Below are 259,628 nucleotides of genomic sequence, written 5' to 3'. Positions count from 1 at the left end.
GCGGCCGGCCGTCACAAGACGCGAGATTTCATCTGGAGAGAGAGGGAGAAAGAGGTCAGAGCATAGGGTAGGGCAGTGTGAGCAGAACCAGCGGTGTCGTTTGACTTAGCAAACGAGGATCGGATGTCATCGACCTTCTTTTCAAAATGGTTGACGAAGTCATCTGCAGAGAGGGAGGAGGGAGGGGGAGGATTCAGGAGGGGAGGAGAAGGTGGCAAAAGAGCTTCCTAGGTTAGAGGCAGATGCTTGGAATTTAGAATGGTAGAAAGTGGCTTTAGCAGAGACAGAGAGGAAAATGTAGAGAGGAGGGAGTGAAAAGGATGCCAGGTCCGCAGGGAGGCGAGTTTTCCTCCATTTCCGCTCGGCTGCCCGGAGCCCTGTTCTGTGAGCTTCGCAATGAGTCGTCGAGCCACGGAGCGGGAGGGGAGGACCGAGCCGGCCTGGAGGATAGGGGACATAGGGAGTCAAAGGATGCAGTAAGGGAGGAGAGGAGGGTTGAGGAGGCAGAATTGGAATAGGTTGGAGAAAGTTTGAGCAGAGGGAAGAGAAGATAGGATGGAAGAGGAGAGAGTAGCGGGGGAGAGAGGCGAAGGTTGGGACGGCGCGATACCATCCGGAAAGTAGGGGCAGTGTGGGGAAGTGTTGGATGAGAGCGGAGGGAAAAGGATACAAGGTAGTGGTCGGAGACTTGGAGGAGTTGCAATGAGGTTAGTGGAAGAACAGCATCTAGTAAAGATGAGGTCAAGCGTATTGCCTGCCTTGTGAGTAGGGGGAGGGTGAGAGGTGAGGTCAAGGAGAGGAGTGGAAAGAAGGAGGCAGAGAGGAATGAGTCAAAGGTAGACGTGGGGAGGTTAAAGTCGCCCAGAACTGTGAGAGGTGAGCCGTCCTCAGGAAAGGAGCTTATCAAGGCATCAAGCTCATTGATGAACTCTCGAGGGAACCTGGAGGGCGATAAATGATAAGGATGTTAAGCTTGAAAGGGCTGGTAACTGTGACAGCATGGAATTCAAAGGAGGCAATAGACAGATGGGTAAGGGAGAAAGAGAGAAAGACCACTTGGGAGAGATGAGGATCCCGGTGCCACCACCCCGCTGACCAGAAGCTCTCGGGGTGTGCGAGAGCACGTGGGCGGACGAGGAGAGAGCAGTAGGAGTAGCAGTGTTATCTGTGGTGATCCATGTTTCCGTCAGTGCCAAGAAGTCAAGGGACTGGAGGGAGGCATAGGCTGAGATGAACTCTGCCTTGTTGGCCGCAGATTGGCAGTTCCAGAGGCTACCAGAGACCTGGAACTCCACGTGGGTCGTACGCGCTGGGACCACCAGGTTAGGGTGGTCGCGGCCACGCGGTGTGGAGCGTTTGTATGGTCTGTGCAGAGAGGAGAGAACAGGGATAGACAGACACATAGTTGACAGGCTACAGAAAAGGCTACGCTAATGCAAGGAAATTGGAATGACAAGCGGACTACGTCTCGAATGTTCAGAAAGTTAAGCTTACGTAGCAAGAATCTTATTGACTAAAATGATTAAAATGATACAGTACTGCTAAAGTAGGCTAGCTGGCAGTAGCTGCGTTGTTGACACTACACTAATCAAGTCGTTCCGTTGAGTGTAATAATTCTACAGTGCTGCTATTCGGGGCTAGCTGGCTAGTGATGTCATTCTAATGGAATCCAGACAGAACACAACCCTGTCTCTTTCTCTGTGATGTCATTCTAATGGAATCCAGAAATAAATAAACCTGTCCTCAAACATTCACATCAAAAGGTGCAAAGTTATGGACAAAGATAAAAACATAGATTGTTCTTGATCAAATAACATGGAAAACAACCCCTTTTTGTGCAGTATTAATTTACCATCCTTGCAAACCACAATTTAAATGTACATTACTGTATTGTACATACAGTAGGCTGATAATCTAGGTTTGTACCTGTAGACTTTCTATCACCATGAAGAAAAACAATGACCACTACAGTAATGTGATGTGATAATGTGGCTCAGTTAGTAGAGCATGCATGGTACTTGTAATGCTAGGGTTGTGGGTTCGATTCCCACAGGGGACCAGTATGAAAATATATACACCCACTACTGTAAATTGTTTAAGAGTGTCTACTAAAAAAGAAGAGGAATGAATAGACCATTTCAGTTTACACATAGAAATAAGTTGAATTTGCAAAGTATTTGAAGAAACTGGAAAACATATATCAGGCAAGTACTTTTATATTCCACAACTATTTTTACCTTGTTTTGTAAAGATAATTATCAGACCGAAGTTACAAATGCTGGTAAACACTCAAATACATTTAGTTTTTAAAAATTCACAAAGGTAGTGCTCTGGGTCTTTACTAGTCCTGTATTAGTGGACAGATATAGATGTCTTCAATCCCGGCAAAAACTGCTGCACAGCCACCCCCAAACCACTTCCAGTGGCTACGGACAGTAGAGGTGAGCACAAAGGAGACTACTTTTATCTTTTTTATTTTGATAGCTTGACATCTTTACAACAGTGTAGAAAAAGACAGGTGTGTGTCATTTCCTGTCAAAACGACCTCTAAAATGTGTTATCCTTCTCTCCTTGTTCTCTCTGTCAGTACGTGGCGAACTTCCGCTTGACACCAATGCATGACTAAATGGAAATGTCGGTTTAGGAAAAGTCAGAGTTCACCCCCCTAAATGCATATCACTTACATTTCTTTTTTTTGTGACCTCATCTGTATTCCATTGTCGATTGTGAGGTACACCATGAGAAAGAAATGACATTTTAAGAAAATATAAAATGCTGTTTTTAATATATCACATTCAAAAGAGAGAAGAGATCTACTGTAATTGTACTATACTTAATACAATCATATTGAAATTGATCTACAGTTTTTGTAGATATCTGCACTTTGATTGAATAAAATACAATAATTTTAAAGAGCTGTGAGTCATCATTTTTTTCTTCAAAGGGGCAGTCTGGAATTGGTACATACATTTTGGACTTTAATCTTAATATATAGTCACTGATTCTTGAAGAATAAACATATACATTCCTCATGAGCTTAGTTTGACTGCCTTACCCCCATCAGAACCCCAAATACAAGCTTGTTTTACTAAAAAAAATGTAAACAATATAATTGTAAACAAACACGGTATAGCTTGAAACTATCATTTTGATCTCATGGATGGTCGGTCCTCGCATCCATAGCTTCATCTATGAATTTGAGAGTGGTTACATTTCTACAGCCGCCTCCCTCAGCTGTTTACCAAAGAAGAGTTGGGGTTGTTGTTGTTTCAACCTCAGATTGCCTCTTTAAATGACATTGTATGAATGTATCCAGAATGATTAAGCACAATTGACTGTTAGCTGAACCCATGATTTTATAATGGAGCGTTAATTTATACATGACACAGATGCCTCACCCTCCACTGCCCCTCCATGGTTCAGTGGAATATGGGGGAAGATGTTTATTTTAAAGCCTGGTGTAACTGAGCCTTCATAGAAGAGAATACAAATCAACTGTTGGCCGTCATAGCTAATGAGCCCTGTCCTGATAGCGACAATAGCTCTATAATAATAGACTATTCAGCTGTCAACAGGTCAGTGGGCTGTCTCCGGCCTACATCAAAGTAAAAAACAACTAGCCTAAGCCTGCATAGTGCACACTTTAAAGGTCCCTATAACATCTTTGGTAGAGAAAATGTTTGGATCCATGGTGGTAGTGTCCATGGCATCTCTTTAGTCTTCATATCCTTATATGGAAGGTGCTGTGGAAGAAAAGTCAACATGTTAGAATTTGTTCTAAATGAGTTATGCTGCATTCAAGAACACTCAGAACTGGGAAACCTCCGACTTCACCGTGTTCAAGACAACTCAGAATTGGGAAACCTCCTACTTTAGTGCGTTGATGACAACTCAGAACTGGGAAAACTCCTACTTCAGAGCGTTCAAGACAACTCAGAATTGGGAAACCTCCTACTTCAGTGCGTTCAAGACAACTCAGAACTGCGAAAAATTGTTTTGAAAAGTCATCCAACTCAGAATTACAAGTCGGAAACTCTGACATCATCCTAGAGCTCTGACTTCTCCGACCTAAAGATCACTGATGTCATGATTTTCCCAGTCCGAGATTATTTTTTTCCTGAGTTCCCAGTTGTTTGGCTAAATTAAAGTTAAGAACTGCCCAGGAAAAAAAACGCTTGGCCATTGGTTAGGTGACAACCACTGCAGACCTGAGGAAGTCTGGAGCACGGACGATCATGTGCTGGAAGTCCTCCAGCGAGAGACGTCCATCATTGTCCAGGTCGGCCTCGTCGATCACCTTCTCACATACCATCCTGACCTCGTCCTCCGTTAGCTCATTCCGCGTCAGCTTGTTCAGCGTCTTCTCCAGGTCAGACATACACAGGAAGTCATCATTGTTGAAGTCTGAGAGGATTGGAGGAGGAACAGAAACATTAGTAGGATGTCATTATTCAAATGATCAGTTAAAGATTAAAGTTCACATTCCCCTCTTTTAGTTTACAGCTTACTTTGGTCCCTGGTAGTAGCAGTGTACTAAAGGGAAAGAGGGATACCTAGTCAGTTGTACAACTGAAATGTGTCTTCTGCATTTAACCCAACCCCTCTGAATCAGAGAGGTACAGGGGGCTGCCTTAAATCAACATCCATGTCTTCAGCGCCTGTGGAACAGTGGGTTAACTGCCTTGTTCAGGGGAACAGTGGGTTAACTGCCTTGTTCAGGGGCAGAATAACAGATTTTTACCTTGTCAGCTCAGGGATTCGATTCAGCAACCTTTGGTTACTGACCCAACGCTCTGAACACTAGGCTAGGGTGCTTTTCGGGAAGCATAGACTTCCCTTTTTGTCCTGTAACTAAACAATTCCAAACAGAGCCTTCCTTTGCGTTTTATTGACCCATGACCGCAGTCATGTCACTGCATAGCCGCCTGCGGTGAAACGTCATCTGTCATCGCCAGTTAATTAGGGTGACTCTAGCAACACAGACCGTGCAAGGCCTTTTTTGTATAGGCCTGCCCTGTCCATACAGCCTGTTTGGGCCCCTCTATAATGCCCTTATCAATCATTCACAGAGATGGGGCTAATAAGTCTGGCTGCACTGCATCTGACTGGCTGACTTACTGCAAATCTTTCATCGAATCAGATGGCATATTTATCACAAAACTATTTGATGTTGCCAACTATTTGAATGATTACTTCATTGGCGAACTTCACAGGAAATGTCAACAACGAACAGTGAGCCATCGTATTCATGCATAAAAAAAAACAAATAATTAAGGAAAAGCATTGCAAGTTAGAATTTTGTATACTTAGTGTGGGAGAGGTGGAAAAATTATTGTTATCAATCAATAATGACAAACCTCCTGGCATTGAGAACTTAGATGGAAAGCTACTGAGGATGGTAGCTGACTCTATAGCCACTCCTACTGAGGATGGTAGCTGACTCTATAGCCACTCCTATCTGTCATATCTTTAATCTGAGTCTAGAGGAAAGTCTTTGTCCTCAGGCCTGGAGGGAAGCCAAAGTCATTCCGCTACCCAAGAATGGTAAAGCAACCTTTACTGGTTCTAACATCAGACCTATCAGCTTGCTGCCAGCTCTTAGCAAACTGTTGGAAAAAATTGTGTTTCAACAAATACAATGCTATTTCTCTGTAAACAAATTAACAACAGACTTTAAGCATGCTTATAGAGAAGGGCACTCAACATGTACTGCGCTGACACAAATGACTGATGATTGGTTGAAATAAATTGATAATAAAAGGATTGTGGGAGCTGTACTGTTAGATTTCAGTTCAGCCTTTGATATTATTGACCATAACCAGTTGTTGAAAAAACGTATGTGTTTTGGCTTTTCAGCCTCTGCCATATCGTGGATACAGAGCTATCTATCTAATAGAACTCAAAGGTGTTTCTTTAAATGGATGCTTCCCTAATGTCAAACATGTAAAGTGTGGTGTACCGCAGGGCAGCTCTCTAGGCCCTCTACTCTTTTCTATGTTTACCAATGACCTGCCACTGGCATTAAACAAAGCATGTGTGTCCATGTATGCTTATGATTCAACCATATACACATCAGCAACCACAGCTAATGAAGTCACTGAAACCCTTAACAAAGAGTTGCAGTCTGTTTTTGGAATGGGTGGCCAGTAATAAACTGGTCCTGAACATCTCTAAAACTAAAAGCATTGTATTTGGTACAAATCATTCCTTAAGTTCTAGATCTCAGCAGAATCTGGTAATGAATGGTGTGGCTGTTGAACAAGTTGAGGAGACTAAATGACTTGGTGTTACCTTAGATTGTAAACTGTCATGGTCAAAACATATAGATTCAATGGTTATAAAGATGGGGAGAGGGCTGTCCGTAATACAGAGATGCTCTGCTTTTCTGACACCACACTCCAGAAATTCTGCAGTCTCTAGTTTTGTCTGATCTTGATTATTGTCCAGTCGTGTGGTCCAGTGCTGCAAGGAAAGACCTAGTTAAGCTGCATCTGGCCCAGAACAGAGTGGGGCATCTTGCTCTTAATTGTAATCAGAGGGCTGATATAAATACTATGCTGCCAGTCTCTCTTGGCTAAGAGTTGAGACTGACTGCATCACTTCTTCTGTCTATTTAGAAACATTCGTATGTTGAAAATCCCAAATTGTGTTACATAGTCAACTTAGACACAGCTCTGACCAGTGGTGTGCCGTGGGCCTGGGCCTTCAGTGAGGTCCTACACAGTCCCACCCGAACAAATCCACCTCTTATTACCATCATTATGATGCCATGGCTCAACACTGGCTCTGACACACAGGCTCATCCCACCAGACACGCCAACAGGGATCTTTTCACAGTCCCTAAATCCAGAACAAATTCAAGATAGCGTACAGTATTTCATAGAGACATTTTGTATCAAACTCCGTTCCATCTCATATTGCTCAAATAAACAGAAAACGTGTTTTTTTTTAAAACATGAAGAAACGCCTCACGGCACAACGCCTCTCCCCTTTTGGACCCAGATATTCTGTGTGTATTAATATGTAGCTATGTATGTACTTCTGTCCTTGAGCTGTTCTTGTCTATTTAATGTTCTGTATTATATCATGTTTCCTGTTCTGTGTTGGACCCCCAGGAAGAGTAGCTGCTGCTTTTGCAACAGCAAATGGGGATCCTAATAAAATACCAAAACTCCGAATACCAAACATCAAGTTGCTGATTATGTTAAAATGATATTATTTCTTGCTGGGCAGATTGTTTCACATAACCAAAACTGTTTTGAGATCAAACCAGAAGTATTTCTGACCTGCTGATGGTAGATGTTATTAAAGGCATACACATCTCACACACTAACCGTAGATTTTAAATGCATAGTAGGCTTTCAGATCTCGTGGAGCCATCTCACTCAGCACGGAGAACATATCCAGGAAGTCATCCAGGGTCATGTTTCCCTCTCCGTCCTCCGAGAAAACCTCAGCGATCCTCTGGCGGAACGGGTTGTCCTGAGGAGAGACACATTGACTGCGTTAGCACGCTGAGCTAAAGCTTTGACATTCGCTAACACAATCACAGGGAATAAGCCAGAAGGGACAGGATAGGAAATACAAGAGTACTGCGTCGATATCAGTTGTTTCTGCTGTTGTCGTTGTGAGGAAATGTGTGTATATGTAAAGAAGCTCATAGTGGACCCAGTCGTACTCAGTGCCCTGTTGGTCGCCCTGGCCTTCTTGTGGTTTATTAGAGTCAGATAACATATAGCCAACCGTTCAGAGACTACTGTCAATTAGTTGTGTATTAATAATGGATGGACACATTCCAAATTGTACCCTATTCCCTAGATAGCGTTTAGGGTCAAAACAGGTGCAGTAGAAAGGGAACAAGTTGTCATTTGGGACTTATCCACTAATATGTGTGTGCAAACACGGGACAGAGGGTATACCTTCAGTTCTGGCATGCTGCCAATGAGCTCGTATGGTAGCCTCACATCTGGCTGGTCTGTGTAGTCGAGAGGAACGAGCTGTGGTGCCAAGTCTCGATACCGGTCGAATAGTCTAGGAGGGGGGAAAGAAAGTTGAACCTGAAGTATATCAGATGTGCAGACTTTCTATATCAAATCAAATAATAAGAGATTTCAAAGAATAGCAGGTCAATTTGTGAAGTGAACAAATATACATGTACTGTAAAAGCCTAGTAAACAACTTTGTTGAAACTGCAGTAGATACAGTATATTCAACCTAAACAATGTGTAAAGCAAAAGCGTTGGTCTCAGGCTTTTGTTTTGACATGTGAGCTCAGATAACAATACAGTATGTATGTCCCAGTATCTTTGGTCTACTGTTACATGTGTGTGTGTGTACAGAATAACTTTCATCCTAGTGAAAGGTTTCACGATGCAGAACTGAACAAAATCCAAGCAGCTACATTTGAAAGTGGTTAAGAACTTATCAGTGGTTAAGTGTCATATTCTGCCTCGGCTTAGTTAGTTATACTGAATACTTAACTAGTTCAAAACATCATGTAGGAGCTTCCTCTCACCTTAGAATTTCCTTCCTTGTGAAGAATGTGCAGTCCTGCAAATGCAACATTTTTTTAATAGTATTTTGTTTAATCTTTATTGTAGTAGGCAAGCCAGTTAAGAAGACATTGTTATTAACAATGATGGCCTACCCCGGCCGAACCCTACCCCGGCCGAACCCCTACCCCGGCCGAACCCTAACCCGGCCAAACCCTACCCTGGAATCGAACCAGGGTCTGTAGTGATGCCTCTAGCACTGAGATGTAGTGCCTTAGACCGCTGCGCCACTCTGGAGTCCCAAAACACTATTAAAAAAAATAATGATTCACAGCTGCAACAATTCAAGAGGTTCCTTTTTCATTTTAAGAAAGTGACTTGTGGCTCAGATTAAACATTGTGCTGTGGTTGTCTCACTAGCTTTGGTTTGTTAGACCTGAATAAGACCACACAGCTGTGGTCCATAACATCACATTAAGCACTTGACCGTTTCTCTGTGTCTGTTGCTGTGTCTGTTTTCTTAGCAAACAGACCTGCAAAGGAAGTGTGCCAAGACCTGTGTTTTGTATCAATGCACTCCATTCACTAATTACAGTACCCCCATCCACTAATTACAGTACCCCCATCCACTAATTACAGTACCCCATCCACTAATTACAGTACCCCCATCCACTAATTACAGTACCCCCATCCACTAATTACAGTACCCCATCCACTAATTACAGTACCCCCATCCACTAATTACAGTACCCCCATCCACTAATTACAGTACCCCATTCACTAATTACTGTACCCCCATCCACTAATTACAGTACCCCCATCCACTAATTACAGTACCCCCATCCACTAATTACCCCCCATTCACTAATTACTGTACCCCCATCCACACTAATTACAGTACCCCCATCCACTAATTACAGTACCCCCATCCACTAATTACAGTACCCCCATTCACTAATTACAGTACCCCGATTCACTAATTACAGTACCTCCATCCACTAATTACAGTACCCCCTAATCACGAATTACAATACCCAATCCACTAATTACAGTACCCCAATCACAAATAACAATACCCCCATTCACTAATTACAGTACCCCCTTCCACTAATTACAGTATCCCAATCACAAATTACAATACCCACATTCACTAATTACAATACCCCCATTCACTAATTACAGTACCCACATGAAAGCAACACCAAGCTAGACGGGTGAAGCAATTTGTCTCAATCAACAAGCTATCTGAATTACAGTACCCCATGAAAGCATCACCAAACTGACGTGGTTTAAATAAATACACACACACACACAGCTATCTTGAAAGTTACACACCACACACAAATAAATACACACACACACACACACACACACACACACACACACACAACACACACACACACACACACACACACACACACACACACACACACACACACACACACACACACACACACACACTCAAACACAAACACAAACACAAACACACACACACCGACCTGATACGCATCAAGCTGCTGCGCCGTGAAGATTGTCTGCTTATTCCCCATTTCTCAGCCCACCACCCTGGTGCCTCTGTGCCATGGCACGTATCAGTATGAAGGCAGGCCTGTGGTGTGGTGGACTGTGGATATGTCAGATATGAAATGGCTGCATGGGGGACAAAGGGAGGCCAGGTTGCCAGGTTAGATCGGGTGTCTCCTGCCACCGAGCCCTTTAGTTCTCTTTATAATGGCAGCATTTCATCATTCCCCCCCCCCTCACCACCACCACCACTGCCACCACCGCCACCACCACCACCACCACCATCTGAATGGCAGCCGCTTTGACAGCAGAGAATAAGGGCTGTCTTCCAGCATGCCTTCAGCGTTGTATCAGCCTTTAGTGCTGCTCTGTGGCTGACTGATGCCTCACACTGCTCTCAGGTTACACTGCATGTGTCCCAAAATGGAACCCTATTTCCTATATATTGGACTACACTTGACCGGAGCCCCTGGTTAAAAGTAGGGGCTGTGGTCAAAAGTAGTACACCATACAGGGAAATAGGGTGCCATTGTATTTTACAACTGGGGCTTGGGAGTGGGCATGCAATACTTTTTTGAGGGATTATGAGGAATGTATGTTTTATTAATGTATAACATCATGAGAATTTTATATCTACATGTTTACTGGCTATATTGACATAGTTTTTTTTCCCCCCAATGTTAATTGAAACATGATTATTGACACAACAAATGTGTTGATAAATGATATCCATCTCAGCACACCGTGGGTGAACTCTTGGATGAGGCCAGTGTTCTGGTATTTAGGGTCACTGCACATGCCCTCTCTTCTTGGCAGTGGCACATTGATGAGAATACCACCTGTTAGGACCTGCATTCAACTCTCGGCACAATAGGTTGCATCCAACTTAACTATTGAGGAGTAGAATCAAAAATTAATTTGAATTGGCATTAAAGAACACTGACTGCATCGTTTAAAAGGTTTCAGTAGGCCCTATATTGTCACAGAAATAATGAGAGCCCAGTATACACTCATCGGACTGTTTATTGGGTATACCCATTTAGTACCGGATTCATGAACCTTGTTTCCCTGGCTACATATGTTAATGTGGGATATTTATTGGGGACAATATATTGTTTTTATTGGTATTTATTTGTATAGTGCAGGGTGAGCTGCACACAGTGGTCTTCCTACTAAGGCACAGTATAGCTCAGGTTCATGGGCGCATGATTGCTGACAATAGCTGTTGGATTGACAGAGGCATTCAGGGGAGATAGAGGAGCATAAATTAGATTACTTACATTATGACTTTCAACGCCCCTGGGACAATGTACATTTGCAGCAACACTACAACAAGTCAGTAACACAATGATAGGGAGCATGGCTCGGGTCCCTAATAAGTCATTGTCTCAACGCGGCCTTGAAATATGAGGACAAAGTCCAGGCAACAAGATCATTTGGATGGATTCCGTCATTCCTGTAGACTAGAGCATCCTCTGTTTGCAAAATGTGTCAAAGTTATCTATACAAATTATGCCAACAGACCTACAGTAGTCTTTTAGCCAGATGTGTAAAGCCAGTAGCCTGTTGCCCAGCAATGATATAGGGCTTGAAATAATCTGACGATTTTGGAGTCTTTCAGAGTTAGAATCAGTTCTTTCAAATCCAGTTTCAGCAGTTTGGAGTTAGCCCTCCTAATGTCGTTTGACCCCACATGTACTATGGCAGCACGGTAGAAAGCAGCCCTCCTCCTCCAGCCCACCCAGCCCTACAGGGGTTCAGGGGGGTGACATGGTGCCCGTTGTGGGCTCCTCCAGTAGGGTGAATGCCCTAGGTCTAGTGGTCTTTCTCTATAGGCTTTGATCTGGTCTGGTCCTGAGAGAGTTGAAGACCTCTGAAAGACTTCTTTGACTGCCTGAACGAAGCCATCATGTGCCAGGTTACTTACCATCATCTGGTAAGTAAACAAAACATTAATAGTGGGCTGGATCTTGCTATGTATATATATTTTTTAAATAATAACAATAATAACTATATAAATTATTTTAGAACGCAATTGCTAACGAAGGCATTTGATAACATTCTGCCTGTGTATATTCTGGGTGGCCCTAAAACTGCGTTCATGCTCTCTTAGAGGCTTCCCTGTGGGATTGTTTCTTTCTTTCCAATGTTCAGTGGTGCACATAAATGCAACACAACTCTGCTTTGTCTCCGTCCATCAGGTACGCCCCAGTGAGGATCCTGTCCTTGATAGCAGGGAAGATCTTGTAGAGGTGGGTGGATGTCAGCTGCACACTCTGTGTGTGATAACAGGCCAGCTGGTTCACAGCCTGGTTACACCGCCTCTACTTTACCTCACCATGACACACGGGAACCCTCTACTTGTTAATAGGCCTGCTGCAAGCACTACTCACAGCCTTGGGAACCTCATCTAGGTGAGGCTACTCATAAGAAATACTGTACACACTGGATATTTGGTTTGACTTCAGGAAGTGGTTTTAAGGGAAACGTTATTGTTTGTTGTTATACCGAATAACATAAATGAAGGAACTCAGGGTCCTGATGAAGGTCTTATGATTGAAACTGTAATTCATCCAGGGGCCTCCCGGGTGACGCAGTGGTTAAGGGCGTTGTACTACCAGAGACTCTGGGTTCGCGCCCAGGCTCTGTCGTAACCAGCCGCGACCGGGAGGTCCGTGGGGCGACGCACAATTGGCCTAGCGTCGTCCGGGTTAGGGAGGGTTTGGCCGGTAGGGAAATCCTTGTCTCATCGCGCACCAGCAACTCCTGTGGCGGGCCGGGTGCAGTGCGCGCTAACCAAGGCGGCTGGCTTCCGGGTTGGATGGCGCTGTGTTAAGAAGCAGTGCGGCTTGGTTGGGTTGTGTATCGGAGGACGCATGACTTTCAACCTTCGTCTCTCCCAAGCCTGTACGGGAGTTGTAGCAATGAGACAAGATAGTAGCTGCTAAAACAATTGGATACCACGAAATTGGGGAGAAAAAAATAAACTGTCATTCCTCCATCCCATTCATTGATCCATCCAGCCACACATTCCTCCATCCACCTACTTATCCATCCATTCACCCACCCATTCATTCATCCATTCATCTATCCTATTCAAATGTACTTATTTTCTTCCGAATCATTCCCTCAGCTCTGCCACACTGCCCAACACCTTCCCTTCTCTGGAAGAGACAAATGGCGTGGACAAGAGGGTTTGCCTTCCCGTGAGCTCCACCATCAACATGGACAGGACAGCGCTCTACGAGGCCGTGGCAGCCATCTTCATCGCCCAGGTTAACCACATGGACCTCAACATCGGGTAGATAGTCACCATTGGGTAGATAGTCACCATCAGGTAGACAGTCACCATCAGGTAGACAGTCACCATCAGGTAGATAGTCACCATCAGGTAGATAGTCACCATCAGGTAGACAGTCACCATCATGGACACTCTTTGAAAAAAAGGTGCTATCTGTTCCCATAGGGACAACCCTTTGAATAACCCTTTTAGGATTCAGGTAAAAAGTATTTTGGGTCTCAAAAGGATTCTACCTAGAACCAAAAAGAGTTCTACGTGGAACCAAAAATAGTTCTACCTGGAACCAAAAATAGTTCTACCTGGAACCAAAAAGAGTTCTACCTGGAACCAAAAAGGGTTCTCCTATGGGACAGTCGAAGAACCCTTTTGGAACCCTGTTTCCTGTCACCAGCACCATATTCTACTTTATATTTACTTGTCCTGTTTTCAGTCACAAGTATTATATTAGTGTTTTTTTAATCGATGTCATTGGTTATAAAATGACAGTTTGTTGAATGTTGTTCAGATTGTGTGTTTTCAAGTTATTTTTAAGAGTAATATCAAATATGTTTTACATTATATGCTTTTTTGTTGCATTTTTAAGTGAACTCATTATAGAAATCATTATAATGAACTAATTATCACTGAGACTCTTTGTATAAAATAACAAATTAACACTATCACTTCTTATCGTTACCTACAAAACCATTTTAATGCAACAGTGACAGTGAAAAACATGATGCAAATCACAAAATATATAATACAATTGATTATATGAGAAAAACAAGGATGTATGACAAAAAATATATATTAGATAAGAATAATGTCTGATTGTTTAGTTTACACAGTAAAAAACTTTCGCAATATAAGTAACCCTACAACTGACTATGTTTCGTGTGGGTTGTCAAACTTAACTAAATCACAATACTCCAAATATAAAAACATGGAAATATTTTTTGAAGGCAAAGAATCCTTTGTCATTGCAATGTCCTCTTTCTTTCTCAGAAGAAAGAAAACTTCCATGAATGAGTCTCAAGTATATTAGTGATTGTACAGCCTCATGTTGTTAAAGTAGCTCCCAAGACATTACCAGAGACAACCCAATAAAAACTGTTATGGACATCTCATTATCGTTCATTTAATTTAGTCTCGTGTTATTAAAAGTCCCATTCGCTTCAAGGTCCTTCTTCTGCTGAATGACTCTCCTTCACAAGACACACAGATATTTATACAGTTGTCCTAGCAGTGAGTCTGATGAGGCCTAGACTCCTCCCCGTCTGACTGGCTAGACTCCTCCCCGTCTGACAGGCTAGACTCCTCCTTGTCTGACTGGCTAGACTCCTCCTTGTCTGACAGGCTAGACTCCTCCCCATCTGACAGGCTAGACTCCTCCCCGTCTGACAGGCTAGACTCCTCCCAGTCTGACAGGCTAGACCCCTCCCCGTCTGACTGGCTAGACTCCTCCCCGTCTGACAAGCTAGACTCCTCCCCGTCTGACAGGCTAGACTCCTCCCCGTCTGACTGGCTAGACTCCTCCCCGTCTGACAGGCTAGACCCTCCTTGTCTGACTGGCTAGACTCCTCCTTGTCTGACAGGCTAGACTCCTCCCCATCTGACAGGCTAGACTGGACAGGCTAGACTCCTCCCAGTCTGACTGGCTAGACTCTCCCTGTCTGACAAGCTAGAATCCTCCTTGTCTGACTGGCTAGACTCCTCCCCGTCTGACAGGCTAGACTCCTCCCTGTCTGACTGGCTAGACTCCTCCCCGTCTGACTGGCTAGACTCCTCCCCGTCTGACAAGCTAGAATCCTCCTTGTCTGACTGGCTAGACTCCTCCCCGTCTGACAGGCTAGACTTCTCCCCGTCTGACAAGCTCGACTCCTCCCTGTCTGACTGGCTAGACTCCTAACTGTCTGATTTGCTAGACTCCTTCCCCTCTACATGATTACACACACAGCAGAAGGCCTCAACAGAGGTAAGGTACCCTCGCTCCAGCGTCTCTTGACCTGGAAGTCTTTGTGACACTCAGCGCTGTACCCCACCGCCTCCACTTTCTTCCTCTTATGGATACGGTGCAGCAGGATCCTATAGGCCCCCGTCACAGGGCTCCTCAAGTCATGGCAGGCGTTGTTCACCAGGTGGCTCTCTGTTATCCCCAGGTCTGCCAGAGCTGCCTTGACATCCAGCTCATCTGTACCCAGGACCCTGGAGGGCTCCACCAGGTGGGCTGGGGTCGGGCAGGAGGAGGGGTACGCCTGGGGGTAATCAATGCCCTTCAGCCAGGTGTAGGTCATGATATGAGCCACGGAGAGACGGTCGGCGGGCACGGGCCTCAGGATGTCCTGGATGACCTGGTGGCAGGGGTCGGGCACGTAGGCTGGGATGGTGAAGGAGCCCTGAAGGATGCAGACCTTCAGCCGGCTGAGGTTGGCAGCGTTGAAGGGTAACATGGCTGTAGTCATGAAGTAGAGTAGTACACCCAGGGCCCAGACGTCAGCGGACTGGCCCACGTAGCCTTTGTCCTTGAAGAGCTCTGGGGCGACGTAGGGCGTGGAGCCGCAGAAGCTGGTGAGGACGTCATCGGGGCGTGAGGAGGTGCTGAAGCCGAAGTCACCTACCTTGACGCAGTATGTGGTGGTGTAGAAAACGTTCTCTGCCTTCAGGTCCCGGTGGACTATGTTGTTATCATGCTGGAAGACGCCAAAAAGAAAACACTTTAAACATAAAGCAAGATTTGTACACAGAGACTGAGTGAGGCACGTTAGGGCCCTAAGGATACATGGATGTATCACACAACACTTATTTAAAATGGGGTCCTCCGTGTGCCATTGTTGTTTAGACAGACTTACAGCGCTATGCCACTGTAGTAGCTAGAGTCAATGCAAGACTATATTGTTGCTAACTCACCATGTGTTTGACTGCAGCCAGAATTTGGGAAAAGATGAGTTTGCTTTCCAGGTTTGAGAGTCTACCCCTGGTGGTAATGCGTGAGAACAGATCTCCTCCACTGGCGTACTCCATCACTAGGTACAGCCGCTTAAACGTCTCCACCACCTCGTACAGACGCACTATGTTGGGGTGGGACAGCCTCTCCATGCACCCGATCTCTGAGGCAAACAGCACGTGGGACCTCTTGTCCAGTTTGACTTTATCCAGGATCTTAACTGCCACTCTCTCTAGGTGTTGGAATCCAAGATGGAGGAAGAGAGAGAAAGGGACAGGACAGGGAGAGAGTTAGAGACATGCTATCACGTTTAGAATTCACTAAGTTATCCTCTCTCTTTATCTCTCTTCAGCTTGTCTGGCTATGGCTATTGTCCTCAATACTTTGCTCAATACATAAGCTTGTGACTGAGTCTGAGACACGTGCAAGTGGCTGAAGACAATCCCACAGGGATTAGTGAAAGTTTAATGAGATTATAGCCATCGGCTTTTTCTCACATGTTGGATTAGCCTAGTTTGTTCTCCTCCAGATTTAGTGTGGCAACACAGGCAAGGCAACACTAGCAATACTGGCAAGGCAATACTGGCAAGGCAACACTGGCAAGGCAACACTGGCAAGGCAACACTGGCAAGGTGGCTGGCAAGTTGCAGGTCTACCAGCTAGAGAGTCTGGTAGAGTCCACATGAAAAAAGTGCTCTTGAGATCGAGACTGTGAAGATAAAACGGGCTAGTGATGTAATCTAGCCATATTAACACGTCTTGTCCCCTCGGGGAAGTACATACTCTGGGGGGGTCCATGAATTCAAACCTTATCCCAGTCATGTTGATGTGAAATATATCATCACTTGACATTATATATAGATGGGTAATTTTCCAAGGAAACTACAAGTACTTGTGTGATTTGTATAATTGTTTAATTGATCTTTTAGTGAGCGCTGTATAGGTGGCAGGGATGTAAAGTAGTTAAGTACAAATACTTTCAAGTACTACATAAGTACGTTTTTGGCGTAGCTGTACTTTACTATTTATATTTTTGACAACTTTTACTTCATTACATTCCTAAAAGAAAATACTGTACTTTTTACTCCATACATTTCCCTGACACCAAAAGTACATGTTACATGTTGAATGCTTAGCAGGAAAGGAACATGGTCTAATTCACACACTTTTATCATGAGAACATCCCCGGTCATCCCTTCTGCCTCTGATCTGGCAGAATCACTAAACACACATGCTTCATTTGTAAATTATGTGTTGGAACATGCCCCTGGCTATCCGTAAAATAAAATACAAAAAAACAAGGAAATTAGGCTGTCTGGTTTGCTTCACTTTGACCCAACTATGACAATTTGGTACTTTTTCTACCACCGATAGGTGGCTCCATGTTCCAGGCCTGTGTCTCACCTTTAGTTAGGTCATGAAAGCCCAGTTTCACCTGGGAGAAGTTTCCACAGCCGATCTCCCCTCTCAGCTCGTAGAAGGCCACCCTCCTTCCGAACGTCAGGTCATTCATCACCCTCTCCGTGTGGGCCAGGTCATAGACAGCTTTATCGAAAACACTCTGCCTCTCCGGCTTCACCTCTTCAACGTCCTCCACCGCATCCCCACGAAACCTCAGCTGGTTCTCCTTGTTCTCCTTGACGTTCTCCTCCTTCCCTCCCACTTTCGGGTCTCCACATCGCTGAGCTATCGTCTGCTGAGCTTTGTTCCCTGCACCAGAGAAACACAGGAAGAGGAAGAGAACATAAAACGACACTACATAGACCTCACAGTATTTCAAAACAACTCAAACACCTCCAAACCTCTGACACTAATGGCTTGTCGTGGTTCATCACATTTCCAACGTTATCGATGGTAAAGTGTCCATTGGGTAGCTTGTGTGTTTAGTGAGTCCGCCAGATTGGATGCAGTAGGGATGACCAGTGATGTTCTCATGGGGGTGTTCTCATGGGGGTGTTCTCATGGGGATGTTCTCATGGGGATGTTCTCATGGGGGTGTTCTCATGGGGATGTTCTCATGGGGGTGTTCTCATGGGGGTGTTCTCATGGGGGTGTTCTCATGGGGGTGTTCTCATGGGGGTGTTCTCATGGGGATGTTCTCATGGGGGTGTTCTCATGGGGGTGTTCTCATGGGGGTGTTCTCATGGGGATGTTCTCATGGGGGTGTTCTCATGGGGGTGTTCTCATGGGGGTGTTCTCATGGGGGTGTTCTCATGGGGATGTTCTCATGGGGGTGTTCTCATGGGGGTGTTCTCATGGGGATGTTCTCATGGGGATGTTCTCATGGGGGTGTTCTCATGGGGGTGTTCTCATGGGGATGTTCTCATGGGGATGTTCTCATGATAAGTGTGTGAATTACACCATTTTCCTGTCCTGCTAAGCATTCAAAATGTAACAAGTACTTTTGGGTGTCACAGAAACTGTATGGAGTAAAATGTATATTATTTTATTTAGGAATGTAGTGAAGTAAAAGTTAGTTGTCGAAAATATAAATAGTAAAGTACAGATACCCCAAAATATGAGTTAGCCACTTGGAGAGTGATAGTCTATTAGCAACCTGTGATAATCAGAAAAATTGAACCTTTATTGAACTAGGCAAGTCAGTTAAGAACAAATTCTTATTTACAATGACGGCCTAAGCATATAAATATGACATTACATCACCCTCTACAACCTCTGCAATTATTATTTGACCCTGCTGGTCATCTATGAACGTGTGAACATCTTGAAGAACAATCTGGCCTTTAAATTGGCAATGTACTCTTCTAATCTCCACCCGGCACAGCCAGAAGAGGACTGCCCCAAGAGGACTGGTTACACCCAGAAGAGGACTCAGAGCCTGGTTCTTCTCTAGGTTTCTAATCTCCACCCGGCACAGCCAGAAGAGGACAGGTCACCCCTCAGAGCCTGGTTCTTCTCTAGGTTTCTAATCTACACCCGACACAGCCAGAAGAGGACTGGCCACCCCTCAGAGCCTGGTTCTTCTCTAGGTTTCTAATCTACACCCGACACAGCCAGAAGAGGACTGGCCACCCCTCAGAGCCTGGTTCTTCTCTAGGTTTCTAATCTCCACCCGGCACAGCCAGAAGAGGACTGCCCACCCTCAGAGCCTGGTTCTTCTCTAGGTTTCTAATCTCCACCCGGCACAGCCAGAAGAGGACTGCCCCACCCCTCAGAGCCTGGTTCTTCTCTAGGTTTCTAATCTCCACCCGCCAGAAGAGGACAGGTCAGCCAGAAGAGGACTGCCCCACCCCTCAGAGCCTGGTTCTTCTCTAGGTTTCTAATCTCCACCCGGCACAGCCAGAAGAGGACAGGTCACCCCTCAGAGCCTGGTTCTTCTCTAGGTTTCTAATCTCCACCCGACACAGCCAGAAGAGGACTGGCCAACCCTCAGAGCCTGGTTCTTCTCTAGGTTTCTAATCTCCACCCGGCACAGCCAGAAGAGGACAGGTCACCCCTCAGAGCCTGGTTCCTCTCTAGGTTTCTAATCCCAGCTGGCACAGCCAGAAGAGGACTGGCCACCCCTCAGAGATTTGTTCCTCTCTAGGTTTCTAATCTCTACCCGGCACTGCCAGAAGAGGACTGACCTCCCCTCAGAGCCTGGTTCCTCTCTAGGTTTCTTCCTAGGTTCCTGCCTTTCTAGGGAGTTTATCCTAGCCACCGCGCTTCTACATCTGCATTGCTTTGCTGTTTAGGATTTTAGGCTGGGTTTCTGTACAGCACTTTGTGACATCTGCTGACGTAAAAAGGGCTTTAAAAATACATTTGTTTGATTGCAATAAGAATGAATCAACAAAAGCCACTATTACTCACAAAGGACCTTCTCTTTAGCCTCTGTCTTGTTGCTCCTCGCGGCTTTGACGCTTTTCCTCTGCTTCTGAAACATGATGGTCAGGGTGGGCTGACAGTGTTCCTGGTAGTCCTTGGATAGTTCTCCAAGCTCTCAAAGAATGTAGTAATTGTCCTAGTAGTTGGGCTCAGTCAGTGCTGGTGTTTGAGGACTCGAGAAATCCACTTAACAAACAGGTAGAATGCAACAGGAACATGGATTCATCAAAAATGTGTATATTGCTGTTACGTTCATAAACTGTCACAAAAATGAAGAAAACAAGTATCTCTGATGTTTGGGATAGATCTACTGTCCTTTGTGGAATGTTGTGACAAATCACAACCTCTCCTACAGAGCACCTAGTTTCTCTCTTTCTCTCTCTCTACCTGTTCCTTTCTCTTTCTCTCCGTGTGTCTGTCCTGTTAGAACTGTCAGTGAGATGTTGCCACTCTGCAATGTCAATACCCATAATCCCCTCTGTGTCTGGCTCCTCCTACACAGACAGAACATTCTACACAGGCTATTCAAACCCCTAGACTGGACCCATCTTATTACTGTCTGTCTGACCCAACCATGACCCGGTCACAGACCAAACAGACAGACATGTGACATTATATAAGAGTTCAATTGAAAGCATCACAGTGGTCGGGAGAGTTTGGGTTCTGAGAAATGTCAATTACAAAGGATCTCACACTCCTGGTAAGGGAAATAAACATTTATCAAATGAAGGACCAAAAGGTGGGAGTCTGCGTGGTGACAAACTGTTATACCACATACATATGACAAATCACTAATTGACTTATATCAGATATCAAAGGGGTATACAGGAAATGGACCAAAAAAAACAGTCTTCCATTCCAACTTCTTATAAGGCTAGGGGTCACTGAGGGAGATGACAGACGAATCATGACCCAGATATACAGGGCTTTCGGAAGGTATTCAGACACATTGACTTTTTCCACATTTTGTTACATTACAGCGGCAGGGTAGCCTAGTGGTTAGAGTGTAGAGGCGGCAGGGTAGCCTAGTGGTTAGAGTGTAGAGGCGGCAGGGTAGCCTAGTGGTTAGAGTGTAGAGGCGGCAGGGTAGCCTAGTGGTTAGAGTGTAGAGGCGGCAGGGTAGCCTAGTGGTTAGAGTGTAGAGGCGGCAGGGTAGCCTAGTGGTTAGAGTGTAGAGGAGGCAGGGTAGCCTAGTGGTTAGAGTGTAGGGGCGGCAGGGTAGCCTAGTGGTTAGAGTGTAGAGGCGGCAGGGTAGCCTGGGTTAGAGTGTAGAGGCGGCAGGGTAGCCTAGTGGTTAGAGTGTAGAGGCGGCAGGGTAGCCTAGTGGTTAGAGTGTAGAGGCGGCAGGGTAGCCTAGTGGTTAGAGCGGTGGACTAAAAGTTCAAACCCCCGAGCTGACATGGTACAAATCTGTCGTTCTGCCCCTGAACAGGCAGTTAACCCACTGTTCCTAGGCTGTCATTGAAAATAAGAATTTGTTCTTAACTGACTTGCCTGGTTAAATAAAGGTAAACAATAGCCTTATTCTAAAATGGATATAAAATACATCCTCTGTAATCTACACACAATACCCCATAATGACAAAGTAAAAACAGGTTTTTGGACATTTTTGCAAATGTATAAAAATTAAAAAACAGAAATACCTATTCACACCGTTTGCTATGAGACTCGAAATTGAGCTCAGGTGCATCCTGTTTCCATTGATCATCCTTGATATATTTCTACAACTTGATTGGAGTCCACCTGTGGTAAATTCAATTGATTGGACATGATTTGGGAAGACACACACCTGTCTATATAAGGTCCCACAGTTGACAGTGCATGTCAGACCAAAAACCAAGCCATTATGTCGATGGAATTGTCCGTAGAGCTCTGAGACAGGATTGTGTCGAGGCACAGATTCTCTGTTCTGATGAAAACAAGATTGAACTTTTTGCCCTGAATGCCAAATGTCATGACTGGAGGAAACCTGGCATCATCCCTACGGTGAAGCCTGGTGGTGGCAGAATCATGCTGTAGGGATGTTTTTCAGCGGCAGGGACTGGGAGACTAGTCAGGATCGAGGGAAAGATGAACGGAGCAAAATACAGAGAGATCCTTAATGAAAACCTGGTCCAGAGCGCTCAGGACCTCAGACTGGGGTAAAGGTTCACCTTCCAACAGGACAACGACCCTAAGCACACAACCAAGACAACGCAGGAGTGGCTTTGGGACAAGTCTCTGAATGTCCTTGAGTGGCCAAGCCAGAGCCTGGACTTGAACCCAATCGAGCACCTTTTGAAGAGACCTGAAAATGGATGTGCAGCAATGCTCCCCATCCAACCTGACAGAACTTTAGAGGATTTGCAGATGAGAATGGGAGAAACTCCCCAAATACAGGTGCGCCAAACTTGTAGCATCATACCCAAGAAGACTTATGGCCATAATCGCTGCCAAAGGTGCTTCAACAAAGTCCTGAGTAAAGGGTCATACATATGTAAATGTGATATTTCCCGATTTAAAAAAATATATATTAATTTGTTATTTATTTTCAAAAAACCTGTTTCTGCTTTGTCATTATGGTGTATTGTGTGTAAATTGATGAGGGGGAGAAAAAAAAAACGATTGAATCAATTTTAGAATAAGGCTGTAACCTAACAAAATGTGGAAAAAGTCAAGGGGTCTGAATACTTTCCAAAGGGTATTGTATACAGTATGTCATAACTGAGGCAATGTGACAGGCAGGGCACAGACCTGTTCAGACTTGTTAGTCTACTCTCCACTGGTATACATGTGCGACCTCTACTACATCAGCCATACAGGCTGTATGAATAAGATATGTACAGATGTAGGATCTTACTTTGAACCCATTCGCTACAGTTGGGCTAGCTTCCTTTCATGGGCAACAATGACCCAGCTAGTTAACATTAGCCTTCTACATCTAGATACACATCCTCTCAGAGGATATGAATTATGTATGTATGTATGTATATGTATATCTCACAAAGTATGAATTTAAGGTTGGATCAGAATCGCCATTATAAGCATTGGGCAGTACGGAGAATTAGGTCAAACCCACAAGTTCAAATCCCTAGCTCAAAAAATTGTTAATTTAGCAAAGGGACAATTTTAGCTAGCTAGCTAGCCACCGGAGGACAACAACACAACATTGTTTTTTTTGTCATGTGACTTTTTTCTCTTTATGTGATGTGATTGGTGTGATGCCAAATCCAAGCTGGCTTCCCTTGACACTTTCTTTTGGTGCAGCAGGACCAATCACAGTTGAACTCGCTCAGTTTCGATCAACACTGATTGGCTATTATTTTCTACATTTTTTTGTCAAGGGAGGCTGGGATGCTTTCTCCAGTGTGAGACATTCAGTCTCTTGTGAATTGAAGGAACATTATGAAACTCAGAGAGATACAGAAAGATACATTATTTTATGTTAACAAAAAAATCTTAGTACATTTTTTGGAGGAAGCCTGTGTCCAGTGGGAGAGCTGTCCAGTGAGGACTGCCCTCATCAGATATGGGCTGCCCACACTGGGCCACACTGGGCCACACTGGGCCACACTGGGCCACACTGGGCCACACTGGCCCACACTGGGCCACACTGGTCCACACTGGGCCACACTGGGCCACACTGGCCCACACTGGCCCACACTGGGCCACACTGGTCCACACTGGCCCACACTGGGCCACACTGGTCCACACTGGGCCACACTGGTCCACACTGGTAGTCACTCAGGGCCACACTGGTCACAGTAGTCACTAAATAGTCATCACTCACTCATCACTCCACACTAAATAGTCACTCAGTAGTCACTCAGTAGTCACTCAGTAGTCACTCAGTAGTCACTCAGTCATCACTCAGTAGTCACTCACTCATCACTCAGTCATCACTCAGTCATCACTCAGTCATCACTCAGTAGTCACTCAGTAGTCACTCAGTAATCACTAAATAGTCACTCAGTAGTCACTCAGTCATCACTCACTCATCACTCAGTCATCACTCAGTAATCACTAAATAGTCACTCGGTAGTCACTCAGTCATCACTAAATAGTCACTCGGTAGTCACTCAGTCATCACTCAGTAGTCACTCAGTAGACACTCAGTAGTCACTCATTCATCACTCAGTCATCACTCAGTAGTCACTCAGTAGTCACTCTGTAGTCACTCTGTAGTCACTCAGTCATCACTCAGTAGTCACTCAGTAGTCACTAAATAGTCACTCGGTAGTCACTCAGTCATCACTCAGAAATCACTAAATAGTCACTCGGTAGTCACTCAGTCATCACTCGGTAGTCACTCAATAGTCACTCAGTCATCACTCGGTAGTCACTCAATAGTCACTCAGTCATCACTCAGTCGTCATTAAGTTGTCACTCAGTAGTCTCTCAGTAGTCACTCAGTAGCCACTCAGGTATCACTCAGTAGTCACTCAGTAGTCACTCTGTAGTCACTCAGTCTTCACTCAGTCGTCATTAAGTTGTCACTCAGTAGTCTCTCAGTAGTCACTCAGTAGCCACTCAGGTATCACTCAGTAGTCCCTCAATAGTCACTCATTCATCACTCAGTAGTCACTCAGTCATCACTCAGTCATCACTCAGTAGTCACTCAGTCATCACTAAATAGTCACTCGGTAGTCACTCAGTCATCACTCGGTAGTCATCACTCAGTAGTCACTCTGTAGTCACTCTGTAGTCACTCAGAGGACCACCATGTGGGTAGTGGACAAGTGCACACTTCAGGAAAAAGTGTAGAGTATTAAAAAGCATAGCCAGCAGGGGGGATCCCACCCTCCAAGAGCCCAAACATTTAGACAAAACATAGACCTCTAGTCTTCACTCAGCGGCCACTCAGTAGTCACATACAGTAGATGAGCTTCATGGATTCCTACTGTGCACTGCAGAGGCTCAGTGATAATCCTGAATATCTCAACATAGTTAATCCCAAGGCCAGTGGTATACTGAGCCATCCAACACGTGCAGTAGAGTTATAGAGAAGCAGGCACGCATACAGGCCAGGCCAAATTCATCATCAGTGTAATCTCATTCTCAGACACAACACTCACTTGATGAATGACTAAGAGGCTTAATTAAATTGTATTTAACAAGATGTGGGATTATTTTGAGGTAAGGAGATCTTAACTGTGAATTTCTACAATAATAACTTCTTATTTTTTAAACTAACATGGAGTTTTTAACCAGTGAAAATCATTTATTTTGCCAAAATAAAGAAGGGTATAAAGTGATCATTTAAATACCCTGCCCATCTGGGGACATGGAGGACTGGCCTGGGACAGAGTCAAACCCCTGGGAGGACCCTGCCCATCTGGGTACATGGAGGACCCTTGGTTTGAAATGAAACACTATATAGAATGCAACACTATATAGAATGAAACACTATATAGAATTAAACACTATATAGAATTAAACACTATATAGAATGCAACACTATATAGAATTAAACACTATATAGAATTAAACACGATATAGAATGAAACACGATATAGAATGAAACACTATATAGAATGAAACACTATATAGAATTAAACACTATATAGAATGAAACACTATATAGAATGAAACACTGTATAGAATGAAACACTATATAGAATGAAACACTGTATAGAATGAACCACTGTATAGAATGAAACACTATATAGAATGAAACACTATATAGAATGAAACACTATATAGAATGAAACACTATATAGAATGAAACACTGTATAGAATGAAACACTATATAGAATGAAACACTATATAGAATGAAACACTATATAGAATGAAACACTATATAGAATGAAACGCTGTTAAAATGAAACACTATATAGAATGAAACACGATATAGAATGAAAAACTATATAGAATGAAAAACTATATAGAATGAAACGCTGTTAAAATGAAACACTATATAGAATGAAAAACTATATAGAATGAAACACACTATATAGAATGAAACACTATATAGAATGAAACACTATATAGAATGAAACACTATATAGAATGAAACGCTGTTATAGAATGAAACACTATATAGAATGAAACACGATATAGAATGAAACACTATATAGAATTAAACACTATATAGAATGAAAACTGTTCAAATGAAACACTATATAGAATTAAACACTATATAGAATGAAACACTATATAGAATGAAACACGATATAGAATGAAACACTATATAGAATTAAACACTATATAGAATGAAACACTTTATAGAATGAAACACTATATAGAATGAAAACTGTTCAAATGAAACACTATATAGAATTAAACACTATATAGAATTAAACACTATATAGAATTAAACACGATATGGAATGAAACACTATATAGAATGAAACGCCGTTAAAATGAAACACTATATAGAATTAAACACGATATAGAATGAAACACGATATAGAATGAAATACTATATAGAATGAAACACTATATAGAATTAAACACGATATAGAATGAAACACGATATAGAATGAAATACTATATAGAATGAAACACTATATAGAATGAAACACTATATAGAATGAAACACTGTTAAAATGAAACACTATATAGAATTAAACACTATATAGAATGAAACACTATATAGAATGAAACACAATATAGAATGAAACGCTGTTAAAATGAAACACTATGTAGAATTAAACACGATATAGAATGAAACACTATATAGAATTAAACACAATATAGAATGAAACACTATATAGAATTAAACACTATATAGAATGAAACACTATATAGAATGAAACACTGATATAGAATGAAACACTATATAGAATGAAACACTATATAGAATGAAACACTATATAGAATGAAACACTGTATAGAATGAAACACTATATAGAATTAAACACGATATAGAATTAAACACTATATAGAATGAAACACTATATAGAATGAAACACTGTATAGAATGAAACACTATATAGAATGAAACACTATATAGAATGAAACACTATATAGAATGAAACGCTGTTAAAATGAAACACTATATAGAATTAAACACTATATAGAATGAAACACTATATAGAATGAAACACAATATAGAATGAAACGCTGTTAAAATGAAACACTATGTAGAATTAAACACGATATAGAATGAAACACTATATAGAATTAAACACGATATAGAATGTGTTCCAGCAGGACATCACACGAGGTTGGAAGATCCCAGCAGACCGAACACTCCTCCATGCTGGAATACCTCAGGAGTAAAAAGGTATGTGAGCAGTTCCTAAAACGACCACAAGAGAGCGCTCCAAATTCATCACTGTCAGTAAAGAATAAAGCCCTACTAATTTGGGAATTTTATGAATAAATAACAAATACATTTGCTATTACATTCGGAAACATACATATTCGTTCCAGATCTATATATAAATATCAAACTAGTCTCAGAATAACGACGTCGCTTGTCTTTGTTTCTTTTTTTAAAAGTGAGGGTGTGCGAAACCTTCCACTCCAACCAGTGCCGAGACTTCTGGCCAGTTTCCATCCTGCGGGGTGAACCATAACTGTGAGCCGACCGGAGTGAGGGTGGACAGGGTGTTGCTGTTCCAGGGTCCCCTGGGGGTGGAGGTCATAGAGGAATGCCATTGTGAAAACAGACTGACACAATGTGTCTGGGTTCGCGTGCTTAATTACGTACTTCTTTGAGACGCCATACGAGACGGTCATTGATGTGGGAAGCTGTTCCTGTTTGAAATGTTCGCCAGGTGTGTATCCTTCCCAAAACATTTGTGAAGAGTGTACAAAAACATTCAATTTGTTTAAACATGCACTGATGTCAAAGGGAGATTTGAGTAAAAAGGTTCAATTAGTAAAACATTTGTGCGCACAAAAGTGTCACAATTTTCACGCATTTACCTGTAGCCTGAAGCTGAACATTTTATTATCATTTATATTTTATGTGTTATACATTTGTTATAAATTGCTATTTTATTTATATTATTTATGTCATATAACTTATTGCAGTCTCAACAATCGTTCATTGAGTTAATGTCAATCAATCATTATTCACATGTTTTATTTTACCTTTATTTAACCAGGCAAGTCAGTTAAGAACAAATTCTTATTTTCAATGACGGCCTGGGAACAGTGGGTTAACTGCCTGTACAGGGGCAGAACGACAGATTTGTACCTTGTCAGCTCGGGGGTTTGAACTTGCAGCCTTCCGGTTACAGAGGCTATAGGGCCCAATAGAAAATATTGTCTTGTCATGTGAATGACCTCAAAGTGCACGAAACAGGCCAACTGAGTATCATGATACATTATCATGTTCAGAATGTCACATAAACAGCCATAATGTCACTGGTCATAAGCAACCTGTCACGACTTCCACCGAAGTCGGTCCCTCTCCTTGTTCGGGCGATGGTCAACGTCACTAGACTAGACAAGCTATACACAGACCTCCTTACACAACCATACTGGATGTCATAAGGTGAATGCACCAATTTGTAAGTCGCTCTGAATAAGAGCGTCTGCTAAATTACTTAAATGTAAATGTAATAATGTCACTGGTCATAAGCAGCCACAATGTCACTGGTTATAATCAGCCATAATAATGTAATAATTAATAACATCCTAATTGAATACATAATTCCCCAGCACCACCATACGTAAAATGTATGCATGCATGACAGCAAGTCGCTTTGGATAAAAGCGTCTGCCAAAAGTGAAGATGTGATATATTGTTATATTATAATGTATCTTTCTCAGATGGGTTCTCCTGCGTGCCCACTGAGTTTGACTCTGCCCTTGGTGGAGACCCCTAACAAGGTAGACCTGGTCCAGACAGTGGAGACTTGTGAGCTGAAGGAGAGGTCCTTCAGAGTTCCTTACATGGAGTTCTACTATAAAATAGTCTACGGTGACGATGGAGTCAAAGAGGAGAAACTCATGGTGAGCTCACGTTGCAGACGATGTCCTGTGTTTCTACCTCTCTGAATCTTGGATCATTTTAATAACGATCTCCAAAAATAGCAAAGAGAAAACACAGTAAAACCGCCACTATTTTCTCTTATCCGTTGCCTCCCTGAGAACATTTTTTTTTCTCTCTACTTTGCCTTAATTTGAATAATAAACTTTAAAGACCTGGGCTAAAGGACTATAATTAGCTCTAGGGCTGAATTGAATCAGTAGCTCAAAAGATCAGCATTATATGTAAAGACAATGTTTCCATGTTTGGGGAGGTTTGGGGAGGATCCATTCTTGGTAAACGCTGTCTATGTCAGCTCAATTGGAAATCACCTTTAAATTTCAAGCGCTCTACAATTGCAGATCTTCGGGCGCTACGGTTCAATCCAGCCCCTAGCCTGATCTAATTCATATGAGTGATAAGAAAGTAGAGGAAGTTAGAGATTCCATCTGGAAGTCAAAGCTTATAGATCCATTTCCCCTGCACATCCAATCCACTCCCCACTGTTTGGCACCACACAGACAGAGAGATACAGCAGGCGTGAAACGCTGTAGGTTGACAAGGTTAGGTGTTGTGTTATCTTTATACACATAAACCAGCACAGGATGAACTGAATGTTGGAATGGCTTTATCACACGGTCTTCTTGGCAGGGAGATATTGTATATACTGGCCATGACTCCAGTGAGTTTGGTTGAATATAGAAATTATTGTAATCACTGTCTTTATGATGTCCGACTGGAGGGATTTAAACAGACTATGTCTTGGTTTAGGAGAAAATGAAATAAAAACATTACTCATGGTTACACATATCGGAAAGCTTACAAAGGGATGAAAGAGAACAAGAGTGTTAAACCTACAACTTGTTGAAGTAAAATGTAATATTCCTTTCTATAGATTTTACGCTGGAAAGCCCTAAAAATGGTCAAAGACTCCAACCACCAACCACAGCAAGCAGGACCAGAATGCCAAGTCTAGGTCCAAGAGGCTTCTGAACAGCTTCTACCCCCCCGCCCCCCAAGCCAGAGGACTCCTGAACAGCTAATCAAATAGAAACCTAGACTATTTGCATTGTCCCCACCCCCCTCTGGTCCACCGAAGTCGGTCCCTCTCCTTGTTCGGGCGATTTACGCTGCTGCTACTGTCTGTTTATTATCTATGCATAGTCACTTTACCTCCACCTACATGTACATATTACCTCAACTAACCTGTTTATTATCTATGTATAGTCACTTTACCTCCACCTACATGTACAAATTACCTCAACTAACCTGTTTATTATCTATGTATAGTCACTTTACCTCCACCTACATGTACAAATGTACCTCTTGACTCTGTACCCCTGTATATAACCTCCACATTGACTCTGTACCGATACCCCTGTATATTATCCACATTGACTCTATACCGGTTCCCCTGTATATAGCCTCCACATTGACTCTGTACCGGTACCCCCTGTATATAGCCTTCACATTGACTCTGTACCGGTACCCCTGTATATAGCCTCCACATTGACTCTGTACAGGTACCCCTGTATATAGCCTCCACATTGACTCTGTACCGGTACCACCTGTATATAGCCTCCATATTGACTCTGTACCGGTACCCCCCGTATATAACGGTCATGGAGTCAAAGAGCTCCACATTGACTCTGTACCGGTACCCCCTGTATATAGCCTCCACATTGACTCTGTACCGGTACCCCCTGTATAAGCCTCCACATTGACTCTGTACCGGTTGCCTGTAATAGCCTCCACATAAACTCTTAAAGACCCCTGTATATAGCCTCCACATTGACTCTGTAGCGGTGACCCCTGTATATAGCCTTCACATTGACTCTGACAATGTTTCCTGTATATAGCCTCCACATTGACTCTGTACTTGGTACCCCTGTATATAGCCTCCACATTGACTCTGTACCGGTACCCCTGTATATAGCCTTCACATTGACTCTGTACCGGTACCCCCTGTATATAGCCTCCACATTGTCTCTGTACCGTTACCCCCTGTATATAGCCTCCACATTGACCCTGTACCAGTACACCCTGTATATAGCCTCCACATTGACTCTGTACCGGTACCCCCTGTATATAGCCTCCATATTGACTCTGTACCGGTACCCCTTGTATATAGCCTCCACATTGACTCTGTACAGGATGAACCCTGTTATAGCCTCCACATTGAATCTGTACCGGTACCCCTGTATATAGCCTCCACATTGACTCTGTACCAGTACACCCTGTATATAGCCTCCACATTGACTCTATATGTACACCCTGTATATAGCCTCAACATTGACTCTCTCTTGGTCCCCCTGTATATAGCCTCCAAACATTGACTCTATACCGGTTACCCCTGTATATAGCCTCCACATTGACTCTCTACCGGTACCCCCTGTATATAGCCTCCACATTGACTCTGTAGTACCCCTGCATATAGCCTCCACATTGACTCTGTACTGGTACCCCCTGTATATAACCTCCACATTGACTCTCAACCACCCCTGTATATAGCCTCCAGATTGAATCTGTACCAGTACACCCTGTATATAGCCTCCACATTGACTCAGTACCGGTACCTTCTGTATATAGCCTCCACATTGACTCTGTAGCGGTACCCCCTGTATATAGCCTCCACATTGACTCTCTACCGGTACCCCCTGTATATAGCCTCCACATTGACTCTCTACCGGTACCCCCTGCATATAGCCTCCACTTTGACTCTGTACTGGTACCCCCTGTATATAACCTCCACATTGACTCTGTACTGGTACCACCTTGTATATAACCTCGCTACTGTTATTTTACTGCTGCTCTTTAACTATTTATTATTGACATTTTTTATCTATTTTTTACCAAACACTTATTTTTCTTAACTGCATTGTTAGTTATTGGTTTGTAAGTAAGCATTTCACTGTCACGTGTTTTATTCTGCGCATGTGACAAATACAATTTGAGGGCTCCCGAGTGGCGCAGCAGTCTAAAGGCACTACATCTCAATGCAAGAGGTGGCACTACAGTCCCTGGTTTGAATCCAGGCTGTATCACATCTGGCCGTGATTGGGAGTCCCATAGGGCGGTGCAGAATTGGCCCAGCGTCGTCCGGGTTTGAACGGGGTAGGCCGCCATTGTAAATAAGAATTTGTTCTTAGTTCTTAACTGACTTGCCTAGTTAAATAAAGGTTCAAATAACTATATATTTTTTTGTTAAATGTGAACGTAGAAAGAGAAGAAAGACAGCCACATGTCGTTAGAGTATTTAACTCATCTAACTCCTGTGTCTGTCTGAGTGTTTATGCATATAAAGCTGTCTGCCACCCACTCTCACAAAGGTGTGAGGAGAGCAAACACAAATGGACCCTGCTGGTGTCCAATCACGTTTAGTAGATCTCCCTGCTGGTGTCCAATCACGTTTAGTAGATCTCCCTGCTGGTGGGCCGGCCTGTGGTGAGCTGATTGGTGATGGACTTTTCAATTCTATTCAAGGGGCTTTATTGGCATGGGAAACATATGTTAACATTTCCAAAGCAAGTGAAGTAGATAATAGATGGCCTTTTCTCTGTGTTGCTAATGTCTCAACAGGAAATAGTTGTGGGCAGATGTTTGGGAGGCTGCACCGCAGGATACCGCTGTCTTCTCAGGTCCACTAGAACACAGCTGCTCCCTCCCACCCTTCCTCCTTTACAGTACCCCAGCTCTCCTCCTCCTCTTCCTCCCTGCAGCACCCCAGCTCTCCTCTCCTCCTCTTCCTCCCTGCAGCACCCCAGCTCTCCTCTCCTCCTCTTCCTCCCTGCAGCACCCTAGCCCTCTCCTCCTCCTCCTCTTCCTCCCTTCAGTACCCCAGTTCTCCTCTCCTCCTCTTCCTCCCTGCAGTTCCCCACCTCTCCTCCTCCTCTTCCTCCCTGCAGTTCCCCAGCTCGCCTCCTCCTGCCTCGCATCTCCTCTCTCATAACAACTGCCTTCTAGCTGTTAGCTCTAACACTTTGCTACACCCATAAAGTTAGGCTGTTGTTGTTTAAATACCACTTGTTTGGTTTGGCTTCTTCTTCACACTCCCTCCAAGTGTCCGCAGTTTGTGATTGTTGCATATATTATAGTGATAGGCTTATATTGCGTAGAAACCTATATTTTTTTCTGGTGAACAGGTTTGATGTGAAAGTGTATGTTTGAGAAATGTGTTTACTCTTGGATATCGTGCAGCAAAACACAGACCTAGATGTCTCTGGGATATATTTGGTTATGGATTAAATGCATGGTTTTTCACAACAGCACTTCACCTTCTTATAACCTTGTTTCACTCAATATTGCAGGAGCCCCTCTGAATCAGCAGTATGCCATCTGTGGGCTGAGAGACCCACTAAATCTTGTGTCCCTCTGGGCTACGACAGCCACATATTCCTCAACCAGCATGGCAAGATCAGCACAGTCTTCTCCAGCTCCTCCTGTCCTGCCAGTCCTGAATCAGTCCTCTACTAGAGAATACACACACCACCATCCCCAGTCCTCTACTAGAGAATACACACACCACCACCCCCAGTCCTCTATATTATGTCCTCTACTAGAGAATACACACACCACCATCCCCAGTCCTCTACTAGAGAATACACACACCACCACTCCTCTATATTATGTCCTCTACTAGAGAATACACACACCACCATCCCCAGTCCTCTACTAGAGAATACACACACCACCATCCCCAGCCCTCTACTAGAGAATACACACACCACCATCCCCAGTCCTCTACTAGAGAATACACACACCATCATCCCCAGTCCTCTACTAATAATAATAATAATAATAATATATGCCTTTTAGAATAAAGCACTCACAGTCATGTGTGCACCATCCCCAGTCCACCATGCTCTACCAACTGTGCTAGAAGAATACACACACCACCATCTCCAATCCTCTATACTATGCCCTCTACTAGAGAATACACACACCACCATCCCCAGTCCTCTACTAGAGAATACACACACCACCATCCCCAGTCCTCTACTAGAGAATACACACACCACCATCCCCAGTCCTCTATATCATGTCCTCTACTAGAGAATACACACACCACCATCCCCAGTCCTCTACTAGAGAATACACACACCACCATCTCCAATCCTCTATATTATGCCCTCTACTAGAGAATACACACACCACCATCCCCAGTCCTCTATATCATGTCCTCTACTAGAGAATACACACACCACCATCCCCAGTCCTCTACTAGAGAATACACACACCACCATCCCCAGTCCTCTACTAGAGAATACACACACCACCACCCCCAGTCCTCTACTGGAGAATACACACACCACCATCCCCAGCCCTCTACTAGAGAATACACACACCACCATCCCCAGTCCTCTACTAGAGAATACACACACCACCATCCCCTATGACTGTCTTGCAGAAGTCTGTAACATCCGGTTCAGAAACAACCCCTGTAGAAATGTATTTATATGGCTGCAGTACCACTTTGATGAGCCAAATGGGGTTTTACCATCTGGACTTATACATATACCAGTCCTGTCTGATATACATGTGGTATCTTTGTGGTTAAGATCTTCGACTTGTTTTAGGACCTTCAGCTCTACCTGTTTCTAAGCTTCAGTCTAGGCCTACGTTGAGTCAATTGTTATTACTATACTTCCACAGCGACCAGATGTCTCTGAATGCAACACAATTCTCTGATGCTATTCTTGTGTTATATGTCAAAAATGATTTTGTAGATAAAATGTATTCCAAAACCACGAATCAACTGGATATCAGGCATCAGAGTGTGGAACTGCTTTACTTTATCTTGGCCAGGTCGCAGTTGTAAATGAGAACTCAACTGGCCTACCTGGTTAAATAAAGGTGTTCTCAACTGGCCTACCTGGTTAAATAAAGGTGTTCTCAACTGGCCTACCTGGTTAAATAAAGGTGATTTTTTAAATTATTATTTTAAAACCCGGAAAATCAATGAAGAATCAATGACACAAACTACTTATCTCTTCAACAAATGCTTGACTGTACTAACTTACAATTCACATAGCTCATTGTCATGCCTATGGAATCCATATTGTGCAGCATGCCAAAATGCTCATTTAGAACTTTTAAAATGACAATAGTTAGGGATTAAACATAATATAACACAATTGTAATCGAGCCATTTAAATAGTGATCTGAAGGAAACATTCGGACAATCTCTGTTTGAAAGGGAACACGTGTGTAAATAGTTGCGTAAAACAACGGGTTCAGTTTGTAACACGGGCTCTCTTTTTTTCCTCAAGAAATGTTATGGCTTTAGGGATTACGTGTCATATGTAGTAAATAAGCGATAGAACATATTTTTTGAAGGGCTTCTCTTTAGAGAGTGCAAGGTACGAGTGTCTTGAAAGGTATTTTGTTGTTTGCTGCCACCCAAGTGGTTACACATTCTTCATCTTAAAAGGACTGTGAATTTCTCACAATTTACTAAAAAGCCAATCGTAATGAAATGAAAGACACCTAAAATGCACAAAAGTCGTTGATGCGTAAATATTCACATTGTAGCTTCTTATATCCTAACTCTCATTCGTGATCAATTATAAATACGTTACGTAGGTAATACATTGATAATACTATATATTAATTGTGCTGTTTGTATGAAGGTGTGTTGCGTAAATAGAGCATATGTATAAAAAAGAGAGGGTTTGAAAAGTTGATAAAGGCTGAACATGTGAGACTACATGATTGCAACACAACTCATTCGATTGCCACACAAGATTGGCAATCGAAAAAAAAAGTGAATTCAATATATTTTACAAGAATGCTCCAGGCCGGATATAAAAACGCGTAATTGCATGTTAGAATGAAAACAGTCCACTGTCATGTATCCCTTAAATCCACGAGAGTACACCGAAGCCTCATTTTATCCACACCAATTAAATGACACATTTGTATATTTCGAGATGGGTTCAATGATTGTAACTGGAGTATAGGGACCATAACAGTTGGGGCTGTATTTGACCAGGTGTGATGAAGCCTAGATATGATTCAAATGGGAACATCCCCAACTAGGAAGACTTCCCTTTCTGTTCATAGAAGTAGGTGTCGTTGCCAAATTACCCATTTGTCGAAATTAATGGATCCATTATAAGGCGGTTAACCTCCTACGGTGAGCAAACATCCTTGGCTGTGCTGTCCTCAGAGAGGTTTGACCATTTTCTCGATATTTTCTATACGATTGAAAGCTTTAATTTGTCCCTAAATATCATGAAAATATTTTGTAGTGATATTATATATCTAATATATTAGTCACGAGTTATTATCCAAAGGAAAAGTTGTTCAATTGCAATTTTCTCGTTAGATGTTGAGAATACCGTTTCAATTAAATCTACTATCTGTTCACACCTTGTTAACCATACCATTAGCCTTGCTTTACATTCGCTGATTGTTGATTTACATTTGCGACTAAATAGCATATTTTATGGCTGTTGTCCGAGGGTTTAGGGACACCGTAGCCAATGCTGTAGCGTTTGATATAAAACCTGAAGCTTCCAAAGCTCTCCAGTCACTCCAACTTCGGACTTCTACTGCATGCTAGAGAACAAGACATAGATGCTCCAAGGACCCACAACAAGAACCATGTACCATTACTTTATCTCTGAGATGTTACCTGTTGCTATGATCATTGCCATTGCCACGTTAGTGAGCATGGCTACTGCAAGATCATCACTAAATTATTTGGAAAGCCACTTTTCCATGGAGAACGAGTCTGAAGAAGTGCGTTCTGCAGCTATCAAGAGGCTGCTGGAGGTGTTTGGGATGGAGGATGCTCCTCTCCTCCGGGGCGACAAGCAGCCGCCTCAGTACATGGTCGACCTGTACAACACTGTCGCAGATGTGGACGGAGTTACCAAGGACCCCTACATTCTGGAGGGGAATACAGTACGCAGCTTCTTCGACAAACGTAATATTTAGATATTTTAACCTCGACCCTGTCGATAGATCAGTTATATTAGGTTAGATCTATACCTGTATCGCTATTGCACCCGCCAGTCCTATGATTCACCTTATGCAATGTTTACAAATAATGAGTATTTTACGCATGATATTACGCACGTATTAGGCTCACATTTGAAGTCTTATCGGGGCACTTTTGCGTACTTATTTTGACAATAAGTATTATCCTTCCCGCACACAGTGCACAGTGAACAAATTGAGTTCCTGTTCAACTTGTCCATGGTGGCCAGTAGTGAGAAGGTTCTAACCGCGGAACTCCATCTCTTCAAGCTGCGCCCTCAGGTTTCTGCAACATTCAATAGATACCACTTCTGTCAGGTATAAAACTCAATATATATATATATATATATATATATATATAGGCAGACATGCAGAGGCTCAACTGTCCTTTAACTCCTCAAAAGCAAGCTACTCAAAGCTAATGATGAATCCATTCATTCCCTATAGGTCAGTGTCTACCAGCTTCTGGATAGCAGCAAAATGAACATTACTCAGGGGAAGAAGCTGCTGTCTTCCAGACTGATCCCTGTCCCCTCCACAGGCTGGGAAGTGTTCACCATTACACAAGCTGTAAGTATGTCATCCATCCATTCATCCATAAATTCATCCATCCACCATCCATCCACCCATCCATCCATCCATCCATCCATCCATCCATCCATCCATCCATCCATCCATCCATCCATCCATCCATCCATCCATCCATCCATCCATCCATCCATCCATCCACCCACCCACCCATCCATCCATCCATCCATCCATCCATCCATCCATCCACCCACCCACCCACCCACCCACCCATCCATCCACCCATCCATCCATCCATCCATCCATCCATCCATCCATCCATCCATCCATCCATCCATCCATCCATCCACCATCCACCCATCCATCCACCCACCCATCCATCCATCCATCCATCCATCCATCCATCCATCCATCCATCCATCCATCCACCCCTAACCCAAAATAACTCTCTCCCTATAAAGGTGCGTTCCTGGATGGCTGTTGAGGGCAATAACCTGGGTCTTCTGGTCACAGTGCAGACCCTGGGAGGAAGCCAGATGGATGAGAAGGTGGTGCGTTTTTCTTCAGGCCGTAACCACCATAAAAGCAAGCAGCCCATGCTAGTGCTGTTCACTGACGATGGCCGCCGTGCAGCCGCTCTGGATAATACAGTCAAAGGTAGCCTAACACACAATCAAGTTATTATTCATGTGTTATTACTGTATTACTGGTGTATTAACACAACATGTTGGTCTCTGTCATAATATATCATTGTTTATTTGTACTTTTATCAGTATTGCTACTCTATTTTCTTCTGTTGAACCTAATAGTAAATCATCTTAATTGAGCGTGTATTCAGTTAAAACGGAACCACATTTCCCGAACCGACTCGACATTTTCCCTATCCAGATCCCAATGAGACCCCAGCTGTCCCTGGCCTGTCCAACCTCCCCAACACCCCAGGCTTCCACCGTAGCGCCCGCTCCCTGGACTATGACGAGGACGTAGAGAAGATGACGTGCCAGCGCCTGCCACTCTACGTGGACTTCGAGGAGATCGGCTGGTCCGGGTGGATCGTGTCGCCTCGGGGTTACAATGCCTACCACTGTAAGGGCTCCTGCCCCTTCCCCCTGGGCCAGAACATGAGACCCACTAACCACGCCACCGTCCAGTCTATCATCAACGCTCTGAAGCTGACTAAAGGCATTGAAACGCCGTGCTGCGCGCCAGACAAGCTCTTCTCCATCAACCTGCTGTATTTTGATGATGACGAGAATGTGGTGCTGAAGCAGTATGATGACATGGTGGCAGGAAGCTGCGGCTGCCATTGAGCTGGATGGACGGACGGACGGACGGACGGACGGGGGGGGGGTGACTGTGCTAAACCAAGATGGCTGACACGGAGCAGCAGTGTATCTCATTCAGGAGGGCACAACGTTGCAAACCTCACAGATAGAAATGTCTTGTATAGAGCTCACACCCTTCTACATGACAGAGAATGATGTTTGTTAGATGTGATATATTTCTGATTGTTCTGTAACCTTGCGCCCAACTGAATGCGACTGTGCTCTGTGTGGATGGATGACTGCCACAGTGCTGTACAACGCTGACCAAGGTGTATTGTGTCAAAGCAAATGAGGACAAATATTAAAATTTCAGTCTAGGTGTTGGTATAAAACCACCTCTTACACTCAGCGATGAAGATGAAGATGAAGCAGTATGCAGGCAGAGTCCTACGTGTAACATATGTAAATAGGTAGAAATTATAATATATGACAGGGCATGACTTGGATTTCCTGTGACAGATGTAAATGTGTATATTAAATGATTGGTGATTGTGAACTATTATAACATTTTAATAAATTGTGCGAAAAAATAAATAAATAGTTTGACAGAATTAGTATACTGAGAAACATTAACTACTAACCACTAATATCAAGAAGGGGGGCCTTCTATATTTAGAAAACCTTCCTAGCTATATCCATGGCTTGCCTGATGAAGACAGCATACTGTTGAGGACCTATCTATCCTACATGCCGGTGTAGTCGTACAGACGATGACCTGGCACCTTGCTGGAGAACAGAAAGCAACACACGTCACAGCTGTCTTCATTACAGGTCAGATGAAGCCTTGAATGGAGAAAAAACAGTGATCTAAACTGGGGCAGGTCTGCTCTGTTCTGAGTGTGAATGGGACATTCCTTTATACCAAAGTCACTGTCAGACTGATTCAGTGATTAGTAATTAAAGATGCCCATCAATATACAGGAATATATAATGCTATATGCTATAATTATACAATCTATGATATACACTATATATACAAATGTATGTGGACACCCCTTCAAATTAGTGAATTTGGCTATTTCAGTCACACCCATTGCTGACAGGTGTATAAAATCGAGCACACCGCCATGCAATCTCCATAGACAAACACTGGCAATAGAATGGCCTTACTGAAGAGCTCAGTTACTTTCAACATGGCACCGTCATAGGCTGCCACCTTTCCAATAAGTCAGTTCATCACATGTCTGCCCTGCTAAAGCTGCCCCAGTCAACTGTAAGTGCTGTTATTGTGAAGTGGAAACGTCTAGAAGCAACAACGGCTCAGCCGCGAAATGGTAACCCACACAAGCTCACAGAACGGGAACGCCAAGTGCTGAAGCGCGTAAAAATCGTCTGTCCTCGGTTGCAACACTGACTACCGAGTTCCAAGGTCAGCACAATAACTCTTCGTCAGGAGCTTCATGAAATGTGTTTCAATGGCTGAGCAGCCGCACTCAAGCCTAAGATCACCATGGGCAATGCCAAGCGTCGGCTGGAGTTGTGTGAAGCAGGAAGAATTCACTTTTCACAGACTGACTGTCCTGCTTTTCAAACTGTATGTAAACCAATTAAATAGGTAGGTAAAAGACAATTAAATAGGCAGGTAAAAGACAATTAAATAGGCAGGTAAAAGACAATTAAATAGGCAGGTAAAAGACAATTAAATAGGCAGGTAAAAGACAATTAAATTGGCAGGTAAAAGACAATTAAATAGGCAGGTAAAATACAATTAAATAGGCAGGTAAAAGACAATTAAATAGGCAGGTAAAAGACAATTAAATAGGCAGGTAAAAGACAATTAAATAGGCAGGTAAAAGACAATTAAACAGGCAGGTAAAAGACAATTAAATAGGCAGGTAAAAGACAATTAAATAGGCAGGTAAAAGACAATTAAACAGGCAGGTAAAAGACAATTAAATAGGCAGGTAAAAGACAATTAAATAGGCAGGTAAAAGACAATTAAATAGGCAGGTAAAAGACAATTAAATAGGCAGGTAAAAGACAATTAAATAGGCAGGTAAAAGACAATTAAATAGGCAGGTAAAAGACAATTAAACAGGCAGGTAAAAGACAATTAAATAGGCAGGTAAAAGACAATTAAACAGGCAGGTAAAAGACAATTAAATAGGCAGGTAAAAGACAATTAAATAGGCAGGTAAAAGACAATTAAACAGGCAGGTGAAAGACAATTAAACAGGCAGGTAAAAGACAATTAAACAGGAGGTAAAAGACAATTAAATAGGCAGGTAAAAGACAATTAAATAGGCAGGTAAAAGACAATTAAATAGGCAGGTAAAAGACAATTAAATAGGCAGGTAAAAGACAATTAAATAGGCAGGTAAAAGACAATTAAACAGGCAGGTCAAATTAAATTAAATAGGCAGGTAAAAGACAATTAAATAGGCAGGTAAAATACAATTAAATAGGCAGGTAAAAGACAATTAAATAGGCAGGTAAAAGACAATTAAACAGGCAGGTAAAATTAAATTAAATAGGCAGGTAAAAGACAATTAAATAGGCAGGTAAAAGACAATTAAATAGGCAGGTAAAAGACAATTAAACAGGCAGGTAAAATTAAATTAAATAGGCAGGTAAAAGACAATTAAATAGGCAGGTAAAATACAATTAAACAGGCAGGTCAAATTAAATTAAATAGGCAGGTGACAACAAATATACTTTTTAATATTCACTGTCAAGTTTATCATCATTCACGGAAGTAGGGAATGAGGGATGAGTTGCTCTTGTTTTCATCCACAGATCGATATAGGGCATTAACCTAGAGTACATTGTGTTTTGTCATTTGGGTGAACCGTCCCATTAACTTACATTGTGTTATTGATTGGGTACTATTGCTTCTCTACAGTCACATCATCATGTGATAATGTATGTCAACAATATACATGGATCACCTGGTACTACTTACTTGCCTACTTAATTTAGGAAATATTATAACCATGTCATAAATGACCATACCATAACCATCAATGACATCAACAAGTAGGCCTAACTCATGTGAGAGCAATGTTAGCACCCCGCATCAGTCCAAAATGCATTATTTCTTAATCCGACTTCTCAGGGCCACATTTTAGCAGATGCTTTTATTCAGAGCGACTTACAGGAGCAAATATGGTCAAGTGCATTGCTCAAGGGCACATTGGCAGATTTTCCACATAGTCGACTCAGGGATTCAAACCAGCAACCTTACAGTTACTGGCCCAATGCTCTTAACCGCCAGGTTACCTGCTGCCCAGTAGTAAAGAGTTGAATTCACCTGAAGTTATTTCAGTCTTTGAGGCACGATTGGAAACAATCAATCATCGAGTCAGCCAGCCAGGTCCTAAACTATGACATGACTCACAGTTAGATGCTATCAGAAACACCATGATGGGCTCTTTCTGTTACACATCATGGAGGAAGACCAAGAACCCATGAAGATGGAAAAAGATCAAATGCGCATCCTAAATGGTACCCTATTCCCTTTATAGTGCACTACTTTTCACCGGGACCCATAGAGTTCTGGTCAAAAGTAGTGCACTATATAGGGAATAGGTTGCCATTTTGGACGAATACCTGACTTTACACATCACCGCTGGTTACAGAATAAGAGATCACAACACAGGATGGGAATAGACATGCATCAGAACTGTGAGAAAACAATCTAGTATCTTTGAGTTAATGCCGCACCATACAAGTGATAAATCTCACTTGACTTGGTTAACTATGACATCGTAAATCACTCTCACTAGGCTTCAGTATTCACCAGTATTGCAACATACATGTGATCAATCAGTCTTGCGATGAAAATCAAATCAAATCGAATCAAATAATTTTTGTCACATTGCGCCAAATACAACAGATGTAGACCTTACAGTGAAATGCTTTAATTACAAGACTTTAACCAACAATGCAGTTTTATGAAAAATACCTCAAATAAATAAGAAATAAAAGTAACAAATAATTAAAGAGCAGCAGTAAAATAACAATAGCAAGGCTAAATACAGGGGGTACCGGTACAGAGTCAATGTGCGGGGGCACCGATTAGTCAAGGTAAATGAGGTAATATGTATTAAAGTTATTAAGGTGACTATGCATAGATAATAACAGAGAGTTGCAGCAGCGTAATGGGCCGTGCAAAAAGTCTGAGTAGCCATTTGATTAGATGTTCAGGAGTCTTATGGCTTGGGGGTAGAAGCTGTTCAGAAGCCTCTTGGACCTAGACTTGGTCATCTGGTACTGCTTGCCGTGCGGTAGCAGAGAGAACAGTCTATGACTAGGATGGCTGGAGTCGTTGACAATTTTTAGGGCCTTCCTCTGACACCGCTTGGTACAGAGGTCCTGGATGGCAGGAAGCTTGGCCCCAGTGATGAACTGGGCCATTTGCACAACCCTCTGTAGTGTCTTGCTGTCGGAGGCCAAGCAGTTGCCATACCAGGCAGTGATGCAGCTGTAGAATCTTTTGAGGATCTGAGGACCCATGCCAAATCTTTTCAGTCTCCTGAGGGGGAATAGGTTTTGTCGTGCCCTCTTCACAATTGTCTTGGTGTGCTTGGACAATGTTAGTTTGTAGGAGATGTGGATGCCAAGGAACTTGAAGCTCTCAACCTGCTCCACTGCAGCCCCGTCGATGAGAATGGGGGCATGCTCTGTCCACTTTTTCCTACAGTCCACAATCATCTCCTTTGTCTTGATCACGTTGAGGGAGGGGTTGTTGTCCTTGCACCACATGGTCAGGTCTCTGACCTCCTCCCTACAGGTTGTCTCATCGTTGTCGGTGATCAGGCCTACCACTGTTGTGGCATCGGCAAACTTAATGATGGTGTCGGAGTCGTGCCGGGCTGTGCAGTCATGAGTGAACAGGGAGTACAGGAGGAGGCTGAGCACGCACCCCTGAGGGGCCCCTGTGTTGAGGATCAGCATGGCGGATGTGTTGTTACCTACCCTTACCACCTGTGGGAGGCCTGTCAGGAAGTCCAGGATCCAGTTGCAGAGCTTGATCACACAGTCTTCCAGAACAGCTGGTGTTCTTATGCATGTTTTAGTGTTATTTGCGTCGAAGTGAGCATAGAAATAGTTTAGCTCTTCTGGTAGGCTTGTGTCAAGAGGATAGAATTATGGTCAGATTTGCCAAATGGAGGGCGAGGGAGAGCTATGTGTGTGGAGTAAAGGTGGTCCAGTGTTTTTTTTCCCTCTGGTTGCACATTTAACATGCTGATAGAAATTTGGTAAAACGGATTTACGTTTCCCTGCATTAAAGTCCCCGGCTACTAGGAGCGCCTCCACAGGGTGAGCATTTTCTTGTTTGCTTATGGCGGAATACAGCTCATTCAGTGCTGTCTTATTTCCATCTTCTGACTATGGTGGAATGTAAACAGCTACGAAAAATACAGATGAAAACTCTCTAGGAAGATAGTGTGGTCTACAGCTTATCATGAGATACTCTACCTCCGGTGAGCAATAGCTTGAGACTTCCTTAGATATCGTGCACCAGCTGTTATTTACAAAAATACATAGTCCGCCGCCCCTTGTCTTACCAGACGCCGCTGTTCTATCCTGCCGGTACAGCGTATAACCAGCTGTATGTTGATAGTGTCGTCGTTCAGCCACGACTCAATGAAGCATAAAATATTACAGTGTTTAATGTCACGTTGGTAGTTTCACCTTACATGTAAATCATAGATTTTTTTCTCCAATGATTGTACGTTTGCTAGCAGAATGGAAGGAAGTGGGGTTTATTCGATCGCTTACAAATTCTCAGAAGGCAGCCCGCCCTCTTTGCCCCTTTTTCTCCACCTCCTCTTCACGCAAATCACGGGGATCTGGGCCTGTTCCTAAGCAAGCAGTATATCCTTCGCGTCGGGCTCATCGGAGTCGTGAAAGGAAAACATTATATTCTGCTAGCCCGTGGTGAGTAATCTCAGTCCTGATGTGTAGAAGTTATTTTTGGTTTTAAGAGATGGTAGCGGCAACATTATGTACAAAATAAGTTACAAATAATGCAAATAAACTAACAAAAACAAAAAACACAATCATTCGGGGACACGTAAAATGTCTGCCTTCCTCTCCAGCGCCATTTTATCCCGTTTATCCCGTTGTCAAGAACAGCTGGTGCTCTCATTCATGTTTCAGTGTTACTTGCCTCGAAGCGAGCATAGAAGTAATTTAGCTCGTCTGGTAGGCTCGTGTCACTGGGCAGCTCTCAGCTGTGCTTTCCTTTGTAGTCTGTAATAGTTTGCAAGCCCTGCCACATCCTACAATGTGAAAAAAAATGAAAAACATTGCACGGCTGGTTAAGAGCCAATAAAACAGCAGCCATCCTCTCCGGCAGCCATCCTCTTCTATTTTGTACTGTGAAAAACATTTTGTGGCACTTATGAAAAATACTGAAAGGTAGATGGGAATATAGCCTTTCTACTTGGATATTCTGGCTAAAATAACAAATTAGCCATATCACCTGGAAACTTCAACAAAAACATCTGTGGTAATGCTATACTGATCGGGGTTATTTCTGTATCTGGTCTATTTCTTCTTTTCATTCAGTCCACATATCTTCCTTATCGTATCAATTGTGTATTTGATATCACTAAGTCATGTGATAAATGCAACACCTTAGCCGGTATTAGAGTGTTGGACTAGTAACCACATGGTTGCAAGATCAAATCCACCAAGCTGACAAGTTAAGGTAAACAGATCTGTCGTTCTACCCGTGAACAAGGCCGTTAACCCACTGATCCTAGGCTGTCATTATAAATAAGAATTTGTTCTTAACTGACTTGCCTAGTTAAATAATGGTAAAAAAAATAGATGAATTTAGTGCTTTTATTACAATGGAGGCAAGTCAGTTTCTTCACCCCTACTCTTGTCCACGGTAGTCTGTGAATTGACAACCTTCTGGGTACTAAGACTCTGGTTTGTCCTAGGAATGAGGGTAAATGATTGGCATGTTCTCTGCTATCCATTTGATGTTTTAATTATTATTTGATTATTATAGTTAAATAATGGTACAAATAAAAATAAAAAGACTATTTCAAAGGGTTGGTGAAGGAACAAAGTGTCCAATGTGTTTTTATTGTATTGTCCTTGAACCGCGTGACAATAAAGATGTCAAAGGTTATGCAACACAAAGGCTCTTGGGTTTGACAGTAAAAGTGAAAGTGTAAAGGTCGGTCTGTAGTGACGTCTATCGACCCAGAACCATAAAAGGGACAGAGAGAAATATGTAACAGCTGTAATAAACACATCTCGATGGGAATATTAGGGACATTACTGTGCATTGTCAGAAAAGCCACTACATATACTCTATGTACGTATATTGGTTGTTTTGAGTGCCGATAGATTCTGTTAACCTCTTTCTACTTCATTTATAAAGGAAATGTTCTCTTAGTGGTGCCATAACTCATCAACCATTAACATTTATAAAGGAACGGTTCTCTTAGTGGTGCCATAACTCATCAAGAATTAACATTTATAAAGGAATGGTTCTCTTAGCGGTGCCATAACTCATCAACCATTAACATTTATAAAGGAAATGTTCTCTCAGTGGTGTCATAACTCATCACCCATTACAGTCTAAGCCGGGGGGTGGGGGGGGGGGGCGGACAGGGCCGGCAGACAGGGGGGCGGACAGGGGGGCGGACAGGGGGCGGATAGGGGGACGGACAGGGGGCGGACAGGGGGACGGACAGGGGGGCGGACAGGGGGCGGACAGGGGGCAGACAGGGGGAACGGACAGGGGGCGGACAGGGGGCGGACAGGGGGGGCAGACAGGGGGACAGGAAACAAATATATATTTTGCCATGTATTTAACCCTTTATAGTTTTGTCACCAAACTCTCTCAATATACACTTCCATTCATCTTCCTCACTGGTGCTGGAGACCTACAGCCTAGTGAGGCCCCTAGTCTAGTGAGGCCCCTAGTCTAGTGAGGCACCTAGTCTAGTGAGGCCCCCAGTCTAGTGAGGCCCCTAGTCTAGTGAGGCCCCTAGTCTAGTGAGGCCCCTAGGCTGTTTATTTGACCTTTATTTAACTAGGCAAGTCAGTTAAGAAAAAAATATTAATTTCAATGATGGCCTAGGAACAGTGGGTTAACTGCCTTGTTCAGGGGCAGAACGACAGATTTGTACCTTGTCAGCTCGGGGAAATGAACTTGCAACCTTTCAGTTACTAGTCTAACACTCTAACCACTAGGCTACCCTGCCACCCCATTCTAGTGAGGCCCCTAGTCTAGTGAGGCACCTTTCCACAGATGCATCACAAGAATTTCACCACACCTGCAAAAAAACATCTGCTAAACACATGTAGGTAACCAATGAAATTGTCTTTTATTTGATTTATTAGTCCCCCAAACTGTTTGGACGCCTATAGGCAGAAGTTGGGTCGTAGAGCAAAACAGAGAACACCATCCTGTTCATGAGAGTCTCATTTTCCATAGAAGGGGTTATAATAGTTTTGTAGGCCAAACTGTTCGGACGCTACTGACAAACACCTCTCTAGCTCTGTCACCTTTCGACCGCAGATGCAGAAGTGCGACATTGGCAGATGAGGTGGATTGAGACAAATCCAATAACTTTATCTTAAACTGGGGGATTTTGTATTATGCTAATTAGACATAGACTCTAGGGGGTTAACATTTATAAAGGAACTGTTCTCTTAGTTGTGTCATACCTCATAAACCATAAACAAAACCCGAGTGAAACGCAGTACACAACTTTATTAGTATTTGTTAGTGAAAACCGATATAACAAGCGAGAAAAATATACATTTGACAAAAAATCTACAAAACATACAAAGAATACACAAATGCAAAGAGATTTCATTCAAAAATTGTAGGCACTTTTACTCGGTGGCGCAATGGTTGGTGGCGCTATGTTCAATGCAAATCAAATACAATTGTATTTGTCACATGCGCCCGAATACAACAGGTGTAGTAGACCTTACAGTGAAATGCTGAATACAACAGGTGTAGGTAGACCTTACAGTGAAATGCTGAATACAACAGGTGTAGTAGACCTTACAGTGAAATGCCGAATACAACAGGTGTAGTAGACCTTACAGTGAAATGCCGAATACAACAGGTGTAGTAGACCTTACAGTGAAATGCAATACCAGATTTTATGCAGTGGTGTAAAAAAAATACTTAAGTAGAAATACTTTTTTGAGAATCTTTACTTAACTTTTCATATTTTTGACAGGTTTTACTTTAACTTCACTACATTCCTGATAGAAAAAAAAGTACTTTTTACTCCTTACATTTTCCCTGACACCCAAAAGTACATTTTAAATGCTTATTAGCAGGACAGGAAAATGGTCTAATTCACGCTGTTATCAAGAGAACATCCCTGGTCATCCCTACTGCCTCTGATCTGATGGACTCACTAAACACACATGCGTTGCTTGTAAATGATGTCTGAGTGTTGGAGTGTGCCCCTGGCTACCCATATATAAAATAAATAATTAAACTGTGCCATCCGGGTTGCTTAATATAAGGATTTTTTTTATTCTTTTACTTTTACTTTTGATACTTAAATATATTTTAGTAATGACATTTACTTTGGATACTTAAGTATATTTAAAACCAAATACTTTTAGATTTTTACTCAAGTAGTATTTTACTGGGTGACTTTCACTTTCACTTGAGTCATTTTCTATTATGGTATCTTTACTTTTACTCAACTATGGCAATTGGGTACTTTTAACATCACTGGTTTTAGGCTACAAACAAAAAACTGTACAAACACACGCTCACACACGCTCACACACACACACACACACACACACACACACACACACACACACACACACACACACACACACACACACACACACACACACACACACACACACACACACACACACACACACACGCTCACACACACACACACACACACACACACACGCACGCACGCACGCACGCACGCACGCACGCACGCACGCACGCACGCACGCACGCACACACACACACACACACACACACACACACACACACACACACACACACACACACACACACAGGTTCCGACAGGATTGCTATACAGCAAAATGCAGCCATACAGAATGGCTGGGCTGACTTCAACAGGTACGGGTGTCTGTTAAAGGAAGAGCAGAACTGCACAGTAGCAGAAAGTATGCAGCATTTCCAGTTAGATCTCTGTTAAAGCAGCAGATGTCTTCTGCAGTTGAAAAGCAAAAATATCCCTCCAATGACCAGACATCATCGAAAATCGTACTGATTTTACAACAGGACTCGTCACGGCAGGATGGCAGAGTAAATGGTTATAGACGACACGGCCTCGAAGGCAGAGCTTCTAGCCTCCTCGCTTCTTTAGGCCCTTCATGTGCTGGAAGACAAATATATTGGTTTCAGGAAGAAGAATGAAATCAATGAATAAATAAATAAATCCAGTTGTTATGTTAGAAATGCTCACCTTTTTACTCTTCTTGGTTTCGACCTTCAGCATCAGTTCATTCACCCACTTCTCTCTGGGGTCAGCACAGAACAACCTGCCTCTCTTCATGGTGAACCTGACGTGGACAGGAACAAAAATAAAAGCTCATCCTTCAAAACACGAACGCCGATGACGCTTATAGCCTTACAGTTTTGGAGTTGACCCTCATGAAGTGAGTGAACCTCCGCCGTGCATCACAGAGCTGAATGTCTCGTCCACTGAAGGTACTTTTTAACATGTTCTGTATTACTAAAGTCATATAGCAGCCTTTCCACGGTTACACTCCTCTATTCTCAGTCAGGACTTACACTATAGCGTGGATGTTGCAGCCCCCGTCCGTCTCCTGCCTCCTGTAACTCGTCACCATCCTCAAAGCGGTCTTCTTCACCCTCCGCACGTACTTCAGACAGCAGTCTTCATAGGAACCTGGGGGGGGCATGGAGAGGATCGCAGCTCAACATCTGTACTTTATGATGAATGAAATAAGAGAAGGCCCCCGACTCTGCACAGAAATTAATCAGTGTATTCTATTGGTTCAAAATGCCCCCCCCCCCCCCAAGCTCTCAAACTTCATTCTAAGAGTGAATACCTTCTTTTTTGTCATTGACCGTTTCAGGTTGGAAGTGTGCAGGTTTGATTCAGCATCAATGAAGAAGTGCGTGTAGATATGGCTTGACAGTCTTTGACCCATACGCTACTATAAGTAAAGCAAAGCTAACAACACCACCGACTGAAACGCTATCCGAAAATCAGTGATCAAATACAAACAGAACAACGCTCAGGGTGAGGCTGGCTTATCTCTCTGAGGACAAGGGGCCAGCTGGTAGTATCAAAGTCCTTGTATCTGTATTTTTCCTGCATCTTTCCTGTATAACAGTGCATAATATGAATGTCAAATCCATGAACAACAACTCATACAGCCAGAAGAGGACTGGCCACCCCACATAGCCTGGTTCCTCTCTAGGTTTCTTCCTAGGTTTTGGCCTTTCTAGGGAGTTTTTCCTAGCCACCGTGCTTCTACACCTGCATTGCTTGCTGTTTGGGGTTTTAGGCTCGGTTTCTGTACAGCACTTTGAGATATCAGCTGATGTACGAAGGGCTATATAAATACATTTGATTTGATTTGATTTGATCAATTAATTCAAAAATATTATACAAAAGCCCGTTTTACATCAGCACTTGCCACATGGAGGCTTAATTAACCGACACCCAGCCCATGTTAAAATCCTATTTATACTAAACGTACCTTGGGCCAGCGTGACGCATAGACAGGCTAGGATTAGAATGAACACTACGTTGAACCGCATGGCTGGATGTGTGGTCGTGGCTCTGTGAAGAGATCCCGGAGGTGCAGAGTGGAATCAAACCCTGCAGCAACACAGGAATAGCCATACACCTTTATCAATGTCTCTCTGCTTCCGGCAACTTCTCACATCCTACTGCCCCAAGCTATCCACTTTCAAGTCGTTTTGCAGTTTTACCTAGGTCATATGATAGCATTTGTATTCCATTGCTAATGGACATCAGCAAAATCACCTTAAAATAAAGTGAACTAAATATGCACACTTTTCAGTCCAGATGTATAATTATATAGAAAATAGTAATATGTCCAAATGTAGACCGCCTATATCAACTCACAATATCTTGTTAAACTTTTTTGCAAGCTAAAAAGTGAATAATGCATATTTCACTAATGATAACGCACAAAATCTATAACATTCAAAACTATGCAAAACCATATGCTTTTCATATGACAGTGACACAAAAGTAGTGATCCTTGCATTCTAGAAGGCTATCCTGTACAAAGACAGCTATCAGTACTACTCACAGAACTAGAAGGCTATCCTGTACAAAGACTGCTATCAGTACTACTCACAGAACTCTGAAGGAGATAGGATGTCTTCAGTTTGCTGCTGTTCCCTTTGATTCTGCTGTGTGTGCAAGGGAGCGTGCTCTTATGTAGTTAGCGTCACACAGACAGAGCTTAGATTGTATTACCTGTGACGTGTCACACCCCTGTGTATCGGAGGTACTCTGACTTTGACTTTTTTTTTTATTGAAGTTTGATTGTTATCGGGTAAGCAGAAAATTGATTGACACATTGAGCGTTGTTAAGAAAACTTGCCAAAATACATATGGGTTCTTGATAAATCTGGGTAATCCCCATCGGAAGGACGGTTATACATTCGGTTTCACACAGTTTACTTTTCTTTAAATAGGGAAATATCTTAGACATTGACATTGAAAGGCCCAATCGAATAGTACAGTTAATTCAGTTTCTCATGGTTGTGAAATCATTTTAATTTACCAATTGAGAGTTTGGAACTACATGGTTCTATCTGCATTATTGTCTACATGTAATCATTGGCATAGACTTGTTCTGTTCAATGTTCTCTGCCTATGTAGTACACTAAATAACACCAGTTCATGTTGTTAACATTGCTGTCACCGTTCAAACACGAAGAAGGTTTCGGAACTTTAAAACCATTCATCTCAGAATGATCTTTTGGTCCCAAGCTCTCGCAATGGCTTATAACGATTAGGGCTCACCTGTGATAAGTATCTGTTCTTATCTCTTACATAATGTGTTCTTGATTTATGGCCAAATGTGGAAGCATTATTTACTAAACGGATGAAATATTAGACTCAAACTTGGCCACTTCTTTTATTTATTTTATTATTGACGGGTCTACAAAATCTACCCAAAAGCCTCTGTTGAAACTTGCCATAAAACGAACCTGGCCCTTCGCTACTTAATTAGTTTTAGGCTAATTGTCATAGAAAAAGATGTGTGACACAGGGGAATGCTGTAGAATATGCATGTAACTCGGGGAGCAGGTCAGCCATCATATTGTCTAGTGTAACCGCAGATCGTTTTTGTCAGTAACCTGGGAGACTCTTCTCTACTACTCTCTTCTATTAAATGGTAGCAACAGTGTCAAAGGTCATTGTTTTTTCGCTTCTCCTTTAATTGTTTTTATTGTCAGCGGAAGTCCACACTTTTTTTTACTCCCAACAGATAAAGTCATTGCTTCCTTTATCAAGCCAGGAACGCCCATTAAAATTCCTATCCCGGGAATTGCCAAGATAGTGAGCCTGACCAAACGTCTCCATTGTAAAACAATGTTTTTTTTCTGGGAAGACTGCTAGAGCCAGGCACTGGATGATTAGAACGGTCCGTAGACAGTGCTGAGACCATACAATCTGCAACTCATACAACATGATCTCAAATCATTAATACAGAGAAAAAAAATCCCACCTTTCCTTTCCTTGTAAAAGAGACAAAGATCTATTTTACAAGGGAGTCCTGCATATACACAATTGACAAAAACAACATAATACAAATATACAAAATTACTATCCATAAGAACATATAGGTTGCTATAACATGCTACACAGATTTGTGTGCATTTCCACTGAGGATTTACCCCAGTGTTTTAACCAAAATACTTTTCTGAGCCGGCACCCGAGTCTCTCTGGGGTAGGGCTCTGGAGGACCTGCTCTGACTTGAAGCCAAGGCAAAGCCCTGGGTATTTTTCAGCTGTCATTTTCATAACAATGGCTTTACTGTGAACTTTAACACCTTCTCACAAAGCAACAGTTTTTAGTTTATAGTGTCACACTCCTGATGGAAACACAATACATTTGCTCTATGCAGAAATCGACTCTGCCCTTTCCTGGTTGCTAAAAATCCTAATAGTTCACCTAATTTTCAGTTTATGTGACAAAACATAACAAGCAAGTATAGTGTAGAAAAAAACATTCAGAGGAGGCTGGTGGGAGGACCAATAGGAGGACGGGCTCATTGTAATAGCTGGAATGGAATAAATGGAACGGTTTCTAACATATCAAACAAATGAAAATCACCTTTGACTCCAATTACTCCATTCCAGCCTATATAAGGAGCCCGTCCTCTTGTTGCTCCTCCCACCAGCCTCCCCTGTAATCATTGTACATCTAAATGTCTGTGAAAAATATTTGTCCATAACCAAAAATGTAGTATTTCAGCTGTTTGAAGCTGGTATACAAAACCGAAAATAAAAGACCCCAAAAACAAAACTTAAGAATGGGAAGCATAGAAATAGAACAGACATACAACTGCTTAGACTTGCTTTCAATAAAAATAAAATGAAACTTTTATTTAACTAGGCAAGTCAGTTTTAAGAACAAATTCTTATTTTCAATGACAGCCTAGGAACAGTGGGTTAACCCAAAAGCCACGTTGAGAAATAAGGTGATCAAAGAAATCAGACAGGCCAAGGCAAACTTTTTTTATTAACATAATTGGTGAAGCAAAGGGAAATTCTAAATTGATCTGGGAGAATCTAAAAAAGTTAACAGGGAAAGACCATAGTAAAACTACAAAAAGACTAGAAATCATGGTGAATAACAATCTAACACAGGATGCAGTCGAAATAGCAATAGCCTTCATTTACTACTTTATTGACTCTGTTAGGGTACACAGAACCCCTCCACTGGTTTCTTGGGATCAGTGCTAGTAAATGACGCTCAACCTGTCTTCATCATAAGGGAGGTTTCTGAGTCAAAAGTGAACAAGGTGATTAGCTCACTAAAGAACTCTAAAGCCAAAGATGTGTTTGAGCTGGACTCTTTCTTAAAAACTACAAAGAGTCACTCATTGGCCCCATTACTAAGGTCACCAACACATCTATTGGTCTCAGGGTGTTTCCAAGGGTATGGAAGTCGGCCAAAATAACGGCCATCTTTAAATCGGATGACCCTGCTGACGTGAGTACCTCCATTCCATTAGTATACTACCTGTGGTGTCGAAGGTTGTTGAAAAGTGTGTAGCAGAACAACTGATTGCCCACCTCAACAACAGCCCCTTCACATTACACTCCATGCAGTTTGGCTTCAGAGCGAAACACTCCACAGAAATGGCCAACTGCTTTCTTCTGGAAAATGTGAAGTCCAAGATGGAGGGTTAATACTGGGGCCCCTCCTGTTCAGCCTGTACATTAATGATCTGCCTTCTGTCTGTACTGGGTCTGAAGTTCAAATGTATGCAGATGATACAGTGATATATGTGCATGCAAAGATCAAACAACAAGCTGCACCAGAACTTACTACTGTAATGGTCCAGGTTACAAAGTGGCTCAGTGACTCGTGTTTGCATCTCAATGTGAATAAAACTGTCTGCATGTTCTTCACAAAGAGGGCAACTGATGTCACTGAGCCAGATGTCTATGTGTCTATGTGTCAGGGGAGAAGCTCCAGGTGGTATCTGATGCTACTGAGCCAGATGTCTATGTTTCTATGTGTCAGGGGAGAAGCTCCAGGTGGTATCTGATTTTAAGTACCTTGGCATCATACTTGATTCCAACCTCTCTTTTAAAAAGCAGGTGAAAAAGGTAATTCAAATAACCAAATTCAACCTCGCTAATTTCCAATTTACATGAAATTGTTTGACTACAGAGGTAGTAAAACTGTACTTCAAATCTATGATACTCCACCACTTAACATACTGCTTGACTAGTTGGGACCAAGCTTGCTGTACAACATTAAAACCTATTCAGTCTGTCTACAAACAGGCTCTCAAAGTGCTTGATAGGAAGCCCAATAACCATCATCACTGTTACATCCTAAGAAACATGAGCTCCCGAGTTGGGGAAATCTTGTGCAATACACCGACGCATGTCTTGTATTCAAGATCCTAAATGGCCTGGCTCCTCCCCCTCCACTCAGTATTTTTGTTAAACAGAAAACCCAAACATATGGCAGCAGATCCACAAGGTCTGCCATGAGAGGTGACGGTATAGTTCCCTTAAGGAAAAGCACCTTTAGTATATCCGCTTTCTCTGTGAGAGCTTCCCATGTCTGGAATACACTGCCATCAGACACACATAACTGCACCACCTATCACACTTTCACAAAATGCTTGAAGACATGGCTAAAGGTCAATCAGATTTGTGAACATGGTCCCTAGCTGTGTGTTGCTGCTTTCCATGTTGTCTGTAGTCTGTAGCTTGTGAGGTGTGGAAACGTTTGTTGCTTTTATGGATTTTGTCTTGTTGCTTTTTGTGCTATGTTGCTCTGTCTGCATGCTGTGTCTTGCTTGTCCTATGTTGCGCTGCGTGTGCTCAATGACTGTCTGTATTGTAATTGTTTTTAATAACCTGCCCAGGGACTGCTGTTGAAAATTAGCCGGCTGGCTAAAACCCGGCACATTTACTGAAACGATGATTATTGTACATTGTCCCTGTAAAAATAAAATAAACTCACTCACTCACTCACTCACTCACTCACTCACTCACTCACTCACTCACTCACTCACTCACTCACAGCCTTGTTCAGGGGCAGAACAACATATTTTTATCTTGTCAGCTCACAGATTCAATCTTGCAACCTTTTGGTTACTAGTCCAACACTCTAACCACTAGGCTAGCTGCCGCCCTAATAACAATGACAGATCTATAACTCACATTTCTATGTGAATTTGTTTGTATATAAAATGCTGGCGACACCCTGGTGTGGGGGTAAGTCGGGATGGAAAAGCAGGAATACACAGATATGCCAGAATGTAGAAATATTTAATTACAATTTCTCTCTATAAACTCAACCTAATCTACTTTTAGAGTCATATAGGGATTTAGTGACAGGAATTACATAGAGAGGTCTTGTGCTCACAAATCATGTTCCCTCTGAACATGTTCTGACAGTTGTGACATTCTCATACGTTAAGCAGAGCTATAGGTAGTGCACTTCATAGCGTTTAGGTTGCCATTTGAGACACAGTCAATGAGTCTAACTCTGACATTAAAGAGCCTCTGTCAGCATGGTCTTAAATCATATCCTCTTCAATGTTTGGCCTCTCATCTCCTCTTTCCAGTTGAAATACGATTCTATTGGGATTATAAACCTTTAAAAAAACACACGGATTTTTAGAAATTCTAACGTTAGACTATAAAACAAAAAGTCTTTATTGTAAAGCGCTATATAACGCTCAAGGATTCATTTAGTTCGTTTAAAAAAAAAATCTGAACATAAAACAACATTTATAAAGCAAACATTATCCCTCAGAAAGGATCTAGTGCAGCAAATACTTTGACAGTTTAAGCAAACTGTATGTTGTAGAACAGTGATTACATATTGTTTTCAGAATATTGCACAAAAAAAATGATCTTAAGGGGGGGGGGGTCAAGCCACTGGTGGAGTTGAATACAAATACAACAAAAAAAGACATATTTTTTCCTCAAACAATAGTTCTATACAATTTCTATACAAACATTTGTAAAATACAGAAAATTATTCATTTGAAAATCTCCAATTAAAACAACCATTCTTTAAGATCTTTCAGCACACTTTCCATTAGACAAAAATCTGGCGGATTTGAGGTTTTGCGAAGTTGGCAAAACATGTCATTTTTCTTATTCATTCAAGTGGTATACAAAGTAGTAATTTTGTTTTCGCTCAGTTGCTTATGACTCTAAAACCTAATTAAAATAAACATATTTGAAACCAAATTAATATCCTGTCAGGGAGATGGAGTTGACAGTTTATGGATGTGACCAGGGTGATTTCAATATTGATTGTTTAAATCTATCAAAAGTTGTCACGACTTCTACCGAAGTCGAAGCCTCTCCTTGTTCGGGCGGTGCTCGGCGGTCGACGTCACCGGTCTTCTAGCCATTATTGATCCATTTTTCATTGGTTTCGTCTCGTCTTCCTACACACCTGGTTTCAATCCCATCAATTACCTGTTGTGTGTTTAACCCTTTGTTTCCCCTCATGTCTTTGTCAGAGATTGGAATTCAGTGTTGTGTTGGTTTTTGTATTGGTGTGCGACGGGTCCTCGTACCCACTATTTATTGTTACATTTAGTGTTTGGAGTATGTTTTGTTTATTGTTACATTTAGTGTTTGGCGTATGTTTCGTTCATTGTTATGAAATACTCCATTACACTCAGTTTGATTCTCCTGCACCTGACTTCCCTGCCACCTATACACACGACTCTGACAAAAGTAGAGAACTTTTCAGACCATGAGTTGTCTTGTTGCACTACATGTAACAAGGACATTAATATTAATTTAAGATTTCAGACAAAACTGACGGAGTTCACCAAATTTACAGCCAATTTTTTTTATGGGAACCACAGTTTTGAGATAAATATTCTTTGAGTCAGCGAGGCCTATTGCAAGAAACTAAATAAGATCCCTTTTCAGTTAATATTAATTATTGCCAGGTTTTAGAATTATAAAACCTTTTGGGGAGAGTTTGAAATTGTGATCCTTTGCTCCAGACATTTCTGGGCATAAAGCCGACATGGAAATGAATAATGTTGAAAATATTTCACAAATTCCAAAAGAGGGGCAACACCCTTGTCTCGCTAAACTTAATTTTTAAGATAAAATATTTCAACCAAAAAATGTTTTGTTGTTCAACTATAAAAAATTAAGTTTCCCTGCCAGACAAGGATCGTTTCGACTTTCATGAATCCCTGACCTATATTGATGGGAAAGTGTCAGCCCTGAGTGGACATGTCATCGGATAGCATTGTTCAGTGATGCTCAAGTCACTTTCGCAACCAACACTATCACAATCGTGTTCCAAATAAGGCACCCTATTCTATATGGGCCCTGGCCAAAGTAGTGAGCTGCAAAGGGAATAGGGCGCATCCCATAACAGCCTAATGAGGCATGTCAACAGCCTGCCCTTTCTGTTTCCTTTGCCCTCAGGGTTATTTTTCTTGTCAGTGTTTTTTGGTGTTATGGTCCTGCAAGTGAGGATACTATTACTACACTGTGGTCTCACTTTTTTGAACAAAACCTTCACAACCCTTTTCTGTTTCCACCCAGCATGGCAGGAGAGGAGATAGCTTGAGAGTGAGTTGTTCAAATGTCAAGGAGATGTTATAAACATTTTCTTGCAAAAAACGATAGTTCACATAAAATAAGATATATCTGATTTGATGTGATTTACTCACATTGTTTCGGTCATTTTCTAAAAGTTTGACGCGACCCTCGCTGTCTTTTCCTTGTGAAATACAACAGTTTTCTTGTTTCATAATCACCTGCTGTAGTTAAAACAGTCATCTGGGAACAAATCCTAAACAGGGACGCAAAGTTGGCTAGAGTTGTCCCACTTCCTGGTAATGGTTTCATAGCTACTGATCCTGACAGATTAATGGCACTGAACTCTGAACAATAGCTGAGAAATACCTTGTCATAAAGTCTTAGAAAAAGACAAGGGCACACTGCCAAGAGATCCTGGGTATGGGTTTGCATCCCAAATTGCACCCTATACCCTATGTAGTGCACTACTACCTATGGGCTCTGGTCAAAAGTAGTGCACTATATAGGGAATAGGGTGCTATTTGGGACACATACCAGGGATTCAGGTTGCATGAAAGAGACTATGTCTCTCTCCAACTTTCATAGTTTGTCATGTTGCATGCGTTTCGGGAAAAGCAATATCCAAAGCCATTAATCAGTGTTGCTGAATGAAAACTTTACTTTGGCACAGAGAGAAGCCTCGGTATAGGTTCACATACTGACCTGTATATTAAGGAACTGTCTAACACTCTTCCTGACATCAGTGAAGCATCAAGTATGGCCTTGAATTCACAAGAATGTCTTTCTTGATGGACACTCCAAAGACATTGTGCAAAACAGAGTGAAATATGGACAAGTCACTAATATGAAGCTATTATTAATTAGAGCTTTAACCAGCCATTTATAAATAAGATGTACCAAACATGGGAAAAACAAACATTTTGACGGTTATTGATGTGCTATTTGGATTCTCCCACTGAAAATGTCAAGGCAGGCATGACCGATAACAGGAATACTTTCCCATCCCTACGGTATGTTATTTTTAAAGGTTGAGTCGTGCATCACACAATGTCAACAAACATTGTAAACCGCAAAAAAAAACAGGAAGGTAAGCCTACTGTTTCCTGTTAGAGTATTTTCACAATTTGACTAGAGTTAATGCTATATAACAGTATATAACAACCAGTGTGTTTACTGTGTGAGTAAGATACATAAACATGTTTAGCAGATGTTATTGCGGGTGTAGCGAAATGCTTGTTGCAAAGTTTCCTAAGAACTAGAAGCAAGGCAACCCTCTCTGTCGGCACCATCTCAATGTTTCTATAGTATATATGAGTTGGGGGGGGGGGGGCATGCATATGGCTCTTAGATGTGCGTCTCTTGTCAGGTTTAGACTTACCATTGTTTATGGAGCAGCACACTTGAAAAGCTTCCATCTTCCTCCTCTTCTGTCTGTGATTAATGTGGAGTAGGCCTAGAGCAGTTAAGCATGGGAGTGGGTGGGGGTGAGGGTGAGGGGACATGTATGGGCTTGGTAGTGCCTCAGGAAAATGTTGAACTCAGATTCTGTCTTGACGTGTGAAAGACAAGAGCTCTCACGTGGTTATCTATAGCAGGGTTTCCCTAACTCTGTCCTGGGGCTCCCCCTGAATGCATGTTTTGGTTTTTGCCCACTAGCACTACACAGCTGATTCAAATAAACCAATGCAACATCAAGCTTTAATTACTTGAATCGCAAGATTCAGTTGCAAGATCAAATCCCCCGAGCTGACGAGGTAAAAATCTGTCGTTCTGCCCCTGAACAAGGCAGTTAACCCACTGTTCCTAGGCTGTCATTGAAAATAAGAATATGTTCTTAACTGACTTGCCTAGTTAAATAAAGGTAAAATAAATGTAAAAATCTATATGACTAGAAATACAAGAGCTCTTATGGGGTTATCTATATGACTAGAAATAAAAGAGCTCTTATGTGGTTGTCTATATGACTAGAAATACAAGAGCTCTTATGGGGTTATCTATATGACTAGAAATAAATCTATATGACTAGCTCTCTTATGTGGTCTGTCTTATATATGACTAGAAAGCTCTTATGTGGTTGTCTATATGACTAGACATACAAGAGCTCTTATGTGGTTGTCTATATGACTAGACATACAAGAGCTCTTATGTGGTTGTCTATATGATCTTATGTGGTTGTCTATATGACTAGAAATAAAAGAGCTCTTATGTGGTTGTCTATATGACTAGACATACAAGAGCTATGTGGTTGTCAATGACTAGACATACAAGAGCTCTTATGTGGTTGTCTATATGACTATAAAAGAGCTGACTAGAAATACAAGAGCTCTTATGGGGTTATCTATATGACTAGAAATAAAAGAGCTCTTATGTGGTTGTCTATATGACTAGAAATACAAGAGCTCTTATGGGGTTATCTATAGCCAGATTAGGATGAGGTATTTTCTTCAAATACATTTTCAAATGTGTCACAGCATGTTGAATTCCCTTGTACGCTACCCCATCTAGTGGTGGATCTGCAAGCAAGTTACACCTCTTAACCCAGTGCGCAGATCGAATCAATCTTTCACCTACCTATTGGGTCTTTGAAACTTAGACCATTGTGATCATGTTGCACCATGAGCACTGGAGTACCCCCCCCCAGGGGCAGTGGCCCAGGGGCAGTGGGGGTGGGGGTGGGGGAGGGGAGAAGGCTCCGGGGACCCACAAAGCCTTAACCAACAATGCAGAAAAACATATCTACTCAATAAACTAAAGTAACACAATAAAATAACAATTACGAGGCTACAGTATATACAGGAGGTACAGGTACCGAATCAATGTTCTGGGGAACAGCTTAGTCGAGGTAATTGAGGTAATATGTACATGTAGGTAGGGGTAAAAGGGCAAAGCAGATGGCACCATTTTCTTGTTTTTAAAATGTATGGAGAGCCAGGGTCCACACTCCAACATTCACACATTATTTACAAAAGATGCATTTGTGTTTAGTGAGTCCGCCAGAGGCAGTAGGGATGACCATCTGTTCTCTTGATAAGTGCATGAATTTGACCATTTTCATGCCCTGCTAAGCATTCAAAATGTAACGAGTACAATCGATTGTCAGTGAAAAAGTATGGAGTAAAAAGTACAATATTTTCTACAGGAATTTAGTCAAATAAAAGTAAAAGTTGTCAAAAATATAAATAGTAAAGTAAAGTACAGATACCCCCCACAAGCTCAAATGGGATGGCATCACTGTAGTGCTATTCACTCAACTGAACGACTTGATTAGTCTAGTGTTAGCTAGCTACATAGCTGTCTTTGTTTCAAGATAATTGTGTAGTTTAGTGTGTGTAGCCTTGGAGTGATTATCTTAATTCACTGAGGTTCGCTAGCCAGCTATTTGTCGTCCTTAACGTAGGAGACTCTGCTAGCTAGCCAACAGCTAACTGCTAACAGCTAGCCAACGTCTACTGTTTTGAATTCAACAACCCGGTCAGGTAGTTTCACATTTTCATTTCATTACAGTACAACGGTTTGATTTGTTTGATCGTAGCTAGCTACATAGCCGTCTTTGTTTCAAAGATAATTGTGTAGTCTAGAGCGATTTCCTAGGTTAGCTAGCCAGCTATTGTCGTTCTTTTAACGCAACGTAACGTAAACAACACTGCTAGCTAGCCAGCTAGCCCCCGAATAGTACCACTGTAGAAACTATTACACTCAACGGAACGACTTGATTAGTGTAGTGTCAACAACGCAGCTACTGCCAGCTAGCCTACTTTAGCAGTACTGTATCATTTTAATCATTTTAGTCAATAAGATTCTTGCTACGTAAGCTTAACTTTCTGAACATTCGAGACGTGTAGTCCACTTGTCATTCAATCTCCTTGCATTAGCGTAGCCTTTTCTGTAGCCTGTCAACTATGTGTCTGTCTATCCCTGTTCTCTCCTCTCTGCACAGACCATACAAACGCTCCACACCATGGCATAATCTGGTGGTCCCAGCAGCGTACGACCCACGTGGAGTTCCAGGTCTCCGGTAGCCTCTGGAACTGCCGATCTGCGGCCAACAAGGCAGAGTTCATCTCAGCCTATGCCTCCCTCCAGTCCCTTGACTTCTTGGCACTGACGGAAACATGGATCACCACAGATAACACTGCTACTCCTACTGCTCTCTCCTCGTCCGCCCACGTGTTCTCGCACACCCCGAGAGCTTCTGGTCAGCGGGGTGGTGGCACCGGGATCCTCATCTCCCAAGTGGTCTTTCTCTCTTTCTCCCTTACCCATCTGTCTATCGCCTCCTTTGAATTCCATGCTGTCACAGTTACCAGCCCTTTCAAGCTTAACATCCTTATCATTTATCGCCCTCCAGGTTCCCTCGGAGAGTTCATCAATGAGCTTGATGCCTTGATAAGCTCCTTTCCTGAGGACGGCTCACCTCTCACAGTTCTGGGCACACTTTAACCTCCCCACGTCTACCTTTGACTCATTCCTCTCTGCCTCCTTCTTTCCACTCCTCTCCTCTTTGACCTCACACTCTCACCTTCCCCCTACTCACAAGGCAGGCAATACGCTTGACCTCATCTTTACTAGATGCTGTTCTTCCACTAACCTCACTGCAACTCCCCTCCAAGTCTCCGACCACTACCTTGTATCCTTTTCCCTCTCGCTCTCATCCAACACTTCCCACACTGCCCCTACTCGGATGGTATCGCGCCGTCCCAACCTTCGCTCTCTCTCCCCCGCTACTCTCTCCTCTTCCATCCTATCATCTCTTCCCTCTGCTCAAACTTTCTCCAACCTATCTCCTGATTCTGCCTCCTCAACCCTCCTCTCCTCCCTTACTGCATCCTTTGACTCTCTATGTCCCCTATCCTCCAGGCCGGCTCGGTCCTCCCCTCCCGCTCCGTGGCTCGACGACTCATTGCGAGCTCACAGAACAGGGCTCCGGGCAGCCGAGCGGAAATGGAGGAAAAACTCGCCTCCCTGCGGACCTGGCATCCTTTCACTCCCTCCTCTCTACATTTTCCTCCTCTGTCTCTGCTGCTAAAGCCACTTTCTACCATTCTAAATTCCAAGCATCTGCCTCTAACCCTAGGAAGCTCTTTGCCACCTTCTCCTCCCTCCTGAATCCTCCCCCCTCCTCCCTCTCTGCAGATGACTTCGTCAACCATTTTGAAAAGAAGGTCGACGACATCCGATCCTCGTTTGCTAAGTCAAACGACACCGCTGGTTCTGCTCACACTGCCCTACCCTATGCTCTGACCTCTTTCTCCCCTCTCTCTCCAGATGAAATCTCGCGTCTTGTGACGGCCGGCCGCCCAACAACCTGCCCGCTTGACCCTATCCCCTCCTCTCTTCTCCAGACCATTTCCGGAGACCTTCTCCCTTACCTCACCTCGCTCATCAACTCATCCCTGACCGCTGGCTACGTCCCTCCCGTCTTCAAGAGAGCGAGAGTTGCACCCCTTCTGAAAAAAACCTACACTCGATCCCTCCGATGTCAACAACTACAGACCAGTATCCCTTCTCTCTTTTCTCTCCAAAACTCTTGAGCGTGCCGTCCTTGGCCAGCTCTACCGCTATCTCTCTCAGAACGACCTTCTTGATCCAAATCAGTCAGGTTTCAAGACTAGTCATTCAACTGAGACTGCTCTTCTCTGTATCACGGAGGCGCTCCGCACTGCTAAAGCTAACTCTCTCTCCTCTGCTCTCATCCTTCTAGACCTATCGGCTGCCTTCGATACTGTGAACCATCAGATCCTCCTCTCCACCCTCTCCGAGTTGGGAATCTCCGGCGCGGCCCACGCTTGGTTGCGTCCCTACCTGACAGGTCGCTCCTACCAGGTGGCGTGGCGAGAATCTGTCTCCTCACCACGCGCTCTCACCACTGGTGTCCCCCAGGGCTCTGTTCTAGGCCCTCTCTTATTCTCGCTATACACCAAGTCACTTGGCTCTGTCATAACCTCACATGGTCTCTCCTATCATTGCTATGCAGACGACACACAATTAATCTTCTCCTTTCCCCTTCTGATGACCAGGTGGCGAATCGCATCTCTGCATGTCTGGCAGACATATCAGTGTGGATGACGGATCACCACCTCAAGCTGAACCTCAGCAAGACGGAGCTCCTCTTCCTCCTGGGGAAGGACTGCCCATTCCATGATCTCGCCATCACGGTTGACAACTCCATTGTGTCCTCCTCCCAGAGCGCTAAGAACCTTGGCGTGATCCTGGACAACACCCTGACGTTCTCAACTAACATCAAGGCGGTGTCCCGTTCCTGTAGGTTCATGCTCTACAACATCCGCAGAGTACGACCCTGCCTCACACAGGAAGCGGCGCAGGTCCTAATCCAGGCACTTGTCATCTCCCGTCTTGATTACTGCAACTCGCTGTTGGCTGGGCTCCCTGCCTGTGCCATTAAACCCCTACAACTCATCCAGAACGCCGCAGCCCGTCTGGTGTTCAACCTTCCCAAGTTCTCTTACGTCACCCCGCTCCTCCGCTCTCTCCACTGGCTTCCAGTTGAAGCTCGCATCCGCTACAAGACCATGGTGCTTGCCTACGGAGCTGTGAGGGGAACGCACCTCAGTACCTCCAGGCTCTGATCAGGCCCTACACCCAAACAAGGGCACTGCGTTCATCCACCTCTGGCCTGCACCACTGAGGAAGTACAGTTCCCGCTCAGCCCAGTCAAAACTGTTCGCTGCTCTGGCCCCCAATGGTGGAACAAACTCCCTCACGACGCCAGGACAGCGGAGTCAATCACCACCTTCCGGAGACACCTGAAACCCCACCTCTTCATGGAATACCTAGGATAGGGTAAGTAAGGGTAAGTAATCCTTCTCACCCCCCTTCTGAAAAAAAAGATTTAGATGCAAGTGGCTGTTCCACTGGATGTCATAAGGTGTATGCACCAATTTGTAAATCGCTCTGGATAAGAGCGTCTGCTAAATGACTTAAATGTAAATGTAAAATATCGCTGCAGAATGCTGTGGTAGCAATGTTGGTTAAGTGTGCCTTAAATTCTAAATAATCACAATCAGTGTCACAACCAAAGCACCCCCACACCATCACACCTCCTCCTCCATGCTTCACGTTGGGAACCACACATGCGGAGAGTATCCAGTAGGATACTCACAAAGACACGGCGGTTGGAACCAAAATTCTCAAATTTGGACTCATCAGACCAAAGGACAGAATTCTACCGGTCTAATGTCAATTACTTATTTTTTTAATTTTTACCTTTTTTTACCAGGCAAGTCAGTTAAGAACAAATTCTTATTTTCAATGACGGCCTAGGAACAGTGGGTTAACTGCCTGTTCAGGGGCAGAACGACAGATTTGTACCTTGTCAGCTCGGGGGTTTGAACTTGCAACCTTCCGGTTACTAGTCCAACGCTCTAACCACTAGGCTACCCTGCCGCCCCAATGTGTCTCTTGGCCCAAGCAACTCTTCTTCTTATTGGTGTCCTTTAGTAGTGGTTAATTTGCAGCAATTCAACAATGAAGGCCTGATTCATGCAGTCTCCTATGAACAGTTGATGTTGAGATGTGTCTGTTACTTGAGCTGTGTGAAGCATTTATTTGGCCAGATAACTCTAATGAACGTATCCTCTGCAGCAAGGCAACTCTGGGTCTTCCTTTCCTGTGGCAGTCCTCATGAGAGCCAGTTTCATCATAGCGCTTGATGGTTTTTGCGATTGCACTGAAAGAAACTTTCAAAGTTCTTAAGATTTTATGGATTGACTGACTATGTCTTATTTCACCCTATTTGGTAAAATACCAAGTCCATAATAACGCAAGAACAGCTCAAATAAGCAAAGAGAAATGACAGTCCATCATTACTTTAAGACATGAAGATCAGTCAATCTGGAAAATTTCAAGAACTTTGAATGTTTCTTCAAGTGAAGTCGCAAAAACCATCAAGCGCTATGATGAAACTGGCTCTCATGAGGAAAGGAAAACCCAAAGATGCCCCTGCTGCAGAGGACAAAATCATTGGAATAACTGCACTTCAAATTGCATCCCAAATAATGTACAATGTGTCTGTTCAAGTGACAGACACATCTCAACATAAACTGTTCAGAGGAGACTGCGTGAATCAGGCCTTCATGGTCGAATCGCTGCAAACGACAAGTTAAAGCTTGGTCGCAAATGGGTCTTCCAAGTGGACAATGACCCCAAGCATATTTCCAAAGTTGTGTCAAAATGGCTTAAAGACAACAAAGTCAATGTATTGGAGTGGTCGTCATAAAGCCCTGACCTCAAACCTTTAGAAAATGTGTGGGCAGAACTGAAAAGGTATGTGTGAGCAAAGAGGCCTACATACCTGATTCAGTTACACCAGCTCTGTCAGGATGAATGGGCCACAATTCACCCAATTTATCGTGGGAAGCTTGTGGAAGGCTACCCGAAACGTTTGACCAACGTTAAAGGCAATACTACCTAATACTAATTGAGTGTATGTAAACTTCTGACCCACTGGGAATGTGATGAAATAAATAAAAGCTGAAATAAATCACGCTCTACTATTATTCTGACATTTCAGTGGTGATCCTAATTTACCTAAAACTGGGAACTTTTACTTGGATTAAATGTCAGGAATTGTGAAAAACTGATTTGAAATGTATTTGACTAAGGTGTATGTAAACTTCAGACTTCAACTGTGTGTGTGTATATATATGTGTGTGTGTGTGTATGTTACTGCCTGACTACAACAATCTTGGTTTACGAACAATCAACCACTCTACTAATTGAGTTCAGCCCGAGTAGACTGCCAGAAAATTAGCTTTAAAAATTCAAAATTCTCTCAGCCTCATTGCAAAATGTGTACAATAGCATAAGTTTAGTTATGAAACTGCAAATGTTTCTCTCTGCCCCATGGCAATATGTGTAGAATAGCTGGAAATTAGCTTAAAAACAGCAACATTTTCTCTCATCCTACAATTCTACACATTTTGCCATTAGGCTTTTTATCCCCCCCAAAAAAAGGTCCTTTGTCAGACCTTGAGGGGGCTCCGCGAAATCATGAGATTTCTGAATTGAAACCCAAAGTTTGTTTCACTCAGTTTCTCTCCTAGAGTTGATGGCCTTAACCTAGGGGTATATCTCCTATTACCTTGGCCACAAATTGATTAAGCTACTTTGGATGGTGCTCTCTCTCTCTCTGAAAATAACACTTTTGAATTGCTGCTAATGATAGACAAATCATACGTTAATATTTGAAGTATTGGTTATGTTCTACGTTTCCATTACAAATTCTACTGGTGATCGATATTGAGTGATTTTAGTCTATTTCTGAGAGATTTGTTTCTGTCTGCCTACACGTATTTTGCGTGGTGGATTGTGGGTGTTGAGCAAAGAAGGAAAATGGCGGACTTGGCAAATGAAGGTGAGCAGTGGCCGTGTGAGGAAACGAAACCGTTGGATTATCTACATTACGTTTTAATTATAGTTAAATTACTGTGTGCTAAAAATAGTGCTTCGTAGCCTTTCAAGAGAACAGTTGAACGAAAAAAAATAAAAAAATCAGCCTCGGTTGCATATATATACAAAAGAAAACGTTAGCTTTCAGAGCAAGCGTCTCTTTTTAGGCGGGGATGGGACGCTGGCTAACGTTAGCTAGGTAATCAGAAATTATGGTACCATTAACTACGTGTTAGTAAGGTGTTTGTGTATTTATATATAATCAATTAGTAATGTACGTTAATGCATGTTTGCTTCCTACCTAGCTATGTGGGTTGCTTATTTGTGGTTGTCACATGACGTTACTGTAACTAGCTAACAATTTAATCAGCTAGCCAACGTTAGCCGGCGAAATGACTCGCTACTCCTTGGCGGGGGCTAACTTTAGCAAGAGTGTTATTTGTCAAGGACAGTTAACTAACCAATAAAACCCCGAATTCTTGAAAGGTTAGCCAACTATCTGTCAACACCCCACTTTCCAGCAATTATAATGAATGTTGCACATTCGGAACCGGAGAGGACTAGGTAGCTAGTACAATAACTAACAAGTCTGAGCCTTATTCTTACGCCAAATCCAGTTATCTAGTTAGAAACGCATAGTGGCTTGTAAATTCACCGAGTTGTCTGTAACTGTATTTATATTAGTAGCCTATATGATGTAACTAGCTTACTACGTTGTTTTGCTGTATCTGATTGGGAGGTAGGCTAGTGGCTATGTCGTGGTAGGAACGTTAAGGCTGCTGCACAGACGCTATGAAGACTAGTTAAAGATGCACTATGCAGAAATCGCTCCGCCATTTCCCGGTTGCAAAAATTCTAATAGTTTAATTTAAGTTTGTGACAAAACAAGCAAGTGTAGAGAATCATTGTACTATCTAGACTGCTCATAAGTATTTTACATAGCCAAAAAATATAGTATTTTCCAAATGTTTGAAGCTGGTGTAAACCGAAAAGTAAAATATACTTAACTGGAAGCATAGAAACAATGCACATTGAAGCTTTCAATTAAAATGATGGATCTATAGCATGTGAATTTGTCTGTCGCCCAAAAAAGTTACATATTGTAGCTTTAACTGAAGTGTTTTGTTCACTTTTCCGTGATGGCAGCCTCCCGAAATCAACATCCGACATTCCAATAAAAAATAAATGATACAGTGCCTTTGGAAAGTATTCAGACCCCTTGACTTTTTCCACATTGTTAGGTTACAGCCTTATTCTAAAATGTATTACATTTTATTTTTTTACTCAAGATGTTTAGACATTTTTGCAAATGTATAAAATAAAATGCCTCTACAAGTTTGGCACACCTGTATTTGGTGCGTTTCTCCCATTCTTCTCTGCAGATCCTCTTAAGTTATGTCAGGTTGAATGGGGAGCGTTGCTTCACAGCTATTTTCAGGTCTCTCCAGAGATGTTCGATCAGGTTCAAGTCTGGCCTCTGGCTGGGCCACTCAAGGACATTCAAAGACCTGTCCCGAAGCCACTCCTGCGTTGTTTTGGCTGTGGGCATATGGGTTGTTGTCCTGTTGGAAGGTGAACCTTCGTTCCAGTCTGAGATCCTGGGCACTCTGGAGCAGGTTTTCATCAGTATTTTGCTCTGTTCATCTCTGCCTTGATCCAGACTAGTCTCCCAGTCCCTGCTGCTGAAACACACACACATCATTATGCTGCCACCACCATGCTTCACTGTAAGGATGGTGCCATGCTTCCTCCAGAATGTGACAATTGGCATTCAGGCCAGAGAGTTCAATCTTGGATTCATCAGACCAGAGAATCTTGTTTCTCATGGTCTGAGAGTCTTTAGGGGCCTTTTGGTAAACTCCAAGCGGGCTGTCATGTGCTTTTTTACTGAAGAGTGGTGTCGGTCTGACCACTCTACCATAAAGGCCTGATTGGTGGAGTGCTGCAGAGATGGTTGTCCTTCTGGAAGGTACTCCCATCTCCACAGATGGACTGTAGAACTCTGTCTGTGTGACCGTCGGGTTTCAGGTCACCTCCATGACCAAGGCCCTTCTCCCCCGATTGCTCAATTTGGCCAGGCAGCCAGCTCTAGGAAGAGTCTTGGTGGTTCCAAACTTCTTCCATTTAAGATTGATGGAGGCCACTGTGTTCTTAAAGACCTTCAATGCTGCAGAAATGTTTTGTTACCCTTCCCCAGATCTGTGCCTTGATACAATCTTGTCTCGGAGCTCTACGGACAATTCCTTCGACCTCGTGGCTTGGTTTTTGCTCTGACATGCACTGTAAACTGTGGGACCTTTTTATATAGACAGGTATGTGCCTTTCCAAATCATGTCCAATCAATTGAATTTACCATAGGTGGTCTCCAAACAAGTTGTAGTGACATCTTAAGGATGAACTTGAGCTCAATATCGAGTCTCATAGCAACAACAAAAAATAGCATGGGGTCTGAATACTTACGTAAATAAGATATTTCTGTTTTTTCTTGTTAATACTTTTGAAAAAATTTCTAAAAACCTGTTTTCACTTTGTCATTATGGGGTTATTGTGTGTTGATTTGCTGATTTGTTACAGCCCTAATCCATTGAAGAATAGGGCTGTAACGTAACAAAACGTGTAAAAAGAGGTCTGTATATATATGCCTTTTACAAGTTCCCATCTAACCAACAATGTGTGAGTTATTTCAAGTTTCCGTGTGGCCTTTGAATCGTGTTAGTTTTGGTTTGAACCTCTCTACACCCCAAATATTTCCCCCTCTGTTCTATTGATTTCACTGTGATATTCATGGAAGTGATAAACAGAAAAAAAAAGTGTTGCGGTACACTTAGTGCAGAACTCTTCAAGATGTATCTGTCTAGCTGTCTTCTACAACTTGTCCTCTAACCAGGGATGTAAAGCCTACCTGTTATTCCTTTTTCCTGTGTCTTTTGTTGTTGTTGTGCTGTGTTACTTTTAACAGGATGTCCAACCTCATCTCCCCCTCTTGCACAATTGATTTCAACGTGATACCGATATGCGTGATTGACGAAAGTGTTGCATTTTCTTTGTTTGGTGACCCCCTTATCAAAATGCAACATTCCAAAATGTAGCTGCAGGTTGGCCTCTAACCAGTGAGGTAGCTGCAGGTTGGCCTCTAACCAGTGAGGTAGCTGCAGGTTGGCCTCTAACCAGTGAGGTAGCTGCAGGTTGGCCTCTAACCAGTGAGGTAGCTGCAGGTTGGCCTCTAACCAGTGAGGTAGCTGCAGGTTGGCCTCTAACCAGTGAGGTAGCTGCAGGTTGGCCTCTAACCAGTGAGGTAGCTGCAGGTTGGCCTCTAACCAGTGAGGTAGCTGCAGGTTGGCCTGTGAGGTAGCTGCAGGTTGGCCTCTAACCAGTGAGGTAGCTGCAGGTTGGCCTCTAACCAGTGAGGTAGCTGCAGGTTGGCCTCTAACCAGTGAGGTAGCTGCAGGTTGGCCTCTAACCAGTGAGGTAGCTGCAGGTTGGCCTCTAACCAGTGAGGTAGCTGCAGGTTGGCCTCTAACCAGTGAGGTAGCTGCAGGTTGGCCTCTAACCAGTGAGGTAGCTGCAGGTTGGCCACTAACCAGTGAGGTAGCTGCAGGTTGGCCTCTAACCAGTGAGGTAGCTGCAGGTTGGCCTCTAACCAGTGAGGTAGCTGCAGGTTGGCCTCTAACCAGTGAGGTAGCTGCAGGTTGGCCTCGAACCAGTGAGGGAGCTGCAGGTTGGCCTCTAACCAGTGAGGGAGCAAAACATCTCCAGTTTTTGAGTTGTGGTAGTTTCAGCAGCACATATCTCCTTAATTGATGAGTGATTTATTTCCACATGTCAAAACAACAGGGTTTTTGGTGCTGGTGCAGTTTTGAGGTGCTTGTTTAAAGAAAGTAGAATGATTACTATTGTTGCACATGTAGTGTCTTCGAAGTGTTCATACCCCTTGACTTATTCCACATTTTGTTACAGCTTGAATTCAAAATGGATCCCCAGCCCATCACTAATGACAAAGTGAATAAATAAAAAAAACATGTTTTGAAATATGGAAATCTAATTTACATAAGTATTCACTTCACACCCCCAAGTCAATATTTTATAGTAGCACTTTTGGCGGCAATTACAGCTTTGAGTCTTCTTGGGTAATGTCTATCAGCTTCACATCTGGGGATTTTCTCCCATTCTTCCCTGCAGATTTTCTCAAGCTCTGTTAAGTCAGATGGGGGGAGCAGCAGTGAACAGAAATTTGACAGATTTTCAATGGTATTCAAGTCTGGGCTTTGTTTGGGCCACTCAAGGACTTTCACATTCTTGTTCTGAAGCCATTCCGGCATTACTTTGGCTGTATGCTTGGGGTCTTTGTCCTGTTGGAACGTAAATCTTCGCCCCAGTCTAAAGTCGATTGCACTCTGAAGCAGGTTCTCAAGGATTTTCCTGTATTTGGCTCCATTCATTGTTCCTTCTATCCTTACCAGTCTCCCAGTCCCTGTAGCTGAAAAGCATCCCTATAGCATGATGCTGTTGCCACCACCATGCTTCACTGTAGGGATTAGAGGTCGACCGATTTATGATTTTTCAACGCCGATACCGATTTATTGGAGGACCAAAAAAAGCCGATGCCGATTTAATCGGGCGATTAATTTTTTTATTTTATTTATTTGTAATAATAACAATTATAACAATACTGAATGAACACTTATTTGAACTTAATATAATACATCAATAAAATCAATTTATCCTCAAATAAATAATGAAACATGTTACATTTGGTTTAAATAATGCCAAAACAAAGTGTTGGAGAAGAAAGTAAAAGTGCAATATGTGCTATGTAAGAAAGGTAATGTTTCAGTTCCTTGCTCAGAACATGAGAACATATGAAAGCTGGTGGTTCCTTTTAACATGAGGCTTCAATATTCCCAGGTAAGAAGTTTTAGGTTGTAGTTATAGGAATTATAGGACTATTTCCCTCTACCGTTTGTATTTCATTAACCTTTGACTATTGGATGTTCTTATAGGCACTTTAGTATCTCCAGTGTAACTGTATAGCTTCCGTCCCTCTCCTCCCTGGGCTCGAACCAGGAACACAACAACAGCCACCCTCGAAGCAGCGTTACCCATCGCTCCACAAAAGCCACGGCCCTTGCAGAACAAGGGGAATAACTACTCCAAGGCTTAGAGCGAGTGATGTTTGAAACGCTATTAGCGTGCGCTAACTAGCTAGCCATTTCACTTCGGTCACACCAGCCTCATCTCGGGAGTTGATAGGCTTGAAGTCATAAACAGCGCAATGCTTGGCGCACATCAAGAGCTGCTGGCAAAACGCACAAAAGTGCTGTTTGAATGAATGTTTACGCGCCTGCTTCTGCCTACCACCCCTCAGTCAGATACTTAGATACTTGTATGCTTGTATACTCAGTCAGATTATATATTTAACGCAGGACACGCTAGATAATATCTAGTAAGTTCATCTACCATGTGTAGTTAACTAGTGATTATGATTTATTGTTTTCTATAAGATTAATGCTAGCTAGCAACTTACCTTGGCTTACTGCATTCGCGTAACAGACAGGCTCCTTGTGGAGTGCAACGAGAGAGGCAGGTCGTTATTCCGTTGGACTAGTTAACTGTACGGTTGCAAGATTGGATCCCCCGAGCTAACAAGGTGAAAATCTGTCGTTCTGCCCCTGAACAAGACTGTTAACCCACCGTTCCAAGGCCGTCATTGAAAATAAGAATGTGTTCCTAACTGACTTACCTAGTTAAATAAAGGTATAAAAAAAAAAAAATCGGCAAAACCAGTGTACAAAAATACAGATTTACGATTGTTATGAAAACGTGAAACCGGCCCTAATTAATCGGCCATTCCGATTTAATCGGTCGACCTCTAGTAGGAATGGTGTTAGATGAGTGATGAGCTGTGCCTGTGTTTTCTCCAGACACAGGGCTTTGCATTCAGGCCAAAGAGTAAAATTTCTCATCAGACCAAATAATATTTTGCCTTATGCTCAGTCTTTCACGTGCCTTTTTGCAAACTCCAGACGTGCTGTCATGTGCCATTTTCTCAGGAGTGTCTTCCATTGGGCCACTCTACGATAAAGCCCACATTGAAGTCCTGTAAAGACTGTTGTCCTTCTGGCAGGTTCTCCCATCTCATCTGAAGAACTCTGTAGATCTGTCAGTGGTTATTAGGTTCTTGGTCACCTCCCTGACAAGGTCCTTCTTGCCCGGTTGATCAGTTTGGTCGGCCGGCCAGCTCTAGGCAGAGGCTGGTTAGTTTCATTTTTTTTTTTCAATTTCCCAATGATGGAGACCACTGTGCTCTTGACAACTTTCAACATTCTAGAAATGGTTTTATACCCTTCCCCAGATATATGCCTCATCACAACTCTTATCTCTGAGATCTACAGACAGTTCCTTGGACTTCATTGGTATAGTTTCTGCTCTGACATGCACTGTCAACTGTGGGACCTTTTTATATAGACAGGTGTGTTTCTTTCTAAATCATGTCCAAACAATTGAATTGGACACAGGTGGACCCCAATCAAGTTTTAGTGACGTCTCAAGGATGATCAAAGGAAATTGGACGTACCTGAGCTCAATTTAGTGGCATAGCAAAGGGGTGTGAATACTTATGTAAATGACATATTTCTGTATTTTATTTGAAAATACATTAGCAAAAATTTCTAAATGTGTTTTCACTTTGTCATTATGGGTGGTAATCAATTTTGAATTCTTGTTGTAATGCCACTATGTGGAATAAGTCAAGGGGTGTGAATACTTTCTGAATGCACTGTATATGTAGATAGTACATTTTTATGTTTTCAATATCACAAACTGTTTCTGCATATTGGTATTGATTTGGACACTTTTTAAAACTGTGTTTTGACATTGGGGCTATTTATCAAAATGTCTGGTCAACAAGAAGCACCAGCGGTATTATTTAAGGTTTAAGAATAAACATTTAATCAGGTAAAAACTGCTTAATGAGTCCAAAAACGCGATGTCAGATTTTATTTTTTTATGATACCCCAGAAATCACCAAATCTGGTTTTCCCTGCCTGGTCATGTTGTGTGTGTCACTGTCGTACACCATGACTGTTTGTCACTTATGACAACCGTTGTTTCAGTCAAGCTAAAACATATTGTGGGAGTTGAGCTGGATCACATGTTTATTTACAAAGCGGGACAGTCCTCTCTCTCCGACCCTGGCCTGTAGACGAGCTAGTTGTCCCGCCTGCTTCAGTTAGGTCATGAGTTTTGATGGTCCAAATCCAATGCTTTTGTCCATAAATGTAGACTACTTGAGCCACTCCTAGGACAGATAAGACTACAAATAGCTAGCTAAAGGATATACAGTGCCTTCGGAAAGTATTCAGACCCCTTGACTTTTTCGTTACAGCCTTATTCTAAAATGGATAGAATACACGCTGTACCCCATAATGACAGTGAAAACAGGTTTTTAGAAAGTTTTGCAAACGTATTAAACTGTAGTATTCAGACCCTTTGCTTTGAGACTCAAAATTGAGCTCAGGTGCATCCTGTTTCCATTGATTTTCCTTGATGGTTCTACAACTTGATTGGAGTCCACCTGTGGTAAATTCAATTGATTGGACATGAGCTGGAAAGGCACACACCTGTCTATATAAGGTCCCAAAGTTGACGGTGCATGTCAGAGCAAAAACTAAGCCATGAGGTTGAAGGAATTGTCCGTAGAGTTCCGAGACAGGATTGTGTCGAGGCACAGATCTGGGGAAGGGTACCAAAACATTTCTGCTGTGTTGAAGGTCCCCAAGAACACAGCACAGTGGCCTCCATCATTCTTAAATGGATCAAGTTTGGAACTACCAGACTCTTCCTAGAGCTTGCCGCCCAGCCAAACTGAGCAATCGGGGGAGAAGGGCCTTAGTCAGGGAGGTGACCAAGAACCTGATGGTCACCCTGACAGAGCTCCAGAGTTCCTCTGTGGAGATGGGAGAAACTTCTAGAAGGACAATCATCTCTACAGCACTCCACCAATCAGGACTTTATGTTAGAGTGGCTAGACGGAAGCCACTCTTTAGTAAAAAAGCACATGACAGCCCGCTTGGAGTTTGCAAAAAGGCCCCTAAAGACTCTGACCATGAGGAACAAGATTCTCTGGTCTGATGAAAACAAATTGTCTTTGGCCTGAATGCCAAGCGTCAATTCTGAAGGAAACCAGGCAACATCCCTACGTGATGCATGGTGGTGGCAGCCTCATGCTGTGGGGATGTTTTTTAGCAGCAGGGACTTGGTGCAGAGATAAAAGTACAGAGATATCCTCGATGAAAACCTGCTCCGGAGTGCTCAGGACCTCAGAATGGGGTTAAGGTTCACCTTCCAACAGGACAACGACCCTAAGCACACAGCCAAGACAACACAGGAGTGGGCATGTCTCTGCATGTCCTTGAGTGGCCCAGCCAGAGGCCAGACTTGAACCCGATTGAACATATCTGGAGAGACCTGAAAATAACTGTGCAGCAACGCTCCCCATCCAACCTGACAGAGCTTGAGAGGATCTGCAGAGAAGAATGGGAGAAACTCCCCAAATACAGGTGTTCCAAGCATGTAGCGTCATACCCAAGAAGACTTGAGGCTGTAATCGCTGAATCCTTGCATGCATTTTTAAAAAAAATGTAATACTTTTTTAAATATATACATTTTATATATACATGTTAAAAAAAATGTCCAAATGTCTCATTATGGACTATTGTGTGCAGATTGATGAGGGGAAAACATTTAAATGTTTAGAATAATGCTGTAACAAAATGTGGAAAAAGTCCAAGGGTATGAATACGTTCCGAAGGCACTGTAAATAGCTTTTGGTTAATGCACCTTTTTTTGTCAAATCTTGATTTGCTTTAGATGCAGGTTTTTAATATTTCATTCATGTCTCATCTATTCTAGGCTGTGGTTGTCTCTGGTGACTGAACTAATCAGTGTTTGTGTGCCACTTGTTTAAAATGGACTAAAGGATTACAATGCAAGTTGTTTATTCTTAGATTTTGCATCATGAATGTTTGGCATCTATTCAGAAGTGTCTGAACTGTGCTGTCTGAACTGTGCTATGCTTTGTGGGTAGAACTAGTTTAGCGGAAAGTTGGAAGAAGGAGAAAATAAAGTATGAATCCGTGTGTCGGGTTCTTTTGGGGGGGCAGAAATACTCACCCGGTTTATGGTTTAGCCTCGGCTTCTCTAAATACAGTATTCCTGAGTTAATATATGCCATTTAGCAAACGCTTTTATCCAGAGTTTCCATAAGTGTCACTGAGCATCTTTTGTAGAATTAGAAACATATTCCTGTGTTTTAAACAGAGAGAATCAAGTGTGCCAGACATGGGTTGCTCCGATCTAGGCCTTCTAGCTGTTTGCAAAAAAACAACAAAAAAGAACAACATTATGGGAGTACAACTCAAGACTGCTGCAGGGTGTTCGTTCACGACGCTTATTTTTTAAACATTTTTATGATCACAATGACAAGTGTTTGTTGAAACAACCAACTGATTGACAGGCTGTGGTGTCTTTACAGGCTGTGGTGTCTTTACAGGCTGTGGTGTCTTTACAGGCTGTGGTGTCTTTGACAGGCTGTGGTGTCTTTAAAAAAATATATATATATATTAGGCCTACACTTCACACAAGTCACTGAAGCATACTCTTCTTCTGTATGATAAAGGATGCTTTCCTTCTTTTGAAACAGAGAAACCTGCCACAGTGCCACCAATGTTTGTGTTCCAAAAAGATAAAGCACCGAAGGTAAGTCACATCGTGTCGTTTCTACCGCCTGACATTCATTGACATGAGTGAACCTTCTTTATGGAAATTCACTGTAAAGCTTCCATCATTTGATTGGGTAGTTTGTTGTTGTTGTTTTTTAGACTGAGAAACACAGTAGATTCAGTACTGCTTTCTATTACAGCGGGCAGCTGATGGATCCAGTGGAGAAGATGGAGAAGGTAAGACTACATCCGCATATCAGATTTGGCCTTTTTTACATTTTTTAAATTGATTTAAAAAAAAATACCTTTTCTAATATTTTCCATCTAATCTTAAAATTGATGTCTGTTTTTATAAATCTTGTAATTTTTTTTACCAGGAGGGGTATTGTATTTCCTAAACTGGAGCCCAGCTGGGGCTTTTTAAACTGGCATGTTCTTTGTCAATCCTGAATGCTGATTGGCTGAAATCTGTGTTATATCGGAACGTATACCACACGTATGACACAATTATTTTTACTGTTCTAATTACATTGGTAACTAGTTTATAATAGCAGTAAGGCACCTCGGGGAGGTTTGTGGTGTATGACCAATATACCATGGCTAAGGACTGCATCCAGGCACTCCTTGTTGTTTTGTGCCTAAGAAGAGCACTTAGCTGTGGTATATTGGCCATATACCACACCTTCTCGGGCCTTATTGCTTCATTAAAGTGCAACTGTTTGCAATAAACAACTTCGCTGATAGAAAAGTTTCTCTATTTGGCTTCGATATTAGTCAAACATTTATTCTAATGTCAAAATTGAGTACCAAGTGTAAACGTGAACATTTTGGTCATAACGTTAGTCTCGTCCTAAACTGAGTTTTGTAAGTGAGTTCGTCATGGCTTTACTCGAGGGTTGGGTTTGGATTTCGACAATGCTCACTTGTCCGCTAACACGGGATACACAGCTGCAGTGATTTGTGCTCTATCCAATCCTATCGCAGAACACAGACCGTGAGACAGACTGACCAGCAGAGCAGTCTTTGTTTACATGAGACAACTTCACACTTTTTTTTTTCTTCAGAAATACTTCACCAAACACTTAACTAGATTGCGTGACTAAAACCTCAGCAAAAACATGCAGATTTCTTGAGTTCATTTTGACTTTTGAGGAGTGATACTGACTTTGTTCATATGGCGTCTCACGGTTGACAAACATCAGTAACTGCCACATCCAACCACACCCAAAAGACTGAAATCTCTTCTTTCTTTTTTTTTCTTCTTAATGAGCGACAGAGAAACAAATGCGGAATCGGTGCGTTCAATCGCTCTTTAATCATGTGAATTGACGGCTAAGTCTCTTTAATTATTTTTTTTACAACTTCAGATTCAGACAGAGAAGATGGCTATTGTCCTCCGGTGAAAAGAGAGAGGACTTCATCTTCAACACAGTTCCCGTCTTCACATTCTGGTAGGAGAAAACAACAACATCAGAGAAGCTGACTGTGTTTCAGTTGATTAATGAAGAGTAGTACAGGAATCTTGCCTTGTGTAAGGTTTCTTCTTGCTCTCTGCAGTGGCTAGTAAGAACAATGTCTTCATGCCATCAAGTTTCTGGCAGTCTCCCACTGGGAATTCCGAGGACTCGGAGCCAGGTGAGGCATAGTGTTTACTTCCTCCATTATAAAGGCTTCCTCTCATTTAAGTCCCCAGTATGTGACATGCGTTTTGTATGCTTGTGAACTTTAGTCCAGGCCAAAGCACCTTTTTTAATGCACAAATAAGTTATAGTACAACTCAATGGCAAGGAAAGTTAACAAAAACGTCTGACCTGGATTTTTTATTTATTTTTACTTTGGTTTATGTGCAGTCTCTCACAAATACCTTAATTCAAGACTGGTTCACATAGACAAGAAGCATACATTATAGAAAAAACCCACACGTACCATGGGTTAAACTTGACAGGGAAGAATATCAGGACAGAGAAATATAAACATTGTTTTGAATTGTTTTAATGTATTGTGTTAATGTATTGTTTTAATGTAGACATTGAATGAGTCTTACTCACACTACTCCAAATGAGATGCTGAAGTAAACTTTCACAGATGGTTATTTTCCTCATAAAAAAAATGTCTATGCCACAAAACATCAAGATTTGAAAGAAATAACAAAACCACAAAAATACAGAATCTCAGCTCAAAAGCTCCCAAACATATGTAGAATTAGTTTGGAGATCAAGAAAATAAGACTCAATTTAGTCCATTCTGGGGGGGGGGAAGGGTAAACTAAACACCAATGTGTGTCATCTCCAAGACCTTAGTGACACACTAGCTTTGAGGTGAGTAGGGAACTTCATTTATGTAGCTTTGAAAATTACCTTCATTCAAGCAGATACACATTTGACTATCTATAAATGTGTAGTGCTTCGTTTTAAAGGGATACTAAGAGGATTTTTTTATCAATGAAACCATTTATCTACTTCCCCAGATGAACCCGTGGATACCATTTGGTCCCTACGTGCAGTTTGAATGAAGTTGCTAACTAGCGTTAGCGCAATGACAAAGTGTATGATAACTGCTGGTAGATACCATTCTCTGCGCTAACGCTAGTTATGATTGGCTTGCGAAACTACCTCTAACTTCCATCCATAATGGATGCAGAGACAAACGGTATCTCCATGGGTTCATCTGTGTTCCATTTTATGATGGTATTAATGTACCCTCCCCACACGCTGAAAGTTGCCATTTTTGTTTATGGTCTTGTTAACCAATTGTACCTCCTGTTTTTTTAAATGTTTTTTTTTTGTTCTTACCAGAAGAGAAGCCAGTTGGGTTTCGTTTAAAACCACCAACTCTTATACATGGGAAGGCACCTAGTTCAGGTGGGTATTGGTGCCTGGGTATTGGTGCCTGGGTATTGGTGTGTGTTGATTACAGAAAGCAATTCTAGTCAGGTTAAATGGTCAGGAAAACTCTTAAAACGTAGATGAGATGGTGTTACAGCGTGTTAATATGATTGACCGTGCATGGTAGTTTGATATAGTCCCGCGGTCGTGCATATTGTAATATAGTACATGGTAGGTGTGATATAGTTGTGAATGGACTAGTTCTGTAAGGCATTCAGATCCAATCCATTAGCAGGTTATGTTCCAGGCGTCCCCAGTCAGAAACCCAAGGAGCAACTGCGCAGTGTCCTCCGGCCAGCCATGCTCCAGGCCCCGCCAGCCAAGACCAACTCTGAGTCCACTAACGGGGTGAAGAAGTCAACAGACGGGACGTCAGAAGGGTCGACCATCTTCCATAACAACACTGAGCAGTCAGACGGCCTCGCCAGGTCACCGGTGAGGACAAGGCGTCTCGGTCCCGTTTTTAAAACGCAGAAGCTTGTGTGAAGTGACAACGGTGCAGCAACAAAATAATTTAAAGTGGAACGATAATTTGAATGCGTCTCTATGGCAGCGACTTATTTTGCCTGTAGTTGCATGACGTTGTGACCACCAAGACCTTGGATAGGATTTAGTTTATATTATTACTGTCAAAATCATTCAGATGTTTTATTTATTTTGGTTTTCAAAAAAATGCCTCTTAATTTTTTTTGTTAGCAACAACAAATTTAAAGTTGAATTCTATATATGTTTCATCTAGAAATGTGACAAAGAGGAGGATGGGATGAGGGACGACTGTCCTGCAGAGTCCTCTTTCGTGTTTGGACAAAATATCAAAGACAGAGCAAAGGTTCATATTTTTTGTAGGATGCTGATAGCCTATTTAGTGAAGTAAATAAGTGTGTTTTCAATATTTTATTCATTTTTTAAAAATCACTTTCTCAAATGAAGTGGATTATGATCTCAGTTTCTTTGGTAACCTCTCTCTATTCCTCTGTCTGTGTCTCTCTCTCTCCGTCTCTAGTTGGAAGAGAGCTCTAAAGACGGAAAGTTGTTACCCCTGGCCACTCAGGGGGGAACAAACTATTTCTTAGAGTACATTGCCACCCCCAGGTAATGCAGTGTCCTCAAGAGTAGAAATACTCATATTACTGGCTTTTCAGACCACTTTATACTCTTTTTCACTATTGTGAAGGTTGAACTTATAATGCTCGTAATATTATGGTTTCAGCTACCTTAGTGTTTTTAGAAGCGGTAATTGTAAGTTGCACTGGATAACTCTGCTAAATGACTGACGTACTGATAATAACTTCACCCACGAAGTATCGTTACCCATCGCTCCACAAAAGCCGTGGCCCTTGCAGAGCAAGGGGAACTACTACTTCAAGGTCTCAGAGCAAGTGACGTCACCGATTGAAACGCTATTTAGCGCGAACACCGCTAACTAAGCTAGCCATTTCACATCTGTTACACTCACCCCCCTTTTGACCTTCCTCCTTTTCCTTCCAGTTCAAAGAACGCCGCAAACAATACGGACAAGGGGGCCAAATTTGTCTTCGGGCAGAACATGTCAGAGAGGGTTCTGGTGAGTAGAGACTGTTTTAGCGGGTGGTGTTGTCCTTCGGGCCATAACAAACAGTAGAGCTGGTGGGGGAGATCGAAACCCAAATCGATACAGCTCCATGAGAAATGGATCAACCTGGAACTGTTATGAAAAGCTTGTAGCAAATCCAATCATGCAGGACAATGTGTTTTTGAATTGGGACTAGAAAATCACACGTATATTATGAGTGACCTTATCAGGGGTGGACTTTATTATTGCACTGTTGAGACACTGGTTGACTGGCCGCCTCCTGTGAGGTTGACTGGCCGCCTCCTGTGGGGTTGACTGGCCGCCTCCTGTGGGGTTGACTGGCCGCCTCCTGTGGGGTTGACTGGCCGCCTCCTGTGAGGTTGACTGGCCGCCTCCTGTGGGGTTGACTGGCCGCCTCCTGTGGGGTTGACTGGCCGCCTCCTGTGGGGTTGACTGGCCGCCTCCTGTGAGGTTGACTGGCCGCCTCCTGTGAGGTTGACTGGCCGCCTCCTGTGAGGTTGACTGGCCGCCTCCTGTGAGGTTGACTGGCCGCCTCCTGTGAGGTTGACTGGCTACGTACTGTGTGTTTTCAGAGTCCTCCTAGAGGAGGTGAGGCATCAGAAGAGGACTGTAAAGACCTACCGGCTCCCCCTGTGTCTGAACCGTCCTCAAAGGAGAACACACCAGAGAAGGGTAAGAGAGAGACACACACACACACACACACACGTCTCGCAGTATAAATCTTGAGAGACTGGCTTTCTCTATCTTCACTACAGACTAGGGCTGGCCCCAGTGTGTTAATTAGTTAGGTGTGCGTCATTGTGTGTGTGTGTGTTCCCAGGTAACAACGTGACAGAGTCACTGGAGGAGTCTGCAGCAGCGTATACCAAAGCCACAGCCAAGAAGTGTATCTTAGAGAAAGTAGACGTCAAAACTGGAGAGGAATCAGAAAGTAACGTTTTACAGGTCGGTGGCTAGTCTCTATTGCTGACTATGTTGGAATACATCAAGGTGCATAGTCTTAGTTTTACTCTGTTTATTTAGAACCTATTGGACCACTAGGGAAAACTCAAACCAAGTTTATTCACTCAATGGGACAAACGGCTAAACAGACAGACATATTTACATAAGCACTTGGTCCTAGGTTTACATAAACCTTCATCCTATGCATATTTACATAAGCACTTAGCATAGGATGAAGGTTTTATGTAAACCTAGGACCGTCTCTCCTCCTTACACATCTGGACAGCCAATAGATCTCTGCTGCTAGACAGGACTTTAATGATGCCCGTTCTCTCTTTCTTCATCTGACCTGACCTCGGGGCCCAAATTCCTCACTCCTCTCTAACTCACGGCTGGCCTGTTGACTTGTACCAGACTCTTCTCCTTTCCACAGGATACCTGATGTCTAACAATAACATGTTCTGACGGAATGTAAAACGTGCTACATTCCCCTTGCTCCCTTAGTGACCTGAAATACGGATATTTCATATTTTCAAGTTTAGTAGTCAGAACCCATCAATAGTCACTAGGATCAGTTTTCAGATCATAATGTATTAGATTAGATGGACAGGGAGGCGCTGATCAAGGATAATGTATTAGATTACATGGACAGGGAGGCGCTGATCAAGGATAATGTATTAGATTACATGGACAGGGAGGAGCTGATCTAGAATAATGCATTAGATTACATGGACAGGGAGGAGCTCATTTAGGATAATGTATTAGAGGAGCTGGTCTAGGATAATGTATTAGATGGACAGGGAGGAGCTGGTATAGGATAATGTATTAGATGGACAGGGAGGAGCTGATCTAGAGCGGTACTCACACTCTGAGACACTTGATACATACACCCTGCCGATCAGTAATGTGTGGAGACAAAATCAGCAAGCCCTTTTTTGAGGAGAAATATCTTAGTTTTCTTTATACAGCATTTCTGCTAAATATACATTTGACATACATGGTACTTTTGTTATAATACATTACCAAACAAACTCTTTAATCCCACCCCACCTATCACCATAGACCTCAGCTCTTTAATCCCACCCCTCAGCCTCTCAGCCCATCCCACCTATCACCATAGACCTCAGCTCTTTAATCACACCCCCTCAGCCACTCTCAGCCCATTCCATCTATCACCATAGACCACCCCTCAGCCTCTCAGCCCATCCCACCTATCACCATAGACCTCAGCTCTTTAATCCCACCCCCTCAGCCCATCCCACCTATCACCATAGACCTCAGCTCTTTAATCCCACCCCTCAGCCTCTCAGCCCATCCCACCTAACACCATAGACCTCAGCTCTTTAATCCCACCCCCTCAGCCACTCTCAGCCCATTCCATCTATCACCATAGACCACCCTCGTCTAGTTTCCATGTGCCATATATTTTTTTGTTCTGTGAAGTTTTACAAACATTTTGAACCTTTCTAATCATATAGTATCCACAGATTGTGAACTAAAGATGAACCTTTTGTACGAGTATGTATTGACTATGGCTTTCCAAATCGCCCAAAACGGCTAAATCACCCAAAATCTAAATAACTTAATATCTTTGTTGTACAGGGTTTAAACACTGTTTCCCATGCTTGTTCAATGAACCATAAACAATGAACATGCATCTGTGGAACAGTCATTAAGACACTAACAGCTTACAGACAGTAGGCATTTAAGGTCAGTTATGAACACTTAGGACACTAAAGAGGCCTTTCTACTGACTCTGAAAAACATCAAAAGAAAGATGCACAGGGTCCCTGCTCATCTGCCTGAACGTGCCTTAGGCATGCTGCAAGAAAGCATGAGAACTACAGATGTAGCCTGGGCAATAAATTGCAATGTCCGTATGTGAGACTGTGAAAACAAGGCTACAGGGGGAGACAGGATGGACAGCTGATCCTCCTCACAGTGGCAGACCACGTGTAACAACACCTGCACAGAATCAGTACATCCGAACATCACACCTGCGGGACAGGTACAGGATGGCAACAACAACTGCCCGAGTTACACCAGGAATGCACAATCCCTCCATCAGTGCTCAGACTGTCCGCAATAGGCTAAGAGAGGCTGGGCTGGTAGGCCTGTTGTAAGGCAGGTCCTCACCACACATCACTGGCAACAACGTTGCCTTTGGGCACAAACCCACCGTCGCAGGACCAGACAGGACTGGCAAAAAGTGCTCTTCACTGACGAGTCGCGGTTTTGTCTCACAAGGGGTGATGGTCGGATTTGCGTTTATCGTCAAAGGAATGAGCGTTACACCGAGGCCTGTACTCTGGAGCAGGATCGACTTGGCGGTGGAGGGGCCGTCATGGTCTGGGGCGGTGTGTCACAGTATCATCGGACTGAGCTTGTTATCATTGCAGGCAATCTCAACGCTGTGCATTACAGGGAAGACATCCTCTTCCCTCATGTGGTACCCTCCCTGCAGGCTCATCCTGACATGACCCTCCAGCATGACAATGCCACCAGCCATACTGCTCGTTCTGTGTGTGATTTCCTGCAAGACAGGAATGTCAGTGTTCTGCCATGGCCAGCGAAGAGCACAGATCTCAATCACATTGACCTGGATTGGAGGGTGAGGGCTAGGGCTATTCCCCCTTCAGAAATGTCCTGGAACTTGCAGGTGTCTTGGTGGAAGAGTGGGGTAACATATCACAATCTGGTGCAGTCCAATAGGAGGAGATGCAGTACTTAATGCAGCTGGTGGCCACTCCAGATACTGACTGTTACTTTTGATTTTGATCCTCCCCTTTGTTCAGGGACACATTATTCCATTTCTGTTAGTCCCATGTCTGTGGAACTTGTTCAGTTTGTGTCTCAGTTGTTGAATCTTGTTCAAATATTTGTATGAACATATGTTTGCTGAAAATACATGCAGTTGACAGTGAGAGGAGATTTCTTTTTATATAATATATATATATATATATTATATAAAAAGAAATGTCCTCCCACTGTCAACTGCATATATATATATATATATATATATATAACAAGTTCCCTACCTTTTCCACTTGCCGCCTCCATGTTTGTGGTAATGCTGCAATCAGTTGCTTGTTAGTTTCTATTGAACAGATATTCCCATATATTTCCGATAGCTGCATATGTGACACAGCTCCACTGTTTCTATTGTTAGGGTCTGAGAGCAAATTCTGAGAGCAAATAACTCCCAGACATTAGAGAAGCTTAACCAAGTTTAATTTGTTTATTTCTGCCCAAAGGTTCTTTTACAGCTGTAATTCAGACTGCCAAACATTTCTCAAATCAAATTTTATTTGTCACATACACATGGTTAGCAGATGTTAATGCGAGTGTAGCGAAATGCTTGTGCTTCTAGTTCCGACAATGCAGTGATAACCAACAAGTAATCTAACTAACAATTCCAAAACTACTGTCTTATACACAGTGTAAGGGGATAAAGAATATGTACATAAGTATATATGAATGAGTGATGGTACAGAGCAGCATACAGTAGATGGTATCGAGTACAGTATATACATATGAGATGAGTATGTAGACAAAGTGGCATAGTTAAAGTGGCTAGTGATACATGTATTACATAAGGATGCAGTCGATGATGTAGAGTACAGTATATACGTATGCATATGAGATGAATAATGTAGGGTAAGTAACATTATATAAGGTAGCATTGTTTAAAGTGGCTAGTGATATATGTACATCATTTCCCATCAATTCCCATTATTAAAATGGCTGGAGTTGGGTCAGTGTCAATGACAGTGTGTTGGCAGCAGCCACTCAATGTTAGTGGTGGCTGTTTAACTTCACAATCATAGGTGTGTATATATATCCCACTTAAGACACTCCTCCTCTACAATCCTTACATCTTATGGTTCCACAGGAACCTTAGAACTCCCTTCAGGGGATCTGACCTGACCTCCTCCCCTCCTTCGCCTAATCCACAGATGTCCATCTGCCTCCCCTATAGCAATCCTTTGATCTCCTCCCGTCCACGCAGCACATTCCACAGCCACTCTGTCTTTCTACAGATCTCACTCCTTTATATACTATGCATCTCATCTATCATGTCTTTTAATATCTCAATGTTAAACATTTTGAATCCAACACTATTCATAATGTCATTAGTAAATATAATAAAACATGTTTAAAAAAATAAATAAATAAAAAACATTTAATAAATCAGTATTTGAGTTTAACCATAACATTTGATGTAATATTTGTTCTATCATTTTTCTGGAGGATAACTGAAATTGTACCCAGCTTTGTACGGCTTGTTTAAGAAAGGGTGATACTTTAAACAACATTTCATTTTCAATTAGTCGGCAATGAGAAGTTGTCATCTGTATGAAGGTAAAAAGGCCATTGTTGAACAAAGGATGATTCTTCCTTAATAATCTACTGGAGAACCATTTTGGGTTTAAGTATAATTTATGTATGATTGAAGCTTTTAGTGAGCGGTTTAAAGCTTTAATATTTAACCATTTTAGCCCCTAAACTCATATTTTTTATATATATATATATATATATATTTTTTTAACTAGGCAAGTCAGTTAAGAACAAATTCTTATTTACAATGACAGCCTACCCCAGCAAAACTCGGACGACACTGGGCCAATTGTGCGCCACACTATGGGACTCCCAATCACATCCAGATGTGATACAGGCTGGATAAAAAAGCACATTTTAATTTTGTCTAGCATTCCAAATAAAATAAAATCGTTTTTTTTCTCATATGATTTTAAAAAACGAGTCGTCTGGGGTATTTGTTGTTGATTTGCTGTTTTTTGTTGTCCCTCTCTCAGGTCCAGTGCAAGTTGTTTGTGTTTGACATGACGGCCCAGTCGTGGATAGAGCGAGGTCGAGGGCTGCTCAGGCTTAATGACATGGCATCTACAGATGACGGATCATTACAGTCACGCCTAGGTAGGTACACGAACGCACAAACCTGTACACATTCATGAATGGTTGTTTGTCTCAGTAACTTACAGGATAACTCACAATGCCTTCCTAACCGACCACAGTCATTGGGATTGAACATTCCAAAAAGGATTGAAGGAATACAATGTCTTCCTAACCGACCAGTCATTGAACATTCCAAAAAGGAATGAAGGAATACAATGTCTTCCTAACCGACCAGTCATTGAACATTCCAAAAAGGAATGAAGGAATACAATGTCTTCCTAACCGACCAGTCATTGAACATTCCAAAAAGGATTGAAGGAATACAATGTCTTCCTAACCGACCAGTCATTGAACATTCCAAAAAGGAATGAAGGAATACAATGTCTTCCTAACCGACCAGTCATTGAACATTCCAAAAAGGATTGAAGGAATACAATGTCTTCCTAACCGACCAGTCATTGAACATTCCAAAAAGGAATGAAGGAATACAATGTCTTCCTAACCGACCAGTCATTGAACATTCCAAAAAGGATTGAAGGAATACAATGTCTTCCTAACCAACCACAGTCATTGAACATTCCAAAAAGGATTGAAGGAATACAATGTCTTCCTAACCGACCAGTCATTGAACATTCCAAAAAGGAATGAAGGAATACAATGTCTTCCTAACCAACCACAGTCATTGAACATTCCAAAAAGGATTGAAGGAATACAATGTCTTCCTAACCGACCAGTCATTGAACATTCCAAAAAGGAATGAAGGAATACAATGTCTTCCTAACCGACCAGTCATTGAACATTCCAAAAAGGATTGAAGGAATACAATGTCTTCCTAACCGACCAGTCATTGAACATTCCAAAAAGGAATGAAGGAATACAATGTCTTCCTAACCAACCACAGTCATTGAACATTCCAAAAAGGATTGAAGGAATACAATGTCTTCCTAACCAACCACAGTCATTGAACATTCCAAAAAGGATTGAAGGAATACAATGTCTTCCTAACCGACCAGTCATTGAACATTCCAAAAAGGAATGAAGGAATACAATGTCTTCCTAACCGACCAGTCATTGAACATTCCAAAAAGGAATGAAGGAATACAATGCCTTCCAAAAGTAATCATAAAACCATGACTTATTACACATTTTGTTGTTACAGCCTGAATTCAAAATGGATTAAATGTATATTTTTTTCTCACCCAACTACACCCCATAATGACAAAGTGAAAACATTGTTTTTAGAAATGCTTGGTAATTTATTGAAAATGGAAAACAGAAATATCTAATTTACATACAGTACCGTGTCAAGGTTTGGACACACCTACTCATTCCAGGGTTTTTATTAATTTATTAATTGTAAAATAATATTGAAGACAAATAACATGCATGGAATCATGTAGTAACCAAAAAAGTGTTAAACAAATCTAAATATATTTTATATTTGAGATTCTTCAAAGTAGCCACCTTTTGCCTTGATGACAGCTTTGTACACTCAAATCAAATCTAATTTTATTTGTCACATACACATGGTTAGCAGATGTTAATGCGAGTGTAGTGAAATGCTTGTGCTTCTAGTTCCGACAATGCAGTAATAACCAACAAGTAATCAAACTAACAATTCCAAAACTACTGTCTTATACACAGTGTAAGGGGATAAAGAATATGTACATAAAGATATATGAATGAGTGATGGTACAGAGCAGCATAGGCAAGATACAGTAGATGGTATCGAGTACAGTATATACATATGAGATGAGTATGTAAACAAATTGGCTAGTGATACATGTATTACATAAGGATGATATAGAGTACAGTATATACGTATACATATGAGATGAATAATGTAGGGTATGTAAACATTATATTAGGTAGCATTGTTTAAAGTGGCTAGTGATACATTTGACATAATTTCCCATCAATTCCCATTATTAAAGTGGCTGGAGTTGAGTCAGTGTGTTGGCAGCGGCCAATCAATGTTAGTGGTTGCTGTTTAACAGTCTGATGGCTTTGAGATAGAAGCTGTTTTTCAGTCTTTCGGTCCCAGCTTTGATGCACCTGTACTGACCTCGCCTTCTGGATGATAGCGGGGGGAACAGGCAGTGGCTCGGGTGGTTGTTGTCCTTGATGATCTTTATGGCCTTCCTGTAACATTGGGTGGTGTAGGTGTCCTGGAGGGCAGGTAGTTTGCCCCCAGTGATGCGTTGTGCAGACCTCACTACCCTCTGGAGAGCCTTACGGTTGTGGGCGGAGCAGTTGCCGTACCAGGCGGTGATACAGCCCGCCAAGATGCTCTCGATTGTGCATCTGTAGAAGTTTGTGAGTGCTTTTGGTGACGAGCCAAATTTCTTCAGCCTCCTGAGGTTGAAGAGGCGCTGCTGCGCCTTCTTCACGATGCTGTCTGTGTGAGTGGACCAATTCAGTTTGTCTGTGATGTGTATGCCGAGGAACTTAACTTACTACCCTCTCCACTACTGTTCCATCGATGTGGATAGGGGGGTGTTCCCTCTGCACTCTTGACATTCTCTCAACCAGCTTCAAGAGGTAGTCACCTGGAATGATGTTCAATTAATAACAGGTGTGCCTTAATTTGTGGAATTTCTTTCCTTAATGCATTTGAGCCAATCAGTTGTGTTGTGACAAGGTAGGGGTGGTATGCAGAAAATGGCCTGTAACCTAACGAAATGTGGAAAAGGTCAAGGGGTCTGAATACTTTCCGAATGCACTGTATATGTGTTCCTCAGTGATCCGTCTAATTATCCTGTGTATATATCAATCAATCAAATGTATTTATGAAGCCCTTTTTAAATCAGCAGATGTGACAAAGTGCTGTACAGAAACTCAGCCTAAAACCCCAAACGGCAAGCAATGCAGATGTAGAAGTGCGGTGGCTAGGGAAAACTCCCTAGAAAGGCAGGGACCTAGAAAGAAACCTAGAGAGGAACCAGGCTCTGAGGTGTGGGGCAGTCCTCTTCTGGCTGTGCCGGGTGGAGATTAGAAACCTAGAGAAGAACCAGGCTCTGAGGGGTGACCTGTCCTCTTCTGGCTGTGCCGGGTGGAGATTAGAAGAGTACATTGCCAATTTAAAGGCCAGATTGTTCTTCAAGATGTTCAAACGTTCATAGATGACCAGCAGGGTCAAATAATAATCAGTGGTTGTAGAGGGTGCAGCAGGTCAGTACCTCAGGAGTAAATGACAGTTGGCTTTTCATATCCAAGCATTCAGAGGTCGAGACCGCTGGTGCGGTAGAGAGTTGAAAACAGTAGGTCCGGGACAGGTAGCACGTCCAGTGAACGGGTCAGGGTTCCATAGCCGCAGGCAGAACAGTTGGAACTGGAGCAGCAGCACGACCAGGTGGACTGGGTACAGCAAGGAGTCAATCAGGCCAGGTAGTCCTGAGGCATGATCCTAGAGCTTAAGTCCTCTGGGAGAGTGGGAAAGAATTAGAGGGTTCACACAGGAAACCAGATAATGCAGGAGAATTACATCAGATATAACAGACTGACCCTAGCCCCCCGGCACATAAACTATTGCAGCATAGATACTGAGACGGTGGGTTGGGGGACACTGTGGCCCTGTCCTGACATTTCCCCCAGACAACCAGGCAGGATATAACCCCACCCACTTTGCCAAAAACAGCCCCCACACCACTAGAGGGATATCAACAGTTACTACCCTGAGACCAGGCTGCGTATAGCCCACAAAGATGTCTTCCACACTGTGTTCCCCAGTGATCTGGCTGTAACTACCCTGTGTATCTGTGTTCCCCAGTGATCTGGCTGTAACTACCCTGTGTATCTGTATTCCCCAGTGATCTGGCTGTAACTACCCTGTGGTATCTGTGTTCCCCAATGATCTGGCTGTAACTACCCTGTGTATCTGTGTTCCCCAGTGATCTGGCTGTAACTACCCTGTGTATCTGTGTTCCCCAGTGATCTGGCTGTAACTACCCTGTGTATCTGTATTCCCCAGTGATCTGGCTGTAACTACCCTGTGGTATCTGTTCCCCAGTGATCTGGCTGTAACTACCCTGTGTCTGTATTCCCCAGTGATCTGGCTGTAACTACCCTGTGTATCTGTGTTCCCCAGTGATCTGGCTGTAACTACCCTGTGTATCTGTGTTCCCCAGTGATCTGGCTGTAACTACCCTGTGTCTGTATTCCCCAGTGATCTGGCTGTAACTACCCTGTGTGTCTGTATTCCCCAGTGATCTGGCTGTAACTACCCTGTGTATCTGTATTCCCCAGTGATCTGGCTGTAACTACCCTGTGGTATCTGTGTTCCCCAGTGATCTGGCTGTAACTACCCTGTGGTATCTGTGTTCCCCAGTGATCTGGCTGTAACTACCCTGTGGTATCTGTGTTCCCCAGTGATCTGGCTGTAACTACCCTGTGTCTGTATTCCCCAGTGATCTGGCTGTAACTACCCTGTGTATCTGTGTTCCCCAGTGATCTGGCTGTAACTACCCTGTATCTGTGTTCCCCAGTGATCTGGCTGTAACTACCCTGTGGTATCTGTGTTCCCCAGTGAGCTGGCTGTAACTACCCTGTGTATCTGTGTTCCCCAGTGATCTGGCTGTAACTACCCTGTGGTATCTGTGTTCCCCAGTGATCTGGCTGTAACTACCCTGTGTTCCCCAGTGATCTGGCTGTAACTACCCTGTGTTCCCCAGTGATCTGGCTGTAACTACCCTGTGTATCTGTGTTCCCCAGTGATCTGGCTGTAACTACCCTGTGGTATCTGTGTTCCCCAGTGAGCTGGCTGTAACTACCCTGTGTTCCCCAGTGATCTGGCTGTAACTACCCTGTGTATCTGTGTTCCCCAGTGATCTGGCTGTAACTACCCTGTGTATCTGTGTTCCCCAGTGATGCGGACCCAGGGCAGTTTAAGGTTGATCCTGAACACCAAGCTGTGGCCCCAGATGCAGGTGGACAAGGCCAGCGAGAAGAGTGTCCGCGTCACCGCCATGGACACAGAGGACCAGGGAGTCAAAGTGTTTCTAATATCGGTACGGCACCATCCCCTAGCCTGCATCACACATACAGCACCGTCCCCTAGCCTGCATCACACATACAGCACCATCCCCTAGCCTGCATCACACATACAGCACCATCCCCTAGCCTGCATCACACATACAGCACCATCCCCTAGCCTGCATCACACATACAGCACCATCCCCTAGCCTGCATCACACATACAGCACCATCCCCTAGCCTGCATCACACATACAGCACCATCCCCTAGCCTGCATCACACATACAGCACCATCCCCTAGTCTGCATCACACATACAGCACCATCCCCTAGTCTGAATCACGCATACAGCACCATCCCCTAGTCTGCATCACGCATACAGCACCATCCCCTGTAGTGGGCATGGCCAATGGTGCAGTTTTTGGGGCCCTATTGGTTGCTGAGACGATATTGCTGTTTTTACAGCAAATTTCTTGCAATTCTACATGTTTTGCCATGGCTGCTGCAGTGTCTGAGTGACTCAAACATAACAGAGTCAATGGGAGCCCCCCCCATGCCATGACATTCTCCCTGACTATCTAGTTTTTATTCCAGTGCTTGTTAGATCTCAAAGATGACCTTGCTAACATTATCTTTCCTACATACTTTTGTATCTTGTTTTAGTAATTTAAGTTCGCACTGAGAAGTTTTTACAGTCCGGGAAAATGTAAATAAAACAATTAGAAAATTAGAACTGTGTCACTGCTAAATGCATATAGGGGAAACAATGGTGTCTGTTGAATGTTGTTTATCTCTCGTCTTTGTGGTCCCTTATGGATCTGGCCATAAATCTCCACCCAGCACAGCTGGAAGAGGACTGACTACCCCTCAGAGACAGGTTCCTCTGTAGGTTTCTTCCTAGGTTCCTGCCTTTTTCTAGGAAGTTCCAAGCCACTGTTCTTCTGAGTTGCTCACTCTTTGGTGTTTTTTGGCTGGGTGATTTTTATTTTTTTATTTGTTGGTTTCCAGGCCAGTTCTAAGGACACAGGTCAGCTCGCTGCAGCGCTGCACCATCGTATCCTGGCCTTGAAGAGCCGTGCGGACCAAGAGCCCCATGAGGCCTCGGCTACAGACTGCGTCCCTGAGGCTGACCTGCCCCACTCTGAGGGGGACAGCGATGAGGAAGACCAGGTCAACAACACAGCAGCAGGTCTGTACCTAGCTACCTTTCTAGTGGTATTAGTGGGTGGGTGTGTCATTCAATCACTTTTTGTGAGACTTCAAGGTTCTTCAACTGCCTTTGTGGTACTTTGTTTGTGTACTTTTAGTCAGTATGTCTACCCATATCTCTGCAGTTACTATTACTAGTGTGTCCAGTCATCAGTCCCGCCGACGACAGGGTAGCCTAGTGGTTAGAACGTTGGACTTGTAACCGAAAGGTTGCAAGATCAAATCCCTGAGCTGACAAGATAAAAATCTGTTGTTCTGCACCATTCCCAATCTGTTGTTCTGCCGCTGAACAAGGCAGTAAACCCACTAGGCAGTCATTGAAAATAAGAATTTGTTCTTAACTGACTTGCCTGGTTAAAGAAAGAAAGAAAGAAAGAATAAAAACCTACATGTGTTCCGCGTACCATGCACTCAATCTGAGATCAAAACATGCAGGTACAAAAAACTGGCACATTCTGGTGTTTGACTCAACCATCTGAAGTTGGAGCTGAGCCAATCAGAGGACTGGTTTCTTCCCTCCAGCTGGATGGCAGCTCTCTTGTTTGTTGACATCAATGATGTGTGAGGGGGAAAAAGGTGAACGAACTGATTGCCAAATACATTTTCCAAAATTGTATCTTAAGTCAGGCGCACAACCACTTTCTTAATTGTCTACTTAGCTAAGGCGTCATTACGACGAAGGTAATTAGCTACAGCGTTTAGTCAACTAAAATAACACTTTCTTACCCGCGTTGATCTCCGCAACGGTAGTAGGCGGGAGCGCATTGATGAGCAAGGAAGTGTGTGTGTGTGTGTGTGTGTGTGTGTGTGTGTGGTGCTGAGGTAGTTCAGTGCGAGTGGATGGAAACAGACAGGGCAGAGAGAGCTTTTCCGCTAATACCGTCGTTAACGTAATGCTATGTTGGACTGTTAACGATTAGTAGGCCTATGTTAATTAAACAGTTATTGATCTGTAGGCTGCTAAGTAGTGATAATAGTCAGTTCACCAATGACAACAAGGCATATTGAATATTAGGTAGCCTAGTAGTCAGACCTAACTTGGAGGATTATGTCAGGGATGGAGATCAGCAACAAGCTCCTATAGGTCTAGTTCACTTGTTTCATATTACCAAATAGCCTACAGTAAACTAGACTACTACATTGCATCCAGTAATTGAATTATTCTGAATTTTCTCCCCAAACAAAATGAAAAAAAGTCAGTTTACATTTTCACTAGACTAGCCACATAGACACCTATTCGTTAGAAAAATCATTACTCCTAAATTGAACCTAGAAACATTTGAAATTGTCATTGAGACCATCTCCATTTCATTTAGGATAAAACTTCTGTGTTAGCTACATTGTTTGATATCATTTAAGATCTAGGTTTCAGGAAATGGCATTTACTGGTTAAAAATAAATAAATCTAAATGCTCGGACTTCCTGAGGGGGAAGTTAACTTTGGGAAAGACGTGCCACTAGCGGGACACCTCGACAACGTCAGGTGAAATTGCAGAGCGCGAAATTCAAACTACAGTATTATAAATATTTAACTTTCATAAAATCACAAGTTTAACACATCAAAATAAAGCTTCACTTCTTGTCAATCGAGCCGCTGTGTCAGATTTAAAAAAGGCTTTACGGTGAAAGCAAAAAATGCAATTATCTGAGAACAGCGACCCGTATAAAAAAACCATTGAAAACTAAAGTCCGAAATAGCGATATAATAAAAGCCTTACCTTTGATCTTCTTCTGTTGGCACTCCAAAAGGTTCCAGTTACATCACAAATGGTCATTTTGTTCGATAATGTCTTTCTTTATATCCATAAAAACTCAGTTTAGCTGGCACGCTTCAGTCAATAATTCACCCAGTTTCCCTCCATCAAAATGCATACAAAATAAATCCCAAACGTTACTAGTAAACTTCTCCAAACAAGTCAAACAACATTTATAATCAAACCTTGGTCACCCTAATACGTAAATATATAATAAAATTTAAGACAGAATTGTTATTGTCTTTACCGGAGAAAAATACCAAAATGCGCTCTCTTTCACACACTTGGAAACACTACAGCCAAAATGGGAGCCACCTAGAAAAACTAGAATTTCTGGGTAATTTTTTCCAAAAACCAGCCTGAAACTCTTTCTAAAGATTGACATCTAGTGGAAGCCCTAGGAACTGCAATCTGGGAGGACTTTGCCTTATAATAAAAGTGATATCCATTGAAAATAGTGGTAAGCTGAAGTTTTTTGTGGGGGGGGGGGGTGATTTGTCCTCGGGGTTTCGCCTGCCATATCAGTTCTGTTATACTCAGACATTATTTTAACAGTTTTAGAAACTTTAGAGTGTTTTCTATCCAAATCCAGTATATGCATATCCTAGCTTCTGAGACTGAGTAACATGCAGTTTACTTTGGGCCTTTCATCCGGACGTCAAAATACTGTCCCCTATCCTGTTCTGGACCTGCCCAACTCAAGGCCTACATCAGCACCACCTTGTCAGAGAATACTAGGGAGAGCCCTGGGGTGTATTCAATCGTCCATCTGTTGCAAAAAAAAAACTTAAACGTAGCAAACGGAATGAAACTGGAAGGGACTTACCTGAATTTGTCCAATAGATCCCCCGTTCATCATTTTTCATTATGACGCTTACTGGTAGTCCCTAGTCACGTGATGTTTATCTGTACATGGCGACGAGATACTGGAGCCTTGAGACACTGAGTGTTTTGCAGTACAGCACACGCCAGGTGATGTAGTTACAGTATGGAATTCACAACTAAATGTTTGCCAGCTAGATGTCTTTGTACCTATTAACCGTCAAATGTGCTAAATGCGATGCAGTTGCGTTGCTAATTTAGTAGCTAGTAAGCTACATTCAAAATCAAGCTTTTACTTGGTAATGGCAGAGAATCCCCTCTTGGATCAAGAGCTGTGTAATATTTGTTTTGTGCATGCAGCAAACTGTGAGTAGCATTTTTGAGTTACTTGTATGACTTTATTTGCTGGGATGTCTGTTCTGCAAATACTTTAGGTTCAGAGACTGTATAAAATGTTTGCAATGCGCTCGTTAGCATTTATTTAGCATTCTCGATGGGATTTTACATGTACTTGTTAGCATTGCTAACCTTCGGATTACAGCGGATCAGTGGGGTTTGAAAAATAGAGCTCCTTGTGTTCAGTGCCGGTATAGAGTTATGACAACCAGGATACCGCCCAAGCCTACAATTCTAGTTTGTCTAGTCACTGTTCGGCTGCTCTGCAATTTTGCTGTTTTAAAGCTAATTTCCTGCAATTCTACACATTTTGCCAGGTCTTATGCCTTGTTCTTATGCTAGCAAAATGACTCAAACATTACAAAATCAATGGGGACTCTTACATTTTTGAAATTTCCGATTATCTCCGACGGTCTAGTTTTTATTTTTGTGATTTGTTAGAGCTCAAATATCTTATTTAAATAAAAAAAAGACGTATAAAATAATATTGCTCCATTCTATTTTCTACATTCTTAATCTTGTTTTAGTCCTTTTTAAGTTACACTGAAAACAATTTACCATCCAGAAAATGATTCCTGTGTGCCAATGCTAAATGCATATAGGGCAAACCCTTGATTGTATTATATTAACAGTGTTCTGTCCTGCAGGTAACTCCGAGGGAGGGGAGACCCAGGCTGCTGGGAGCACATAGCGTTGGTCGCCCTAAAGGACTGCCTGTCAGGATACTGCTACTGTTTAAGGGGCATTTTACTGCAGGCATCCCCACGGACACCCCACCCTGACCAACATGGGTCCTTCAGACCAGTACTTTTGGATATTTAGAATTCTAGCTCCAGGATTAAAAATATAAAAAAAACCTGTGCTGGAGTCTCTCTCACTCTAACTCGTGCAGTTCATTTTTTCCCCTTTTGCATTCAAAGAAAGTAAACATCTGGAGTTATTATTATTATTATTATTTTTATTTTTTTCTCGGCTGCAATAAGAAACCACAGCTTTTTGGGGGAGGTTTGTGACTTGGCTTCTCATCATATTGATGAGTGTGAGGGTGTTTTCCCCTCTGACATTTTAAGGTATGACACATGTTTTATGAATGCAGTTTCTACTATGGGACCTTTCTACTCACCCACACGTCTTGGACCCACCCAACCAGCCCCGGCTCCAGAGGAACTCATGGCTGTCACCGTGTACTGCTCTGTCTTATGGTCAGTCATTTGACTGGTCCTTCATCGGCTCACCATCCCCATCCATCCAGCTCTCACATGTCGAATAGTTTCTGGATATGTCATTCATTTGTGGTCATCAATTTTCGTGAGCTATCTAACACATAATATGCACTGTGTTTCTAGTGTTCACGGCTAGTCCGCATCACTCAGTCTTCAAATGATAGCAGTTTCTTATATTTCCTATTTAGTAAATAAATGACTAAAACCAATGCAACTCTTGTGGGTTAATGCTCCAAGGATAACCAACGGAGCAGGCAACAAGGGGCATGTCCCAATAATATCTGGTTTCTCCTGAAAGTGTGTACTCATTCAGTCTGAGCAGGTTCGACCAGAGCCCAGTGAGATACTTCTCACACATCTAAAATCATTGGATTGGTGGCGTCCATCATTTTAACCACATTTCCATTTCCATTCAAATCAGTGAGGGAAAGTGAACAAGTGCACACTTTTTTGGAGCAAAGAGAGTTGTGACAAAACCAAGGATTCACCTGGAAAATGTCTCTAAAATGGATGACTGCATCATCTAGTCATTGACCCTGTTATGCATCTCAAGAAAGTAACTCAACAAAATCTTATCTACATTTTGTATGTCATGGTTTTCATTTCTGACATTTGAGAGTGTATTGTGTTGATACAGTATTATTTGTTGTTTGATAATATAAACATTTGTATCCATTTTCAATTCATTTGGAGAAAAAAAAAATCAGCTGGAATGAAGATTTATTTTGTCTGTGGGAAAAGAAAAAAAACGGGAGTTCATTCAAACAACCGTACTTCCGTTGAATGTCATGTACATTTGAATATAGGCCGTGGTTGTGGAGTAGACTTTTCTGGGATGTAAAGATCCCGAAGCGTCTGTGTATGTGCGGATGACTTTCTACTATTCTAGTATGTTCTGTTATTTAAAATATAATTAAATGATCTTGCAGACATTGATTAATCTCTTAATCTAACTTTATTAAACGAGCACCATTCGTCTGAATAGGTCTGTTCTCTACGACGAGCAGAGAATATACTCATGTGCAGAACATGATCCGCACAGAAGCAGATCCTAAGAAAGGAGGATCCGCAACCACGCCGTTGAATATATTAATTATCCTTTAGTTAGCGATCCGCAGCCACGCCGTTGAATATATTATTCTTTAGTAATCGTTCTCAACTCCTCTCTCTCTTTACAAAATAAAACATTTTGGACTGACCTGTATTTTTCATTATGAAATCTTCATCAAACACATCAATAATTTCTCCCATATCGCAAAGAGCTGAAATAGGGACTACAGATTAATGTACCTACAAAAGCAATGACACTCATTCATTCACAAAGGACAGTGGGAAGGAAGCTTGAGAAGTTTCTAATTTGACAAGTTTCTGTTAAATGTTTACTTCAAACTGAAACCTTTTTAGTGACATAATGGGTTCACAGTATGTTATGTGATAGGCAGTGTTGCCAGGTCGAGCTAAAATTTCTAGCACAATGACCACTCAAAACCCACCCACAAGACCTGAATACAAGCCCACATTTTTGTTCCAGCGGCAAGAGAGGAGTTTGTCATTGTGGAGACAACTACTGGATAAATGTACAATGTACAAAATATTTATGGTCAAATTGTTTCTCTGCATGTATCACTTTATTACTGGTTCATCACACCAATTGATTTAATCTGAATTTTAAACTGGGTGGTTAGAACCCTGAATGCTGATTGGCTGACAGCCGTGGTGTTACCACGGGTATGACAAAACATTTTTTACTGCTCTAATTATGTTGATAACCAGTTTATAATAGCAATAAAGCACCTCGGGGTTTTGTATCCTGGCACTCCGTGAGGTATATTAGCCATATACCCCCGCCTTAATGCTTAACTATAGAAGTGATTGATAGTGAATGGTTAAGCCATATATAATTTTCAAGAAAATATTGTGAAATAGTGTTGTCACATTGCTCTAAAATAATCGTATTCCTTTAAACTGTAGGCTGTCAATGTAATTAAGAATTAGTTCGTATCTGACTTGCCTAGTTAAATAAATAAATAAATTATCATTAAAAAAAATGGAGTATAAAAATCTAAAAACCCCAACAGTTTTTTTGTTTGGGGCTTCTTTTATTTCATAATAAATGTCAATGTGTAGAGATAAGTACTCACCAAAACAGTAGTGCTGGTTTGCTAGCAGCTCTCCATCTAAAGCAGGCCTGTGCAATTCTTTCCATGGAGGGCCACATCATCATATTTTTTTCCCTATCGCGGTCCAGAATCATATTACAGGATTATACATCATGTGTATGACTGTGTTGACAGATAAATCTACAGTAAATCTCGTCCAGATATGCTACTTATTTTAGTTTTTTAACATGCACAGAAATAAACCACATCCATGTTCTCCTTTTGGTAGGTATTTTCATTATTAAACATGCAATGAACTACACGGAGGGAAAAGTCTATTCTGCATTCAGCACCACGGACAGAACTCTTGTTAACGGGGATGCACAAAAACAAAGAGCTCAACATTACATTTAAACTACTCAATCAGTGTGCGGAGTGACGTCCTACGTTCACGGTCTACTTTCCTTTTCTTTGAAATCTTTGAAAAACTAATTTTCCCGTCATTTCTAGCTAGCTACTATTTGTAACTGTGACGTGTGTCAGCCTGTCAGTCACACTCTGTGTTCGTGCAGTTGTTATTTATACGTGCCTTCAAAATAAATTACTTAAATCATTATACAAAGGCGAGTATATATTGAGCTTTTAATTTGAATAACAAAAGTTTTTCTAAACTTTTCTATCGCAAATTCTTTACGTGATCTGAGCATGATGCCACGTATGGCCCCGGGCTGGCCCTTGCCCAGGCCTGATCTAGAGGATGAGGTGATCCTAGCACAAGTTGATGCTGCTACTGCCATTCCCCATATGTTGCTCTACAGAGAGTAGAGGAACAGAGTTATAATGAGCGATGAGTTAGATACACAGGGGGAATGAGACTTTACAGACAGATGATTGAAGGAAGCGTCTGTGTGTTCTGTTACCCCAAAGAGCCCCACTAGCAGGTTGAAGTGCTGGGTTAGACCAACCAGGAGCCCCACTAGCAGGTTGAAGTGCTGGGTTAGGCCAACCAGGAGCCCCACTAGCAGGGGCGACCTTAGGGGACACTAGGAAACAAGGGTTCCAGCCATGGAGAGGCCAAAGGAGGTACATGCTAGTGATCCCCATACAAGTTGCTACTGCTGCCACTTCCTTCTGTCATTTGTCTGTAAAGTTTAACTCCTTGGCGCTGTGCATTTTGTTCTGTGGATAATTGATTTCTTTTCATCTGTGTAAGTCTGATTGTTCTCCTGTGATGCTCTTTATCCATTTCAATTTACCCTGTTCTCTTTCCCGGTATTTGCAATATTTTCACCCATATTCTGTCCATTTCAGACAGTAGAACCGTGTCTAGCCAGTAAACTCACTCACTCACTCAACAACAGCTGCCTGACAGTCAGCAGCAGGTCACAGTGAAATTAATAGATAATGACAATTTAGAAGATGAGCAATATAATTTTCACCCAAGACATCTTTTTGAAAGTAGCCCAATTTGACTGGAAATTGACAACCCCCGTGATAAGACTACTATACACACACACACACACACACGTTGGCCTGTGTTCGACAGCATCAAAACCGTGCTGTATCGGGTACATTTATGACGCGACTAACTGATCTACAAATACTATTGAGGAGTTTTTTTATGATGCAAGGTGAATGGTAGATTAGTCAATCTCCCCTTTAAAGCGCGCTGCAATGTCGAACGCGCCCATTGTGTCCGGTGGGGACGTTTACACCTGGGGTGTATTCATTACGTCTTGCAACGAAAACGAACGAACGAAACGGGGCGGGACCTGTCTGTATTTGTCTAATAGACACTCTTGTTTTCTTTGCAAAACGTTTTCCGTTTGGAGTAAATGCTAAGGCACTGCAAACTCAGTGTTAGAGGCGTCACTACAGACCCTGGTTCGATTCAAGGCTGTATCACAACCGGCCGTGAATGGGAGCCCCATAGGGCGGCGCACAATTGGCCTAGCGTCGTCCGGGTTAGGCCGTCATTGTAAGTAAGAATTTGTTCTTAACTGACTTGCCTAGTTCAAAATAATACAATTTTAAACGTCAGAAATAGCGTATGTACGTCCCAATGATTCCATATAGCAATGAACGAAGTAACACACCGGATATCCTGCGCGCACAGTTCCGTCTGAGTATACCAAACGGATGTTTGCGTTCATATATTTATATCCCTTATAATATCGTTTTGTTGTATCTGTGCAGACATATGCTGAAATATTGTTAATGTGAGAGGCCTCACGTCTACAGAGGGAGACTACCCGAAAGGTCTGCTTGTTAACGTTAGTTTACCAAAGAGAGTCGACTGAAACTGACTTGATAGCACGGTGATAATGGTGGGTTGGTGTGCCGTACCGGGTTGTAACACACAGGAAGATGAAGATATTCTTTATCATTGCTTGCCGGCGAATGATGTGCAAAGATGCAGACGATGGTTAGCTGCCATACAAAAGGATGTAAATTTACCAATGGAAAGGCATAAATATTTCTTAGTGTGTGAACACCACTTCAGACCAGAGGAATATGAAAAGGATTTGATGGCAGAGACGATGGGCGCCAAACATAAGAAAAAGCTCAAATCCACCGCGATTCCCACCATATTTCCATGGAATGATTACATTTGGAAGAGAATTCAGCCACACAGAAAACATTTGAATGCGGCCGGAAGTGAAATGTTTCTGGTAGGTTTGCGAAATCCCCTGAGAAACCCTTCCACCAAAACGGGACGTTAGTGCTCCCATTGCGAAAAATTCGGCTTGGTAAACATACAGTTTTTGTTTCTTTTTCCCCCAAAGACTCAATTTCCCAGTATTTTGATCCAATGAAAATGTATCATCTGTGTCATAGTTTTCATAATCAAACATGCCAGGGCTGTTTATCAACTACAACAATGTAGTACTTGCAACTATACGAGTGCAGTGTTGTGATGCAGGTCTGATACATATTCTTAAACTTTTAGCATCATAGAATTAGGAATTAGAATACCAGAATGGACAAACTACATTACATTGTCAAAAGTATGTGGACACCTGTTTGTTTAACATCTCATTCCAAAATCATGGCGCTTAATATAGAGTTGATTTTCCCCACTACAACAGCCTCCACTGTTCTGGGAAGACTTTCCACTAGATGTTGGAACATTGCTGCGGGGACTTGCTTCCATTCAGCAACAAGAGCATTAGTGAGGTCGACCATTGATGTTAGGGGATTAGTCCTGGCTCGCAGCCGGCGTTCCAATTCATCCCAAAGGTGTTCAATGGAGTTGAGGTCAGGGCTCTGTGAAGGCCAGTCAAGTTCTTCCACACCGATCTCGACAAACCATTTCTGTATGGACCTCTCTTCATGTACTAGGGCATTGTCATGCTGAAACAGGACAGGGCCTTTCCCAAACTGTTGCCACAAAGTTGGAAACACAGAATCGTCTATAATGTAATTGTATGCTGTAGCCTTAAGATTTAGCCTGCCAGCTTCAGTGGAATGATTCCATACATCTTTTCAAATTAATTGCCAAATGTGCCAACAATGCAGTCAATCCACAACTATACCAGAGAGGAAGTGGCGAAACGAGAGGTTTCACTCGCCTCAATCTGCCCAGAATACATGTAAACCCAATGCCTATGGACTTAATTTTGTACCTAAGCCTGTTGCTTTTGGGACAAGAACTCCCATTGTTAGGGTGGAGACATGAGCATTAGGTTACCAATGTCATTATATACAGATTTCAGGCTACAAACACTGGCTGAAATCAGTTGTTAGGGTTTAGACAAGTTTTTAAATGCAACAAGTTCTGATATTGTATCATATTATAAACTGGATGGTTCGAGTCCTGAATGTTGATTAGGCTGACAGCTGTGGTATATGAGACCATGGGTGTGACAACATTTATATTTACTGATCTAATTATGTGTGTAACCAGTTTATAGCAATAAGGCACCTCAGAGGGTTGTGGTATATAACCAATATACCACGGTTAAGGGCTGTGTCCAGGCACTCCCTCATGGCCTTATTGCTTATTTTCCCACCTTTCCAAGAAAACCAACATTGATACTGTTTACATACTGTATATTTTAGAGGAAATGTATAAAGAAAATTGGTATAAAACCTGTATAAACTGTATTTATACTTATATGACAATATTTTAAGGTGACAAAGGTTCTGTAATATCACATGCCAAACTTTTATTTTCCTGCATAAATAGAAAGCATGAAATGCATCACCTAGGCCTTTACGGTCAGTGCTATCCAGCATCCTTGGGACATCCCTATCCTAAACTCTAACCTTATCCCTTACCCTAACCCTTACTTAACCTTAACCCCATTTTAATATGTCAACTTCAATGGGGTAGGGACGTCCCAAGTATTCCACATAGCACGGCCTTTACTGCGTTCATTCCTATTAGACTGGTTTGGATTTCTCCCCAAAATGGCTTCTATTATCATACCATTCTGGAACTTTGAAGGTTTATGACACAGCCCCTCTAGTCATTTAATATACGATCTCTATGGGTTGCACACATGGAGAATGTTATGACAACTCTCCCTTCTTTTTCTCTTGTCCCATTGTAGAGTGCAGTTGGCAGACTTGGTGCCAAACCAAAATGTGAGCCTGGTACAACAACAACAGGAGCAGCATCCCAGATGTCAACATCAGTGGTCCAACAACCTGCTGTAGTTCCTGTTGCTTTTTCAACACAGACTGTGAAGGTCAGACTGCAGCTTCTTGCTCATATGCATTTGCAATAAGTCCCCCAATAATATGCTTAAAATGCACAGTGTTGCCTCCAGGTCTGATATCCTTAAAGCATGGTAGTGTAGCATATGGGGAACTGGGAAACTCACTCCTAATCCTGTAGTGTCACCCCTTGCGCCATTGAAGAAGGCCTTTTTTGGTGGCGCATGGATTGTAACGCATCACAAAGGCGGTCACGTGTTTGAGGAAGAGGTCCTGACTTCCCCCTGAATTAGGGGGAAGCGGTACTCGCTAAGCAAGCAGCGTGGTATTTTTACAGTAGCATGCATGGAGAATGTCCACTGTGTTATGACATCTCTCCCTTCTTTTTCTCTTGTCCCCATTGTAGAGTGCAGTTGGCAGACTTGGTGCCAAACCAAAATGTGAGCCTGGTACAACAACAACAGGAGCAGCATCCCAGATGTCAACATCAGTGGTCCAACAACCTGCTGTAGTTCCTGTTGCTTTTTCAACACAGACTGTGAAGGTCAGACTGCAACCTCTTGTGTATATGCATTTGCAACGAGTTGCCTAAAAATATGCTTAGAATGCACAGTGAAAAACTGAAATAAGGGCAATAGGAAACATCAAAAATAACTCACAATCTACAATCTACAGCGATCCTTAAAGTGGCACTTCTTTTTTATTTAATACTTAGGATGTTTAATAAGTGACAACAAATATATTAAGGTAACTTTATTCCATTACTCAACAATATGAAAGCAGATCTAATTAAATGTAATAATCTTACAGGTAAAATTCAACCTCTTCATAATGGCATGGCTGATAGTTTTAGTATTTATTTGAGGTATTGGCATGGCTGACAGTTTTAGTATTTATTTGAGGTATTGGCATGGCTGACAGTTTTAGTATTTATTTGAGGTATTGGCATGGCTGACAAAGCTGTAGTATTTATTTGAGGTATTGGCATGGCTGACAAAGCTGAAGTATTTATTTGAGGTATTGGCATGGCTGACAAAGCTGAAGTATTTATTTGAGGTATTGGCATGGCTGACAAAGCTGTAGTATTTATTTGAGGTATTGGCATGGCTGACAAAGCTGTAGTATTTATTTGAGGTATTGGCATGGCTGACAAAGCTGAAGTATTTATTTGAGGTATTGGCATGGCTGACAAAGCTGTAGTATTTATTTGAGGTATTGGCATGGCTGACAAAGCTGTAGTATTTATTTGAGGTATTGGCATGGCTGACAGTTTTAGTATTTATTTGAGGTATTGGCATGGCTGACAAAGCTGTAGTATTTATTTGAGGTATTGGCATGGCTGACAAAGCTGTAGTATTTATTTGAGGTATTGGCATGGCTGACAAAGCTGTAGTATTTATTTGAGGTATTGGCATGGCTGACAGTTTTAGTATTTATTTGAGGTATTGGCATGGCTGACAAAGCTGTAGTATTTATTTGAGGTATTGGCATGGCTGACAAAGCTGTAGTATTTATTTGAGGTATTGGCATGGCTGACAGTTTTAGTATTTATTTGAGGTATTGGCATGGCTGACAAAGCTGTAGTATTTATTTGAGGTATTGGCATGGCTGACAGTTTTAGTATTTATTTGAGGTATTGGCATGGCTGACAAAGCTGTAGTATTTATTTGAGGTATTGGCATGGCTGACAAAGCTGTAGTATTTATTTGAGGTATTGGCATGGCTGACAAAGCTGTAGTATTTATTTGAGGTATTGGCATGGCTGACAAAGCTGTAGTATTTATTTGAGATATTGGCATGGCTGACAAAGCTGTAGTATTTATTTGAGATATTGGCATGGCTGACAAAGCTGTAGTATTTATTTGAGATATTGGCATGGCTGACAAAGCTGTAGTATTTATTTGAGATATTGGTATGGCTGACAAAGCTGTAGTATTTATTTGAGATATTGGCATGGCTGACAAAGCTGTAGTATTTATTTGAGATATTGGTATGGCTGACAAAGCTGTAGTATTTATTTGAGATATTGGCATGGCTGACAAAGCTGTAGTATTTTTAATTGAGGTATTGGCATGGCTGACAAAGCTGTAGTATTTATTTGAGGTATTGGCATGGCTGACAAAGCTGTAGTATTTATATTGCCAACTGCCCCATCAAAGTCATTCTTTAAAAAGTATACTTGGTCATATTTATATGGGCCAATCAAATGCATAGAATAAAACATTTTTTAAAAAGGAAAGTTTTACAACTTCCTAAGTTTGAAGATGGGTTTAACCTCCCAGACTTGTATCAGCTCTCCCACCCAGGGGCTTTTACTTGCTACATACAGTATAGTTAAATGCACTAACGTGGAACAATGGGTACATATTGAAGATGGGTTTAACCTCCCAGACTTGTATCAGCTCTCCCACCCAGGGGCTTTTACTTGCTACATACAGTATAGTTAAATGCACTAACGTGGAACAATGGGTACATATTGAAGATGGGTTTAACCTCCCAGACTTGTATCAGCTCTCCCACCCAGGGCTTTTACTTGCTACATACAGTATAGTTAAATGCACTAATGTGGAACAATGGGGACATATTGAAGATGGGTTTAACCTCCCAGACTTTTCACGTATCAGCTCTCCCACCCAGGGCTTTTACTTGCTACATTTCATATACAGTATAGTTAAATGCACTAATGTGGAACAATGGGTACATATTGAAGATGGGTTTAACCTCCCAGACTTGTATCAGCTCTCCCACCCAGGGCTTTACTTGCTACATACAGTATAGTTAAATGCACTAATGTGGAACAATGGGGACATATAGAAGATGGGTTTAACCTCCCAGACTTGTATCAGCTCTCCCACCCAGGGCTTTTACTTGCTACATACAGTATAGTTAAATGCACTAATGTGGAACAATGGGTACATATTGAAGATGGGTTTAACCTCCCAGACTTGTATCAGCTCTCCCACCCAGGGGCTTTTACTTAGCTACATACAGTATAGTTAAATGCACTAATGTGGAACAATGGGTACATATTGAAGATGGGTTTAACCTCCCAGACAATATAGCTCTCCCAACCCAGGGCTTTTACTTGCTACATACAGTATAGTTAAATGCACTAACGTGGAACAATGGAACATATTGAAGATGGGTTTAACCTCCCAGACTTGTATCAGCTATCCCAACACAGGGGCTTTTACTTGCTACATACAGTATAGTTAAATGCACTAATGTGGAACAATGGGGACATATTGAAGATGCTCATTCTCATCCCCAGAATCTTTTAGACGTATCTGTTTTCAAAGGATAAAGCTAAGAACATGAACAATATCATAGTTAAGAACACTATAACAATATAGAACACTATAACAATATAGAACACTAGAATAATATAGAACACTATAACAATATAGAACACTATAACAATATAGAACACTAGAACAATATAGAACACTAGAACAATATAGAACACTAGAACAATATAGAACACTAGAACAATATAGAACACTATAACACTATAGAACACTAGAACAATATAGAACACTATAGAACAATATAGAACACTAGAACAATATAGAACACTAGAACAATATAGAACACTAGAACAATATAGAACACTAGAACAATATGGAAGAAAATGAACCAATATCACTTCCTAACAACGCAACCTTATGTAAAAGTCCTTGGATAGCTTTTCCGATTTCAAAGATAAATTGGTCCACATAGAAAACTAAAGGCATAGAAAGAGGAAATGCCTTGGTAACAGGAAATACATTTATTTCCATGACAAAACTAATAAGTAATTTTGGACTGACTAATGTAGATAGTTTAAACTTAAAAGTTACATATTATATATATATATATATATACAACATTTTGACTTGAAATGAGACATCAGAGCAACCTTGAGGGAATCTTATTTGAGTCAGAAAATGATGTTCAGATGATAGGTCATATATACAAAACCTTGCAGAGAGCATATCTAACAGACAATCTCTTAGGGGGAAAAAAAAACTATTGGAACCAAGACTTAAAAATAACTGATGTTGGCACAAGATGGAGGGAAAGTTGGAGCAGAACGAATGAAATTACAGTTAAGGAAAATGTAAGCTTAATGCAGTATAAACTAATGTATATAATTGATTATAAACTGGGTGATTTGAGCCCTGAATGCTGATTGGACCAATCAGACCATATACCATGGGTATGACAAAATATGTATTTTTACTGCTCCAATTACTTCGGTAACCAGTTTATAGTAGCAGTAAGGCACCTGTAGGGCTTGTGGTATATGGCCAATATACCACACCCCCTCATGCCTTAGAGCTTAATTATACAAGTGACAAAGTTCACAAATTCTACAGCACAATGGCAGAGTCACGTCTTAAGTGTAAAACTAATAATGACTCAATAATCAATGCTTTCTGGGAATGATATGAAGTCCGGAAGTTGTGGGCGGAGCTAGAAAGTTGTCCGTCAGAAGTATTTCAATGTAAACGTACTTTTAATCCGTCTGTCTGCATATTTCAAGACATGTCATATGGGGGTGTAGTGAGATACCCGGTGGGTTGGATGAGTCTCTTTTCATCACTCATCTTGAAAAAAACAAACTTGCAAATCAATCAATCCGCCATCATTAACACAATGAAAAATGTAATTATTTATGATCTAAATGTTGAAAGTGCGTGGGTTATGGAGATAAACAAAATGGTGCAGTTTCAGGCCATGTGGCAAACAATAATGCAGGAACTAGGGATGGGGGCTGTGGCCAGGCACTTTGGATGGGGGGTATGGCCAGGCACTAGGGATGGGGGGTGTGGCCAGGCACTAGGGATGGGGGCTGTGGCCAGGCACTAGGGATGGGGGCTGTGGCCAGGCACTAGGGATGGGGGCTGTGGCCAGGCACTAGGGATGGGGGGTGTGGCCAGGCACTAGGGATGGGGGGTGTGGCCAGGCACTAGGGATGGGGGGTGTGGCCAGGCACTAGGGATGGGGGGTGTGGCCAGGCACTAGGGATGGGGGGTGTGGCCAGGCACTAGGGATGGGGGGTGTGGCCAGGCACTAGGGATGGGGGTGTGGCCAGGCACTAGGGATGGGGTGTGTGGCCAGGCACTAGGGATGGGGTGTGTGGCCAGGCACTAGGGATGGGGTGTGTGGCCAGGCACTAGGGATGGGGTGTGTGGCCAGGCACTAGGGATGGGGTGTGTGGCCAGGCACTAGGGATGGGGTGTGTGGCCAGGCACTAGGGATGGGGGTGTGGCCAGGCACTAGGGATGGGGGTGTGGCCAGGCACTAGGGATGGGGTGTGTGGCCAGGCACTAGGGATGGGGTGTGTGGCCAGGCACTAGGGATGGGGTGTGTGGCCAGGCACTAGGGATGGGGTGTGGCCAGGCACTAGGGATGGGGGTGTGGCCAGGCACTAGGGATGGGGGGTGTGGCCAGGCACTAGGGATGGGGGGTGTGGCCAGGCACTAGGGATGGGGTGTGTGGCCAGGCACTAGGGATGGGGTGTGTGGCCAGGCACTAGGGATGGGCAGAGAAGATGTAGTTGTTGTTCATGTGTGTATGTTTTGTCTTTGGTGTAAAAATAAAAAACAAATGAAAAATATAAACAAATCAAAAGAAGAATGCACAGCATTGTGTTGCAGGTCTGATATCCGTAAAGCAATGGGAGTGTAGCAGATGAGGAACTGTGAAAGTCCCTCCTCAACCTTGAAGTGTTTCCCCCTGTGCAATAGAAGGCCTTTTCCAAAAGCACGATGGGTTGGAAGGCTTCACCAGGGAGGTCATGTATGTTTGCAAAGCAGAGGACCGGAGTTTGAATCTTGGTATCAAGGGGGAGCTGGACTCGCTACTAGAAAGCAGTGCGACGTCCTTTATAATGTTGCCGTTGGACTCGGATCTGCAGTTGTGCTTAACTCAACCACTTGGTCGCTGTGGAGTGAGTGTGGGGGGGGGGACTCACTCCACAGTCTTGAAGTGTCACCCTTTTACGCCACTGTAGAAGGCCTTTTTTCGGGGGCGCAATGAGTTTTGTGTGTTATGACAACTCTCCCTTCCTTTTTCTCTTGTCCCCATTGTAGAGTGCAGTTGGCAGACTTGGTGCCAAACCAAAATGTGAGCCTGGTACAACAACAACAGGAGCAGCATCCCAGATGTCAACATCAGTGGTCCAACAACCTGCTGTAGTTCCTGTTGCTTTTTCAACACAGACTGTGAAGGTCAGACAGCAACCTCTTGTGGTATCCAGGGGCAAGTTTCCCCTAGGTACAGATCCAGGATCAGCTTCAAGCTTGGGCGGTATACCATATAAACCGTATACCGGGTATATGGAAATATCCACGGGATGGTTTTTCAATACCATCTGAAAATGTTTTTCAATTACATGTGAATATTTGTAGTTACTTTTACAGTAAATACCTGCAGTGAACTTGTGCAACAAGATATAGCATATAGATAAAGCATATTGCGTTCTGCATTTTACCAGTCACATTATTTTACATTATGAAGCTTTACCGTGAGTTCCCCCAGAACAGTTGAGCCAGTCACATTATTTTACATTATGAAGCCTTACCGTGAGTTCCCCCAGAACAGTTGAGCCAGTCACGTGTGTTTTACATTATGAAGCTTTACCGTGAGTTCCCCCAGAACAGTTGAGCCAGTCACATTATTTTACATTATGAAGCCTTACCGTGAGTTCCCCCAGAACAGTTGAGCCAGTCACGTGTGTTTTACATTATGAAGCTTTACTGTGAGTTCCCCCAGAACAGTTGAGCCAGTCACGTGTGTTTTACATTATGAAGCCTTACCGTGAGTTCCCCCAGAACAGTTGAGCCAGTCACGTTATTTTACAATATGAAGCTTTACCGTGAGTTCCCCCAGAACAGTTGAGCCAGTCACGTGTGTTGTGTAAATAGCACAACAGGAGAAAGCTGTGTATTGACGGGGTCGCGTTTTATATTGAGAGTGTTTTTTTTGTTTCAATAGAGTTTATTTTAACTTTATTTTACTAGGCAAGTCAGTTAAGAACAAATTCTTCTTTTCAATGACGGCCTACTGGGGAACAGTGGGTTAACTGCCTGTTCAGGGGCAGAACGACAGATTTGTACCTTGTCAGCTCTGGGATTTGAACTTGCAACCTTTCGGTTACTAGTCCAACACACACTAGGCTACCCTGCCGCCCCTAGTGATCAGGGATGTGCAACTATAGTTTTCCTTCACAGAAAATACATTAGTGCAACGTATTCGGTGGAAAATAGCTTAATTTATCAGATGACAACAGAAGTGCAATGCTATTTGACTTGCAGCCACACAGGTAAATTAATCTCTGGACCTCACACATACTGTAAGGTTCCTCATCTCTGTACCCCACACATACTGTAAGGTTCCTCATCTCTGTACCCCACACATACTGTAAGGTCCCTCATCTCTGTACCCCACACATACTGTAAGGTCCCTCATCTCTGTACCCCACACATACTGTAAGGTCCCTCATCTCTGTACCCCACACATACTGTAAGGTCCCTCATCTCTGTACCCCACACATACTGTAAGGTCCCTCATCTCTGTACCCCACACATACTGTAAGGTCCCTCATCTCTGTACCCCACACATACTGTAAGGTCCCTCATCTCTGTACCCCACACATACTGTAAGGTCCCTCATCTCTGTACCCCACACATACTGTAAGGTCCCTCATCTCTGTACCCCACACATACTGTAAGGTCCCTCATCTCTGTACCCCACACATACAATTATCTGTAAGGTTCATCAGTCGAGAAGTGAATTTCAAACACAGATTCAACCACAAAGACCAGGGAGGTTTTCCAATGCCTCGCAAAGAAGGGCACCTATTGGTAGATGGGTAAAAAATACAAATAAATTGACATTGAATATCCCTTTGAGCATGGTGAAGTTATTAATTACACTTTGGATTGTGGGATTTCACCATGAGGCCAATGGTGACTTTAAAACAGTTACTGAGTTTAATGGCTGTGATCGGAGAAACCTGAGGATGCATCAACAACATTGTAGTTACTCCACAATACGAACCTAATTGACAGAGTGAAGAGAAGGAAGCCTGTACAGAATAAAACATTCTAAAACATGCATCCTGTTTGCCATAAGGCACTAAAGTAAAACTGCCAAAAATATTGCAATGAAATTAACTTTACGTCCTGAAAACAAATGTTATGTTTGGGGTAAATCCAATACAACACATTACTGAGTACCCCTCTTCATATTTTCAAGCATAGTGGTGGCTGCATCATGTTATGGGAATGCTTGTCATAAGGACAAGGGAGTTTTTTAGGATAAAAGGTAAACGGAATAGAGCTAAGCACAGGCAAAATCCTAGAGGAAACATGGTTCAGTCTGCTTTCCAACAGACACTGGGAGACAAATTCACCTTTCAGCAGGACAATAACGTAAAACACAAGGCCAGTTGCTTACCAAGACAACATTGAATGTTCCTGTGTGGCCTAGTTATAGTTTTTACTTAAATCGGCTTGAAAATCTATGGCAAGACTTGAAAATGGCTTTCTAGCAATTATCAGCAACCAATTTGAAAGAGTTTGAAGAATTAAAAATAACATAATGTACAAATATTGTACAATCCAGGTGTCCAAAGCTCATAGAGCCTGGTGTCCAACTCACTCCACAGAGGGCTGAGTGTGTGGGTTTTCACTCCTCCCTTGTACTTACTTGATTAATTATGGTCACCGATTAGATAGGAACCATATAGGTCTTAATTGGACACATTAAATGGAGAAACCAGAAGACACTCAGCCTTCCATGGAAGGAGTTTGCCATCCCTGTCTTAGAGACGTACCCAGAAAGACTCACAGCTGTAATTGTTGCCAAAGGTGATTCTAACATGTATTGACTCAGAGGTGTGTACAAGTGTAAATTAGATTTCTTTATCTTATTTTCACAAAATTTGCAAACATTTCTAAAAACATGTTTTCAATTAGTCTTTGAGGGATTGTGTGTAGATGGGTGAGAGAAAATCAATTGAATCCATTTTGAAATCAGGCTGTAACACAACAAACTGTAGAATAAGTCATTGGGTATGAATACTTTCGAGAAGGCACTGTACATAGTTGTAGCATTATTCCACAGTGTATTCCTCCCCAGTTGTTTCAGCAGTCAGACCCTTCCATCATGACTATACTTTATGTCAGGTCTTGGTGGAAAATTCCTGTTACTGTGTGGCTTAACCCACCAACTAAAATGGTGGTTTTAGGGTTGTGGCGATATCGAGATACTTGATTTTTTTTTCTTTTTTTTTTCCGAAAGAAAACACGAAGCATGCCAAACTCTTTGGTCCTTTTAAACCTGCTTTATATCAAAATGTGTGCTGTAGCTTGGAAAATAAACATCTGACAACATAATAATATTTCCAACATTAGGACTGATTTCCTCAGGAAAATTAAAACCTCTTCATCTTTTGTTTCCTTGCCACGATACCTCGGAGTATCGCGATACTGATATCGTCACAACCCAAGTAGCTGTGGTTAGACCCATTGATAGTGACTGAGAAGTGCTCCATTTTTAGTTTGCACCTTTCAGTTTGCACTTTTGGGACTATTCCATTGGTTCTTTCCATTGCACTGGTTAATAACTGCACATATGTTCTACATGTATACAGATGCCACCTTTGCCACTGGAGGATGGAGATAACGGTTGGTCTGGAGAGAGTGTAGCAGAGACTACTGTTGTGTTGCCGGGCAGTGACGATGAAGATGCCGCTGCGCTGACGGACGAGGAGTTCTGGCAGTTCTCCAGGGAGCAGGATGAGGATGAGGATGATGAAAAGGAGAACAAGACTGCGTACAGGAAGTCAGTCCAGCGGAAACGGGTGAGATTTTTTGATGGAATGAATATCTGGAATGCAACCAAATCGGTAGACAGTTGTAACTGGTCATTACTATACAGAGGGATGGGGGGAGTATCTGAGAGGGAGGGAGGGGGTATCAGGGAGGGAGGGAGGGAGGGAGGGAAGGAGGTATCAGGGAGGGAGGGAGGGGGTATCAGGGAGGGAGGGAGGGAGGGGGTATCAGGGAGGGAGGGAGGGAGAGGGTATCAGGGAGGGAAGGAGGGAGAGGGTATCAGGGAGGGAGGGAGGGAGAGGGTATCAGGGAGGGAGGGAGGGAGAGGGTATCAGGGAGGGAGGGAAGGAGGTATCAGGGAAGGAGGGAATCAGGGAGGGAAGGAGGGAGGGGGTATCAGGGAGGGAAGGAGGGAGGGGGTATCAGGGAGGGAAGGAGGGAGAGGGTATCAGGGAGGGAGGGAAGGAGAGGGTATCAGGGAGGGAAGGAGGGAGAGGGTATCAGGGAGGGAGGGAGGGAGAGGGTATCAGGGAGGGAGGGAAGGAGGTATCAGGGAGGGAAGGAGGGAGAGGGTATCAGGGAGGGAAGGAGAGAGAGGGTATCAGGGAGGGAAGGAGGGAGAGGGTATCAGGGAGGGAGGGAAGGAGGTATCAGGGAGGGAGGGAAGGAGGTATCAGGGAGGGAAGGAGGGAGAGGGTATCAGGGAGGGAAGGAGGGAGGGGGTATCAGGGAGGGGGGGGGTATCAGGGAAGGAGGAGGTATCAGGGAGGGAGGGAAGAAGGTATCAGGGAGGGAGGGAAGGAGGTATCAGGGAGGGAAGGAGGGAGAGGGTATCAGGGAGGGAAGGAGGGAGAGGGTATCAGGGAGGGAAGGAGGGAGAGGGTATCAGGGAGGGAAGGAGGGAGGGAGGGAGGGAGGGAGGGAGAGGGTATCAGGGAGGGAGGGAGGAGGGAGGGAGGGAGAGGCTATCAGGGAGGGAAGGAGGGAGAGGCTATCAGGGAGGTAAGGAGGGAGAGGCTATCAGGGAGGGAAGGTGGGAGAGGCTATCAGGGAGGGTGGGAGAGGCTATCAGGGAGGGTGGGAGAGGCTATCAGGGAAAGAGGGTATATCATGGGTGTTTGGTTGAGGACTAACTATTTTATGATGTTCAGAATGATTGAAATTGACTCCAGATCTGTCCACACAGCTCTCTGCGAAGAAGTTCTTCAAAGTGCAAAGGAAAAATAAAGGTTTGTGAAACAATTGAACTAATGATATTCGTTAGTAGTGTTGTCACGATAGCAACATTTTACTCATGATACGATAACAGGCCAAGTATCACAGGGGGAAAATTCAGAGTGTCAAAGACTCGCCCTGTCCCTCGGACGCTTGTTCCCGTTTCCTAAACGTTACACGCACGTGCTAAATTAAAAACCTGTCACTGATATTCACACTTATATTGAATACAACACGTTTTAAATGTAACTTCACACTGTACAATACAATACTGCATGGAAGGGCTAATTTGTTCATATTTGCAAAGGCCTACCTGTGATTTAGCTGGAGGAATGGGAGGAAGGAATATACACTACATAATGTTCTGTATGTCATTGTGTCAGTCAGGAGACAACACTACATAATGATCTGTGTGTCAGTCAGGAGACAACACTACATAATGATCTGTGTGTCAGTCAGGAGACAACACTACATAATGATCTGTATGTCAGTCAGGAGACAACACTACATAATGATCTGTATGTCAGTCAGGGGACAACACTACATAATGATCTGTATGTCAGTCAGGGGACAACACTACATAATGATCTGTGTGTCAGTCAGGAGACAACACTACATAATGATCTGTATGTCATTGTGTCAGTCAGGAGACAGCACTACATAATGATCTGTATGTCAGTCAGGAGACAACACTACATAATGATCTGTATGTCAGTCAGGAGACAACACTACATAATGATCTGTATATCATTGGGTCAGTCAGGAGACAACACTACATAATGATCTGTATGTCATTGTGTCAGTCAGGAGACAGCACTACATAATGATCTGTATGTCAGTCAGGAGACAACACTACATAATGATCTGTATGTCAGTCAGGAGACAACACTACATAATGATCTGTATGTCATTGTGTCAGTCAGGAGACAGCACTACATAATGATCTGTATGTCAGTCAGGAGACAACACTACATAATGATCTGTATGTCAGTCAGGAGACAACACTACATAATGATCTGTATATCATTGGGTCAGTCAGGAGACAACACTACATAATGATCTGTGTGTCATTGTGTCAGTCAGGGGACAACACTACATAATGATCTGTATGTCATTGTGTCAGTCAGGAGACAACACTACATAATGATCTGTATGTCAGTCAGGAGACAACACTACATAATGATCTGTATGTCAGTCAGGAGACAACACTACATAATGGTCTGTATATCAGTCAGGAGACAACACTACATAATGATCTGTATGTTATTGTGTCAGTCAGGAGACAACACTACATAATGATCTGTATGTCATTGTGTCAGTCAGGAGACAACACTACATAATGATCTGTATGTTATTGTGTCGGTCAGGAGACAACACTACATAATGGTCTGTATGTCATTGGGTCAGCCAGGAGACAACACTACATAATGTGCTGTATGTCATTGGGTCAGTCAGGAGACAACACTACATAATGGTCTGTATGTCATTGGGTCAGTCAGGAGACAACACTACATAATGATCTGTATGTCATTGGGTCAGTCAGGAGACAACACTGCATAATGATCTGTATGTTATTGTGTCGGTCAGGAGACAACACTACATAATGATCTGTATGTTATTGTGTCGGTCAGGAGACAACACTACATAATGATCTGTATGTCAGTCAGGAGACAACACTACATAATGGTCTGTATGTCATTGGGTCAGTCAGGAGACAACACTACATAATGATCTGTATGTTATTGTGTCAGTCAGGAGACAACACTACATAATGATCTGTATGTCAGTCAGGAGACAACACTACATAATGATCTGTATGTCAGTCAGGAGACAACACTACATAATGGTCTGTATATCAGTCAGGGGACAACACTACATAATGTTCTGTATGTCATTGCGTCAGTCAGGAGACAACACTACATAATGATCTGTGTGTCAGTCAGGGGACAACACTACATAATGATCTGTATGTTATTGTGTCAGTCAGGAGACAACACTACATAATGATCTGTATGTCAGTCAGGAGACAACACTACATAATGATCTGTATGTCAGTCAGGAGACAACACTACATAATGATCTGTGTGTCAGTCAGGGGACAACACTACATAATGATCTGTATGTCAGTCAGGGGACAACACTACATAATGATCTGTATGTCAGTCAGGAGACAACACTACATAATGATCTGTATGTCAGTCAGGAGACAACACTACATAATGATCTGTATGTCAGTCAGGGGACAACACTACATAATGATCTGTGTGTCATTGTGTCAGTCCGGAGACAACACTACATAATGATCTGTATATCATTGGGTCAGTCAGGAGACAACACTACATAATGATCTGTATGTCATTGTGTCAGTCAGGGGACAACACTACATAATGATCTGTATGTTATTGTGTCAGTCAGGAGACAACACTACATAATGATCTGTATGTCATTGTGTCAGTCAGGGGACAACACTGCATGAAACCTACTCTTCAGTTGGTCAACTAAATTGACGTGAGGACAATATTAACATGACATGTAAGTCAGTTTTTACTAGAGGTCGACCGATTAATCGGAATGGCCGATTTCAAGTTTTAATAACAATTGGAAATCAGTATTTTTGGGCGCCGATAAAAATATTTATTTTTTATACCTTTTATTTAACTAGGCAAGTCAGTTAAGAACACATTCTTATTTTCAATGAAGGCCTAGGAACGGTGGGTTAACGGCCTCGTTCAGGGGCAGAACGACAGATTTTCACCTTGTCAGCTCGGGGGACCCAATCTTACAACCTTACAGTTAACTAGTCCAACGCAATAACGACCTGCCTCTCTCTCGTTGCACTCCACAAGGAGCCTGCCTGTTACGCGAATGCAGTAAGCCAAGGTAAGTTGCTAGCTAGCATTAAACTTATCTTATAAAAAACAATCAATCATAATCACTAGTTAACTACACATGGTTGATGATATTACTAGATATTATCTAGCGTGTCCTGCGTTGCATATAATCTGACAGCATACAAGTATCTAAGTATCTGACTGAGGGGTGGTAGGCAGAAGCAGGCGCGTAAACATTCATTCAAACAGCCCTTTTGTGTGTTTTGCCAGCAGCTCTTCGTTGTGCGTCAAGCATTGCGCTGTTGACTTCAAGCCTATCAACTCCTGGTGTAGAGATGAGGCTGGTGTAACCGAAGTGAAATGGCTAGCTAGTTAGCGCTTCAAACGTCACTCGCTCTGAGCCTTGTAGTAGTTATTCCCCTTGCTATGCATGGGTAACGCTGCTTCGATGGTGGCTGGTTCGAGCCCAGGGAGGAGTGAGTTACACTGGCAGCTATGCTGTTACACTGGCAATACTAAAATGCGTATAAGAACATCTAATAGTCAAAGGTTAATGAAATACAAATGGTATAGAGGGAAATAGTCCTATAATTCCTATAATAACTACAACCTAAAACTTCTTACCTGGGAATATTGAAGACTCATGTTAAAAGGAACCACCAGCTTTCATATGTTCTGAGCAAGGAACTGAAACGTTAGCTTTCTTACATGGCACATATTGCACTTTAACTTTCTTCTCCAACACTTTGTTTTGGCATTATTTAAAACAAATTGAACATGTTTCATTATTTACTTCAGGCTAAATTGATTTTAATTAATCGGTATCTGCATTTTTGGTCCTCCAATAATCGCATCGGTATCTGCGTTGAAAAATCATAAATCGGTCGACCTCTAGTTTTTACCATGTCCTCTTTGGTCTCTATGAGAGTTCCACATTTTGTATCTGAAAGTGGTGACATGCCTAATGGTGCGAACCAGAGAAATATCATTGCTATTCCGACTTTGTTTTATTTTCCTAATTGGTATAATTCAATCTTTGAGTCTCCTGTTGTTCTGAAATCTCAAAGTAATCTGACTTGTATTGAAACTCTGTATGATTTTAAATGCCGAAAAAGTTTGACATTTTTACATTTTAATATTTGTAGTTTATTACCTACAATGGATCATGTCAAAATCTGGGCCTCTCAGGCAGACCCTGATATTTTTTTAAAATAGTATCTGAGACCTGGTTAACTGATAAAACCCTGCACTCTGAGGTTTCTATGAATGGTTACAATGTGTTTAGGGCTGGTAGGAAAGGCAACGGTGGTGGTGTTTCTATGGATGGTTACAATGTGTTCAGGGCTGGTAGGAAAGGCAACGGTGGTGGTGTTTCTATGGATGGTTACAATGTGTTCAGGGCTGGTAGGAAAGGTAACGGTGGTGGTGTTTCTATGGATAGTTACAATGTGTTCAGGGCTGGTAGGAAAGGCAACGGTGGTGGTGTTTCTATGGATAGTTACAATGTGTTCAGGGCTGGTAGGAAAGGCAACGGTGGTGGTGTTTCTATGGATGGTTACAATGTGTTTAGGGCTGATAGGAAAGGCAACGGTGGTGGTGTTTCTATGGATGGTTACAATGTGTTTAGGGCTGGTAGGAAAGGTAACGGTGGTGGTGTTTCTATGGATGGTTACAATGTGTTTAGGGCTGGTAGGAAAGGCAACGGTGGTGGTGTTTCTATGGATGGTTACAATGTGTTTAGGGCTGGTAGGAAAGGTAACGGTGGTGGTGTTTCTATGGATGGTTACAATGTGTTCAGGGCTGATAGGAAAGGTAACGGTGGTGGTGTTTCTATGGATGGTTACAATGTGTTCAGGGCTGATAGGAAAGGTAACGGTGGTGGTGTTTCTATGGATGGTTACAATGTGTTCAGGGCTGATAGGAAAGGTAACTGGTGGTGTTTCTATGGATGGTTACAATGTGTTCAGGGCTGGTAGGAAAGGCAACGGTGGTGGTGTTTCTATGGATGGTTACAATGTGTTCAGGGCTGGTAGGAAAGGTAACGGTGGTGGTGTTTCTATGGATGGTTACAATGTGTTCAGGGCTGGTAGGAAAGGCAACGGTGGTGGTGTTTCTATGGATAGTTACAATGTGTTCAGGGCTGGTAGGAAAGGTAACGGTGGTGGTGTTTCTATGGATGGTTACAATGTGTTCAGGGCTGGTAGGAAAGGCAACGGTGGTGGTGTTTCTATGGATGGTTACAATGTGTTCAGGGCTGGTAGGAAAGGTAACGGTGGTGGTGTTTCTATGAATGGTTACAATGTGTTCAGGGCTGGTAGGAAAGGCAAAGATGTGGTTGTGTTGATATTTACACAAGGAATCTTCTTTCTGTGTCTCTGTTAAAAGGCTACCAACAGTCCTAAACTATATTAATTGTTGGCTTTAAGTCTTCAGTTGGGTTTAAACTAAAAAATAACAGTTATAGGAATCTTATTGTCCACCATCTGTACCTAACTCACTGATTTAATTGCCATTTTTACTACCCCAGAGGTGTTGATCGCCAGAGATTTTAATCTTGCATGGAGAAGGCAGGATGCTGACTGTTTAAATGATATTTGTACTAATCTAAATTTGACCCAGCTGATTACAAAGCCCACGCGTCCAAACTTAAAGGCCCCTAAAAAATGTACTTTGATTGACGTCATATTTACAAATACTCCAGAGAAATATGCTTGGAGTGGGGTATTTGCTTTGGATATTAGTGACCGCTGTCCCATTGTATGTGTCAGGTGTATACAGATGCCTCGATCCAAACCTCATTTTATCAAAAAGGAATTTTTAAGATTTCAATTGACAGGCCTTTTTTTTTTAGACCTTTATTTTGGTGACTTTGATTGTATTGCACCTATACCTGACCCTGAGTTGGCTCTGAACCACTTCTCAAAGGTTTTCAATTGTGTTGTAGATAAACATGTTCCCTTTAAAAAAACAGAATAAAAAATCAGTCTTGCCCTTGTTTCAGTCCAGAGCTATCTGAAGTCATACACAACAGAGATGCTGCCTGGGCCAAAGCTAGATTCACTGACTCGGGCCCAGACTGGCAGTCTTTTAGGCAATTGAGAAATCTGCGTGTCAAAGTGGTAAAATAAATCAGATTATTATGTTGATTATCACTATCTGAATGTACAGGGAACTCGGCTACATTTTGGCTGTTAAAATCACTGAAGGGTCTTGTGTCTCCTCTTCACTCCCCCAATAAATTGATTTAGATTATGGTCCTATTACTGACAAAATTGATATCATTAATGCATTTAATCACCATTTTATCTCGGCATGCTTTATATTTGAATGTATTTCAAAGCCAGCTTTTGAAAAGAGTCGTTTGGATGTAGATGGTGAAAATCTATTGAATGATACTGAAAATGCCGGTCAGGAGTTTTATTTTCAGGAAATGCACTGATAAAGAAGTCCTGCAGGCTTTGTTAACAGGAAGTATTCCAAAATAAAAGCCACACATGTGCTGACACTCCATGAGGGTAGGAAAACACACACCTCCCTCCCTCCCCCTGTCAGGAGCACCAGAAAGAGATTGTTTTATATAGTTAGCCCAATATGAATCCTACCTTTTGAAGTTACCATATACCATGCAACACACACACACACACACACACACACACACACATATATATATACACACACACACACACACACGTCTTTACAATACAGTGCATTCGTTAAGTATTCAGACCCATTGACTTTTTCTACATTTTGTTACATTACAGCCTTATTCTAAAATGTGTTTAAAATGGGGTTTTCTTACTCGTCAATAACTATATTCATAATGGAAAAACACATTTTTAGATTACAAAATGTCACATTTACACAAGTATTCAGACCCTTTATTCAATTACTTTGAGGAAGCACCTTTGGCAGCAATTACAGCCTCGAATCTTGTTGGGTATTTTTTACTTTTTTTTTGTGTTATTTTATTTAACAAGGCAAGTCAATAAAAAATGAATTCTTATTTACAATGACTGCCTACCGGGAAACAGTGGGTTAACTGCCTTGTTCAGGGGCAGAACGACAGATTTTTACCTTGTCAGCTCAGGGATTAGATCCAGCAACCTTTCGGTTACTGACCCAACGCTCTAACCACTTGGTTATCTGCCGCCCCTATGACGCTACAAGCTTTGCACCCCTGTATTTGAGGAGCTTCTCCCATTCTTCTCTGCACATCTTCTCAAGCTCTGTCAGGTTGGATGGGGAGTGTCGCTGCACAGCTATTTGCAGGTCTCTCCAGAGATCGGGTTCAAGTCCAGGCTCTGGCTGGGCCACTCAAGAACATTCAGAGACTTGTCCGAAAGCCACTCCTGCGTGGTCTTGGCTGTGTGCTTAGGGTCATTGTCCTGTTGGAAGGTGAACCTTTACCCCAGTCTGAGGTCCTGAGCGCTCTGGAGCAGGTTTTCATTAAGGATCTCTCTGTATTTTGCTCCGTTCATCTTTCCCTCAATCCTGACTAGTCTCCCAGTCCCTGCCGCTGAAAAACATCACCACAGCATGATGCTGCCACCACCATGCTTCACCATAGGGATGGTGCCACGTTTCCTCCAGACGTGACGCTTGGCATTCAGGTCAAAGAGTTCAATCTTTTTTTCATCAGACCAGAGAATCTTGTTTCTCATGGTCTGAGAGTCTATAGGTACCTTTTGGTAAACTCCAAGCGGGCTGTCATGTGCATTTTACTGAGGGGTGGCTTCCGTCTGAGCACTCTACCATAAAGGCCTGATTGGTGGAGTGCTGCAGAGATGGTTGCCCTTCTGGAAGGTTCTCCCATCTCCACAGAGGAACTCTAGAGCTCTGTCAGAGTGACCATCAGGTTCTTGGTCATCTCCCTGACTGAGGCCATTCTCCCCCGATTGCTCTGTTTGGCCGGGCGGCCAGCTCTCTTGCTTTGTCATTATGGGGTATAGTGTGTAGATTGCTGAAAAAAAAGTAAATATAGAATAAGTAATGTAACAAAATGTGGAAAAAGTCAAGGGGTCTGAATACTTTCCGAAGGCATTGTACTTTACACCTTTTGAATAATATAATTGTTTATGTGTTCACAGTGAACCCTGGGTAAAATATCAGCGTGACATATGAAACGATGTATCTCATTTTCCACAGCTATGCAAACACGTCCTCGTGGAACCCGCGTCGATGTTTCTCCTGAGTAAGTCCACATTCACTTCACTGATGATTCCACATACAGGAAATACATCAAAATATCAACATGTCTGAAGGAGATCGGAACATAACCGGGAACCTTTTGAGACATCCATCTTTTCTTAAAAACTATTCTGAACAAAAATATAAAACATTTAAAATGTTGGTCCCACGTTTCATGTGTTGAAATAAAAGATCCCAGAAATGTTCCATACGCACAAAAATAGCATATTTCTCTCTAATTTTGTGCCCAAATTTGTTTACATCCCTGTTAGTGAGCATTTCTCCTTTTGCCAAGATAATCCATCCACCTGACAGGTGTGGCATATGAAGAAGCTGATTAAACAGCATGATCATTACACAGGTGTACCTTGTGCTGGGGACAATAAAAGGCCACGTTAAAGTGTGCAGTTTTGTCACACAACACAATGCCACAGTTGTCTCAAGTTGAGGGAGCGTACAATTGGCATGCTGACTGCAGGAATGTCCACCAGCGCTGTTGCCAGAGAATGTAATGTTCATTTCTCTACCATAAGCCACCTCCGTCGTTTTAGAGAATTTGGCAGGACGTCCAACAAGTGCATAAATGAAAAGGTGAAAACAAAACACAAATATTTCGGCCTCAGGCCATCATCAGTGTAAATCATTGGAACACACACCTGGCTTTTACTTTAATGATAATTGCATATGTCACATGATCAACATCTTTATTTTGCATTCAAGCGTCAGTTTTGGATTTATTCCTTTTTTTCGACAGTGTGCGGGGGTCTCCATCTCTTCCAACCATACTCACCAGCAGTCACCCATTGAGCATGTTTGGGATGCTCTGGATCGATGTGTATGACAGCATGTTCCAGTTCCCGCTAATATAATAATGTACGGCCCCATGTCGCTATGATCTGTACACAATTCCTGGAAGCTGAAAATGTCCCAGTTATTCCATGGCCTGCATACTCACCAGACATGTCACCCATTGAGCATGTTTGGAACGCTCTGGATCTACGTGTACAACAGCGTGCTCCCGTTCTCACCAATATTCAGCAACTTCGCACAGCCATTGAAGAAGAGTGGGACAACATTCCACAGGCCACAGCCTGATCAACTCTGCCCCTACTTTTTACATTTTTGTTTATAGCTGTCTGTGACCAACAGATGCATATCTGTATTCCCAGTCATGTAAAATCCATAGATTAGGGCCTAATTTATTTACTTAAATTGACTGATTTCCTGATATGAACTTTAACTCAGTAAAATCTTTGAAATTGTTGCATGTTGCGTTTTTGTTTTTAGTTAGTCTTAAGTGGCTTTTACATTAACAGCACTTTGTGATGAGCACCATTTTGTTAATTGTCACTTCACCTCCATCCACAGGAGTGGTGACCTGTGTGTGAACAGAGACTGTCTCCTGCAGCTCTTCCGGTTGTGTAGGAGGTGTGGATTTGAGTGCAAGTTCAGCTTGCAGGGTCAACAGAGGAGCTTCTCTGTCATTCAGATGTGCCCAATATGCAGTCACACCAGGAAGTGGATGAGCCAGCCTTTTGTTGCTGAGGAAACCTCTGGAGAAAGAGAGACAGAGCTACTGGATGGAGAGGTGGGTATTTAGTTATTTACCTCAGTGACATCATCACAGAACCTTTTTAGAGAATGATGCAGACATGCTGATAGTAAAATGTGTTTTTGTTTCTTTTCGTGAGGAACCATGTAAGGACAGAGACCAGGATGACAGTTGTTCGTTGACGATGGAAATCACTGAGGAGATGTGTGACTATGATGAAGAAGTCTGTCCTCGGAGGAAAAGGGGAAAGCAGAGATCAGATGAGACCGAGTGGGAGCCGTCTGACGAGGAAGACATTGTAATGGAGTCTGATTCTTCTGAGGATTTGGAAACGGCAGGTTCCTCTGGTCTAACAGAAAAGGCCAACGTTGATAATTCTCAGAGCGGAATAGAGAAAGAAGAGAGACTTGTGGAGTGGTGCACCGACTGTGGAGCCGAGCCTGTACTCGCCTGCACCACACAGCGCCATAAGAAGCTGTACGCCTGTGGTGTGTGTGTGAGTGAGGTCCAACAAGCTGTTGGATTTGACCGATTCTACATGCAGTTCGAGGACCCGGCCAGCTTCAAGGAACATGTACGACGTGAACACAACACAAAACCTCATAGGTTGCTCTGTACAGACTGTGGCATCTTTCCTCACAAGAAGGACCATTGGTGTGAGCACAAGATTAAGAAGCTCCGCTGTCTAGACTGTGGTAAACGCTGTCTGAGTGAACATCAGAAAGGCTGTGTTTACCCATGTAAGTTCTGTCTCAAGCCATTCAGGACCAAAGAGGACAAGTTTACCCACGAGGAGAACCATCGGCATCCTTATCAGTGCTCAGAATGCTCAGAAAGATTCAAGAACATTAGACTACGGGACAGACACCTTCAGAGCCACAGAGGTCCAACGACAGCCTTCCACAGTGGCCAGAAGCCCCACAAGTGCCATCAGTGTGAGAAGTTTTTCAATTACAGCGTCGGTCTAAAGAACCACATCCAACTCTATCATGGCCCCGGCTCTCAGGAGCAGGAGAGTCGGGAGACAAACTGTGGGACGGCGCAGGAGAAAGAGGAGGAGAGAGAGCGCAAGCGTCACTTTAAGGAGGATAATTTGTGTGCGTACAAGATCAAGAAGTTCTGCTGTCTAGACTGTGGTAAACGCTGTCTGAGTGAACAGGGTCTGAAGTGTCACAGACATCTCCATCAGAAAGGCTGTGTTTACCCATGTAAGTTCTGCCTCGTGCCATTCAGGACCAAAGAGGACAAGTTTACCCACGAGGAGAACCATCGGCACCCTTATCAGTGCTCAGAATGCTCAGAAAGATTCAAGAACATTAGACTACGGGACAGACACCTTCAGAGCCACAGTGGCCAGAAGCCCCACAAGTGCCAGCTGTGCCGACGCTGGCATGCCCAGCCGAGCCGCCTCAAGTCCCACATGCGCCTCCACACAGGGGAGAGGCCCTTCCAAGTGCCATCAGTGTGAGAGGATTCAAGAACATTAATCTACGGGACAGACACCTTCAGAGCCACAGAGGTCCAAAGAGATATATTTGTGACGTCTGCCAGTTTAAACACCTACAGAAACATACAGTCGTCCACAGTAGGCAGAGACCCCAAACGTGCCAGCTGTGCCAACGCTCGTTCACTGAAAAGAAACACCTCAGGTCCCACATGCGCTCCAAATGCCAGCAGTGTGAGAAGTGTTTCAATCGCATAGTCCATCTGAAGATCCACAGCCAACTACATCATGACACCGTCTCTCAGAAGCAGGGAGAGTCAGGAACCAAACTCTAGTACTGAGCAGGAGAGAGAGTAGGAGGGGGAGAGTCAGGAACCAAACTCTAGTACTGAGCAGGAGAGAGAGTAGGAGGGGGAGAGTCAGGAACCAAACTCTAGTACTGAGCAGGAGAGAGAGTAGGAGGGGGAGAGTCAGGAACCAAACTCTAGTACTGAGCAGGAGAGAGAGTAGGAGGGGGAGAGTCAGGAACCAAACTCTAGTACTGAGCAGGAGAGAGAGTAGGAGGGGGAGAGTCAGGAACCAAACTCTAGTACTGAGCAGGAGAGAGAGTAGGAGGGGGAGAGTCAGGAACCAAACTCTAGTACTGAGCAGGAGAGAGAGTAGGAGGGGGAGAGTCAGGAGAGATTGGAACTGTATAGCATCATTATAATGATGTAAAAAGTCTGTCGTTCTGGCCCTGAACAAGGCAGTTAACCCACTGTTCCAAGGCCGCCATTGAAAATAAGAATTTGTTCTTAACTGACTTGCCTAGTTAAATAAAGGTAAAATAAAAATATATATAATGGGGAAATAAACGATGATGATCAACTCAAAGTTTGCTGGAGTTTGTTAAACACTGCTCAAAAAAAATAAAGGGAACACTAAAATAACACATCCTAGATCTGAATGAATGAAATATTCTTATTAAATACTTTTTTCTTTACATAGTTGAATGTACTGACAACAAAATCACACAAAAATGATCAATGGAAATCAAATGTATCAATCCATGGAGGTCTAGATTTGGAGTCACGCTCAAAATTAAAGTGGAAAACCACACTACAGGCTGATCCAACTTTAATGTAATGTCCTTAAAACAAGTCAAAATGAGGTTCAGTAGTGTGTGTGGCCTCCACGTGCCTGTATGACCTCCCTGCAACGACTGGGCATGCTACTGATGAGGTGGTGGATGGTCTCCTGAAGGATCTCCTCCCAGACCTGGACGAAAGCATCCGCCAACTCCTGGACAGTCTGTGGTGCAACGTGGCGTTGGCGGATGGAGTGAGACATGATGTCCCAGTCAGGCTACCTCTGACCGGTTTGGCAGTCAGGCTACCTCTGGCGAGCACATGGAGGGCTGTGCGGCCCCCCAAAGAAATGCCGCCCCACACCATGACTGACCCACCACCAAACCGGTCATGCTGGAGGATGTTGCAAGCAGCAGAACGTTCTCCATGGCGTCTCCAGACTGTCACATCTGTCACTTGTGCTCAGTGTGAACCTGCTTTCATCTGTGAAGAGCACAGGGCGCCAGTGGCGAATTTGCCAGTCTTGGTGTTCTCTGGCAAATGCCAAACGTTCTGCACGGTGTTGGGCTGTAAGCTCAACCCCCACCTGTGGATGTCGGGCCCTCATACCACCCTCATGGAGTCTGTTTCTGACCGTTTGAGCAGACACATGCACATTTGGCCTGCTGGAGGTCATTTTGCAGGGCTCTGGCAGTGCTCCTCCTTGCACAAAGGCGGAGGTAGCGGTCATGCTGCTGGGTTGTTGCCCTCCTACGGCCTCCTCCACGTCTCCTGATGTACTGGCCTGTCTCCTGGTAGCGCCTCCATGCTCTGGACACTACGCTGACAGACACAGCAAACCTTGCCACAGCTCGCATTGATGTGCCATCCTGGATGAGCTGCACTACCTGAGCCACTTGTGTGGGTTGTAGACTCCATCTCATGCTACCACTAGAGTGAAAGCACCGCCAGCATTCAAAAGTGACCAAAACATCAGCCAGGAAGCATAGGAACTGAGAAGTGGTCTGTGGTCCCCACCTGCAGAACCACTCCTTTATTCGGGGTGTCTTGCTAATTGCCTATAATTTCCACCTGTTGTCTATTCCATTTGCACAACAGCATGTGAAATGTATTGTCCATCAGTGTTGCTTCCTAAGTGGACAGTTTTTGATTTCACAGAAGTGTGATTGACTTACATTGAGTTACATTGTGTTGTTTGTGTTCCCTTTATTTTTTTGAGCAGTGTATATTCCATCTTCTCTGCTACAGTGCTGTGAAATCAGCGAGATTTACCGGGGATCCAAATCTCACGAAAAAAAAAACCCAAAAACCGTAAAAATAAAAATACCTCCCTTTATTGGACTCAATAATCACAAATCGTAGTTTATTATTTCAAGATGTTCTGTTTCTCCGACCCTCCCCTTTTCATGCTATTTTAGGAGGTATTGAGGCTTATTGTTGAGTAGTGGTTATTTGTAAGTAGGTACTCTTGTCAAGGTGTGTGAAATGAAATAAATATGCAATCCATGTAAAAACTAATCGTTATGAACATTGTGTTACTAAGGGGACATCGAAACAACAACGCTAACTATTAATGAGTTAAATGTATATTTGAAAGTTCAATATTATACATAAAATAATATCTGGAATACTGGTTTAATTCCCATTCCACTATATGGCTCTGTTCCACATGCTGCTCCCATTCAGGGGTCTGAGGATTCAGAAACAAAATAGTTGATGCTCTTGACACACATCCGTGCATTGGTAGATGTGCTGTACATTGTTATAAATAGTTCTGTTATAAGTCTATAGCAGGGTTAGTACTGTTGATAGCTGTGTAGTGCTGTCATAGAGGCCAACATTTGTCAGCGGGGGAAGTAGATTTTTCCTGGGGGGAAAAAAAAGCTCTACTTGGTGGTTGTAAGTCGCTCTGGATAAGAGCGTCTGCTAAATGACTTAAATGTAAATGTATGACACTGCATCCTATTAGTAGTCTGAGGATTCCAAATCACCCCCATTTTTTGTGGGAAACAACTTTGTATAGTTCCTACAGTACAGTTGTATAGTGTTTTCATGGAGACCTTCAATGATAATCACAAGTTTTGACAGCGGTGGCCGTAGCTTTCTGCCTTAAATGGGGGGAGGTGTATTTGTCTGTAATGAAGCCCTTTTGTAGGGAATAACTCATTCTGATTGGCTGGGCCTGGCTACCCAGTGAGTGTGCCTATGTGAAATCCATAGATTAGAGGCTATTGAATGTATTTAAATTGACTGATTTCCATTATATGAACGTTAACTCATCAAAATCGTTGAAATTGTTACATGTTGCGTTTTATATTTTTCTTCAGTATATACATGTGAAGCATCGTGTTGGCGTTTCCACTCACTACCAAATATGGTGAAGCCCACGGTTCGGCAGTGGAAGATGGAGCGAGATGGATTTTTCTCATCGATGTAACATTTGATCTCAATATAGTTTTCTATTTCCAAAACTGGAATCTGTTACGAACAGAGTGGACTAAATTTTGTAGACTTTGCCTTTTGTTCTTTAGAAGGAATGCAAGGTCAAATTTAATTCTTACACCAGCACTTCAGAGTATGCGTTCCCTAACAGAAATATGCAAATACACGCTGGAACGTGCCTATAGGATCTTGCTAGCTCGTGTTTGGCTCTGCCCACATCCTTGCTTGTTTTGCCCACTGTGATTCATTTGCTCCCATTTGGAAATGACGGGCTGTGGTCTATCTTGGGTTACATATAAAAAAATCTTTGGTATGACACATGGTCCTATTAGAAGAGTGTCTGAGGATTCCAAATCAACTTCTATAGAATGAACAGTACAGTAGCAAATAGCTGTATAGTGATAACTTCAGTTTAAAATGGTACAGAAGCAAACAAGTAGATTAGTAGAAACAACCAAATGTATTTTATAAAGCTCTTTACAGTGCTCTACAGATACTCAGCCAAAAAAATTAGAGAGCGAGAGCAATTGAGATGCAGAAATACAGCAGCTAGAAAAAACTCAGACAGGAACCTAAGAAGAAGATTAGACAGGAACCTAAGAAGAAAGATTAGAGAAGAACCAGGCTCGGAGGGGGTGGCAAAGTCCTCTTCTGGCTGTGCCTTGGGGAAACGTTGAGTACATGTGGCCATTAAGTCAAGATGGTTATTCAAGATGTGCATAGATTACCAGCAAGGTCAAGAAATAACCCCAGTGGATAAAGAGGATGGAACAGTTCAACACTTCAGGAATCAGTGTCAGTTGGCTTTTCAGAGAGGACTGTGCCACCACAGCAGTGATATTTGTTGACCTGTTGCCACTAAAAAAGGTGACCAGTGGAGCACAAAAAACATTCCATACAACCTATATTTATCTCTTTATTTTCCCTTTCATACTTAAACTATTTGTCATACTTCAACTATGTTACAACACTACATAAATAAAATAACATTTGAAATGTCTATTTTAAAACTTTGAGTAATGTTTACTGCTAATTTCTAATTGCTTATTTCCTTTGTTTATTGTCTATTCCACTTGCTTTGGCAATGTAAACAAATATTTCCCATGCCAATAAAGACCTTAGAGAGAGATTGAGAGCGAATTTGGCGAGTTGAATAGGGTATACGCAAATAAGAGCGTTTCTGCATCTCACCTGTAGAACGGGATATCTACATTTACTGGTTGTAGGCTAGGTCGAAATATATATAGAGGCATAAGGTTATCAGTGTGGTGAAGGTAAAAATCTAATTTTATGAGAAATAGAAATGGGCGGGGGTTATGACTTTGTGGCTGTGGTAACAACCAAGTGGATCCAGTTAACAATGGGCGATCAACAGCTTTTATTTTTGTGTCGACAACTAAAGTTTAGTCATGGTGTGGTGCTCAGTACCTGGATGTGCGAACTACAAACAAGCACAGGCTGCTGGGGTAACGTTTCATCGGTTACCTGTCAGAGATATTACTCGTAGTCGACAGTGGCTGGCGGCAATAAAGAACGCAGCCTATGATGTGAATACTGCACTGGATAAATATCCAAATGTCCGTGTTTGTAGCCAGCACTTTCAGCCAGAGGACTTCGAAACGGACCTGAGGTCTCAACTGATGGGTTTGCCAGGTCGTCGCACGTTGAAAAGTGAAGTTATTCCATCAATTTTCCCCTTCATTTCAAAGAGGAAGGCATCCGATCAGCCAACATCAGAGCAGCAGAAAACAAGTCGAGCTGAGGTAACTACAGTAGCTATCGAACAGTTATTTATCTAGCTAAAACCAAAATCTAACTCGTTTTCATAATACGCATAACCAACGTAATTAGTTAGCTGCTACCTAACGACGTGATTTGTAACTTTGTAAACTACGTTAAGTTACAGAGTCGTTACAGACTGCTCCAGCCTTGCAGGTTTGTCACTACACTAGTTACCACAGCCACAACGTCTGCATGGTATATATATCGTAAACAAAAAACGAGTTTATTGGTCTTCATTTAAGGTTAGGTATAAAGTTAGCAGTTTGGTTGAAGTTTTAAGAAGATATATTTTAGAAATAGGCGGGGTTTATTCATTTTGTGGTTGTGATAACTAGTTGACGACCGAAAATTAGGGGATATGACCCGGAAGTGGAAATGGCGTTTACGTGGGCTAGTCCAAAAACACGCTCGCCAAGCAGTTACGAACAACGCGTTGAGAAGTCAAACCTGTAATCTCATACTTTCTCGAGACTATATTGTTGTCATCATGCCCGTGTGGTGTTCTGTACCATACTGTGCTAATTACAAACAAGCGCAAAAAAAAGGAGTAATCTTTCACAGTTTACCTACCGGAGATATACCCCGATGCCGTAAATGGCTCGCGGCTATCAAGAATAATATTTACAATGTCAACACACCAGTGGCCAAGTATCAAAACATCCGCGTATGTAGTCAACATTTTCGTCCAGAAGATTATTTGAGGGATTATCAATCTGAATTGATGGGGAAGCCAAATCGACGGCAGCTAAAAAGGGACGCGATACCATCGGTGTTTTCCTTCACAACAAAACGGAAGACATCCGATCAACCAACACCAGCACAGAAGAAAAGATCTCGATTAGAGGTAACCTAGCCTTACCTAGACTAGGTTAACTGGTTACAACAAACACTGTAGTCCTGTATTTAATGAATCGGCCAAATCAGCTGAAATCACCTCAATTTGCTGAAATTAGTATATTTTCACCCTCTCTGCTGATCAGAAATTGTAAACTTGTTGAATCTCCCGGTAGTCAGACGTTACTTCAGACGGTATTCTCTGCAATGTTTCAGCCATGAAACCCTGAAGATCCAATAACCGTTTAGCTGCTTTCAGAATAATTTCAAGTTTCTTCGATTTTTTGTTGTTATTTAGAATTGCACAATTAATAACCTGCGCAATAAACAGCTAAATCAACCTTCTTTACGATTAGTGTTTCAGGATCTCTCAACTGACTGACATCCACATCCTGTTGGGCATCCACTGACATAGCTTCATCATCTCTACTCGTTGCGTTGAACATTTTTACTGCCTCTGTATAGGACACCTTCTCAATTTCTACTGCCTCTGTGTAGCCGATGTAAAATGGCTAGCAAGTTAGCGGTGGTGCGCGCTAGTGGCGTTTCAATCGGTGACGTCACTTGCTCTGAGACCTTGAAGTAGTGGTTCCCCTTGCTCTGCAAGGGCTGCAGTTTTTGTGGAGTGATGCTTCGAGGGTGACTGTTGACGTGTGCAGAGCGTCCCTGGTTCACGCCCAGGTCGGGGCGAGGGGACGGACATAAATTCTATACTGTTACATCTGCAGGACCCCTTCTCAATTTTTACTGCCTCTACATAGGACACCTTCTCGACAGCCCTGATCCTTCCTACTTTGACCTCCTTCACCCTAACAGACCACCCAGGGAACTATGGAACGTGATTCCCATCACAATTGGAACACCATCCACCCTCAGTCTTCAACAATGCATACTTTGTTGTCCTGCATACCACTGCTGGCTTGCTTCTGAAGCTAAGCAGGGTTGGTTGTGGTTAGTCCCTGGATGAGAGACCAGATGCTGCTGGAAGTGGTGTTGGAGGGCCAGTAGGAGGCACACTCTTCTCTGGTCTAAAAAAATCTCCCAATACCCCACGGCAGTGATCGGGGACACTGCCCTGTGTAGGGTGCCGTCTTTCGGATGGGACGTTAAGAGTAGGGGTGTTAACCCCGGTGTCCTGGCTAAAATTCCCAATCTGGCCCTCAAACCATTACAGTCACCTAATAATCCCCAGTTTACAATTGGCTCATTCATCCCCCTCCTCTACCCTGTAACTAATTCCCCAGGTCGTTGCTGTAAATGAGAACGTGTTCTCATGCAACTTACCTGGTAAAATAACGGATAAATAAAAAAATATACCCACTTGGGTGATTGAAAGATGAACTGAGGTCCAGACTCCAGTCCAGTTGGTGGTGGTAATGCAGTTTAAAGTTGGTTTCCAACCGCCATATATGAAGTCCGATGAAGAAGCCTGAAGGAGGAGAGATTACTAGAAACTAACTTGGTTTACCGTGGATTAATTGTTGGAATAGAGGACCTTGTGCATTTCAGGTAAAATAACAACCCAATGTTTATATCTGATATAGAATTTTATTATCAATGTTTATAATTTTCAATTATTCTAATCGGTCTGCAACCCAGAGTGTGTAAATGAAACAGACAGAATTCCCAGCTCACAATTAGTCAAATCAATGTTTATTCACGAGAGCTCTCCCGTTCATATACAAAGATGTTCCTTTTATAACATTCTTCTAACCTACGCACACACATGCACACTAACATTAGGAGAGCTATCTTCTTCTCCAGAATTTTCACCACAGTTTATCACTATCCAGTTGACAGTTCCATTGCCCCCCAGATCAAGGAAACCTGGAGGGGTACTCCCTGTCCTATCGTACATTCTCAGAGTTATAGCCGGGTCGGTTCAACCATAGTTTAATTGTTTCTAGGTGTTTTCTTAGGCATACCCACACATCACTCTCTCCCCAGTCCAACCTAGTTGGACATATGTTTAATAATTTTAATTACTCCTTATCCATGCTACATAACCTGTAATCCCTAATGGTTAAATTTCCAGGTATAATTATTTAATCATCATTTATCTTAAACCTTATAAATTATTTTATCAATATCCCAGGACAAATTAGCTAGCAACAGAAAACTAACTAGCTAAATTGCCATAAATGTTTAATGCTTTTCGACCTGTCCCCAAATTAATAAAGCTGGTTCAGAGTTAATTTTGATATTTTAACTTGCATGTCCTGATCGCGTCTGGTGTGGGTGGTCAAAATCAAAATACGGGCGAGCGCCGTGCGTTGTTTTGCCTTCCTGCGTCACTTCATACACCGAAGATCTCCGCTGAACAGAACCACATGTCTTTTATCCGTCTCTATGTGACCCCCGATGACTTCAGAACAACGTTAACTACAAATTCAAAACTTGCCAACGTCTTTGCAATTGATACAAACAATTTATAAAAAAGGTGCTTCCAACGAGAACCGAGATGACTGCATTAAAATATTAAAACAGTATATGTCTATATCAGTCATATCGAAATACATTTTCATGTTCAATCAATTGAGTTCTATTTTGTTACTTGTAGGCTACTGTCTGTAATTTGTCTCAATATATTTCATGATGTGTAGCCTAACATTTTGTGTTTTCTTTACAGTATCTGAACAGTATTGAAGCTCTCATCACACCAGAGGTGAGTCGGTACAATATCAACCACTACATTTTTACAGTTTAATATAACTAGCCCCACCTCATCACTGTAGAGACTGATGAATGGTGCCATCCCTGGTTGAGGTTGTGTTGAATGCGTTCCAAATGCCACCCTATATAGGGCAGGGCAATACTTTTGATCAGAAACCTATGGGCACTATAATGGGTTCCATTTGAGATGGAGACATTGACATGTTTACCGGGATATCTTTAAAAGTGATCACAGATGTATCTATACAGGTGGCTCCAATATTGCCTGGAAGGAAGAACAAAGGTCAGTATAATGTAACTCTGCGTTATCCACATTCTTGTCAGTGGTAAACAGCACTCACGTTTTCATCATGTTTTTCTGTCTTGTGTATATATATATATTTTTTGCTAATATCTTTGAATAGTTAACAAAACGTTTTCTGCATTGTACTGGTCACCGTTTTGTCTAGTTTTTGGATTCTACCGGTCTTCTTTCCTCGGATCTTATCTCACCTCATATTATTCTAAAATATCAGCACTGGTGTATTGTACAGGCATCTTTTTCATTCCACTTCAAGAAATGGTGGCAAATTGGCCGTGACTATTCCACTTAGTTTTCCAATTCGACTGTAACAGCGAAGACGGGTATAATTTGTGTCTCATAGAATGACAGTGATGTTCCTGTGTGAATGTTCACAGGTGTTCTGACTCGTCCCCGTGTCCAGGATTCTGGAACCAGCATTGACATTACACCTGAGTACGTTCAAATAATCCCACCACCTCTTTGTTATCACTACTTAACAATCCTACAGCCCAGATGTATTTGGTCATTGACTGTCCATTTTTTTTAAGTGTTTAGAGATTGTAAGATTGTGGTACGATTTTAAAAACCCCTCTGTGTTGCTTCCCCTCCTCCATCTACAGGAGTGCAGATGTGTGTGTGAACAGAGTCTGTCTGCTGCAGCTCTTCCTGCTCTGCGAGAGGTGTGGCTGCGACTGTGATGCCAGGATCCAGGATGAACTGGGTTGCTTCTCTGTCGTTCAGAAATGCCCGTTCTGCAGTCACCACAGGAAATGGATGAGCCAGCCCTCTTTTGCCCAGGAAACCTGTGGATTGAAGGAAGAGGTGGGTATGCACTGGATACAATGTAGTGGACACGATGAAATGCAAACTCTGTACACAACATTCTTAACAAGATTCTGACATGCCTGTAATCCATAATAATGATATTTTGTTTTCCTTTCCTAAGGCGATTGGAGGGACTTGGTCCCAGCCATGTGAAGACAGAGACCCAGACCTAGAGAACATTTGCTTGACTATGGAAATCACTGAGGAGTTGTGTGAACATGATGCTCGGTCCTCGGACGAGGAGAGTGAGGAGGACGAAAAGCCCAAGAAGCGGAATAAGCAGGAGAGATCAGATGAGACCGAGTGGGAGCCGTCTGACGAGGAAGACATTGTAATGGAGTCTGATTCTTCTGAGGATTTGGAAACGGCAGGTTCCTCTGGTCTAACAGAAAAGGCTGACGTTGATAATTCTCAGAGCGGAATAGAGAAAGAAGAGAGACTTGTGGAGTGGTGCACTGACTGTGGAGCCGAGCCTGTACTCGCCTGCACCACACAGCGCCATAAGAAGCTGTACGCCTGTGGTGTGTGTGTGAGTGAGGTCCAACAAGCTGTTGGATTTGACCGATTCTACATGCAGTTCGAGGACCCGGCCAGCTTCAAGGAACATGTACGACGTGAACACAACACAAAACCTCATAGGTTGCTCTGTACAGACTGTGGCATCTTTCCTCACAAGAAGGACCATTGGTGTGAGCACAAGATCAAGAAATTCCGCTGTGTAGACTGTGGTAAGCGCTGTAGAACTGAAACGGGTATCAAGATTCACAGGCACCTCCACCACCCTGACCATGTTTTCCCCTGTAAGTTCTGCCTGCAGCCATTCAAAACCAGGTCAGACAAACTGACACACGATGAAAGCCATCAGGGTGAGATCTCTCCCTACCATTGCTCAGAATGCTCCGGTAAATTTGATGACCTAATGGCAAGGAACAGCCACCTACGAACCCACAGCAACCTGAATAGAAACATCTGCCACGCTTGTTACAAAGAATATTCTAACAAAAACCATCTGGAGAGGCACATGCTTATTCACACAAGGCAGAAGCCCCACATGTGCCAGGTCTGCCAACAGTCCTTCAACCAAGCGAGCCACCTTAAGTCCCACATGCGCCTCCACACAGGGGAGAGGCCCTTCAAGTGCCAACAGTGTGAGAAGTGCTTCAATCACAATGTCAGTTTGAAGAACCACATCCAACGCTATCATGGCCCTGAGAAGAGCTGAGGAAGAGGAGAGTTACACAGGCTGAGGGAGAGGAGACTACCGCAGGCTGAGGGAGAGGAGACTACCGCAGGCTGAGGGAGAGGAGAGTTACACAGGCTGAGGGAGAGGAGACTACCACAGGCTGAGGGAGAGGAGACTACCACAGGCTGAGGGAGAGGAGACTACCACAGGCTGAGGGAGAGGAGACTACCACAGGCTGAGGGAGAGGAGACTACCGCAGGCTGAGGGAGAGGAGACTACCGCAGGCTGAGGGAGAGGAGACTACCGCAGGCTGAGGGAGAGGAGACTACCGCAGGCTGAGGGAGAGGAGACTACCGCAGGCTGAGGAAATTTCTGTTTTTTTCAACCGGAAATTAAAATGAGCTATTTACTACTACTTTAACCAGTACTTTGTTTGTGTTGATGTTATATAACATGTATTGATTACTTTCTACATATTTTAAACATTTGGAATGCCAGTTGTTTTAATAGTTGTTGAAATATCATATTAGAAAATAGTTATATTTATATAGAGGATTTTTGTATTTGCTGTCATGAGGATGATTTAAAGTTCCATTTTGAAATACTGCCTTTATAGATTTCCGTGCAACTTTTAAGATTTGAAGTCGATGTAATATTCAAGCTCAATATAATATCCAACTATTTCACTGATTCATAGTCCGCTCAGTTCTGTGACATAAACAGAATTGTTCAACAGAGTGGATAACTGTACAATTCATTATGCACGTGCTTCACATACGAATGCAGAAATGTATTTGTATTTATTATGGATCCATTAGTTCCTGCCAAGGCAGCAGCTACTCTTCCTGGGGTTTATTAAGGATCCCCATTAGTTCCTGCCAAGGCAGCAGCTACTCTTCCTGGGGTTTATTAAGGATCCCCATTTAGTTCCTGCCAAGGCAGCAGCTACTCTTCCTGGGGTTTATTATGGATCCCCATTAGTTCCTGCCAAGGCAGCAGCTACTCTTCCTGGGGTTTATTAAGGATCCCCATTAGTTCCTGCCAAGGCAGCAGCTACTCTTCCTGGGGTTTATTATGGATCCCCATTAGTTCCTGCCAAGGCAGCAGCTACTCTTCCTGGGGTTTATTAAGGATCCCCATTAGGTCCTGCCAAGGCAGCAGCTACTCTTCCTGGGGTTTATTATGGATCCCCATTAGTTCCTGCCAAGGCAGCAGCTACTCTTCCTGGGGTTTATTATGGATCCCCATTAGTTCCTGCCAAGGCAGCAGCTACTCTTCCTGGGGTTTATTATGGATCCCCATTAGTTCCTGCCAAGGCAGCAGCTACTCTTCCTGGGGTTTATTATGGATCCCCATTAGTTCCTGCCAAGGCAGCAGCGACTCTTCCTGGGGTTTATTAAGGATCCCCATTAGTTCCTGCCAAGGCAGCAGATACTCTTCCTGGGGGTTTATTATGGATCCCCATTAGTTCCTGCCAAGGCAGCAGCGACTCTTCCTGGGGTTTATTATGGATCCCCATTAGTTCCTGCCAAGGCAGCAGCGACTCTTCCTGGGGTTTATTATGGATCCCCATTAGTTCCTGCCAAGGCAACAGCTACTCTTCCTGGGGTTTATTATGGATCCCCATTAGTTCCTGCCAAGGCAGCAGCTACTCTTCCTGGGGTTTATTATGGATCCCCATTAGTTCCATGCCAAGGCAGCAGCTACTCTTCCTGGGGTCCAGCAACATTAAGACAGTTTATACCATTTTAAAAACATTACAATACGTTCATAACAGATTTCCCAACACACTGTGAGCCCTTAGGCCCCTACTCTACCACATATCTACAGTACAAAATCCATGTGTAAGTGTGTGTGTACAGTGCTTATATTATCGTGTGTGTGTGTATAGTGCTTATATTATTGTTTGTGTATGTGTGTGTGTGTGTGTGTGTGTATGCATGTGTCTGTACCAATGTTTGTTGCTTCACAGTCCCTGCTGTTCCATAAGGTGTTTTTTTTAATCTAATTTTACTGCTGGCATGAGTTACTTGAAGTGAAATAGAGTTCCATGTAGTCATGGCTCTATGTAGTACTGTGCACCTCTCACAGTCTGTTCTGGACATGGGGACTATGAAGAGACCTCTGGTGGCATGTCTTGTGGCGTATGCAGTACCAGTAGTTCAAACAGACTGCTCGGTGCATTCAACATGTCAATACCTCTCATAAATACAAGTTGTGATGAAGTCGATCTCTCCTCCACTTTGAACCAGGAGAGATTGACATGCATATTATTAATATTAGCTCACGGTGTACATCCAAGGGTCAGCCGTGCTGTCCTGTTCTGAGCCAATTGCAATTTTCCAAAGTCCCTATTTGTGGCACCTGACCACATGATGGAACAGTAGTCCAGGTTTCGACAAAACTAGGGCCTGTAGGACCTGCCTTGCTGATAGTGCCATTAAGAAAGTAGAGCAGCGTTACTCCAAGCAGTTTAGTCACCTCAGTACTACACGACTTGCTCAATTTCCACATTGTTTATTAAAAGATTTAGTTGAGGTTTAGAGTTTAGTGAATGATTTGTCCCAAATACAATGCTTTTAGTTTTAGAAACATTTAGGACTAACTTATTCCTTGCCACCCTCTCTGAAACTAACAGGAACTCTTTGTTAAGTGTTGCAGTCATTTCAGTTGCTGTCTCTAGAGGGTTGAAACAGCAGGTCTGGGACAAGGTAGCATGTCCAGTGAACAGGTCAGGGTTCCACAGCCGCAGGCAGAACAGTTGAAACTGGAGCAGCAGCACGACCAGGTGGACTGGGGACAGCATGGTCCTAGGGCTCAGGTCCTCAGAGAGAGAGAGAGAAAAAAAAGGCGAATTAAAGCATACTTAAAATCACACAGGACACCGGATAATACAGGAGAAATACTCCAGATATAACAAACTGACCCTAGCCCCCCCAACACAAACTATTGCAGCATAAATACTGTAAATAGGTTTGTAGAATTTTGCTAATTTATTAAAAATAAAAAACAGCAATACCTTATTTACATAAGTATTCAGACCCTTTGCTATGAGACACGAAATTGAGCTCAGGTGCATCTTGTTTCCATTGATCATCCTTGAGATATTTCTACAACTTGATTGGAGTCCACCTGTGGTAAATTCAATTGATTGGACATGATTTGGAAAGGCACACAGTTGTTTATATAAGGTCCCACAGTTGACAGAGCATGTCAGAGCAAAACCCAAGCCATGATGTCGAAGGAATTGTCCATAGAGCTCAGAAACAAGATTGTGTCGAGGCACAGATCTGGAGAAGGCTACCAAAAAATGTCTGCCACATTGAAGGTGCCCAAGAACACAGTGGCCTCCATCATTCTTAAATGGAAGAAGTTTGGAACCACCAAGACTCTTCCTAGAGCTGGCTGCCCGGCCAAAATGTGCAATCGGGGAGGAGGGCCTTGGTCAGGGAGGTGACCAAGAACCCGATGGTCACTCTGACAGAGCTCTAGAGTTCCTCTGTGGAGATGGTTGTCCTTCCGGAAGGTTCTCCCGTCTCTGCAGCACTCCACCAATCAGGTCTTTATGGTAGAGTGGCCAGACGGAAGCCACTCCTCACTAAAAGGCACATGACAAGCCGCTTGGACTTTTCCAAAAGGAACCTGAAGACTCAGACCATGAGAAACAAGAATCTCTGGTCTGATGAAACCAAGACTGAACTCTTTGGCCTGAATACCAAGCGTCACGTCAGGAGGAAACCTGTCAACATCCCTACGGTGAAGCATGATGGTGGCAGCATCATGCTTTGGGGATGTTTTTCAGTGGCAGGGACTGTAAGACTAGTCATGATCGAGGCAAAGATGAACATGGCAAAGTACAGAGAGATCCTTGATGAAAACCTGTTTGAGAGCGCTCAGGACTTAAGACTGGGGCGAAGGTTCACCTTCCAACAGGACAATGACTAATCACACGGCCAAGACGATGCAGGAGTGGCTTCAGGACAAGTCTCAATGTTCTTGAGTGGCTCATCCAGAGCCCGGACTTGAACATATCAGGAGAGACATGAAAATAGCTGTGCAGCGACACTCCCCATCCAACCATACAGAGCTGAGTGGATCTACAGAAAAGAATGGGAGAAACTCCCCAAATATAGGTGTCCCACGCTTGTAGTGTCATACCCAAGAATAATTGAGGCTGTAATTGCTGCCAAAGGTACTTCAACAAAGTATCCCTCTAGGCTGGGTAAAGTCCTATTTTTCAGGAAGGGAGCAAGTAGTAGAGGTTAATGGTTACATGTCTTAGGCAAAACCAATGAGTTGTGGCGTTCCGCAGGGGAGCGTGCTTGGGCCTCTGCTGTTTTTATTGTATATTAATGATGTTGAAGATGCTTGTTCTTGCTGTCTTTTTCTGTTTTCTTTTCTTTTATGACTCTACACTTCTGGAGTCTCACAAAAGTAAAACTATCTTGGAGAGCATACTGAGCACAGAGCTTACTAACATTAGCAAATGGCTTGGAGATAATAAGCTATCTCTGCACTTAGGGAAACATGAAGCAATTATTTTTGGATCCAGACGTTATATTGTGTAGGTTGTCTGAAATCAGAGTGGAGTTAGGGGGTGAGGTGCTGACTACTAAAACCTCTTATCTACTTGGGATGTATCCTTGATGGAATCTTGGGAGGTGTGAGCATGGCCAATAAGGTGCTAGGGAAGGTTAATGCCAGGACTAAGTTTTTGTCTAGAAAGTCCAAGCTGCTTGATAAGGACTCCATGAAAGTGCTAGCTACTGCCCTCATTCAATGCTATTTTGACTATGCTAGTACTTCCTGGTTTGGGGGCTTATCTAAACGTATGAAGGGGAAGTTCCAGATAGCCCAGAATAAGCTGATCAGTGTGGTATTAAAGGTGGGTCCACGTACTCACATAGGCAGGAGCTGCTTTCAGGAACTAAACTGGCTGCCTGTTGAGGCTAAGCTAGGGTGTCCCAGATTAGACTAGGTTTGGTTTACAGGAGTATTTATGGTCCTGCGCCCAGATATCTAAGTGATTACCTTCCTCATGTTAGGGATGCACACAATCACAGCACCAGATCGGGTGTTGCTAATGTGCGCTTATACAGGTTCAGGAGTAATGCTGGGAAAGGTACTTTCTTGTATACTGGAGCCTCAGAATGGAATGAGTTGCCTCTGTCTATAAAAACAACGTCCTCTCTGGGCAGCTTTAAACATAAAGTAAAAATATGTTTGATGTCCTCTGTGCCCATATGAATGACCCCTATGATGTAACTGGAATGATGAGAGAGATGTTCTATGTTTTTGTTTTATTATTTCACTGCCATTCTGTGTTCCATCTTGTCCAGCCATCTTGTCTCAAGAGGACCACAATGGAAGTAAGTCACAGACTTTATTGTGTGTTATCCTCAATGATTTTATTTGTGTGCATGCATGTATGGCTTTTAAGTTTTACGTGTGCTTGTTTTTTTTTAATGGTCGAATTAATAAACTAAACTAAGTAAAGGGTCTGAATATTTGTGTAAATGTGATATTTCCCTTTTTTTTAAAGTAAATTAGCAAACATTTCTAAAAAAAACTGTTTTTGCATTGTCATTATGAGGCATTGTGTGTAGATTGATGAGAAAAATATATATATTTAATCAATTTTAGAATAAGGCTGTAACCTAACAAAATGTGGAAAAAGTCAAGGGGTCTGAATACTTTTCGAAGGCACTGTATAGACCCAAGATTGTTCTGCTAAGGGGACAAAAATTCTATAATAGTTTTTTCCAGAGAGTGTAGTGGTTGAAACATTCCCTACAACCGATTAGTAGGAAGGAAGTTATGATTCAAGGGTCTATGGGTCTATCTATGATTGACTGTATGACTATTATAGCCACATAGCCTGGTTCCTCTCTAGGTTTCTTCCTAGGGTTTGGCCTTTCTAGGGAGTTTTTCCTAGTAACCGTGCTTCTACACCTGCATTGTTTGGGGTTTTAGGCTGGGTTTCTGTACAGCACTTTGAGATATCAGCTGATGTACGAAGGGCTATGTAAATACATTTGATTTGATATTCTAAAAACACATTTGTAGTGTGTTTAGGAGCAGTGGTCACCATCCATCCTCTTGAAGATCTATTCTCCGATAGGTTTTCCCTCCTCATCACATATCATAACAGATTCCGTCAAGCAAGTTCTTGTTGAGAAGCTAAGTGTAGTTGTGTGCGTGAAATACTAACTCTTCTACCTTTCCTACCACAGGATATGTGTATTGTCAGTGTTGGAGAAAGCTGGTGATGACAATGTAAATAAAACCACTTTATACCATCGATGACTACTCCTCCGATGCCACTCTAGACTTCTTATCTGATCATGTTTAGCCAACACACTCTTACTATCACCATCATCTGTTTTTCTTCTCACAGGAACACCTTACAGAGCTTGTGCACATGGAAAACAACCACTTCTTAGAAAGATACATAACCTTCACTATAACCCTTGTTTACTATCGGTTTATTATCTTATGTAAATAACTGCTGAGAATTTATGAAGAATGACAACCTTTCATTGCAATCTGGTTGCTTTGTTTACGTTTAACAGCAGAAAACATTCCCAAATGTATAAACAGGTTGTTGTGCTCCTGCACCTATTGAAAACGATACAACAATGACATACAAGGCATTATGTAATACCTTTTGTTTAGATGACAAGACAAAGTAGCCTGCACACCTGTGGAAGATGGTTCCTTTCAGGGTCCAATTCCAGCTTCAACTGACAGGTTGAATACCAAGTGCCTTTTCCACCCTTTTTTTTTTAAATAGTAAGGGGAGTGGGCTCTAGACCATCCTATCAGTCAATCAGGACGGTGTATGTAAATATCTAATTTCATATTCAAATTTGTTTCCTGACAACCTCATGATCAGACTGAGTGGCCCAAGGAGGCGCAGTGAAAATAAAATATAAAAACATACGCAGTAATTGATTAGACATAAATTGATGATTTAAAAATAAAATCCAAAGACTGCAATAATTTGAAGTTTCAAGTTCGTTCTATGGGCGGATGTCAGAGTTCGACATCCCAAAGATTCCAGAAAGCAGGGACCCTTTTTAAATGAACGTTAAAAACATCAAATCACACGTTTATAGCTTGCTGGTAGCCAATCACTGGAGTCCATGCGTTATGACATTCGTATCATGTTGGTGACATGATTATAGCCACAAGGCAAAGCCGGTCATAAACACATGGGCCGTGCTCGAGAGGATCAACACCGCAATGTATCATTGGTAAATCGTGACTGACTGTCTGACCTACAAATATAAATTAGTTTTTATTTATGATGCAATGTGATTTGTAGATCAGTCCGTCGACAGTCACCTGAAGTCGTTTTTATACTCTCGAACACGTCCATGGCCTCAAGTATTATCACTTAAGTATATCCTGCCCACAGCCTAAATAACACATTTCCAGTTCTTGTATTTTGTGATTCAAAATAAAGTTTACCGGAAATATTGTCCAACTGTACTGAGAAGGTTTGGGTTTCCAAAATATGAAGTATTACTATAGAAAATATTAAAGATGTTGAACCTGTTGTCATGTTATTTGTCTTTGCTTCGTCTATTTTTTTAAAATGAGATCTCAAATTCATTTGCGCATAATCTCCTCTATTTACGGTTGACTACTTTCATCACTTGCGGTCATAAATCCCCCTATTTTACTTTGTGGCGTGGATGAGCTCTGAGGCGCTGAGAAGCCATCAAAAATAAGCAAGACCAAGCAAGAATAAGGCCTTTAAATCGGCGATTTCCCTTCGAAATAAAAGTCCCACAACTAAGCTTTTTCTTTTGTAACATTTTATTAGGAAATGTTAACAGACTTAGAATTTTAGAACATTTTCAAAAGTTAATAGGCTTAGTGGCACACATAATATTATAGCATTGCCGATATTGTGAACAGTATTGGAAGTAATGATTACTAGATAGTTGTTATGGTAACACCAGTAATTCAAACAAAACATTCTTTATAATGCCACTGTTAATAATTATTATTATATAGTAGGCCTATAGTCCGCTACGGTCATACATAAAAAAAATATATATAATAACTATAATTGTACTAACAATTGTATAACATAAATATAATAATAATAATAAACGTTTAATAATATCCCAGTGTTATTTAGCCCATTCTTATTGAATGATGTTCAGTATGTTTTTCATATTAGACATATTAGACATATTAGACATACTAGACATATTAGACATATTAGACATATTAGACATATTGCACCATACATAATTGCCTGTACATTGTGTCGCAGTAAAAGGGGTGTCCATTCTACTCAGGAGCGCCTTCAGTTTCCAAATCCACAGGTTTTAAACACCCATCATCATTGGTGCTCAATTTGCGGCCCTTAAAGAGTGGCCAATCGGCTTGAATCCAATCATTTTTTTTCACATTGAACATACCACATTGCACCGTAGACAATTTCCTGTACGTTGTGTCACAGTTAAAAGGGGGATTTATTCTAATCAGGAGCACTTCTAGTTTCCAAATCCACAGTTTACACCCAGAGGACGTCACTGATCATTTTGTGTCCCTTAAAAAGTGACGAATCACATTTAAATGCAGTACTTTTTTCATTCCGGACATAAATATTGCACCGTACATAATTGATTGTGTGTCCATAAAACCAGGGTTCAGCCTACTCACTAGAGTCCATAGCATACAAAACCGATGAACCAGGGTCCAGCCTACTCACTAGAGTCCATAGCATACAAAACAGATGAACCAGGGTCCAGCCTACTCACTAGAGTCCATAGCATACAAAACAGATGAACCAGGGTCCAGCCTACTCACTAGAGTCCATAGCATACAAAACCGATGAACCAGGGTCCAGCCTACTCACTAGAGTCCATAGCATACAAAACCGATGAACCAGGGTCCAGCCTACTCACTAGAGTCCATAGCATACAAAACCGATGAACCAGGGTCCAGCCTACTCACTAGAGTCCATAGCATACAAAACCGATGAACCAGGGTCCAGCCTACTCACTAGAGTCCATAGCATACAAAACCGATGAACCAGGGTCCAGCCTACTCACTAGAGTCCATAGCATACAAAACAGATGAACCAGGGTCCAGCCTACTCACTAGAGTCCATAGCATACAAAACAGATGAACCAGGGTCCAGCCTACTCACTAGAGTCCATAGCATACAAAACAGATGAACCAGGGTCCAGCCTACTCACTAGCATACAAAACAGATGAACCAGGGTCCAGCCTACTCACTAGAGTCCATAGCATACAAAACCGATGAACCAGGGTCCAGCCTACTCACTAGAGTCCATAGCATACAAAACAGATGAACCAGGGTCCAGCCTACTCACTAGAGTCCATAGCATACAAAACAGATGAACCAGGGTCCAGCCTACTCACTAGAGTCCATAGCATACAAAACAGATGAGTTTGAACAAAGCACCTTCAATGGAGAATCATCATTGAACAAACTTTTTAGTTCAGGACTAGGCTTAATATCTGTCTGGGAAACTGGCCCTCAATGGTACAAATATAGCACTATCCAGGAAAAACTAGAGATTGTGTCCATAAAACCAGCGTCCAGTCTGCACTTTAGTACTATCACTTTAACACTCTGCTGACTGACTAATTCAGGACTATATCTTAATCACAATGGAATACATTTGATCATTTTAGCTTACTCTTTGTTTGTTTCTAGTATGACATTAAACTCCATTCCATAGCAGACTTGCACTCTTGGATTTCCTTATAATGGAGGTGCCGAATTCCGACCAATGTGATCTGTAGACAACGTGTTAATGTTAAACTGACGGCATACCTGTAAATGATCTACATGATCCTAATGATGATTATTGGATCTTAAAGGGCCTCAAAATGAACACAGACGATGCTCTGGGTGTGAACTCTGGGTGGATTTGGAAACTAGAAGTGCTCCTGAGTACACACAAAAAAAACATTGTTGACCATTTCGGCTTGAAAAAATAAACAAATAAATCACATATCTAATAGAAGTATTTTTAATTACTCTTTGTATGATAACAATAATAAGATATATAGATAATTCTGGAGAGTTTCCAGATAATTCTGGAGAGTTTCCATAATTTTCGTCCTAATTATTCATTCACAAAGTATACATGACAAGACTCTTATTCTGAAGGATTCCGAAAATCCGTGATCCGGAAGTACTTAGTTATTCTTGCCTGCTTCACAGCGGTGCATGTAACTATTTGCTCAGAACTACACGGATCAAATTGTTGCTAGCATATTTACCATTTTCAAAACATTATTGGCACATTACTTAGACACGAAGTTTAAATCTTCTGCGGAAGTCAACCGATCTCTGTTTAGTTTTCGCAAACGTTTGAAAATGTTGAGCAGTGTTTCTCTCCGGGCTCAGATCGCTTCCATCATAGAGGTACTTTCTAAAGCTGCGGTTTCAGAAATTAGCAAAGTAGTCGACGATGGCATAGTTGTGTTACGTGTGGAAATGTGTCGACGGGAAAATGAAATCAACGTCCTGAAAAATAATGTACAACAACTTGACAGCGAGCTTCGAAGAGCTCGAGGGATTCAACCTCGAAAACGCATCCATCATGGTCAATCAGTCGCTGCTGAGAATCTTGGGAGAAAAGGTGGGTCGAAGTAGTGGTACTAACTCACTTTTACTATCAATCAATTATCAATAGTTAACTGTGCAAGTCACATTAGGGTTCTAGCAATATTACATTACCAGTTCGCTGGTAAACAATGTAACTAGGCTTATTTAATCAGCCTACACACGTTCTCACGGCATTTAGCCCCGGGCTAAAAAATGTGCAGTTTGAAGGCCTCATGTCCTCCAGTCATATCTCAGACTGCCCAATGGGATGGGAGAGGAATAGCAATGACTATCATTATAACCAACTCGGTGGCCTTGTGGTTAGAGTGCAGGCCTACGCCCTGAGATTGGAAGGTTGAGGGTTTGAACAAACGATATATATACATCCTGGATTGTAAACGCTATTTATTGTCCATGGAGAGGCTTTGAAGCCACCGGTCGGCCATATTGTCTCTCCTCAGTAGGAGCAGTCCTCCATAGCAATGAATGGAATTCTATAGTATTTCAATGAAATGTTTCAAGGACAAAATTACATGCATTTAAGTATTTTTATTGTTGTAGTGGGGACAGTAACGTTTAGTAATATCAAAAAACGAATTTAAGGAAAACGTTTAATGTATTTAAATCTAAATTTAAAACTGTGCAATAAGGTGTCTGTAATAAAATACATGTAGCAAAAAGGAATGTAGACATTAATAAATGCGTTTTCTATCATTTCCAAAATATTTCTTTACAATGGTGGGGGAGAGCCAAGATGGAGACACGATGGCTTCAACACAGCACCCCCTAGTAGTCATCTAGTGTATATATATAAATCATTGATTTCAACACAGATTGTTTAGCACTCACATTAAGGAGATGGATTTGGAAGTCGGGCCCGACAACAGACAAGAATCCTGTCCATGGGCTGTACTTAGTGGTTGATTTGGGAGAGAGGGGGTTCCTAGTTTGGGGTTGCGGAAGAACCTAACAGTTTTGGGGGGGGCAGTGTGTGACTGAGAGTCAGTTCTGGTGACCTTTTTGGAAGGAAATCCTACTCCAACAACACGATGCTGACATCTCAAATATAATTTCCCCCTCAAGAAATGAGCCCAATATAACATGTTGGTCAATATCAGGTAGCTTAGTGGTTAGAGCGTTGGATCGAATCCCAGAGCTGACAAGGTAAAAATCTGCCGTTCTGCCCCTGAACAAGGCAGTTAACCCACTGTTCCTAGGCCGACATTGTAAATAAGAATTTGTTCTTAACTGACTTGCCTAATTAAATAAACGTTAAATTAAGTAAATCAGGCAGCTGTGCTATTTAGCAATAAGCATTATGATGTAGACCAACTGATTTGAAGTATTTAAAATATATATTTTATTTCACCTTCATGCAGCATATTGGCAAGAAAAATAGGCGGAAGGTTTCCCATCTGCATTTCCACCACTGGGATCATTAGATCAAAGTCTAAAGTCTAAACATAGACCATCTTGTTGCTAGTTATAGCAACATATTGATGATTCGAATGTCCCAAAAAAGTGTTCCGCTGGCGCACAGCCAACCCAAGGATCATGTACTGTGAATATATTGTAGGCTTCGCTGTTACACCGAACCCGTGTCACATTTAGCCCTATGTATTCAACGCCCGTTGGCGCCTGCTAACAATGCTGCTGCTAAAAATTCAGTTCATAAAATGGTGCATTTGACACCATTTTATTGGGATTTGAGAAATAAGTGTAGCCTAATAGCACCAGAAAGGCTCCGTGATCATCGTCTTTTAACTTCTTGGCGCACCCACCCCGTTAGCGGGATCATTTTCGTCAACATCCGCTGAATTGCAGAGCGCCAAATTCAAATTAAATTACTAAAAATATTTCATTTTCGTGAAATCACAAGTGCAATATAGCAAAACCAGTTTAGCTGGTTGTTAATCCACCTGGCGTGTCAGATTTCAAAAAAGCTTTACAGCGAAAGCAAACCAAGCGTTTATGTGAGGACATCGTTTTTCAGCCAAACATCAAAATACTTCCCCCTGCAACTGTATTAAGATTGTAGGCTACAACGACTGGGCGTATTTCTCTCCCTGTGCCGCACTCGCAATTTGAAGGAGCCTTAAAGGAACATTATATTGTCTCAGAGACGGTCTGAACAATTTAATAAGTAAACTATTCTACTGGGGGGGGATTCTAGGGGTCAATGTGACCCCTAGCTGTACTTGTACATCCCACTATAGGAACAGGACGCTCTTGCCCTATGGGCCGTCCTGGCTCGGACGAGGCTTACTCACCATCATGATAGTAGGATTGTGAAATCAAATAATCTATTCTTACAAACCATTACAACCATTGATCCAAATCGCCCACAGCCTCAAATCAAACTTTATTTGTCACGTGTGCCGAATACAACGGGTGTAGACCTTACCGTGAAATGCTTACTTACAAACCCTTAACCAACAGTGCAGTTTAAAAAGAGTTAAGAAAATATTTACCAAATAAAGTAAAGAAAAAAAGAACACGATAAGAATAACAATAATGACGCTGTGTGTGTGTGTATAATCCAAATCCATTTGGATTACTGTTAAAACAAACAATGAAGGATATTGATGACTGAATATTTCCACAGGGCCTGGTAAAAATGGTACCACTTGTGTGAGGAGGACCTCGGTTGAGAAACTGCAGCCTGAGGGAGACGGCAATGGAAAGGATGAAGGCGTTGGACCTGCGGATGAGACTCTGGTCAAGATTGAGCCGGCAGGGGAGGGTGAACAGGAAGAGCAGACCACAAGGAGAAAAGACGAGGATCGTCTTGATTCTGAACTGTCAACGTACGAGAGAGACAGCCAGCCGTGGATGCCCGGTACACAAGAAGACAATGATGTGGAGACAAACTCACTGCGTCTCCCTGATCACTCTCCTGAACCTTCCGGAATGACGGCAGCTTCACGCAGCAGTGTTTCATTTCCAGGGAAACCATATTTGGAGTCAAACGTCAGAGAGGATATGATTTTACAACTCAGACAGCAACAACGTTATAGGCAGTCAGAAGCGCTCAGGAGAACAAGCGACGGCACGGTAAAGTCAAACCCAGACCCTCAAAGTGAATTCGGTTTTGGCCCGAATTACAATACGGCAAGGAGAGCGAGGACCAAGAGATTTTTCCAGGTTAATAAACACTTCATTTGCACACTGTGTGGAAAGAGTTTTGAACGTTACAGCCATCTTGAAAGACATCTGCGAATTCATACGGGTGAGAAACCGTACAGCTGTGACATATGTGGAAGGTGTTTCAACCAGAAGGGTAGCCTCAAAGGACATCTGAAGACTCACAGAGGTAAGAGATTAGAATCACTTATTAGGTTATAGGTCATAGACAATTCCATGTATGCATTACTTCTGACTAGGGCCCATAGGGTAGCCTCAAAGGACATCTGAAGACTCATAGAGGTAAGAGACTAGAATCACTAGCTAATGTCGGCAGATAGCACACAATTTTACAACAGATCATTCCATGTACACTCCAAATGATACCCTTTTTCCTACGTAGTGCACTACTTTTGACCAGACCCCCTATAATAGGGTGCTAATGTAGGACATGACCGATGCATCAATATTTTATCAATCAAATGTGATCTTTCCACACAGTATCGATGGACGGACTAGCTAACAACGAAGAGAAGCCTCTCCTGGATGGACGTCAGTCTGAGGAAGAGCGTTGCAACGGAAAGTACCAAGTGTTTCAAACTGCTCCTCAGATGCCCATGAAGTCTGAGCCAGGGGAGGAGAAGGATGCATTCCAGACACTAGATCATAAAGCAGGAGAACAGACTGCAGGAAGAGCAGAACAGCAACTGGATGATGACTTGTCAACGTACGAGAGAGACGGCCGGCCGTGGATGTCCAGTTCACAAGCAGACAACGATATGGAGACGAGCAATTCAGAATATTTCATCAGTTCAGGTCAGAACTCCCAGTGTCTCACTGATCACTCTCCTGTACTTCCTGTCCCAGGAAGGGTGGAGGTGTCATGTAGCAGTGCTTCATCTCCAGGGAAACCATATGTAGATGTCAGCGAGGATATGATTTTACAGCTCAGACAGCAACATTATGGACCTTCAGACACACTCTTGATAGCAAGTGACGGTACAGTACAGCCAAACTCGCAGGTCACGGGCGGGGCTTCTCTGAACCATCCTCCCATCTTCTCCAGTTGTCCGGAAAGGAAGGTGAAAACCTTCCAAGGAGTCACCAAGGACAAGAAGTGCTTCATCTGCTCGTTCTGTGGGAAGGTTTTTGAGCGCGTTGGTCATCTGGAAAGGCACCAGCGAATTCATACGGGTGAGAAACCGTACAGTTGTGACATATGTGGAAGGTGTTTCAACCAGAAGGGTAGCCTCAAAGGACATCTGAAGACTCACAGAGGTAAGAGACTAGAATAATATATATATATTTTTAAATACATGAAAAACGAACTCTCTTAAGAGTGTAAATCAGTCAATTATTCTGTAATTAACAGACAGTATGCCCGTTATATAATTAAATAAGGCTGCATCCTTAATGGACCCTGTTTCCTTTATAGTGTACTGCTATTGACCAGGACCCAAAGGGCTCTAATCAATAGTAGTACACTACATACAGAATAGGGTGCCATTTTGGGATGGTTACGAAGTGTTTTCCTGTTCTTCATCAGTGGTTTAAGATGGCGTTAAACAATTCATTCACTCAATACTTTTTTTGTCCTGTCAAACAGACGGCGCTGACATGCTAACGGGTCTACCTCCGCTAGATGATAAAAAGCCTGACGTTTATCCTAGACCCTCGGAGAACCCAGAGGAACAGAGGGATCAGCCCTCACCTGGTGAAGCACAGCCTAGCTCCGGGCACAGTGAGGAGGAGGAGGGCAGGGGGCAGGGGTTGGTGGGGGGAGCAGAGAAAGAGAAGCAGTTTGAATCCCAGATACTCAGTCAGTCAGGACCTCAACACCAACAAAGCACAGAGCGACAAGGTTACCAGGACGACCCAGAGTATGTCATGGATGAGAGGGAGAGTCAGCTGTGTAGATCTTTCACAGAGAGGCACAGTGATGAGAGGGAGAGTCAGCTGTGTAGATCTTTCACAGAGAGGCACAGTGATATGGAGTCTGGATCACTAAATCCAGGTTGCTCCTCCGATGCGACAAAGCAGCAGAACTCCCATCCTGTTTCACCCAGTGTCAAATACCATCACAGTCCTTTTGATGGACTGCAGCACCACCACGGGTTCTATACGTCAGCTTCTAGAGAGGTGGAACTTCAACACTTGTCTTTTCAGCATGAGAAAGACAAGTTGGATGTGATTGAGCAAGAGCAGTATGCAGGGGTGGTTCTACATGCAAGGAACAGGGAGGATGGTGATGGAACAGTACTACCTAGGTTTCAGGACCGGGTACCACCGTCACCACTACCTGTAGAGGAGGAAACGTCAATGAGAGCGTACATCACAGAACCAAACTACAGTCAAGAGGGGATTTTATTTGCCCTTGGCATAGACAGTTTTGACAGTACAGAGGGAACCAGTGCCACTACAGACGACACAAGAAATAGATGTTTCATATGCTCCTTCTGTGGAAAGAGTTTTGATCGCCATAGTCATTTTGAAAGACACCTGCACACTCATACTGGTGAGAAGCCCTACAGCTGTGAGATATGTGGTAAGACTTTCACTCAGAAGAGCAGCCTGAAAGCTCATCAGAGACTTCATACAGGTTAATCAAGGGCCAACGCGTATTTGCATTTCAAATGGCACCCTATTCCCTATACAGTTGCAAGAAACGGTATGTGAACCCTTTGGAATTACCTGGATTAGGGTCGTAACATTTTATCTGATCTTCATCTAAGTCACAACAATAGACACACAGTCTGCTTAAACTAATAATACACAAATTATTGTATTTTTCTTGTCTATATTGAATACATAATTTAAACATTCACAGTGTGGGTTGGAAAAAGCATGTGAACCCCGAGGCTAATGTCTTCTCCAAAAGCTAATTGGAGTCAGGAGTCAGCTAACCTGGAGTCCAATCAATGAGACGAGATTGGAGATGTTGGTTAGAGCTCCTCTGCCATTCTGCTATTCACTAGAAGCTGTGAACCACAAACAACATCTCAGAAGACCTAAGATTAAGAATTTTTGACTTGCATAAAGCTGGAAAGGGGTACAAAAGTATCTCTAAAAGCCTTGATGTTCATCAGTCCACGGTAAGACAAATTATCTATAAATGGAGAAAGTTCAGCACTGTTGCTACTAGAGGTCGACCGATTAATCGGAATGGCAGATTAATTAGGGCAGATTTCAAGTTTTCACAACGATCAGTAATCAGCATTTTTTGACACCGATAATGGTCGATTACATTGTACTCCATGGGGAGACTGCGTGACGGCTGACTACCTGTTATGTGAGTGCAGCAAGGAGCCAAGGCTAGGTGCTAGCTAGCATTAAACTTATCTTATAAAAAACAATCAATCTTAACATAATTACTAGTTAACTACACATGGTTGATGATATTACTAGTTTATCTAGCTTGTGTGCATATAATCGATGCGGTGCCTGTTAATTTATCATTGAATCACAGCCTATTTCACCAAACTTAACAAGCGCATTCGCGAAAAAAGCACTGTCGTTGCACCAATGTGTATTGATTTTTAAAAGGCGTTGATGTTTATGGTTAGGTACACAAGTATATATTTTTAAACCGGAAATATTTAGTTAATATTGCCTGCTAACATGAGTTTCTTTTAACTAGGGAAATTGTGTCACTTCTCTTGCGTTCTGTGCAACAGAGTCAGGGTATATGCAGCAGTTTGGGCCTCCTGGCTCGTTGCGAACTGTGTGAAGACCATTTCTTCCTAACAAAGACAGCCAACTTTGCCAAACGGGGGATGATTTAACAAAAGCGCATTTGCGAAAAATCACAATCGTTGCACGAATGTACCTAACCATAAACATCAATGCCTTTCTTAAAACCAATACACAGAACTATATATTTTTTAATCTGCATATTTAGTTAAAAGAAAATGGCAAATTGTCACTTCTCTTGCGTTTATTGCACTCAGAGTCAAGGTATGTGCAACAGTTTGGGCCGCCTGGCTCATTGCGAACTAATTTGCCAGAATTGTACTTAATTATGACATAACATTGAAGGTTGTGCAATGTAACAGCAATATTTACACTTATGGATGCCACCCATTTAGATAAAATACGGAACGGTTCCGTATTCCACTGAAAGAATAAACGTTTGTTTTTTGAAATTATAGTTTCCGCATTTGACCATATTAATGACCTAAGGCTCATATTTCTGTGTGTTTATATTATAACTAATTCTATGATTTGATAGAGCAGTCTGACTGAGCGGTGGTAGGCAGCAGCAGGCTCTTAAGCATTCATTCAAACAGCACTTTCCTGCGTTTGCCAACAGCTCTTCGCAATGCTTTCAAGCATTGAGCTGTTTATGTCTTCAAGCCTATCAACTCCCGAGATTAGGCTGGCAATACTAAAGTACCTATTAGAACATCCAATAGTCAAAGGTATATGAAATACAAATGGTATAGAGAGAAATAGTCCTATAATTCCTATAATAACTACAACCTAAAACGTCTTATCTGGGAATATTGAAGACTCATGTTAAAAGGAACCACCAGCTTTCATATGTTCTCATGTTCTGAGCAAGGAACTTAAACGTTAGCTTTTTTACATGGCACATATTGCACTTTTACTTCCTTCTCCAAAACTTTGTTTTTGCATTATTTAAACTAAATTGAACATGTTTCATTATTTATTTGATACTTTATTGATTTTATTGATCTATTAAAATAAGTGTTCATTCAGTATAGTTGTAATTGTCATTATTTTATATATATATATATATATAAAAAATTGTCAGCTTTTTTGGTCCTCCAATAATCGGTAACGGCATTGAAAAATCATAATGGGTCGACCTCTAGTTGCTGCTCTCCCTAACAGAGTGGCTGTCCCTGCAAAGATGACTGCAAGAGCACAGCGCATAATGCTCAATGAGGTTAAGAAGAATCCTAGAGTGTCAGCTGAAGACTCTGGAACATGATAACATCTGAGTCTACGATATGTAAAACGCTAAGCAAGATTGGTGTTCATGGGAGGACACCACGGAAGAAGCCACTGCTGTCCAAAAAAAACATTGCTGCACGTTTGAAGTTTGCAAAAGAGAACCTGGATGTTCCACAGCGATACTGGCAACATATTCTATGGACAGATGAAACTGCAGTTGAGTTGTTTGGAAGGAACACAACACTATGTGTGGAGGAAAAAAAGGCACAGCACACCAACATCAAAACCTCATCCCAACTGTAGAGTATGGTGGAGGGAGCACCATGGTTTGGGGCTGCTTTGCTGCCTCAGGGCCTGGACAGCTTAAACTTGCAAAATCATTTTTCTGTTGATCAATACATTTTGCAGGAGAATGTTAGGCTGTCTGTCTGCCAATTGAAGCTCAACAGAAGTTGGGTGATGCAACAGGACAACGACCCAAAACACAGAAGTAAATCAACAACAGAATGGCTTCAACAGAAGAAAATACACCTTCTGGAGTGGCTCAGTCCTGACCTCAACCCGATTTGAGATGCTGTGGCATGACCTTGTTTGTGGTTCATACCAGACATCCCAAGAATATTGCTGAACTGAAACAGTTTTGTAAAGAAGAATGGTCCAAAATTCCTCTTGACCGTTGTGCAGGTCTGATCCGCAACTACATACAATGTTTTGTTGCCAAAGGAGGGTCAACCGGTTATTAAATCCAAGGGTTCACGTACTTTTTCCACCTTGCACTGTGAATGTTTACACAGCGTGTTCAAAAAATATATGAAAACATATCAATTTTTGTGTGTTAGTTGAAGCTGACTGTTTGTCCTCTTGTTGTGACTGAGATGAAGATCAGATAACATTTGATGACCGATTTATGCAGAAATCCAGGTAGTTCCAAAGGGTTCACATACTTTTTCTTGCCACTGTAGTACACTACCACTGTAGTACACTACCACTGTAGTACACTATCTTTGACCAGAGACCAAAGTAGTGTACTATGTAAGAAATGGATTATAATTTGGGATGCACCCTAACTGAAAGTGGTTTCGTCCTCATCAAAAGCGGTTAATGAGTATGGGACATTTGGCTGCTATTGGTAACAGTTTAGAAGTCCAACTAAATTGTGATAAGATGTCATATTTGTTTCCAATACATTTTGTGTGTTTAAAAAAAAAATCCTTTATTGAACTAGTCAAGTCAGTTAAGAACAAAGTCTTATTTACAATGATGGCCTACCCCGGCCAAACCTGGACGACGCTGGGTCAATGGGAGTCCTATGGGACTCCCAATCACGGCCGGATGTGATGCAGCCTGGATTCGAACCAGGGACTGCAGTGACGCCTCTTGCACTGAGATGCAGGGCCTTAGACTGCTGCATCACTCGGGAGTCCAAAGGATGTTAAAGATATTCAGATGCTGGGGCTATGGAAAAATGAACATTTTTAGTAGTTCTTAGTTTATAAAGTTGTCATCAGGTATCTCTCCAATAATGTATATAGAAGGGGGGTGTTTTAAGGAAAAACAATTTAATTATTCAACGTTTTTCTTTTCTTCCTGCATCAAACGTATGGATCAATGATCCAATTTAACATGTGGGCTACATATCTACTTGTTTTGTATGAAGACGTTGATGGTAGGGTTGTTTATTACTCAATGGGTATGTTTACATGCACAGTAATAATTCAATATTAAACTGATTATGTCAATAAGCATATTATGCAATAGTCATGTAAGCAGAGTAAGGCGTTTAACTTAATCGGCGTACGGTCAAAATTAAAACACATGGTTTTCTGAGTAATCTTTCTAATTATTAGAATGCCTTAAAAGGATCGGACCCTTTTATTTTCATTTTTTTTTGCCTGAAATGACATACCCAAATCTTACTCCCTTTATTTAGCTCAGTACCTGAAGCAAGGGTATGCAAATTCCTTTGTGGAATTTTTTGAAAAGTTTGTGGAAATGTGAAATTAATGAAGGAGAATATAACACATTAGATCAGGTAAAAACTTTTCTATTTTTATTTTTTGTTCCATCTTTGAAATGCAAGAGAGAGAGGCCATTATATCACTTAGCAATTTAGATTTTGGCCACTAGATGGGAGCAGTGTATGTGCAAAGTTTTCTACGGATCCAATGAACCATTGCATTACTGTTCACAATGCTGTATCAAGTCTGCCCAACTGTGCCGAATTGGTCAATTGATACATTTTCAAGTACATAACTATAGACAACATACAAAAATTATATGGTAATACGAAATTTAATTTTACACACTCCCAGGAATGTCATAAATGAAGGATAATTAGCTTCCCCACAGAAACACTAACCTTCACACATCTAGATGGTGGGGAACCCAGTTCCTACATTTTAATATAAAAATGGATTTTATCAAACAGAACTATACTACATTTGATCTCTGGGACCCTCAGGGTGACATATCAGAGCAAGATTACTGAATGTAAGTACATTATTTACCTTCAGAGGTGAATGTATCAAACCAGTTGCCGTGATTAATAGTTTTGTTGTTGTGCACTCTCCTCAAACAATAGCATGATATTTTTCACTGTAATAGCTACTGTAAATTGGACAGTGCCGTTAGATTAACAATAATTTAAGCTTTCTGACCATATAAGACATGTCTATGTCCTGGGAGATTTTCTTGTTTCTTATGTCATGCTAATCACATTAGCGTATGTTAGCTCAACCGGACATGCATCAGTCATTTCAAAGCTCACTACATTGAATTACACAATTTCCAAGCCCATTTCATAGAGAATGTTACAAAACTGTACTTTATTTAGTAACTTACTTTGAAGAGATGAGGATTGGGTCTAAATGGTTTTGGTGTTTGGTACTCTTAATTCAGTGTACTCCTCTTTAACTGCCATTTCCTGAAAGTCAGACTTACCACCTGCCAACTCCTTTTCAGCAGCATCAGCATTCACCACTCTGTTTGGTTATCCTTAGATATAGTATCCAGACTTGCCCAGAGGGAATTGTTGATATGCTGTACATGTTTTATTCTAGGTAACATTTTATTTGTAAAAATGTAAATGTCTTTATTTTACTGATTAGAAAGATAAAGAAAACAAATATTTATCCACAATCTGCTCTGGACAAGTCTGGTGCTGGACTGTCTTAAAATTAAATTAAAATATTTAGGCTGACTTCAATTCAGTGTCCAGTAAAATGTATTTATGTTGTATGTGCATATTTAGTTATGTATAGCCTCATTTGCATATCAGTAAAAAAACATTTGGCTACATTCAACTAGTAAAAGTTGTTTTAAGTGTAAAAAATAAATCTCTGTTAGGGTGTGGTTCCTGGACTTAATCAGCATTCTACCTGTGTATTTGATCTGCACATGTGCTTGCGCCAGCCGGGCGAGCCTCACTCTTTAGTGCGAGTGAAGTGAGTTCGGAACAACGGGTCTTTAGAAGTAGTTTTCACAAACTTTTATATGTCTGAACTCTAATCAAATATGCCTCACAAAAATAACATGGTCACTGTGGTAGAATGTTTATTTTAGTTGGCAATTTTCTGCATTTATCAGTGCCATCGGGTAGCCTGATTTGAAGATGTCCATGTAAAACAAGATTATTAGGGAAATGGCTCTTCTTGCAAAGCATGTAAACGTTTTAATCAAATTATTATATTAATCAGACGATTCACAATCGCATTATTGTGTGCATGTAACCGTACTCGTTGAGTAGTTCAAATGCTATATTTTGTTTTTGACTCCTATGTTCAAAAACGCACTCTTATATTTGCTTTGTTGTTTCGTATCTGCTGGTGTATTCATTAATAAATGTAAAATTCTGAATGCAAATCTTGTGGGTTCACTGTTTTTACTTGTTGACAGTAATAAAAAAAAAACACATTTGAGATGCCTATTTCTGCCCATGCAAATTTGGTGCTCATTTCTCTAGTATTTACAGTAACAAAAAATTGGACAATTAGCTTGGAGCCAAACCTTGGACTGTAGCCCCAATAAGGATTAACCACAATAGTGGTGTTTGCGGTTTGCCTTCAAAATAAAAGTTCCCCATTGAAACTGATGCAAATTGATACAAATAGTGGAATAATGTCACATTTTGGACTAGATGCTAAACAAGGTTGGAACGTTGTTATATACAGTGGGGCAAAATAGTATTTAGTCAGCCACCAATTGTGCAAGTTCTCCCACTTAAAAAGATGAGAGAGGCCTGTAATTTTCATCATAGGTACACTTCAACTATGACAGACAAAATGAGAGAAAAATCCAGAAAATCACATTGTAGGATTTTTAATTAATTTATTTGCAAATTATGGTGGAAAATAAGAATTTGGTCAATAACAAGTTTATCTCAATACTTTATTATATACACTTTGTTGGCAATGACAAAGGTCTTCACAAGTTTTTCACACAGTGTTGCTGGTATTTTGGCCCATTCCTCCATGCAGATCGCGCCGAGTAACAGGAATGAGCGCTGAGTAACAGGAATGAGAGCTGAGTAACAGGAATGAGCGCTGAGTAACCGGAATGAGCACTGAGTAACAGGAATGAGCGCTGAGTAACCGGAATGAGCACTGAGTAACAGGAATGAGCGCTGAGTAACCGGAATGAGCGCTGAGTAACAGGAATGAGCGCTGAGTAACCGGAATGAGCACTGAGTAACCGGAATGAGCGCTGAGTAACCGGAATGAGCACTGAGTAACAGGAATGAGCGCTGAGTAACCGGAATGAGCACTGAGTAACCGGAATGAGCGCTGAGTAACCGGAATGAGCACTGAGTAACCGGAATGAGCGCTGAGTAACCGGAATGAGCACTGAGTAACAGGAATGAGCGCTGAGTAACCGGAATGAGCACTGAGTAACCGGAATGAGCGCTGAGTAACCGGAATGAGCACTGAGTAACAGGAATGAGAGCTGAGTAACAGGAATGAGCACTAAGTAACAGGAGTGAGAGCTGAGTAACAGGAATGAGCGCTGAGTAACAGGAATGAGCACTGAGTAACAGGAATGAGAGCTGAGTAACAGGAATGAGAGCTGAGTAACAGGAATGAGAGCTGAGTAACAGGAATGAGCGCTGAGTAACCGGAATGAGAGCTGAGTAACAGGAATGAGCACTAAGTAACAGGAATGAGAGCTGAGTAACAGGAATGAGCGCTGAGTAACAGGAATGAGCACTGAGTAACAGGAATGAGAGCTGAGTAACAGGAATGAGCGCTGAGTAACAGGAATGAGCGCTGAGTAACAGGAATGAGCACTGAGTAACAGGAATGAGTGCTGAGTAACAGGAATGAGCGCTGAGTAACAGGAATGAGCACTGAGTAACAGGAATGAGAACTTGTGTGTGATAACTGGATGTCACAGAACTTCCTTCAATTAAACAAAAGATAAAACAGGTCATTCTATTTGGCACAAGATATCTTAGTCTCAATAGCAATATAAAAGCAGTAACCATTGTTTGTGCGTGTATGTGGCTCCTGCCTCTGCACAGTATGGGTTCTCCATCTTCTTCTACAAAAGGCAAGAAAGACAACAAATACTAAAAGATGAGCATATTCCTTCAACAACAACAAAAACCTTCAACATATTCCTTCAATAAAAAAAACTAATTTGGGAGAGTAATAACCCCCCCAATTAATGGTATTCTGCTTCAGACAGGGAATTTTTACTCGGATTAAACGTCAGGAATTGTGAAAGACTGAGTTTAAATGTATTTGACTATGATGTATGTAAACTTCCCACTTCAACTGTACACTACCATTCAAAAGTTCGGGGTCACTTTGAAATTTCCTGTGGCCCCGTCCAACGATACCCCTGACATGGCCAATCAGGTAGGATATAACCCCACACACTTTGCCAAAGCACAGCCCCCACACCACTACAGGGATATAATATTATATATTATATTATTATTATATTATTATTATTATTACCCAACAGACAAAGCTGAAAATAGCCCACCAAGATCTCCTCCACTGCCTGAGGGGGCCTAAACCGGACAGGAAGATCACATCAATGACTCAACCCACTCAAATGACGCACCCCTCCTAGGGATGGCATGGGAGAGCACTAGTAAGCCAGTGACTCAGCCCCCGTAATGGGGTTAGAGGTATATAATCCCAGTGGAGAGCGGGGAACCGAACAGGCAGAGACAGCAAGGGTGATTTGTCACTCCAGTGCCTTGCCGGGCCAGACTACACTCAATCATAGAACCTACTGAAGAGATGAGTCTTCAGTAAAGACTTGAAGGTCGAGACCAAGTCTGCGTTTCTCACATGGATGAGCAGACCATGCTATAAAAAATGGAGCTCTATAGGAGAAAGCCCTGCCTCCAGCTGTTTGCCTTGAAATTCTATAGCGTACGTGTAGGTATGTACGGCAGGACCAAATCAGAGTGATAGGTAGAAGGAAGGCCATGTAACGCTTTGTAGGTTAGCAGTAAAACCTTGAAATCAGCCCTAGCCTTAAAGGCATACACATCTCACACAAAACCTTGAAATCAGCCCTAGCCTTAACAGGAAGCCAGTGTAGAGAGGCTAGCACTGGAGTAATATGATCAAATGTTTTGGTTCTAGTCAGGATTCTAGCAGCCGTGTTTAGTACTATTAAAAGTAAAAACTTTAAAGTTTGGCAGGTAGCCAAGTAGCAACAAACAGCACAGCAGCAGGGAGACAAGTCCGGAAGTCACGATGTCACAATATACCCTTTAATTCTTGAAGAAAATCATTTGTGAACGCCTCATGAGCTTTGTCCATCTGTCATACCCCATCAGAACTCAACATATAAGCTTATTTTACTGCATTGTCTTACAGGTTCAGTTTGTGTTAATGTTATATAACGACTATATTATATCAATTGATGACTTTCAACCTCCCTTTGGAATTCCAGTTTGTGACGCTAAGAATTTGTATAGTTTTTAAAGTAGGCCTATAACATTAGAAAGTATTGTTATTTTATTCTCATTCAGGATGGTCTTATTTGCTGTCATGATAATGATTAAAGTTCCATTTAGAAAAAGTGTGTCTTTCCTTGAATGTTCAGGAACTTTAAGATTTAAAGTCGATATCGTCGTCATGTTCTGATTGATCTATACAAAATGTATTTCCATTGTTAGAGCGGTCACTCGAATATCTTGTCAATAAAATAGATAATCTTTGGACCGCTACTGATTGAAAAATCCATCTCGACATTAGGATGTTTAAGAGTCTTCTTGGCAACAATTATCCACTTCCTCTACTTCCATATGAGTTGGTACCCAGAGAAACATCACAAATTCCCCCATCTGTTTCACCCTATACAAGCACTGCAAAACCTCATACAATAGATCCTGTCTGCTCTGGGACACACATGACTTTAAGCTCATCAGTGCTGTACAGGAGTCAGAGCAGATGACTACCCTGTCTGGCCACACCTCCTCCACCCACTCTGCAGCCAATAGTAAGGCCAACGACCTCATTGTGTAAACAGATAGATGATCCGTTGCTCCTTTTGCCACTGCCACATTAAACTCAGGAACACTGAAACCTACTCCTGCCCTTCCTGTTTTAGGGTCCTTAGATCCATCTGTGAATATATTAAAGAAAGCATAGTTACTGTGTTCTTAAATGTTCACTTACAACTGAATCTACTCCTTCCTCAATAGCTCTTAGCCTATCAAGCAACTCTAGGTCTATCCCTGGTTGAGGGAGAAACCAAGGTGGGATAGCAGGAAGAACCACAGAGGGGTTAAACACCCTCATCTCTCTCGCCGTGCAATTACCTATCCATCCAAAGATTGTATTCAGATTTTGTTCATGTTCCCAGCACTCTAGGAGGATGTGTAACCTCGTGTCCTTGTAGATTTACGTAATATGTCATGGCTTGCTGTTGTCTTCTTAACCTTAATGGCATCTCTCCCAACTCGACCTGCATCGCTGCCACTGAAGAGGTCCTAAGTACTCCACAACATATTCTTAGGGCTTGGGGCTGGATAACATCAAGCTTTTTTAAAGATGTCTGAGCTGCTGATCCATATCCTATACTTCCATAATCCATTGATGACCTTAGAAAAAATAGATAAATAGATGAAAAAAAATGTAAGTGGTGGTGCTTTTCTCTTTTTTTTTTGTTGGGCTCCTCGAAGTGTGGGTTTGTGCTCCCTGATTAACTCCAATTTAAGTTGTTGGCCACCGACAAGTATTGTGATTCTACATGTAGAATCGGTAGGTTCGTCACTACTGGATCGGCAACAATGATGTATATAAACCCCGAACTGCTAATGCGAGGTATTGGCCATGGAGAGGCTTTGAAGCCACCGGTCGGCCATATTGGCTCTCCTCAGTAGGAGCAGTCCTCCATAGCAATGAATGGAATTCTACAGTATTTCAATTAAATGTTTCAAGGACAAAACAACATATATTTTTAGTTGCTGTAGTGGGGACGGTAACATTAGTACAAAAAAATGTGTTTATATAATCATGTTTATGTTTAGCTTACATAATATAGTTTAAAAGTATGCATTAAGGTGTATGTTATATAACAAACGTGTTAAAAAACGAATGTAGACATCAATAAATGCATTTCTATAGCTATATATACATATACATACAGTACCAGTCAAAAGTTTGGACACACCTACTCATTCAAGTTTTAACAAATAATGTTTTTACTATTTTCTAATAGTGAAGACATCAAAACTATGAAATAACACATATGGAATCATGTCGTAACCAGAAAAGTGTTTAACAAATCAAAATATATTTGCGATTCTTCAAAGTAGACACCCTTTGCCTTGTTGACAGTAATGCACACTCTTTGCATTCTCTCAACCAGCTTCATGAGGTATCGCCTGGAATGTGTTTCAATTAACAGGTGTGCCTTGTTAAAAGTTACTTTGTGGAATTTCTTTCCTTCTTAATGCGTTTGAGCCAATCAGTTGTGCTGTAGGTGTGGTATACAGAAGATAGCCCTATTTGGTAAAAGACCAAGTCCTTATTATGGCAAATAAGCAAAGAGAAACAACAGTCCATCATTATTTTAAGACATGAAGGTCACTCAATCCGAGACATTTGAAGAACTTTGAAAGTTTCTTCAAGTGCAGTCACAAAAACCATGAAGCGCTATGATGAAACTGGCTCTCACGAGGACCGCCACAGCAAAGGAAGACCCAGAGTTACTTCTGCTGCAGAGGATATGTTCATGTTTTTGTGGCAACACCCCCATCACTGTTCCTCATCCCTGATCGAGTCCAATGTTCCTCTTAATTTTCATACATTTTCTTTTGTAGATATAGCAAACTTCACTTGAGGTCATGTTTAGCTATATTTCCTATTCTCAGTTATATTTTTAAAAAACGTTATAAAAATCTTTCTGTTTGGACGTTAAATGACGAGGCAGAGGCATTGATGCGAGTAACCAGTTCAATACATTGCAACACTTCCGGGTATCGCAGTAATTAACGTTTACCAACAGGCGGCATCGCTGTGCCATCTTACACCCATAACACTTTTTTTCCCCAATGACTGTCTAATCTTTCAACTGACTTTTTTTTAACCCTATTACTGAGTTTATAATACAACTTTAGTTTATAGTTAAGTCCTCTTTTATTTGTTGTCTTTAGTAACTTATCTCTTGTCTTTTGTGAGTTTTGTTGAATGTTGAAATATTGTTGTACTAAATTGACGGAGCAAAATATATATGTTTTTCTTCGTGGATTGTAGGTTATCAACGTGAGGGACCTTTATTGTGAAGGACGAATGAATACCCAAGACGTCGTTTTAGACAGGCCCAGTTCAGCCAGAATTATTAACGGAAGCTGGCGGCAGAATCGAACATCTCCTTAGTTAACACGACTTGATGGTTAGCTACTGTAGCTAGATAAATGGTGTGGAAAGACGTTAATTCGTAGTAAAGTCTTATAAAATGGGCGACCTTGACTCTGGCATAGTATATGTGCGCGAGAGAGGACAGCTTCGTCGCGTCAATAACATTGTGCTCGCGGAGACGAAGCCGCCTTCATCGTCATCATCATCATCACACAGAACAACAAACCCTCTGGCGTTGAAAAAGGAGCACTTCGTCTTCACCTATAACAAAGAAGGCAGTTTGAAGTACACTGCCAAATCCCTCTACGACATATCTCTGCTGTTTGTGGCGTACAACATCAACCATGTCGATTCTCTCGAAGGATTTCCTGAACAAGTAGGGGACAGACTCTTCGCCGCCGCGGAGGAAAAACAGATATTTTCAGATCCTGATGCAGCCCCCAAGGCTCTGCAGTTGTTCAGTGATGCATACGGGGACATAGTGCTCGGGTCACTTTGTTTACGGCATAGGTAAGGCAGTATTGGCAGGGGACAACGCTTGGTTATAAACACCTTCCGTGCCACATTGTAGTTAGCCTACATACCCCACCTTGTAGTACAACCAACATTATGTAACCTTCAACCTACAGCCCATTGACAGTTCATACATGGGCTGGCTGCCCGTTGCCTTATTTCCGTACAGGTTTCCTTTGCTGTCTGAAAAGCTGGAAGAGATAAAAACGTTTCATAGTCTGAAGTGCCTGGATCTCTTTGGCTGCAGACTGGGAGACAGCCACGACATCTTCCAACATCTCACATCAGATGCATTGTCCAGGTAGGAATATATTTTGTTGTTGTTCTGTGGTACAGTACAATGCCTAATTAATTCACTGAGGCTGAGCTGCACCTGTGTCATTGACCCTGATGTGTCTTTAGCAGGCAGATTTCAAGTGGTTCTGGGTGGTGGTTCGCCTAACCATATTGGGCTCCCGAGTGACACAGCGGTCTAAGGCACTTGCATCTCAGTGCTAGAGGTGTCACTACATACCCTGGTTCGATTCTGGGCTGTAATCACAACCGGCCGTAATTGGGAGTCCCATAGGGTGGCGCACAATTGGCCCAGCGTCGTCTGGGTTAGGCTGTTGTAACAGTATAACTTTAGACCGTCCCCTCGACCATACCCGGGCGCGAACCAGGGACCCTCTGCACACATCAACAACAGTCACCCATGAAGCATCATTACCCATCGCTCCACAAAAGCCGCGGCCCTTGCAGAGCAAGGGGAACTGCTACTTCAAGGTCTCAGCAAGTGACGTCACCGATTGAAACGCTATTTAGTGCGCACCACTGCTATCTAGCTAGCTATTTCACATCCGTTACACTGTCATTGTAAATAAGATTTTTTTCTTAACTAACTTGCCTTTTTTAAATGAAATAACCCCCAATCGTAACCTCAACCAATTTAGGTCTCTAGGCCTAAGCTTTTGATGTGTGTGCTGAGTATCCACTTCCTTGTAAAGTTAGTCCTGTGTCTGTCTCCCCATCAGCCTGGTCCAATTGTAGTTCTCCTCTCCTTTTTCTCAGTAGCCTGGTCCAGCTGTCCCTGGGTGGTAACAGCCTGTCAGACCAGGGTCTCCAGAGACTGACAGCCCCTGTCAGGATGATGAGGAGGGGGCTGAGACACCTACAGATACTGGACCTGTCCTGTGAGTAGTCTGTTATGGGGGCATCTCAATAGTACAACATGGCATCCTAGTCTCATCCTTAGTTATTTGCACAGCTAGGAAGGAAATCTGAATCGTGAAAGCAGATTCTTCTTAGGGATGCCATACATGTTTTGTGATTTTTAATCTGTTATTTTCCAGCTAGTGAAGATGGGAGGGGAGACAAGGTCAGGAAGTCTTAGATTGTCCAGGGGACACACAGCATAGCTCTAAACCGGATGTTTACACTTCTCTTTCCAACAGACAACCCGATCACTGAGAAGGCAGTTGGATATCTCACATGCCTCCCAAAGTTACAAGGTCTTGATGTATCAGGAACTAACATAAAGGTGAGAAGGTTTTGACTCTGTACTTCTCCCTGTCACAAGACCAGGGTTCCAGACTAACATTTTCCCCTGGTGGTACTGGTGCCTCAGTTGGGTGGCACCAACCAATGCACGTAATATAACATTTTAGTATATAAAGTAATTTGGTGCTTTATTAAAAAGTGTAGTAGACTACAATAAATACATTTTGTCATATTTTCATGTTGTGATTTAAAATATTTGAATGTGCAACATAATCCAGTGATTGTCATACATTTTGACTTGACAAATTAGACTATTTGTTATATTTTACTGTTAAAATAGAGCTCCAGAAATGTCTGTAATTATTATTATTATTTTTGGTTCAATAGAGATGAATTAGCCTGCATCTTAATGCGCACTAATATTGTAGACTAATTATAATTGGGGCTAATTCACCATCTGATTAAGTGAAAACTCAAAGCACATTAGTAAGATCGCTGACGCTAACTCTAAAGATATTACCCACTGCTAGTAGCCATGTATTCATCTAACAGTACATTTTGAATGGCTCAAAAGTTGTAGCCTATTGCCCAGTGAGGCCTATGCATTCCCAGTGAGGCCTATGCATTCCCAGTGAGGCCTATGCATTCCCAGTGAGGCCTATGCATTCCCAGTGAGGCCTATGCATTCCCAGTGAGGCCTATGCATTCCCAGTGAGGCCTATGCATTCCCAGTGAGGCCTATGCATTCCCAGTGAGGCCTATGCATTCCCAGTGAGGCCTATGCATTCCCAGTGAGGCCTATGCATTCCCAGTGAGGCCTATGCATTCCCAGTGAGGCCTATGCAGATTTCACATGGTCCGTATCTCAAAGCCATATCAAATATGTTGGTTGTAAAAAATAGTTGCTATTGAGAGCTGAGTAAAAAAAAGAACCTACAGAAAGCTGAACCTCCTTTCTTCAACGGTGACAACATGATAGCCGTGTTTTCCGTAGGATAGGATTTTGAAATGTTATACAATCAGAACACAGAGCATTTTATTTCCCGGGAGAGGGAGCGTGGCTCGCTCGGTACACAGCAGCAGGCCCCAGTGAAAAGGGACAGACAGACACTTTTTCATTACAGGAATAATGTACTACTTTACTCGTTTGACCAAATCCATGTTTTTAGCTTTCTATAAAATAATATGTTTTTGAGTGAGGTGACCGTGTAGAATGTGCGTCTGGCACCGTCTGGAGCCCTGCACCAGACCATAGCTAAGATTCTATTCTGACCCCTTTGTTTCCAATCTGTAACATGTCTTCCACAAGATGGCACCGCTGATCGCTAACAGAACTGAGGGTGGAATGTATACTATTTGATTCCCAGGTTGGCCCGTCATTCAAGCAGTCCGTGAGGAACACCATGGGGTTGGTCCTGTCTGAGAAACTACTGGAGGCCTTCGACCACTCCTGTTGTAAAACACAAGGCTGGGCAGAACAGGTAACACTCCTGTTGTAAAACACGAGGCTGGGCAGAACAGGTAACACTCCTGTTGTAAAACACGAGGCTGGGCAGAACAGGTAACACTCCTGTTCTAAAACACGAGGCTGGGCAGAACAGGTAACACTCCTGTTCTAAAACACGAGGCTGGGCAGAACAGGTAACACTCCTGTTCTAAAACACGAGGCTGGGCAGAACAGGTAACACTCCTGTTGTAAAACACACATTTATGGTACTAAAGTCGTTTATTGATAACTTGTTTTATTTGTATGGCATGTATGTTTGTGACAGGTAGTAAACCGGTGGGAGTTGAGTGCAACAGAACTGCCCAAACTAAAGAAGATCCAAGAGTCAAGAACATCAGCTATTCGCTTTTGTAAGTGTTAACATCCTTTTGTATATACATCAGTATTTTAATGAAAGACCATTTTAAAGCTAACCAGGTCGGGAGCTGTGTGTTCTTTAGCCCAATCGGATAGTCTTAGCCATGCCATACATGTCAGAGGTTAGGGGAATTGGCTATAAGCACATTCCTGATCTGAACCAGGCTATTTTCTAAGCTTGTCTGTCTCTGCAGTGGCCAGTTTGGTGCTGTTTTTATATACAATATATGGCTGTCAATACAGGTGCTGTTGTTGTAAACAAGACAATTACTATTTGCTCTTCAGTTGGCAGAGAGAAGTATGTCAGAGGAATCCTGAGCGCATCACCTCTGATCCAGGACAAAGAACAAGACAAAACCAGGGAGAGGATACATTTGTATAAACCAGCAACAAGCACACACACACATCAGACCCAATGCACAGGGACTAAAAGCGGACAGATTAAGCACTCGTCACTCGACAGCATTGAAATCGCAGGGTCCACCAACGGACATGTAAAACCCTGTTCACAGAACAAGAAGAGGCCTCGTAAACACCGGGTCGGGGACAGTGGGCATCACAGCCCTCCTGTTAAACGTGCTTCTTCATCACCAGCTCTCACAGCAGGCGATTTGGATCTACTCAACAGTTACTGATGCTTCTTCTCCTCCGTAGCTGAGGTCCACAGTCTCCAAATGTGTGGGTGTGTGTGTGTGTGTGTGTGACAATGCAGTGCTCAATTTGAACTCTTCCTGGTGTCATGCATCCTGTAGAGTTCAGGTTCCACCTCTAGGTTAGCTTTGGTGGGTTTTTTAGTTTTTGTTAAGTGGACCCCAAGCACTCCTTAGCTGGAGGAACATTTAGAGTGTTTTCTTCGTCAATCTGCTGCTTATTTACGTTTTAAACTTTTTACAAATAAAAGTATATTGTTTTATTATTGTAACTGTTCCAAGATTCTGATCATTGGTGTGGATCCGGTCTCTGATGACAGAATGTTCACATGGCCAGGGTACACACCTTCGATTTGGTTCAGAGATTAGGGGATGGATGTGGCAGTCAGTCTAGCATAGGGTGACCAGACGTCCCCGTTTTCCCGGGGACAGTCCTTGTTTTTGGTGGCCTGTCCCCGGCTGGAGCTGTCCCCGTTTTTTACTGTGCGTTAAAAACAGACTGCAAAGTGAAATAATATTATACGTGTGGCAAGACCGGGCATCAGAGCCTACCGGTTGACGTCTCAATCGCGTTGTGCTTGTTTCGTCCAGCAGAGGGGGCTGCTCACTATAGTAGCTTCACGCACTCTTCTTCTAACTACTTGCTCGCGCTAGTTGTAGAGAAAACTGCTGTGGAAAACTCGGCCAGAAGCTAAAAAGTGTCAAGTGAGTCCACAACATCACCACAAACAAACAAAGTTACACTTGTTTTGAGATACTAGCTAATGATGTTATAATGTCACTATTATATAGATAGATGCTCTGCTTTATACGGTTTTAAATAGGATATGCTAGCTAACATGAGCTATGTCGACTAAGTTATCTAGCTAGCTAAGTTAGCCAACTACTGTCATGGTAACTAGGTTAAAAAAAAACGTTCACATGTAAACATGCAGTGGACGGGCTATTTTGAACATGTGATTATATTAAATTCATGCACAATTATGAGAATATGTATTTGTACATTACAATTTTAATGGTTTGGCATTATAAGTAGTGTGACATTTTAGAAATAGAAAGAAAGAAATATGCCATTTAGCAGACGCTTTTATCCAAAGCGACTTACAGTCATGTGTGCATACATTCTACGTATGGGTGGTCCCGGGAATCGAACCCACTACCCTGGCGTTACAAGCGCCATGCTCTACCAACTGAGCTACAGAAGGACCAGATGGATAACATTAGCATAATGTTTTCTGTTAGAGTGGAGAGGAGGAAAGGTAAAGAAATGATTACAGAGCCTGCCAATTTATTATTGCAAACCATTTTTTTATAGATAAAATACAAAAATGAGGCAAGCAATGGGAATCTGTTAACCAAATTATTTGATCTAATAGTGTACTATTTATTATTAAAGATTGGAGAAGGAAAAATGAAGGGAGTAAAAAGAGTGAAGAGAGGAGAGGAGTGAGGTGGAAAGGTGAAGAGCAGGAAGACGAGTGGAGAAAGATTGGAGGAGAAGTAAAGGAGAGTAAGAAGAGTGACGGCACAAGGAGAGTGAAGAGCAGACAGGAGGTACAATGGCTCTTTCCCAGAAACGGAAATGCCATTTTAATGATAACATGATGAGAGAATTTCCATTTATACGCTCAGGTCAAGACGATAGAATGGTTCACTCTGCACCTTTTGTAATTCCTCTCTTTCTATTGGCCAGTGGGGGAAGCACAGCAGTGGTAGAACATCAGCAGACAAAAAAGCATAAAGCCTCTCTGATTGGCCGTGTTGGTTTGCCCTCTGTCACCACATTCTTCAAGAAGGTAGAGCCTTCCCAAGAAGAATATGATTTAGCTGTGCAGGAGGGGTGTCTTTGCATACCACACTATGTGACACAATCATAGTTACAGATCTATGGACTGCACAGCACAACTGACACGAAAGCTTTATGAGCTGAAGTTTACATGTGCTAGGACAAAATGTGAAGCCATAGTGAGTAACGTGTTAGCATCACGTGCTAGGACAAAATGTGAAGCCATAGTGAGTAACGTGTTAGCATCACGTGCTAGGACAAAATGTGAAGCCATAGTGAGTAACGTGTTAGCACCATGGCCAACTACTTTGGTAACACAGGACCTAGACCAGGTTGAATTTGTGTCCCTGTCCATTGATGTGTCCAATCATGGACATGTAAAGCTGCTGCCAGTAGTAGTCAGATATGGTCAGATATATGGTGGAAACACTGTGGAAACAAAACTGCTTGATTTAGTTGAATTGAAAGGAGAAACAGCAGAGGAGATTGCAGCTGAGGTCCTGGTGGTCATCCCAAAACCTGGAAAACATTCTCTGCCGACAACACAAATACCTTCTTTGGAGGACTGAATAGGCTGGGGAGGGTCAATGTCCATACCAACGTTAAAATTGCTCTGCAGCAGGAGGTGATTGGCTTGTCCTGCCCACATCATTCATAACACGGCCAGAACAGCTTTGGATATGATTTCCCTTGATGTTGAGTACCTGCTCACAATGATATCTTCACCGTCAAAGTAGAAAGACTGAAGGGCTTTTGTGAGTTAGTTTGCCAGGAGTACCATAAAATTTTAGGACACAGAAATGTTCGCTGGCTGTCCATGCTTCCTGCTCTAGAAAGAGTGCTGAAAAGGTGCCATTGAAATCCTTTTTTCTTTCTGAAGACAAATGCCCTGTTGTCCTGCGAGCAATGTTCGAAGATCCACTGACTGAACTTTGGCTGGCCTTTGTCCATGGAAACTTGGAGGCCAGGACCACTGTGCTGTGGAGTCCACTGCAATTCTGAGAAATGTTGAGGCAAAATTGACTGCAAGACGTGATGACAACTTCATTCCAGTTTTGGTCAGAGGACTTCTGAGAGAGCTGGAGGACAATGGAGCAATGTCTAAAGACAGCTTTCTCAAAACATCCCAATCATTCTTCACTACGGCTGTGAACTACTTGCAAGCATGGGGAAAGCACACAGATAATCTAAAATATTTACATGGTCTCCTTTTAAAAAGGCAACCACAGCATGAAGAGATCCAGAAGGCAGCAGGCACACTACAGGAAAAATGCCCCAATGTGACCATCAATGAGGATGCATTGTGTGAAGAGGTTACTGGCCTGCAAGCGTTTCTAAAGGGGGATCGCATGAAGAATGGAAAACATCTGAGACACCGTTTAGTCAGATATGGAGCACGGTGGTTACCCACTTCAAAGAGAACGACATCCCACACACTAACCTGGCTAGATTAACGTCTGTTGTCATGTGCTTACCTGGAAGTAATGCACCAGTCGAGAGAGTGTTCTCCCAAATGAATGCTCTATGGACAGCAGCAAGAAATAGGTTGTCTGTTCCTACCATCAAGGCCATGCTTATTGTGAAGACAAACTTCAACCTCCCCTGCCAGGAGTTCATGGAGAAGCTGGCCAAAGACAGAGCAATCCTGAAGAAGATACATTCTTCTGAGAAATATACAGATTAGGGTGGTATAAGTATATTATGTAGTTACCAATCTCATCAGCATCTTATTTATTTATTATGTTGTTAACTATTTCACATGTACAATTGTCTGTTTTTTTTTCAATTTTGCTCATGTTCTATTCTACCCAGACTAGCAGGACCACTGATTGGCTGTTCAGATCAGTTCGACCCAGACTACAGGACCACTGATTGGCTGTTCAGATCAGTTCTACCCAGACTAGCAGGACCACTGAATGGCTGTTCAGATCAGTTCTACCCAGACTAGCAGGACCACTGAATGGCTGTTCAGATCAGTTCTACCCAGACGACCAGGACCACTGAATGGCTGTTCAGATCAGTTCTACCCAGACTAGCAGGACCACTGAATGGCTGTTCAGATGAGTTCTACCCAGACTAGCAGGACCACTGAATGGCTGTTCAGATCAGTTCTACCCAGACTACCAGGACCACTGAATGGCTGTTCAGATCAGTTCTACCCAGACTACAGGACCACTGATTGGCTGTTCAGAACAGTTCTACCCAGACGACCAGGACCACTGAATGGCTGTTCAGATCAGTTCTACCCAGACTATAATTTAATGATAGGACCACTGAATAGCTGTTCAGATCAGTTCTACCCAGACTACCAGGACCACTAAATGGCTGTTCAGATCAGTTCTACCCAGACTAGCAGGACCACTGAATGGCTGTTCAGATCAGTTCTACCCAGACTACCAGGACCACCGAATGGCTGTTCAGATCAGTTCTACCCAGACTAGCAGGACCACTGAATGGCTGTTCAGATCAGTTCTACCCAGACTAGCAGGACCACTGAATATTGACATTATAGATAATAACATTGGATATTTTAATGATATATTGATATTATATATAATAGATAATAACATTGGATATTTTAATGATATATTGACATTATATATAATAGATAATAACATTGGATATTTTAATGATATATTGACATTATAGATAATAACATTGGATATTTTAATGATATATTGACATATATAATAGATAATAACATTGGATAATTTAATGATATATTGATATTATATATAATAGATAATAACATTGGATATTTTAATGATATATTGACCACCGAGCTGGAAATGTCCCCGGTTTTCATTTCAGAAATCTGATCACCTTAGTCTAGCAGGTTAAACTTTTGGGGCAGGTGTACTCGTCAGACCAGTCGTAGCAGTGCTGGCGTCCATCACGGCACAGACAGCGAGGGATGCTGGAACAGTACTGGAAGTCCACTGGTATGCAGGGCCACCAGTACACACCACAGGGGGCACAGCCAGCATCTGTAGAGGGGAGATGAGAAGCACAGGCCACCTCTCCGTCACTGTGTGTGTCTGAATATAGGATGTTGGTAAACACAGTCTATGACATACAATTTGATACTGAAATAATGTCTTGTTGAAGAAAAACTTATTCCAAGGATCAGATATAGATAATTTTCCATTTGCTTTTAAAGAGTTTATTCAAGAAATTGCAAGGAAGTTAACTCTCCAGATATACTGGCGAGGAACATAAAATTATACAAATGACCTAGTCATTTATATACATCACCTACACAAAGAACTGCTTACGTGAGCGATAAGGGTTCCTTCGCTCTACTCCCTTTTTAAAGCATTGAAACAAATAAAAGCAGGTTGGAACCAGTTTTCATAGCCCATGTGTCTTAAGATAGCAGTGTTATACAATGGTGACAGTCTAAACAGACAGAACAAGAGTTCAGCCTGGTTGCTAAGGAGACGATAAAGAATCCCTCCTTTGTGTACAAAAGAGTTTACTGGACAGCAGGGGAAACAACCAGTGAGTAGCACCATTCAACTCGAGCATTAGCATTTTTGCTCCATTTAGAACGTAACATGTATTCCCGCTAACCTGGCAATTTATATATATATAATGATTAAAGAAATAAATCTGGTACTATCCCCAAGGTTTGGAAGGCGGCCCATGTACTGCCCCCTTCACAAAGGTGGAGACCCTTGTGACCTAAATAATTACTGCCCTATTTCTAACCGTTCTTGCCAAGTATTGCAGTGCTAGAGGCATCACTACAGACCCTGGTTCGATCCTGGGCTGTATCACAACCGGCCATGATCGAGAGTCTTATAGGGCGGCGCATAATTGGCCCGGGGTAGGCTGTCATTTTGTAAATGAGAATTTGTACTTAACTGACTTGCCTAGTTAAATTAATATGACGGTAATCTGTAGGCGAAGAAAACAGCATTAAACTTGACTCTGAAATTTGAATAATACAACTCACAAGGCCCAATCTCATCAGAGCAGTCCCCACAGTCATTGAAGTTGTTACACTTCTTGTCAGTAAAGACCCAGAACTGAGGGTTTCCACATCGAAACACAAGACCACCTGGAAGGTTGTTGGGGAGATCACCTGAAAGGAAAAGTATGGGCATGTTTACTTAGAGCAGAGGTTCTCAACCTGAGGTTCTCAACCTGGGGTTCTAGTCCCCCTGAGGTTCTCAACCTGAGGTTCTCAACCTGGGGTTCTAGTCCCCCTGAGGTTCTCAACCTGAGGTTCTCAACCTGGGGTTCGAGTCCCCCTGAGGTTCTCAACCTGAGGTTCTCAACCTGGGGTTCTTAGGAAAATGAATAGCATTGGTTTTGCTAATAGCTGCTTTACTGAGGAAAGGTTTAACTTACAATAGCTAGGTTTACATCCAATTGGCGACAGATTTTCATGTAAATATTCACATTATTTAACGCGTTCATATGTTTTTTTACGTAGTTATTACACATTGATTACACTATCACGCGTAGTAAAGTTGTCTCGCGCACCTATAGTGCTTGTCAAAAGAAAAAGCTAGCTAGCTCATGGATGCAAACAATGTTTATTTGTATTTAACCAGGCAAGTCCGTTAAGAACCAATTTTTATTTACAATGACGGCCTACCCTGGCCAAACCCGGTCGACACTGGGCCAATTGTGCGCCCACCCTATGGGACTCCCAATCACGGCCGGATGTGATACAGCCTGGATTCGAACCAGGGACTGTAATGACGCCTCTTGCACTGAGATGCCTTAGACTGCTGCGTACGTGTGTGTGTGTTAACTAATGTAACTGTACTAGAATGCTTAAAAGGCCGCTAAAATGTTAAATATCGGTTATTGGTATCTGGGTTTTTTTTGTTGCAAGAAGAATATCGGATATCGACCAAAAACGTCATATCGGTGCATCACATCACTTATTACCATGAATGTATTTTTATTTACCATGAATGTATTTTTATTTACCATGAATGTATTTTTTTATGATCGTGTTTGCTAAAATTTAAAAAGTAAAGGTTAAATCAAAATAAATTACTAAAATGGAAAATAAATAAGAACATTATTGGAACAGTGACTAACTGCACATGTGTCCTCATCTGCTCCTTTGGGGCAGGTCACGACCCCGTTACAGAGGTCAGAGGGCGGGATACAGGTCAGTCTGTCGTCACACAGGAAGCCTGTCGCATTGTCCGCTGTCCTGCAGACACGGTTTACTACAAGGGGACATTTACAAACCCTCATTACAAGAACTGGGGATCAGTATCCACAAAGCATCAGAGTAGTATCACTGATCTAGGATCAGTTTAGACCTTTTAGACCATAATGAAAGAACGGGGGGCGCGCTGATTGCTGATCTTACAGCAGCACTCTCTCTGAAATGCTTTATGAACAGGGCCCCAAGTCTTCACAACAAATAAGCCTTCAAACCCAGGATATCACTGAAAGGTAGTATTTACTGCCATCTTGTGTCAGATATCAGTAACTGCATACAATAGCACTCCATTACATGGATAAACAAGACAACAGTAAACATGTCGTGCCCTACGAATGATGCAGCCCCCCCCTTGGGCCAATCACTGTAATTTTGTAACTGACAGATCTCTATTCCAAGACTCATCATTCACCAAAGTTGTCTAAACCAGGCCAGTGGTGTCTTGAGATATCACGTGGATTAGCTAGTCTCGTTTCCCTAAGCATGTGCGCCAAATTTCAACACTCTTGAGTCAAACACATCAAGAGATATAAACACGTGCCTGTTATAGCGCCACCGTGTGGTTGATATGAATGTTCTTGCATATGCTGAGTCTTGACATTGTATGCAACAGGTGTACCAAATGTATTTACAATATGAACATCATTGACTTTTTTTATGTGCCAGATCACGCCAACGTGAATGTTGTTTTAAGTACTAGTCTGGAAAATATTGCGTTGAGAGACCTATGTCCATAGACGCCACATAATCAAGTTTCGTGAAGATCGGACATTCGGTGCCAGAAGAGTAGCGTTTTTAAGGTTTTTTTTTTTACAATATTCTAAATGGCGAAAATCCATCCATGGCGGACCTTATGGGTCCCTGAGTCAAATGTGTTCCTTATGAGGAGAGGGACTTATGTACGGTATTTCATGACTCAAACGGGGTGAGTGGTGTGACCTTTCAAAGTTAGCATTTTCAATCTCTTGTTATGAACTGGGTGGTTCAAGCCCTGAATGCTGATTGTCTAACAGCCGTGGTATATGAGACCGTATACCACGGGTATGACAAAACACTTGTTTTTACTGCTCTAATTACGTTGGTAACCGGTTTGTAATAGCAATAAGGCACCTGGGGGGGTTGCGATATATGGCCAATATACCACGGCTAAGGGCTGTGTCCAGGCACTAAGCGTTGCGTCGTGTATAAGAACAGCCCTTAGCCGTGGTATATTAGCCATATACCACACCCCCTCGGGACCTATTGCTTAATTAAAGTGCCACTATCTGGCCAATCAGTGTAATTTTGTAAAACATGCACCATTCACCCAAGTTTCGGCAGAATCATGCTATTGCTGTCTGAGATATCGTCGTGTGACTAATGTACGGAGACATATCCACAGTCCCCTCCTAAATAATTGTGATCCAGCAGAGAAAGACCCGTGTGTTTATTTATCTTACCAGGAGGTGATTTGGGGATCCCAAAGACCAGAGCGAGTATAACCCCTACCACAGCCAGGACTGTTCCTACAGTTAGTATTATACTGGAGAGACAGAGCGCTCGTCTGCTGCAGCACCGACAGCTAGGCTTGCAGCACTCTCCACAGCAGCCTGTGGACAGACAGATGGGAGAAAGACCACAGTCTAGGGACAGATCCTGTACACATCTATAGTTATTTCTCAAATGGCATCCTATGCTCCGTTTAGTACACTTCTTTTGGCCAGAGCTCTGTATTGTTGGGATTCCGTGGGAGGCCCTGTGTGTATCATACCGTGTACCATAACGTGTACCATCACGTGTACCATAACGTGTACCACACATTAAAGCACACCATTTCTAGGTGATGACAGACAAAATAAGTTGTCTTACCTTCATCAGGTGACCCCAATGAACGGTCATCAAACAGTCTCTGACATGGAATAGAAAAGTGATACATTTTAAGTCCCAGGAAATATTTTCCAACATGGAGGAAATCGTTGTTTCCGTATTGATGAAATTCAAATGATTCCATGGACGTTTACAAAAAAAAACCCCACTATTGTTCCAAATTCCATTCCAACGGACACTTGTGAGACATTACCTGCTGTGGGTGGGTCCGGTTAGTATTCATGTTGTAGCTCTTCAATATTCCCTATTCAACATATCTAAGCACTACTAAAGCACAGCTAAACTAGTCACATAGTACCATTATGGAAGGTAATTATAGGTAGGTTGATAGGTTCAGTGATAGTTACTTGGTTACCATTGAGACATTGTTGAAACAACAGTTTCCCCTCAGTCACCTCACACCAGCTCAGACATGCCCACAGTGACAAAGGTAAACAGAATCTATCCTTAAACAGTCAATAATAAACTGGGCACCAAGGCTCAATGGACTGAAGTCTGAATGGGGAAATAGTTCTAAATCAGTTTTAGTGGTTTGTTTATAGTCACTTAGAAACTTAAAAGCCTTTGAATTGTTCTTTGCCATAGCTACTGTGTGTTTGAGGGTTTACGGTTCACCTAACAGTCAATATGGGAATACGGCTTTAAAGGAAATGCTAGGTATTGGAGGTATCACTATCAAAATACATTTTAGACGAGCATTAACAGAGAATTGGAATTGGATTTTCAGTGTACTTCCTGAATTGACTGGCATTGAAATGGAATTGAGCCCAACTCTGATCTCCACCATGTTGGTTTGGCCCCTAGATGTTTAGATGTTAGTGGTCCAGCCTCTTCCTCCGGCTTGGAGGGGAGGACCAGAGAGGATGCTGGGTAAGGGGTCAGCAGCTTGTGGTCCTTGGCGTACTCCATGTATCCATTGATACTCAGTTTCTACAAAGACGGAAAAGTTTTATTTTCAATATTGAATGACTCTGGTTCCTTCATATCTCCATAGATTGCAAACTACTTTAATTACTTTTTCATTGGCAAGATTAGCAACCTTAGGGATGACATGCCAGCAACAAACACTGACACTACACATCCAAGTATATCTGAACAAATTATGAAAGACTAGAATAGTACTTTTCAATTCCGTTAAAGTCAGTGTGGAAGAGGTGAAAAAAATGGTTGTCAACAATGACAAGCCACCAGGGTCTGACAATCTGGGTGGAAAATTGCTGAGGATAATAGCAGACGATATTGCTACTCCTATTTACCACATCTTCAATATAAGCCTACTAGAGAGCATTTGCCCTCAGGTCTGGAGGGAAGATAAAGTCACTGCTACCCAGGAATAGTAAAGCCCCCTTTACTGGCTCAAATAGCCGACCAAGTAGCCTGTTACCAAAACTTTGTAAACATCTGGAAAAAATGCTGTTTGACCAGATACAATGCTATTTGACAGTAAATAAATTGACAACAGAATTTCAGCACGCTTATTGGGAAGGACACTGAACAAGCATAGCACTTACACAAATGACTGATGATTGGCTGAGAGAAATTGATGATAAAATGATTGTGGGGTCTGTATGTTAGACTTCAGTGCAGCTTTTGACATTATTGATCATAGTCTGCTGCTGGAAAAACATATGTGTTATGGCTTTACACCCCCTGCTGTACTGTGGATAAAGAGTTACCTGTCTAACAGAACACAGAGGGGGTTCTTTAATGGAAGCCTCTCAAATATAATCCAGTTAGAGTCAGGAATTCCCCAGGGTAGCTGTTTAGGCCCCTTGCTTTTTAAAATGTATATGACATGCCGCTGACTTTGAGTAAAGCCAGAGTGTCTATGTATGCAGATGACTCAATACTTTACACGTCAGCTACTACAGCGACTGAAATGACTGCAACACTTAACAAGGAGCTGCAGTTAGTTTCAGAGTGGGTGGCAAGGAATAAGTTAGCCCTAAATATTTCTAAAACTAAAAGCGTTGTATTTGGAACAAAACACTCACTAAACCCTAAACCTCAACTAAATATTGTAATAATGTGGAAATTGAGCAAGTTGACATGACTAAACTCATGGTCAAAACATATTGATGCAGTAGTAGCGTAGATGGTGAGAAGTCAGTCCCCAAATCCAGAACAGACTATGGGAGGTGCACAGTACTACATAGAGCCATGACTACATGGAACTCTATTCCACATCAAGTAACTCATGCCAGCAGTAAAATTAGATTTAAAAAACAGATAAAAAACACCTTATGGACCAGCGGGGACTGTGAAGCAACACAAACCAAACATAGGCACAGACACATGCATACTAATTGAGTGAAGAGAGAGAGCGAGGGAGGGAGGAGGGAGAGGACCAGACTAATTGAGTGAAGAGAGAGAGCGAGGGAGGGAGGAGGGAGAGGACCAGACTAATTGAGTGAAGAGAGAGAGCGAGGGAGGGAGGAGGGAGAGGACCAGACTAATTGAGTGAAGAGAGAGAGCGAGGGAGGGAGGAGGGAGAGGACCAGACTAATTGAGTGAAGAGAGAGAGCGAGGGAGGGAGGAGGGAGAGGACCAGACTAATGAGTGAAGAGAGAGAGCGAGGGAGGGAGGAGGGGAGAGGAGGACCAGACTAATTGAGTGAAGAGAGAGCGAGGGAGGGAGGAGGGAGAGGACCAGACTAATTGAGTGAAGAGAGAGAGCGAGGGAGGGAGGAGGGAGAGGACCAGACTAATTGAGTGAAGAGAGAGAGCGAGGGAGGGAGGAGGGAGAGGACCAGACTAATTGAGTGAAGAGAGAGAGAGAGCGAGGGAGGAGGACAGGGAAATCATTTGTGGGTGACGCAGGCACTTCCTTCCAAAGTTCTCCTTTTGCCATGTTGCTGTGATTTAGAGGATTTAGGACAGACCTAACGGTCAATATGGTAAACATGACTACAAGTTAAAGTATTTGAAGTATCACGCTGTCAAAATAACATAGACAAACAGCCGCTTGACTCAATCTTGTTTATTTCAAAACCATTCCTCATCAGGAGAAAACCAAAGTTAAATTACAACTACCCACAGCGCTGTCATGTCTAAAGCAAATCTAAAGTCACATTTATCAGTGTTAATTGTATAATATTTTAAAACAAAATCTCTGTTGTGACAAAGAGCTGCTTATAAACAGAAAACCTCCACCCAACCACTACAGATTAAACACGACCACAATAAGTGAAAGGGATAGATACAGCGGTAGTGGTAGATGCACATAGCCCGTTACTGACCCGTGTCATTTCACCAAAATGTATTTAGGGTTTCTACATTTTAAATGAAATCGGCACATAAAAGTTGTGCTACATCCCCAAACGCTCCCTATTTCCTTTATTGTGCAGTATTCTTTGACAACACTACCTAGGGAATAGGGGGCCATTGGGGACTCATGAAGAGAACTCAAACAAAATAATAATTATTCAATAATACATCAAATGAGGGTCTGGAATACACACACCAACAAAGAAAGTCTTAAAAAGAAGCTAATGTAACTGTGCTGCCATCATCGTGATAGTGCATCACTATATGCCAATTCACAGCACAACAACAACAAACACCACCCAATTCTTATGCCAACCTCTAGAGCTTGAGAGAGGAACAAGACAACAGCCACTACAAAAAACAAACAAAACAAAAAAAATGTGCTGGAAGCAGTTTTAGACTAAAACGGGTTCTAACAGTGTGAAAAAGTAAGACTGACTTGGGCTTTCTGGAGAAAACAAGACAAGGGCCAGGTTCAGTTTGCAGACCCAGATTAAACCTACTCCTAGACTGAAGTACAACCCTTTAAATGGATACCCAGTTTAGCATGCTTTTTCATCAATCTTCTTATATTTCCTTCCTCAATCTGCACAATCATGTTTCAATTCACTAGTCCGGACCCAGATTAATCGTAGTCTCGAAAATCTCCATAAAAAGGCCTTTTACTCTTAATCATCATCTCCCCCTGTTGGTTTGTAGCCTGGGTAAAGGTCGGGTTGTGTCCTTGCCAGTTTAGGAGTGGCAAGAAGAGGAAAGATAGCACAAACCGACTGGTGCCCAGGCTAGCTGGTTTGATGTTTAGATGTTGGACTGGTCCAGGTTAACTTTGGAAGGGAGGGGTCCAGCCTCCTCCTCCTGCCCAGAGGTGATGATGACCAGAGAGGATGCTGGGTAAGGGGTCAGCAGTTTCTGGTCCTTGGCGTACTCCATGTCTCCATAGATACTCAGTTTCTACAAAGACAAAAGACGTAAAAGTTTGATTTTCAATATTGATAGCGAGACTTTGGTTCTGTCTCGATTGCTATCATGTGTTAATAAACCACTGTTAAGTACCCTTTCACTAAAACAAGCCAGTTGAACCGCAACAGCCCTAGTCCAGGTAGATATTTGGTTAACTATTAATCAGTCTTATGGCTTGAGGGTAGAAGCTGTTTTTAATCAGCCATAAGACTGATAAATAGTTAACCAAATAGCTACCTGGACTAGGGCTGTTGCGGTGACTATATTACCGCCAACACTGGCGGTCACGAGTCATGACCGCAGTCAAATGCCACGTGACCGCTTAGTCAAGGTAACTAGGCTTCTTCCAAGCTCCGATGCTGCTGATGGTCATTAGTAACCTACCCAACTTGCTAAGCGCCTGGTACTCAGCACTCTATTGTCCCTCTAGTCACTCTTGACATCAATGCAAATGGATTCCAACACTGCATGATAGCCCATGAGCTATGCAATTGTGAGAAAACAAAGTTGATGGCCTCTTAAAAAGAGGATCCCATCAGCTTTCCATAGGCTAAGCCCACTATAATGATCAACTTTCCTAATATTAAGCAAGACAAAGGAGATGATCGTGGACTACAGGAAAAGTTGGACCGAACATGCCTCCATTCACATCGACAGGGCTGTAGTGGAGTCGGTCGAGAGTTAAGTTGCTTGGTGTCCACATCAACAAACTATCATCGTCCAAACACACCAAGAAAGTCGAAGACTGCACGACAACGCCCGCCTCCCGCCCCCCCCCAGGAGAATGGAAAGATTTGACATGGGTCCCCAGATCCTCAAAAAGTTATATAGCTGCACCATCGAGAGCATCCTGACCCGACCGCAAGACGATACAGAGGGTAATGCGTAAAGCTCAGTACATTACTGGGGCCAAGCTTCCTGTCATCCAGAACCCATATACTATATTGTCAAAGACTCCAGTCACCCAAGTCAGACTGTTCTCTCTGCTACTGCACGGCAAGCGGTACCAGAGCACCAAGTCTAAATCAACAGCTTCTACCCCCCAAGCCATAAGACTGATGAACAATTAATCAAATGGCATCGAACTATTTACGTTGACACCCCCCTTTGTTTTTACACTGCTGCTACTTGCTGTTAATTATCTATGCATAGTCACTTTACCCCTACATGTACACATTACCTTAACTAACCTGTACATACAAAATAACAATGAGGGTGTTACTTTTTTTCAATTTTATTTTTGTAAATATTTTCTTAAACCTGCATTGTTGGTTAGAAGGGGGGAGGACAGGAGATGGATACAAGGGGGGGAGGACAGGAGATGGATACAAGGGGGGGAGGACAGGAGATGGATACAAGGGGGAGGACAGGAGATGGATACAAGGGGGAGGACAGGAGATGGATACAAGGGGGAGGACAGGAGATGGATACAAGGGGGAGGACAGGAGATGGATACAAGGGGGAGGACAGGAGATGGATACAAGGGGGGAGGACAGGAGATGGATACAAGGGGGAGGACAGGAGATGGATACAAGGGGGAGGACAGGAGATGGATACAAGGGGGAGGACAGGAGATGGATACAAGGGGGGAGGACAGGAGATGGATACAAGGGGGGAGGACAGGAGATGGATACAAGGGGGGGAGGACAGGAGATGGATACAAGGGGGAGGACAGGAGATGGATACAAGGGGGGCAGGAGATGGATACAAGGGGGAGGACAGGAGATGGATACAAGGGGGAGGACAGGAGATGGATACAAGGGGGAGGACAGGAGATGGATACAAGGGGGAGGACAGGAGATGGATACAAGGGGGAGGACAGGAGATGGATACAAGGGGGAGGACAGGAGATGGATACAAGGGGGAGGACAGGAGATGGATACAAGGGGGGAGGACAGGAGATGGATACAGGGGGGAGGACAGGAGATGGATACAGGGGGAGGACAGGAGATGGATACAGGGGGAGGACAGGAGATGGATACAGGGGGAGGACAGGAGATGGATACAGGGGGAGGACAGGAGATGGATACAGGGGGAGGACAGGAGATGGATACAGGGGGAGGACAGGAGATGGATACAAGGGGGAGGACAAGAGATGGATACAAGGGGGAGGACAAGAGATGGATACAAGGGGGAGGACAGGAGATGGATACAAGGGGGGACAGGAGATGGATACAAGGGGGAGGACAGGAGATGGATACAAGGGGGAGGACAGGAGATGGATACAAGGGGGGGAGGACAGGAGATGGATACAAGGGGGGGAGGACAGGAGATGGATACAAGGGGGAGGACAGGAGATGGATACAAGGGGGAGGACAGGAGATGGATACAAGGGGGAGGACAGGAGATGGATACAAGGGGGAGGACAGGAGATGGATACAGGGGGAGGACAGGAGATGGATACAGGGGGAGGACAACCCAAGCTGCCTTCAGCACACATCCGTGAAGGTTAAATTCGACCCACGCCCTTCTGGCTCAAACAACTCAATCCCCCGATTGACTAGATTTAGTAACACATTTCAAATGCAGTCAGTCCAGGGATATTTTACCCCGACGAATGGTGCTCGTTTGATCAAAATTTGATCAAAGCTGAATCAATGTCTGCAAGATCACAACCATCTCAGTATTCCACTAAACAGAACCAAATAGCATAGCGTTACTGTAAGACAAAAACACCACCACATTCAATCATATGAATGATATTTATCCAACATCTGCATAGTAACCATTTGACGCCAGTCAGTTTCACAGGGATATGTCTTTATAGATCTGGTTTAATTATAGTGTTGTTTAAAGTAGCCTACATTGTTGTTTTGAATGACGTTGCCTAAAGTGAGTGAATTTAATAGCAGATGGTGTTAACTGAAGCATAACCAACCTATGTATTTGAGTTATTAGAGGATACACAGTGTCAGTTTGTCACTTCCACGAGGTTTGAATAGTAACATGTTCAACTACTTAAGAAATTGGCTCGAATCTCGGTTGCGCCGTTCAAAATTTAGAGAAAATTAACGAATGATAATATATATATATATATATACAGACATACATACATATAATAACTTCCCTTATTGACATCTCAAACACCAAACCCTGGCGTGGTCTGCTTCACAAGCGTTCCTGGAAGTCTCGCTATGTTGCGCCCCTGGGTTTAGAAACTATGGTACGGTACTGCATTGTGTAGCCTACAAAACACCTCTGCCAGCTGCCCCCCTGTGGCGATTCTAAATATTCAATCAAATCCTCCTGTGACGAAATAGGACAAATTAAGATCTGTACCCAGGTTTAGTGGGATTCGTGGGACCAGTGCCGTTGCTAGATCGTCCCTTTATTTATTTTTTGCATTTCTACAAAGATTTATGAGATTTTAGAATATTCCCTTCATAATTTTTGACCTAGAGGGAAGAGTTACCTCAGCTGGGACATATTGGTCAACAGCGGTCGCCACAGTAGCACAGCAGATCCAGATGAGAACCAGAATAGACAGGATCAGAGTGGTGGTCAGGATCCAGCCTGGGAGCCAGGGGTTCCTGGAGAGAGGAGAGAGGGATGTCAGATACACACCAATGAGTCATTCAAATCAGGAGCTCAGTGTTTTTCCATAAACAATTCCTTCTTGACATCTTTTAGGTTAATCTTCAGTATATAAACAGTGGACTCTATTTTAGCACCCCGAACTTTGCCTCCTGCTTCCTCAGCTGTATTGCCTGATTAACCTACCCATCTAAACCTAATAGTTTGCGTAGAAGACGTGTCCTGTGATTACTGACCTGGAGAGACAGCTGAAGAGGTTGTAGTTGTCCTCGTTGATGCTGCGGTCCACATACATGTCCCTGTCCCTCTCCTGGACGAAACTACGCTGGTAGTCCTTGTACACCGGGCTACCAAGGCCAGGATCTGGAGCGGGAGAGATGGACATGTTTCCTTACCAATTGTGTGTTTTTGTGTGTGTGCATTACACAGTAAACATTGTGATTGTGTTAAAGTTCATACGTAAATACTACATGCACACAAAGCATTTAGTTTGAGTAAACATATTTTGCAAATGTTATCGCAGGTGAAGGGAAATGCTTATGTTTCTAGCACCAACCGTGCAGCATACCTAACAATACACAAAAATCCCAAAAATTAAGAAATATCAGAAACAAGCAATGTCAGTCCAGAACACTACATGGCAAAAAGTATGTGGACACCTGCTCTGTCGAACACCTCATTGCAAAATCATGTGCATTAATATGGAGTTGCCCCCCACCGCTGCTATAACAGCATCCACTCTTCTGGGAAGGTTTTCCACTAGATGTTGGAATATTGCTGCATATATACACCCCTTCAAATTAGTGGATTCGGCTACTTCAGCCACACCAGTTGTTGACAGGTGTATAAAATTGAGCACACCGCCATGCAATCTCCATAGACAAACAGTGGACTTAACGGAATAGCTCAGTGGCATTCAATGTGGTACCGTCTTGGGTTGCCACTTTTCCAACAAGTCAGTTCGTTAAATTTCTGCCCTGCTAGAGCTGTCCCCGGTCAAACTGTAAGTGCTGTTATTGTGACATGGAAACGTCTAGGATCAACAACGGCTCAGTCGCAAAGTGGTAGGCCACACAAGCTCACAGAACGGGAACGTCAAGTGCTGAAGCAGGTAAAAATTGTCTGTCCTCGTTTGCAACACTCACTACCGAGTTCCAAACTGCCTCTGGCAGCACAATAACTGTTCGTCGGGAGCTTCATGGGTTTCCATGGCCGAACAGCTGCACACAAGCCTAAGATCGCCGTGCGCAATGCCAAGCTTCGGCTGGAGTGGTGTAAAGCTCGCTGCCATTGGACACATTCTCTGGAGTGATGAATCACACTTCACCATCTGGCAGTCCAACGGACAAATCTGGGTTTGGAGGATGCCAGGAGAACGCTACCTGCTCCAATGCATACTGCCAACATTAAAGTTTGGTGGAGGAGGAATACTGGTCTTGGGCTGTTTTTCATGGTTTGGGCCCCTTAGTTCCAGTGAAGGAAAATCTTAACACTACAGCATACAATGACATTCTATACAATTCTGTGCTTCCATCTTTGTGGCAACAGTTTGGGGAAGGCCCTTTCCTGTTTCAGCATGACAATGACCCCGTGCACAAAGCGAGGTCCATACAGAAATTGTTTATCGAGATCAGTGTGGAAGAACTCGACTGGCCTGCACAGAGCCCTGACCTCAGCCCCATCGAACACCTTTGGGATTAATTGGATTGCCGACTGTGAGCCAGGCTTAATCGCCCAACAGTCTCTGACCTCACTAATGCTTGTCGCTGAATGGATGCAAGTCCCCGCAGCGATGTTCCAACCTCTAGTGGAAAACCTTCCCAGAAGAGTGGAGGCTGTTATAGCAGCGATGTTCCAACCTCTAGTGGAAAACCTTCCCAGAAGAGTGGAAGCTGTTATAGCAGGCGTTCCAACCTCTAGTGGAAAACCTTCCCAGAAGAGTGGAGGCTGTTATAGCAGCGATGTTCCAACCTCTAGTGGAAAACCTTCCCAGAAGAGTGGAAGCTGTTATAGCAGAAAAGGTGGGACCAACTCCATATTAATGCCCATGATTCTGGGATGAGATGTTCAACAAGTAGGCATCCACCTAATTCATTCATGATATAGATATATAATGATGTGTATATACAGTATATTAATATAAAATAGGTGTGTACAGCAGTAGCTATATAAGATGAACCTTGACTAGAATACAGTATACATATGAATTGGGCAAAACAGTATGTAAACATTATTGAAGTGACGTGTGTCCAATGACTATGTACATGTACACTGAGTGTATAACACATTAGGAACACCTGCTCTTTTCATAACATAAACTGACTAGGTGAAAGCTACGATCCCTTATTGATGTCACTTGTTTCCTGTGTGTATCAACAATGGTCCACCACACAAAGGACATCCAACAAACTTGATTCAACTGCGGGAAGCATTGTAATCAACATGGGCCAGCATAGACTCTTTCGACACATTATAGTGTCCATGCACCAATGAATTGAGGCTGTTCTTAAGAGCGTTCAACTATTAGGAAGGTGTCCTAATGTTTTGTACACTCAGGGTATATGTACATAGGGCAGCAGTCTCTAGGGTTCAGGGTAGAGTACCGGATGATAGCCGGCTAGTAACTGTGAATATGATAAAGAGGACTTACATCTCTTCTGTGGTTCTCCCCTGACTTCCTCTTTCTGGAGCTCAAACGCAGGAATAAACTGGATCTGTGGTTCAGTCTGTCAAAAAACAAAATGACATACTCAAGTTACCCAACAATTACTTTGATAAAAGTTAGATTGTTTGGTAACTTATGTTTATGACTTGCCTAGTTAAATGAAGGTTAAATACAAAAGAATACCTACTCAAGTTCCGTTAGTCAATTAGTGGCAATGTGCAACAGGAAGTGAAAAACAATCCTAAAGGAGTGCCAGTTTGGATGAATAGGGTTGAAGTCGCTCCACAAAAACAAAAAAACAAAAAACACTACCTGGAAGATGACCAGCTTCCCGTCATCAGCCTGGAGGTAGAAGGTCCAAGAGGAGGAGATTAAGCTGTGGGCCTGACTCATGACATCATCCCAGAACCCTCTCACCAGAGTCAAAGGGTACAGCAGGTGGATACGGGGCATCATGGCCAGCAACTGGAGGATGATAGTATTATGGGGGTCAAGGGTCAAACACACATCCCTTGTTCATGGGGTCAGGTAGAAATCACATATCTGGGACCAGGCAATGTTTGTGCTTTTTTTTTGGACAAATGTTATGGTCAATGGTGCAAGACTTGGCTATATAGCACAAACGGATCTGGGACCAAGCTCCTCACACACACACACACACTTGGTTAACAACATTTCTACTCCAATAGGCTGTCTCCAGTTTATTGTCCTACATGTCACCCAGTTCACCAACAACATTTCTGTTGTCAATATCAGTCTTCAACAAAACAACGATGGCAGTCACTTGAGTGTGTTTGAGGGAGCGGTGTAGAACACTACCTGCTCTTGTCTTTGTTCAGCAAACGGTAGCTGACTCTGGCAGCCCAGGTTACAGGCATACTGCTCCTCTGACTGGCTGTACGCTTCATGACAAGCTGGGGAGAATTAGGAAGTAATTTAAAAAAAAAAATAAAACAGGTTACAGACAGCTCAGATAACACTCGTCTCATGGAACCAGAAGACTGTCTAAATGGTGTAATTTTAACTAATTTGAATGAAGAACTGTCTAGGTGGTCTTCTATAATTTAGTCAGACATTGCAAGGACACATGATTGGGTATATCATGACAAATTAAAATCGATTGAGGCTGTTCTGGGGGTAAAAAGGGGGTGCAATTCAATTGTAGGAAAGCTGTTCCTAACGTCTGGTATACTCAATGTACGTTGTAACTTGTCACTATGTTGTTTTCTGAATCAAAATGGGGTAGTGGGCGTGGCCAATGGCACTGTCCTCTTGGCCCAGACACATTTTGGGGGGGCAGAGAGAGAATGTTAGTTTTAAAGCTAATTTCCTGCCACTCTAAACATGTTGTTATGGCTTATGCCGTGTTCTTAGGCTATCTGAGTAACTAAGTTGATAACAAAATCAAATGTGGGCCCCCAAGCCATGACATTTTAATTTTTTTTTAGATTCTTCGACAAGGACACCCTGATTATTATTGTATTGATGACATTACAAACACTGATTCTGTAGCAGCTTGAAAATTCACTGTCTTTTGGTTTGACTTCGTACAAGCCTCAAGCTGATGTTAGGGAACATTTGCTACTTTCTGATTAGAATATAAAAGGGCCTGTTTCCAAGAGGCCCATTAAACATTTTATTTGCCTCTGCCTTCTTTCTCCCTCTCTGAAATATTGTAATAAAGCTTTTGGTTCAACTGTAAACTGCCTTTACAATAGTATTATCTGTTTTCTGCACATGAGTCTATGTACTAGTCATGTTGCTAGCTATCTGTTTTGAAGACATTGCATGAGAATCTTACTGGAGTCACACTCGACTTTAGTTTGGTTCAGATCCTCGCTGTCGCCCACGAACTGGCAAATGGAGAACAGGCGACAACCTCTCTGGCAGGCGTACAGTTCCTCCTCCTACAACACAAACGAACACAGTCATGAACAGGACTGAACCAGTATCTTTGTGTTGTCTCTCTCTAACGCTCAGAAAGCTCCGATTCAAACTCCCATTTACCAGCTCCGCAAGAGTTACGTCAAAAGTTCGTTCGTTTCGCGGAGCAACTACTGTAATCTACATTTTAAACGTTACTCCCGTCACCGTCGCTACGTACTTCTCAAAAATGTCGTACTAAAAATGTAACGTTAAGATACAAACAATCGAGGGGAAGAGGGAAAAAAAAAGCCCACTCGGCACCTCCAATCTGAATCACTCATTACAGCACAGGACAGAAGTGTACAACAGCTCAATACGCTGTAGGTGCCACAGAGTCCTTTTTCGGTTGCTGAATGACAGTTTAGCTTATCCAGCTTTTTTTTGGTGTACCGTTAGTAGACTTGCTTAACAAGAAAAACGGCTAACGTTACTAGCTAGCTTGCAGCAACTCACCCGAGGATATGTGTGCAAACTGTAAGTCATTTGACATGTCTTATGGCAAGACGCAGTATTTCCCAAAACTCCATCAAAAACATCGGCAGTTGCCGAGGTGTATGCGAGCACGAAGCACAGACTCACTAACACACGAAAGGACTTTAATGTCCTCATTTTAGCCTGCTGCGAAAAATCCCAACAAACAACAAGCGAGTGCTCCTTCTTCCTCGTTCGTGAAAATCTCGCGAGAATTAAAATCATGATCCGGGATGTTTGGGTCGTGGATGTTACAACTAGTCCCTAGCGGCGCAGATTTCAAAGAGAAAATAATAGCCCACCAATCTTCTTGAAGCGATTTTATTTTTACACCATACGGGGACAATACTAGAAAACACTATGAATTTGGAGCTATTTACGCATTGTCAATGCCACTGAAATCGATCTACCGGTAGGTAGTACGTGAACTCGCGCCGCTTAGTTAAGACGCTTGTCAACCGAACAAAAAAACTCGCTTTCTTCGCAGGATAACAAGTATTTGGAAGAGTTGTTTTCATAATGATTACAAATAAACTACTATATCGATGATCGACCCCCCATCCATAAATAAATCCAAGACACCTTGGAAAATGGACAAATTCGTGGTGCGTCTACCAAACGGGGAAGTACCCAAGGAAACGAAGGGTAAAGAAAAGGTGTATCGACAAGCAACTATTGAGTCTCTACGCGTAAGTGTTTGTTACCAACCGCTTCTCAAGTCAAACATGATATGATATTGTGCACTTAGGCCTGCCTAATAAGCATGCGTACATAACACATCTATGATCTGTCTTCCTTTCCTACCAGAGAGTGGTGGTGATCGAAGACATTGAAAGGTACAAGTCCACGCTGGAACTGCCTGGCCAGACCAAGGAGAATCTGCTACTAGCCCTGGCAGAGCTCAACAAGAAGATGCCGTCCAAGGAGGTGCTCAAGTCAACCAGAATAGGTAAGGGAAAAGTCCAACAACCCTGTTGCCATTGGGCCGCTTCACTTGAGGTAATCACACAAACTGGAAGGAGCCTCATTCCTTAGTACTCTTTTAAGCACACTGTCTGTGAACTTGGATCATGGCATTGCTTCCCTTTCCATTCACTTAATCTATCAAAACAGTCTAGTAGTGTATTCATTCATTTCCTACAAACCTACACCTGTTAAAAGTTTGTCTGAACTATGTTCAGTTCATCTCATTCTGGTACACAAATACAACCAAACACAGTCAACACACACACTCGCAGATAACTCCGCTCGTCTCTTTCCCTCTTAGGCCACACTGTTAACAAGATGCGTAAGCATCACCCCGACCCTGAGGTGAGTTCCCTAGCGGCTGAAGTGTACACTGTATGGAGGCGCTTCATTGAAGAGCACTCCAACAAGCCCTCCATAGAAGTACGCTGTGACAAGCAGACTGAGGGACTGAGGAACAACGCCAGGAGAATGTTGTCTGAAGCTCTGGAAGTGGAGGTGAGGGGGCTTTTACTGTGTGTTGGGATTGTCAATACACCAATCTCTCTCTTTCTCTCTCTGTCTCTTTGTCTCTCTTCCTTTCTCTGTCTCTCTCTGTCTGTGTCTCTTGCTCTGTCTTTGGCAGAACACATACACAGAACACATACTCACAGAACACAAATTTCTGTTGGACATTCTAGAACATTGGACAATATAGTAATCTTCCTCTCATTGTATGTGATCTATTAGACAGACAGTGGTCTGGTGGAGAACATAGAGAGAGAGGTATTCCACCAGAGTTCTCGGCTGGTCAGCGGCTCCTACAGACGAACTATCAGGAAGCTGGTCTTCGCCCTCAAACACCAGCCAGAGGTCAGGGGTCAAGTCAAGGAGAGTAAGATCCCAGTAAACCAGCTGGTGTCCACCCACAAGAAGTAAATGTACTCTGTTCAGAACCTTCTCTATGGAAAAAATATCTATACATACATACATACATACATACATACATACATACATACATACATACATACACACATACACACATACACACATACATACACACACACTGTACCGGTCGAATGTTTGGACAGACCTACACATCCCAGGGTTTTTATTTATATTGTAGAATAATAGTGAAGACATCAAAACTATGAAATAACACATGGAATCATGTAACAAAAAAAGTGTAAAACAAATCAATATAATTTATTTTGATTCTTCAAAGTAGCCAACCTTTGCCTTGATGGCAGCTTTGTACACTCTTGGCATTCTCTCAACCAGCTTCATGAGGAATGCTTTTCCAACAGTCTTGAAGAAGTTCCCACATATGCTGAGCACTAGTTGGCTGCTTTTCCTTCACTCTGCGGTCCAACTCATTTTGGGGTGGCAGGTAGCCTAGTGGTTAGAGCGTTGGGCCAGTAACCGAAAGGTTGCTAGGTCGAATCCCCGAGCTGACAAGGTAAAAATCTGTCATTCTGCCCCTGAACAAAGCCCATGTTACCCCTGCCCCTGTTCCTAGGCCGTCATTGTAAATAATAATTTGTTCTTAACTGACCTGCCTCGTTAAATAAAGGTAAAAAAAACAAATGCCAAAACCGTCTCAATTGGGTTGAGGTCGGGTGATTGTGGAGGCCAGGTCATCTGATGCATCTCTATTGGTCAAATAGTCCTTACACAGCCTGGAGGTCTGTTGGGTCATTGTCCTGTTGAAAAACTAATTAAAGTCCCACTGTGCGCAAACCAGATGGGAGGGCGTATCTCTACAGAATGTTGTGGTAGCCATGCTGGATAAGAATTCTGAATAAATAACTGACCAGCAAAGCACCATCACACCACATCCGTTCATCTACTCTGCGTCTCACAAAAACACGGCGGTTGAAACCAAAAATCTCAAGTTTGGATTTATCAGACCTAAGGACAGATTTCCACTGGTCTAATGTCCTTTGCTCGTGTTTCTTGGCCGAAGCAAGTCTCTTCTTATTGGTTTCCTTTAGTAGTGGTTTCTTTGCAGCAATTCGACCATGAAGGCCTGATTCACACAGTCTCCGCTGAACAGTTGATGTTCAGATGTGTCTGTTACTTGAACTCTGAAGCATTTATTTGGGCTGCAATCTGAGGTGCAGTTAACTCTGATGAACACTTGGACTAGATCAGGGATGAGGAACAGTGATGGGGGTGGGGTCACAAAAACATGAACATATCCTCTGCAGCAGAGATACATCTGGGTCTTCCTTTCCTGTGGTGGTCCTCATCAGAGCCAGTTTCATCATAGCGCTTGATGGTTTTTGCGACTGCAATTGAAGAAACTTTCAAAGTTCTTGACAATTTTTGTCTTGACTGACCTTCATGTCTTAAAGTAATGAATTTCTGTAGTTTCTCTTTGCTTATTTGCCATAATATGGACGTGGTCTTTTACCAAATAGGGATATTTTCTGTAAATCCCCCCCTACCTTGTCACAACACAGCTGATTGACTCAAACGCTTTAAGGAAAGAAATTCCACAAATCAACTTTTAACAAGGCACACCTGTTATTTGATATGCATTCCAGGTGACTACCTCATGAAGCTGGTTGAGAGAATGCAAAGAGTGTGCAAAGCTGTCATCAAGGCAAAGGGTGGCTACTTTGAAGAATCTCATATGTTTAACACCTTTTTTGGTTACTACATGATTCAATGTGTTATTTCATGCTTTTTTTTTTCTTTTTCATGCAATGTAGAAAATAGTAAAAAATTAAGAATAGCCTTTGAATGAGTAGTGTCCAAAAGTTTGACTGGTGCTGTATATATATATATATATATATATATTCAAAGCGTGTAGTCAAACCTAACAAGTAGCTAGCTAACCCCAATCCTAAATCCAGCTGCAGAAGACTGTTGAAGTGTTTGAGATCGACTCTGCGGTCGGACTGAGCAGAATCACTGCTCCCCAAATAAAGAATCAGATTCTTTGATCAAGATAGGGGGATTCTGAGCTTCGCTTTGCTCAAATGGATCTACTCAAACATGTTGGTAGCTAAACCCAGACCCATGAGACCTGCTGCAAAGGAAGACTGCGACATGCCAGTTGTTTCTGGACTGGTGCTTTAAAAATAAAAAAGCTGGTCTCCAATCACAAGAAGAAGCTAGCCACTTAGCCCCGAACACCTGTCTGGAAACCTGGGACATTCTGGCAAATACTGGACTGGTGCCTTTTTCTAAAATGGTGAAAGACAGTTGGAGCACACATTTACATTACATTTAAGTCATTTAGCAGACTCTCTTATCCAGAGGTCATTAATCGTATGAATTAGGCGTACCTCTTTTAATTGAGCTGTTTTGTATTCATCTTAGATTTTATATATTGAAGTAAATCAAATGTTGATCTCTGCCTGTGTTTTTATTGAATGTCGTTATGAATGTCAAGAGCGGTGACCATATTAAATAATTGTTTTGGTACAATTGAAATGAGCAATATAGACATTTTATTACAAAAATATATCTGTCAGTTTTCATTATAAACCTCAACATGTCCTGGCTCACAGACTGCGTCGCCCACCTCTGCCCTCTTCTCCCTCCTCGTACCCCCATCTCTACTAAAGCAGTACCAGCCAGATTACAGCGATCACCATCAGTACAACAGCCAGCACACAGATGCTAATAAACACTATATCACTGGGGTCATGAGGCTCTGGGTCTGCCTCCTTCCCTCCCCCTCCCCCAGACCCCTCTGCTTGGCGTCGGGCCAGCTCGTTCATCCTCTGGCGCTCCTCGGCTGAGACAATGTGAATGGTGGCCATCTTGCGCTGGGCATCGCACTGTACCTCGTACTCCTGGATGCTCCTCCCCTTCCCGTCGGAGAAGTCGATGTAGAGCGTGTTCACCAGCATAGTGATGTTACGCCGTGGCTGGTTAGAGGTTAAGGGTCAGGGTTATACAAATGGACAACAAACAGACAACATATGCTTGTGACCGTGTGGGATCAAATCTCGGTCCCAGTGCTATTTTGTCACATCCTCTAGTATCCTTAATTCCTTTATACACTGTCCTGTTGCTTCAATAAAATTGACAAATGAAGAAGAAAAATGAAACCGCTATAAACTGGCGTCATCATCATGCCCGTGGCTATCCACTATGCACAGATGACAATTCAACGTCTATTCCACGTTGGCTCAATGCAATTGAATTAAAATGGAAACAATTTGAATCAACCAGTGGGTAGTTAGTTACCTGGCCTGCAGTGCCACATTTTTCAAAACGTGCCAGTATCTTATAGGTGGTAGGTGTCAGCTGGGCGGGACATGAGCGGTCCCCCAGATAGATACTCTCACGTTCCAGCCCAGGCAGTGACTGCTGGGAGATGTGGATGGTAAACTCTGTCCTCGTACAGCTGATGTTAACTGGTACCACTGGGATTGGAGGTGGAGACATAACACAAGCACGAACACACACACGTTTGTAATTGCATTTGTCTCTTGAATGATTTAAACAAGTATAAACTTGATAGTTTGGATAACTTTCGGCCAGCCGTGCTTCAGTTCAGACACTCACCTCCAACATAGGAAGCAGAGAACCCTTTATAAGCATAGTTCCTGTCTGTACTGAGGACCACCAGCATGTTGTTGCTCTTAGAGATCAAAGACCCGGGTTGTTCCGAGCCACACCATCGCCCTAGCAACGGGGCTGTCTCCCTGCTCCCATCATGCACTGCTACTGAGTCATAGTCACACTCGTCTGATAGGCTGTTCCTGTCCTCCAGCTCCATAGCGTTGAAGAACAGTTTGATGCGGTAGCCCCTGGCCAGGTTGATGGTCCAGTGACAGTTGATGTTGTTTGGGTAGATGTTAGGGTAGTGGGGGCTGGTGAAATCCGCACTTGGTACAGACAGCACCTGCTGGCATTCACCTGTCAGACAGATGGACATACGAGGCAAAACAGGGTTGTTTTAAGTAGGTCACACAGTAGACAAAATGTAACAAAAAATGTGTTGCTAGTACCTTCCTGTTTCAAAACATTTTCTCCCTACCGAATACAGTACTGGTGTCAGTGAATGTGCAGTTTAATCCCTCCCCATGGACTTCAGTATAGTACAGGACAGTTTAATCCCTCCCCGTGGACTTCAGTATAGTACAGGACAGTTTAATCCCTCCCCATGGACTTCAGTATAGTACAGGACAGTTTAATCCCTCCCCATGGACTTCAGTATAGTACAGGACAGTTTAATCCCTCCCTGTGGACTTCAGTATAGTACAGGACAGTTTAATCCCTCCCTATGGACTTCAGTATAGTACAGGACAGTTTAATCCCTCCCCATGGACTTCAGTATAGTACAGGACAGTTTAATCCCTCCCCGTGGACTTCAGTATAGTACAGGACAGTTTAATCCCTCCCCATGGACTTCAGTATAGTACAGGACAGTTTAATCCCTCCCCATGGGCCTCAGTATAGTACAGGACAGTTTAATCCCTCCCCGTGGACTTCAGTATAGTACAGGACAGTTTAATCCCTCCCCATGGACTTCAGTATAGTACAGGACAGTTTAATCCCTCCCCATGGACTTCAGTATAGTACAGGACAGTTTAATCCCTCCCCATGGACTTCAGTATAGTACAGGACAGTTTAATCCCTCCCCGTGGACTTCAGTATAGTACAGGACAGTTTAATCCCTCCCCGTGGACTTCAGTATAGTACAGGACAGTTTAATCCCTCCCCGTGGACTTCAGTATAGTACAGGACAGTTTAATCCCTCCCCATGGACTTCAGTATAGTACAGGACAGTTTAATCCCTCCCCGTGGACTTCAGTATAGTACAGGACAGTTTAATCCCTCCCTGTGGACTTCAGTATAGTACAGGACAGTTTAATCCCTCCCCGTGGACTTCAGTATAGTACAGGACAGTTTAATCCCTCCCCGTGGACTTCAGTATAGTACAGGACAGTTTAATCCCTCCCCGTGGACTTCAGTATAGTACAGGACAGTTTAATCCCTCCCCATGGACTTCAGTATAGTACAGGACAGTTTAATCCCTCCCTGTGGACTTCAGTATAGTACAGGACAGTTTAATCCCTCCCCATGGACTTCAGTATAGTACAGGACAGTTTAATCCCTCCCCGTGGACTTCAGTATAGTACAGGACAGTTTAATCCCTCCCCGTGGACTTCAGTATAGTACAGGACAGTTTAATCCCTCCCCATGGACTTCAGTATAGTACAGGACAGTTTAATCCCTCCCCATGGACTTCAGTATAGTACAGGACAGTTTAATCCCTCCCCATGGACTTCAGTATAGTACAGGACAGTTTAATCCCTCCCCGTGGACTTCAGTATAGTACAGGACAGTTTAATCCCTCCCCATGGACTTCAGTATAGTACAGGACAGTTTAATCCCTCCCCGTGGACTTCAGTATAGTAAACAGGACAGTTTAATCCCGTAGTATACTCCCAGCAGTGGACTTCAACCCATAGTACAGGACAGTTTAATCCCTCCCTGATCTGTAAACCCGTGGACTTCAAACCCGTATAGTACAGGACTGTTTAATCCTCCCCATGGACTTCAGTATAGTCCCACAGGATCTGTAAACCCGTATCCTCCCCATGGACTTCAGTATAGTACAGTGACAGTTTAAACCCGTCCCCATGGACTTCCAGTATAGTGATCAGGACAGTTTAATCCTCCCCATGGACTTCCCGTAGTATAGTACAGGACAGTGATCTGTTAATCCCTCCCAGCAGTGATCTGTCAGTATAGTACACTCCCAGCAGTGATCTGCCAAACCCGTAGTATACGACTCCCATTTCCCAGCAGTGATCTGTAAACCCCAGCAGTGATCTGTAAACCCGTATATCGACTCCCAGCAGTGATCTGTAAACCCGTAGTATACGACTCCCAGCAGTGATCTGTAAACCCGTAGTATACGACTCCCAGCAGTGATCTGTAAACCCGTAGTATACGACTCCCAGCAGTGATCTGTAAACCCGTAGTATACGACTCCCAGCAGTGATCTGTAAACCCGTAGTATACGAGTGATCTGTAAACCCGACTCTCCCAGCAGTGATCTGTAAACCCGTAGTATACGACTCCCAGCAGTGATCTGTAAACCCGTAGTATACGACTCCCAGCAGTGATCTGTAAACCCGTAGTATACGACTCCCAGCAGTGATCTGTAAACCCGTAGTATACGACTCCCAGCAGTGATCTGTAAACCCGTAGTATACGACTCCCAGCAGTGATCTGTAAACCCGTAGTATACGACTCCCAGCAGTGATCTGTAAACCCGTAGTATACGACTCCCAGCAGTGATCTGTAAACCCGTAGTATACGACTCCCAGCAGTGATCTGTAAACCCGTAGTATACGACTCCCAGCAGTGATCTGTAAACCCGTATACGACTCCCAGCAGTGATCGACTCCCAGCAGTGATCTGTAAACCCGTAGTATACGACTCCCAGCAGTGATCTGTAAACCCGTAGTATACGACTCCCAGCAGTGATCTGTAAACCCGTAGTATACGACTCCCAGCAGTGATCTGTAAACCCGTAGTATACGACTCCCAGCAGTGATCTGTAAACCTGTAGTATACGACTCCCAGCAGTGATCTGTAAACCCGTAGTATACGACTCCCAGCAGTGATCTGTAAACCCGTAGTATGCGACTCCCAGCATCCTACCTACCTGAGTAGTAGTAAGCCTTGAACCCTCGTCCCCCGATGTTGAAGTCAGACTTGAACACCACCAGCAGCTGGTTGGAGGTAGTAACAATTTTCGGAGGTGTCTCCCCTCCACAGTAGTTCCCCAGGTGTCTGTGGGTGACTGTGGGGCCGTCGAAGAGAGCCACGAAGTCAAAATTACAGCCCTCGTTGTTCTCCAGCTGGAGTGAATGAATTACAGTTTTATTTTGTCACGTCATATTTATGACCCATTGGGGATACTTAACTTCCAGTATGTGCATCCCAATTGGCTCCTTATTCCCCATATAGTGCCCAGACTCTGGCCCAAAGTAGTGAACTATATAGATTAAATTGGGTACCATTTGGGATGCATCGATTGTCTTTACATGCTAGAGAACGTACCTGGAAGTCGAGGAAGACCAGACTGACCACGCTGCGGTTGGATACATGGACCGTCCAGGAACAGTCGGCGTTGTTGCTGTACTGGGTATCTGGACTGTAGCCGGGGCTGGAGATGATGCCAGACAGACCGGTTAGGACCCCACCACACATGTCTGGTGGGAGAGAGAGAGAGACAGGGTGTGCAGGATTTTGTTCCAGCCCAGCTCGAAGTTAGAACACCTGATTCAACTACTCAAAGGCATTGTCTTGTTCCTAGTTGTGGGTACTGTGAGCTTTGAGTGGCTGTACTCAGCAAAGCCACACATGCATATCAATGGCTTTGGTTATCCTGTGTGAGAAAGTAAAAGCTCACCTTTCCTGTAGCTCACAGAGAAGCCTCTGTGAGTCACATGACGATCGGAGTGGAAAATGATCGACATAACATTCCAGGAGGAGGTGAACTGAGGAGGGGACATGACACCACAGAACGTCCCCAGCAGGTTCCCCTCATCCTCGGATACACCGTTATAGATCTTGATGTGGTCATAGGAGCAGGTGACGTGATACTCCAACTCAAAGTCGTGGAAGGTGAGCAGGACCGAGGACCCCTCGGCCACTACAATCAGCCACACACACTCCATGTTGTACGGGTACAGACCTGGGTAGTTGGGGCTGGAGATGTTGCCGGAAGAGGCAGAGAGGATCCCACCACATTTCACCCCTTGGTGAAATATAAGTTAGATGAGTAAAAGGTGTAGTTTTATAGATTATATATATTTTTTATATATAGTGTAGACTGAGGGTTTTGTAATTAGTTTACTGTTATGTATTAGTTTATAATTTACACATTAGTAACAGTTACTTACAACACATATACAGTGCATTCAGAAAGTATTCAGACCCCTTGACTTTTTCCACATTGTTACGTTACAACCGTATTCTAAAATGGATTTAAATATTTTTTACACACAATACCCCACAATGACATCACAATACCCCATAATGACATCACAATACCCCATAATGACATCACAATACCCCATAATGACAAAAGAAAAAACAGGTTTTATACATTTTTCAAAATCTATAAAAAAACTGAAATATCATATTTACATAAGTATTCAGACCCTTTACTCAGAACATTGTTGAAGCACCTTTGGCAGCGATTACAACCTCAAGTGTTCTTGGGTATGACACTACAAGCTTGGAACACCTGTATTTGAGGAGTTTCTCCCATTCTTCTCTGCTGATCCTCTCAAGCTTTGTCAGGTTGGATGGGGAGCGTTGCTGCACAGCTATTTTCAGGTCTCTCCAGAAATGTTAAATCGGGTTCAAGTCCGGGCTCTGGCGGGGCCACTAAAGGACATTCAGAGATGTGTCCCGAAGGTTTTCATCAATGATCTCTCTGTACTTTGCTCTGTTCATCTTTGCCACAATCCTGACTAGTCTCCCAGTCCCTGTCGCTGAAAAATATCCCCACAGCATGATGCTGCCACCACCATGCTTCACCGTAGGGATCGTGCCAGGTTTCTTCTAGACGTGACGCTTGGCATTCAGGCCAAAGAGTTCAATCTTGGTTTCATCAGACCAGAGAATCTTGTTTCTCATGGTCTGAGAGTCTTTGGTTGCCTTTTGGCAAACTCCAAGCGGGCTGTCAAGCGCCATTTACTGAGGAGTGGCTTCCGTCTGGCCACTCTACCATAAAGGCCTGATTGTTGGAGTGCAGCAGAGATGGCTGTCCTTCTGGAAGGTTCTCCCATCTCCACAGAGGATCTCTAGAGCTCTGTCACAGTGACCATCGTATTCTTGGTCACCTCCCCGACTAAGGCCCTTCTCCCCCGAGGGAGACCTTCAATGCTGCATAAATGTTTTTGGTAACCTTCCCCAGATCTGTGCCTCGACACAACCCTGTCTCGGAGCTCTACAGACAATTCCTTTGACCTCATGGCTTGGTTTTTGCTCTGACATGCACTGTCAACTGTAGGACCTTTATATATACAGGTGTGTGCCTTTTCCAAATCATGTCCAATCAATTGAATTTACCACAGGTGAACTCCAATCAAGTTGTAGAAACATCTCAAGGATGATCAATGGAAACAGGATGCACCTGAGCAAAGGATCTGAATACTTATGTAAATAAGGTATTTCTGGTTTTAATTTGTAACACATTTGCAAAGATTTTTATTTTTAAAACATGTTTTTCGCTTTGTCATTATGGGGTATAGTGTGTTGATTGCTGATATATATAGTGAACACCCATCTCTCTCCCTCCCTCAGTGAACCCACATCTCTCTCTCTATATATATATTTAAATCTATTTTCAAATAAGGCTGTAATGTAAAAAAATAAAAAAGTGAAAAAGTTAAGAGGTCTGAATACTTCCCGAAGGCTCTGTGAGCGTTGTAACTGAATTTGCTGAGGCAAATGTTATAGCAATATATTAAATGGAAAAAGCTCACCTTTCTTAGAAACAGCCTTGCCAACAACCAACAGTAAATAAAATAGTATATCCATCCTAAAAGTCATGTTGTTGTTATCGTTTGTTGTCACACTTCAAATAGGATTACAAAGCCAATGGCAATACAAATAAATAGAAAAACAAGAGCAAAGTCCTGTCACCACAGCCCTGGGATGATGGCGGAGGTGGGAGAAACTGGAATAGGATCTTGGCGGAGGAACCCGATATGTTGGGTATATCGAGTGAACAAGTGGCAAAGGTGGCTTGTCAGGACTCCATATGGAAAGATTGGATAAATTAGTAATGATGGTGTCACACGCTCACAATGGACACCATGCAGCTGCTATGGAGTTTATAAAGGAGACAGCACCAGGATCACAAACAAATGTGCTCATTTTGGCTAGAAAGAGATGGGGGTTCACTGAGGGGGAGGGAGAGAGATGGGGGTTCACTGAGGGGGAGGGAGAGATGGGGGTTCACTGAGGGAGAGGGAGAGATGGGGGTTCACTGAGGGAGAGTGAGAGAGATGGGGGTTCACTGAGGGAGAGTGAGAGAGATGGGGGTTCACTGAGGGAGAGTGAGAGAGATGGGGGTTCACTGAGGGGGGAGGGAGAGAGATGGGGTTCACTGAGGGGGAGGGAGAGATGGGGGTTCACTGAGGGGAGGGAGAGAGATGGGGGTTCACTAAGGGGAGGGAGAGAGATGGGTGTTCACCTAGGGGGAGGGAGAGAGATGGGGGTTCACTAAGGGGAGGGAGAGAGATGGGGGTTCACTGAGGGGAGGGAGAGAGATGGGGGTTCACTGAGGGAGAGGGAGAGATGGGTGTTCACTGAGGGGAGGGAGAGATGGGGGTTCACTGAGGGGGAGGGAGAGATGGGGGTTCACTGAGGGGGAGGGAGAGAGATGGGGGTTCACTGAGGGGAGGGAGAGAGATGGGGGTTCACTGAGGGAGGGAGAGATGGGGGTTCACTGAGGGGAGGGAGAGATGGGGGTTCACTGAGGGGAGGGAGAGATGGGGGTTCACTGAGGGAGAGTGGGAGAGATGGGGGTTCACTGAGTGAGAGAGATGGGGGTTTGCTGAGTGAGAGAGATGGGGGTTCACTGAGGGGAGGGAGAGATGGGGTTCACCGAGGGGGAGAGAGATGGGGGTTCGCTGAGGGGAGGGAGAGAGGGGGGTTCACTGAGGGAGAGATGGGGGTTCACTGAGGGGGAGGGAGAGATGGGGGTTCACTGAGTGGGAGGGAGAGATGGGGGTTCACTGAGGGGAGGGAGAGATGGGGGTTCACTGAGGGAAGGGAGAGATGGGGTTCACTGAGGGGAAGGGAGAGATGGGGGTTCACTGAGGGGAGGGAGAGATGGGGGTTCACTGAGGGGGAGGGAGAGATGGGGGTTCACTGAGGAGAGGGAGAGATGGGGGTTTACTGAGGGAGAGGGAGAGATGGGGGTTCACTGAGGGGAGAGTGAGAGAGATGGAGGTTCACTGAGGGGGAGAGAGGATGGGAGTTCACTGAGGAGAGGGAGAGATGGGGGTTCACCGAGGGAGAGGGAGAGATGGGGGTTCACTGAGGGAGAGGGAGAGATGGGGGTTCACTGAGGGAGAGTGAGAGAGATGGGGGTTCACTGAGGGAGAGGAGAGAGATGGGGGTTCACTGAGGGGAGGGAGAGAGATGGGGGTTCACTGAGGGGGAGGGAGAGATGGGGTTCACTGAGGGGAGGGAGAGATGGGGGTTCACTGAGGGGAGGGAGAGATGGGGGTTCACTGAGGGGGAGGGAGAGAGATTGGGGTTCACTAAGGGGAGGGAGAGAGATGGGGGTTCACTAAGGGGGAGGGAGAGAGATGGGGGTTCACTAAGGGGAGGGAGAGAGATGGGGGTTCACTAAGGGGAGGGAGAGAGATGGGGGTTCACTAAGGGGAGGGAGAGAGATGGGGGTTCACTGAGGGAGAGGGAGAGATGGGTGTTCACTGAGGGAGAGGGAGAGATGGGGGTTCACTGAGGGAGAGGGAGAGATGGGGGTTCACTGAGGGAGAGTGAGAGAGATGGGGTTCACTGAGTGAGAGAGATGGGGGTTCACTGAGGGGAGGGAGAGATGGGGGTTCACTGAGGGGAGGGGAGAGATGGGGGTTCACTGAGGGGAGGGAGAGATGGGGGTTCACTGAGGGGAGGGAGAGATGGGGGTTCACTGAGGGGAGGGAGAGATGGGGGTTCACTGAGGGGAAGGGAGAGATGGGGGTTCACTGACGGGAAGGGAGAGATGGGGGTTCACTGAGGGGAAGGGAGAGATGGGGGTTCACTGAGGGGAAGGGAGAGATGGGGGTTCACTGAGGGGAGGGAGAGATGGGGGTTCACTGAGGGGAGGGAGAGATGGGGGTTCACTGAGGGGAGGGAGAGATGGGGGTTCACTGAGGGAGAGGGAGAGATGGGGGTTCACTGAAGGAGAGGGAGAGATGGGGGTTCACTGAGGGAGAGGGAGAGATGGGGGTTCACTGAGGGAGAGTGAGAGATGGAGGTTCACTGAGGGAGAGATGGGGTTCACTGAGGGGAGGGAGAGATGGGGGTTCACTGAGGGGAGGGAGAGAGATGGGGGTTCACTGAGGGGGAGGGAGAGAGATGGGGGTTCACTGAGGGGAGGGAGAGATGGGGGTTCACTGAGGGGAGGGAGAGAGATGGGGGTTCACTGAGGGGAGGGAGAGATGGGGGTTCACTGGGGGGAGGGAGAGAGATGGGGGTTCACTGAGGGGAGGGAGAGATGGGGGTTCACTGGGGTTCAGGGGAGGGAGAGAGATGGGGGTTCACTGAGGGGAGGGAGAGAGATGGGGGTTCACTGAGGGGGAGTGAGAGAGATGGAGGTTCACTAAGGGAGAGATGGGAGTTCACTGAGGGGAGGGAGAGAGATGGGGGTTCACTGAGGGAGGGAGAGAGATGGGGGTTCACTGAGGGAGAGGGAGAGATGGGGGTTCACTGAGGGAGAGGAGAGAGATGGGGGTTCACTGAGGAGAGAGATGGGGGTTTGCTGAGTGAGAGAGATGGGGGTTCACTGAGGGGAGGGAGAGAGATGGGGGTTCACCGAGGGGGAGAGAGATAGGGGTTCGCTGAGGGGAGGGAGAGAGATGGGGGTTCACTGAGGGAGAGATGGGGTTCACTGAGTGGGAGGGAGAGATGGGGGTTCACTGAGGGGAGGGAGAGATGGGGGTTCACTGAGGGGAGGGAGAGATGGGGGTTCACTGAGGGAAGGGAGAGATGGGGGTTCACTGAGGGGAAGGGAGAGATGGGGGTTCACTGAGGGGAGGGAGATGGGGGTTCACTGAGGGGAGGGAGAGATGGGGGTTCACTGAGGGAGAGGGAGGATGGGGGTTCACTGAGGGAGAGGGAGAGATGGGGGTTCACTGAGGGAGAGGGAGAGAGATGGAGGTTCACTGAGGAGAGAGAGATGGGAGTTCACTGAGGGAGAGGGAGAGATGGGGGTTCACTGAGGAGAGGAGGATGGGGGTTCACTGAGGGAGAGGAGAGATGGGGGTTCACTGAGGGAGAGTGAGAGAGATCGGGGTTCACTGAGGGAGAGGGAGAGATGGGGGTTCACTGAGGGGAGGGAGAGAGATGGGGGTTCACTGAGGGGAGGGAGAGATGGGGGTTCACTGAGGGGAGGGAGAGATGGGGGTTCACTGAGGGGAGGGAGAGATGGGGGTTCACTGAGGGGAGGGAGAGAGATGGGGGTTCACTGAGGGGAGGGAGAGATGGGGGTTCACTAAGGGGAGGGAGAGATGGGGGTTCACTGAGGGGGAGGGAGAGATGGGGGTTCACTAAGGGGAGGGAGAGAGATGGGGGTTCACTGAGGGAGAGGGAGAGATGGGTGTTCACTGAGGGAGAGGGAGAGATGGGGGTTCACTGAGGGAGAGGGAGAGATGGGTGTTCACTGAGGGAGAGGAGAGATGGGGGTTCACTGAGGGAGAGGGAGAGATGGGGGTTCACTGAGGGAGAGTGAGAGAGATGGGGGTTCACTGAGTGAGAGAGATGGGGGTTCACTGAGGGGGAGGGAGAGAGATGGGGGTTCACTGAGGGGAGGGAGAGAGATGGGGGTTCACTGAGGGGGAGGGAGAGAGATGGGGGTTCACTGAGGGGAGGGAGAGATGGGGGTTCACTGAGGGGGAGGGAGAGATGGGGGTTCACTGAGGGGGAGGGAGAGATGGGGGTTCACTGAGGGGGAGGGAGAGATGGGGGTCCACTGAGGGGGAGGGAGAGATGTGGGTTCACTGAGGGGAAGGGAGATGGGGGTTCACTGAGGGGAGGGAGAGATGGGGGTTCACTGAGGGGAGGGAGAGATGGGGGTTCACTGAGGGGGGGAGAGATGGGGGTTCACTGAGGGAGAGGGAGAGATGGGGGTTCACTGAAGGAGAGGGAGAGATGGGGGTTCACTGAGGGAGAGGGAGAGATGGGGGTTCACTGAGGGAGAGGGAGAGATGGGGGTTCACTGAGGGAGAGTGAGAGATGGAGGTTCACTGAGGGAGAGATGGGGGTTCACTGAGGGGAGGGAGAGATGGGGGTTCACCGAGGGGAGGGAGAGAGATGGGGGTTCACTGAGGGGAGGGAGAGAGATGGGGGTTCACTGAGGGGAGGGAGAGATGGGGGTTCACTGAGGGGAGGGAGAGAGATGGGGGTTCACTGAGGGGGAGGGAGAGATGGGGGTTCACTGGGGGGAGGAGAGAGATGGGGGTTCACTGAGGGGGAGGGAGAGATGGGGGTTCACAAGGGGAGGGAGAGAGATGGGGGTTCACTGAGGGGGAGGGAGAGAGATGGGGGTTCACTGAGGGGGAGTGAGAGAGATGGAGGTTCACTAAGGGAGAGATGGGAGTTCACTGAGGGGAGGGAGAGAGATGGGGGTTCACTGAGGGAGGGAGAGAGATGGGGGTTCACTGAGGAGAGGGAGAGATGGGGGTTCACTGAGGGAGAGTGAGAGATGGAGGTTCACTGAGGGAGAGATGGGGGTTCACTGAGGGAGAGGGAGAGATGGGGGTTCACCGAGGAGAGGGAGAGATGGGGGTTCACTGAGGGGAGGGGGAGAGATGGGGGTTCACTGAGGGGAGGGAGAGAGATGGGGGTTCACTGGGGGGAGGGAGAGAGATGGGGGTTCACTGAGGGGAGGGAGAGATGGGGGTTCACAGGGGAGGGAGAGAGATGGGGGTTCACTGAGGGAGGGAGGGAGAGAGATGGGGGTTCACTGAGGGGAGGGAGAGAGATGGGGGTTCACTGAGGGGGAGGGAGAGATGGGGGTTCACTGAGGGGAGGGAGAGAGATGGGGGTTCACTGAGGGGGGGGAGATATGGGGGTTCACTGAGGGGAGGGAGATATGGGGGTTCACTGAGGGGAGGGAGAGAGATGGGGGTTCACTGAGGGGAGGGAGAGATGGGGGTTCACTGAGGGAGAGGGAGAGATGGGGGTTCACTGAGGGGAGGGAGAGATGGGGGTTCACTGAGGGGAGGGAGAGAGATGGGGGTTCACTGAGGGGAGGGAGAGATGGGGGTTCACTGAGGGGAGGGAGAGAGATGGGGGTTCACTGAGGGGAGGGAGAGATGGGGGTTCACTGAGGGGAACGAGGGAGAGAGAAAGAGATGGGGGTTCACGGAGGGAGAGTGAGAGAGATGGAGGTTCACTAAGGGAGAGATGGGAGTTCACTGAGGGGGAGGGAGAGAGATGGGGGTTCACTGAGGGAGGGAGGGAGAGAGATGGGGGTTCACTGAGGGGAGGGAGAGAGATGGGGGTTCACTGAGGGAGGGAGGGAGGGAGGGAGGGAGATGGGGGTTCACTGAGGGGGAGGGAGGGAGAGAGAACGAGGCGGGGGTTCACTGAGGGAGGGAGGGAGGGAGGGAGTGAGAGATGTGGGTTCACTGAGGGGGAGAGAGAGATGTGGGTTCACTGAGGGAGGGTGAGAGAGAGAGAGGTGTGGGTTCACTGAGGGAGGGTGAGAGAGAGATGTGGGTTCACTGAGGGAGGGTGAGAGATGGGTGTTTACTGAGGGAGAGATGTGGGTTCACTGAGGGAGGGTGAGAGAGAGAGATGTGGGTTCACTGAGGGAGGGTGAGCGAGAGAGATGTGGGTTCACTGAGGGAGGGTGAGAGAGAGAGATGTGGGTTCACTGAGGGAGGGTGAGAGAGAGAGATGTGGGTTCACTGAGGGAGGGTGAGAGAGAGAGATGTGGGTTCACTGAGGGAGGGTGAGAGAGAGAGATGTGGGTTCACTGAGGGGAGAGAGAGATGTGGGTTCACTGAGGGAGAGAGAGAGATGTGGGTTCACTGAGGGAGGGAGAGAGATGTGGGTTCACTGAGGGAGGGTGAGAGAGAGAGATGTGGGTTCACTGAGGGAGGGTGAGAGATGTAGGTTCACTGAGGGAGGGTGAGAGATGTGGGTTCACTGAGGGAGGGTGAGAGATGTAGGTTCACTGAGGGAGGGTGAGAGAGAGAGATGTGGGTTCACTGAGGGAGGGTGAGAGAGAGAGATGTGGGTTCACTGAGGGAGAGAGAGAGATGTGGGTTCACTGAGGGAGGGTGAGAGATGTAGGTTCACTGAGGGAGGGTGAGAGATGGGGGTTCACTGAGGGAGGGTGAGAGAGAGAGATGTGGGTTCACTGAGGGAGGGTGAGAGATGTGGGTTCACTGAGGGAGAGAGAGAGATGTGGGTTCACTGAGGGAGGGTGAGATATGTGGGTTCACTGAGGGAGGGTGAGAGAGAGAGATGTGGGTTCACTGAGGGAGGGTGAGAGATGGGTGTTTACTGAGGGTGAGAGATGGGTGTTTACTGAGGGTGAGAGATGGGTGTTTACTGAGGGTGAGAGATGGGTGTTTACTGAGGGTGAGAGATGGGTGTTTACTGAGGGTGAGATGGGTGTTTACTGAGGGTGAGAGATGGGTGTTTACTGAGGGTGAGAGATGGGTGTTTACTGAGGGTGAGAGATGGGTGTTTACTGAGGGTGAGAGATGGGTGTTTACTGAGGGTGAGAGATGGGTGTTTACTGAGGGTGAGAGATGGGTGTTTACTGAGGGTGAGAGATGGGTGTTTACTGAGGGTGAGAGATGGGTGTTTACTGAGGGTGAGAGATGGGTGTTTACTGAGGGTGAGAGATGGGTGTTTACTGAGAGTGAGAGATGGGTGTTTACTGAGGGTGAGAGATGGGTGTTTACTGAGGGTGAGAGATGGGTGTTTACTGAGGGTGAGAGATGGGTGTTTACTGAGGGTGAGATGGGTGTTTACTGAGGGTGAGAGATGGGTGTTTACTGAGGGTGAGAGATGGGTGTTTACTGAGGGTGAGAGATGGGTGTTTACTGAGGGTGAGAGATGGGTGTTTACTGAGGGTGAGAGATGGGTGTTTACTGAGGGTGAGAGATGGGTGTTTACTGAGGGTGAGAGATGGGTGTTTACTGAGAGTGAGAGATGGGTGTTTACTGAGGGTGAGAGATGGGTGTTTACTGAGGGTGAGAGATGGGTGTTTACTGAGGGTGAGAGAGGGGTGTTTACTGAGGGTGAGAGAGGGGTGTTTCACTGAGGGAGGGTGAGAGATGGGTGTTTACTGAGGGTGAGAGATGGGTGTTTACTGAGGGTGAGAGATGGGTGTTTACTGAGGGTGAGAGATGGGTGTTTACTGAGGGAGAGTGAGAGATGGGTGTTTACTGAGGGAGGGTGAGAGATGGGTGTTTACTGACGGAGGGTGAGAGATGGGTGTTCACTGAGGGTGAGAGATGGGTGTTTACTGAGGGTGAGAGATGGGTGTTCACTGAGGGAGGGTGAGAGATGGGTGTTTACTGAGGGTGAGAGATGGGTGTTTACTGAGGGTGAGAGATGGGTGTTTACTGAGGGTGAGAGATGGGTGTTTACTGAGGGTGAGAGATGGGTGTTTACTGAGGGTGAGAGATGGGTGTTTACTGAGGGTGAGAGATGGGTGTTTACTGAGGGTGAGAGATGGGTGTTTACTGAGGGAGGGTGAGAGATGGGTGTTTACTGAGGGAGGGTGAGAGATGGGTGTTTACTGACGGAGGGTGAGAGATGGGTGTTCACTGAGGGAGGGTGAGAGATGGGTGTTTACTGAGGGGGAGAGATGGGTGTTTACTGAGGGAGGGTGAGAGATGGGTGTTTACTGAGGGTGAGAGATGGGTGTTTACTGAGGGTGAGAGATGGGTGTTTACTGAGGGGGAGAGAGGGAGATATATGGTGGTTATATATATATCTGTCCCAGATCTTGTTGGAGCGTTGATGAAGTTCATGAAGTACCTGGACACTGGGAACACATTCACTTTCATTGTGTAGCCTTAAGCAGGCCTGGCCCTTCACCTGGGGAGCTCTGTGTGTGCAGGTTTTGGTTCTAACCCTACTGTTGAGCAGGTCCTCATGAGCTAGGCCTGCTTGTGGTCAGTGTCAGGATATATTTTTATTTACTTTATTTAGTCTTTATTTAACTCGGCAAGTCAAAAGGCCTCCTGCGGGGACGGGGGCTGGGAATAAAGATACTAATAAATTAAATAAAAATATAGAACACATGACAACACAGCATGGTAGCAACACAACATGGTAGCAACACAAAACAGGGTACAAAACATTATTGGTCACAGACAACAGCACAAAGGGCAAGAAGGTAGAGGACAACAATACATCACATGAAGCAGCCACAACTGTCAGTAAGAGGAATAAAGATAGAGAGACTGCACACAGTGCTTTGGTATCAGCATGTCTTACTCATCTGCCTTCCAGTGCTTTAATGGCTGATCAATACATCCGATTAATGTGTGTTCACTTAACTAAATTGCTGTTTTTTGCGATGTCGACCTCTGCTCGAGTAAAGTGAGAGAAAAAAAGCAATGCAGCAAAATAGCGCCATCTAGGACACCGTTTGTGGAATTGCTGACACATGCAGCAATTCCACAAATGGTCTGCTAGATGGCGCTGTTGCGCTTCATTGAGAGTCACCCTGAACTCCGGGAAACGTAAGGAGTCAAGCTGTTTGATGATTGGTTTGTTTCTGAGCCCTGAACTGAACTGAAATAAATAAGAACCAGATTAAAATCACTCATGTTTTCCTCAGTCACAACCGTTCCTGGAACCAAAATACATACAAGCCTCCGGTTTCCAAGAAAGTTGGATTACGATTTTGCAGACAGATTCAGAACATAATTTGCGTTAATTTTCTGAAAGCGGAAGGCTTTGTATATTACAACCCGGAGGAAATGTGTTTCAGTGAGATATAAGTTGTTTAGAGCAATGAAATAACTCAATGACCGCTAAATACCTTTCAATTAACAGCAAAGCAGCCAAGTTTACAGTGGAAAGGTCCTTGTGAAATTCCTCAGGCTGATAACATATAGAATTCTCAGTTGCCTGACAGGATGTTTAGAACACTTAAAAGCTGTTATGAATTCATAAATATTAAAAGCACTAAATGGATTTAGGATATTTTTTTTAATTCTCGTGTTGGACTCAGAGCGCACAGTTGAAACAAATGGTAGAGTGCCTCTCATTAGATTCCACGTGTTTTATTCTATCACAGCAGTAACAAGACATGATTCAAGCGTCTCATAATCTGAACAGTTGATTCAGATAACTAGTGCCGGAGTAGGAAGGGGGGGGGGGGTAGGAGTTATGAAACCATACTAGTGTCACCAAGACACGTGTTATATCTTATTTAAAATGTACGTTCAGATGTTGTGTGCTACCGTCTGAAAGGCTGCTACCACTTCTCTGTGTATTGTCATTATCCAACCAGGTACATCATTGAAGTTGTTCTCTTGGACGATTACAACCCTCTGAATCTCTCTGAGCTGCATATTCATTCAGACGTTGTATTGTGTGTCCGGTCTCCATCTGCAGGCTCCAACACAGCCATCCAGACCGGCGAAGGCTGCTCCAAAGCTTTGTGTATTAGCGTTAATTAACCAAGTGGGTTGATCTTTTCAACCCTACGCCCTGAAACTCTGCATATTCATTCAGATGTTGAACTAAAGACTGAACCGTGTGTTCAAAACAAGAAGATCCCCTACAGTCAGTCTCTTTCTCAGTGGTATAACGTACTTAGGTAAAAAAAAATACTTTCAAGTACTACTTAAGTCGTTTTATGTGCTATATGTACTTAACTTTCTGACTATTTATATTTTGATTCGTTTGACTTTTACTCAACTACATTCCTAAATAAAATATTTCCTTTTTACTCCCATACAATTTCCCTGACACCAAAAAGTACATTCTACAGTACATGTGAAATGCTCAGGCAGGACAGAATAATGGTCCAATTCACACAGATATGAATATTGTCATCCCTACTGCCTCTGATCTGGCGTACTTACTAAGCAGACTTTAAAAATACACTCTGATGTATATCTTTTTCTCAAGTATGACAATTGGGTACTTTATTCCACCACTGTACTCAAGTACATTTTAAAATCAGATACTTTTAGACTTTTACTCAAGTAGTATTTTACTGGGTGACTTTTACTTGAGTCATTTTCTATTAAGGTATCTTTACTTTTACTCATGTATTTACATCACTGTCATTTCTTTCCTCCAGTTGTAAAAGGTGGGTCTATAACTGTTCTCTCTCTCCCTCAAGGAATACCGTGAATAAGCATCCGCTATTGACATCGTCCTTATACAACCATTCATTGCATAGAGGAGATGAGTTATCGCCATGGCCAATAGGTACACAATTAAATCCTCCCTCCTAAAGCAATAACAGTAGGCTGAGGTACGTTAGAGAGAGAGAGAGAGAGAGAGGAATGCATTATACTGTGTGGGCTGTGTGATGAAGGATAAGGAGCCTCTTTGACTCTTTGTGGTTCTCTATAGGTGGCCATTTTGTTTTGCTCGTTGCTACTGTTGCTGCTTGGTTGGCGTTTTGCATTGCAATGATGAGTCGTACTTTCTGAAGGTCACACAGCGGCTTAGTGGAAAGGCAAAATAACAAAATGGGAGTTCAAAGACGAGACGGAAACTGATACAGCACAAATGGATGCGGGGGGAATGAGAAAGATGGCAATTATCTTTTGAACACAGACATTAGCCTGGCGTAGGAAGTGCCATAAAAATGTAATGCGGCATGACGTTTACACACTGTCCGTCTAACAAGAAGCCATTGGTGCAGTGCAATAATCTTAGTTGTTCTTTCAGGTGAAATGTCACTAGAAAAACACGCCTGTCTGTCTATCTATTTAAAGGGAAATTCCACCCCAAACTATCTTTTGGACCAATGAAACAAATACCAAGATCTAATTTTTGGGTAGAGTTTTCCTTTAAGCATTGGCAGCACTGATGTAATGAATGATACAGTGAGCGAGGTGACGCGACAGGCTGCAGTGTAAATCGTCTAGAACACATAACAGGAGGAGCGAGAGATGTATAGGCCCCGACACAGACAGGTAAACATTACGCTACTGTTATAGCCCTCAGCAAAAAAACACTTCATTAAGCTGCTTCACCACTCTCGGTGTCAGTGTGTATTATGGGTAGCCTGGATATATATATGATGGTTTCTCTGTCCATGCATACAAAGACCTTGGAAATCCTTCTTGAGTGTGATTTGTGGATTCAGATAAAGTATTTATAATCTGTGTGTGTGTGCACGCGCCAGTGCCTGTGTGTGTGTGTACGCGCCCATGCGTGTGTGTGTGTGTGTGTGTGTGTGTGTGTGCGTGTGTGTGTGTGTGTGCACGCGCCCGTGCCTGTGTTTGTGTGTGTGCACGCGCCTGTGTTTGTGTGTGTGTACGCGCCCGTGCCTGTGTTTGTGTGTGTGCACGCGCCTGTGTTTGTGTGTGTGCACGCACCCGTGCTTGTGTGTGTGTGTGAAGACTTGTTTTAAGCTGTACTACTAGCCTTTACCATTTAACCACTGGCGTCCGAGTCGTAATGATGACCTCACCTAATCAGCAGATTGATCCGGCTATGATCTCACATGAATATTCACAAAACTAATTAAAAATACAGAATAGAATAATCAAAATAAAAGCCCTGGTAATTATGATAATATTCAAATCCGATGAGTCAAATCCTCTCAAGATGGCTGTGTCTGAAATAGCACCCTGTCCCCTATACAGTGCACAACTTTTGACTATGACCTATAGGGGTCAGGTCAAAAGCAATGTGCTATATTAGAGAACAGGGTGCCATTTCAGACACAGTATAAGAACAAACAAAACAAATATTTAAAAATATTTTAAAAATGGGAAACCTGCTGTCAGATAATTGATCTGAATGACTCTCCATAGGATACAGTAGAGATTCAGTAGAATATTCCTCACCAGTTTTACAGCTGACGGAACCGGTCAGTTATCTCTGGCCTTTTGGTAGAACGTTGGTTATTCGCCAGCTGGGGAATATACATGGTTCTCCGCATGGGTGTGATATAGTCGGTGCCAATGTTAATAGTTACAGGAAGTCACCATATTCCCCCATATGTCTTAAGGCCTGTGAATCCTTTCAACGTGACCAGATTGTGTTCTGATTCTTCCTCTTCTCCCTCCCTACTCCCCCACTGGGATAGCTACCTTCTACCCAACCACAAAAAAAAATCAATGCGATGACATTAAATCAACATGGAAAACGGATTGGATTTGCAAAAAGTAATCAACGTAAGGACATTTTGGTATATTTTTTTGTACCGAACTTTTAACGAAATCCAGTGACATGGTGAAATGTTTTAACGGCTCACAGTGAGACACCTGGATAGAGGAGGGATACATGACCAGGGGATAGAGGAGGGATACATGACCAGGGGATAGAGGAGGGATACATGACCAGGGGATAGAGGAGGGATACATGACCAGGGGATAGAGGAGGGATACATGACCAGGGGATAGAGGAGGGATACATGACCAGGGGATAGAGGAGGGATACATGACCAGGGGATAGAGGAGGGATACATGACCAGGGGATAGAGGAGGGATACATGACCAGGGGATAGAGGAGGGATACATGACCAGGGGATAGAGGAGGGATACATGGATACATGACCAGGGGATAGAGGAGGGACACATGACCAGGGGATAGAGGAGGGACACATGACCAGGGGATAGAGGAGGGACACATGACCAGGGGATAGAGGAGGGACACATGACCAGGGGATAGAGGAGGGATACATGGATAGATGACCAGGGATAGAGGAGGGATACATGACCAGGGGATAGAGGAGGGATAGATGGATAGAGGAGGGATACACCAGGGGATAGAGGAGGGATACATGACCAGGGATAGAGGAGGGATACATGACCAGGGATAGAGGAGGGATAGATGGATAGAGGAGGGATACATGACCAGGGGATAGAGGAGGGACACATGACCAGGGGATAGAGGAGGGATACATGACCAGGGGATAGAGGAGGGATACTTGACCAGGGGATAGAGGAGGGATACATGGATACATGACCAGGGGATAGAGGAGGGATACATGACCAGGGGATAGAGGAGGGATACATGACCAGGGGATAGAGGAGGGATACATGGATAGATGACCAGGGGATAGAGGAGGGATACATGACCAGGGGATAGAGGAGGGATACATGGATAGATGACCAGGGATAGAGGAGGGATAGATGACCAGGGATAGAGGAGGGACACATGACCAGGGATAGAGGAGGGATACATGACCAGGGATAGAGGAGGGATACATGACCAGGGGATAGAGGAGGGATACATGGATAGATGACCAGGGGATAGAGGAGGGATACATGACCAGGGGATAGAGGAGGGATACATGACCAGGGATAGAGGAGGGATACATGGATAGATGACCAGGGGATAGAGGAGGGATACATGACCAGGGGATAGAGGAGGGATACATGGATAGATGACCAGGGGATAGAGGAGGGATAGATGACCAGGGGATAGAGGAGGGATACATGACCAGGGGATAGAGGAGGGACACATGACCAGGGGATAGAGGAGGGATACATGACCAGGGGATAGAGGAGGGATACATGACCAGGGGATAGAGGAGGGATACATGGATAGATGACCAGGGGATAGAGGAGGGATAGATGACCAGGGGATAGAGGAGGGATACATGACCAGGGGACAGAGGAGGGATACATGACCAGGGGATAGAGGAGGGATACATGACCAGGGGACAGAGGAGGGATACATGACCAGGGGATAGAGGAGGGATACATGACCAGGGGACAGAGGAGGGATACATGACCAGGGGACAGAGGAGGGATACATGGATAGATGACCAGGGAATAGAGGAGGGATAGATGACCAGGGGATAGAGGAGGGATACATGACCAGGGGATAGAGGAGGGATACATGACCAGGGGATAGAGGAGGGATACATGACCAGGGATAGAGGAGGGATAGATGGATAGAGGAGGGATAGATGGATAGAGGAGGGATACATGACCAGGGGATAGAGGAGGGATACATGGATAGATGACCAGGGGATAGAGGAGGGACACATGACCAGGGGATAGAGGAGGGACACATGACCAGGGGATAGAGGAGGGACACATGACCAGGGGATAGAGGAGGGATACATGACCAGGGGATAGAGGAGGGATAGATGACCAGGGGATAGAGGAGGGATACATGACCAGGGGATAGAGGAGGGATACATGACCAGGGGATAGAGGAGGGATACATGACCAGGGGATAGAGGAGGGACACATGACCAGGGGATAGAGGAGGGATACATGACCAGGGGATAGAGGAGGGATACATGACCAGGGGATAGAGGAGGGATACATGGATAGATGACCAGGGATAGAGGAGGGATAGATGACCAGGGCATAGAGGAGGGATACATGACCAGGGGATAGAGGAGGGATACATGACCAGGGGACAGTGGAGGGATACATGACCAGGGGATAGAGGAGGGATACATGACCAGGGGACAGAGGAGGGATACATGACCAGGGGATAGAGGAGGGATACATGACCAGGGGACAGAGGAGGGATACATGACCAGGGGATAGAGGAGGGATACATGGATAGATGACCAGGGGATAGATGAGGGATAGAGGATAGAGGAGGGATAGATGACCAGGGGATAGAGGAGGGATAGATGGATAGAGGAGGGATACATGACCAGGGGATAGAGGAGGGATAGATGGATAGAGGAGGGATAGATGACCAGGGGATAGAGGAGGGATACATGACCAGGGGATAGAGGAGGGATACATGGATAGATGACCAGGGAATAGAGGAGGGATAGATGACCAGGGGATAGAGGAGGGATACATGACCAGGGGATAGAGGAGGGATACATGACCAGGGGATAGAGGAGGGATAGATGGATAGAGGAGGGATACATGACCAGGGGATAGAGGAGGGATACATGGATAGATGACCAGGGGATAGAAGAGGGATACATGACCAGGGGATAGAGGAGGGATAGATGACCAGGGGATAGAGGAGGGATAGATGACCAGGGGATAGAGGAGGGATACATGACCAGGGGATAGAGGAGGGATACATGACCAGGGGATAGAGGAGGGATACATGACCAGGGGATAGAGGAGGGATACATGACCAGGGGATAGAGGAGGGATACATGACCAGGGGATAGAGGAGGGATACATGGATAGATGACCAGGGGATAGAGGAGGGATAGATGACCAGGGGATAGAGGAGGGATACATGACCAGGGGATAGAGGAGGGATACATGACCAGGGGATAGAGGAGGGATACATGACCAGGGGATAGAGGAGGGATACATGACCAGGGGACAGAGGAGGGATACATGACCAGGGGATAGAGGAGGGATACATGACCAGGGGACAGAGGAGGGATGCATGACCAGGGGATAGAGGAGGGATAGATGACCAGGGGACAGAGGAGGGATACATGGATAGATGACCAGGGGAGGGATAGATGACCAGGATAGAGGAGGATAGATGGATAGAGGGATACATGACCAGGGATAGAGGAGGATAGATGGATAGAGGAGGGATAGATGACCAGGGGATAGAGGAGGGATACATGACCAGGGGATAGAGGAGGGATACATGACCAGGGGATAGAGGAGGGATGACCAGGGGATAGAGGAGGGATACATGACCAGGGGATAGAGGAGGGATACATGACCAGGGGATAGAGGAGGGATACATGGATAGATGACCAGGGGATAGAGGAGGGATACATGACCAGGGATAGAGGAGGGATAGATGGATAGAGGAGGGATAGATGACCAGGGGATAGAGGAGGGATAGATGACCAGGGATAGAGGAGGGATAGATGACCAGGGGATAGAGGAGGGATACATGACCAGGGATAGATGACCAGGGATAGAGGAGGGATAGATGACCAGGGGATAGAGGAGGGATAGATGACCAGGGGATAGAGGGATAGATGACCAGGGGATAGAGGAGGGATACATGACCAGGGGATAGAGGAGGGATACATGACCAGGGGACAGAGGAGGGATAGATGACCAGGGGATAGAGGAGGGATAGATGACCAGGGGATAGAGGAGGGATACATGACCAGGGGATAGAGGAGGGATAGATGACCAGGGGACAGAGGAGGGATGCATGACCAGGGGATAGAGGATGGATAGATGACCAGGGGACAGAGGAGGGATCCATGGATAGATGACCAGGGAATAGAGGAGGGATAGATGACCAGGGGATAAGGAGGGATAGATGGATAAGGGATACATGACCAATAAGCCATCCATAGATGGATAGAGGAGGGATAGATGACCAGGGGATAGAGGAGGGATACATGACCTCAGGGGATAGAGGAGGGATACCATGACCAGGGAGGGATGACCAGGGGAAGCCATCCATCCATCCTCAGGGATAAGCCATGATCCAGGGGATAGAGGAAGCCATACATCCATAGATGACCAGGGGATAGAGCCATACATGACCAGGGGATAAGGAGGGATAGATGGATCAGGAGGGATACATGACCAGGGGATAGAGGAGGGATAGATGACCAGGGGATAGAGGAGGGATAGATGACCAGGGGATAAGGATCCATACTGACCAGGGGATAGAGGATCCATCCTCACCATAGGAGGGATCCATGACCAGGGGATAGAGGATCCATAGATGACCAGGGGATAGAGGAGGGATAGATGACCAGGGGATAAGGGATAGATCACCAATAAGGATCCATCCTCACCAATAATGACCATCCATCCTCACCAATAAGCCATTCATCCTCACCAATAAGGAGGGATCCTCACCAATAAGCCATGACTCATCCAATAAGCCATCCATCCTCACCAATAAGCCATTCATCCTCACCAATAAGCCATTCATCCTCACCAATAAGCCATTCATCCATCCTCACCAATAAGCCATTCATCCATCCTCACCAATAAGCCATTCATCCTCACCAATAAGCCATTCATCCATCCTCACCAATAAGCCATTCATCCATCCTCACCAATAAGCCATCCATCCATCCTCACCAATAAGCCATTCATCCATCCTCACCAATAAGCCATCCATCCTCACCAATAAGCCATCCATCCATCCTCACCAATAAGCCATCCATCCTCACCAATAAGCCATTCATCCATCCTCACCAATAAGCCATCCATCCATCCTCACCAATAAGCCATTCATCCTCACCAATAAGCCATTCATCCATCCTCACCAATAAGCCATTCATCCATCCTCACCAATAAGCCATCCATCCATCCTCACCAAGAAGCCATCCATCCATCCTCACCAATAAGCCATTCATCCTCACCAATAAGCCATTCATCCTCACCAATAAGCCATTCATCCATCCTCACCAATAAGCCATTCATCCTCACCAATAAGCCATCCATCCTCACCAATAAGCCATTCATCCATCCTCACCAATAAGCCATTCATCCTCACCAATAAGCCATTCATCCTCACCAATAAGCCATTCATCCATCCTCACCAATAAGCCATCCCATCCTCACCAATAAGCCATCATCCTCACCAATAAGCCATCCATCCTCACCAATAAGCCATTCATCCATCCTCACCAATAAGCCATCCATCCATCCTCACCAATAATCCATCCTCATCCATCCTCACCAATAAGCCATCCATCCATCCTCACCAATAAGCCATCCATCCATCCTCACCAATAAGCCATTCATCCATCCTCACCAATAAGCCATTCATCCATCCTCACCAATAAGCCATCCATCCATCCTCACCAATAAGCCATCCATCCTCACCAATAAGCCATCCATCCATCCTCACCAATAAGCCATCCATCCATCCTCACCAATAAGCCATTCATCCTCACCAATAAGCCATCCATCCATCCTCACCAATAAGCCATCCATCCATCCTCACCAATAAGCCATCCATCCATCCTCACCAATAAGCCATCCATCCTCACCAATAAGCCATCCATCCATCCTCACCAATAAGCCATCCATCCTCACCAATAAGCCATCCATCCTCACCAATAAGACATTCATCCATCCTCACCGATAAGCCATCCATCCTCACCAATAAGCCATTCATCCTTACCAATAAGCCATCCATCCTTACCAATAAGCCATTCATCCATCCTCACCAATAAGCCATCCATCCTTACCAATAAGCCATCCATCCATCCTCACCAATAAGCCATCCATCCTCACCAATAAGCCATCCATCCTCACCAATAAGCCATCCATCCCTCCTCAACAGAATGAACGAGTCGTGCGTTCCACCTGGCCAGCTGGACACCACATTCAGCAGCGTATGTGGACACCGTCTTCAGATTAGTGGATTAGTCTATTTCAGCCACGCCTGTTGCTGACAGGTGTATAAAATCGAGCACACAGCCATGCAATCTCCATAGACACACATTGGCAATAGAATGGCCCATACTGAAGAGCTCAGTGACATTCAATGTGGCACTGTCATAGGATGCCACCTTTCCAACAAGTCAGTTCATGAAATTTCTGCCCTGCTTGAGCTGCTCCGGTCAATTGTAAGTGCTATTATTGTGACATGGAAACGTCTAGGAGCAACAACGGCTCAGCCATGAAATGGTATGCCACAAAAGCTCACAGAACGGGACCGCAGAGTGTTGAAGAGCGTGCAAAAATAGTCTGTCCTCGGTTGCAACACTCACTACAAAGTTCCAAACTGCCTTTGGAAGCAACGTCAGCACAATAACTGTTAGTTGGGAGCTTCATGAAATGGGTTTCCATGGCCGAGCAGCCGCGCACAAGCCTAAAATCACCATAGGCAATGCCAAGCATCGGCTGGAGTGGTGTAAAGCTCGCCGCCATTGGACTCTGGAGCAGTGGAAACGTGTTGTTTGGCGTGATGAATCACACTTAACCATCTGGCAGTCCAACGGACAAATCTGGGTTTGGTAGATGCCAGGAGAACGCTACCTGGCCCAATATTGCCAACTGTCAAGTTTGGTGGAGGCAGATTAATGGTCTTTGACTGTTATTAATGGTTCGGGCCCCTTAGTTCCAGTGAAGGGAAATCATAACGCTACAGCACACAATGACATTCTATTCCCTTCCAACTTTGTGACAGCAGTTTGGGGAAGGCCCTTTCCTGTTTCAGCATGACAATGCTCCCGTGCACAAAGCAAGGTCCATACAGAAACGGTTTGTTGAGATCAGTGTGGAAGAACTTGACTGGCTTGCAAAGAGCCCTGACGTCAACCACATTGAACACCTTTGGGATGAATTGGAACACCTACTGCGAGCCAGGCCTAATCGCCAAACATCAGTGCCTGACCTCACTAATGCTCTTGTGGCTGAATGGAAACTAGTCCCCTAGTGGAAAGCTTTCCCACAAGAGTTTGATTCTGTTATAGCAGCAAAGGGGGGGACCAACTCCATGATTTTGGAATGAGATGTTTGATGAGCAGGTGTCCACATACTTTTGATTTCTCAACATCTCTGTCTTTCATGGTATTTACACAATAGTTTCACTTTCACTCAAGTTTTACCAATGACTGTACTTTACATAGATAATTATCAGATTTTTTTTTTTTACTGATGTGGTCAAAAGATATGCCTGTCAAGATATGTCGATTGAATTCACAATGGAAATACAATGAAATCTTACAATTCTTTAACTATTACCCTGACAATTTCAGACATTATCAACATTTATTTTCCCTATTCTATGCTTGACAAGCAGTTCCCTTGTTCCATCACTTGGCACTGTACGTGCGTATCGTCACGGGCTGTGTGTAAATGTACTCAAACTCGCAAGCAGCAGTTCATATTGATAAATCTCACACTTTGCACGGACATTTTCCCACGCATGATTTACGCTCTGATTTTGTTTCCTGATTGATAAATGAGGCCCCATGGTGACACATTGGCTCTGCTATGAACTGGCACGGCCCTCTGCTTCCTGACAGCCAGATGGACTGGGGTCTGAACCACGTATGCACCATGCCCAGGGCTCTGGGTGGCACCAGCTGGATCTATCTTGCTACAGACTGGGCTCTGCAGTCCCATTCTCTACCCAGATAAATGTGTACTCATTCATGGATTAGCTGTAGAGAAAGTTTCACCATATTCTTTCCCACTAGTCTATTCGTTTTTAAATCCACAATTGGCCATTAAATTGGCCACTGGAGAGAAGGGTAGAAAGAAAACAACTAAAATACAAAACAATAAGCTTCTAACTGAAAACAAATGACTGATTGGGTATTAGGGATTGGGTATTAGGGATTGGGTATTAGTGATTGGGTAGTAGGGATTGGGTATTAGGGATTAGGTATTGGGTATTAGTGATTGGGTATTAGTGATTGGGTATTAGGGATTGGGTATTAGTGATTGGGTATTAGGGATTAGGGATTGGGTATTAGTGATTGGGTATTAGTGATTGGGTATTAGGGATTGGGTATTAGTGATTGGGTATTAGGGATTGGGTATTAGTGATTGGGTATTAGGGATTGGGTATTAGGGATTGGGTATTAGTGATTGGGTATTAGGGATTGGGTATTAGGGATTAGTGATTGGGTATTAGTGATTGGGTATTAGGGATTAGGGATTGGGTATTAGTGATTGGGTATTAGTGATTGGGTATTAGGGATTGGGTATTAGGGATTGGGTATTAGGGATTGGGTATTAGGGATTGGGTATTAGGGATTAGGGATTGGGTATTAGTGATTGGGTATTAGTGATTGGGTATTAGGGATTGGGTATTAGGGATTGGGTATTAGGGATTGGGTATTAGGGATTGGGTATTAGTGATTGGGTATTAGGGATTGGGTATTAGTGATTGGGTATTAGGGATTGGGTATTAGGGATTGGGTATTAGGGATTAGGGATTGGGTATTAGTGATTGGGTATTAGTGATTAGGGATTGGGTATTAGTGATTGGGTATTAGGGATTAGGGATTGGGTATTAGTGATTGGGTATTAGGGATTGGGTATTAGGGATTGGGGATTGGGTATTAGTGATTGGGTATTAGAGATTGGGTATTAGAGATTGGGTATTAGGGATTGGGTATTAGGGATTGGGTATTAGGGATTGGGTATTGGGTATTAGGGATTGGGTATAATGAATAAATAATTAATGGACATTAGACGGGCGGAAGTCTGTCCTTTAGTCTAATGAGTCCAAATTTGATATTTTTGGTTCCAACCGCCGTGTCTTTGTGAGACACAGAGTAGGTGAACGGATGATCTCCGCGTGTGTGTTTCCCACCGTGAAGCATGGAGGAGGAGGTGTGATGGTGCTTTGCTGGTGACACTGTCTGTGATTTAGAAATCAAGGGACATTTAACCAGCATGGCTACCAAAGCATTCTGCAGCCATATGCCATCCCATCTGGTTTGCGCTTATTGGGACTATACTTTATTTTTAAACAGGACAATGACACAAAACACACCTCCATGCTGTGTAAGGACTATTTGACCAAGAAAGAGAGTGATGGAGTGCTGCATCAGATGACCTGGCCTCCACAATCACCTGACCTCAAACCAATTGAGATGGTTTGGGATGAGTTGGACCTCCAGAGTGATGGAGAAGCAGCCAACAAGTGCTCAGCATATGTGGAAACTTCTAGCATTCCAGGTGACTACTTCATGAAGCTGGTTCAGAGACTGCCAAGAGTGTGCAAAGCTGTCATCAAAGCAAAAGGTGACTACTTTGAAGAATCTCAAATATATTATATATTTTGATTTGTTTAACACTTTTTTTGGTTACTACATGATTCCATATGTGTTATTTCATAGTTTTGATGTCTTCACTATTATTCTACAATGTATAAAATAGTACAAATAAATGAGTAGATGTGTCCAAACTTTCGACTGGTACTGTAAACCCCTACCCTGAGGCCATTTAGAGATGAATTTAGACATGAACCTACCACCACTGCTAATGGCTCTTGGGTTGATAATACAATGGTTTAATGGCTATTGAACAGTCGTGCTCTTGGGGATGATTCTAACCAATTAGTCCCAATAACAAGTTCTAATTGAACAGACACATATTCCCAAACATCGTTAGTAACGGCTTGGGTTCCGTGGAGTAAAACAGGAAGTTGATAAAGTCGTATTTTCTAATTATGGACGAATTAGATATTGGGCAGCAGTGGTGGAACTCAAGCAAACCCAGTCAGTTGTGCATCCTTGGGGAGTGAGGACGGGTTGAGAGGTGGTTTAGGGGAGTGAAGACTGGTTGAGAGGTGGTTTAGGGGAGTGAGGATGGGTTGAGAGGTGGTTTAGGGGAGTGAGGATGGGTTGAGAGGTGGTTTAGGGGATTGAGGACGGGTTGAGAGGTGGTTTAGGGGAGTGAGGACAGGTTGAGAGGTGGTTTAGGGGAGTGAGGACGGGTTGAGAGGTGGTTTAGGGGAGTGAGGACGGGTTGAGAGGTGGTTTAGGGGAGTGAGGATGGGTTGAGAGGTGGTTTAGGGGAGTGAGGATGGGTTGAGAGGTGGTTTAGGGGAGTGAGGACGGGTTGAGAGGTGGTTTAGGGGAGTGAGGACGGGTTGAGAGGTGGTTTAGGGGAGTGAGGACGGGTTGAGAGGTGGTTTAGGGGAGTGAGGACGGGTTGAGAGGTGGTTTAGGGGAGTGAGGACGGGTTGAGAGGTGGTTTAGGAGATTGATGATGGGTTGAGAGGTGGTTTAGGGGAGTGAGGACGGGTTGAGAGGTGGTTTAGGAGAGTGAGGACGGGTTGAGAGGTGGTTTAGGAGAGTGAGGACGGGTTGAGAGGTGGTTTAGGAGAGTGAGGACGGGTTGAGAGGTGGTTTAGGGGAGTGAGGACGGGTTGAGAGGTGGTTTAGGGGAGTGAGGACGGGTTGAGAGGTGGTTTAGGGGAGTGAGGACGGGTTGAGAGGTGGTTTAGGGGAGTGAGGACGGGTTGAGAGGTGGTTTAGGGGAGTGAGGACGGGTTGAGAGGTGGTTTAGGAGAGTGAGGACGGGTTGAGAGGTGGTTTAGGGGAGTGAGGACGGGTTGAGAGGTGGTTTAGGGGAGTGAGGACGGGTTGAGAGGTGGTTTAGGGGAGTGAGGACGGGTTGAGAGGTGGTTTAGGGGAGTGAGGACGGGTTGAGAGGTGGTTTAGGGGAGTGAGGACGGGTTGAGAGGTGGTTTAGGGGAGTGAGGACGGGTTGAGAGGTGGTTTAGGGGAGTGAGGACGGGTTGAGAGGTGGTTTAGGGGATTGATGATGGGTTGAGAGGTGGTTTAGGGGAGTGAGGACGGGTTGAGAGGTGGTTTAGGGGAGTGAGGATGGGTTGAGAGGTGGTTTAGGGGAGTGATGATGGGTTGAGAGGTGGTTTAGGGGAGTGAGGACGGGTTGAGAGGTGGTTTAGGGGATTGATGATGGGTTGAGAGGTGGTTTAGGGGAGTGAAGATGGAGTGAGGAGGGTTGAGAGGTGGTTTAGGGGAGTGAGGACGGGTTGAGAGGTGGTTTAGGGAGTGAGGACAGGTTGAGAGGTGGTTTAGGGGAGTGAGGACGGGTTGAGAGGTGGTTTAGGGGAGTGAGGATGGGTTGAGAGGTGGTTTAGGGGAGTGATGATGGGTTGAGAGGTGGTTTAGGGGAGTGAGGACGGGTTGAGAGGTGGTTTAGGGGATTGATGATGGGTTGAGAGGTGGTTTAGGGGAGTGAGGACAGGTTGAGAGGTGGTGTGTATAGTTGCCCCTCCATTCATCAACAAGCCTCCCTCCCTAATGGCTCCTGATAATCCTCTATAAACCCAGGCCGTCTCTGATTGAGGCATTAGGATGTTGTGGAGACCTGTGTTTTAAAGTATATAGTATTTTTTAATTTCAAATGCTTTAGCTTTATGCTTGATTGAGCTTATAAAAATAAAGGATATTTGAACCCAGGTCTGATGGAGAGACCAGGTGTTTTTCCTTCCTAACTGACAATGATTTGGTTATAGTACACGGTGGGAAGGGAAGATGCATGGAGGAAGAACAACATGCCAATGATGTGATGGTCAAAGAGCTATAATTTATTCTGACGAGAATCTAATGTCTGAGCTCAGAAGACCCAAGAGTAAATAGACATGGATCTTGTTGGAGGTTGTGTTGGTAGAAGCACATATTCAAAAGCCTGTCAGAACTCTTATCAGAACTCCTGTCATAACTCTTATCAGAACTCCTGTCAGAACTCTTATCAGAACTCCTGTCATAACTCTTATCAGAACTCCTGTCATAACTCTTATCAGAACTCCTGTCATAACTCTTATCAGAACTCCTGTCATAACTCTTATCAGAACTCCTGTCAGAACTCTTATCAGAACTCCTGTCATAACTCTTATCAGAACTCCTGTCATAACTCTTATCAGAACTCCTGTCATAACTCTTATCAGAACTCCTGTCAGAACTCCTGTCAGAACTCTTATCAGAACTCCTGTCATAACTCTTATCAGAACTGGAATATGTTCTGGGATTCATCCAATGGCGTTGAGGAGTACACCACCTCAGTCATCAACTTCATCAATAAGTGCATTGACAACGTTGTCCGCACTGTAACTGTACGTACATATCCCAACCAGAAGCCATGGATGACAGGCAACATCCGCTTTGAGTTAAAGGCTAGAGCTTCCGCTTTCAAGGAGCGGGAGACTAATCTGGACGTTTATAAGAAATCCTGCTTTGCCCTCAGACGATCCATCAAACAAGCAAAGCATCAATACAGGATTAAGATTGAATCCTACTACACCGGCTCTGACGCTTGTCGGATGTGGTAGGGCTTGAAAACTATTACGGACTACAAAGGGAAGCACAGCCACGACAACATTGACAAATACGCTGATTCGTGTGCGAGTTCATTAGAACGTGCGTTGAAGATGTCGTTCCCATAGCAACGATTAAAACATTCCCAAACTAGAAACCGTGGATTGATGGCAGCATTCGCATGAAACTGAAAGCGCGAACCACTGCTTTTAATCAGGGCAAGGTGACTGGAAACATGACCGAATACAAACAGTGTAACTATTCCCTCCGCAAGGCAATCAAACAAGTTAAGCGTCAGTATAGAGACAAAGTAGAATCTCAATTTAACGGCTCAGACACAAGAGGTATGTGGCAGGGTCTACAGTCAATCACGGATTACAAAAAGAGAACCAGCACCGTCACGGACCAGGATGTCTTGCTCCCAGGCGTCCTGGAGGGCAGGTAGTTTGCCCCCAGTGATGCGTTGTGCAGACCTCACTACCCTCTGGAGAGCCTTACGGTTGTGGGTGGAGCAGTTGCCGTACCAGGCGGTGATACAGCCCGCCAGGATGCTCTCGATTGTGCATCTGTAGAAGTTTGTGAGTGCTTTTGGTGACAAGCCAAATTTCTTCAGCCTCCTGAGGTTGAAGAGGCGCTGCTGCGCCTTCTTCACGATGCTGTCTGTGTGGGTGGACCAATTCAGTTTGTCTGTGATGTATATCCCGAGGAACTTAAAACTTGCTACCCTCTCCACTACTGTTCCATCGATGTGGATAGGGGGATGTTCCCTCTGCTGTTTCCTGAAGTCCACAATCATCTCCTTAGTTTTGTTGACGTTGAGTGTGAGGTTATTTTCCTGACACCACACTCCGAGGGCCCTCACCTCCTCCCTGTAGGCCGTCTTGTCGTTGTTGGTAATCATCATCCGCAAACTTGATGATTGAGTTGGAGGCGTGCGTGGCCACGCAGTCGTGGGTGAACAGGGAGTACAGGAGAGGGCTCAGAACGCACCCTTGTGGGGCCCCAGTGTTGAAGATCAGCGGGTGGAGATGTTGTTGCCTACCCTCACCACCTGGGGGCGGCCCGTCAGGAAGTCCAGTACCCAGTTGCACAGGGCGGGGTCGAGACCCAGGGTCTCGAGCTTGATTACGAGCTTGGAGGGTACTATGGTGTTAAATGCCGAGCTGTAGTCGATGAACAGCATTCTCACATAGGTATTCCTCTTGTCCAGATGGGTTAGGGCAGTTAGGACCTATTTGGGCGGTAAGCAAATTGGAGTGGGTCTACAGTCCCTTGTGAAAGTATTTACCCCCCTTGGCATTTTTCCTATTTTGTTGCCTTACAACCTGGAATTAAAATAGATTTTTGGGGGATTTGTATCATTTGATTTACACAACATGCCTACCACTTTGAAGATACAACAAATGTTTTTATTGTGAAACAAACAAGAAATAAGGCAACAAAACTATTCACCCCCCAAAGTCAATACTTTGTAGAGACACCTTTTGCAGCAATTACAGCTTAAAGTCTCTTGGGGTATTTCTCTATAAACTTGGCATATCTAGTCACTTTGATTTTTGCCTTCTTCAAGGCAAAACTGCTCCAGCTCCATCAAGTTGGATGGGTTCCGCTGGTGTACAGCAATCTTTAAGTGATACCACAGATTCTCAATTGGATTGAGGTCTGAGCTTTGACAAGGCCATTCCAAGACATTTAAATGTTCCCCTTAAACCACTCGAGTTTTGATTTAGCCGTGTGCTTTGGGTCATCATCCTGCTGGAAGGTGAACCTCCGTCCCAGTCTCAAATCTCTGGAAGACTGAAACAGGTTTCCCTCAAGAATTTCCCTGTATTTAGCGCCATCTGTCATCCCTTCAATTCTGACCAGTCTCCCAGTCCCTGCCAATGAAAAACATCCCCACAGCATGATGCTGCCACCACCATGTGGTGTGGGGATGGTGTTCTCGGGGTGATTAGAGGTGTTGGTTTGCGCCAGACATAGCTTTTTCCTTGATGGCCAAAAAGCTCAATTTTAGTCTCATCTGACCAGAGTACCTCCTTCCGTATGTTTGGGGAGTCTCTCACATGCCTTTTGGCGAACACCAAACGTGTTTGCTTATTTTTTTCTTTAAGCAATGGCTTTTTTTCTGGCCACTCTTCTGTAAAACTCAGCTCTGTGGAGTGAACTGCTTAAAGTGGTTCTATGGACAGATACTCCAATCTCCGCTGTGGAACTTTGCAGCTCCTCCAGGGTTATCTTTGGTCTCTTTGTTGCGTCTCTGATTAATGCCCTCCTTGCCTGGTCTGTGAGTTTTGGTGGAAGGCCCTCTCTTGGCAGGTTTGTTGTGATGCCATATTCTTTACATTTTTTAATAATGGATTTAATGGTGCTCTGTGGGATGTTCAAAGTGTCAAATATTTTTTTTTATAATGCAACCCTGATCTGTACTTCTCCACAACTTAGTCCCTGACCTGTTTGGAGAGCTCATTGGTCTTCATAGTGGTGCTTGCTTGGTGGTGCCCCTTGCTTAATGGTGTTGCAGACTCTGGGGCCTTTCAGAACAGGTGTATATATACTGAGATCATGTGACAGATCATGTTCCACTTAGATTGCACACAGGTGGACTTTATTTAACTAATTATGTGACTTTTGAAGGTAATTGGTTGCACCAGATCGTATGTAGGGTCTTCATAGCAAAGGGGGTGAATACATATGCACTCATCACTTTTCCTTTTTTACATTTTTTGAAACAAGTTATTTTTTTCCATTTCACTTCACCAATTTTGACTATTTTGTGTTAAAATGAAATCCAAATAAAAATCTATTTAAATGACAGATTGTAATGCAACAAAATAGGAAAAACACCAAGGGGGATGAATACTTTTGCAAGGCACTGTACATGTACAAATTACTTCAACTAACCTGTACCCCCTATCACACTGACTCGGTACCGGTGCCCCCCTGTATATAGCCTCCTTATTCTTATTGTGTTACTTTTTATTATTATTTTTTTATTTTAGTCTACTTGGTAAATATTTTCTTAACTCTTCTTGAACTACACTGTTGGTTAAGGGAAGCATTCCACGGTAAAGTCTAAGCTTGTTCTATTCGGTGCGTGTGACTAATAAAGTTTGATTTGAATTCCTGTCAGAACTCCTGTTAGAACTCCTGTCAGAACTCCTGTTAGAACTCCTGTCAGAACTCCTGTTAGAACTCCTGTTAGACTCCTGTCAGAACTCCTGTTAGAACTCCTGTCAGAACTCCTGTCAGAACTCCTGTTAGAACTCCTGTCAGAACTCCTGTCAGAACTCCTGTCAGAACTCCTGTCAGAACTCTGTTTTGAACACGATAAACCTTTTTGATTTGAGTGTTTGTACCAGCAATCGTGTTTCCCCTTCCTCTTTGCAAAGGATTTTGTGTCAGCAGAAATGTAACTATTCGTTGTGAGTGCTTGGGTTTATGTAGTTACATTTAATGTGTATTGTGACCTTTCAATTCAAGTCAACAGTCATTAGTGGGAAGCTAAGAAAAGCCACTAACTGAGAGGACCAGAGACGTCCGAGGCCGAGGGGACAAATGACTGGGATAGCATGCCTCCGGTCTACTGATGTACACTCACTCAGAGTCCTTCTTTCTGGGTCAAAACAGACATTTTACAGAGTACAGACATACTTGTGAGATCAAGTTGAAAGAGGATATGCCTCAGAGAAATGCTGAATTCAATTAGGTGAAGCTTTTGATGTTTGAAGTTTGGTCAGCGTTCGTCCTCTAACCATTGCTTGATTGTCATGTTTTCATGTCAGCAAAATGGCATCTATCATATGGTTGAGTTGTACTAATGTTACTGTAAAATACTATGGCTTCTATCATATGGTTGGGTTGTACTAATGTTACTGTAAAATACTATGGCTTCTATCATATGGTTGGGTTGTACTAATGTTACTGTAAAATACTATGGCTTCTATCATATGGTTGGGTTGTACTTAATGTTACTGTAAAATACTATGGCTTCTATCATATGGTTGGGTTGTACTTAATGTTACTGTAAAATACTATGGCTTCTATCATATGGTTGGGTTGTACTAATGTTACTGTAAAATACTATGGCTTCTATCATATGGTTGGGTTGTACTAATGTTACTGTAAAATACTATGGCTTCTATCATATGGTTGGGTTGTACTAATGTTACTGTAAAATACTATGGCTTCTATCATATGGTTGGGTTGTACTAATGTTACTGTAAAATACCATGGCTTCTATCATATGGTTGAGTTGTACTAATGTTACTGTAAAATACTATGGCTTCTATCATATGGTTGGGTTGTACTAATGTTACTGTAAAATACTATGGCTTCTATCATATGGTTGGGTTGTACTTAATGTTACTGTAAAATACTATGGCTTCTATCATATGGTTGGGTTGTACTTAATGTTACTGTAAAATACTATGGCTTCTATCATATGGTTGGGTTGTACTTAATGTTACTGTAAAATACTATGGCTTCTATCATATGGTTGGGTTGTACTTAATGTTACTGTAAAATACTATGGCTTCTATCATATGGTTGGGTTGTACTTAATGTTACTGTAAAATACTATGGTTTGCAAGGATGTCTGCTTGTGTGTGTCTCATGTGCCTTTTAAGTAATTAAGCCATAGCCATGCTATATAATAACTTCCGTATATGATCTATAATTTCACATTTGAGTGGTTGGAGTTTTTCCTTTCCTATTTGACCTCTAGTGCTCTGTTGCGGAGAGTCATATAAACTCAGCAAAAAAAGACACTTCCCTTTTTCAGGACCCTGTCTTTCAGAGAGAATTAATACAAATACAAATGACTTCCCAGATCTTCATTGTAAAGGGTTTAAACACAGTTTCCCATGTTTGTTCAATGAACCATAAACAATTACTGAACATGCACCTGTGGAACGGTCGTTAAGACACTAACAGCTTACAGACGGTAGGCAATTAAGGTCACAGTTATGAAAACTTAGGACACTAAAGAGGCCTTTCTACTCACTCTGAAAAACACCAAAAGAAAGACGCCCAGGGTCCCTGCTCATCTGTGTGAACGTGCCTTAGGCATGCTGCAAGGAGGCATGAGGACTGCAGATGTGGCCAGGGCAATAAATTGCAATGTCCGTACTGTGAGACGCCTAAGACAGCGCTACATGGAGACAGGACGGATAGCTGATCGTCCTCGCAGTGGCAGACCACGTGTAACAACACCTGCACAGGATCGGTACATCCGAACATCACACCTGCAGGTACAGGATGGCAACAACAACTGCCTGAGTTACTCCAAGAAAGCACAATCCCTCCATCAGTGCTCAGACTGTCCGCAATAGGCGGAGAGAGGCTGGACTGAGGGCTTGTAAGCCTGTTGTAAGGAAGGTCCTCACCAGACATCATCGGCAACAACGTTACCTATAGGCACAAACCCACCGTCGCTGGACCAGACAGGACTGGCAAAAAGTGCTCTTCACTGACGAGTTGCAGTTTTGTCTCACCAGGGGTGATGGTCGGATTTGCGTTTATCGTCAAAGGAATGAGCGTTACACCGAGGCCTGTACTCTGGAGCGGGATCGATTTGGAGGGTCCGTCACGGTCTGTGGCGGTGTATCACAGCATCATCGGACTGAGCTTGTTGTCATTGCAGGTAATCTCAACGCTGTGCATTACAGGGAAGACATCCTCCTCCCTCATGTGGTACCCTTCCTTGCAGGCTCATCCTGACATGTCCCTCCAGCATGACAATGCCACCAGCCATACTGCTCGTTCTGTGCGTGATTTCCTGCAAGACAGGAATGTCAGTGTTCTGCCAAGTCCAGCGGCGAGCCCGGATCTCAAACCCATTGAGCACACCTGGGAGTTGTTGGATCGGAGGGTGAGGGCTAGGGCCATTCCCCCCAAAAATGTCCAGGAACTTGCAGGTGTCTTGGTGGAAGAGTTGGGTAACATCTCACAGCAAGAACGGGCAAATCTGTTGCAGTCCATGAGGAGAGGCACTGCAGTACTTAATGCAGCTGGTACACCAGATACTGACCCCCTTTGTTCAGGGACACATTATTCCATTTCTATTAGTCACATGTCTGTGGAACTCGTTCAGTTTATGTCTGTTGTTGAATCTTGTTAAATGGTCATACAAATATTTACACATTTTAAGTTTGCTGAAAATAAATGCAGTTTTCAGTGAGAGGACGTTTATTTTATTGCTGAGTTTAGCTTATTATAAACTATATAAAGTCTATATAAAGTATATCAGACCATATACTACGGGTATGACAAAACATTTATTTTTACTGCACTAATGACGTTGGTAACCACCCCTATATCTAACACCACTACCCTATATCTAACACCATGACCCTTATCTAACACCACCACCCCTATATCTAACACCATAACCCTTATCTAACACAATGACCCCTATATCTAACACCACCACCCCTATATCTAACACCATGACCCTCATCTAACACCACCACCCCTATATCTAACACCACCACCCTACATCTAACACCATGACCCTCATCTAACACCACCACTCTACATCTAACACCACCCCTATATCAAACACCATGACCATTATCTAACACCACCACTCTACATCTATCACCACCACCCCTGTATCGAACACCATGACCCCTTCCTAACACCACCACTCTACATCTAACACTATGACCCTCATCTAACACCACCAACCTATATCTAACACCATGACCCTTATCTAGCACCACCACCCTACATCTAACACCACCACCCCTACATCTAACACCACCACTCTACATCTAACACCACCACTCTATATCTAACACCACCACCCCTACATCTAGCACCACCACCCTACATCTAACACCACCACCCCTACATCTAACACCACCACCCTACATCTAACACCACCACCCTACATCTAACACCACCACCCTACATGTAATACCACCACCCTACATCTAACACCACCAACCTATATCTAACACCATGACCCTTATCTAGCACCACCAACCTATATCTAACACCATGACCCTTATCTAACACCACCACCCTATATCTAACACCACCACCCTACATCTAACACCACCACCCTATATGTAATGCCACCACCCTACATCTAACACCACCACCCTATATGTAATGCCACCACCCTACATCTAACACCACCACCCTACATCTAATACCACCACTCTATATCTAACACCACCACCCTACATCTAACACCACCACCCTATATGTAATGCCACCACCCTACATCTAACACCACCACCCTACATCTAACACCACCACCCTACATCTAACACCACCACCCTACATCTAACACCACCACCCCTACATCTAACACCACCACCCTACATCTAACACCACCACCCTACATGTAATACCACCACCCTACATCTAACACCACCAACCTATATCTAACACCATGACCCTTATCTAGCACCACCACCCTATATCTAACACCACCACCCTACATCTAACACCACCACCCTATATGTAATGCCACCACCCTACATCTAACACCACCACCCTATATGTAATGCCACCACCCTACATCTAACACCACCACCCTACATCTAATACCACCACTCTATATCTAACACCACCACCCTACATCTAACACCACCACCCTACATCTAACACCACCACCCTACATCTAACACCACCACCCCTACATCTAACACCACCACCCTACATCTAACACCACCACCCTACATGTAATACCACCACCCTACATCTAACACCACCAACCTATATCTAACACCATGACCCTTATCTAGCACCACCAACCTATATCTAACACCATGACCCTTATCTAACACCACCACCCTATATCTAACACCACCACCCTACATCTAACACCACCACCCTATATGTAATGCCACCACCCTACATCTAACACCACCACCCTATATGTAATGCCACCACCCTACATCTAACACCACCACCCTACATCTAATACCACCACTCTATATCTAACACCACCACCCTACATCTAATACCACCACTCTATATCTAACACCACCACTCTACATCTAACACCACCACACAGTCTTTTTTCTCATTCAAATATCTTTTGTCTCTTAAGAACAGACTGTGATTTTGGCCCAATTCGTTGTATGATTGTATGATTATGTTGGAATGGGATATGGTAATGAGGATTATATTATCCTGCGTGTGAGTGGACACTAGTGTTTCACACAATATCATATCATCATTTGAGCAACCACCCCCCGGGGTTCCTGTGCTATGATGAAAATGTCCTTCCTGTGCTACTGTTGGTTAAGCACAGTCCCTCGACACACACACACATACACACACACACACACACACACACACACACACACACACACACACACACACACACACACACACACAACACATACAACACAACACACACACATCTGGAATATAACGAGAATAATAAGAAGAATATAAAGAGAAGAAAAATAGTATTTGTAGATCCTTTTTATGTACGACTCCATTTCTATACTTGAACAGTGCTTCTTCTTCTTTGGTGCCCTGGGGTGTATGTTACAATGACAGATCACTGAAGAGTTGGCTGTTTCTGTGAGGGTGAGGAGAAACAGATGTACCACTGACTACAAACGCACCATGCTTTCGTCTGACACTTCTACATCAAGACGTCACCCTTTAACTTGTGATGAATAATAGATCATTTATTCTCCTATCAAAAAGGCATGGAGAATTTATGAAGAAGATTAGTTGTTTTGTGTCTTGCCAAACAACGACTCTCTGGAAAAACAGAGATTACAAACCGAACGATGCACCGATTATGATCGCGTTCCAAATGGTACCCTATTCCCTATATAGTGCACTACTTCAAATGGCACCCTATTCCCTATATAGTGCACTACTTAAAAGGTAGACTGTAACTACTTCAAAAGTAGTGCACTGTATAGGGAATTGGGTGCCATTTTAAGTAGTGCACTATATAGGGAATAGGGTACCATTTGAAGTAGTGCACTATATAGGGAATAGGGTGCCATTTGAAGTAGTGCACTATAATAGGGAATAGGGTGCCATTTGAAGTAGTGCACTATATAGGGAATAGGGTGCCATTTGAAGTAGTGCACTATATAGGGAATAGGGTGCCATTTGAATTAGTGCACTATAATAGGGAATAGGGTACCATTTGAAGTAGTGCACTATATAGGGAATAGGGTGCCATTTGAAGTAGTGCACTATAATAGGGAATAGGGTGCCATTTGAAGTAGTGCACTATAATAGGGAATAGGGTGCCATTTGAGATGCTACAACCTGTGTTTAATGCATGACGTCATTCATTATTAATGAGTTTTGATGCTGTTTGGAACCGCGGAACGAAATATCTCTCTGAGATCCTCCTCCCCATTACTTCCCGTTTGGTCTCTGATATCACGTTTGACTCATCCTATAGAGCTTTGTGAGTCTGTCTGTCTGTCTCGCTGCATTAAATCTACAGTCTGGGATACGAACAAAAGAAAAACACAAAACGACAGCCCCGTCACTTGTTTTGGTGTACATGTTTTTAAGTTTCAACGTTTATTTGTTTAGTGCACAGGATACAGGATACAACTAAGGGCAAGTGAGGCAATCTAATCCCTCTATGAATTCATAAACAGCATTTTAGATGCAAAAACAGTCTGAGTTTTGGGTATCTGTTAATTTGGTTGTTTCCGTTCTTGATATTTACCCATTGATTCTTGAAGAATATAGCTTAACTAATTGTAAGTCGCTCTGGATAAAAGTGTCTGATAAATTACTAAAATGTCAAATGTAATGTCTCAGTGAGAACCTCCCATTACTTCCTCTTTAGTTCCTGTCATGACGTTTGACTCACCTTTAGTTCCTGTCATGACGTTTGACTCACCTTTAGTTCCTGTCATGACGTTTGACTCACCTTTAGTTCCTGTCATGACGTTTGACTCATCTTTAGTTCCTGTCATGACGTTTGACTCACCTTTAGTTCCTGTCATGACGTTTGACTCACCTTTAGTTCCTGTCATGACGTTTGACTCATCTTTTAGTTCCTGTCATGACGTTTGACTCACCTTTAGTTCCTGTCATGACGTTTGACTCACCTTTAGTTCCTGTCATGACGTTTGACTCACCTTTAGTTCCTGTCATGACGTTTGACTCACCTTTAGTTCCTGTCATGACGTTTGACTCATCTTTAGTTCCTGTCATGACGTTTGACTCACCTTTAGTTCCTGTCATGACGTTTGACTCATCTTTAGTTCCTGTCATGACGTTTGACTCACCTTTAGTTCCTGTCATGACGTTTGACTCACCTTTAGTTCCTGTCATGACGTTTGACTCATCTTTAGTTCCTGTCATGACGTTTGACTCATCTTTAGTTCCTGTCATGACGTTTGACTCATCTTTAGTTCCTGTCATGACGTTTGACTCATCTTTAGTTCCTGTCATGACGTTTGACTCATCTTTAGTTCCTGTCATGACGTTTGACTCACCTTTAGTTCCTGTCATGACGTTTGACTCACCTTTAGTTCCTGTCATGACGTTTGACTCATCTTTAGTTCCTGTCATGACGTTTGACTCATCTTTAGTTCCTGTCATGACGTTTGACTCACCTTTAGTTCCTGTCATGACGTTTGACTCACCTTTAGTTCCTGTCATGACGTTTGACTCACCTTTAGTTCCTGTCATGACGTTTGACTCATCTTTAGTTCCTGTCATGACGTTTGACTCATCTTTAGTTCCTGTCATGACGTTTGACTCACCTTTAGTTCCTGTCATGACGTTTGACTCATCTTTAGTTCCTGTCATGACGTTTGACTCACCTTTAGTTCCTGTCATGACGTTTGACTCACCTTTAGTTCCTGTCATGACTTTGACTCATCTTTAGTTCCTGTCATGACGTTTGACTCACCTTTAGTTCCTGTCATGACGTTTGACTCACCTTTAGTTCCTGTCATGACGTTTGACTCACCTTTAGTTCCTGTCATGACGTTTGACTCACCTTTAGTTCCTGTCATGACGTTTGACTCATCTTTAGTTCCTGTCATGACGTTTGACTCATCTTTAGTTCCTGTCATGACGTTTGACTCACCTTTAGTTCCTGTCATGACGTTTGACTCACCTTTAGTTCCTGTCATGACGTTTGACTCATCTTTAGTTCCTGTCATGACGTTTGACTCACCTTTAGTTCCTGTCATGACGTTTGACTCATCTTTAGTTCCTGTCATGACGTTTGACTCACCTTTAGTTCCTGTCATGACGTTTGACTCACCTTTAGTTCCTGTCATGACGTTTGACTCACCTTTAGTTCCTGTCATGACGTTTGACTCATCTTTAGTTCCTGTCATGACGTTTGACTCACCTTTAGTTCCTGTCATGACGTTTGACTCACCTTTAGTTCCTGTCATGACGTTTGACTCATCTTTAGTTCCTGTCATGACGTTTGACTCACCTTTAGTTCCTGTCATGACGTTTGACTCACCTTTAGTTCCTGTCATGACGTTTGACTCACCTTTAGTTCCTGTCATGACGTTTGACTCACCTTTAGTTCCTGTCATGACGTTTGACTCATCTTTAGTTCCTGTCATGACGTTTGACTCACCTTTAGTTCCTGTCATGACGTTTGACTCACCTTTAGTTCCTGTCATGACGTTTGACTCACCTTTAGTTCCTGTCATGACGTTTGACTCATCTTTAGTTCCTGTCATGACGTTTGACTCATCTTTAGTTCCTGTCATGACGTTTGACTCATCTTTAGTTCCTGTCATGACGTTTGACTCATCTTTAGTTCCTGTCATGACGCTTTGACTCATCTTTAGTTCCTGTCATGACGTTTGACTCATCTTTAGTTCCTGTCATGACGTTTGACTCACCTTTAGTTCCTGTCATGACGTTTGACTCACCTTTAGTTCCTGTCATGACGTTTGACTCATCTTTAGTTCCTGTCATGACGTTTGACTCACCTTTAGTTCCTGTCATGACGTTTGACTCACCTTTAGTTCCTGTCATGACGTTTGACTCACCTTTAGTTCCTGTCATGACGTTTGACTCACCTTTAGTTCCTGTCATGACGTTTGACTCACCTTTAGTTCCTGTCATGACGTTTGACTCACCTTTAGTTCCTGTCATGACGTTTGACTCACCTTTAGTTCCTGTCATGACGTTTGACTCACCTTTAGTTCCTGTCATGACGTTTGACTCACCTTTAGTTCCTGTCATGACGTTTGACTCACCTTTAGTTCCTGTCATGACGTTTGACTCACCTTTAGTTCCTGTCATGACGTTTGACTCACCTTTAGTTCCTGTCATGACGTTTGACTCACCTTTAGTTCCTGTCATGACGTTTGACTCATCTTTAGTTCCTGTCATGACGTTTGACTCACCTTTAGTTCCTGTCATGACGTTTGACTCACCTTTAGTTCCTGTCATGACGTTTGACTCACCTTTAGTTCCTGTCATGACGTTTGACTCACCTTTAGTTCCTGTCATGACTTTGACTCATCTTTAGTTCCTGTCATGACGTTTGACTCACCTTTAGTTCCTGTCATGACGTTTGACTCACCTTTAGTTCCTGTCATGACTTTCGACTCATCTTTAGTTCCTGTCATGACGTTTGACTCATCTTTAGTTCCTGTCATGACGTTTGACTCATCTTTAGTTCCTGTCATGACGTTTGACTCACCTTTAGTTCCTGTCATGACGTTTGACTCACCTTTAGTTCCTGTCATGACGTTTGACTCATCTTTAGTTCCTGTCATGACGTTTGACTCACCTTTAGTTCCTGTCATGACGTTTGACTCACCTTTAGTTCCTGTCATGACGTTTGACTCACCTTTAGTTCCTGTCATGACGTTTGACTCACCTTTAGTTCCTGTCATGACGTTTGACTCACCTTTAGTTCCTGTCATGACTTTTGACTCACCTTTAGTTCCTGTCATGACGTTTGACTCATCCTAGAGTAGTGCTGTTGCGGTTACCTATTACCGTCACACCGGCAGTCATGAGTCATGACCGCAGTAAGATTCCACATGACCGTTGAGTCACGGTTACTTTTTCAATTTTTAAAAATGTCGAGTCACGGTAATCTCCTTTTATGCACTCTGGACATGCTGTGGTAGTACCCAACAGGCTAACACCCATCAGGTCACTAATGGCCTGATACTCAGCACTCTATTGTCCCTCTAACCACTCTGATATCAATGGAAATCACATCAAACACTTATCAATACATCATCATGCTTTTAAAACTCACCTCACTGTGATTGATCAATTTGAAGAAAGTAGTTCAACCACAGGACCAAACTGAGTGTAAAACATGGTCGTTGTGGATGGTGTGTCAAAGCCTTACCCAACAAAATGGACAGCGCTTTCCAAGGCGATGATTCATTCAAAACACCTGTACTATTAGAGCCTATATATGAGACCGAGAAGAAAAAAAACAAAAGAAAAAAGAATGATTGTGCCCTTAAAATAATAGATAGCCTAATAGCCTACCGCATATTACGCACGGCAGAAAAACATTAAAAAAATATGTCTTTGGTACTGTAATTGGTCTAGCCTAAACTCCAAAATTAAACACATTTGAGTAATCTCCTTTTGAGTGTGGACTGTATTATTATGCATACTGGATGGACCTGATGCTACGCTAAACTTTCTACCCATGAGTCTGGTAGAGAACATATAGGTGATGCTGTTGGTTCATTTGGGGCAGCAGGGTAGCCTAGTGGTTAGAGCGTTGGACTAGTAACCGGAAGGTTGCAAGTTCAAACCCCTGAGCTGACGAGTTCGTTCTGCCCCTGAACAGGCAGTTAACCCACTGTTCCTAGGCTGTCATTTAAAATAAGAATTGGTTCTTAACTGACTTGCCTAGTTAAATGAAGGTAAAATAAATAAAAAATGTATTGTGCAGGGTGGCTAACACAGTTAGCCTGAAATTATAGTGACTTTGATGTTGAACAGCCTAGTAAAAGGGCATTTTTTAATATTTTTAATAGGCTGAGACACATTACCTTTAGCTGCTGAATATGTCACCACTGTGTGCGTTTCCATCATCTCCTCTCTCTCCTTCATTCCTTTCTTGAGCGCGCAGAAAGAGGGGCTGTCAAATCTCATTTTTTTTGTCACATGGGCCGAATACAACTGGTGTAGTAGCCTACTGAGAAAGGCTGACAAGTTTAAACATAATAATAATACGAATAAAATACACAAAAATTGATCTATACACAGGAAGTACCAGTACCAGATCACTGTGGAGCTACACTACTGTTCAAAAGTTTGGGGTCACTTAGAAATGTCCTTGTTTTTGAAAGAAAAGCACATTTTTTGTCCATTTAAAATAACATCAAATTGATCAGGAATACAGTGTAGACATTGTTAATGTTGTAAATGACTATTGCAGTTGGAAACGGCAGATTTTTTTAATGGAATATCTACATAGGCGTACAGAGAAACAGACGCTTCACAAGTCCTCAGCTGGCAGCTTCATTAAATTGTACCCACCAGTCTCAACGTCAACAGTGAAGAGGCGACTCCGGGATGCTGGCCTTCTAGGCAGAGTTCCCCTGTCCAGTATCTGTGTATCATAGTCACATGATGCATGCAGCCTATAGTCACAAGATGCAGCCTATAGTCACATGATGCAGCCTATAGTCACAAGATGCAGCCTATAGTCACATGATGCAGCCTATAGTCACAAGATGCAGCCTATAGTCACATGATGCAGCCTATAGTCACACGATGCAGCCTATAGTCACACGATGCAGCCTATAGTCACACGATGCAGCCTATAGTCACATGATGCAGTCCATATATGTTTTGATTTGTAACACATTCTGAGGTTTGTAATATTTATAACAAAAGTTGCCGAATTAAAAGGCAGACTAACTAAATGGAGCACAGAGATATATACACACGAAACCTTTCCCTCAGCCAACGTATGGTAACGCACATTCTTGAACCTCAAACCATTCATTCACAAGGAATATCTACAAGGAATGTTCCATTGCTGAAGCGTAACATTTTCCTCCCGTCTTCTATCCGTCTGCTTTACCATGTGGAGTAATACTGCAGTAGGTGTTATAAGGTGAGGTTGAGGTCAGGACAGCTACTGTAATACCATGTGGAGTAATACTGCAGTAGGTGTTATAAGGTGAGGTTGAGGTCAGGCCAGCTACTGTAATACCATGTGGAGTAATACTGCAGTAGGTGTTATAAGGTGAGGTTGAGGTCAGGACAGCTACTGTAATACCATGTGGAGTAATACTGCAGTAGGTGTTATAAGGTGAGGTTGAGGCAGGACAGCTACTGTAACCATGATGCAGTAATACTGCAGTAGGTGTTATAAGGTGAGGTTGAGGTCAGGCCAGCTACTGTAATACCATGTGGAGTAATACTGCAGTAGGTGTTATAGTGAGGTTGAGGTCAGGCCAGCTACTGTAATACCATGTGGAGTAATACTGCAGTAGGTGTTATAATGAGGTTGATCAAACAGCTACTGTAATACCATGTGGAGTAATACTGCAGTAGGTGTTATAAGGTGAGGTTGAGGTCAGGACAGCTACTGTAATACCATGTGGAGTAATACTGCAGTAGGTGTTATAAGGTGAGGTTGAGGTCAGGACAGCTACTGTTTACCATGTGGAGTAATACTGCAGTAGGTGTTATAAGGTGAGGTTGAGGTCAGGACAGCTACTGTAATACCATGTGGAGTAATACTGCAGTAGGTGTTATAAGGTGAGGTTGAGGTCAGGACAGCTACTGTAATACCATGTGGAGTAATACTGCAGTAGGTGTTATAAGGTGAGGTTGAGGTCAGGACAGCTACTGTAATACCATGTGGAGTAATACTGCAGTAGGTGTTATAAGGTGAGGTTGAGGTCAGGACAGCTACTGTAATACCATGTGGAGTAATACTGCAGTAGGTGTTATAAGGTGAGGTTGAGGTCAGGCCAGCTACTGTAATACCATGTGCAGTAATACTGCAGTAGGTGTTATAAGGTGAGGTTGAGGTCAGGCCAGCTACTGTTATAAGGTGAGGTTGAGGTCAGGCCAGCTACTGTAATACCATGTGCAGTAATACTGCAGGAAGGAGTAAAAGAAGAAACAGAACTGCTAGCAGCTACTGCTCTCTCCCCCCCCCCACAGACTATCCACACGGACTCTATGCTCATCCACAGATCTCTACCCACGCACACACACGCACGCACACACGCACGCACGCACACACGCATGCACGCACGCACGCACGCACACACACACTCACGCACGCAGGGCCCTGTAGCATGTTATAGAGGGCAGCTCCAGGTAGCATGCTATAGAGGGCAGCTCCAGGGCCCTGTAGCATGTTATAGAGGGCAGCTCCAGGTAGCATGTTATAGAGGGCAGCTCCAGGTAGCATGTTATAGAGGGCAGCTCCAGGTAGCATGTTATAGAGGGCAGCTCCAGGTAGCATGTTATAGAGGGCAGCTCCAGGTAGCATGTTATAGAGGGCAGCTCCAGGTAGCATGTTATAGAGGGCAGCTCCAGGGCCCTGCAGCATGTTATAGAGGGCAGCTCCAGGTAGCATGTTATAGAGGGCAGCTCCAGGGCCCTGCAGCATGCTATAGAGGGCAGCTCCAGGTAGCATATTATAGAGGGCAGCTCCAGGTAGCATGTTATAGAGGGCAGCTCCAGGTAGCATGTTATAGAGGGCAGCTCCAGGGCCCTGCAGCATGTTATAGAGGGCAGCTCCAGGTAGCATGTTATAGAGGGCAGCTCCAGGGCCCTGCAGCATGTTATAGAGGGCAGCTCCAGGTAGCATGTTATTGAGAGCAGTTCCAGGTAGCATGTTATAGAGGGCAGCTCCAGGGCCCTGTAGCATGTTATAGAGGGCAGCTCCAGGTAGCATGTTATAGAGAGCAGCTCCAGGGCCCTGTAGCATGTTATAGAGGGCAGCTCCAGGTAGCATGTTATAGAGGGCAGCTCCAGGGCACTGTAGCATGTTATAGAGAGCAGCTCCAGGTAGCATGTTATAGAGGGCAGCTCCAGGGCCCTATAGCATGTTATAGAGAGCAGCTCCAGAGCCCTGTAGCATGTTATAGAGAGCAGCTCCAGGGCCCTGTAGCATGTTACAGAGGGCAGCTCCAGGGCCCTGTAGCATGTTATAGGGAGAAGCTCCAGGGCCCTGTAGCATGTTATAGATAGCAGCTCCAGAGCCCTGTAGCATGTTATAGAAGGCAGCTCCAGGTAGCATGTTATAGAGGGCAGCTCCAGGGCCCTGTAGCATGTTATAGAGGGCAGCTCCAGGGCCCTGTAGCATGTTATAGAGGGCAGCTCCAGGTAGCATGTTATTGAGAGCAGTTCCAGGTAGCATGTTATAGAGGGCAGCTCCAGGGCCCTGTAGCATGTTATAGAGGGCAGCTCCAGGTAGCATGTTATAGAGGGCAGCTCCAGGGCCCTGTAGCATGTTATAGAGGGCAGCTCCAGGTAGCATGTTATTGAGAGCAGTTCCAGGTAGCATGTTATAGAGGGCAGCTCCAGGGCCCTGTAGCATGTTATAGAGGGCAGCTCCAGGTAGCATGTTATAGAGAGCAGCTCCAGGGCCCTGTAGCATGTTATAGAGGGCAGCTCCAGGTAGCATGTTATAGAGGGCAGCTCCAGAGCCCTGTAGCATGTTACAGAGGGCAGCTCCAGGGCCCTGTAGCATGTTATAGAGGGCAGCTCCAGGTAGCATGTTATAGAGGGCAGCTCCAGGGCACTGTAGCATGTTATAGAGAGCAGCTCCAGGTAGCATGTTATAGAGGGCAGCTCCAGGGCCCTGTAGCATGTTATAGAGAGCAGCTCCAGAGCCCTGTAGCATGTTATAGAGAGCAGCTCCAGGGCCCTGTAGCATGTTACAGAGGGCAGCTCCAGGGCCCTGTAGCATGTTATAGGGAGAAGCTCCAGGGCCCTGTAACATGTTATAGATAGCAGCTCCAGAGCCCTGTAGCATGTTATGGAAGGCAGCTCCAGGTAGCATGTTATAGAGGGCAGCTCCAGGGCCCTGTAGCATGTTATAGAGGGCAGCTCCAGGTAGCATGTTATAGAGGGCAGCTCCAGGGCCCTGTAGCATGTTATAGAGGGCAGCTCCAGGTAGCATGTTATAGAGAGCAGCTCCAGGGCCCTGTAGCATGTTATAGAGGGCAGCTCCAGGTAGCATGTTATAGAGAGCAGCTCCAGGGCCCTGTAGCATGTTATAGAGGGCAGCTCCAGGTAGCATGTTATAGAGAGCAGCTCCAGGGCCCTGTAGCATGTTATAGAGAGCAGCTCCAGGGCCCTGTAGCATGTTATAGAGAGCAGCTCCAGAGCCCTGTAGCATGTTATAGAGAGCAGCTCCAGGGCCCTGTAGCATGTTATAGAGAGCAGCTCCAGGCCTACATGAGATGATGGCGAGAGGAAAAGGATGGCACCGGATTAGGAGGAAAGGATTTTTAAATGTGATTTTACTAGGCAAGTCAGTTAAGAACAAATCCTTATTTTCAATGACACCCTAGGAACAGTGGGTTAACTGCCTGTTCAGGGGCAGAACGACAACCTTTCGGTTACTCGTCCAACGCTCTAACCACTAGGCTACCCTGCCTCCCAAATGATGTCTCCAGGATACTGGAGGAAGGAAAGGGAGGACAGGAAGGAGTAAAAGAAGAAACAGAACTGCTAGCAGCTACTGCTCTCTCTCTCCCCCACAGACTATCCACACGGACTCTATGCTCATCCACAGATCTCTACGCACACACACGCACGCACGCACACACGCAAGCACACACGCAAGCACACACGCATGCACGCACGCACACACACACTCACGCACTCACTCACACACACATGCATGCACACACACACTCACGCACGCACGCACACACACACACGCACACACACATACCCACACACTCATTACTGGCGCCACACACTTACACCCACACTCATACATCCCCTCACACCCACACGCATACATCCCCTCACACCTACACACATACATCCCCTCACACCCACACGCATACATCCCCTCACACCTACACACATACATCCCCTCACACCCACACGCATACATCCCCTCACACCCACACGCATACATCCCCTCACACCTACACGCATACATCCCCTCACACCCACACGCATACATCCCCTCACACCCACACGCATACATCCCCTCACACCTACACGCATACATCCCCTCACACCTACACGCATACATCCCCTCACACCCACACGCATACATCCCCTCACACCTACACGCATACATCCCCTCACACCTACACTCATACATCCCCTCACACCTACACTCATACATCCCCTCACACCCACACGCATACATCCCCTCACACCTACACTCATACATCCCCTCACACCTACACTCATACATCCCCTCACACCCACACGCATACATCCCCTCACACCTACACTCATACATCCCCTCACACCTACACTCATACATCCCCTCACACCCACACTCATACATCCCCTCACACCTACACTCATACATCCCCTCACACCCACACTCATACATCCCCTCACACCTACACTCATACATCCCCTCACACCCACACTCATACATCCCCTCACACCTACACTCATACATCCCCTCACACCTACACTCTATCTGAAATGATCATTGATTTGATCTATTACTTCCGTTATGCTGCTATTAACTGATTATTGATTGCCATTATCATTAGTGTTTATTTATTTATCCTGCTACTGGTCGCTATTACTCCTTTCATTAGTATATTACCATAAATATGTATATATTCCTACTACCAGACACTTGTTATGTATATACCCACCTCAACCCCTCCAGTACCCCTGAACATTGAATAAGATACTGGTACTGACCTGTATATACAACCCCTCCAGTACCCCTGAACATTGAATAAGATACTGGTACTGACCTGTATATACAACCCCTCCAGTACCCCTGAACATTGAATAAGATACTGGTACTGACCTGTATATACAACCCCTCCAGTACCCCTGAACATTGAATAAGATACTGGTACTGACCTGTATATACAACCCCTCCAGTACCCCTGAACATTGAATAAGATACTGGTACTGACCTGTATATACAACCCCTCCAGTACCCCTGAACATTGAATAAGATACTGGTACTGACCTGTATATACAACCCCTCCAGTACCCCTGAACATTGAATAAGATACTGGTACTGACCTGTATATTACAACCCCTCCAGTACCCCTGAACATTAAATAAGATACTGGTACTGACCTGTATATACAACCCCTCCAGTACCCCTGAACATTGAATAAGATACTGGTACTGACCTGTATATTACAACCCCTCCAGTACCCCTGAACATTAAATAAGATACTGGTACTGACCTGTATATACAACCCTCCAGTACCCCTGAACATTGAATAAGATACTGGTACTGACCTGTATATACAACCCCTCCAGTACCCCTGAACATTGAATAAGATACTGGTACTGACCTGTATATACAACCCCTCCAGTACCCCTGAACATTGAATAAGATACTGGTACTGACCTGTATATACAACCCCTCCAGTACCCCTGAACATTGAATAAGATACTGGTACTGACCTGTATATACAACCCCTCCAGTACCCCTGAACATTGAATAAGATACTGGTACTGACCTGTATATACAACCCCTCCAGTACCCCTGAACATTGAATAAGATACTGGTACTGGTATACATGTATAATTGCATTATCACATTGTATTTTTAAAAATTAAATTGTATATTATTATCTCTATTATTATTATTGTTATTATTGTTATCACTGCGTTGTTGGGAAAGAGCTCTCAAGGTAAGAATTTCTCTGTACTGTTTTACACCTGTTGCATCCTGTGCACGTGGCGAATAAACTCTGAAAATAAAAACGAGTCTTTGTGTCACTCAGGGCAGATAATTGCGTCGAGCAGCAAGCACTTCTTCTCTTCAGTCTCTCTCCCTGAGCAGAGCCCTCTCAACATCCATTTCATACAGTTGAAGTCGGAAGTTTACAGACACTTCGGTTGGAGTCATTAAAACTTGTTTTTAAACCACTCCACAAATGTCTTGTTAACAAACTATAGTTTTGGCAAGTTGGTTAGGACATCTACTTTGTGTATGACACAAGTCATTTTTCCAACAATTGTTTACAGACAGATTATTCTACGTATAATTCACTGTATCACAATTCCAATAGGTCAGAAGTTTACATGCACTAAGTTGACTGTGCCTTTAAATAGCTTGGAAAATTCCAGAAAATGATGTCATGGCTTTAAAAGCTTCTGATAGGCTAATTGACATCATTTGAGTCAATTGGAGGTGTACCTGTGGATGTATTTGAAGGCCTACCTTCACAAGTCTGGTTCATCCTTGGGAGCAATTTCCAAATGCCTGAAGGTACCACCTTCATCGGTACCAACAATAACACGCAAGTATAAACACCATGGGACCACTAAGCCGTCATAACGCTCAGGAAAGAGATGCGTTCCGTCTCCTAGAGATGAACGTACTCTGGTGCGAAAAGTGCAAATCAATCCCAGAACAACAGCAGATGCTGGATGCTGGAGGAAACAGTTACAAAACGATCTATATCCACAGTAAAACGAGTCTTATATCGACATAACCTGAAAGGCCACTCAGTAAGGAAGAAGCCACTGCTCCAAAACCGCCTTAAAAAAGCCAGACTACGGTTTGCAACTGCACTTTTTGGAGAAATGTCCTCTGGTCTGATGAAACAAAAATGTAACTGTTTGGCCATAATGACCATTGTTATGTTTGGAGGAAAAAGAGGAGGCTTGCAAGACGAAGAACACCAAAATAGATGCCATCATGAGGCAGGAGAATTATGTGGATATATTGAGGCAACATCTCAAGACATCAGTCAGGAAGTTAAAGCTTGGTCGCAAATGGGTCTTCCAAATCACATCACAAAGCACTGGACTCAATCCTATAGAAAATATGTGGGCAGAACTGAAAAAGTGTGTGCGAGCAAGGAGGCCTACAAACTTGACTCAGTTACACCAGCTCTGTCAGGAGGAATGGGCCAAAATTCACCCAACGTTTTGGTGGAAGCTTGTGGAAGGCTACCCGAAACGTTTGACCCAAGTTAAACAATTTAAAGGCAATGCTACCAAATATTTTCACTAGGATTAAATGTCAGGAATTGTGAAAAACTTAATTTAAATGTATTTGGCTAAGGTGTATGTTAACTTCCGACTTCAACTGTATTTCATCTAAAGGACCGCACACCAACTTCACCATGCCTGCTTCCAAAATGGCACTCTGTTCACTGTACTGTATAGTACGCTGCCTTTACATTGGTAGGATGTAACAAAACCATTTACCACTGTAGGATGGGAGTTATAGTGGTAGGATGGGAGTTATAGTGGTAGGATAGGAGGTAGAGTGGTAGGATGGGAGTTATAGTGGTAGGATGGGAGTTAGAGTGGTAGGATGGGAGTTAGAGTGGTAGGATGGGAGGTAGAGTGGTAGGATGGGAGTTACAGTGGTAGGATGGGAGTTAGAGTGGTAGGATGGGAGTTAGAGTGGTAGGATGGGAGTTAGAGTGGTATGATGGGAGTTAGAGTGGTAGGATGGGAGTTAGAGTGGTAGGATGGGAGTTAGAGTGGTAGGATGGGAGGTAGAGTGGTAGGATGGGAGTTAGTGGTAGGATGGGAGTTAGTGGTAGGATGGGAGTTAGAGTGGTAGGATGGGAGTTAGAGTGGTAGGATGGGAGTTAGATTTATAACATGGGAGTTAGAGTGGTAGGATGGGAGTTATAGTGGTAGGATGGGAGTTAGAGTGGTAGGATGGGAGTTAGATTTATAACATGGGAGTTAGAGTGGTAGGATGGGAGTTATAGTGGTAGGATGGGAGTTAGAGTGGTAGGATGGGAGGTAGAGTGGTAGGATGGGAGTTAGAGTGGTAGGATGGGAGGTAGAGTGGTAGGATGGGAGTTAGTGGTAGGATGGGAGTTAGAGTGGTAGGATGGGAGTTAGAGTGGTAGGATGGGAGTTAGATTTATAACATGGGAGTTAGAGTGGTAGGATGGGAGTTATAGTGGTAGGATGGGAGTTAGAGTGGTAGGATGGGAGTTAGATTTATAACATGGGAGTTAGAGTGGTAGGATGGGAGTTATAGTGGTAGGATGGGAGTTAGAGTGGTAGGATGGGAGGTAGAGTGGTAGGATGGGAGTTAGAGTGGTAGGATGGGAGGTAGAGTGGTAGGATGGGAGTTAGATTTATAACATGGGAGTTAGAGTGGTAGGATGGCAGAAGGTGATGAGAAATGTGAAATCTCTGGTGTTGTGATTGGATGAGGGTTATGTGGTTCAACTTCTGTCATATAAAACAGATAAATGATCAATGTGGATCAGTTTCAAGAGGATATTTATGTTTCACTGTATAGTTTATAGGTCCTTTGTACTTTTGTGTGTTTTTCATTGCAACAGGAGAATGTTCATATTGTCATTATTTTTTGGTCAGTACGTATTGCAATTATGTGTGGGTGGGTGGATGTTTGTGTGTGGACATGCCTCCCTCCCTCGCTCCCTCGCTCCCTCCACCTCTGTCTCCCTGTCGGTGTGACTTGGTGCATGGCCATTAAGAGCTGTCCATGCCGTGCTGGTGTGCTGCTGCCATTTACCAGCACGGCAGAACCCTGTCACCCCTGTCACTGTGACTGACAGCAGAGCGGGGGTGTTGTGCTGAATCCACCCAGCGGACTGAAGACCATCTGTCAGATGGACACAGGTAAGGAAGTCACAGCAGTATATTTACACTGAAATTGTATGATAGAAACTGGAGGGCGCTGGACACCACTCCTCTGTCTCTCGCTCTTTCACTCTCTCTTTCTCCCTCCCTCCCTCCCTCCCTCCCTCCCTCCCTCCCTCCCAATAACCCTGTGGTCAGGCCAGAGGCCCTACGCTTAGATATGAGGCCCTGTTTCCCTTAGCACAGTATCTCTCTCCCCCTCTCTTTTTCTGTCTATCTCTCCCTCTCTCTCTTTCTCTGTCGCTCTGTTGCTCTGTCTCTCTCTCTCTCTCTCTCTCACTCTCTCTCTCTCTCTCTCTCTCTCTCTCTCTCAATAACCCTGTGGTCAGACCAGAGGCCCTACCCCCACCTAAGCTTAGATATGAGGCCCTGTTTCCCTTAGCACAGTTTCTCTCGCTCTATGCTCAGAGCATTTATCTTAGTACAGCATCACTGTTACCCATGCATTACCTACATGCCATAATATTTCATGCGATGATGTCACTACTTTGTGAGGTGTTTCCTGCGGTTACTGGGTGTCCCCATGCTCTGTTGCTGTATCAACCCGCCGTAGGGCTGTGGCTACCGTGGTTACTGGAGCAGCAAATTGGAAATGGATGTCGTGGCAGATTTATGAATAGGCGGCTTCCCCTTTAAATAAGTGGCTTCACCTAGGGTTGTGGCTTCTCCTTTAAATAAGTGGCTTCACCTAGGGTTGTTGCTTCCCCTTTAAATAAGTGGCTTCACCTAGGGTTGTTGCTTCCCCTTTAAATAAGTGGCTTCACCTAGGGTTGTTACTTCCCCTTTAAATAAGTGGCTTCACCTAGGGTTGTTGCTTCCCCTTTAAATAAGTGGCTTCACCTAGGGTTGTGGCAGTCATGACGTTTTGTCAGCCCTTTTATTGTCATGCAAATGACTGCCGGTCTCACGGTAATTGACCGTTAATTAAAATAAACAAGTTTGTTATTTCCAGGTCTCCACGTATACAAACTGCTGAGTCTAATTAATATAGACCATCACAATAAATCCATTATTTATTTTAGGCAGGTCTAAAGCTACATTTTGATATGAAGAAAATGTGTTTCAGAATATCAGTCGGCCTACTGTAGGTTATCTGGCTATGCACCATGCCAATGGCAGCCTAGGCTGTAGTTCATCTAGCAGACAAGATAGGCTTATATATCTGTGCCATTATTTTAATATTGTATGATTAGAATAGAATCAAAAGGAAATGTTTCCCATTCTGGAACAAGTGCACATACGAAGAGGTTATGTTGAGCTTAAAAGGTGATCATTTGAAACAGGTCCAATATACTAGATTTAGAGTTATTTGGCAACTTTAGTTGTGAATGATACAAACCTTAGAATGTGTCAGAAAATCTTAACAAAACTGGGTACATGATGAGACTATAGGATATTGATTATTATTATTTTTTTTTAAAGCAACAAATCGTTTCAAGCCCATTTGTGTGTGAAGTATTGTGGCAACAGCAGTAAACTGTGTAGTCGTCAAAAACAACACAGGGATAAATGTACTGTAACAGTTATTTGTCCAAAGGCTGAATACTGGTAAACACACTCTCTCTCTCTATCTCTCTCTCTCTCTCTCCATCTTCCTATACAGTCTCAGCAGAAAGGGTACCAACAATGTCACTGTTGTCATAGTGCTTGGCATATAGTGACTATCTTGTTACCATGGTAATGTTTGGTGTTGGCACAGAGACAGGTCCCAGTCTAGTACTGGATAAAACTATCCAGCTGCTACTGTACAGCACAGCAGAGTTACCATGCGACGCTCAATGTCAATGTTCACATCCCAAATGGGGGGGTTGCAAATGGCACCCTATTCCCTATATAGTGCACTACTTTTGACCCGAGGTCTATGGACCCCAGTCAGAAGTAGTGCACTACATGGGGAATAGGGTGCCATTTGGGATGCACAGAGTGACCTCACAGTGAACATCAGGCTGTCCAGACACCAGTCAGTGACCATCAGGCTGGCCAGCGACCAGTCAGTGACCATCAAGCTGGCCAGACACCAGTCAGTGACCATCAGGCTGGCCAGACACCAGTCAGTGACCATCAAGCTGGCCAGACACCAGTCAGTGACCATCAAGCTGGCCAGACACCCGTCAGTGACCATCAGGCTGGCCAGACACCAGTCAGTGACCATCAAGCTGGCCAGACACCAGTCAGTGACCATCAAGCTGGCCAGACACCAGTCAGTGACCATCAGGCTGGCCAGACACCCATCAGTGACCATCAGGCTGGCCAGACACCAGTCAGTGACCATCAAGCTGGCCAGACACCAGTCAGTGACCATCAAGCTGGCCAGACACCAGTCAGTGACCATCAGGCTGGCCAGACACCCATCAGTGACCATCAAGCTGGCCAGACACCAGTCAGTGACCATCAAGCTGGCCAGACACCCATCAGTGACCATCAGGCTGGCCAGACACCAGTCAGACCATCTAGCTGAAAAGCCAGGTGACAAAATAGAAGAGGAGCAATCAATGGAAGCTGCTGACAGAGATTGGCAGGGGAGAGAGTAAGAGAGAGAGAGAGAGAGAGAGAGAGAGAGAGGAGAGAGACAGAGGGAGGGAGAGAGAGACAGAGAGAGACAGAGAGAGAGAGAGAGAGAGAGAGAGAGAGAGAGAGAGAGAGAGGATGAGAGAGATGGAGAGAGAGAGAGAGAGAGAGAGAGAGAGAGAGAAGGAGAGAGAGAGAGATGGAGAGAGAGAGAAAGAGAGAGAGAGAGAGAGAGAGAGAGAGAGAGAGAGAGAGATGGAGAGAGAGGGAGAGAGATGGAGAGAGAGAGAGAAAGAGGGAGAGCGAGAGAGAGAGATAGAGAGAGAGAGAGAGAGAGATGGAGAGAGAGATGGAGAGAGAGAGAGAAAGAGGGAGAGAGACAGAGGGAGGGAGAGAGAAAATCAGTCGACGGCACTGTGACAAATGTGGGTCACACCTCTGCTGTGAAATTCAAAAAAAGTCATTTGTTGGGAATTGATTTTCTAATGACATCAGAGAGCTGTGAATGAGTTCCGCTCCGGTCTCCCCTGTCTACTATAACGACACTATTACCCAGACTGAGAAAAAGACAGGGAGCGAGAGAGAGACTAAGAAGGAGAGAGGGAGAGAAACAGAGAGAGAGAGACTGAGAAGGAGAGAGAGATTGAGCTTTTGACTGAGATGGAGAGAGTGGGGGGACAAAGAGAGAGAGAGAAGGGAGGTCAGTGAAAACCAAGCATGGCTTTATGCAAATGAACACCGTAGTGTGAAAACTCTATTTTATTTTGGCTTTATTCAACTTTATGGCAGCTGGGGGATGTGGCTCTGGGCTCACATGGATGATGTCATCACAGGAGGTGGATGATGTCATTACAGGAGGGGGATGATGTCCAACCAATATGGTTGAGGAGGAGGCTAGGAAGGAAATAGGATACGATGAATCAAGGAAAGATTATTTGAGATAGAGCCTTGTTCCTTGTTCCTGTTTAGTGAGTCAGCTGGTTGTGTTCTACACCTACACTGTTGAACAGATGGACAAGCTCTGTTCGGGCCAAATGCTTTATATTGAATACATTGTGGGGACTTCGTCAGACGAGGAAAAGGTCTACTTTTGCTTTAGGTAAAATCAGTCTGGTGTTCAGAGATTCAGCACCGCTGAAGCGGACAGCGAATCAGAGCTCGACGTTCAGCGGCAGGGTAGCCTAGTGGTTAGAGCGTTGGACCAGTTGGACCGGAAGGTTGCAAGTTCAAACCCCCGAGCTGACAAGGTACAAATCTGTCGTTCTGCCACTGAACAGGCAGTTAACCCACTGTTCCCCAGTAGGCCGTCATTGAAAATAAGAATTTGTTCTTAACTGACTTGCCTAGTAAAATAAAGGTAAAAATACAAATAAAAATCAGCACCGCTGAAGAGGACAGCGAATCAGAGCTCAACATTCAGCACCGCTGAAGAGGACAGCGAATCAGAGCTCAACATTCAGCACCGCTGAAGAGGACAGCGAATCAGAGTTCAACATTCAGCACCGCGAATCAGAGCTCGACATTTAGCACCGCATGGCAGTGCTCAGCAACTTTCTAAAGTATTATAGAACTATAACCATATGTATGTACTGTATAATGTGTCATAATGTACAGTATAATGTGTCTTATTCTCTGTTATGTTATGACTGTCATAATGTACAGTATACTGCGTGATAATGTACAGTATACTGTGTGATAATGTACAGTATACTGCGTGATAATGTACAGTATACTGCGTGATAATGTACAGTATACTGTGTGATAATGTACAGTATACTGTGCGATAATGTGCAGTATACTGCACGGTAATGTACAGTATACTGTGTGATAATGTTCCGTATAATGTGTGATAATGTACAGTATACTGTGTGATAATGTACAGTATACTGTGTGATAATGTACAGTATACTGTGTGATAATGCACAGCATACTGTGTGATAATGTACAGTATACTGTGTGATAATGTACAGTATAATGTGTGATAGTGTACAGTATACTGTGTGATAATGTACAGTATAATGTGTGATAATGTACATGACAATGTACAGTATAATGTGTGATAGTGTACAGTATACTGTGTGATAATGTACAGTATAATGTATGATAGTGTACAGTATAATGTGTGATAATGTGTGATAATGTAGAGTATACTGTGTGATAATGTACCGTATAATGTGTGATAATGTACAGTATAATGTGTGATAATGTATAGTATACTGTGTGATAATGTAGAGTATACTGTGTGATAATGTATAGTATAATGTGTGATAATGTACAGTATGCTGTGTGATAATGTACAGTATAATGTGTGATAATGTACAGTATACTGCGTGATAATGTACAGTATAATGTGTGATAATGTACAGCATACTGTGTGATAATGTACAGTATACTGTGTGATAATGTACAGTATACTGTGTGATAATGTACAGTCTAATGTGTGATAGTGTACAGTATACTGTGTGATAATGTACAGTATAATGTGTGATAATGTACAGTATCCTGTGTGATAATGTACAGTATACTGTGTGATAATGTACAGTATAATGTGTGATAGTGTACAGTATACTGTGTGATAATGTACAGTATAATGTGTGATAGTGTACAGTATACTGTGTGATAATGTACAGTATAATGTGTGATAATGTACAGTATAATGTGTGATAGTGTACAGTATACTGTGTGATAATGTACAGTATAATGTGTGATAATGTACAGTATACTGTGTGATAATGTACAGTATACTGTGTGATAATGTACAGTATACCGTGTGATAATGTACAGTATAATGTGTGATAGTGTACAGTATACCGTGTGATAATGTACAGTATAATGTGCGATAATGTACAGTATACTGTGCGATAATGTACAGTATACCGTGTGATAATGTACAGTATACAGTGTGATAATGTACAGTATACCGTGTGATAATGTACAGTATACCGTGTGATAGTGTACAGTATAATGTGTGATAATGCACAGCATATTGTGTGATAATGTACAGCATACTGTGTGATAATGCACAGTATACTGTGTGATAATGTACAGTATAATGTGCGATAATGTACAGTATACTGTGTGATAATGTACAGTATATTGTGTGATAATGTACAGTATATTGTGTGATAATGTAAGGTATAATGTGTGATAATGTACCGTATATTGTGTGATAATGTACAGTATATTGTGTGATAATGTACAGTATATTGTGTGATAATGTACAGTATATTGTGTGATAATGTACAGTATATGGGCACTGGAACTGGATACCATGATGCTATTTGCTATTTTATTAGGATCTCCATTAGCTGTTGCAAAATCAGCAGCTACTCTTCCTGGGGGTCCAACACAGAACAGGAAACATAAAATCATACAGAACATTAAAATATACAAGAACAGCCCCACGGACAAAACTACATAAATGAATTTTAAAAAGGCACACGTTGCCTACATATCAATACATACACACAAACTATCTAGGTCAAACGGGAGAGGTGGTGTGCCGTGGGGTGTTAGTTTATCTGTTTTTTTAAACCAGGTATGCTGTTCACTTGAGCCATATGCTTGCAGGACTTGCTTTTTGGAGTGTGGTGTCAGAAAAGCAGAGCATCTCTTTATTACGGACAGACCTCTCCCCATCTTTACAACCATTGGATCTATATGTTTTGACCATGACAGTTTACAATCTAAGGTAAAGCCAAGTCATTTAGTCTCCTCAACTTGTTCAACAGCCACACCATTCATTACCAGATTCAGCTGAGGTCTAGAATTTAAGGAATGATTTGTACCAAATACAATGCTCTTAGTTTTAGAGATGTTCAGGACCAGTTTATTACAGGCTACCCATTCCAAAACAGACTGCAATTCTTTGTTAAGTGTTTCGGTGACTTAGCCGTGGTTGCTGATTTGTATATATGGTTGAATCATCAGCATACATGGACACACAGACTTTCTTTAATGTCAGTGGCAGGTCATTGGTAAAAATAGAAAACAGTAGAGGGCCTAGAGAGCTGCCCTGCGGTACACCACACTTTACATTTGACATTAGAGAAGCATCCATTTTAAGAAACACCTTTGAGTTCTATTAGATAGATAGCTCTGTATCCACGATATGGCATAGGCTGAAAAGCCAAAACACGTACATTTTTTTCAACATGTTATGGTTAATAATATCCAAGGCTGCACTGAAATCTAACACTACAGCTCCCACAATCTTCTTATTATCAAGTTCTTTCAACCAGTCATTTGTGTCAGAGCAGTACATGTTGAGTGCCCTTCTCTATAAGCATGCTTAAAGTCTGTTGTTCATTTGTTTACAGAGAAATAGCATTGTATTTGGTCAATCACAATTTTACTTTTACGGAATGACTTTGGCTTCCCTCCAGGCCTAAGGACAAATACTTTCCTCTAGACTCAGATTAAAGATATGACAGACAGGAGTGGCTATAGAGTCAGATACCATCCTCAGTAGGAGTGGCTATAGAGTCAGCTACCATCCTCAGTAGGA

At 43.5% G+C, this 259,628-nt stretch overlaps 14 protein-coding genes and 2 long non-coding RNA genes across 46 annotated transcripts; 9 read left to right on the top strand and 7 right to left on the bottom strand.

The window, feature by feature from the left end:
- Positions 1-3,572: 3,572 nt before the first annotated feature.
- Positions 3,573-10,042, bottom strand: cib3 (calcium and integrin binding family member 3). 2 transcript variants are annotated; one of them, XM_052477371.1, is made up of 6 exons: positions 9,992-10,042; positions 8,516-8,550; positions 7,920-8,031; positions 7,335-7,482; positions 4,209-4,404; positions 3,573-3,743 (listed from the first exon to the last, which is right to left on the bottom strand). In XM_052477371.1, exons 1-6 carry the CDS (start codon positions 10,040-10,042, stop codon positions 3,722-3,724), a joined length of 564 nt encoding a protein of 187 aa, XP_052333331.1. In that variant the 3' UTR covers positions 3,573-3,721. The 2 variants fall into 2 exon arrangements, with proteins under 2 accessions (XP_052333331.1, XP_052333332.1); XM_052477372.1 differs by lacking the exons at positions 7,920-8,031; positions 8,516-8,550.
- Positions 10,043-14,967: 4,925 nt separating this feature from the next.
- On the bottom strand, positions 14,968-20,660 carry LOC118401651 (serine/threonine-protein kinase NIM1-like). The gene is made up of 4 exons (XM_035799243.2): positions 20,054-20,660; positions 17,645-17,950; positions 16,204-16,472; positions 14,968-15,986 (listed from the first exon to the last, which is right to left on the bottom strand). The coding sequence occupies exons 1-4, from the start codon at positions 20,124-20,126 to the stop codon at positions 15,234-15,236; spliced, it is 1,401 nt and encodes a 466-aa protein (XP_035655136.1). The 5' UTR covers positions 20,127-20,660; the 3' UTR covers positions 14,968-15,233.
- A 14,664-nt stretch (positions 20,661-35,324) lies between these two features.
- On the top strand, positions 35,325-39,275 carry admp (anti-dorsalizing morphogenic protein). The gene is made up of 5 exons (XM_035799241.2): positions 35,325-36,904; positions 37,139-37,275; positions 37,405-37,527; positions 37,947-38,142; positions 38,374-39,275. The coding sequence occupies exons 1-5, from the start codon at positions 36,553-36,555 to the stop codon at positions 38,793-38,795; spliced, it is 1,230 nt and encodes a 409-aa protein (XP_035655134.1). The 5' UTR covers positions 35,325-36,552; the 3' UTR covers positions 38,796-39,275.
- Positions 39,276-47,476: 8,201 nt separating this feature from the next.
- Positions 47,477-51,270, bottom strand: ccl25a (chemokine (C-C motif) ligand 25a). 2 transcript variants are annotated; one of them, XR_008076779.1, is made up of 6 exons: positions 51,108-51,270; positions 50,478-50,599; positions 49,540-49,657; positions 49,211-49,307; positions 47,872-49,123; positions 47,477-47,833 (listed from the first exon to the last, which is right to left on the bottom strand). XR_008076779.1 is itself a non-coding variant. In XM_052476064.1 (5 exons), exons 2-5 carry the CDS (start codon positions 50,536-50,538, stop codon positions 49,091-49,093), a joined length of 309 nt encoding a protein of 102 aa, XP_052332024.1. In that variant the 5' UTR covers positions 50,539-50,599; positions 51,108-51,270; the 3' UTR covers positions 47,477-49,090. The 2 variants fall into 2 exon arrangements, 1 of the variants encoding a protein (XP_052332024.1); XM_052476064.1 differs by having other exon boundaries at positions 47,477-49,123.
- A 16,010-nt stretch (positions 51,271-67,280) lies between these two features.
- Positions 67,281-99,059, top strand: LOC118401750 (ran-binding protein 3-like). 5 transcript variants are annotated; one of them, XM_052476049.1, is made up of 16 exons: positions 67,294-67,418; positions 77,154-77,209; positions 77,373-77,409; positions 78,540-78,623; positions 78,730-78,807; positions 79,968-80,033; positions 80,290-80,492; positions 80,797-80,886; positions 81,061-81,149; positions 81,546-81,621; positions 82,203-82,302; positions 82,451-82,575; positions 87,387-87,507; positions 92,350-92,492; positions 93,466-93,646; positions 97,286-99,059. In XM_052476049.1, exons 1-16 carry the CDS (start codon positions 67,397-67,399, stop codon positions 97,327-97,329), a joined length of 1,515 nt encoding a protein of 504 aa, XP_052332009.1. In that variant the 5' UTR covers positions 67,294-67,396; the 3' UTR covers positions 97,330-99,059. The 5 variants fall into 5 exon arrangements, with proteins under 5 accessions (XP_052332013.1, XP_052332009.1, XP_052332011.1 ...); XM_052476051.1 differs by having other exon boundaries at positions 67,295-67,418; positions 80,305-80,492; XM_052476050.1 differs by having other exon boundaries at positions 67,299-67,418; positions 80,293-80,492.
- Positions 99,060-101,763: 2,704 nt separating this feature from the next.
- Positions 101,764-127,542, top strand: LOC118401749 (zinc finger protein 235-like). Of its 8 annotated transcripts, none has more exons than XM_052476046.1 (9): positions 101,768-101,938; positions 104,517-104,654; positions 105,029-105,166; positions 110,700-110,837; positions 114,266-114,475; positions 115,633-115,675; positions 123,638-123,683; positions 125,048-125,267; positions 125,371-127,542. In XM_052476046.1, the coding sequence occupies exons 2-9, from the start codon at positions 104,589-104,591 to the stop codon at positions 126,697-126,699; spliced, it is 2,190 nt and encodes a 729-aa protein (XP_052332006.1). In that variant the 5' UTR covers positions 101,768-101,938; positions 104,517-104,588; the 3' UTR covers positions 126,700-127,542. The 8 variants fall into 8 exon arrangements, with proteins under 8 accessions (XP_052332007.1, XP_052332006.1, XP_052332005.1 ...); XM_052476039.1 differs by lacking the exon at positions 101,768-101,938 and adding an exon at positions 102,057-102,632; XM_052476047.1 differs by lacking the exon at positions 104,517-104,654 and having other exon boundaries at positions 101,764-101,938.
- LOC127910919 (uncharacterized) lies at positions 110,844-112,513 on the top strand. Its single transcript, XR_008076781.1, has 2 exons — positions 110,844-112,000; positions 112,069-112,513. It is a non-coding gene; the product is annotated as an uncharacterized LOC127910919 (long non-coding RNA).
- On the top strand, positions 115,686-121,481 carry LOC127910916 (uncharacterized). Of its 10 annotated transcripts, none has more exons than XM_052476060.1 (4): positions 115,686-119,905; positions 119,963-120,418; positions 120,474-120,530; positions 120,588-121,481. In XM_052476060.1, exons 1-4 carry the CDS (start codon positions 119,755-119,757, stop codon positions 120,872-120,874), a joined length of 951 nt encoding a protein of 316 aa, XP_052332020.1. In that variant the 5' UTR covers positions 115,686-119,754; the 3' UTR covers positions 120,875-121,481. The 10 variants fall into 10 exon arrangements, 6 of the variants coding, with proteins under 6 accessions (XP_052332020.1, XP_052332019.1, XP_052332016.1 ...); XM_052476059.1 differs by having other exon boundaries at positions 120,474-120,644; positions 120,702-121,481; XR_008076777.1 differs by having other exon boundaries at positions 120,248-120,418; positions 120,474-121,481.
- Positions 127,543-131,453: 3,911 nt separating the features above from the next.
- On the top strand, positions 131,454-143,265 carry LOC118401748 (zinc finger protein 572-like). 6 transcript variants are annotated; one of them, XR_008076774.1, is made up of 7 exons: positions 132,165-132,810; positions 135,430-135,465; positions 135,723-135,756; positions 136,152-136,209; positions 136,377-136,578; positions 136,703-138,907; positions 139,395-143,265. XR_008076774.1 is itself a non-coding variant. In XM_035799330.2 (6 exons), the coding sequence occupies exons 1-6, from the start codon at positions 131,594-131,596 to the stop codon at positions 137,801-137,803; spliced, it is 1,785 nt and encodes a 594-aa protein (XP_035655223.1). In that variant the 5' UTR covers positions 131,454-131,593; the 3' UTR covers positions 137,804-143,265. The 6 variants fall into 6 exon arrangements, 2 of the variants coding, with proteins under 2 accessions (XP_035655223.1, XP_035655222.1); XR_008076773.1 differs by having other exon boundaries at positions 139,070-143,265; XR_008076772.1 differs by having other exon boundaries at positions 139,016-143,265.
- Positions 143,266-147,951: 4,686 nt separating this feature from the next.
- Positions 147,952-160,271, top strand: LOC118401747 (zinc finger E-box-binding homeobox 1-like). The gene is made up of 4 exons (XM_052476038.1): positions 147,952-148,404; positions 150,976-151,683; positions 151,995-152,771; positions 153,100-160,271. The coding sequence occupies exons 1-4, from the start codon at positions 148,140-148,142 to the stop codon at positions 154,095-154,097; spliced, it is 2,748 nt and encodes a 915-aa protein (XP_052331998.1). The 5' UTR covers positions 147,952-148,139; the 3' UTR covers positions 154,098-160,271.
- Positions 160,272-166,004: 5,733 nt separating this feature from the next.
- On the top strand, positions 166,005-171,015 carry lrrc42 (leucine rich repeat containing 42). Of its 2 annotated transcripts, none has more exons than XM_035799324.2 (7): positions 166,005-166,747; positions 166,920-167,051; positions 167,804-167,922; positions 168,184-168,269; positions 169,597-169,710; positions 170,002-170,086; positions 170,379-171,015. In XM_035799324.2, exons 1-7 carry the CDS (start codon positions 166,335-166,337, stop codon positions 170,726-170,728), a joined length of 1,299 nt encoding a protein of 432 aa, XP_035655217.2. In that variant the 5' UTR covers positions 166,005-166,334; the 3' UTR covers positions 170,729-171,015. The 2 variants fall into 2 exon arrangements, with proteins under 2 accessions (XP_035655217.2, XP_035655216.2); XM_035799323.2 differs by having other exon boundaries at positions 166,013-166,747; positions 167,801-167,922.
- Positions 171,016-174,815: 3,800 nt separating this feature from the next.
- Positions 174,816-180,515, bottom strand: LOC118401744 (low-density lipoprotein receptor class A domain-containing protein 1-like). Of its 3 annotated transcripts, XM_035799322.2 has the most exons (5): positions 179,783-180,515; positions 179,572-179,611; positions 179,163-179,312; positions 176,488-176,616; positions 174,816-175,516 (listed from the first exon to the last, which is right to left on the bottom strand). In XM_035799322.2, exons 1-5 carry the CDS (start codon positions 179,810-179,812, stop codon positions 175,359-175,361), a joined length of 507 nt encoding a protein of 168 aa, XP_035655215.1. In that variant the 5' UTR covers positions 179,813-180,515; the 3' UTR covers positions 174,816-175,358. The 3 variants fall into 3 exon arrangements, with proteins under 3 accessions (XP_035655215.1, XP_052332023.1, XP_052332022.1); XM_052476063.1 differs by having other exon boundaries at positions 179,572-180,515; XM_052476062.1 differs by lacking the exons at positions 179,572-179,611; positions 179,783-180,515 and having other exon boundaries at positions 179,163-179,535.
- A 2,038-nt stretch (positions 180,516-182,553) lies between these two features.
- tmem59 (transmembrane protein 59) lies at positions 182,554-192,627 on the bottom strand. Its single transcript, XM_035799320.2, has 8 exons — positions 192,394-192,627; positions 191,816-191,921; positions 190,834-190,928; positions 190,327-190,479; positions 190,000-190,075; positions 187,586-187,712; positions 187,228-187,345; positions 182,554-183,806 (listed from the first exon to the last, which is right to left on the bottom strand). The coding sequence occupies exons 1-8, from the start codon at positions 192,547-192,549 to the stop codon at positions 183,654-183,656; spliced, it is 984 nt and encodes a 327-aa protein (XP_035655213.1). The 5' UTR covers positions 192,550-192,627; the 3' UTR covers positions 182,554-183,653.
- A 103-nt stretch (positions 192,628-192,730) lies between these two features.
- Positions 192,731-196,721, top strand: tceanc2 (transcription elongation factor A (SII) N-terminal and central domain containing 2). The gene is made up of 4 exons (XM_035799321.2): positions 192,731-193,100; positions 193,219-193,360; positions 193,679-193,875; positions 194,107-196,721. The coding sequence occupies exons 1-4, from the start codon at positions 192,957-192,959 to the stop codon at positions 194,293-194,295; spliced, it is 672 nt and encodes a 223-aa protein (XP_035655214.1). The 5' UTR covers positions 192,731-192,956; the 3' UTR covers positions 194,296-196,721.
- A 144-nt stretch (positions 196,722-196,865) lies between these two features.
- Positions 196,866-202,115, bottom strand: cdcp2 (CUB domain containing protein 2; the record flags this gene model as incomplete). The annotated part of the gene is made up of 6 exons (XM_052476065.1): positions 196,866-197,240; positions 197,563-197,741; positions 197,884-198,237; positions 201,002-201,197; positions 201,400-201,551; positions 201,752-202,115. Coding segments are annotated over 6 exons (1,557 nt in total), but the record flags the coding sequence as incomplete, so codon positions are not given.
- Positions 202,116-248,625: 46,510 nt separating this feature from the next.
- On the bottom strand, positions 248,626-249,682 carry LOC127910918 (uncharacterized). Its single transcript, XR_008076780.1, has 3 exons — positions 249,260-249,682; positions 249,092-249,204; positions 248,626-249,034 (listed from the first exon to the last, which is right to left on the bottom strand). It is a non-coding gene; the product is annotated as an uncharacterized LOC127910918 (long non-coding RNA).
- Positions 249,683-259,628: the final 9,946 nt, after the last annotated feature.

Source organism: Oncorhynchus keta, chromosome 23, assembly GCF_023373465.1.
Source record: "Oncorhynchus keta strain PuntledgeMale-10-30-2019 chromosome 23, Oket_V2, whole genome shotgun sequence".
In the NCBI taxonomy this organism is placed as follows: Eukaryota; Metazoa; Chordata; class Actinopteri; order Salmoniformes; family Salmonidae; genus Oncorhynchus; species Oncorhynchus keta.
This window is presented reverse-complemented; position numbering and strand designations above follow the sequence as displayed.

What these genes read in the sequence shown, in the direction of transcription:
- cib3 (XM_052477371.1), bottom strand. Translation starts at nt 10,042, where the DNA reads ATGGGGAATAAGCAGACAATCTTCACGGCGCAGCAGCTTGATGCGTAT. An exon ending in ACAAGGAAGGAAATTCTAAG is followed by an intron (nt 8,032 to 8,515) that starts GTGAGAGGAAGC and finishes CCCCCCTCCTAG; the next exon opens with ACTATTCGACCGGTATCGAG. An exon ending in CTATGCATTTAAAATCTACG is followed by an intron (nt 4,405 to 7,334) that starts GTTAGTGTGTGA and finishes CAATCCTCTCAG; the next exon opens with ACTTCAACAATGATGACTTC.
- LOC118401651 (XM_035799243.2), bottom strand. Translation starts at nt 20,126, where the DNA reads ATGTTTCAGAAGCAGAGGAAAAGCGTCAAAGCCGCGAGGAGCAACAAG. An exon ending in CTTTCATGACCTAACTAAAG is followed by an intron (nt 16,473 to 17,644) that starts GTGAGACACAGG and finishes TCCAACACCTAG; the next exon opens with AGAGAGTGGCAGTTAAGATC. An exon ending in TGGCTGCAGTCAAACACATG is followed by an intron (nt 15,987 to 16,203) that starts GTGAGTTAGCAA and finishes GGCGTCTTCCAG; the next exon opens with CATGATAACAACATAGTCCA.
- admp (XM_035799241.2), top strand. Translation starts at nt 36,553, where the DNA reads ATGCTCCAAGGACCCACAACAAGAACCATGTACCATTACTTTATCTCT. An exon ending in ATAGATACCACTTCTGTCAG is followed by an intron (nt 37,276 to 37,404) that starts GTATAAAACTCA and finishes CATTCCCTATAG; the next exon opens with GTCAGTGTCTACCAGCTTCT. An exon ending in TCTGGATAATACAGTCAAAG is followed by an intron (nt 38,143 to 38,373) that starts GTAGCCTAACAC and finishes TTCCCTATCCAG; the next exon opens with ATCCCAATGAGACCCCAGCT.
- ccl25a (XM_052476064.1), bottom strand. Translation starts at nt 50,538, where the DNA reads ATGCGGTTCAACGTAGTGTTCATTCTAATCCTAGCCTGTCTATGCGTC. An exon ending in ATGCGTCACGCTGGCCCAAG is followed by an intron (nt 49,658 to 50,477) that starts GTACGTTTAGTA and finishes TGCCCCCCCCAG; the next exon opens with GTTCCTATGAAGACTGCTGT. An exon ending in TGCAACATCCACGCTATAGT is followed by an intron (nt 49,308 to 49,539) that starts GTAAGTCCTGAC and finishes TGTCCACGTCAG; the next exon opens with GTTCACCATGAAGAGAGGCA.
- LOC118401750 (XM_052476049.1), top strand. Translation starts at nt 67,397, where the DNA reads ATGGCGGACTTGGCAAATGAAG. An exon ending in GTTCCCGTCTTCACATTCTG is followed by an intron (nt 78,624 to 78,729) that starts GTAGGAGAAAAC and finishes TGCTCTCTGCAG; the next exon opens with TGGCTAGTAAGAACAATGTC. An exon ending in ATCATTACAGTCACGCCTAG is followed by an intron (nt 87,508 to 92,349) that starts GTAGGTACACGA and finishes TGTGTTCCCCAG; the next exon opens with TGATGCGGACCCAGGGCAGT.
- LOC118401749 (XM_052476039.1), top strand. Translation starts at nt 102,285, where the DNA reads ATGGTGGGTTGGTGTGCCGTACCGGGTTGTAACACACAGGAAGATGAA. An exon ending in CCGGAAGTGAAATGTTTCTG is followed by an intron (nt 102,633 to 104,516) that starts GTAGGTTTGCGA and finishes GTCCCATTGTAG; the next exon opens with AGTGCAGTTGGCAGACTTGG. An exon ending in TTTCAACACAGACTGTGAAG is followed by an intron (nt 104,655 to 105,028) that starts GTCAGACTGCAG and finishes TCCCCATTGTAG; the next exon opens with AGTGCAGTTGGCAGACTTGG.
- LOC127910916 (XM_052476055.1), top strand. Translation starts at nt 119,755, where the DNA reads ATGAATGGTTACAATGTGTTTAGGGCTGGTAGGAAAGGCAACGGTGGT. An exon ending in GTTCAGGGCTGGTAGGAAAG is followed by an intron (nt 119,906 to 119,962) that starts GTAACGGTGGTG and finishes CTGGTAGGAAAG; the next exon opens with GCAACGGTGGTGGTGTTTCT. An exon ending in GTTCAGGGCTGATAGGAAAG is followed by an intron (nt 120,419 to 120,473) that starts GTAACTGGTGGT and finishes CTGGTAGGAAAG; the next exon opens with GCAACGGTGGTGGTGTTTCT.
- LOC118401748 (XM_035799329.2), top strand. Translation starts at nt 132,325, where the DNA reads ATGACCCGGAAGTGGAAATGGCGTTTACGTGGGCTAGTCCAAAAACAC. An exon ending in AGAAAAGATCTCGATTAGAG is followed by an intron (nt 132,811 to 135,429) that starts GTAACCTAGCCT and finishes TTTTCTTTACAG; the next exon opens with TATCTGAACAGTATTGAAGC. An exon ending in CCTGTGGATTGAAGGAAGAG is followed by an intron (nt 136,579 to 136,702) that starts GTGGGTATGCAC and finishes TCCTTTCCTAAG; the next exon opens with GCGATTGGAGGGACTTGGTC.
- LOC118401747 (XM_052476038.1), top strand. Translation starts at nt 148,140, where the DNA reads ATGTTGAGCAGTGTTTCTCTCCGGGCTCAGATCGCTTCCATCATAGAG. An exon ending in ACATCTGAAGACTCACAGAG is followed by an intron (nt 151,684 to 151,994) that starts GTAAGAGATTAG and finishes CTTTCCACACAG; the next exon opens with TATCGATGGACGGACTAGCT. An exon ending in ACATCTGAAGACTCACAGAG is followed by an intron (nt 152,772 to 153,099) that starts GTAAGAGACTAG and finishes CCTGTCAAACAG; the next exon opens with ACGGCGCTGACATGCTAACG.
- lrrc42 (XM_035799323.2), top strand. Translation starts at nt 166,335, where the DNA reads ATGGGCGACCTTGACTCTGGCATAGTATATGTGCGCGAGAGAGGACAG. An exon ending in ACAGATACTGGACCTGTCCT is followed by an intron (nt 167,923 to 168,183) that starts GTGAGTAGTCTG and finishes TCTTTCCAACAG; the next exon opens with ACAACCCGATCACTGAGAAG. An exon ending in CACAAGGCTGGGCAGAACAG is followed by an intron (nt 169,711 to 170,001) that starts GTAACACTCCTG and finishes TGTTTGTGACAG; the next exon opens with GTAGTAAACCGGTGGGAGTT.
- LOC118401744 (XM_052476062.1), bottom strand. Translation starts at nt 179,523, where the DNA reads ATGTGTGGTACACGTTATGGTACACGTGATGGTACACGTTATGGTACA. An exon ending in GATCCCCAAATCACCTCCTG is followed by an intron (nt 176,617 to 179,162) that starts GTAAGATAAATA and finishes TTTTCCTTTCAG; the next exon opens with GTGATCTCCCCAACAACCTT. An exon ending in CTCTGATGAGATTGGGCCTT is followed by an intron (nt 175,517 to 176,487) that starts GTGAGTTGTATT and finishes TCCCCTCTACAG; the next exon opens with ATGCTGGCTGTGCCCCCTGT.
- tmem59 (XM_035799320.2), bottom strand. Translation starts at nt 192,549, where the DNA reads ATGAGGACATTAAAGTCCTTTCGTGTGTTAGTGAGTCTGTGCTTCGTG. An exon ending in GTTTGCACACATATCCTCGG is followed by an intron (nt 191,922 to 192,393) that starts GTGAGTTGCTGC and finishes TTTGTGTTGTAG; the next exon opens with GAGGAGGAACTGTACGCCTG. An exon ending in TAAAGTCGAGTGTGACTCCA is followed by an intron (nt 190,929 to 191,815) that starts GTAAGATTCTCA and finishes AATTCTCCCCAG; the next exon opens with CTTGTCATGAAGCGTACAGC.
- tceanc2 (XM_035799321.2), top strand. Translation starts at nt 192,957, where the DNA reads ATGATCGACCCCCCATCCATAAATAAATCCAAGACACCTTGGAAAATG. An exon ending in CAACTATTGAGTCTCTACGC is followed by an intron (nt 193,101 to 193,218) that starts GTAAGTGTTTGT and finishes CTTTCCTACCAG; the next exon opens with AGAGTGGTGGTGATCGAAGA. An exon ending in GCTCAAGTCAACCAGAATAG is followed by an intron (nt 193,361 to 193,678) that starts GTAAGGGAAAAG and finishes TTTCCCTCTTAG; the next exon opens with GCCACACTGTTAACAAGATG.